Genomic DNA, 288,358 nt, shown 5'->3' on the forward strand with positions numbered 1-288,358 from the left:
GACAGTGCCTTCCCCTTGGTGTGAAAAATCCAAACCCCTGAAATAAAAGGAGGGAATTGCAAGTATGACCCTGTTAGTTTTGCTACTTATTTCCTCACTCAGGCATCTTCTGTTTCATTTGCCCGTGTTCTGTTTCCAAGCTGGGGACCATTTCTGTAGTTGCAGACTCGCAGGCACTGTTCCCAAAACACTTGATAAAAGCAAGTTAGATTTCAAGCTTGGGTATTTGAATGAAATTTGCTATAATGCTCTGTATTTCCTATCAAATTTCTCTACCTTTTCATCTGAGATGTCATTGGATGTGACATTTTAATGGAAATGCTTAAATTACAAAAGCATAACTTAGCAACAAGAATGAAATAGATAGTTGAAAATAGGACATTCTCCTGGCATACCTTGCTGCTGAAAATTGGACTTTGAGTCAAAACCCTGTTAGTGACACTCAACTCCTCCAGTTATGTAAATTGATACTTAGCTTGGCAAACCTTCAAGGAGGCTTGCTTTGAACAGGAAAGGGGGTAGCAGTCCTTTGGGGGTGTCATTTTTACCTCACAGCACACTGTGGAAGGTTATGGAAGATGGTCCTCTCTGGAAAGACGAAAATTAGCATTAGGTTTTTGTCAAAATCTTGTCAAATCTCTGATGGGACATGGATGCTTCTGCATGAACAATGTTTTGTTTTTGTTTCTGTTTTTAATAGGCTGATGCTTTATAGTCTTGATAATTTATTCAGAAGCCTGAAGTGAAATCCTGTCTTCAGAAACTGAAACTTTATGAAAAATAGTAATGGATGGGGATTCATTCATTCTTTTCCTCTGGAAAAGAACAAGTGATTGGTGTCTGATCACTATGGCATTTACCATGGTGAACAATTCTGTATTTCTCATGAACCAAAAAACAAGTACCTGGCATGAAAGAAACAGATTCCTTGTGTGTGACAACAGGGAAGGTCTCCCTGAACGCAGTCCACTCCCAAACTTTTGTAAGGATTTTTTTTTTACCTGATTTTGTGTAACGCAGATGTTGAGGTCAGAGATAAATTTGGGGTCAATTACAGTTCAAAACTATGAAAGTAACTCACAGTAATGCAGCATTAACAACTTCACAGAGCTTTGGGTAGTAGATTTTGCAAAGCAGTTTTGATTTGGGGATTCTGTCATCTCCTTTAAGAGGAGAGGAAGGATTATTTCTTTATTTAATAGGTTCTCCTCTCAAATGGAAATTGGTTAAATCCCTCTTACCAAGTCCCCACCGGTGGAGTTGCCAGGCATGGTTCAGTTTCAAGTTCTGGCCTAGGGCCACTTGATGTCATTGGAAATAAATCACTGCCCGACAGCTGGTTCCATAAACAACAATAATTGAGTTTCATAGACTTTATCCTTATTAGTAGAAACCAAATAATTGAGTGGAATTCCAGTGCATTTTTCTCTTGCACAAACTTACTAGAATTTATTACAGAACTGTTCAGAGGGAAAACTTGCCACTGAGTTTGTGGTTTTTTTTTTTTTTTCTTTTTTAGGAAAAACAGCTAAACACCGTAAAATGTAAAATTATGGGTTTTGCCAAGAGGGATACTAGATTTCTAGTGCAACAAACCCTCCACACAACAGAAGTTATTGTGTACATTTCTAGTGGGTTTTCAGAATTTCAGATTTGAACTTATGGCAGTTTACCAATTAAATAGCAAGAGAGTGGGGAGGAAAAAATAAAAATATAATCGAAAGTGTGCTAACAAAATAAGCAGAATTAGCTCTTTTGGAAAAGTAGCTTCAATTCCAGGAATCCTCCGATTTCTTGTACCCTTAAAGCTTTACCCTTAAAGCTTTACCCTTAAAGTGATTTATTTCACACAGCCACAACCCCCAAACTTCAAGAACATTCAGGCTGGAGTCGTGTGTCAGATGTCAGCACGGAAACAGTGAGAAAAGGTGGCCCCTTACGCTTACACCGATCCCGGGGAAGACTGGGGCATCCAAGGAACACAGAGTAGGTGATGGTTGGGATTGGGAAAATTCTAGAACCTGGGAAGGGTGGTGGGGTAAGAAGTCGTGTCCCTTGGTCAGCAGATGACTGCAAAGGTCTGGACAAACTGAGAACAACACAGGATGTCGCAGGAAACTCATTTCCCTGAGTTTTTGGCACGGCCTACATTTTTTAGGAATTTTCCAAGGGAACCCCTCAGGATGCGTAATTTGTCAAAGAGAAACTTGCTTTGCGGCCATCACCTGTGTTCTAACAAAACTAGAGACACCTGAACTCCCAAGCAGGACCCTGTCCTTAGGCTGTAGGTTCAGGGTTGTGCCCTGGGAAGTTCATAGGGCGGGGTCAAGGGTCTGGAGCCAAAGGGAGGTTGGCAGAGTTTGGGATCTGAGCATCTGGGGAGGCCTCCTGGCTGCAGCCACCCTGGTAGTTGCACTGAAAGCTGGAAAACTCAGGTATGGCCATGTCCACCCAGCCCTGCTGGCCAGCCCACTGACTCAGAAAGAGTCCTGCAGCTTCTTGACCGTACTCCTTCTCTGGGGACACCTGCTGTCAGGTACACTTCCAGAAAGAAGGGCTTGAGGGCAGCAGAAGGCTGCCTTGGGGCACTGCTATCCCTACTGAGAGCCTGGGCACCAGCATCCTCGAGTCCACGCAGTCGCAGAGTGCACGCCAGCCCTCATCAGAATCCGTGCAGCTCCGGGCTCCCTGGGAGACTTGGTGAGAATACCTTCCCTGTGGGGGGAGGGGGGGTGGCCAGTGGAAACAGCCTGATGCCCCAGGTCAGCAACCTTGTGAGATGTGGTCGTGAGAGCAAAGCCGGGCCTCCTGGTGATGCAGTCTGCAAAACCTCTAGTTAGTGGGATCGAGTAGGAGTGTCACAAGGACAAGATGTGACCAATCAGTACAGTGTTTTCCCCCCATCTCTCAGCTTTCTCTGGGTTTCCTATAATCAGATATTGCCTACAGACGTCCAGTGTTTGTAAACTACATTGTACTGTGTGACCTCACAGCACACGTGCTCTTAAAGGGCACCCAGTACCTAAAGGCTGGCAAGAGGCACATGAAGGTTCCAGATAAACTCAGATGCAGCCCACAGCAAGAGTGACCCCACAGCACCTGAGCTTTGGTGCTCAAGGGCCTCCATGTGTCCCATAAAGCCTTCGGGTACTTGCTGGGACACCACTGGCAGAACGGTGATTCTGATGTGTCGAGCTAGCATCTCAGGATACGGGAGAGGGTGTGATGGTAAATCTCACCTCTAGATATCGGCTGGTCAGGGCTTGCCAGTACCCTGGGAACAGCAATGAGAAGTGGGCAGTTCTTTTTGCAGGTGGAGAGTCATCTGTAGAGGATCACCTGGGCAAAGTTTAAATTGCACGTAACACACAGGTGTACCCCACATCTATCAGTCTGAATAGAATATTTTTTGCCAATGTAGATTTATAAATTATATAATTATTAATTATAGGTTTATAAAATAGATTTTGAATACAAGCACAGCTGTCATACTAATGATAGCACTAAAAGGAGATTTGAGGTCTTAAAAATCTTTGAAACCTAGCCTAATTTGACACTGATGTTTTTCCATACAATTTCCTTCCTTTTGATTGGAATAATTGGGTTTTTTTGTTGGTATTTTTTTTGCGGTACGCAGGCTTCTCACTGCTGTGGCCTCTCCCATTGCGGAGCACAGGCTCCAGACGCGCAGGCTCAGTGGCCATGGCTCACGGGCCCAGCCGCTCCGTAGCATGTGGGATCCTCCCGGACCGGGGCACGAACCCGTGTCCCCTGCATCGGCAGGCGGACTCTCAACCACTGCGCCACCAGGGAAGCCCGGAATAATTGTATTTTTATTCATGATGCACGCATGGATCAGAATCGCATGAGAAGGCAAGTGTCTCCAAGAGGGCTTATTTTTTCTTCTTTTTAAACGCTCCGTGTGAGGGTAGTTGACAGTTTCCTAATATAACTAAGGTTTCAACTTGCTTTAAAATTTCACCTGCGCCTCACGCCCTGGTAGTCAACACTTCTGAGTGAAAGCTAAGAAAACCTTCAAAACTTATCTCTGTGAGATAAAAAATAAGCAAAGCTAATTAAGGATTTATTCACTTATAATGAAAATCACCAAAAATAAACTTCCGTAACCCCAGTTTCTTTTACAGTTTTGTGTTCTTTGCTGCTAGTATGAACAACTTGGAATTGTTTTTTCTCATTTCCTAATTGTGGATGTAATCTTATACATTCTTATCAGTGAGGCTGGAAATTCTGTTTAGGGTTGGAATTAGCATAATGAGAGGGAAAAGAATGAATGAGATTTACCATGTGCTAATATGAGATGTATTTTTGTAATCTAGGATGATGTATTTCCTACTGTATCTGTTAATTCGCACCATTAAATATACTTAAAATGTAAAATCCCTATGTTCAGTCACGTAAAGCAGCCACTCATTTTTTTTCTCAAAAAGGGTGACTTTTCTGCACCAGCAGTGTTTCTCTTTTGTCTGAAGAGCTGCAAGCCTTGTATTCTAAAAGAAAAAGTCCTGAAAGTAGTGCTTTAGAACATGTACTTATGTGTGTATCTCACATTTACATCCTTTAATACACAATGCTTAAGTGTAACCTGTATTTCTGAAAACGCTTCAGGTTATTTTATATTTCCCTTTTGAAATTTTCCTCTATTTTTAGTATATCATGTTGATTTAAATCAAAGTCGTGATAGGACCAGGAGCTGGACTACAGAGGTATTCATGCTGTCTGAGAAGAAGCTATCTTACTACTGACAAGTATTCAAATTGTTATGCACCTCAAAAGTGGAATTTTCTACAATAATCTTATTTTTCTACCTGTCTGTTCCAATTTGAGATATGTACCATTGAAAAGGAGATAAAAGAGTTTGGTTTGTTTGAATAAATAATACTTCCAATTTGTTGGGTTTGGGATTTTTTTTAATACTTGGGTCAAGTCACACTTCTGAAATTACTGTCGGTGACGTGTCACGCTCTGCTTACCTCCCCTACTTTAATGTGGGTTCCTGAAAGTATCCAAGAGAAAACCGAATGAAGGCAGGGGCCAAGTCCAACCGTTAAGGTATACAATAGGCTGGAAGTGGGAGAAGAGAACCGTCCCGCCCGGGGAGGAGTGGAGAGAAACCGCCTATAGAAAAGCCCCCAATAAGCACATCTAAACAGTCAAGAATTTAACAGGGCTGTCATACGGGGACTGAAAATGGCCGGATTGGGAATGCTCCGGACCCACTCCCACAATCACCCAGCAAGGAGATGGCATTCTCCAAATTCTACAGGTGAGAAACCAGCTCCAAGTCACATGCCCAGGAAAACACAAGCAAAGGGTTAGCCCTGGGAATGGACCCAGCCTCGTCCACCTCCAAAAGCAAAGCTTCCAGGACTGCACTACACTCTCCCACCCAGGTGCCGTCCTAAATCACACCTTCCAGAAGCCTAAGGATCCAGCCGATGGGTCAGTCTCTAGAGAGGGGTGTGCGCCAACTCAGGCGAAGCGGAAATACTTTATGGAGACGGACATCATCCCTGAGCCGTAAGCAACACTTGAAAAGTACCCTTCTTTCAGGCACTAGACACTTTTTGGTTGACAATACCCAGGCAAGGAAAAAAAAAAAAGAGGGTCAGACCATTAGGAGGGAAAGCAATAGTTACTGGAGAAACAGAATAGGAGGTATAATTTCTAATAATAAAGGAGATTATTTGATTTCAGTTTTCACTTTTTTCTATGCTAGATTCCCAGGTTTATCAGTTTTGCGATCCATCAGCTGTGGGTGGCATTGCAAATGTGATTTTTTCATGCTTGCCACTAGGTGGTGCTGTTGTGAAACTTTGCGGAATGGCGTTTGTGCCTTTATATTTTTCATCCTGTGTGGCTTCACAGACTTTTATCCACTGTGTCTGTAATGAAACTACATCCAGCAACTATCAAGAGTATCCACTCCTCCATTTTTCTCCAAAATAGACTCTGCCAAATATACTGGCCAGATGTGCAGTAAATCTTGGAGGCAGTCCCCAAATACGCATCTCCTGCCGTGGCGGGAGAACTTGGCTGTGTCACGGAGAAGTAAACCGAGTTAGGGAGATGCGGAAAAGTCCCCACGTGTGGTGGCAGAGTCCAGACTGGAGAAACCAGCTTGTCTGATGACCAGACCTATGATCTCAACCATTAAGCTACTGTCTTGGTAAGGTTAAAAATTGGAAATTGAAAGGAAAGTTATTTTTAAAAATTAAAAAGATGTATGCTAAGAAAAAACGCTACCAAGGAAAATACTGGGGAAAATATTTGTCACAAATACAAGGAGAGAAGCTAACATTTATTGAAGAGCAAATTCTAGCATCTTAGATGCATTATGACATCTCATCCTCAGAACTCCCCATCAGGTACACATTGTTACTACAAAATATTGTAGGCAGGGGGCCCAGAGATCACAGATTCAGAGAAATCGAAGGGTACAGAGAAAGGAAGGTCTCAACCCGGTGTGTCACCGTGGTAAATAAATAAAACTGAAAAGGTCCTTCACATGTAAAAATTGCATACAAATAATCTAAATATTCTGATGCTTTGAAATCTGGGTCCTTGCTGACCCTGGAGAGACGGGACTCCCAGAGCTGGCCAACTCCCAGAGAGAGCAGGCAACTCACCTGCAAGCAAACAACTCACCTGGGTGTGTGTCTTTCAAATACAGAGCAACCAATCCAGAGCCTGCATCCTTGAGATCTCCTTTACCCTTTATGGACTGTCACACTCTGGGCCACCATCCACTGCCCTAATCACCCCAGGGTCAGGTACCAGACGATTAAGGGCATCCCCCATGCCCCAGAGCCTGCTGAAATCACTCAGTCTGGGCAGAGTCCTAAACCGATTCACCCTGCCTTGCCCATTGCTTCCTGGGGAAACTACAGTAAATCCTCTTGCTCTCTCCCTTCCTCTCCCTCCTGCATGCTCCCTTGGCCTGGTGCTTCCCTGAGTGGCCCACACAGGACGCTGTGCCTCCTGCCTCTAGGGATCTGTGAGTAAAACAAACTTCCTCCTTCGTGACAGTCATTTCTGCTGCTGCATGTCTTACCCTCATTAAAGCAAACCCAAGGTACCCTTAAGCACCAAAGAAAAAGAACATGAGAGCCCGGGAGAAAAACATGCAAAAGCTATGAACAAGAGCTGACAAATACGGTCAAGAAACCTGCAAGTGTGCAGTCTTAAGGATAAATGAAGTAGCTAAAAATCAAATGAACCAAGTTTTCAAGGACAAATAAGCTGCCCAAGTGGTGAGCAATCTGCTCTTTTGCTGATGAGAAGCAAAAAGTCATTGCTGAATCAATACTTCTTTTAGAAATCTATTCTAAAGAAACAGAAATGTGGGCAGACTAGGGAATAGTGTAGAGCGAGAAAAGCAATTTGCTAAATAATATGCCAATACGGCATCCATTTTTGAAGAGAAATATATTAATGTGAATGTGAGGGTATAAACCATGAGTCTAGGGAGTATATGAAATTCACACTAACCTGTTACCCCAAGAAGTGGGGATCATGAATGGAAAGGGATGGCTTAGGGGTTTTTCAATTAATTTTTATTTTAATTCAAGTAACACATTTAACATCATTATTAAAAATTCAGATAATCTCAAGAGAGGCTTATCACAAAAAAACAGTGGTCACCTGCCTCCCCCCTACCCACCTTTAGATGCTGCTTGCAGAGGTAACCTTCAGTCTTGTTTGCCCTGGTACTTAACTTCCATGTTTCTAAACGGCGTATTCATGCTGTGTTTGCTACATGACCAGCCAACAGACTTGATTCTGTTGATTGAGTAATCGCCAGCCTGAGCATGTTCTAAATTCCTACATTCACTAGGGCCATTTCTGCCCCTTTCGGATTCTATGTGAGTATCTGCTTCCACACCTGTGCCCAGTGTTTTAGTTACTGTCACTGTTGATATGGTTTTAATACATAGGAGGAATCATATAATTAATATTAAAATAGGGTTAATATGTTATATCCTGCCATTAGTCATCTCACATAATATTATCATATACTTAGTCTCCTAGATGTCCTTTAGAAATATTGGGTAATGTTTCTAAAATCATCCTGTGGGGATCTGTTTTGGAATCATGCTAAATTTATGGATGAATTTAGGAAGAATCTACATTGTGCAAAACAGAGCCTTCGAATTCAATAGAATGGTGTAGTTCTATCTTTCTCTGTCATCTATCACATCCCTCAGTAAAGTTTATTTCATGTAGATCCATGCCTATTTCTTGATAATTTAATTCCCAAGGGTTTTGAATTTTCTGTTGTCATTACGGGTGGGGTATTTTTTTTCTATAATATTTTAAAATTGGTTATTGCTCATATATCTGAAAGTACCTATTTTTCTATGTCCTGTAATTGAACATAGAAAACTAGGTTAATGTTAGGAAACTATTGTTTCTAACAAGTTTTTTTTCCTGCTTGTATTTTCTGGGAGTTTCCAAGAAGAAAATAATGTCATCTGCAAATGATGGTAATCTTATCTCCTTTGTAATATGTGCACCTTTTATTTTCTGTTCCTTTCTTCTTTTTTTAATGCCTATCATGGCATATAGCACACTGTTTAAGCCAGTTTTTTTAACTTAATTTTTAATAGGTTATACATTCGCAAAGTTCAAAAATCAAAACAACATGTGGTGAAAAATCTCCTTCCCACTACTGACCCCTCATCTATCTAGTTTCAACCCCTTCCCCCCAACCTCTGCCAAGGTGACCTGTTATGAGTTTGTCATGTAGACTTTCAATTTATCTTTAGGCACTGATTGGCATATATTCTTATTTCCCTCTTTTTTCCATAAAAAGGTAGCAAACTATATATGCTGGGCTGCTTTCTTTCAAAAGGAAGAAAAAAGTCACGTAGTTTACCTTGGAGATCGCTCATTTTTCCAGATGCATTATTCTCTGTTTAACCAGTCCCATGTTGACAACATCTGGGTTTCCCATCTTTGCTCCTACAAACGTTGCTGCAATGAATAACCTTATACAAACATCATGATGTGTGCAGGTCCATCTGTAGGATTCATTTCCAGGAAGGGAACTGTGAATCAGAAGACACCTACATTTGTCATCCTTACAAGCACTGTCCAATTGCCTTTCTAGGGATTTGGTCCAGTTGACACTCTTACAGGTAATCGATGACTGAGCCTTTTTCCCTGTTTTCTCGTCGGGAAGTTGAGTATTACGCTTTCGAACGTTTGCCCAGCTAATAGGTGGAAAATGATATTTTAGTGAAGTTCTAATTTGCATATCTTTTATTATGAGCAACTTTATACGTCTTCATATACGTAAGAGCCAATTGGAGTTCTTTTTTTATGAACTCTTCGAATCTCTTGCCCACTTTTCTATGGGGCTGTTGGTCAATTTCTAGGGAATCCTCTATATTGGTATACACGTTACAGGGTTCATATATGAAGGTCTCTTTGTACTAGCTCTCTGACCTCGGTAAATTACTTACCCTTCCCTGCTTGAATTTCCCAGTTGTGAAATGAGGTTAGTAATAATTCTCAGGGTTGGTGTACAGTTTAACTGAGCTGATCTTTTTAAGTGCTTAGTTCAGTGCCCGTCACATAAGAAGAACTGTATGTGATGATAATTACTTTAAGGGGTATGATTATCAGTTGCAGTTTTTCTTTCCAGTTTGTCATGTCCTCTGGCTTTGCTTGTGTTGGTTTTGGGGTTTTCTTGGTTTTGTTTCTGCCTTTGAGAAAGGTGTATACACACACATATTCAAATTTACTAAACATGTTTTACTGAGTCTTCTGGATTGGAGTCTGTTAGAAAAGCCTACCCGACTCCAACTTTATAAAGAAACGTATAAACATGTTTTCTTCTAGTGTGTTTATGGCTTGTTTTTTTAAACATTTAATCTTTAATCCATGTGGAATATATGCGCGTGCAAGATGTGGGGTATGATTTTTCTGTCGGATGGTTTACCCAGTTATGTCAACACTAGTAGTTAAATAGTTCATCATTTCCACTGGTTTAAAATGGCATCACACACTTAATTGTTGTGTGTATTTGGTTGTGTTGTGTGTATCTGTTTCTGAACTTTCTTCTTCCATTTATATTTCTTCTCCATTGGTCTGTCCCATCACTTGCTGGAACTCTGCTGTTTCAGGTGTTAAAACTTTAAATCTTTAACAGCTTTAATAGTCATCATGGCTACTTCATTCACATTACCCTTCTTTTTCAAACTTATTTCTTCATATCAACACCTGAATCAGCCCCCCCCCCAAAATACACATTAGGATTTGTTGGGGATCACACATAATTTATCTTAGGGAGAGTTGACACCTTTCTGATCTTGAGATAGCCTATCCAAGAAGAGGAAATGTGTTTCTATTTGTTAATTACATCTATTTTTTTCCTTCAGAACATTTTTAAACTTCCTTGACATAGGTCTTGCCAATTTCTTACTAAATTTATTTCTAGGCATTTAATCTTTTTTGTTATTGCAAAAGAGATCTTTTCTCCCATTAAAACTTCTAACTGGTTGATTTTTTGTGAATATGGAACCTGATGGTTTCTGTGTATTAATTTTGTATTGTGCTATCTTCATGAATTCTTTTGTCTGAGCTTTTCAGGTGAGTATTTGGGGTTTTGCAGGTATACAATTAGTGATAGTATCATATCATTCTTTCCAATTTTATACCTCTATTTCCCTTCTCTTGTCTGACTACATTGTCCAGTACCTTTAGTAGAGAGCTAAACAGTAAAGTGCATCCTTATTTTGTTCCCAACTTTAAAAACTGACACTAATGGCTGAGAAAGATACAGTTTCTTATGTTGAGGAAGAATCTATCTCTGATGGTTAATTTTATGTGTCAGTGTTGCTATGAAGGTATTTTCGGGTGATATTAACATTTAAATCAGTGAATGCTGAGTAAAGCACATTACCCTCTGTAATGTGATTGGGCCTCATCCAATCAGTTGAAGGTCTTAAGAGAAAAAGACTGAGGTCCCTGCAGAAAGAGGGAACTCTGCCTCCAGACTGCCTTCGGACTTGAGCTGCAACATAACTTTTCCCTGGGTCTCCAGCCTGCCGGCCTGCCCTGTAGATTTTGGACTTGCCAGCCTCTACAATCATGGGAGCCAATTCCTTAAAATAAATCTGTGTCCTGTTAGTTCTCTGAAGAACCCTGACTCACATACCATCTCTTCTTATTTCCTTGAGAACTTTATCATAAATCTTACAATTTTGTTAGGTGCCTTTTCATCACCTGTGGAGGATATCATGTTTTATCTCCTTAGATTTAACAACATTGTGAGTTATATTACGAGCTTTCCTAATACTAAACCACTTGTGCCTCCGGCATCATCTTTATTTGATCATGATGTGTTATTGCTTTAATGTGTTTTTATATTCTGTTTCATCGTACTTTACTCAGCATTTTCTAGCCATATTCGCCAGCGTAGTGGGTGTGTAGTTTTCTTTTTCTGCAGTTTGTCAGGTGTTACTATCAATGCCGCATTCACTTCTTAAAAAGAAATTTGATGTTTACCCTTTTTTCTGTGCTCAGGAAGAGCTTCTGTACAGAAATGGAGCATCTGCTCTTTAAGAGTTTGGTAGAATTCTCTTAAGAAGTTCCCTGGGCATAGTGTTCTTTGAGGAGCTAGCACCTTGACAACGTTCTCTGTCTTCTCTGGAAATACTCTGTTTGGATGTTCTCTCTCTACTAAAATGTCTTGATAAATTAGATTTCATATAAAATTATCCACTATAATCCAAGTTTCCAAATTTTACTTAAAGCACCACAGTCTTATGATTCTTTTCCCCATTTCTCCTGTCTTTGTGGTTATTTTCCCCTTATTTCCTATTGTGTGTCTTTGTGTTCTTTTGTAATATGTATCAGGTAGCTCATGCCCTATCCATTTTATTGTTTAAGGATTTATTTTTAAATAAGTTTGCATTGATTAGTTCTACTGTTTACTGCTCTTATTTCCACTTTTAGTTTTATGAACATCTCCCTCTTAGTTTTTGATTGATAATTTGTTTTCATTCTGTTTCCTTGATATAAGCAGTTATGGCAATAAATATTCCTCTGAGTGCTGACTTAATTATATTTCAGACATTCTGACATATAGTGTTATTATCATTATTTTCTAAAAACTCTATAATTTTTTGGTTTATTTCCTCTTTCACCAAAGGGAGTCAGAGAGATTTTTTTTTTAAATTTTCCAGTGGAATTGGCTTTTTGCTTTCTAACAGTTTCCTCTTTGGTTGCTCTGGGATCAGTCAGTTTTACCTGTAACATGTCCAGCCTTTGGAACTGACTGAGATTTTCTTTGTGGCTTAATACAGGCCAGTTTCCATGTTCTATGGGTGCTCGAAAAGACGATTCTTTTTTTTCCTCATGGCAAACAATTTGAACTACATCCATCAATTCTACTTTACTAGGCTATGTGGGTTTTCACATCTTTCCTTTTTAAGAGAAGGTGTTACAGGCTGAACTGTGGTCCCCTCCCCACCAAAATTCATATGTTGAAATCCCAGCCCCCAGCACCTCAGAATGTACCCGTATTTGGAGATAAGGCCTTTACAGAAGTGATTATAACAAGATGAGGCCCCTGGAAGGGCCCTGACCCAAAATGACTGGCATCCTTACAAAAGAGGAAGAGATCCCAGAGGTACCCGTGTGCAGACGGACAACCATGTAAAAAGGCAGCAAGAGGGTGGCCGTCTGCAAGACAAGGAGAGGAGCCTCAGGAGAACCCAGCTCTGCTGCTACCTTGATCTTGGACTGCTGGCCTCCAAACCTGTGAGAAAATAAATTTCTGTTTAAGCCCCCCAGCCTGTCGTATTTAGTTCTGGCGGCCCCAGCAAACTAATACAGGAGGACTTGAAGTCTCCTGTTTCCATAGAGCTCATCTAATCTGTTCTAGAAACGTTGCTACTGTCTTACTTTGTCCATAGGTATGATATTATATATTCATTAGGAATTGTCCCTTTAACGAATAAGGCAAAGTGCTCCCTTTTATATCATTTAATGCCTTTTGGCTTAAATTCCTCCTTGACTGGTATTAAGACCCCAGACCTTATGTTATTGTTTGCATAAGCCTCCTGGGAGGTGCCCAACCCTTATTTCCAACCTTTCTGAATCATCCACAAAGTGGAGTTTTTCTGTCTATCCATTCAAGAAATCTTTAAAATAGATAAGCTAAGTCCATTTACGTTCATTCTCATGACAATCATCTTGTATCTGTCTTACTATTATGTTTTATGTTCAATTCGTATCATTCTTCTTTTTCTCTATGCGTTTTTTTGTTCTGTTTTGTTTGAGGGGTTTGTGTATCTGTGTGTGTATGTGTGTGTATGTAGTTCTTTTATCCAGGAAAGCGTGTGCTTTTAGTATGGTCGTTACTTTTATACTTACAGCTTATATGATGGCAGAGAGAGAGTCCCTTAGTCTTACATTTTTTTTTTATTGGAGTATAGTTGTTTTACAATGTTGTGTTAGTTTCTGCTGTACAGCAAAGTGAATCAGCTGAATGTATACATATATCCCCTCCTTTTTGGATTTCCTTCCCATATAGGTCACCACAGAGCACTGAGTAGAGTTCCCTGTGCTATACAGAAGGTTCTCATTAGTTATCTATTTTATACATAGTAGTGTATATATGTCAGTCCCAATCTCCCGATTCATCCCACCCCCCTCCCCCCTTGGTGTCCATACATTTGTTCTCCACGTCTATGTCTCCATTTCTGCTTTGCAAATAGGTTCATCTGTACCATTTCTCTAGATTCCACATATATGTGTTAATACATGATATTTGTTTTTCTCTTTCTGACTTACTTCACCCTGTGTGACAGTCTCTAGATCCATCCACGTCTCGCAAACGGTACAATTTCGTTCCTTCTTATTATGGCTGAGTAATTTTCCATTGTATATATGTACCACGTCTTCTTTATCCATTTCTCTGTTGATGGACATTTAGCTCCCCTCCGTGGGCAATGATCAGATGAGCATTTCTTTCCTGCTCCCCCACCCCTGGCATCACCTGATTTTGCCAGTCTTAATATTATCTTTGTACTGTGATGTACGTGTACACTACTTTTGATTGACTTGCAGCTTTATTTTATGTCTTTTGGCTCTCAGCCATTGTAGATGAGAATCAGTGAGTTTATTCCACCTCTTGCCTTCCTTCCTGCTCACTTCTCAGTTTTGTTAGTTTTATTGTTTCTGCCTTGTCCAGGACATATAAAAGGTACATTCTGTCCTGTCTCCCTAATCCTAACCCACACTCTGGGTGTTATCATTACAAAATACTGGGCTGTCACCACTTGCCTCTTGATTGGCTAAAGTTTTCTTCTGTTTCCTCAGAAAGGACTTAGAGAAACAATATTTCCTCAGTCCTTGCTGGTGAAAATTATTTGGCCAGGTATACAAGCTTCATCTGGTCCTTCTTTCTCTTGAGCAGCCTGTGGCCTGGCATCACTGCCTTCTGGCTTTGAACAACATTCGGAGGAAACTGAGGCCAGCTTTACATCCCTTCCCTACCACCTCCTCTTTTAAGTGATTTAATTTTTTTTTTTCCCAGCTGCCCAAAAGATTCTTTTTTTATCTTTAAAGCCCTGTAACTCAAGGATGTGACTTATGCTGACCATTTGGGGTCAAATTTCCTGGAACAAGGAAAGTTCACTCTTTCTTCTGATTCATGGCTTTAGCCCCTCACTCTTTCTATGTGGACTTAAATTTTACATGTTAGATCAGCTTTGATTTCATTCTCTAGCTATCATTATTATAAGATTTTAAAATATTCCTTTATTTCCATACATTTTTACTTGCCTCATTTCTTTTATTTTCATTGTTTTATATTTTTAATTAATTTTTATTGGAGTATAGTTGATTTACAATGTTGTGTTAGTTTCAGGTGTACAGCAAAGCGAGTCAGTTATACATACACATATATCCACTTTTTTAGATTCTTTTCTCATATAGGTCATTAGAGTGTTGAGTAGAGTTCCTTGTGCTATACACTAGGTCCTTATTAGTTATCTATTTTATATATAGTAGTGTGTATATGTCAATCCCAATCTCCCAGTTTATCCCTCCCCCCACTTCCCCTTGGTAACCATTAGTTTGTTTTAAAAGTCTCTGAGTCTGTTTCTGTTCTGTAAATAAGTTCATTTGTATCATTTTTTTTAGAGTCCACATATAAGTGATATCATATGATATTTGTCTTTCTCTGTCTGACTCACTTCACTTAGTGTGATAATCTCCAGGTCCATCCATGTTGCTGCAAATGGCATTATTTCATTCTTTTTAATGGCTGAGTAATATTCCATTGTATACATGCACCACATCTTCTTTATCCACTCATCTGTCGATGGACATTTAGGCTGCTTCCATGTCTTGGCTACTGTAAACAGTGCTGCAATGAACATTGGGGTGCATGTATCCTTTTGAACCACGTTTTTCTCCAGATATATGCCCAAGAGTGAGATTGCTGGATCATATGGTAGCTCTATTTTTAGATTTTTAAGGAACCTCCATGCTGTTCTCCATAGTGGCTGCACCAATTTACATTCCCACCAACAGTGTAGGAAGGTTCCCTTTTCTCCACACCCTCTCCAGCATTTATTGTTTGTAGATTTTTTGATGATGGCCATTCTGACTGGTGTGAGGTGATATCTCATTGTAGTTTTGATTTGCATTTCTCTAATAATTAGCAATGGTGAGCCTCATATCATGTGATTTTTGACCATCTGTATGTCTTCTTTGGAGAAATGTCTACTTAGATCTTCCTCCCATTTTTTGATTGGGTTGTTTGTTTTTTTGATATTGAGCTACACGATCTGTTTGTATATTTTGGAGATTAATCCCTTGTTGGTTGCTTCATTTGCAAATATTTTCTCCCATTCTATGAGTTGTCTTTTCGTTTTGTTTATGGTTCCCTTTGCTGTGCAAAGGCTTTTAAGCTTAATTATGTCCCACTTGTTTCTTTTTGTTTTTATTTTCATTACTCTAGGAGGTGGATCAAAAAGATCTTGCTGCGATTTATGTCAGAGAGTGTTCTGCCTATGTTTTCCTTTAAGAGGTTTATAGTATCCAGTCTTACATTGAGGTCTTTAATCCAATTTGAGTTTACTTTTATGTATGGTGTTAGAGAATGTTCTAATTTTATTCTTTTACATGTAGCTGTCCAGTTTTCCCAGCACCATTTATTGAAGAGACTGTCTTTTCTCCATTGTATGTTCTTGCCTCCTTTGTCATACATTAGTGTGACCATAGGTGCGTGAGTTTATCTCTGGACTTTCTATTCTGTTCCATTGATCTGTATCTCTGTTTTTGTGCCAGAAACATACTGTTTTGATTACTGTAGCTTTGTAGTACAGTCTGAAGTCAGGGAGCCTGATTCCTCCGGCTCTGTTTTTCTTCCTCAAGATTGCTTTGGCCATTCAGGTCTTTTGTGTTTCCATACAAAGTGTATATTTTTTGGTTCGAATTCTGTGAAAATGCTGTTGGTAATTTGATAGGGATTGCATCGAATCTATAGATTACTTTGTGTAGTATAGCCATTTTGACAATACTGATTCTTCCAATCCAGGAACGTGGTATATCTCTCCATCCGTTTGTGTCATCTTTGATTTCTTTCATCAGTATCTTATAGTTTTCTGAGTTCAGGTGTTTTGCCTCCTTAGATAAGTTTATTCTGAGGTATATTTTTCTTTTTGGTGCAATGGTAAATGGGATCATTTCCTTAATTTCTCTTTCTGGTCCTTCATTGATAGTATATAGGAATGCAAGAGATTTCTGTGCATTAATTTTGTATCCTGCAACTTTACCAAACTCATTGATGAGCTCTAGTAGTTTTCTGGTAACATCTTTAGGATTTTCTATGTATAGTATCATGTCATCTGCAAACAGCGACAGTTTTACTTCTTCTTTTCCAGTTTGGATTCCTTTTATTTCTTTTTCTTCTCTGAATGCCATCGCTAGGACTTCCAAAATTATACTGAATAAAAGTGGTGAGGGGCTTCCCTGGTGGCGCAGTGGTTGAGAGTCCGCTTGCCGATGCAGGGGACACGGGTTCATGCCCTGGTCCAGGAAGATCCCACATGCTGCGGAGCAGCTGGGCCCATGAGCCATGGCCGCTGAGCCTGCGTGTCCGGAGCCTGTGCTCCACAATGGGAGAGGCCACAGCAATGAGAGGCCCATGTACCACAAAAGAAAAAAAAAAAAGTGGTGAGAGTGGAAATCCTTGTCTTGTTCCTGATCTTAGAGAAAATGCTTTTAGTTTTTCACCACTGAGAATGACGTTTGCTGTGGGTTTGTCATATATGGCCTTTATTATGTTGAGGTATGTTCCCTCTATGGGCACTTTCTGGAGAGTTTTTATCATAAGTGGGTGTTGAATTTTTCAGCATCTATTGAAATGATCATATGGTTTTTATTCTTCAGTTTGTTAATGTGATGTATCACATTGACTGATTTATGTATATTGAGGAATCCTTGCATCTGTGGTATAAATCCCACTTGATCATGGTGTATGATCATTTTAATATGTTGTTGGATTTGGTTTGCTAGTATTTTATTGAGAATTTTTGTGTCTATGTTCATCAATGATATTGGCCTGTAATTTTCTTTTTTTGCGATATCTTTGTCTGGCTTTGGTATCAAGGTGATGGTGGCCTTGTAGAATGAGCTTGGGAGTGTTCCTTCATCTGCAATTTTTTGGAATAGTTTGAGAAGGATGGGTGTTAACTCTTCTCTAAATGTTTGATAGAATTTGCCTGCTAGGTCTTCTGGTCCTGAACTTATGCTTGTTGGAAGTTTTTTAATCACAGTTTCAATTGCAGTTCCTGTGACTGGTCTTTATTTGAGATTTTTCTTGTTTCCTGAGGTAAGACTGTATTGCTATAAACTTCCCTCTTAGAACAGCTTTTGCTGCATCCCAAAGGTTTTTGGATCATGGTGTTTTCATTGTCATTTGTCTCTAGGTATTTTTTTTATTTCCTCTTTGATTTCTTCAGTGATCAATTGGTTGTTTAGTAACATATTGTTTAGCCTCCATGTGTTTGTGTTTTTTACATTTTTTTTCCCCTGTAATTGATTTCTAATCTCATAGCATTGTGGTCGGAAAAGATGCTTGATATGATTTCAATTTTCTTAATATACCAAAGCTTGATTTGTGGCCCAAGAAGTGATCTATTCCTGGAGAGTGTTCCATGTGTACTTGAGAAGAAATTGTATTCTGCTGCTTTTGGATGTACTGTCCTATAAATATCAATTAAGTCTATCTGGTCTAATGTGTCATTTATGGCTTGTATTTCCTTATTAATTTTCTGTCTTGATGATCTGTCCATTGGTATAAGTGGGGTGTTAAAGTCCCCCATTATTACTGTTGATTTCCCCTTTTATGGCTGTTAGCATTTGCCTTTTTGAGGTGCTCCTATGTTTGGTGCATACATATTTACAATTGTTCTATCTTCTTCTTGGATTGATCCCTTGATCATTATGTAGTGTCCTTCCTTGTCTCTTGTAACAGTATTTTAAAGTCTATTTTTTTTGATATGAGTATTGCTACTCCAGCTTTCTTTTGATTTCCATTTTCATGGAATATTTTTTACCATGCCCTCACTTTCAGTCTGTATGTGTCCCTAGATCTGAAGTTGGTCTCCTGTAGACAGCATATATATATGGGTCTTGTTTTTGTATCCATTCAGCCAGTCTATGTCTTTTGGTTGCAGCATTTAATACATTTACATTCAAGGTAATTATCAATATGTATGCTCCTATTGCCATTTTCTTAATTGTTTTGGGTTTGTTTTTGTAAGTCTTTTTTCTGCCCTGCCTCTTTTGTTCTCTTCTCTTGTGGTTTGATGACCATCTTTAGTGTTGTGTTTGGGTTGCTTTTTCTTTCACGTGTGTGTATCTATTGCAGTTTTGGGGTTTGCTGTTCCCATGAAGTTTTGATATAGCAGTCTATATAGGTACAAGGTTGCTTTTAGTTGCTGATCTCTTTGCTGCCTAGAGAAGTTCCAGCATTTGTTGTAAAGCTGGTTTGGTGGTGCTGAATTCTCTTAGCTTTTGCTTGTCTGTAAAGCCTTTGATTTCTCTGTAGAATCTGCATGAGAGCCTTGCTGTGTAAAGTATTCTTTGTTGTAGTTTTTCCCTTTCATCACTTGAAATATATTGTGCCATTCCCTTCTGGCCTGCAGAGTTTCTGCTGAAAAATCAGCTGAGAACCTTATGGGGATTCTCTTGTATGTTATCTGTTGCTTTTCTCTTGTTGCTTTTAATATTTTTTCTTTGTCTTTAATTTTTGTCAGTTTGATTAATATGTGTCTCAGCATGTTCCTCCTTGGGTTCATCCTATATGGGACTCTCTGAGCTTCCTGGACTTGAGTGAGTGTTTCCTTTCTCATGTTAGGGAAGTTTGGGGCTATAATATTTTCAAATATTTTCTCAGGCCCTTTCTCTTTCTCTTCTCCTGCTGGGACCCCTATAATGAGAATGTTGGTGCATTTAATGTTGTCCCAGATGTCTCTGAGACTTTCCCCATTTCTTTTCATTCTTTTTTCTTTATTCTGTTTTCTGGCATTGATTTCCACCACTCCATCTTCCAGCTCACTTATTCGTTCTTCTGCCTCAGTTATTCTGCTATTGATTCCTTCTAGGGTATTTTTCATTTCGGTTGTTGTATTATTCATCTCTGTGTTCTTTAAATCTTCCCGCTCTTTGTTAAACATTTCCTGTGTCTTCCTGGTCTGTGTGTCCATTCTTTTTATGAGATTTTGGATCATCTTTACTATCATCACTCTGAAATCTTTTACAGATAGATCGCGTATCTCCTCTTTGTTCAGTTGTTCTTCTGGGTTTTTATCTTATTCCTTCGTTTGCAACATATTTCTCTGTCATCTCATTTTGTCTAACTTTCTGTGCTTGTGGTCTCCTTTCCACAGGCTGCAGGATTGTAGTTCCTCTTGCTCTGGTGTCTGCCCCTTCGTTGGTGAGGTTGGTCCAGGGGCTTGTGCAGGCTTCCTGGTGGGAGGGACTGGTGCCTGCCCTCTGGTGGATGGAGCTGGGTCTTGTCCCTCTGATGGTCAGGGCCGTGTCAAGGGGTGTGTTTTGAGGTGGCTGTGAACTCAGTACGACTTTATGCAGCTTGTCTTCTGATGGGTGGGGCTGTGTTGTTTGGCCTGAGGCTTTCCAGCAGTGGATCCTGCAGGCTGTTGGGTGGGGCCGGGTCTTGGTGCTGAAGTGTGGACCTTCAGGAGAGCCCACTCCAATCAGTATTCCCTGGGGCTTCCGCTATCAGTGTCCTTGCCCCAACAGTGAGCTATAGTCAACTTTTGTCTCCCCAGGAGACACTCCCTAGGTAGGTGTAGCCCAGTTTCCTATGGAGGTACTTCTTTGTGCTGGGTCACAGTGCACATGAGACCTTGTGTGCACCCTCCAAGAGTGGAGTTTCTTTTTCCCCCAGCCCTGAGGATCTCCTTCCTTCAAGCCCTGTTGACCTTCAAGCTAAATGCTCTGGGAGTTCTTCCACCCAATGCCAGACCCTCAGACTGTCTTGGAGGGCTAATTTTCTGTGGAAGTGCCCCTTTGTAGCCTGCGTGGATCTAATATTTTTTGGTGTGAGGGTTGTTTTTACTATAGATGTCTGCCACCTCTTTCCTCCGTGTATGCTGGCCATTATCCCCTCTGATAGGAGGTGTGACTGATGTTGTGGTGACCAGAGCCTGCACTGGATACTGAACAGGGCCTCTCCTTTGCTCTGTGGTTGTCCCTGCCTGTCAGGGGCAGGGTCTGCTCCCTAGTTATTGGAGTAGAGGTCCTCAAATCTGTTTCTTAGCTGTGTTTCTGATCTGTGGTGCAAGGTAGCTGGGGTTGGAGCACTCCCACTGGGAGAGAAGCCACTGTTCACCTGTGGGTGTGCTCTGTTGTGTCACCTTTCACCCATTGTGCGAGCTCTCAGATTACACTGTTGTTGGCACTGCTCTCAGCCCCACCTTAACCATGGGCATGCCAGCAATTGGCCCTGGTGTCTCTCAGACGTTGCTTTCACCAGGCCACCAGCATAGCTCCACTGAAGTCAGGTTCCAGGATTGCAGTAATCATGGATCTGGACCCGCTGTGGGCACGATGGGAGCACCTCAGACTCTGGCCTGGCCCAACCCTCATGTGTATGTACCCACTCAATGGGCACTCAATCTCCATTCAGATGTTCTGTAAGTGCTGGGTTTACAAAGCTGGTCACAGGGGTGTCAAGTTGCAGTTTGCCCAGCTGCAAGGAGAGATTTCAGCTTTTACTCCTTAGTTGCACAGCCCCTGGGGCTCAGCTGTGGTTTCAGCCCCACCTCTGAATGTGGGCCACCCACAGAGGGCTGTTCCTGAGGCTGCCACAGAGTGCACAATTCCTCCCCAGCAAGGAGGGGGCCTGGAGGTGATGGTGGCTGGGTTGTGAGAGTTCCCACTGTGGTGGGGACAGGCTGCAGAGGAGGAGGTGGCAGCAGCTGGGGTCACAGGAGCCCCGGTGGGGATGGGTTGTGCCGGCAAGCCTGCAGCCACGGGCACAAGAGAGCAGGCCCTGGCAGGAGCCCTTCCTAGGAGCGGCTGGTGTGTGGGGAGAGGCTGCAGTGACGGCCCCACCCCTTGCGTATCACTCAACAGAGGCGCACTTCTATGGCAGTCTGGGTTTCCTACACAAGCATTCCCAGTTGCAGAGCTCCTCACTCCTGTCCCCTCAGGCTGTCTCCTTGCAGCCAACAGCAGTCCCCTCCCTGGGTCTGCTCTCCAAACCCCACGTTCCAGCACCCAGCCCCTGTGCACACTAGCGGATACCTATCTCAGGCTGGGGCTCACAGGGCTGTGGCACGGACGATCTGTGTAGGTCTCACTCTGTCCTGCCTGCCACAGACCAGTTGCTGCACTCTCCTCTGACTGCCACCGAAGCTCCCTTTCTGTCCCAACTGAGCTCCCCGCTGGAGAGGGTCTTCCCCAGATGCGGGAACCACTCCTCTCCTTCAGCTCCCTCCCACCAGGGGCACAGGTCCTGTCCCACTTCCTCTCCTCTTCCTTTTCCCTTCTTCTTTCCTTTGTCCTACCTGGTTATGCAGGGATCCTTTAGGGGTCCAAGGTTCTCTGCTACTGTTCAGGCAGTGCTTTGTGGGAACTGTTCCATTTGTGGATGTATTCTTTTTTTTTCTTTTTGCGGTACGCGGGCCTCTCACTGTTGTAGCCTCTCCCATTGCGGAGCACAGGCTCCAGACGTGCAGGCTCAGCAGCCATGGCTTACGGGCCCAGCCGCTCCGCGGCATGTGGGATCTTCCCAGACCGGGGCACGAACCCGCGTCCCCTGCATCGACAGGCGGACGCTCAACCACTGCGCCACCAGGGAAGCCCTGAGGATGTGTTCGTGGTGCATTTGTGGGGAGATGAATTGCACATCCTTCTAGTCCTCCAACATCCTGACTCCTTTTTCACTTGTCTCATTTCCGTCTACTGTGTTCCTACTAGGTTTTCATAAGCATTTATTTTCTCTGGGGCTTCTCTGAGTGACTTTACCTTTTTCTTCCAGGTCTTTCTTGAGTTTGGTCAGTTTGAATTTTATCTCCTCCAGTGATTTTGCTATTTCCCCTAATCTTTGCACATCTTCCTATGGGCCTCCTTCATGGAAGGAATTGCTTCAATGAGTTGTTTTTGTGTTTTTTAAAAAAAAAATTTGTGATGAAACACATGCTTCTGTTCTCTACCTGCTTTCTGGAGACCTTTTTCTGGTGAGTGTTCTTCATTAGATGGTAAGTTTTGTTCCTCTTTTTCACACTTTTAAAATAAAATAACACCTCATAAGTATGCTTGAGTTGCTTTTTTAGATCAGACACTCACTCACTCACCATGGAACTGTAGAACAGCTACTTGCTAGAGGTTCCAATGAAGCAGCAAGCGTAGGTTTCACCCAACCTCCGAGACTCACAATACTAATATTCTCTCTTTCTCGGCTGCCAAATAAGTGGACTGTTTTCTGGAAATGTGGAACGTGCGTTTGCAGTTTCACAGCCCTGGTTCTTCTGATTCTCCCAGGAGTGCCATCAGCCCTGGTCCGTCTCCTTCCCTTTTCCCTTGCTGAAAAGAAGGAACAGGCTTTCACACTTCAGTGTGAGCCCCTCGTGTGGGGAAATGAATGTTTTCTGGTGCCTTCTGAGGCTGGGTGCTGCTGGAACCTGTCATCACTGGCCATCGCTTATCACTTCATTCCTTCCCCGTGGCCTCTGCCCTCTCTCAGCCACTTCTGGCAGCTTCTACACATTGTTTCCATCTGCAGCTTCTCTCTCTCTCCTACTTACACTTTAAATGCAGGGTTCAGGGCATGAAGTTCGTTGTCTGTTTCATTTTTCTGGTTTCTCTTCTGTGACTTCCGAGAGAAGCAGGGAGGGTTGCTATATCTAACATGCCCATGTTCATACTAGATGTCTGGTCTTCCAGGGTTTTTTTTTTTCTTTTTCTTTCTTTTTTTTTTCCTTTGGTTGCACCACACTGCATGTGGGATCTTAGTTTCCCGACCAGGGGTTGAACCCGTGCCCCCTGCAGTAGAAGCATGGAGTCCTCACCGCTGGAGCGCCAGGGAAGTCCCCGGTCTTCCATTGTTATCGTATATATTTTGGTATCATTTAAGGTTTTTGTTTGCTTGTTTCTTTTTTTCTACAGGAATGTTGAGTTTGGTTATTTAAATGTTTTTACACTTTTTTTATTGAAACGGGTAAAGATTTAATACAAATATATTTATTGCTGTGTTATTCAAGGTGGAAAAAATGGAAGTGATCTACGAGTCCAACAGTAAAGAAACAGAGTAACTATTACACGTTCCTAGGGTGGAATACTCAGCAACCATTAAAAATATACAGGCAAACTCTGGAGATGTTAACAGGTTTGGTTCCAAACCAGCACAACAAAGCGAATATCACAATAAAGCGAGTCACACAAAATTTTTGGCTTCCCAGTGCATGTAAAAGTTACGTTTACACTATACTGTAGTTTATTAAATGTACAACAGCATGTCTGTAAAAAATATACCTGCCTTAATTAAAAAGTACTTTATTGCTAAAAAATGCTAACCATCACCTGAGCCTGCAGTGAGTCGTAGTAGTAACATCACAGATCACTGATCACAGATCACCACAACTAATATAATAGTCATGAAAAAGTTTGAAAATATTGTGAAAATTATCAAAATGTGACCCAGAGACATGATGTAGGCAACATTCACTTCGTCAAAAAAAACACAATATCTATGAAGTGCAATGAAACAAGTCTGCCTGCATTTTAATAATTTAAAGGTCAGGAAATGATTATATTATATTAAAAGAAAAAATAAAATAAACTGTCTATGCAGTGAGATCAATAATTTTAAATGCACCCCTACCTTTACAGAAACGCACACACAAACACATACAGAAAATATATGGTATCACCTACTTGTGGAATCTAAAAAAAAATGATACAAGTGAACTTATTTACAAAACGGAAATAGACCCACAGACATAGAAAACAAACTGATGGTTACCAAAGGGGAAGGGGGGTGAGGGATAAATTAGGAGTTTGGGATTAACACATACACACTACTGTATATAAAATAGATAACCAACAAGGACCTACTGTACAGCACAGGGAACTATACTCAATATCTTATATTAACCTATAATGGAAAAGAATCTGAAAAAGAATATATATATATACACACAGTTATATATATATTCAGTTATATATATATAGATATATAGATATTCAGTTTTGTATATATGCGTAACTGAATCACTTTGCTGTATACCAGAAACTAACACAACACTGTAAATCAACTATACTTCAGTTTAAAAAAAAAATTTAAGGAAGTGTAAAAAAAGAGAGAGAGAGACCAAAAACTGGAAAAAAAAAATGCACCAAAAAGTCAGAGAAGTTATTTCTAAAAGAACTCCAGGTGAGTTACAATATTCTTTTTAAAATTCTATGTTTTCTAAATATATATTACTTTTACAATGAGGAAAAACTATTGAAAAAGCAACCTGCTCATTATTTCCTCCCACTTGACCCTGTTCTTATTTCGTTCTCTGTCTTGGTGGATGGCAACCCCTCCGGCCACCACAAACTGGGCAGGAATCCCGAGTCATCCCTATTCTTTTTAAAATTCTATGTTTTCTAAATATATATTACTTTTACAATGAGGAAAAACTATTGAAAAAGCAACCTGCTCATTATTTCCTCCCACTTGACCCTGTTCTTATTTCGTTCTCTGTCTTGGTGGATGGCAACCCCTCCGGCCACCACAAACTGGGCAGGAATCCCAAGTCATCCCATGCCCTCCCTTTCATTATTCCCCACCCCAAATTGCTTTGGGCCCTACCTCCTAAAGAGCTCAAACTCCCTCACCCTCACCAGGATTGCTGTAGCCCTCTGTCCTCTGGGCTCTTGAGTCGGTTCCCATATTCATCTCCTCATCCCATCTTGAAACCACCTTCTGTATATGAGCTGGACCACTAAACACTTCTATGGCTCATGGCAGCCACAGAAGAAAAATCGGTATACAAGTACTCAAGGCCAGCCCCAGCCTGACCTGACTCTACCTCTCCCAGGACACACCTGTCACACTCCAGTGTCTAGGTAGCCTGCATTCTGACACAGTACCTGGATGATTATTACATAATCATCAAATTATGTAATAAGTGGCACACAACAGACTCCACACAACCAGAGCAGATGCCGGCCATGCCAGCTGCGGTGGGCTGACTGGATCTTCCCTGCTGGGAATGGAACAGGTGTAACGCACGAAGCGTAGAGGAAGGGATTCAGCCTGGCACCCAGTTCCAAACGGAACCAGTTCTAAGCCATGCTGGAAAAATGATGACTTGTCCTGGTTTAGGAGTGTGAAAAGGTAGGAATCTCAGATTCCTACACGGCAACCGTGACAATATCCAATCCGTGTTTTGCTTGTTTGAATAGCATTCGGTTTGAATAGCATTTGCTCTGTCACCTCTGCACTTTCACTATTTCCTTGGATTCTCTGGTCACCTGATCAAGACAGCTGGAGCAGATGGCAGCCCCGTGTTATAAAAAGCAGAGGGTTGGGCTTCCCTGGTGGCACAGTGGTTGACAGTCCGCCTGCCGATGCAGGGGACATGGGTTCGTGCCCCGGTCCGGGAGGATCCCACGTGCCGCAGAGCGGCTGGGCCCGTGAGCCATGGCCGCTGAGCCTGCGCGTCCGGAGCCTGTGCTCCGCAACGGGAGAGGCCACAACAGTGAGAGGCCCGCGTACCACAAAAAAAAAAAAAAAAAAAAACTGTCGGGTCAGGGCTTTAGTTGGATACTTTTCCAGTGAAGCTATTCAAATTCACACTCCACTCATCAGTGGCTGAAAGCAGTCACCTGACTGCTGGTAATATTATTATTTGTTAAATCCTTGCTAATTTTGGAGGTATCTGCTTATTTGTAAGATTCATCTTTTTCTTCTGTGTATCACACATTTTGTGAACTGCTGCTTCTTTTGTTTGGCCCATTTTTCACTTGGGGTTTCAAGATTGCTCTGCCTTGAGAGTATTAGTGCCTTACATCACCCGGGATCTTGTTAAAATGCACGCTCCGATTCTGTAGGTCTGGGCCTGGGCCTTCTGACAAGCTCCCAGTGATGTGAGGCTGCTCCGTGGGGCCCCTTAAGTAGCAAGGTCTAGATAACACCCTCTCCCCAAACCCCACCATCAGGAAACACCCTGCCTGGTTACTGCCTCTCATCCTTCCGGCCCCAGCCCGGCCTCATCTCCCCCTGGGAGCCCTCCAGGTCCCCCTGAGATGGGATAAAAACCAAGCACTCCCCCTGATGGTGTGAGTCAGCTCGGCCCATGTCCCAGCCTGACTGTCACCTGCCGGGAAGCAGGCCGTGGAGGTGGTCGGCACCGTTTACCACAATCCTGCTCTACGCCTGGCTTCCGGAAGATAGTAACTCTTTTCCGGATCCGTGAATGAATGGTTGCTTTTGCTTGTGTTTCTCTGTGCCTTTTACAATCTCATTAAAACATTTTGAATCCTCAGACAGTAAACATCTTAAATGCACTAGGTGTGCATGTCGAGAGCCATTTCTGTACCTGCGCTTGGCAAAAACCTGTCAGTTTTCGGAATTCCGTGGCAGTCCAGTGGTTAGGACTCCGGGCTTTCACTGCTGAGGGCCCAGCTTCAATCCCTGGTCAGGGAACTGAGATCCTGCAAGCCATGTAGCACGGCCAAAATAAGAAAAAATAGAAGAAAAAAACATGTCAGTTTCACCTTGGAGAGCTCCTGTGAGCCTCCCGTGAGTTCACCTATGCCCGCCAGCCCCTTCCAGGTGTCCATCTGTGGACCGAGCAGGGAAGGCGCTTTGAACTTTTCTAGCCCCTCCAGGATGGAGAAGGCCATGCGAGTGGGTCACACGTGCGGTGGCCCGGGCGGCGGGTCTCACGATTCCTAAGGTGGTCGGCCTTGCGTCACTCATCAGTAAGGCCTGTGTTTCCCTCGTCCCGTAAAACTAGCTGATGTGCTGAGCCTCAGGCCTGCTCTTCTAAGGCTTCCATGGGGCAGCTGTGTGACCGATGTGGGCAGGGCCCCTCTGACAATCCCCTCCCTATAAGATATGGATGCTAGCGGCCACCTGACCATGGGCACGCAGGTTTGCATGACACAGGCTATGCGTATCTTTCTGTCCCAGCACCTGCCGTGTTGCCTGACAGGTAGTAGTAACTCAGTTATGTTCTTTCAATAAATACATGAACACATGAATGAATGAACGCATTCACTAAGCTGAACTCTTCAAAGAAACAGGAGGTGTGAATAGAAGCAGTTTTTAACATCTTTTAAAAGAGAAGAAAGTGAATCGAAGCAACAGAACTCCACCCCCCCGCCAGGAACAGCAAAACTGAGGCTTTCCTGTGGGTCCTTTATTGGGGAAACCTCAAGTAGATTTTTAAAAAGCAGGTAAATATACAATCAACTCATCACGGGGAGAGGAAGAAGGAAGACGTGTTCCCTGCAGCTACGGTTTAAACAAACACGGGACTTACCTATTTGCTCGGTCATTTGTCCAGTCATTGAAGAAATATTGAGGGAGTACCAGCTGTGGCCGGGTCCTGTCCAAGGCACTGGGGATTCTGCTGTGAACGGGTCAAGGGCCCTATCTATCGTCACGGAACTTGTGGTCTGACAGAGAGGATTACACTCCAGATGATAAGCCAGGTAACATGAAAATGCCTAAACTAGAGTAGGTCCCCTACACATGAACGAGTTCCGTTCCGAAAGCGCGTTCATGAGTCCAATCTGTTCGCAAGTCCAACGAAGTTAGCCTAGGTACCCAATCAACACAATGGGCTATATAGTACTGTACTGTAATAGCCCTGTTTGCAACAGCGCCCCGGTTGCATAACCCTAATACTAACTCAGTAGAACCTAATTCTGTCTATACCCTGGAGCTACCTAGAGTTCTTCTAAAAATGTCAGTTCCTGGGCTCCTTTCTGGACAATGACATCAGAACCTCAGGGGTGAGGGCTTTTGGTTCTGCAGATGCGCCTTGTGATTCCAACGTGCGTCCCCAGCTGAGAACAGTGGCCTCCACCAGCATCCACCATAATGGTGGAAATCGTGGGCTGGGGGAGAAGGTTGGTATTTGGGAACTTTTTACATTCCTTGCTATTTCCCAGTATACATTTTTTTCTAACACCGGCTGCCAGTGGCAGGGGGTGGAGCGGGGGGTAGCCTGAAGACAAAGTGCTTTTTGTGGTCTGCTCAGTGTGAGGGCCTCCCTCCGTGTCCTGGTGGTTTCCAACTCTGCCCTGGTGCCCAGAGAGCAGGCCAGGGCTCTCTTCTGCTCCCTTTCCAGAAGCCTCACTGGCCATTTACATTTGTCACTATTAGCTTCAAACCCCACAGGAGCTGCAGGTGAGTTTTCATTTCATCTTTATGAAAACATGGAGGTAGAAGGTTAATAACAACCATCAACATCATGCTGTCTTACAGGTGAGAAAACGAAGGGCTAGAAGAATTAGGGGAACTAGCTAGCAAAACGGCAGAGCTGGGATTGGAACGCAGAATTTATCAATTCAAATCCAACGCAGTCTTCACTTTATTCCATTGCTTTCCAGAGTCCATTTGTTCATTCATTCATTCATTCATTCAGAAGGCATTGAAAATTTGCTCTGTACCAAGTACGGTTCTAGTTGCTGGATAAACAAGTCTTAGAGAGTTCCTGTCCACAAGTAAAGGGAACAGGTCATCGGAATACAGTGTGATAAATGCCCCCTGAGGAGCACGGAGGAGAGAGCCCATCGTGCTGTGCTGCCCGCAGCCCGAGTCCCACCAGCCGTGTGACAGTGCACAACTCACTGCACTTCTCAGATCCTCAGCTGCCTCATCTGTAAAATGAGGAGAACAATTCTACCCTCCCTGGATTGTCATGCTATACAGTGACATCATGGAAGTCACAGGTCTCATTACGGGTCTGTTCATTCATTCATTCGCTCTGTTAACATATTGGGGGAGGGAAGGGAGGAAGGTGATGACCGTGTGAATCCGAGTCAGTGAAAAACGTGACAACTTCTCTCTTTCTCTCCTTAGAAAGAAGGCAGACATTTTTATTAAACGGGTTTTAAAATTTTTTCTTGTCACCTCTTGAAAAACGTGTGTGTGTTTGTGTGTGTGTGTGTGTGTTTAACTACTTGTCACTCCACTGGTCACTGTTAGACTTTATGAGGGAAAAGCAGCTTTTGGCTTTTAAAAGGGACGTTTCCATCACGAGAACAGAGTAAGCCAGGTTCCTTGGCACCATCGCTGTCAGGCTATGCAACCAAAAGGAGGTTTTGCTTTGCATTCCTCACCAGGGATTCTGACTTTTTTCCCACCCCTGAGGTCAAGAACAAACTGTGAGAATGATTTTTATGTTTTTATTTCTCTCAGAAAACCTCTCTTCTCCAGCCAGATCCTGTGTTGCTCGAACACACCTTAGCTGTCAACACTGATGATGGTGATCGCTGGAGATGCACTCCTCTCCCTGATCCGGTGGCCTGAACTCCAATTACAGTTACTGCTAGGAGCCAAAAGCATTGTTTTATGGAATAAATGTCCATAAGTACAAGCTTATTATCACTCCCAGTTGAATCCAGTTCGAGGCCCTTGAAGATCAGGCCTTCAAAGAGGTAAGATTTGTACGTAACACATAGGTATGGAGACATGGCCATGGGCAAGCCACTGAACCCATGAGTATCAATTTCCTTATCGGCAAGAGAAGGGTTTGGAGAAGACTCCCCATAAGAGGTCTCCTTCCAGCTCCTGGAAGGGCATGTAACCCCAGGTTTGGAGTATCACTGCTTGTGTCCCCCCACCCCCTGTTCATATGTGGAAGCCCTAACCTACAGCATGATGGTATTTGGACATGAGATCCCTGGGGGTAATTGGGTCTAGATGAGGTCATGAGGGTGAAGCCTCCTGATGGGATCAGTGTTCTGATAAGAAGAGGAAGAGACACCACAGGGCTCTCTCTCTCTCAGACACACACACACACACTCTCGGTCATGTGAGAGGTCAGCTGTCTGCAAGCCTAGAAGAGAGAACTCACCAGGAACCTCATCTGCAGGAACCTTGATCTTGGGCTTTCAGCCTTCAGAACTGAAGAAAATAAATTTCTGTGACTGAAGCCCCCCAGCCTGTGCTATTTTGTTACAGCCGCCCCAGATGACTAACACAACTGCACTGGGATTAAAATGCTCGGAGGGAGCTGAACTAAGTGAAGCCTGGACTTTTCACCTGCTCTGCATTTTCGGAGGCATCCATCCGTTCAACACGTATTTTATTCCTGAGCGCTTGCTGGGTGCCCCACCTGTGCTGGGCGCTGGGGACGTATAGAATAAACACAGTCCCAGCCTGCCAGGGCCCTACAGGCCAGCAGGTGCGACAGCCATGGAAAGAAGCCATTAACCCGGCTTTATAACAAATAGAGAAAAGAACTGTGAGGGGCACGGGTCAGGAGAACGAAGGGGAGATGGGGAGCATTTTCACAGAAACATTTTAATATGGAATTAATTCTACAGCACTTCATCCAGGGCTTCTCATACTTTTTTTTTTTTTAAATGAAGCATGATTATAAAAGGACAGAGGACTTTGGCAGTGGGGAAGCCAAGCCCTGACCTGAAGAAGTGGCGAGGATTGTGCTGGTGGACAGAGCACTGAATGGGGGCTTCCTGGCTGAGGGAGCTCATACACTGCACCTGAAGTGGGCCATTTCCAACATCCAGCCCTTTTTTTTTTATTGAAGTGTAGTTGACTCAGTGTGGTGGCAGTCTCTGCTGTACAGCAGTGACTCAGTTATACACATATAGACATTCTTTTTTTAATATTCTTTTCCATTATGTTTATCACAGGATATTGAGTATAGTTCCCTGTCCTATAGATTAGGACCTTGTTTATCCATGCTCAATGTAATAGTCTGCATCTACCAACCCCAAACCCCCAGTCCATCCATCTCCCTCCCCGCTTCCCCCTTGGCAACCACAAGTTCATAGCAACACGGCCTTCATCAAAAAACAAGAAAAATCTCAACTAAACAACCTAACCTAGCACCTAAAAGAATTAGAAAAAGAAGAACAAACAAAATGTAGAGTCAGCAGAAGAAGGAAATAATAACGATCAGGGAGGAAATAAATAAAATAGATATTAAAAAAACAACAGAAAAAAATCAACAAAACCAAGAGCTGGTTCTTTGAAAAGGTAAACAAAATTGGCAAACCTCTGGCTAGGCTCACCAAGAAGAGAGAGAACCCAAATAAAATAAGAAATGAAAAAGGAGAAATCTCAACTGATACTGCAGAAATACAAAAAAACCATAAAAGAATACTATGAACAATTACATGCCAACAAATTTGACAACCTAGAAGAAATGCACAACTTTCTAGAAACATACAGCCCACCCTTTTTGAATGCACTCCCCTTAGCCTCGGGAACTTGGCTGTGGGCATCGCACAGAGCAGCCTCATACAGCGAGAAGGCTCATTTGGTCGAGCAATTTCAGTAAACACAGCCCCAGGCAAGGCTAAGGGAGTGCAGGGGCCACCAGGCAGGGCCGCCTTAGGAAGGTCGCTGCTGGCTCCTGCCTCTCCCGGGGGTCCACCCGGCAGGGAAAATGGTGTGGGCCCAAGGGAGCACGTGGAGGGGACAGGAAAGGCGGTGACGGAACCCGGGGAACACGTGGGGAGGTGCGTGGGGAGCAGGAAAGGCGGTGATGGACGCAAAGGCCACACCCACACCCGGCATCTGCGACGCGGGAGAGGCTGTAGAGATGAGTTGCTTCACCTGCCGTCTGGCGGGAGGAGAAGCCCGTGCGGATTCGACGTGCGGTCCCAGAGCGGCGGGAGAGCCTGTGTAGACCCGGCCAGGCGTACGCGGCGGTGGCGGGGATGGCGTGGACGGCGTGGGCGCGGCGCCAACTGCTCCCAGCGCGCGGAGACCAGAAGTGGCCAAGCGGCGAGACAGGAGGCGCAGCTCCGGGTCTGAAGGGGCCGGGGGCGGGGTCAGGGCCGAAAGGAGACCCGGGCGGGATGCTGGGCGGGAAGGGACCGCGGGGCCCGGGCCGGGGTCGGCTGGGAAGCTGGCCGCCGAGCAGGCCGCCGAGGGTGAGAGCGGCACGCCAGGGGCTCTCAGGGACGAGCCCGAGGGTAGCGGCGCGGCTGATTTCCGGGGACGGAGAGCCTCACGTCGGGGATGCCCTGCAGGGGTCGGACTCCAGTCCCCCGGCCTCCTCAGCGCGTGGGACACCTGCGCCCGCCTCCGTCCTCGTCCCCCGAGGGGGCCTGAGGGCGAACACCACTTGACCCAGGACCTCCCGGCTGGCTGCCACCTGCGCCCCCGACCCCACCTGAGCGGCCAGCGACCGCGCCCCCCGCAGTGGCTTCCAGAAGCTGCAGCGGGGGAGGGCGAGCCTCTGCTGTTCCCCGAAAGCATCGGCAGGCATGGCGATTCCCGGGGGCGGGGGGGCGTGGCAAAGAGGAAAGGAGGGGTGGCAGCAGGTAGGGGGACCAGTGAGGGCTGTCAGAGTGACGTCATGAGAACCGCGTGGCTCGGGGACCCCAGGGGATTCTGCGCTCGTGACTTCTGCAAGGTCTCGTCCCTCCCTTTTTCACTCCGTATACCTTCAGTTCTCCAACACCTCCCCGAGGAAAAGTGTTCAAAACGTTGCGATTCCAAGCTTCAGCCGCCTCATTCTGAGGCGACTCCTGGAAGCGCCCCGGGCCGGGTGGATGTCTGGAGGGCTGCGATCTTCACAGGAAGAAGGAAGAGAATAGGGGGTGCTGTGATCCATGCGGGGGTCCAGGCAGTATGCTCTTGGCCTGATAAGGGGTGCTTTGCGTTCAGGAAAGGGGAGAAAGGCGGTCCTACACAGCTGAGAGCTGTGAACATGTTCAGCTCAGTCCATCTCACCAATCTCTGAGTTTCAGAAATGTTTTCCGTGTCGTTCCATTTAGCGGTTTTGGACTATTTCGTACCTATGCTGTTGAGATTCTTTGCTTAGTTTTCTTTCCCGAAGGATTTACATTTTTTCTCTTTGGAATATCCTAGGACAGGTGGCATACAGTGTTTCTTTGGTAGTCCCTTACGTTACTTTTTTCTAAATCAAAACTGAGATGCAGCTAGATTTTCTCTTGATCGCTTATGATAGTGAGAGACGAAATGACCCATGAAGATGATAACATCAACCATTTGTGGGGTGCCTCTCCTGCATCCGGCATCGTTCTAGGTTCCCTCTCTATTCTGTCCTCTGAGGTGTTGTGCCCCTCCCCCACCCCCGCCATTGGCTCACACCCCAGACCACACAGCTGCTAAGGGAAAGAACTAGGAGAACCGAGTCAGCCTGATCCAGTTTCCATGCTCTTCCTCCTAAAGATTTCAGCCACTGAAGCCAACAAAAATAGTTTCATAAAGAGTGGAAACCAGCAACAAAGGAAAGGAACTTGGGCGTTGGGTTTTTGTTATTGTTTCTCGCGCGGCTTGTGCTCCAGGTGGGGTGTGTATAAGCAGAGAACTGATGCTCAGGTGACAGAAGGTCGAGGAGGGAGAGGCATGGCGTGTGGTCCCCACGGCCTCTGTGTGGTCAGTGTGTGCATGTGTATTTCCCCTCGACCCTCGAGGACCTGGTGACCTCGGTATAGATACATCTTTATGAAAGGGGGCGCGACGCTCCGGGAAGGCAGGAGCCCCGACTGCAGGGTCCCAGGTTCTAGCTGAGTGGCTCTGGACTACTATCGTCCGCCTTGCGCACTCCAACTGCCTCACCCTACAAGGGGGGCGGCCGGGCACCTGGCATCGAGCATAGGATTTCACACTGCTTAGGGGGGCTTACAGCACCACCCACGCTAAGCACTAGACAATTAGATGCCCCTGTAAATCATAGTACTGGTTTATATTACACTTTTGGCCACAACTTCTTTTCCAGTCTCCAAATGGACCCTCCCTTCAGCAAATGGGCAACAGTCACTCCAGCCTCCCCTAGGAGCTCGTCACTCACTTCTGTATCTATCACTCGAGCTCATGAAAATCGGGTGCCTTTTCTCCCCACAAATGAGTCACCTGTGAAGCCTAACTTCCGCTTCAGTTTCTCACCGTCTCGCTGTGTCAGCCACGGCAGCGTGATGGTGCCGGAAATATATAGGAAACATTTTAAACCGTGGGATAAAAACACCCCCAGTCACAATTACAGGGATCAAAACAGTCGAAAAATTTGGACTTTTCCCAATACCTTACGTGTTTCAAAGTGGATTTCTGCAGCAAAGGGCGGGACCCAGCTCTTGGTTTCTGCAGGCAAAATCTTTCCCAATGAAAACCCCAAGGTCACCACGGATTATCTGCACAAACACACTGGGGCCTTTAGGAGACTGTCAGAGAAACAGTCTGCAAGTAACAACTTGAAAACAAAAACAAACAAGACTAGTTCCAAGTGTCCAGATGCACTGCTCTGGACACACCCACCAGTCCTTCCCACGAGCAGCGGCTGTTCATAAGGAAACCCCGGGTACAGTCAGCGTGGGACCTTCAAGTGTGCGTTACCGTCTGGCCCATCCAGGTTGCAACCCAGAACACGGAAGCAGCCCAGAATGGTGATGGAAAGGAGGTCAGAGGGGTGTCTTTACACTCTCAGCTCACTGGTCCCGGCTTCGTGTGGCCCCATTCAGACTCAGAAGTCTACACCTTCTGCCAAGCCAGAGTCCACAGACCCTGGATGGCTCTCTTCCTCCCTACCCATTGCAGACCAGGAAGCTGCTGACGGAGTTGTGATTAGGAAAAGCGTTGAAAGTTTTCACCCAAGAGGTGCCTTCCCCAGTCTCGGGCTTCTTCCCTCTCCCTCCCTCATCTTGCTCCAGGGCAGCCCGATGTCCCACTTGTCATCACCCCCAGCATCCCTGGCTCCAGCGTCCCGACATCACCAGTGCCTCCCCACAGTGCACTGCATGACCCCTGCGCGAGAGGCTTTACGGGTCACTGTACACATACTCGGCCCCTCTCCCTTGCCGAGAGTTTTCCTTTCTGCAGGTGGGTCCTCCCTAGGACCCTGTGTTGCTGCTTCACTTTTCATAACTTTGCACTAAAAGGTGAGCTGCCTAAGACCCAGGTCTTTGTCAGTTTTGTCCCCTGATGCATTTGGGGGGCTTAAATAGTGCCTGCCGTCTAGTAGATGCTTCATAAACATTTGGCGAATTGAATTGGATTGAACTGCGACCTGTAACTCCGCAGAGCTGCTCTGTCTGGGTTTCTGGCCCCTCAACGCAAGGTTGGAAGAGCTCTGAAGGGCTAGCCCTTCCACCCTCCTATGGCCTTACAGGATGTGTTCCAGGACATGAAGAGCCTTTGCTTTTCTCGTAGTTGTTCAGCTTGCCAGGGTCCTGAACTTCGCTCCCAACTCAGCCGAGTTTCTGGCTGCCTCAAAGCCTTATAGGACCAAGTGCAACATGCATAAATAATGAAATGTCCGGGTGCCTACTAGCTGCAGGTGGTCTGCGCTGGTACAGTCCATGCCTTAGCTCACTTAATCTCAGCAGCTCTGAAAATGGTGTTATTCTTACCATTTCACAGATTAAAAATAAAACCCCGAGGGACTTTCCTGGTGGTCCAGTGGTTAAGACTCCGCACTCCCAATGCAGGGGGCCTGGGTTTGATCCCTGGTCAGGGACCTAGGTCCCGCATGCCGCAACTGAAGATCCCGCGTGCCGCAACTAAGACCTTGCGCAAACAAATTAATTAATTAATTTAAAAAAACCCAAACCCTGAGGTTTAAGGACATTAAATTAGTTGCTCCAAATCCATTAGTGCAGTGTGGGACGCTGGTGGAAACCCAGGTCTGTCTGACTCCAGATCCAGTATCTCTGGCCCTTTCATTTCTAAAGGGTCTGCTCAGTATTTTAGTCAGACAGCCTAAAGCAGCCATCCTCAAACTTTTTCATCTCAGGACCCCTCTGCACACTTAAAAGTGACTGAAGACCCAGAAAAGTTTTTGTTTCTGTAGGTTACGCATTTGAAATTAAAAGTGAGGACATTTAAAAATATTTGTTAACTGATTTAAAAATAACACTAGAGTATTGCATGTTAACATAAATGTTTTTATGAAAAATAATTTTACTTTCCCAAACAAAATATCTAGTGAAAAGAGTGGCATTGTTTTACACTTTTGCAAATCTCTTTAATGTCCTTAGCAGAAGACAGCTGGGTTCCCACAGCGCCTTTTGTATTCAGTCTGTTGCAATATGTTGTTTTGGTTGAAGGATTGGCAAAACTCTGGCCTCACATAGATATGTAGTCGGAACAGTGTGGAGTATCTTAATATCCTTCTCACATAATTGTGGACATCCTTCTTTGATACTATGCCAAAATCCAACAAATAGTAGTTTCTTAAAGATGAATTGCAACGTAGAATCTAAAAATGAATGTTTCGTACTCTGTTACGTGAAAATGTACTGGTCTGTTTGGCACTTGGAACGGGTCTTTTGTCCTTGCATGATTTTGTATCATTCTGCATCCATCATTTGGAAAATGCTGGTTCACTGAGTCATGTAGACCTTCTCAGTATACGGTGGAAAGCTCTACCATACACTCCTGGGAGGATGAGAGTGGGAAAGGCAATTAATGTTATAATGTATAAGTTTCGACCTTGCAAATTCCCTGAATGGTCTCATGGATCCTCCAGGGGTCCTCTGACCATACTTTGAGAACTGCTGGTCTGTAGTATAAACCGAATGGTCATTGACCACAAAGCCCTGTGAGAGGACACAAAAGAAATAAAAAATTAAATCCAGTGATCCTAACACTTAAAAAGAAAAGTATGTTTAATTCAGTATGTGAAATTAAGGAAAGGCAAAAAAAAAAAAGCAGTGAGCACTTAATTTTACAAAGCAGTAAGAAAAACCAAAACACTTTGGGTCTCATCCTCTGTTTGTGTACATATGCATGAGTGATGATGTCCAATCTGTGCAGCTACTCGTGACCCCAAGTCACAGCCATGCCATGGCTCCTAGACCAGCCTCCTGTGAGCGGAGGGTAGCTGGAGAGTCTGGGATGATGAGAAGCATGTGGGGAAGAGAGGCAGCAGTGAGAAAGAGAGGCTTGGTGGAAGCCTTGAAGGAAGAGCAGGATACAGTGTAGTGGGGGAGTGTGTCCAGGTTGAGACAGGACCACAGACTGTTCCCTCCAATCTCCCTGAAGAAGGGTGAACACAGCTCGCAGTGTGGGCAGCCAGTCAGAGCCCAGGGCGGGCCACTCCGGGTCTGAAATGGCACTTGACCAGCGTGGCTTGGGTGCTGCGTTGGCCAGACTGAGCTGTAAATGTGCTTCTGTGGCACCCTCCAGCTCTGTCATCTGTCCCCTACAATAAACCTACATCATTGAAGTATACTTTATATGCGTAAAATACACACAATAGCCCTATAACTTCCACCCAAATAAAGAACTTCTCCATCGCACCAGTAAGTTTTCCCCGTGCCCTTTCCCATTGAATATCTTTCCAACCCTGTGCTCAGAGGAAACCACTATTCTATCTTCTTTCACAGCAGATTAGTTTTATCCACTCTTGAACTTCATCTAAATGTGATCAATCATTCAGTAGGTATGCATATTGTTTTTGAGAGTTATCCATGTTGTTGCACTTATCAGCAGTGCATTCTTTTTTTTTTTTAAATCAGTGAGTATTTTACCCTAAGTATACCACAATTTGTTTATCTGTTTTCCTATTGATGGACTTTTCGGTTATATCTGGGTTTTGACTATAATCTTCTGTGGATACTATGAACATAAATGCATGCAGTTTGTTTTCTAGGGGATAGCCTTGGGGTGGAGTTGCTGCATTGTATGCTAAGTGTGTGTTTAACTTTATTGGAAACAACAGCAGAATACACATTCTTCTCAAGCTCACATGGAATGGTCACCAAGATAGAGCACATTCTGGACCATAAAACACACTTTAACAACTATAAAGTAATAGAAATTATACAACATCTGTTGTCAGACTATGATGGAATTAAACTAAAATTCAATAACAGAAAAATATCTGGAAAATCCAAAAATACATGGAGATTAAACAACACACTTCTAAATAACACATGGGTCAAAGAAGAATTCTCAAGAGAAATTTTAAAATATTTTGGACCAAATGAAAATGAAAACACAACTTATCAAAATTTGTGGAATGCGGCCAAAGCAGTACTTAGACAACATTTATAACATTGAATGCATGTATTAGAAAAGAAGAAAGATCTAAAGTTAATAACCTAAGTTTCTACCTTAGGAAACTAGAAAATGAAAAGCAAAGCAAATCCAAAGTAAGTATAAGAAAACAAATAATAAGAATTAGGGCAGTAAAATAGAAAATAGGAAATCAATTAAACCAAACACTAGTTCTTTGAAAAGATCAATAAAATTGATAAGCCTCTAATCAGACTAAGATAAAACAAGAGGGAACATAAATTACCAATATCAGAAATTAAATTGAAACCATCAGTACAGATCCTATGGACATTAAAAGGATAATAAAGGAATACTGTGAACAACTTCTATGCCCACAAATTTCATACTCTAGATGAAATGGGTGAATTCCTTAAAAGACACAATTTGCCAAAACTCACACCAGAAGAAATAGCCGATTTGAATCAGCCTATATTCATTAAAGAAATTGAATCAATAATTAATAACATTCCAAAACAGAAAGTACCAGGCCCAAATGGGTTCACTGGTGAATTCTGACAAACATTTAAGGAAGAAATTGTAATAATTCTCTACACTCTCTTTCAGAAGATAGAGGGAATACTTCCAACTCATTCTGGGAGGCTATCATTGCCCTATTATCAAAACCAGATAAAGACATTACAAGAAAAGAAAACTATAGACCAGTATCTCTCGTGAACATAAAGGCAAAATTTCTCAACAAAATATTAGCAAATAAAAATCCAACAATGTATAAACAGAATTTTACACCACAACCAAGCAGGCTTTATCTTAGCTCTGCAGGAGTGAATCAATATTCAAAAATCAATTCGTGTAATCCATCACATGAACAGGCTGAAAAAGACAGATCACATGATTGTATTAATAGATGCAGAAAAAGCATTTGACAAAATCCACCACACCCACAACACAGAGTTCATGATTAAAACTCCCAGGAAACTAGAAACACAGAGGAGCTGCCTCAACTTGATAAAGAATATCTACAAAATAATCTATAGCTAACATCGTATTTAATGGTGAGAAACTCGAGGCTTTCCCACGGAGATCAGGTACAAGGCAAGGATGTCCCCTCTCACTACTCCAGTACTGGACATTCTATCTATTCATTAAGACTAATAAGAAAAAGAAAGAAAAGGTATACACATTGGGGAGGAAGAACTAAAACTGTCTTTGTTCACAGATGACATGATCGTCTATGTAGAAAATTCAAAGAATCAACAAAAAAACTTTGGGAACTAAGTGATTATAGCAAGGTTGCAGGATACAAAGTTTATCAATTTGACATAAAAGTCCACCTTTTTCTATATATCAGCAATGAACAAGTGGAATTTGAAATTAAGAACACAATACCTTTGAATTAGCACCCCCCAAAATGAAATACTTAGGTATAAATCTAACAAAAGGTGTACAAAATCTATATGAGGAAAACTACAGAACTCTGATGAACAAAATCAAAGAAAAACTGAATAAATGGAGAGATATTCTATGTTTGCAGACAGACTCAATATTTTGAAGATGTCAGTTCTTCCCAACTTGATCTATAGATTCAATGCCATCCCAATCAAAGCCCTTATTTTGTGCATGTTGGCAAACTGATTCTAAAGTTTATTTGTAGAGGCAAAAGACCCAGAATAGCCAACACAATATTGAAGGAAAAGAACAAAGTCAGAAGATTGTCACTACCCGACTCCAATACTTACTGTAAAGCTACAATAATCAAGGCAGTGTGATATGGGTGAAAGAAAAGGCAAATAGATCAAGGGAACAGAATAGAGAGCTCAGAAATAGACCTGCATTAAGTATAATTAACTGATCTTTGACAAAGGAGCAAAGGCAATACAGTGGAAAAAAGATAGTCTCTTTAACAAATGGTGCTGAAACAACTGGACATTCACGTGCAGAAAATGAATCTAGACACAAATCTTATACCCTTTACAAAAATTAATTCAAAACTATAAAATTCCTACAAGTTAGCGTGGGAGAAAACCTACATGGTCTTGGGTATGGTGATCAGCCTTTTTAGATGCAATGCCAAAGGTACCTTCCATGAAAGAAATCATTGATAAGCTGGACTTATTAAAATTGGATCCTACTACCCTGAAAAAGACAATGTCTAGAGAATTGTAAGACAAACTGCAGACCTTTAACAATCTGATGAAGGACTGTTATCCAAAATATACAAAGAACTCAAAACTCAACAACAAGAATACAGACAACCTGTTAAAGTGGGCCAAAGACCTTACCAGACACCTCACCAAAGAAGGTACACAGATGGCAAATAAGCATAGGAAAAGATGCTCCACATCATATGTCATCAGGGAAATGCAAATTAGAACAAAAATAAGTTACCAAAACACACCTATTTGAATGGCCAAAATCTTGAACACTGACAACACCAAATGCTGACAAGGATGTGCAGCAACAGGATCTCTCATGCATTGTTGGTGGGAAGGCAAAATGGTCCAGTCACTTTGGAAAATAGTTTGGCAGGTTCTTACAAAACTAAACATATGCTAACCATACGATCTAGCATTTGTACTCCTTTGTACTCACCCAAAGGACTTGAAAATTTATGTTCATAGGAAAACCTGCACCCAGATGTTTATAGCAGCTTTATTAATAATTGCCCATCCTTGGAAGTAACCAAGATTTCCTTTAGTACGTGAGTGGATAAAGAAACTGGTATGTTTAGAAAATGGAATATTTCAGTGCTGAAAGGAAGTGAGCTATTAAGTCATAAGAAGATACGGAGGAGCCTTAAATGTATAGTACTAAGTGACAAAAGCCAATCTGAGAAGACTATGCACTGTATGGTTCCAACTACATGACATTCTGGAAAAGACAAAATTATGGAGACAATAAAATAATCAGTGATTGGCAGGGAGTGGGTTGGAAGGATGACTAGGCAGGGCAAAGGGGTTTTAAGGCAGGGAAATCACTCTGTATGAGTCCATAATGATGAATATATGTCATTATACATTTGTGCAAACGTGTGCAAAACCGAGAGTGAGGTCTAATGTAAACTAGACTTTTGGTGTTCATGATGTGTCGGTTCATTAATGATGTGTAGGTTCATCAGTTCTTACAAATATACATAATGATGTGTAGGTTCATCACATCATTGTCGGTTCATTAATGATGTGTAGGTTCATCAGTTCTTACAAATATACACTCTGGTGGGGATGTTGATAATGCAGGACAGGAGATATATAGGAAATTCTGTATCTTCCCCTCAATTTTGCTGTGAACCTAAAACGGCTCTAAAATGTTTGTGTTAATTAAAAAAAAAAAAAGACGTCTAGTATGTTTAGGTCCCAAGACATTAAGGTGTGGTCGAGACCATCCTCTGCTCCGAATGCCTTTCATTTGTAACCCTTGTTGGAAGAAGGAAACCAAGGTTGGTGAGGTTGGTCTTTATTACCTTTAATTGGATGATTCCTTCCCTGTTTCTGATCTTCCCCCTTCCCAGGGTCCTGTAGATCCTCCTGTTTCCTGGGCTCTGCCCCTTGAGCAGCCTTCTGGGTCCTCATCTCAGATCAGCTCCATAACCCCACTCTCCTCTCAGGGTACTGCCGCCTCCTGACTTGCCGTCTCTTACCGCGGAAATCAGTGGTTTGCGCATTATCCACGTGTTCACCAGAGACCTGTGAAGAAGCCCCTCTGTGTCAGGCTCTGTTCCAGGCCCTGGGGTCCCAGAGATGCTCACAATGAGCTTATATCCTGCCGAAGGAGACAGACAGTAAACAGCCCCCCAAACAAGGAAAAGAATTCGGATGGGGATAAGAGCAGTGAAGAAGAGCCATGGGGAGTGACGGGTGGGTCCAGGGAAGCCCTCTCGCAGGAGCCCCCTTTGTGTGCAGATGTGACCGTCAGGAAGGAGACATTGATAGCCTCAATCACCGGTCTCAGGGGTAGTCTGAGGGCCTTTTGATGTCCTCTTCTCCGTATCTTTTACATCTCCTGCTTGTTTTCCTCTTTCACTGTAACGTCCTTCTAACACCCCAGCATCCTGGTGCTCTCCACCAGTCTGAGCTCACCATCGCGCTGTGCCCCCAGGGATGCGCCCCCCCAGCCCTGTGGAAGCGTACCAGGAAGCCACATTTTACCCAAGGGCACTTGTTAACCCCCCCGAGTTAGAGCTGAGGAGTCTGACAGTAGACTCTGCACACTAAGTAATCGGGAGCCCAAGTCCATTGATGTAGACGTTAACCTCAAGTGAACACCTTGTGTTGAATTATATCCTATTTTGAATTGACTGGGTTGTCCAGGGATTTTCAAGCCTTGAATATATACAATTTTAAAAGATGGTCCTGGTGTGGTAATGACTCAGACCCCTAGCAAAAGCAAACACATATCTTTTCTGGAGAAAATTATTTTCACTAGCCTCAAGACATTCTTCTATATAGTTCTTTAAATGCACTCTCCAGTGCACCTCCAGGAAAACAGCTTCCAAGTATTTCAGACAAATCAGGATCATCAGATGTAGGCTGTTTATTAGGTAGGCTGATTATGACTAATGAACTAAAAGCAGCCTTTGAGATACCTTCAGGAAACAGAATTTTATAAAAAGTCATTAACAGTTTTGAAAAAGAACCCAATAGAATTTCTAGAAATAAAAAAATGCACAGTAACAAACTCAAGGAACAGATTTAGCAGCAGATTCCATAGAGCTGAACACGTAATTAGTGAAGGGAAATTAGTGGAGGGAAAGTCAGAAAAAGCTACACACGGAGCAAATAAAGACAAAGGGTGAGTGATGTTAGGGAGACCCAGTGATAAGGTCTCACAGCTGCAGAAGGAGAAGAGGGGAAGTTCGTTTCCAGAAATTTCTGGACATTTCAATGCATTTAATCTCCAGCTGTATGATAAATAAGAAAAAACAGAATTGACTTAATTGTAAAGAAGTTAAATCTAATCCTGTAAAAAAAATATTTTTAAGCCTTAACATTTTATGTGCTACAGCTTTCTGAGATGGAGAATTAAACTTAGGAAGCGAGGTTATTCACAGATACAAGTAGATGGAACTTAAGGGTAATGACTATTAAAATACTATTACTAGAGGCCCTGGAGTTGTCCTGTTGCTGTGATTTAAGCAAGTAGGTAAACTCACAGAGGGAATAAATGTGGAGTCACTCGGAATCCTGGAGAATCCTCGCTCACTCACTGATGAACTTTGTGACGTTTGATGTTTCACTTTGCCATTTGCAAAATGGTTCAGATGTCTTCCCTTTGGCCTATTGTGCGGTTGAAGAAGATTTCTCAGTGAAACGTCCAGAACAGAGCATGTCCCGTGGTGGGGCGCTCCATGGCTGAAGGGTGGTAACTGTCATGAACAGTCAGCTGAGTTCAAAGTGCACGTGGAAAGTAAACATGAACTTCTTTACAAAACAGAAACAGACTCACAGACTTAGAGACCAGACTTATGGTTACCAGGGGGAAGGGCGTGGGGGAGGGATAGAATAGATTGGGAGTTTGGGACTGACATGTACACACTGCTATATTTAAAATAGATAACCAACAAGGACCTACTGTATAGCACAGGGGACTCTGCTCAGTACTCTGTAATAACCTAAATGGGGGAAAAAAATTGAAAAAGAATAGATACATGTATATGGATAACTGAATCACTTTGCTGTACACCTGAAACTAACACAACATTGCTAATTAGTATACTAATTACTAATATACTCCAATATAAACTAAAATTTTTTTAAAATATTAATAAAAACATTCATGTGGGAAGTAAACATGCAAGAATTGCTAGGAAATACCTAAGCAAAAGGAAATAAGGCAGAAAGAACAGAATATAAAGTCAGACATGGACATGATTACACATGGGCCTTAATATGAGGAAGGGGCATTTCAGACCAACGGAGGGAGATTTTCATTCAACAAACAGTGAACAACTGGCTGGACAGCTGGAGGAAAATAAGTTTGGATTTCCATCCAAATTTAATCTAGAGGGATCAAATATTTTAGTTAAAAAATAAGAAAATATGGGGAAAGGGAGGGAGAAAAAGGCCTCTCTAAGCAAAACGAAGCTCAACAAATTGTAAAAAGAAAAATAAAAAATGTTTTAACTGCCTAGGGGGAAAAATTTCATACTCAACAACAAACAGGGAAGAAGTTTTTTATTACCTACAATAAGGAAATAATAAATATAGGATTTTAAAAGCTATAATACACAATTTAGTATTATATATCCATACGTACAGGAGATGTCCCTTTGTGTAGAAAGCAAGGGCGCTTTACACTATATTTATATATGCGAGGGTGTCCCCTCCCTTCTCAGCTCCTTGCTATTTTAGTTGTTTCATATCAAAGTGTTTTAAGGAAAGCCTCTTCTTTTTTTTCTTTAACACTCCACACTTCCAACACAAAGGGCACAGTTTTGATCCCTGGTAGGGGAACTAAGATTCCACATGCCACATGGCATGGCTAAATAAAAAAAATAAATAAAAGAAGAGAAAAAGAAAAAAAAGAAAGAATGCTTAATTGAGACCTTAGAGTACCATCCCCTGACCAGCTGTGCCAACTTGGATTGATTTGTAGTGACTGTGGACACTGTATTGAAAAGGGTTCTATGATTTCATCCAGACTCAGTAGGAAAGACGCTCAGTTTGGGACTTCCCTGGTGGCGCAGTGGATAAGACTCCACTCTCCCAATGCAGGAGGTCCAGGTTCGCTACCTGATCAGGGAACTAGGTCCCACATGCATGCCGCAGCTAAGTTTGCCTGCCACAACTAAGGAGACTGCGAGTCACAATGAAGGAGCCCTGGAGCCATAACTAAGGAGCCTGCCTGCCACAAATAAGACTCGGCACAACCAAATAAATAAAAATCAAAAAAAAAAACAAAAACAAAAACAAAAAAACAAAAACAAAAAACAAAAAAAAATCAATCTGTTTTTTTAAAAAGAACAGAGTCACACATTTATTTTTATTCTATTTTTGGCTGTGTTGGGTCTTCATTTCTGTGTGAGGGCTTTCTCTAGTTGTGGCAAGCGGGGGCCACTCTTCATCACGGTGCGCGGGCCTCTCACTACCACGGCCTCTCTTGTTGTGGAGCACAGGCTCCAGATGCGCCGGCTCAGTAGTTGTGGCTCATGGGCCTAGTTGCTCCGCGGCATGTGGGATCTTCCCAGATCAGGGCTGGAACCCGTGTCCCCTGCATTAGCAGGCAGATTCTCAACCACTGCGCCACCAGGGAAGCCCCAGAACGTCTATTTTATTTTATTTTTTTCGGAAAGCCTCTTCTTAAACGGCAGTGCTTTCCCAAAGTAAGCAAGTAAGGTAAAAATCAAGCAGTAAAAAATTATCCTTGAAAATCCTTTTTTAAAAAAAAAAAATTTTAATATATTTATTTATTTATTCACTGGCTGCTTTGGGTCTTCGTTGCTGCACATGGGCTTTCTATAGTTGTGGCGAGCGGGCGATACTCTGTTGCAGTGCGCGGACTTCTCGTTGCGGTGGCTTCTCTTTGTTGCGGAGCACAGGCTCTAGGTGAGCAGGCTTCAGTAGTTGTGGCACGCGGGCTCAGTAATTATGGCTCACTGGCTCTAGAGTGCAGGCTCAGTAGTTGTGCTGCATGGGATCAGTTGCTCCATGGCATGTGGGATCTCCTGGGACCAGGGCTCAAACCCGTGTGTCCTGCATTAGCAGGCGGACTCTTTTTTTTTAATATAAATTTATTTATTTATTTATTTTTGACTTCGTCGGGTCTTTGTTGTTGCGGGCGGGCCTTCTCTAATTGCATTGAGCGGGGGCTACTCTTCACTGCAGTGCGCGGGCTTCTTATTGTGGTGGGTTCTCTTGTTGTGGAGCACGGGCTCTAGGTACGTGGGCTTCAGTAGTTGTGGCACACGGGCTTCAGTAGTTGTGGCGCATGGGCTTAGTTGCTCCGCAGCATGTGGGATCTTCCAGGACCGGGGCTCTAACCCGTGTCCCCTGCACTGGCAGGCAGATTCTTAACCACCGCGCCACCAGGGAAGTCCCCAGGCAGATTCTTAACCACTGAGCCACCAGGGAAGTCCCTGAAAAGCCTTTGAAATGAAACATGCACAAACACAGCTGGGGGGCAGGGGAGTGGGGCATGTCAGTGAATACAACATCCATCCGGGTCTGTTTTGGCAAAATCTCAGGATTACCAGTAGACAAGCCCAGCAGTTCTTCTAGGAATTTATTTATTTACTTGTTTCACATAAGTGAAACATTCTGTGTGAGAGGTTTTCATTACAGAGTAGTAGTCCTAACAGTAGTCCTAACAAAAGGTGGAAAAGAAACAGCTGGTAAATTGTGGTCCATCTTTGCTGTAGGATGCTCTGCAGGTGTGGAAAGAATGAGGACGAGCTCTGTGTACATAAGCAGCTCACTCTCCAAGGTATCTTGAGAAGCAAGATGTGGGTCAGAGTGAGAGGATGTTATGGTTTGTTAAAGTGTGGGGGGAAGATACTCTTATTTGTTGAATATGTACAGAGAACTTCTGGAAGGACACCCGAGAAATGAATAACCTTGGTTCTCTATTGGATAGAGAGGATGCAGGAGTAGGGAGGTGGTCTATCACTACCTACCTTTTAATATACGTTTACAAATTGAACTATGTTTATCTAGTCCACAAATTATTTCTCGAGGCTACTATAATCAGAAAAAAAAAGGCTAACAACTTAATAGAAAAATGGGCAACATATGTGACTATATAGTTCCTGGAAAAAGAAACATGCACAACATAGGGAACTCTACTCAATGCTCTGTGGTGACCTACACGAGAAGGAAATCCAAAAAATAGGGGATATATGTATACGTATAGCTGATTCACTTTGCAGTACGTATAAACTAGCACAATATTGTAAAGCAACTATACTCCAATAAGAAAACAACAAAAAATTAAAAAAAGAAATACACAAAGATCACAAATGGCTTTTAAACTTATGAAAGCATGCCAAGGCCATCACTTTAATGAGAGAGCCAATTAGAACAATATTAAGATTTTTTTTCAACAATAGATTTGTATAGATCAAAAAGTTGGATAATACGGTGTGTTGGGAAAGGTATGAACAAAGGCATTCTCGTATGCTGATGGTGGGCGTGTAAGCGGGTATAACTTCTCTGTTGAGCCCTGGGAAATTTCTGATAAAGCTCAGAATTCACATACCCTTTAATTCAGTAATTCACTTCCAGGAATTTGTTTTAAATCCACCCCAATATTTATGCCAAGATGTATGCACAGAGGTGTTCATTGTGGCATTATTAATAGCAGAAAAGACTGAAGATAACCAAAAATGCCCTTCTGCAGCCTACTTAAAGAATAGGTTCGTGCAACAATAGAATATGTGGTTAAAAGATCCATAATCCAACAGTAAAAGATGGTTCATCAAACAATAAAAGAATAGAATAATAAAAGAATAGAACAGTAAAACAGCAAAAGAATCCAGTGGTGGAATAGAATACAGGAGTCAAGAAGAGCAGGCCAAATGTGTGTGCGCTTATGTACTATGCTCTCCGAGACATTATAAATAACGTAAAAGGTAAGTTGTGAAATGTACAACATGATACCTTGTGTGTAAAAAGGATGAGGGAAATATATATGGGCTTGCGTAAGCAGAGAATAGCTCTGAAGACTACAGGGACAGTGGCGGTCTCTGAGGACGGAACTCTGGACCTGGGGGTGGGGTGCACATACCTGTGGAGGGGATCAGGCTTGCTGTGGGTCGAGGGGCTATTAGAGAGAGAAGAGCTTTGAAGATGAGCCGGTGGCCCAGGGAAACATGAGGTTGGGAGGGGGAGCGAAGCAGAGGGTGTATTTTTTTCAGTGCACGTTTATTTTCAAAATTTTCAAAGTAAAGTGGCTTTATAGTATGCTCAGGGAAATGCAACCGCTTTTTCATTTTTATGTGTTTCCATTTTATATGCATCAATGTCCCCTGGTTGTTTCTGCTTTTTCACTTACATGCATTTCATGTACATTTTTCATGTGTATTACAAGTAATGTTTGCCTCTGATACCTATCATTTTATACACTGAGATATCACCCACATCCCTCAGGATGACTACTAAAAGTTTTAAAGAACAAAAAATAATGTGTCAGTGAGGATGTGGAAAAATTGGAACACTTGTGCACTGTTATTAGGAGTGTACAATGGTGCAGCCACTGTGGACAACAGTATGGCGGTTCCTCAGAAAAATTAAAATAGAATTACCATCGGATCCGGCAATCCCACTTCACGTATATACCCAAAAGAACTGAAAAGATATTTACACCCCCATGTTCACAGCGGCATTCTTCACACTAGTTAAGTGGTGGGAACAACCCAAGTGTTCATCAAGGGATGAATGGAGAAACAAGATGTGGTCTATCTATACATGTCATGGAATATTATTTGGCCTTCAAAAGGGTTGAGATCCCGTCACATGCTACAACATGGATGAACCTTGAGGACATTACACTAAGGGAAATAAGCCAGTTATAACAAGACAAACACTGCATGATTCCACTTATACGAGGCGTCTGAAGTAGTCAAAGTCTGCAAAGAGAAAATAGAACGGTGGTTTACCAGGTGCAGGGGGGAAGGAGATGCGGAGTTGGTGATTAATAGCCGCAGAGCTTTAGCTTTGCAAGATGAAAAAGTTCTGGGGTTCTGTTGGGCAATAATGTGAACATCCTTAAGACTACTGAACTGTACACTTAAAAGTGTATGTTTTTTAATTTGGTGAAAGGTGATGAATTTTATGTTATGCACTTTTTGACCATGTTTAAAAAAAAAAACTGAAAGCAAACCCAGAGACAAAGCTCCGTCTCTGAAGTGAAGTGAGCTCAAGACGAAGGTGAGATTCTCGGCAGATGAAACCAACACTCCCTTTAATGAGCTGATCGATGTGTTTCATGTAACTGTTAGGCATAGTTGGAGAATGACTCCTGAGTACTGCTGTAGAGCAGCTCAGAAAGGCATCCACACTGAAACGAGCCATGCTGGGGCCGGGTACTGTTCTGAAGTCCTCGGGAAGGATTCCTAATTGAGACCCCTGTCTTCTGTTCCCTCTGATTTAGAAGACAGCAGGCAGAGGGTGACCTAGAAAAATAAGGCCACACTGTCCACAGGGCATGTGTCCCCAGGCCCCCTGGATGGCACTGGATGGATGGGAGCTTCTCAGGAGGCAAAGACGGTGGTAGAGGGCGGGTCACAGCCAAGCCCCCCGTGACACCCCAGGGTACTTTGCGTCACTGTGGAAGCCTCCGGGCTTTCTCGGGGAAGCAGAACTGCAGGAGCCAGTGGACCCCGAGGGTGGCGACCCTGCCTCTCTGGAACTCTTTTTCCACAAGAGTGACCAACTGCCCTTAGAGCCTTAACTTACCCTTGGGAGCCTGAGGCCTCTGTGACTACAGTGGTTTCAAAAGCTCTGTAAAACCTGCTGGATGTCTGGAATGTAAGCCCACATGTGGCGCGGAGAAGCGGCTCTCCCTTCTTGGAAGTGGGCCATCTTCTGGGAAGCCTAACTCCCACCAGAGCCTGGCCTCCTGTAAACCCAAGGACCTGCAGGCCTGCCGCCCTGACCACGGGGCCTGGGACATCGTGCTCACCCTATTTTCCCTGATCGACCAGGAGCAAAGGAGGAAGCCTGCTGGGCTGTGCAAACAGCAGCGGGCAGGAAGTTAAACAGCCTTAGAACGGGGACCTGTACTTCAAACCTGGATTTCCCTGGGACTTCGCTTTGACGTCTCAAAGACTCAGAGTATGCCTAATATGCCTATCTTGGCGGTCACTTGACTTTGTGAGACATTCGATTGGGGTCTGGGGCCGCCAACCGTAAAGGCACGGGGTCCTCCCTTCAGAGCAAAACCCGCCCGTTCTCGCTGGTCCCCAGTCAGCCTGGGCCGCCGAGCCGGAGATCGAAGGCGCCACCAGCGCACCTGCCCCGCGCACCTGCCCGCCCTCCCCGCCGCCGGCCGGCCACCGGCCGGCCCCACCGGCCGGCCCCCGGGGCGTGTCGCCCAGGGGTCCGCCCAGTCCTTGCGAGGCTCCCTCGGTCACCCTGAGCTGCGGCCCAGGCTCCGGAGGGTCCGGAGCCGCAGCTGGAAGATGCGCCCCGCGGCTGCCGGTGAGTGCGGGCGGAGGGAAGGGGGACCCGGCATGGGAGACTCGACCCCTCGCCCTACCTGGCACCAGGCACGCTGAGCCAGAGGTGGAGGCGGCACGTGCCGGGAGGGAGGGGCTTCTCTTGGACCGGAGCTCAGGAAGGCGCCCAGCGAATCCAGCAGGGGCAAATGGGCTGGGGTCTCCCGCCGCCTTCCTGCCGGTCGCCACTGCCCCAGCTGCGTGCAGGGCCGGGGTGCGGGCAGATCAGTGACTGTGACGTTTTGCCTGGAAAGTAGGCGTTGGCTGAGCGCAGCTAGAGCAGGACCCAGTGAGGCCAGGGGGAGAGGGCTCCCTCCAGCCGAGGGCAGGTGCCGGTAGGAGCGGGCCCCGGCCCCATCTCCGACCTCCTGGGCCGGGCGCCGTTTAGAGGCACTTGCGGACTCCACCTGGGGCTCCTCGGGCTGCCATCAGAGGTCATTATAGCCGCAGGTCCACCTGACCAGTCAAGGAAATGATGAAAAGTGCGGAGACAGGGAGACAACCCCTTTTCAGTCACCAGCCTGTGGGTGGGTGAGAAGTGGGGACGCATTAGCATGGACTGTCCCATTGTCCCTTATTATAACAGTTCCGGTAGCATCTTTTTATAAGGCTTCCCCACACACACCATTCTATCAAAGTACTTGAGCCTGAGAAGATTTGGGGGAAAAAACAGGAAGGAGGAAAGAAAACCTCCGACTCTTTCCGAGCCGTTTCATCTCCCGCTGCTCGCCTTCCTGACGGTGGCCTCCGCGCGCCTCTCCCGCCCGCCTGCCTGCCCTGCGTATGCAAGGCGCTCTGGGGTCCCGGAACCGACGGCCTCTGACACACATTCCCTTTCTAAGTGGTTTTGCTGTTTCTTCCTATAATCTGAGGAATCTGGAGTCCTTCCAGAGCAAGGCAGCGTGTTATGCAAAATTAAAAGTTCAACACTGGAAAGTTCTCTTGGCCTCTCTAGGGACCAGCGCCCCACCTCTCAGTGGCAGGTCATTGCCTCCAGGTGTTTGCCTCTGTGGCCTCCTTCCTTCCTAAGTGGCGTTCTGGTTGTGTGGTCTCACTGCAGAAGGTTCTGAGGACCCCCTTTCTGCTCCATCCCCAATGGGTAGGAAAGCCAAATTTTAAGACTTTTTATTTGTGTAAAATATGCAAGTTTTCTACAAAACCATTTATTTGTGAACAGCACTGTCTCTGGTAACTTGTGTGCATTGTAGGATAAATGCAAGGAGATACATATCTCTTTTCTTGGGAGAAAAGATCTCCCTGGGGGCACTGACTTTCATTACAGCTATTTTGGAAGAATTTTTTTCCTCATGCCTATATTGTATACTTACTGTCCAATTTTGCTGCTCACTTAGTGGAAAATGCTGGATATGATCAGATTGCTTTCCCTCCACTCACAGCTTTTTCGCATGCAGCCCATGTGATTCATTTGTGAGCTATGTGGTCCTTTCACATCAAGGTTTGAGGTCACACCAGGTTGTCATATATCCAGGGGTGTGGCTGTCAGCGAAATTACTCACAGAAGCTCAGGGCCACATCACTTTTGCTTTTGTGAGCTAAAGATTAGGTAACGTTCGTGGAAGCAGCATGTCCCTGGATGCTTCAGTCAAGCCCCAGGTCTGTCCCATGTAGGGACACAGCTCACAAGAAGGACATTCAGACTAAAGGGATGAAGTAAACTAAGCCACCACCACCCTTCACAAGCTGGAGGAAGCTTCCCAGAGCAGTCACCCTGATTCCTCAAAATTAAGGGCATTGGCATGTGAACTTTGGAAGGTGGGTTACCTTGCCAACCTGCTGAGGTGTTCAGCTGTGACACTTCCCAGCCCTACTGCCAACAAGCCTCCATCAGCAGGACAGTGATAACAGTGGACACTGGGGCCAGCAGAGCCTGGAGCCACAAAGCAGCTGCACCCCGAGTCTGGCGTATCCACCCCTCAGGGACAAGAGGTGCAGGTGTGGCTGCCTCAAGGCGAGGGAATGTGGGTTCCTGTGGGGAGGTGGCCAGTGAGAAACCTCATCCTTATCCACTTCATGTGGAGGGAAATCCCTCCGAAGTGTCTCCTTCTGGGTTCAGAATGGCCCTCTGCAGCGCCCCTGGATTGGATGGGAGGGGGATCCCCCCCCTTACCTGTAGCCTGCCTTCATGTACACTGGCTTCAGGACTGCTTTGTCCTCCAGCCTAAGTGAAGTGTCAGGGCCAGCCTGAGACCCCCAAGAAGCTGAGGGTGGAGTGAGGGTAGGACACACACACGTGCGCCCTAAAAGAGAGCCTCTGAGGAGGAAGTTCCGCCTTCCTACCTGTGCTCGGCATTGGCCTTTGATCTAATACTCACGGGCACCTGCTGTGTGGAAGTGCTTAGGATGTGTCCATGGGCTGATGTCCACTTTATTACCTTATGAGAAAAGGCCGGATCCTGGTCACAGAGCCACAGAAGGTTCGCAGACTCTGTGTACTTCCTCTGCCTGCCCCCCAACTCTGAAGCTGCTGGACCCCTCCTTCCAGGGCAGGCCCTTCCCCCGCCGCCCCCCCACCCCCACCCCGAGCTGTCTTAGCTGAGTCCCTGAGCCCTCGCCTTTCCCAGGACAAATCCTCGCCTGTGCCTGCCCCATCCCAGGTGCAGGGTCCACCGCCAGCCCGTGCCCCATCTTCTCACGATGAACTGGTCCCAGTGCATGCTGCTGGGTCTGCCTCCCTCCCCGAGCTGGTTCTGGCTCCAGTCATGGCTTCCGCAGCCACGGCAGGAAACCTGGCCTGGGGGTCCACCGCTGCGCCCCTCACCCAGACCACAGACGCTTTGTAGCCTTCCCAGGAGCCCTGGAAAATGTCCAGGGAGGGGTGCCTGTGGTCCCACAAGCCCGGGGCTCACAGCGCTCCTAGTGAGGACACGTGGGCTTTTATTCTCTCCTCATTGCCTTCCCTGTCACTTCCACCCATGTTTCCTTGTCCACCTGGGGACCAAACCGTGCCTCCCTTCCATGCGGGGAGGAAGGTATCTGAGAGGTGACAGCATGCTCCCTTTCAGTCATCTCCGAATCAAAAGCAACTCTTCACTCAAAGATCTCACGTGTGACACTCAGAAGATCTGAATAATCTCTGCTTTGCCAATTTTCTTCAAATACGACACTTGGATAAAATAGTCTGGCAGTGAATCGACACACAGGACACTGAACTATTGTTTTTGAACCTGAGACTCTTATCGATGCTGAACCCACGTTTCCGGCAGGCAGATCACACTGTTCACTCAGGGTGCCTCCAGTGGCGTTTTCCGGAACATCCTGTGACCCTCGCACCGTCCTAGTCATGCGGGCACAGACCTGGAGGGGAGAGCCATGGTGGGCAGCTCCGACAAGGCATGTGAAGGGCTGACCTGAGGGTGCCTGTGCAGGCTTCACCCAGGAGGCCACAGAGCCACACTGGAGTCCTTGAAGGAGCGGACAGGTGGCCAGGGGTCTGGAGGAGAGCGCCCTGGGGGCAGAGGGACAAACTCGAACCCAGGCTACAGCAGGAAGGGGCAGCCACTGCAGTGGGTCAGCACGGCTGGAGCACAGAGCAAACGAAGGACAGCGCACCAGCTTCACCTGTTGTTCTCACTGTGTTTCTGTGGCTGGTTTCTCCGGCTCGGAGACGTCCCTCCATCCTAGGAATTGCAGCGGCCACGCTGTCTCAGGCATTTCCCAGCAGGAAGCCATCTCTGCATTACGTTCTAACCATCTTTGGGACTGCGTGGTTTGGAAAAGAGAAAGAAATAGCTGATGTTGAAATATGCACTTGAAAAAAGACCAAATGGTCCAGGTGAGACAGAGGCATCCCATTTCACCAGGATGACTACCTAAGCTAAGCAGACACCTGGCAAACACCAGCAAATACTGACCCGATATAACCTAACCGTTGGGGGAAACCTCGAGGTGCTAGGCATGAAGAGGGAGCCTAGGTCCAGAGCTCAACAGAGCCGGACTGACAGAGGTTTGCGTTTCATCACCACCCGGAGAGAGAGGCCCCCCCCCGGGCTTGGTGCTGGAGGGCTGCGGCTGCACGTTTGGACAGGGGGCCGGGGAACACCCACTGGTCTCTGCTCAGGGCTCTGGGCGGGGAGACACCAGCCCTCTGACACCAACTGTGTGTCCAGCCATTCAGCTCAGCTCCGACACAACACCCACAATAAGCTCCAGAGCCCAGGGGTTAAGGGCAGTGCCCTCCACGAGCTGCCCTGTCTTCAGACGCCAGCCACAGGCTTCGGGCGCCGCCCGCACTTCTAACCAGCTTGCTACAAGTCTGGGGGTTCCCACAATTCCTGGAGGGTTCAATAATTTGCTAGAACAACTCACAGAAACACTGAAAGCATCACTCTGCTTAAGATTACAGTTTTAGGGCTTCCCTGGTGGCGCAGTGGTTGAGAGTCCGCCTGCCGATGCAGGGGACACGGGTTCGTGCCCCGGTCCGGGAAGATCCCACGTGCCGCGGAGCGGCTGGGCCCGTGAGCCATGGCCGCTGAGCCTGCGCGTCCGGAGCCTGTGCTCCGCAACGGGAGAGGCCACAACAGTGAGAGGCCCGCGTACCGCAAAAAAAAAAAAAAAAAGATTACAGTTTTATTGTATAGGATACAAGTCAGGACCAGCCAAATGCAGGGACATGCAGGGTGAAGAGGAGTTCCGTGCCCACAGCCCTGGGAGTCAGGGTGCATCCCCCACCTGGCACATCAGTGTGTTCCCCACCAGGAGGCCCCCCAAGCTTCTGAGTCCCGAGTTTCATTGGGGTCTTACTCTGTCTTTGGTCACAGGACAGCTTGCCTGCCCTCTCCCCTCCTGGAGGTCCGGGGGCGGGGCTGAGGTGTGGGCAGGGTCTTTCCGGGCTGGTTGGCCCCTCCCCAGAAGCTATCCTAGGACCCACCCCGAGTCACCTCATTAGCATAAGCTCAGGCGTGGCTGAAAGGGGCCCCTTATGAACAACAGCAGACGCTCCTATCAGGAAATTCCAAGGGTTTCAGGAGTTCTGTGTCAGAAACTGGGATAAAGATGAGATATATTCTTTATTCTACCCCTTTGGTAGACAAGCACCCAACACGGGGAGCACGTAGGTTCTCTAGCAGCGAGAGAGAAGAGCTAAGATGCTGCGGGCCTGGGGAGACCGAGGCCGTAGAGATGTAGCAAAGTCTATGGAGGTCACCCCAGTAAGACTGGCTGGCGGATCCCACTGAGGGCTGGCAGGGGGACGTATGGGGTCAGGAAGAGGCCCAGACATCTGACCCTGTCCTGGGCAAGATGTGGGGCAGGAGCGGACTCGGGGAGCCGGGAGAATCAAGGGTTTCATGTGGGACGTGCTAAGTGTCAGGCCCTGCGAGACGTCCCGGGTGCCCAGAGGGATCAGCAAGTGGACACGCTTGTCGGGAGCTCAGAGGATGGTCTGGGGGTCAGTTCATCTGGGATCCTGCGGAGAGAGCCAGGCTGCACCGTGTGAGGGAAAAGCCAGCAGAGACAAAGTGGGAGACACCCCCAGCCCGCCCCAGGAGTGTGGGTGCTGCCCGGGGGGACATGGATGGGTCAGGACCGTCATCGGGGGCCTGGGGCTGGCAGCCTGGAGGCTTTGGAGGCCTAGACTAGCACAGCTGCCCTGAGCCGTGGGTGGAAGGTGAGGCCTGGAGGCCGATCCAGAGGACGGTTATTTCCAGACGCTTGGCCTGAGAGGGGACAGAAATGAGGCAGCCGAGGAGGGTGTGTGGTCAGGTGGGTGGGCTCTTCCTCTCGCCTCCCCTCCCCTCCTCTTGTTTTACTTCCTTCCTTCCATCCATCCAACCATCCGTCCTCTTCTTATTTCTCAGGACTGGACATATCGGTACATAAACACTGATGGGACCATCCCTGAGGTCCCTTTACGCAGGGCCTCGGGCCATCCCTGCATCTTGGCAGTTTTGGTAATCCTGCACAGTCCTGACCTGCGAGCTATTTAAGGAGTAAAGTCTGTAAGGCCCGGGGGCAGATTGTCTGTGAAGGGACAGAGCTGTCCCTTAGGCCTCCTGTAACCCAGGAGCGGGGCAGTGCCTTTTCCTGCAGCATTGAGAGGAAGGTTCTGGAGTTGACAAACTCTCTGCAGGGACTTTGTGCCGCCAGGAGCCTTGGGTGTCCCCGCAGCCTTGTTTCTGAGGATACTGACAGTCTGGGGACCTTTTCCAGTGTCACGGGGCGGTTGTGTGCTCACGGGCACCAGGTACCCTCCTCAGCACTGCTGACACAGCAGTAAGCAAAACAGAGCTGCCCCGCCGCCCCCGAGAGCTTCCAGGAGCTTCCAGCGGCTCATGAGGGAAGGGCCGCTTCTGTCCTTAGGCCCCTGGCAGGGCCGCCTGATGAGTCCTTGACCTAATCCTCTGAGGACGCTCTGAGACCCAACACAGCAGCAAATAGGGAACCTCGGCCCGGACGGCTTTCACATCCTGTTCTTGGTACCCACTCTTGTGGCTCCACTGAGTGGCCCCGGGCCCTCTCCAGCCCACCGCCTCCGGGGTGATTCCCCGCAGGGCATCCTGCTGACACTGGTCCAGGGATGCCACCCAGGGAAGGCCGAGGAGGAGAGGGTCAGTGGGCGAGGCAGCCCACGTGTCTTGTCTTGTCTGCATGCAGGCACCCTAAAGGCAGTGTTCTTCATCTTCGCCTCCCTGTGCGCCTGGTATTCTGGGTACCTGCTGGCAGAGCTCATTCCAGATGTGACCCTGTCCCGAGCTGCCTACAGCATCCGGAGCATCGGTGAGAGGCCTGTCCTCAAAGGTGGGTACCACAGTGGGGTCCAAGCAAGGACTCGCAACCCAGCTGCTGTGCTGAGACTGGGCCCTGACCTCAGCACTGCCCCTACTGGCCGTTTATGTTGATGATCATGGCGAGGGGGAGGGGAGGGGAGGGGGGAGGGGAGGGGAGGGGGGAGGAGAGGGGAGGGGAGGGGAGGGGAGGGGAGGGGGGAGGGGAGGGGAGGGGGGAGGGGAGGGGAGGGGGAGGGGAGGGGAGGGGAGGGGGGAGGGGAGGGGAGGGGAGGGGGAGGGGAGGGGGGAGGAGGAGGGGGAGGGGACGGGAGGGGAGAGGAGGGGGGAGGGGAGGGGAGGGGAGGGGGGAGGGGAGGGGAGGGGGAGGGGAGGGGGAGGGGAGGGGAGGGGGAGGGGAGGGGGAGGGGAGGGGAGGGGGAGGGGAGGGGGAGGGGAGGGGGAGGGGAGGGGAGGGGGAGGGAGGGGAGGGGAGGGGAGGGGGAGGGGGAGGGAGGGGAAAAAGCCTCTCTGGTAGTTCCCATACTATTCCAAGGTAGGTACCCCTCCTCATGCCTCATGGACCCCAAGGCAAAACATGATGTTAAAAAAACAAACTTTATGGGCAAGATGCGTTAAATAAAAATATGTGTTGGAATTAGGAATGAAGTAAATTATAAGATATCCACTAAAAATTACATTGGAAAACGTGTGGGACCCTAAATAGTCATATGCACCCTTTTTCACAATCTCATGGTAAATAGGTGCGCTGGTGTATTTTTAACACAGAAATAAACTCTACAAAATGAATTTGCACAAATATAAAGAACTGGGTAATGATTTTACAAATTTGTAAAAAAAAACATTCCTTTTCAGATTTAATTACCTTTTGTGTCCAAGAAAAAAAAAAAAAGAACTCTCCAGAAATCGACTGTGACTGGTGTTTTTATTTTAGATAAGGTTTTCACAGTGAATTTGCTTGTAATCAGATAGATTATTGCATATGGATTGTGGACGAGGCCCAGTGCGGCGGGGGAGACCCCCATGTGTGGAGGGCGTGGGAACTGCCCTCAAAGGGCTTGCTTTCTCATTTTCTCCTTTTTTACACAAAAGGTGGACTTGGTCCTGGTTACAGGCTTGCGTCTAGGAGCTGCCTCTGACCCGGTGTTTCTAGAAGGGCTCGTTTACGTGGTTTCTGATTCCCGCCAACGGGGGCCGGGGAGGAACTGTCACCCTCCCCCCTGACTGAAGCACAGCAAGTTTTGGGAACCCAAGGGTGGTAGTGAGAGCCGGCTGTGACACTGCATCCTGACACCTGCTGGCTCGGGACCTCCACTCTGGGGGGACACATGACTGCTTGGGGGCTGGACTCAGAGTTTGGAGGGAGTCTTTGATTCATAGCCCAGTGCTCACATGAACGAGAGGTTCAAAGGGGACAGCATGGTGCATGGGACCAGGCTAGCTTTGCGGCCAGGCTTACTCTGTGCTGTCATGAGCAGTGTGGCCGGGGAGATGCTCCTCAGGGACATGTGCCCCTTATCCAGGCGCTGCCCCCCTCCTGTGCCTGCCAGAGAGGCAGGAAGAGGGTGCTTTCCCCGCCTTGGGACCAGGCTCCAGGACGAGCTCAGCTTCTGTAGGCTGCAGGGCTCTGGAGCCCCTCCGTTACGCCGACCCTGCACATTGTCCTACGTTCCGCAGTCCCCCGGGCCACGTGCGGGGGACACATCCGCTCAGAATCGGAAGCAAAGGAAGGATCACGTTGAGATGTGAGATCAGTGTTGGGCTCTGAGCGAAATGAGCCTCGGATACCGAGGCTCTGAGCACTGAACCCCCGTGGCCAAGGCCCCCCCTAGTGAGACGACCCACTCCCACCTCCTTGGGCTGGCCCCCCTTTATCCAGGTTTGGCTTTCTCCACTTCCTTATCTTTTCTCTTAAAAAGGCCCATTTCTTGACTCAGCTGTGGAGGCCCTTGATCTTGGCTTCAGATCTCCGTGAAGTTAACTCTTACCCTGCAAGCCCAGCTCTCCTGGGTTCACACCGTCTGTCCATAGGTTGGATGTTGCCTCCTCTCCGTTTCCACGCGATTTCGCACTCATGGGCAAGTCCCACTGGCTTGCGCTCATTTCCTAGACATGGCCCAGCTCTTCCCGGTCAGGATCCTTGGGAGCTGCTGGAATCTGCGTGGGCACCAGCTCTCCCTGCTCTGGCCTCCCTGCCTCTCCCTATTCCTCGTGTTTCATTGGGGGCGATTAGGCCTCACATTCAGTCCCTCGACTTTGTGGAAGGTTCTGTGCTCGCCGCCGGGAAAGGACAGACGCACAGTCTCCCTCCCCCGGCAGGGCTCAGCTTCCCAAGTCTCCCCTCCTCGGACTACCTCTCCCCTTTTTCTCCGCATTGGGCTGCCCCCCGCAGGCCTACAAGCCCTGCACTTGCCCAGCTTCAAGACCCAAGAAAGTGCCCAGGGTCAGCAACACAGGCATCATTGGTCTAACGGATGGGGGAGCTTACACGTCTGGAACAAGGTCCTGGAGCCTCTCCCCACCGTGGTGGGCAGGACCTGGCCGCAGACTTTGCTCCTCGGGGCAGGGGGGGTTGGCAGTTACGAGGGAATTGGCCTCAGGTTGGCTCATCGGTTACCAGGGAAACCAGCAGAGGACCAGGCCCCTCACCGCCCCCTTGATAAGAACAGTCACTAGCTGAGCCCGGGGCAAGCACGTAGGAAGGTCAGTCATGTGAGTGGGGTGTCGGTGCAGCAGGCCCTGGTCAAGCAGAGGAGGGACAGAGAGCAAGAGGACAGCCACGTCGAGTGGTCTGGCCACACTCCCCGATTCTCACCTCTGTACCGGGGTGGAGGTAACCTGCCTGCCACGCCATCACTGCCACGGCCCAAGCCTCCCTCATTTTGTTGATTTCTCCCTTTATCCCCACTTCCCTCTCTGACTTCTCTCCCAGCGCTCAGAGGCATCTAATGACACCTTTCTGCTTGAACAGCTAATTGCAGACCAGGCTGTCCTGTTTTACCAGCCTGCATTCCGGTGCTCTTACAGACCTGGCTCTTGGTGTCACTCAGCGCCATGCCCAAGGCCCCGTCGTGCTGTGGGCGTTCCTCCTCCGAAGCTGCTCGCAGCTGCATCGCGCCGGCGCACGAGTCCTCGCCTTTTCCTCCTCTTTCCCTCCTAAGGACTTGGAGACGGCTCCTCATTGCCTCTAGCTTACACCACACAGAGGCTGTGCGGGGAGCACCCTCGCAGATCTCTCTGTGGACCTGGCTGAAATTTTCTTCGGGATTTACATACGCAGGAGTGGAGCCATAGCGTGCGTGTCAGCTTCAGGTGACTCAGTCGAGGCCGACGCCTTTCCAGAATGGGCCTGCCTGCCAGGCTCCCGTCTCACACCATCCTCACCAACACTCGCATGTCCCAGCTTTCTGAGTTTGCCAGTCGGACAGGCATAACGTGGCAGCTCACTGCTGTGACGAGCATTTCTCAGGTTTCCAGTGAGTTTTGGAACACCAAGCCAGGCTGTGATTACTACAGTCACCCCCCGCGTCCATGGGGGATCGATTCCAGGACCCCCGCGGATACCAAAATGCACGATGCTCAAGTGCCTTATATAAAGCGGTGCAATATTTGCACATAACCTACCCACATCCTCCCGTATACTTTATTTTTTTCTCTTCTTTTTTCCTTCCAATTTTATTGAGATATAATTGACATACAATGCTGTATAAGTTTAACGCATACAGCATAATGATTTGACTTACAAACATCAGGAAATGATTTTCACAAGTTTAGTGAATATCCATCATCTCATATCGATAGAAAATTAAAGAAATAGAAAAAAAATTGTGATAAGAATTCTGAGGATTTACCCTCTTGACAAACCCTCCTACACACTTTAAGTCATCTCTAGATTACATACAATACCTAAGACAATGTAAATGCTATACAAATCGTTGCCTACAGGATGCAAATTCAAATTCTGCTTTTTGGATCTTTCTGGAATTTTTTGGAATCTTTTCAGTCTCTGGTTGGTTGAATCCAAGATGCAAACCCTCGGAAAGGAGGGAGGGCCGACCATGTTTCTTTCTGACGGGCAGAAGGACGGACAAGGGACAGCTGAGGGGAAGAACCCAAACTCCCTGGAACCTCCGTATGGCTTGATCCCGTTCCCTCTGTCTCCTCCCACCACGCTTCCCCACCTCACCCCAGTTTGGAACCTGCTGCCCTGCCTTAGGCCCCTGTCCTGGATGTGCACTTAGAGATCGTACTCAGGGCTCACAAGGCTTGTTGGTCCCGGTGCCAATGAAAGAAGGGCAAGTAGTGAATGCCTGCAAGTTCAGCTTCACAGCTTATTTCTAGGCGAAATAAACTTTATCTTGATATATATGTGTGTGTGTGTGTGTGTGTGTGTGTGTGTGTGTGTGTGTGTGTGTGTGTGTGTGTATCACTGAATCACTTTGCTGTACACCTGAAATAAACGTTACCTAGAAACCGTATATCCGGGACTTCCCTGGTGGTGCAGTGGTTAAGAATCTGCCTGCCGATGCAGGGGACACGGGTTCGAGCCCTGGTCCGGGAAGAACCCACATGCTGCGGAGCAACTAAGCTTGTGCGCCACAACTACTGAGCCTGCGCTCTAGAGCCTGTGCTCTGCAACAAGAGAAGCCACCGCAGAGAGAAGGCCACCCACCGAAACGAAGAGCGGCCCCTGCTTGCCGCAGCTAGTGAAAGCCCACGTGCAGCAACAAAGATGCAGCACAGCCAAAAATAAATAAATTAATTAAATAAATGTATAAAAAAGAAGCCATATATCTGTACATATATGTGTGTGTGTATATATATATATATATATATATATATATAAAACTGAATCACTTTGCTATACACCTGAAACTCACACAACATTTTTTTTTCTTTTTTTCTTTTTTTTTTTGTGGTACGCGGGCCTCTCACTGTTGTGGCCTCTCCCGCTGCGGAGCACAGGCTCCGGACGCGCAGGCTCAGCAGCCATGGCCCACGGGCCCAACCGCTCCACAGTATGTGGGATCTTCCCGGACCGGGACACGAACCCGCGTCCCCTGCATGGGCAGGCGGACTCTCAACCACTGCGCCACCAGGGAAACCTCACACAACATTTTCAATCAGCTATCAACTATACTTCAATAAAAAAGAAACCATTCACTTGCTATTTTTACAATATAGCAATATATTTTAATATTATTTACATTATATTAAATATATAAAGCTCTTATTTGATATGTTTGCAGACACAGCCCTTAGCTAAATCATAAAAATGCAGATTGTTTTCTAAAGCTTCCCAACATTTTTGTGAAGAAGCACTCTTTCCCCTTTTGGTCCTCTCCTTCCCTGTTACTCAGAGGTTTAATTTCTCACCCAAGTTTAACTTCTCTCTGCTCTCTGAGCTGCGTCGTGTACTTACTGATCAGACCATGTGGCTGGCATAGGGGAGAGTCAGCACACAGGGCTAGTGGCTGGGAAGATGGGTAGTTACACCTGTGTAGTCGTTCTTAACTGTTCAGCCTCAAAAGCAGTGTGGGTGACGCTTAGCCATGGCTCCGGAAGATATGCTGTCTCTTTCACCCCATGGGAATCTTTCTCCCACTCATTGGCAATGTTATCAGACCCTGTTTGCTTCTGTTTTTTCAGCTGGCTTAAAAATAAAGTAAAATACCCTTTCTGGTTTCCCTCCCTACCTCCCATACGAATCTGCTATCATTCTGTCTCCAAACTACCGTGACCCGTGGGGGTCAGGTGGTACGCGGCGTCCTCGTGACCTTATCTCTTAAGCTCTCCTGGGACTGGGGCTGTGTTAGACCATCCACCTCTATGGGTCACAGCACACCTGTCTGCACGCCCAGTGCTCGGTGAGGATGGAGGTCAAAAGGATCATGTAGTCAGGGCACTCCGACAGCATCGTGATGACGGCATAGGACCTGGAAATATTGTCCTTCTCCAAGAGCAGGGAGCTGGTTCAGTGAATCTTGAAGGAGTCCTGCCAAGAAGAGCAGGGGCCAGTGAGCAAGTTTGTGTGCTTGTTAGGGAAGGCTCGCCTACATTAAGCGAAATGCAGGTGGCAGGCAGAATGAGTGTGGATCTCACTTTAAGAGGGTTCTCTCCAGATTGAGTACAGAGCTTCCTCCACTTATGATGGGGTTGCATCCCAATACGCCTATAATGAGTTGAAAATACCATAAGTTCAAAATGCATTTAACACACCCAACATACTGAACATCCTTGCTTAGCCTAGCCTGCCTTAACCATGCTCTGAACACGTACACTAGCCTACAGTTGGGCCACCTCATCTATCACAAAGCCTATTTTCTAACTGTGTTGACTATATCCTGTAATTTACTGAATACTGTACTGAAAATGAAAAACAAAAGGGCTGTCTGGGTCCAGCATGGTTGTCAGGGTATCGGTTGTTCACCCTCCTGGTCCTGTAGCTGACGGGGAGCTGCAGCTCTCACTGCCCAGCATCACAAAGACATTGGACCACACATCACTAGCTTGGGAAAGGATAAAAATTCACAATTCGAAGCACGTTTTTTGCTGAAAGCATGTCCCTTGTGCACCACCATAAAGTAGAACCATCGTAAATCAAGGACCATCTGTATACATACTCAGGACATCTACAAACTCAGGAAACAGGGCACACCTAACTTTTAAGCAGTATGTTAGTTACATTTTCAAGTACCATGCTCAGCGTGTTTTTAGGTAAATTACTTCTAAATTCAGAGTAATGAGCATTATCATTAAATTTTTAAAAAACTGAAATAAATACACTTCAGTGTTCAAAACCAGGCAAGATTGAGCAAATTCCATATTTTTGGCACATTTTCATGTTAATGGTAGGGCCCCTTGCTTTGAATTTAGGTAACTGGAGATTAAGAAAAAACGTATTGAGTATATTATATGAAAATGTAAGTGAGGTAACATACTATTGGTATATGTCTAATCCATGTTTTCCAACATTGCAGATGCCCTCTGCGGGCATAGAAAAGTCTGGAAGGAAATATACCAAAAGGTAAAACAGTGAAGATTCTGTAGGGTGAATATGCATAGGATTTTTTCCTTCCTTTTGCCTGTCTATTACTTTCAATGTTTTTCTTCAGAAACTAGACAAGAAAAGATAAAATCCCAAGGTCCTTCAATATTTAAAAAATTAGAATCCACAGGAGGAAAAATTGGTAAAAGTAGACCAGAGCTGCAGTAGCACGTGTGCAGAAAGCCCTGACTCAACGTCCCTCTTCCCTTTTGCAGGAGGGAGCAGGGTTCAGTGTCTCTGAGTTTTCTGCCAAAGTAGCTGCAGATTTCTGCCCCACGAGGGACCAGATGTCCATATTCATTCGTTACCGAACTAAGCTTGGGTCTGCTCACCCACTTGCAGTAAAGCCAGTCTACTGACACCTGGTTGTGGTGAAGGAAAGTGCAGCGTTTATTGCAGATGCCAAGCGAGGAGTCCAGGCAGCTAGTGCTCAAAAGACCAGAACTTCCTGATGGGTTTCAGGGAAGCATTTTTAAAGGCAAGGTGAGGGAGAGAGTCTTGGAGTACGTGATCAGCTTGGGCAGAGTTCTCTGATTGGTTGATGCTGAGGTAAGGGGCAGGGTCACATTTTACCAATCCTCAGGCAGCAGTAGTTCTGGAGGCTACGTGCTCATGGTCATCGAGTAGTTAACTTCTTCCACTTGGTGATGGTTTTAGCACCTGAAAAACAACTCAGGAATATTTTTCAGATACTGTTATCCATGTCCTTCAGGGAGGAACTAAAGATTCTGTGATTGCCATATGGCTGATTTACTATTTAAATTGTTACCAGTTCTACTGACCCAACTGCTATTTTGGTCACTACATGTTCACATCCTTTCAATCATTAATTCTTTTTAACTTTTTTTAGTTTTTATTTTTTTTAAATGAAGTATAGTTTATTTACAATGTTGTGTCAGTTTCTGCTGTACAGCACAGTGATTCAGTTATATATATATTCTTTTTCAGATTCTTTTCCATTATAGCTTATTATAAGATATTGAATGTATTTCCCCGTGCTATACAGTAAATCCTTCTTGTTTATTTTATATATAGTAGAATGTATATGTTAATCCCAAACTCTAATTTACCCACACACACCCCACCCCCCCACCATAGGGTAGCTTTATTTTTTTTCTCTTTTTTTAAACATCTTTATTGGAGTATAATTGCTTTACAATGGTGTGTTAGTTTCTGCTTTATAACAAAGTGAATCAGCTATATGTATATGTATATATCCCCATATCTCCTCCCTCTTGCGTCTCCCTCCCACCTTCCCTATCCTTCCCCTTTAGGTGGTCACAAAGCACAGAGCTGGTCTCCCTGTGCTATGTGGCTGCTTCCCACTAGCTATTTTACATTTGGTAGTGTATATGTGTCCATGCCACTCTCTCACTTCGTCCCAGCTTACCCTTCCCCCTCCTTGTGTCCTCAAGTCCATTCTCTACATCTGCATCTTTATTCCTGTCCTGCCCCTAGGTTCTTCAGAACCATTTATTTTTTTAGATTCCATATATATGTATTAGCATATGGTATTTGTTTTTCTCTTTCTGACTTACTTCACTCTGTATGACAGACTCTAAGTCCATCCACCTCACTACAAATAACTCAGTTTTATTTCTTTTATGGATGAGTAATATTCCATTGTATATATGTGCCACATCTTCTTTATCCAGTCATCTATCAATGGACACTGAGGTTGCTTCCATGTCCTGACTATTTTAAATAGAGCTGCAGTGAACATTGTGGTACATGACTCTTTTTGAATTATGGTTTTCTCAGGGTATATGCCCAGTAGTGGGATTGCTGGGTCATATGGTACTTCTATTTTTAGTTTTTTAAGGAACCTCCATACTGTTCTCCATAGTGACTGTATCAATTTACATTCCCACCAACAGTGCAAGAGGGTTCCCTTTTCTCCACACCCTCTCCAGCATTTATTTTTTGTAGATTTTTTGATGATGGCCATTCTGACGGGTGTGAGTTGATACCTCATTGTAGTACTGATTTGCATTTCTCCAATGATTAGTGATGTTGAGCATCCTTCCATGTGTTTGTTGGCAATCTCTATATCTTCTTTGGAGAAATGTCTATTTAGGTCTTCTGCCAATTTTTGGATTGGGTTGTTTGTTTTTTTGATATTGAGCTGCATGAGCTGCTTGTAAATTTTAGAGATTAATCCTTTGTCAGTTGCTTCATTTGCAAATATTATCTCCCATTCTGAGGGTTGTCTTTTCGTCTTATTTATGGTTTCCTTTGCTGTGCAAAAGCTTTTAAGTTTCATTAGGTCCCATTTGTTTATTTTTGTTTTTATTTCCATTTCTCTAGGAGGTGGGTCCAAAAGGATCTTGCACTGACGTATGTCATAAGTGTTCTGCCTATGTTTTCCTCGAAGAGTTTGATAGTGTCTGGCTTTACATTTAGGACTTTAATGCATTTTGAGTTTATTTTTGTGTATGGTGTTAGGGAATGTTCTAATTTCATTCTTTTACATGTAGCTGTCCAGTTTTCCCAGCACCACTTACTGAAGAGTCAGTCTTTTCTGCATTATATATTCTTGGCTCCTTTATCAAAAATAAGGTGACCATATGTGCATGGGTTTATCTCTGGGCTTTCTATCCTGTTCCATTGATCTATATTTCTATTTCTGTGCCAGTACCATACTGTCTTGATTAATGTACCTTTGTAGTATAGTCTGAAGTCAGGGAGTTTGATTCCTGCAGCTCCATTTCTTTCCCTCAAGACTGCTTTGGTTATATGGGGTCTTTTGTGTCTCCATACAGATTTTAAGATTTTTTTGTTCTAGTTCTGTAAAAAATGCCACTCGTAATTTGATAGGGATTGCATTGAATCTGTAGATTGTTTTGGGTAGTATAGCCATTTTCACAATGTTGATTCTTCCAATCCAAGGACATGGTGTATCTTAACACCTGTTTGTATCATCTTTAATTTCTTTCATCAGTGTCTTACAATTTTCTGCATACAGGTCTTTTGCCTCCTTAGGTAGGTTTATTCCTAGGTATTTTATTCTTTTTGTTGCAGAGGTAAATGAGAGTGTTTCCTTAATTTCACTTTCAGATTTTTCATCATTAGTGTATAGGAATGCAAGAGATTTCTGTGCATTAGTTTTGTATCCTGCTGCTTTACCAAATTCATTGATTAGCTCTAGTAGTTTTCTGGTAGGATCTTTAGGATTCTCTATGTATAGTACCATGTCATCCGCAAACAGTGACAGCTTTACTTCTTCTTTTCCAATTTGAATTCCTTTTACTTCTTTTTCTTCTCTGATTGCTGTGACTAAAACTTCCAAAACTATGTTGAATAAGAGTGGTGAGAGTGGGTAACCTTGTCTTTTCCCTGATCTTAGAGGAAATGGTTTCAGTTTTTCACCACTGAGAACAATGTTGGCTGTGGGTTTGTCATATATGGCTTTTATTATGTTGTGGTAAGTTCCTGCTATGCCTACTTTCTGGAGGGATTTTTTTTATCATAAATGGGTGTTGAATTTTGTCAAAAGCTTTTTCTGCATCTATTGAGATGATCATATGGTTTTTATCCTTCAGTTTGTTAATATGGTGTATCACATTGATTGATTTGCATATATTGAAGAATCCTTGCATTCCTGGGATAAAACCCACTTGATCATAGTGTATGATCCTTTTAATGTGCTGTTGGATTCTGTTTGCTAGTATTTTGTTGAGGATTTTTGCATCTATGTTCATCAGTGATATTGGCCTGTAGTTTTCTTTATTGGTGACATCTTTGTCTGGTTTTGGTATCGGGGTGATTATGGCCTCGTGGAATGAGTTTGGGAGTGTTCCTGCCTCTGCTATATTTTGGAAGAGTTTGAGAAGGATAGGTGTTAGCTCTTCTCTAAATGTTTGATAGAATTCACCTGTAAAGCCATCTGGTCCTGGGCTTTTGTTTGTTGGAAGATTTTTAATCACAGTCTCCATTTCAGTGCTTGTGATTGGTCTGTTTATATTTTCTATTGCTTCCTTGTTCAGCCTCGGAAGGTTGTGCTTTTCTAAGGATTTGTCCATTTCTTCCAGGTTGTCCATTTTATTGGCATAGAGTTGCTTGTAGTAATCTCTCATGATCCTTTGTATTTGTGCAGTGTCACTTGTTACTGCTCCTTTTTCATTTCTAATTCTATTTATCTGAGTCATCTCCCTTTTTTTCTTGATGAGTCTGGCTAATGGTTTATCAATTTTGTTTATCTTCTCAAAGAACCAGCTTTTAGTTTTATTGATCTTTGCTATTGTTTTCTTCATTTATTTTTCATTTATTTCTGATCTGATCTTTATAGTTTCTTTCCTTCTGCTAACTTTTGGGGGTTTTTGTTCTTCTTTCTCTAATTGCTTTGGGTGTAATGTTAGGATTTTTAGTTGAGATGTTTTTTGAAGTAGGATTGTATTGCTCTAAACTTCCCTCTTAGAACAGCTTCTGCTCCATCCCATAGGTTTTGGGTCATTGTGTTCTTATTGTCATTTGTTTCTAGGTATTTTTTGCTTTCCTGTTTGATTTCTTCAGTGATCTCTTGGTTATTTAGTAGTATATTGCTTAGTCTCCATGTGTTTGTATTTTTTGCAGATTTTTTTCCTGTAATTGATATCCAGTCTCATAGCGTTGTTGTTGGAGAAGATACTTGATACAATTTCAGTTTTCTTAAATTTACCAAGGCTTGATTTGTGACCCAAGATATGCTCTATCCTGGAGAATGTTCCATGAGCACTTGAGAAGAAAGTGTTTTCTGTTGTTTTTGGATGGAATGTCCTATGGATATCAATTAAGTCCATCTTGTTTAATGTATCATTTAAAGCTTGTGTTTCCTTATTTATTTTCATTTTCGATGATCTGTCCATTGGTGAAAGTGGGGTGTTAAAGTTCCCTACTATGTTTGTGTTACTGTTGATTTCCCCTTTTATGGCTGTTAGCATTTGCCTTATGTATTGAGGTGCTCCTTTGTTGGGTGCATAAATATTTACAATTGTTATATCTTCTTCTTGGACTGATCCCTCAACCATTATGTAGTGTCCTTCTTTGTCTCTTGTAATAGTCTTTATTTTAAAGTCTATTTTGTCTGATATGAGAATTGCTACTCCAGCTTTCTTTTGATTTCCATTTGCATGGAATATCTTTTTCCATCCCCTCACTTTCAGCCTGTATGTGTCCCTAGGCCTGAAGTGGGTCTCTTGTAGACAGCATATATATGGGTCTTGTTTTTGTATCCATTCAGCCAGTCTGTGTCTTTTGGTTGGAGCATTTAATCCATTTACATTTAAGGTAGTTATCGATATGTATGTTCCTATTACCATTTTCTTAATTTTGGGGGGTTTGTTATTGGAGGTCTTTTCCTTCTCTTGTGTTTCCTGCCTAGAGAAGTTCCTTTAGCATTTGTTGTAAAGCTGGTTTGGTGGTGCTGAATTCTCTTAGCTTTTGCTTGTCTGTAAATGTTTTAATGTCTCTGTCGAATCTGAATGAGATCCTTGTTGGGTAGAGTAATCTTGGTTGTAGGTTCTGCCTTTTCATCACTTTAAATATGTCCTGTGACTCCCTTCTGGCTTGAAGAGTTTCTGCTGAAAGATCAGCTGTTAACCTTATGGGGATTCCCTTGTATGTTATTTGTTGTTTTTCCCTTGTTGCTTTTAATATTTTTTCTTTGTATTTAATTTTTGATAGTTTGATTAATATGTCTTGGTGTGTTTCTCCTTGGATTTTTCCTGTATGGGACTCTCTGCACTTCCTGGACTTGTCAATCATTAATTCTTGAACCAGGCTTTTGTGGCTCAGGGGAGCCCTAGGAGACTACAGCTTTTCTACAAACAAGAGGCAGGCAGAGGACTCTGTGGTGGCAGTGGGGCATCTCTCTCAGGAAGGCCCCACAGGGTCCTGCTCGGTTACACTTTCGTTCAACAACACTGATGGAGCAGCTGCTTGTGCTGCACACAGAATTGGTGCTGGGGTTATAAAGTGAAAATAAGTAGACAACATCCCTGTCCTTATGGAGAAGCTTTTAAAAAGGAAATTGCAGGGTATTAGGCAGTGATGAGGGCTAAGAAAAAGAAAATAAATCAGGGCAAGCTGGGCAGTGCAGGGTGGGTTGGGGCTTTGTTTAGTGATGGGGATGAGGTAGGTAAAGGGGAGGAAGATGTGAAGGGCTGAGTAAGCACGATGTTGGGGTGCACAGGCCCCTGAACTCTGTGTCCTCCTGGGCACCAGGACTGGGTGCGCAGCTGCATCCCTGTGTTCACCAAGCAGTTCAGTCCTGGTCCAGCTCAACCCCCAGAGCACTCGGCCATCACAGCACTGGCTGTGTCCTGATTTCCCCCAACAGGGCCTTCCAGCCACTCTGCTGGCTGTGCTTCTAGCCAGATGTGCTAAAACAGAGGAGACGCGGCGATCCGTAAAACAGCACGTCCCCAGTCAAGCTGGGGGAGTGAGAGCACTTTCTGATTTTTTTTTTTCTGGAGACTCGGGATTTAAATTGAACCCAGCGCAGGACAGTGGGTTCTGTGGGTGACAGTGGACAGCCACACCTGTGAAAGGGGAGAGACGTGAGTGGTAGTGATGGCAACGAGGCACCCAGCAGTGGGAGACACAGAGGGTACCCAGCGCCAGCTGACCTCAGTCCTCCCCAAGTGCTGACCCCTGTCACTGGGCATGACATCTCCAGGGCCTGCCAGCACTGACATAGCAGCCCAGGCAGAAAAGTTCAGCATCTCAAGCTCGAGGGAAAGGAGAGGGTTCAGCCATGGCTAGAGTGGTGGTCAAGGGTGTGTGTGTGTTTCAGGAGTGTAAATGCAGAAGCTGGATAGATGCTCCATAGGCTACTTCTTGATTCACCAGCACTCTTAGACCCAACTAATCTTTCTTTAATTGGAATACAAAAGGCTATGCCTTGCAATCCCAGAATGGCAGTCATGACGATCAAGAGTGATTCCCAACCCTTCTGAAATTGTTCCGCCTACTCAACATCCCCTCCCTTTGGCATATTTGCTATTTGAAGACAAAAGCAGGTTAAATTAATTTTGTGTCTTCCCAGTTTTCCCCCACTGCTACTGGGACTTCCTAGTGTGAAGTCTTGGGACAGAACAGCTGCCGTTCACAGTCAAGCAGTGGGTTCACCTGATCAATACTGCATGATGCTAACTGTTTTATTCCTTTTTGTTACAGCCCCAGCCCCAAAGAGGCAAAAATGTGACCACTGGACCCCGTGTCCCCCAAACACCTACGCCTACCAGTTGCTCAGTGGGGGTGGCAGGGACAAGTATGCCAAGATCTGCTTTGAGGATGAGGTGTAAGTACTACAGCGGGAAAAGAAAACCTAGCTCTCCCACTTGGTTCTTTCCCTTCTCTGAGGCTGGCCAAGCAGCAAGTCTGCCCCAGGAGAGAAAGGCATCTTCTTGACCTCAGGGAGAGGCTGGGGGGCATCCGAGGGGAAATGAGAATGCATGCTGTGCCGAGGGTGGGGAGGTGGGACCCGTAGATTGCTTTTATGTGTCCCGTGTTGAACTTTCATTTGACAGCAGTTAGCAAAAACCTCAGTACATATTTTGTACTCTAGCCCTTCAAAGTCAGGGAGACATCAAAACTCAGCAGATACGGCTGTCCTTGCATTTGGGTTTTGATCCTCACCCTCATGGGTTAAAGCCAGTGTCGTCTCTCCCTGCAGCCCCTACCCCCCACGTAGCTCGGTTCAGCTTCTGTGCCACTGCCTTACCCTTGACAGCCCAATAAACCCTGGCACTTGGAAGTGTCCTAGCCCAGTGTATTCCATGGCTAGGGCTGCCATAACAAAGTACACAGACAGGGCAGTTTAAACAACAGACATTCATTCTCTCTCAGTTCTGGAGGCCAGACGTCAAGATCAAGGTGTGGGCAGGGCTGGTTCCTTCTGAGGCTGCAAGGGAGAGTCTGTCCCATTCTCCCTCCTTGGCTTGTAGATGCCGACTTTGCCCTGTGTCTTCACAGCGCCATCCCTCTGTGTGTGTGTCTCGATCCAATTTTCCCCTTTTAAAAGGGACACCAGTCATTTTGGGTTAGGGTCACCCTAAAGACCTCATTTTAACTCAGTCATCTCTTTAAAGGTCTATATCCAAATAAGGTCACATTCTGAGGTTCTAGGGGTTAGGACTTCACCATTTGAACTTTGAGGGAACACAGTGCAACCCACAACATCAAGCTTAAGGATGGTTTGGGCGATTAAGTAATTATTACAAATGAGAGAAAATGTGGTCTGTTCCTAACCCTGAGTAGGAAGTCATTCCCAATTATCCCACCATTTCCCCCAAACCAGGCACACTTTCCCTTTTTTTGTTGGTTAGCTGTTGCCCACAGCACTCGGCACTTGCTGCATTTCCACCCCTCCACTCTCAGTCCCTTGGTCTCTGCATGTACCTTGTTCTTCCAAGGAGCGGGCAGTGCATTCAGAGAGGGGGTCGGATTCAGCTTCGTACACCTTACACAGTCCTGGCATATCCCCTCATTCAATATTTGGGAGTTGGGTAGAAATAGCCCCTTCGCTCTGCAGGTCTATTGTGTCTCTAAGGTCCCCTTTGCTCTGCCGGACAGTTTGTTGATAAACATTCATCCACCGATGAACTCCAGAGGGTGAGGCACTCAGCAGAGGGACCGTGACGTGGAACACGTGGCTCCTGCCCAAGAAGCTGACGTCACAGTTCAGGGTTCTCTGCCTCAACCCCATGGACACCCTGCATGGTAGGGGCTGCCCTGAGCATTTCAGGATTAGCAGCACCCCTGGCCTCCACCCACTAGATGCCAGAGAATACCCATCCTCCCCACCGGCTGTGGCAACCACACACGTCCCAGACATTGTCACACATCCCCTAGGTGGCAAAATCCTACCCCCCACCCCATTAAGAACCTGTGGTATAGTTGGAGAGAACAAACAGAGTTTGCAAATGTCCATGGTAAATGCTGTATGGTAATTGTGTGTGTGTGTGTGTGTGTGTGTGTGTGTGTGTGTGTGTGTGTGTAATTTCAGAGGTGATGCCCTGATGAATGGGATTGTCATTGAGGTAGATTGAAAACTGAGCAGGATCCCTTGGCAAGGAAGAGGCGGGAAGACCTGGGAAGGGTGGGGACAGTGGGAAGGGGTCACTCATCCAGAATCACATCACCAGAAGGGGATTTTTCAAGCTCAGATCCCAGAGCCCGGGATTTGCCCTGCTCCACAGTGCCTGACACCTTCTCCTGACCATGCATAGGAGCTACTGCCTCTTACCTGGTGCAAACCAACTCACGTATACTTTAACTTCATAGAACTCTGTCTGAGGTAGGTACCATTATTATTCCCATGATACAGACAAGGCAACTGAGTCACAGAGAGGTTCAGTCACTTGCCCCTCATCACAGAGCTGTTAGTGACAGAGCCAGGATTCCACCCGGGCAAACGTAGGGTCTGCTGCGTGGACCAACTTCAATCCAATAGTCTAAAGGAACAGCTAACCCTCTCTATGAATGTGTAGAACCAAAGGTAGCTCGCCTGCTTCAAACAGTATTCTAGATGTTTTTCAGAATTCAGTGCAGAATAAAGCAGGATAAGCACAAGCAAAAGCAAATTAAAAGGAACAGGAATCAGTGAGGCCAGATGCCAAGACACTTGCTGTGCCTCTAGCGTTGTGTTTTCTTGTAACAAGTCCCTGGAACAGAAAGGATGGGTAGCAGAGATCTCGTTGTTTTACAAATAAAATATACAGGTTTGGGAATTCCCGGGCGGTCCAGTGGTCAGGACTCTGTGCTTTCACTGCTGAGGGCCTGGGTTTGAGCCCTGGTCGGGGAACTGATATCCCACAGGCCACATTGTATGGCCTTAAAAAATATATATATATATATATATATATATTTATATATTTATATATTTATATATTTATATATATTTATATATTTATATATATATCAGGTTTATGTAGAAAGACAAGAGGTTTTTTTGCCATTTGCTTCATCCCTACAACCAGCATGTCCTGGGCACCTGCAAACATACCTCCCCCAGGGACAGCCCCCTCCATCTGTCAGTAGAGTCCCCCTACTCACTCACACCCACACCTCTAAACAGCGGGTTTACATTACAACTTCCTTGTTTCCGGTTTTCAGCGTTATCAGCTGCCCTGCCCCTCGGGAGGTCAGCTCTTTTCCACCATCACCCAATTCCTGTCCTCTTCCCTTACCGTTGTCCTGATTAAGTTACTATACTGTCATCACGGTTTGAGCAAACTTCATCCTTTACATGATTATGGCTGTGAAAATAAAATTCAGAGAGTTTACTTGATAGGAATATTTTACCAAGGGAGAACCCAACTCCGGGCAAACAAGATTTCCAAATGGAAGGCGGTTAGGTGGCGTGGCGCTCTATGGCCACGGCTCGGCTTATAAAGTTTGAATGAGTAAGTGCAGTGTTTTCTAGTGTGGTTTGTTACTAGAAACTTATGTGCCGTTGCATTGCATGAGCTGACTTGTTCGTAACTGCAAGGTCATGCTGACATAAAGAAAGCTTAGGTTTTGTTTAAGGTCAGAGTCAGCATTTGGGGGACGTCAGGGCAGTTTTAAGTTTGGGTTTGTGACTATGAGGGTCCATCTAGGGATATATTCAAACTGTGGCCTCCAGTTTGGTTTTTTTTACTACTTACTTACTTAATTAATTAATTTGGTTGCACCGGGTCTTAGCTGTGGGCTCCTTAGTTTGTGGCATGCGAACTCTTAGCTTCGGCATGCATGTGGGATCTAGTTCTCTGACCACGGATCGAACCCGGGCCCCTGCATTGGGAGCACGGAGTCTTAACCACTGCGCCACCAGGGAAGTCCCTCCAGTTTGTTTTTTTTCTAACAGGACTAAACAGAGGTTCTTCATGACTGAAGCATGTTGTGTACAATAATTACGTTTCGTTTACTGTTGGCTCGCTTGGTTTTCCATGAAGTTACATCAGTTTAATCCCTAAACTTTCCTCTGGTTAAAATAAATCTCTCACATCAGATATTTACCAACTTCACCCGTGAAGCTTCTGTCCCTCTCCAATCAGCCAGGTTACCCTGCAGCTACCGTGCAGCTGACATTCGGGGACCCCTCCCCACCACTATCCTGGGGATGACCTTTGCCTCCCTCTCTGTAGCTGGGATCCCTGTTTCCTAGATACAGTACCTTCCACTTTCTTAGTTTCCACCCTTGTTTTGCTGGAGCACATCTTCCAATAACATCCTGAGAAAAGGGTATAAGGGGAGGTAATATTTTTAAAGATTCTTCATGTTTAAAATGTATTCATTCCCACCGACGATTAACTGAGAGTTTGGCCGAGGACAGATTTCTCAATTATAAATAGCTCCCACTTTGAATTTTGAAATCTTTGCCTGGAATTAAGTGACTCTAACTCCGGCAATGTTTGAGTGTGGTGACCGTGAGAATGCACTTCTCAGGTTTCTAGGGGCAGGTAGTTCATTGGCCAAGAGTTCCAGTTGCTGCATTCTAAAATCCATAGTAGGTTTGCTGGAGGCCCGGCTTCCCCTGGCTGCTCCTAGCCAGTGACTGAGACCTGTTACAGAAAAAATTATTCATGACACACCGTGCAAATGGTCAGGCCGACTTTATTTAAGGGGGTGATGGCAGTAAGCATAGGGACCACTCTTGTGGGGTCTTGTAGGGGAGAGAGATTGGATTCAACTCCAGACACATCACGGGCAAGCATTTACAGCCAAGGAGCAGGGTGGAGATTGTGGATAGAAAATTACTAAGAGGAAACATCAGGGTTGAGGGGATTCTGGCTAAACAGGTTAACAAGATTCTTGCTGAAGGCGGGACCTGGAGGGTGGAGGAGGATTAAGAAACTGATTTAATATGGACGGCCATCACATATCAAAGGTGGGGCTTTCTGGTTAAACTGACTTAGCAGAATTCTTGCTAAAATCGGACAATGCAGAGATGAGCGGAAGTCCAGAAGTCAGGCCTAGTTTAAAAAGAGCTCGGGGGGCCTGAGTAGAGTTTGGTCAAGGAGAGAATCCTTATCAGAACCTTGAGATACCAGGCAGCCCCATTCCTGGGCCACACAGGCTCAGCTGAAGCCCAGCTTGCGTTCCAAGATGCCCATTGGCCTTGCCGAAGTCTCCTGAGACTGCCTGGCCGCCTAGGACATGCCCACCCCAGCTTTTTCCCTTTTCTCCCTTTAGGGTCAGGCTTGAGTTGGGGTCTGACAACTCGCCCTGCTTAACCCCACCCCTCTCACCTTCTCTCGTAGGTATTTCCCCTAATAAAAATTCTAGCTCATTTAACCCTGTTTTGGTATCTGCTTTTCAGAGGACTCAGATTAACACAATGAGAATGACTGTTCCCTCACAGTCTGTCCAGCAAGGCATGTTGACGAATATTTTGAGTTTTGCCATTCTGAGAGAAGAAAGTTATTCTCAGATTAGTGTTTTATTGCTCTTGCTGTGAGTGAATCCAGGGTCTTTTCATGCTAAGAATGGCTGTACAGTCAGCCCTCCCTCCCCATGGGCTCCACATCTGCGGATTCAACCAACCATGGATCACATAGTATGTTTATGATCCATGGTAGGTTGAATCCACTCATGCAGATCTCACAGATACAGAGGGCCGGCTATGGAACTTGGGCACCCGTGGATTTTGGTATCCGTGGCAGGTCCTGCAGCCAATGTCCTGCAGATATGGAGGGATGGCTGTATGTATTTTCTGTGAACTGTTTATGTCTCCTGCCCATTTTTATTCCTATCCCTGGGCTTTTTTAATAGATTTATAAGATTCTTTATCTATTAAGGTAGTTAGCCCTTTTGCATTATAAAACTGCTCTCCATATTTTGTCTTTTAATTTTTTAGATGGCATGTTAAAATATGCTTATGCTGTCGTTAATACCTGACCTTTAACAAAGCAAAGAAAATACACACCATATACTGAAAGCAAAAATTAAAATATTTGACAAGCAGCAAAAACAGAAAACAACCCAATTATGAAGTTATCATAAAGAACAAATATATCTCACATATATTAAGTGGCCTGTAAAAATGCCAATTAAAAGGAGGCAATTCTTAGATTGAATCACAGCACATAAACCCCAAATTATGCTGTATATTAAAAATGCATACATACAAGAGAATTGAGGTCACAGGGAAAACCACTGCCCTGAAAACTGGAGAGACAGGCAGATTCATCAAATCACAGATTACCTGGAGCAGGGAGCTCAGCTGGATCTAGCATCCGGTAGGAACCCTTAAAGGGTTAGTGACTAATTGCTGGAGACTGAGCTTGGATGAGCTTGAGCGATTAACTCCTGGAGGCCAAGCCTTGGAGGAGCTCCTACACCTTCCTGAGTTTCTCCTCCAGGAGCCCTACCAGGCTTTCAGAGGGAAGACTGAAGAAAAATCCCCTCATGCTTCTGGCAGTGAGAATGGGAAAGTAGCCATTTTGAAATATGTCCCCAGTGCTCTGTTCTTCTTAGCAGGCTTGTCTTCGAGGGAAACTGTTTTACCAGAGTCTAACCAATGAAGGTTTTACCAAAGACTAGCCAACCTGGGGGAGGGAAATACCCAACTCCAGGCCCCTCTGGCCTTCCTGTCTCCCCTAAGGAGTGAAAGAAAAAAAAAGCCACTTGTGAAGGCCACAGCTCAGGGACACAGGCTCACTAAAAGACTGAGGCCTGATCACAGGCCTATGGAACACTTCCTCATTTCTGACGTCTTACTACCACATAATAGGGCTCCTGTAAAATAACAAGGGATTACAGCTGAAAAAAACTGAAAGTCTCAAACCCAATGTAAAAGAGTCTATAGGGATACCCAAGAAAGAGAGGAGAAATGTTAGCCTCTGACACCTACAGCTACAGCAAATAGTAAACAGAGCCTAACTCCCTGCCAGATGAACATAACATTCACACTAAAGACCTATTTACCAAGTATACCATGTCTGGCTTTCAACAAAAAATAACAAGACGTACAAAAAGTAAAAAACCACAGTTTGAAGAGACAGGGAAAGCATCAGTACCTTGCCCAAATATGGCAGAAATTTTGGAATTAGCATACCAGGAATATAAAACAGCTATGATTAATATGCTAAGAGCTGCAATAGAAAAAGTGGACAGAATACAAGAACAAATGAGTAATGTAAGCAGACAGATGGACACCCTAAGGAAGAATGAAAAAGAAATGGTGGAAATTAAAAACACCATGACAGAAATGAAGAACTCCTTTCATGGGCTCATTAGTAGACTGGACACAACCAAGGAAAGAATCATTGACCTTAAGGCTATGGCAATAATACCTCCCAAACTGAGAAAAGAGGAAGAAAAAAATAATTAAAAACCTGAAAAATAAAAAAGAACAGAATATCCAAGAACTGTGGGACAACTACGAAAGGTACAATACATGTAATAAGAATACCAGAAAAAAGAAGCGAGAAAGAAACAGAAATATTTGAAGTAGTGCTGCTGAGAACTTTTCAAAATTATCCACAGACACCAAACCACAGATCCAGGAAGCTCAGAGAAAACCAAGCAGGATAAATACCCCCAAATGTACACCTAAGTAAATTGTATTCAAACTAGAGAAGATTAAAGACAAAGAGGAAATCTGGAAAGTAGCCAGAGGCAAAACCAACAACAACAACAAAATAAAATGAAACCAAAAAAAACACTTTACTTATAAAAGAACAGGGTAGGAATTACATCAGGCTTTTCTTCAGAAACCACACAAGCAAGAAGAAAGTGGGGTAAAATATCTGAAGCAAAGTGGCTGTACCATTTTACATTCCTATCAGTGTATGAGAGTTTCAGTTAATCTGCCACTATATTCACCAGCGCTTGGTATGGTCAGTCTTTCTAACTGTAGACATTCTAATAGGTATGCAGCAGTATCTGACTGTGATCTTAATTTGCATTTCTCTAATAGCTAATGATGTTGCGCCTCTTTTCATGTGTTTATTTGCTGTGTGTATATCTTACTTTGCTAAGTGCCTATTCAAATCTGTTCATTTTTAATTGGGTTGTTTTCTTATTATGAATTCTGAGGTTTGTTTATGTGTTTTGTATTCAAGTTCTTTATTAAATACATGATTTTCCTATAGATTCTCCCAGCTTGTTTCTTGTGTTCTTCTTCTCTTAACAGTATTTATCAAAGAGCAGAAATTCTTAATTTTAATGAAGTCTGATTTATCCATGTTTTCCTTTTATGGAGCATGTTTTTCATGTCATATCTAAGAACCTTTTGTCTAACCCACAAAATTTTTCTTCAAAGCTCTCCAAAGTTTCTTCCAAACTTCTAGAAGTTGGATAATTTTAGGTTTTCCACTTTATATGATATGATATACCCATGTTGAGTTAATTTTTGCAAATGGTGTGAGATATAAATTGTAGTCATTTAAAAACATGGCTACTTAATTGTTCTAGCACCATTGTTCATAATACTGTCTTTCTCTACTGAATTCTTTTTGCACCACTGGCAAAAATCAAGTGACCATATACGTGTATATCTAATTCTGGACCCTCTATTCTCCTCCATTTATCTGGTTGTCTGTCTTTTCACTATATGCAGTAATTTTGATAACTATAACTTTACAGTAAATCTTGAAGTTCAATATTATAATTTCTTCAATTTTGTTCTTTTTTTTCAAAATTATTTTGACTATTCCAGATTCTATTTCCATATGAATTTTTGAATCAGCTTATAAATGCCTACACAAAAGCCTAGTGGCTTTTTTCTTTTTGAGATTGCATTAGATCTCTAGATAATTTGGGGAGAATTGACATCTTAGCAATATTGAGTCTTTTACTTACCTCAATTTAGTTAAATCTAATTTGTCTCAGTAATGGTTTGTAGTATTCAGTGTATGCATCTGCGGATACTTTTGCCATATTTATCGCTAAATATCTCATACTTTTATGCTATTGTATATATTTTTTAATTTAAAATTTAAAAGTTAAAAAAATTAAGTTTAAAATTTCAATTTCCCATCATTAGTTGCTAGTATGTAGAAATACATTGACTTTTATATAATGATCTTGTATCCTGCAACCTTCCTAACCTCACTTATTAGTTCTAGTAGCTTTGTTGTAGACTCCACTGGATTTTCTACATAGGTGATCATGTCATCTACAAAAAAAAAATAAAAGGCAGTCATAACACTTCTTTTCTAATCTGTATGCCTTTGACTTCTTATGAAGATAATGTATCATTGATTTTAAAACTTGACAGAGGATGCATGCACTCATACAGATGCACACACACACACACACTCACACACACACACACACACAAAGATCTTCAGTAATATGCTCACACACACACACACACACAAAGATCTTCAGTAATATTTCACATTTCCAGGAAGGTCAGTCTTCTTCCTGGTTTTAGGACACAATCCCCTTGAAACTGGCATTTCATATTCTCCAATTTAAAAGTAAAAATTAAGTGAAGTAGTGTAAGGGATTTATTTAAGGGGATAATCAGGGTTACATTTTGTGGTTGGATAGAAGCATCTCCAGGTGTCCGCAAAACCTCCGTCAGAGCACTGATGGGGAGAGGACGCATGGAAGCTGATACCAGAGTTGGGTCAGACCCATCTCTTATTCATCCACCTCTTGTACCTCATTTTTTTTCCAGCCAGCCAGTTTGAATGTGTCCTTCATGTTTGTCAACCCTTCTCTTGTGTTCCTCGCATCCCATCCACTGTCGAAACCCAGCAAGTATACATCTTCAGTATCAATTTACTTTGCCATCTCCTTTCTCATCCCACTTCTCATCTCCTCGTTCATGGTCTAGTAAGCTTCATCATACTATGAAAGTAACCAGGTTTTGTGTGTGTGTGTTTGTCTCCAGACTTTCTGGCTCCTAATCCCTTCTACTGGTTGTTGTACTCCGTATTTATGAAGTGGGAAAATGAATGCCCGCCCATGAGGAGGTTGAGGATTCAGTGAGAGAATGTTTGCAAAGAGCCTGTAAACAAACACTGGTGTTTCCCTGGCCATTTGTATAAATTATAGGACTAAATGCAGTTTCCAGGCTCCCTGAGGGACTCAGACTGTAGAGATGTGTGGGGATGGATGTGTGGAGCGAGTGTAGGGGTGACTTTCAAGGGAGCTGGGTCAAGGCCAGTGCGTATCTACAAGGAAATGGTAAGTGACAGAGGATGGACAGTAATTTTGCCAAGAGAGGATCTTACAGAGCAGGGAGGGCTACTCACTGCTTGGTGAGAAAGGGGTTCTTTGACCAATGCTTATCTACATTTCAGGCTCATAGGAGAAAAGACTGGGAATGTGGCAAGAGGAATAAATATTGCCATTGTCAACTGTAAGTTATTAAATGTTTTCTTTAAAACTCCTCTAAAAGCTCTGTGATTGGATATTCAGTGGTACCTTGGGTTTCTTTATGATTTTTGCACACGATCTAGTCTAGGTTTATATTTTAATGCATTTTAAGAGTATATATTTAACTATTTTTTACAGTGCCTCACTTTAGAGATTTCTGGTTCTACTGAAAAACTGAAATCAAATATAAACTGATTTTAAAAAAAACAAAGAAGGACCTGCTGAATTCAGAGCTAAAACCAGATCAGCAGACCTGGGGGTACAGACACCCTGGAGTTGGGCTTCACGTTTGCTCTGATTCCTGGTGGCCCAGCAGAAGGTGACACCAGTTCCTACCTTTGTCTGATAAAAGGGCCTCAAGGGAAGCACAGCCTGCCCTCCTCTTAGGCCTGGAAGGAAAAAAAACACATCTGTCACTATTGCCATCGGGGCCCCTGACAGTAAGAACTGTAGCAGGTTTGGGGAAAGGGTTTCCCTTGGCGTCTGTCCCTATGAGCAAGGTGAGCACATAGTCCGGTGACAGAGGGCTGCAGGACCCTGAGGAAAATGTGCCTGATCTGCAGGAAAAGCTACAGGGGGCAGCAGAAAGGGCTGAGTGGGGGCCCTGGTGTTTGTGGGAAGAGGCAGGTGCACTGGGAAAGAATGTGGGCGTGAATCTAACTGGAAGCGGGTGGGAGCGATGCTCTGGGCAGCCGGTGTGAGCCCTAGACTTCCTGACCCGAATCACTGGGACCCCCTTCAGGGAAGGCGGTCCTTTCCTTCAGGTGGGACCACGGCAGTCATGCTTCCCGGAAAGAGACAGAGAAGGAACACGCTGTTTTCAGAATGTGCCCTGAGTCCCCATGTACCTTCTTTTAAAAACTGTTTCTCTCATTTCCAGATGTGACTGGGAAAGTATTAGCAACACAGTATTTTGATATGTACGAAGGAGGTAAGGAAACTCTTTTCCTCTTAAAATCAAAATGAATTATACACACAAATTAGGATAAAAAAAAACACAACCCAAAACATCAAACATTCTTATTTTGTCTCCCAAAAAATTTGCCGGAAGCAAATTTTTTCTAGAACTGTCTTACATAAACCCTCGTGGTCTCTGAGTTCACGTATTAAAATTTGAAGACATTATCTAGAAAATGTCTTTTCTTTGATCACACTTGTCCTGGATCTTTTCCTTCTGCCCCTTCCTCGGATAATGGGAAAGAGAAAATATCTCTTTCTTTTTTTAAACCTTTTTTAAACCTTTAAATTTAAACCTTTTTTAAACCTTTTTTTAAACCTTTAAATCTTTTTTGAAACCAAACATGTAGAATAATGCGATCAGCCTCCAGCCCTGAATGTCATCATCATTACTGCTGTGTTCACGGCGCTGGGCGTGGTGCACGCATTCCTGGAGCCCGGGGTGTCCATCCTCCTCCAACTGTCCCTCCATTCTGGACTCTGGATCTTGACTGAAGTTGTTTTTATTTAACACTGAGAATTACCTAAAACAAATCTTTATAAAGATAATGGAGAGGAACAATTAGAAGTGCCCGGATGCACTCGGGAACGATGCCGTTAATCGTAACTACAAATACAAGCCCCAGTGGTAAATAACAGGGTTTGAGCTGAGGCTTTATTTCCTCTCTGTAAGAAACAGAGGGGTCTCTTAGCAAGGACTTACCCATCCCGGTGTGGTCTGTCATGTCTCGTATTTCTCCTCAGTGTCCTGAGCCACTCGGCTCTTAGAGGGTCATGCCCAGGTTCGGTGTTTTCTTATTAATTGCAAAGAAGCGCCCACCTGTGTTGCCAAAGTCGTTGCCGGTCGGTTTCAGAGCTGATCACTAGAATCTTTATGATCCGATCATGCTGCTTGCCTTACATCGCCCCACCGTGGAAGCCACAGGCCATTTACTATGAAAGCGCTAAAGCATCATTTGCGTGGTCGAGAGACAGTTCTAGAATCAGAGGATTCAGAGCCCGGGGCACAGAAGCTGAGAGCAGAAGCACAGCCTCTAGGGCCAGAGTCTCAGCTGACAGAGAAGGTCCTAAGACTGATTTGCATTGACCCGGCAGATAACTCTGGACCGATGACGAATTTTATTCAGAGCGCTCCCTCGAACTCCCTGCTCTTCATGGTGACCCACGATGACGGTAGCAGCAGGTGAGTGCAGACTTGTCACAGCAGGGGCGAGAGTCACGGAAGCCAGCGGGGGGGGGGGGGGGGGCAGAGCATCAAGGCTGTCAGTGTTCCTCAGTACATCATTTAGGAGAGGACAGAGGTCCAATGAGAAGGATGCTTCTTCAAGGAAAAGGAATGGGAAACCATGAGGAACAGACTGCATTTCTAGAGAAACAACAAGCTGGTGGGGCACATAAATCCTAGAAACTAAGGAATATTTCCAGGTAGCAAGACAAAGCCACCACTGACCGTAAATAAAATAGCAAAGCTAACCCTTGGCCAAAGAGCTAAACCCAGGGTGGGACTTATACACACGCACGCGCACACGCACGCACACACTCACGCACACATACCCGATGCTTTCACTAGGGAGAAGATGACCTGGTCAGTGTTTCTCCAAGCGTGCTCTCCTGCGCAAACGTGTGCGTCTTCACTGCCTAACTTCCGAGGACCCCAGAGCGCTTCTAGGCATCGTGAATTTCCGAGATGGGGCTACTGAACATGGCATTTCCCAAATTTGTTTGAATTCAGATCTTATTCTTAAAAGAGCATCTTCCCAGATGGAAGTTCTTTGACATGTGCTTTGAAAGACTCAGATGTAACCCATTTAGGAAAATCTGAACTTATTTTTTCTTTTCCTTTCTGCCCACCTCCCTTTACTTTGCCCTGAATTGCACCTTTCTACAACAGTAGGATTCTTTAGGTTTTGTTTTTGTTTTTGTTTTTTTTTCATTTTTGATACTGACTTTTCTGAATACGAAAGGGACAGTTTTGACACTTGTTTTCATCTTTCAGCAACTTCTGTCCTCTTTATTGGTGGTCAGTAAACAGGAGGGCAGCAAGGACCGAAAACTATGCTGGCTGGGATGAGGATGACTGAACCCCAAGACCCAGGGCTTTTCCGAATTGAGAATTAAAACTCTGGGCCCCAAACTGAGTCTAAAAGAGTCCTGGATGTGGCCTTATGTGTAACTAGAGATGTGACACACTCAGCCAGCAGGTGTGTTTCCCTCCTGCCCTGCACCCCAGGAGGGCAGGCGCTGCTTTAGAAACCTGTCCTAGGACAGACTGTGTCCTAGCACCACATACCCGAGTCTGCAGGTGAGACATTCACATGCTTCCCCCTTTGCCCCGCAGACTGAAGGAGGACGCTAAGAAGGCCATAGAAGCCCTGGGAAGTAAAGAGATCAGGAACATTCGGTTCAGGTCGAGCTGGGTATTTCTTGGAGCAAAAGGCTTTGAACTTCCTGCAGGAATTCAGAGAGAAAAGGTGAGTGGTTGCTAAACATCCCTTCCTGAAAACCAGTTACCATATGTCCTAGCAATTCCACTCATAGATACATAGCCAAGAGAATGAAAAACATACGGTCACACAAAAACTTGTACAAGAATGTGCTATTATTCATAACAGCAAAAAAGCAGAAACAACCCAAGTGCCTGATGAATAGATTTTAAAATGTATAAATAAAATACGGTATATCCACACACTGGAATATCATTAAGGCACATACAGAAATGGAGTACTGATATAGGCTATGACATGGACGAACCTTGAAAACACACTAAGTGAGGAAAACCAAACACAAAAGGACACATACTGTATGATTCCATTTATATAAAATTTCTAGATTTCCGTCCAGAGACAGAAACTAGATTAGGGGCTGTCTAAAGGCTGTGGAGGATGGCGACTAGATTCGAATGGGTTTGTGCGTTCTTGTTCCTGGGATGAAAAGGTTCTAAAATTGAGTGTGATGATGGCTGCATGCCTTTGTGAATATACTAAAAGCCATTGAGTTGTACACTTTAAAAGGGTGAATTTTATAGGATGTGAATTCTGTCTCAGCAAAGCTGTTATATTAAAAAGAGACATAAAACTAGAATTCCAAAGTTTAGAACGCATATTCTTATTCTTTTTAAGCATGAGTTTAAGGTGCTCCATTGTCTGTGAAAGAATTGAAGATGGAAAGCCTTAAAGTCAAATCAATCTGAACAAGGAACAAGTGTTCCTTCTGAGCAAGGAACACTCCGATTACCCTGAAGAAAATACATAGTCCTTCTCCCAGAGAACTGAAAACCAGACTTGAGAGTTGTGCCGTCCCATATGGGACGGCAGCTACTCGCCAGATTTGCAGGTTACATTTAAACTGATGCAAGTTAAAGAGAATTTAAAATTCAGTTCATCAGTCACGCTAGCCACATTTCAGGTATTCAGTAGCCAAATGTGGCTAGTGGCTGCTCTACTGGGCACGTGGATTAAAGGACACTTACACCATAGCAGAAAGTTTTCCACCTGTTGAATCAAGTTGCTTCAAATATTGAGTCACATTGAGAGGAAATCACGTACCCTGAGTAGGTTGTAACAAATCCCATCCTAGGAAGTGATTCTCTTTTTGTGACTTTGCTCACAGCTGGCTCGCTGACCATTTGTTGATTAGATGAATGGATAAATTAACTCCTTTTCTTTCCTTTGCACAGGTCAACCACTCAGATAATGCGAAGAACAGGTATCCGGGCTGGCCCGCAGAGATCCAGGTAGAAGGCTGCATACCAAAAGGACCAAGCTAACATGGCCCAGCCTCAATAAAGGTGACTTTTGCAGACAAATGCATCCCGAATGGACCACACCTCTTAGCCAACAGTCAATATTTGATGAGTATTTTGGGTTTGTCGTCAACCAGCGGACCAAAGTATTTTCCAGTTGTCTAAAATCTTGTCGCACAGACTTTTTATGCCAGTGTTTATAGAGTGAAGGTAGTGAGCAGGACAGCTGAAATGCATGGGAATTGTTCAAGGGGATGCAGTGACTTCCCCTTGAAAGGAGAGGACTGGGGGGGGGCGGGGAAGCAGCCACTGCTTGTCCAGATGTGGAACCACTTTATGACTGGATCTATGTTTGATGCCTGTGGTCCAGACAGCTCTGCAGAGAGAAAACCTTTATTCCCCGATCACTGAGCACACCCTCCTTTCGGACATCCTGCCTCTCAGGATGAACAGCAGTCAGAGGGCTTAGCAACCTTCCTGGGTCAACCCCAGTTGAGCTCTTGAACTCCCCCTGCAGGTCCCTGAATTTACTCATTCCACTAATCTGGGTGCGCCTAACTCAGGCACCAGCGGTGCGGTGCGGTAGTGAGGAAATTCCGTGTCCGCCTCCATGCTGGGGTGTCACTCCAGTGGCCGGTGGGACCTTGTCTAACAGGGTGGGGGAGAAGGATCTCTGACAGGTGAGCAGGGTCTGCTCTCGGGAGAGCCACTGTATACCCCAGGTTTCCTAGGAGACACACCATAGATCTACGGACCAAGATACCCAGGGACTTGGGGTTAAGAAACTCAAGTCATTGCCAAGTGCCCATTCTAACCTCCCTCCCAAGCCTGGCTATCAGAAATGGTAGGAGACTTTGATACCAGCTTAAGAGTGCTTCTCTGAGCGTCCGGTTTCTCATCTATAAATAGAGTGATTGGGATAGACAAATGATTTTCAAGCACTTTTATCAGCAGGCCTCTTTTGAAAAACATGGCAGCATGTGGCACCCTGAATTTCAGCACCCTCGCAGGATCAAGCCACCCAGATCTCAGTGGCTGACAACAGTGCTGAGGTCTCCTTCGTGTAGCAGGCACCTCGTGGGGCAGCCGAGGCTCAGCTCTGGGTGCCCGGAGCCAGGATGAAGGAGCGTCCATCTCAGGCATGGAAGCCAGAGAGAGCAGAAGTCCAGAGGTCCCCCAAAGCTCCTGCCAGGACACATGTGAGCCCTCATCCTTGCACCCCTTTGCCAACCAGGGGGGACATCAACCTCGTGGCAGTGGGGGGTGACTGTCGGCCCCTCAGGGAGCCTGGGCCTCTCTCTGCAGAGGAGTCTGCAAACCACTGGATACGATCTTGGCTGGGGCCCTGTTATGGGCTAGATTCTCTTCCCCCCAAATTCATGAGTTGAGTCCTAACCGCCAGTACCGCAAAATGTGACCTCATGTGGAAACAGGGTCATTGTAGGTGTAGTAAGTTAAAGCAGGGTGACCCTCATTCAATGTGACTGGTGTCCTAACAAAAAGGAGATGTTTGGACACAAACAAGGAATCAGAGAGAACCCCTTTCTGGGCTCTGGATCACTTTGGAGGAGGCCTGGAAGCGGCGTCTGGAGAGCATTAGGGCATCGCTGAAAAGACAGCAGCATGGGGACCCCTGAGGGCTGCAGGGGCTGGAGCAGGGAGGGGCGATCAGGAGGACCGCAGGCCCCCCTATAGGGGTCTGTCACAGTGGGCGCATGTCCAAACCCATTGCATGTATAACCCCAAGAGCGACCCCAGGGTAAACCGTGGACTCCCGGTGACAATGGGTGGTCATGGATTGTGACAAATGTGCCCCTCGGGTAGGGGGTAGTCAACAGTGGGGTAGGCTGTGCAGGGGGGAGGGCAGGGCGTCTGGGGGAGCTCTCTGTACCGTCCCCTCAATTCTACCGGGAACCTAAAACTGCTCTAGAAAATAAAGTCTATTACCAGAAAACAAAACAAACCAAAAGTTGCCGAGGAAACCGAGCCTTACGTGGGCAGCCACCCCTGAACATCTGTCTTAATTACACAGACCCCCGGGAAGTGACCCTAAGCCCTCCCCACACCCGTGAGCTCTCCCAGGTGTGCAGACCTGCCCCTCCCTGCGGCGGGTTGGGGGGGTGGGGCTGGAAGGGCTGCCCCGCCCACAGAGAGGGGCGGGGCTCTCGCCTCTGCCCTGGAAAAGGCAGGTACTTCTTGAGCTCTCAGCGTCCCTATTTCCTAGATGCTTGGACTTCTGACACCATAAAATCAGGAACATGGCTTGTTCCTGACAGGAAAGTGTGTCACCAGCTAGGACCCTCCATCGCGCTGCCCACCCCAGGCCTGTCCTAGCATCTGCCCTGAGGTGGGTCACCATCGTCACCCCGATTGGAGAAGTTGGGGCCCAGACAGTGAAGAGTCGGGGGTTTCTACCCCCCAAGCGGCCTCTGCTACTTCGCCCCACTGGTACAAACACACACTTAGGACTCACACTCCTGGGTCCCTCCATCTCCTTAATCCATTAATCAGGGAGACATTGCGTGGTCTCCTCTGTACGACTGAGAAAGCACGCTCAGAAGGAGAGGTCTGGCTGCGGGTGGGTGCATTCTGGCTCCAGATGGCTCGGGGCTGCATGAACGCTCAGGCCAGCCCTTCCTCAGAGGGTCAGGGGCTCGTCATCAAGCTCCCCACAGCTTGAGAACCAGCCCAGCACTTTGATGCTGTCAGGATGAGGGACGTGCCAAGGGGATGCTCTTCTGAGCGGGGATGCAGGGTCCTCCAGCTGCCTCCACGGAGGTGCGGTGCCTTCACTTGCAACTTTCCTGGAACACAGACGCACCCGCCCTGTGACGCAAGACATTGGCGGTGAAGTCGGCTGCCCAGTTCCTCCCTCCATCCTTCACCTCTGCCCACGGCCTCTGGATGATCCGGGCAAAAGATCCCGCGGGACACAGACCCCGAGACTCTCCCTGTAGCTTCCTAATGCCAGGGTTTGAAAACCATTCTTTTAGCCTCTAAATTTCTTCTTCAAAGGGAAATTTGCCCACAAGTCAAGTGAATGAGCAAAGAACTGCTCAGGATTTATTTTCTAATTTATAATCTTATTTTTTGTTTTGGAAAGGATCGCCAGTGCGAAGCCGAACCTGAGGCCGGCTTCCCCCATCCCGTGCCAACCCCTCATCCCGGGGCCTCGTCGTGGTTCCCCACACTCTGGTGATGGCAATGCCTGATTCACCCACCCCCCTTTAGTCACAGCGCCGCCGCGGGAGACCTTTGGGGCCCCCTGGGGTGCAAGTAACCAAGCCAGGACCAGAAAGTGGGGCTAGCTCAGGGCTGGGTTCCCAGCAAGAACTCTCCGAGAGCACAGGGACCAACCCGAGTATGAGGGCATGCACTGCACAAGTGGGGTACTGCGGGGAGCTGTGGACGTCCCTTTTTGGCGTGTTCAGAGCTTAATATGGGGAGAGAGTGACAGCACAGAGCATCTCAGATAGTGTCCTGCTGGACAGCGCTGTGCTAAGTGACCGCATCTCTAAGGGTGGTCCGACCCCAACCTCTCTGAGAACATGATAGCAAAGCAGAATCTCGGGCATCTGATCCTGGGGTGGGTGGCAGGGCAGACCCCCGTGTGTTCACAAGCCCACCAGGAAACTCAGATGCACACTCTCACCAGGCGTCTGAGGACAACTGTGTAAGTCACCAGGAAGTGTATTGATTCTTCAGTGTCTTTTCTGTGACAGGCCATTAGTTTCATTTCTCTTGCTGCTGGAAAAGAGAGCAGCAAGGGGAGAAGCCGTTTCTATAAAAGGGAAGCGGAGGGCTTCCCTGGTGGCACAGTGGTTGAGAGTCTGCCTACCGATGCAGGGGACACGGGTTCGTGCCCCGGTCCGGGAAGATCCCACGTGCCGCGGAGCGGCTGGGCCCGTGAGCCATGGCCACTGGGCCTGCGTGTCCGGAGCCTGCGCTCCGCAACGGGAGAGGCCACAACAGTGAGAGGCCCGCATACCGGGAAAAAAAAAAGGGAAGCAGAGGAAGGGAGAGAGATGATTTGCCGGGTCTCCACTCTGCAGGTGCACAGGTAAGAGCTGAGCAGGGAGGGCTGCTTCACCACATCGTCATGCAGCAGACATGCTTTCCTTTTGAAAGGATTTTCTGGTAAACATAGCTTGGGCCGGAAGGCTGGAGACAGAAAGATACGTGTCTGAAGCTGCCTGTGTTGGTGCTGGCCTCCAGCCATCCCTGCAGGCAGAGAGCACGTTCTAGAAAGGAAGTGGCTGGACTGGGAACGCAAGGGGACCCGTCTCCCCAGATCTGGCCAAAGGCCTTAGGGACACAGAGAAGTGGCTTTGGGAGCTTCCGTGGAAGGTACACACCTCAGGGTGGGGAGAGAGCTTTGTGCTCTGTGATGTTGTGATTTTTAATAAGAAATATAGTAACTATAGTCACCGTGCTGTACGTTACATCTCAGAGCTGATGATACTGTATCACATTTTTGAAAGTTGCTAAGAATGTAGATCTTACAAGTCCTCATCACAAGAAAGAAATGTTAAGTATGAGGACAGATGTTAACTCATCATGGTGACTATTTCACAATACCTACAAATGTAGGAAAAAAGAGAAATATATTAGTTGGTCTGTGTCAGTTCCTGACAAGGGGCTCCTAAAACCCTTGGGAGTGAAAAGAGCATTGTCTTCTGTTATGTTAATGAAGGGACTTCAGGTCGTAGTGTTTTGTTAATGAGATGGGAACCCTTTGCCTGGGGAAGCGATCCTGTGACCAGAGGGCTGAAATTTTCAGTCCCACCCCCAGCCTCCCAGAAGGGAAGAGGGGCAGGAAGCTGAGTTTAGTCACTGATGGCCAATGATTTCATCAATCATGTCTATGGAATGAAGCCTCCTTAAAACCCAAGCGGGTTTGGAGAGCTTCTGGTGAGCATGTGATTTGGGAGAGTGGCGCTCACAGGGAGTGTGCAAGCTCCCCACGCGTCCCACGCCGGCCCTCTGGGTCTTTCCATCCGGCTCTTCTTGAGTTAAATCCTTTTATAATAAGCCTGTGATCTAGTAAGTAAAACGTTTCCCTGTGAGCCGCTCTAGCAAATTATTCAACTCCAAGAAGGGGGTCATTGGAACCTCCGATTGAGCTATAGCTGGTTGCTCAGAAGCACAGGTGACAACCTGTACCTGCTAGCCATTGGCATCTGAAGTGGGCAGTGTCGACTGGGGAAAAAAGATGCACAACGTGAGAGTTGTGAATTAAGTTTTATTGGGGGCAGAATGAGGACTACGGCCTGGGAGACAGCATCTCAGATAACTCTGGGAAACTGCTCCAAAGAGGTAGGAGGGAAGGTCAGTGTCACATATGATTTTAGTGAAGGGGGTACGTGCAGTCAAGTGCACATTTTAACAGAGGCTGACTGCTAGTCAGGGAGAGCAGAGGTCACCGTTAATGATTGTAGTGCTTTTCTAGATACGAGGAGATGCAAGCATTGGGCTCATACAATCTTCTGCTGCAAATCTCTAACTATCAGAAGACCTGTTCTGCCAGTTTTTCCCAGCGCACAGAGGACCTCCTTCCTGATCTCCACCCTGAGCTCCTTTCAGGGGTTGTTGACCTTCAGCGACTGCAGCGGAGGGTGACCTCATCCGTGCGGAGGCAGGTGGCAAGTGACAATTTGTAGCTGACAGCAGGATGGGGTGGGAGCTGTTGAGTAGGGCTGAGCCCCTTCTGATAGCCCTGTGACACCTGATACCATGTCCTGGTAAATAGTGTCAGAATTGAGTTAACTGCTTGGTGATGTAGAAAAACACACGCCCTGGAACCGGCATCAGAATTGAAGCCCCAGAGCCTGGCCTCAGAGCGTCAGGAGCCGTCTTGCGCATGCTAGTGGTGGCCACCCTCAGTGGTGTCCTGGAACGCTGGCTCTTCTGAAGGGCGAGGACACCTGATTTCTAGCGTTTGCTGATTCCCCTTGTAGCAGGTACTGGTACGTGGTTATGCCTCCAACGTTTTACTTGGAGAGAGACAGGTATTGATGTCAAGTCTGCCCAGCTAAGAAAGGTATGTGAGTGTCGTAGGGCTGCCGTGGCAAAGTACCCCAGACTGGAGGGCTTAAATAACAGAAGTGTATTCTCTCCCAGGTCTGGAGGCTGGAAGCCTGAGATCAAGGCCTCAGCAGTGTTGGTTCCTCCCTGAGACCCTGAACAGAACCCTCCCTTGCCTATTCCAGCTTCTGGTCCTTGTCAGCACTCCTTGGCACTATTTGAGGAAACTATCTCAGGATGCTGAGGTCACACAGCCAGCAGGAAGAAATAATCCAGGCCACATGGTCAGCCGTGACCCATGACCCATTCTGCATGTCTGATTGTCTGATTCTGCAGGACAACCAGACACGGAGCTCTTTCCCGCCTGCTCACACGGAGCCAGGGACTAAGCCAGGGAAGGTTTAGACTTGGATCCGAGCGTAACGACATCCTTCTTCCTCTTTCCTGGAGCAAAACCTCAGTGAACCCGGTCTTCGTTGCTGCTTTTAGGAGAAACTAATTTCTATTTACTAGGAAGGGAGATGAGATATCCCCACAGGTCCATGTGAGGGGTCATACAGATTCAGCACAGATCTGTCAAAGGAGAAAGTTTTAAATGAATTGCAGGGTTCCCCACCATGCGCGCGCGAGCCTGCCCAGCCGTGGAACTTTCCCAGCAGAATCCAGGGCCAGTGCAGGTCCTGGAGGCCAGACCCAGGGGCGGCGGTTGGTCACAGGGAGCTGGGATCCAGGCCCCTGGGACCAGCGACTCCTCTGGGACTGACTGAAGCATGTAGAAAGCTGGAAACACAGGAGAAGCAAAAACAGTCTGAAGGAAGAGGGCCAGGGAGGAGGGGCTGGTCTTCAAGATCGCATTTCTGAACTCTACCCATGACTAACGGTAACGCTCTGCCTTGAGGTTTCAAAATCGGAATGGCGTTACTGTTTCCTCATTATCGAAGTAAAACACTATTCGTGAGAATCCCGAGTCTGTGGGTTTCTAGCCCTGAGACGGTGTCTCGGGTGCTTCACTTGTCTGAACCTCACTTCCCATCTTATAGAAAAATGGGGAAAACGGAAATGAAATCCGACAGCACGTGAGACTCCACGCACACGTGAAAAGCGCAAAGGAGACACCCGTGTGGTCGCCGAGCCCCTGAGAACTTCACCTGCGCCTGCTCCTGGCCTCTCTCCCTGCCCAGCCCTGCCCAGCCCGCCTGTCCATGTGTCTGGCCAGCTGTCCCGTCACCCCGTCGCCATCCCTGACTCCTCCCTCAGGCAGTTTCCACCCACACCCACCCTCACGATGCTTCAGAATCTCCCCTTCGCTCTCACAGCAGATGTTCCCAAATTTTCTCCGTCCTGGGCACCCTGACTGTCTCAGTAACAGGTTCATGGTGCCCCGACCAAAAGACACGCCGAATAGTTCTGTTGATTCATGAGTTAGGTCCAAAGAACTCAGTAATCGTAGGTAACGTGGTGGCCAACAGACATCCCTGTGTATCCTGGGAAGTTCTGATGACCCCAAGTGTACCTGCCAGTTTGCTGAGGTTCCCCAAGATGCCTGGGCCCCCAGTTTGGGAACACAGTTTTGCAGCCCGGCTAAGTCCCTTTTTTCACCTGTTCATCCCTCATGGGTCTTCTCTGTGATGTTAGTCGTCTCAGCACAATTTGGGGGCGTCTTCAACAGAGGGGGCACCGTCCCCATGGTCCCAACTGTCCATGTTGGGATGAATTCGCTCTCCCAGCTATTCCAGGGCTGGGTGGACCGGAAGGTGGTCAGAAACGAGGGGACAGTCCAGTCTGGGGGGAGGTGGGAGACTGAGCGCGGGCTGCACGGCTGTGCTGGTGTGTGCGGCCAGGCCGGCGGACGGCTCTGGGCTTCCTGACGTGTCCTCAGGTTGAGCCACAACCCCAGCTCTGCCCTGTGAGCATCTTCCCTCTGGCTGGGACTGAGTTACATCCTTTTGTAATAAACTGTCCTCTGCCAGGACGGAGATCAGCACAGCCTGCATCCTTGCCAGTGATGGAGGACACACAAAGGGACCACGGATGACTCACAATGATTCTCTCCTGCCCCTTCAGTGCTCCCTCCGTCCACCTCCTCCTTTGCCCACTCCTGGGCTGCTGCTTCCCCTGGGCTGCTGGTCACGCTCTCGTAAGTGGACACAGCCCGTTGCCCCTGCACGGATCTAGGTGGGGAGTAGGGACAGGCAGGGTTCCTCTAGAGTGCTTTGGGTCCTGCCCCGTGAGAGGGAAGGCAGGAAACCCCCTCTCTGCAGGTGATCTCAGTGACACTCGTGTGGCACGGGCCATCTCTCTCCTGCCCACAGCTGCTCTTATGCCTTCAGCCTCTTTTTTTTTTTTTTTTTTTTTGCGGTACACGGGCCTCTCACTGTTGTGGCCTCTCCCGTTGTGGAGCACAGGCTCCGGACGCGCAGGCTCAGTGGCCATGGCTCACGGGCCCAGCCGCTCCGCGGCATGTGGGATCTTCCCGGACCGGGGCACGAACCCGTGTCCCCTGCGTCGGCAGGCGGACTCTCAACCACTGCGCCACCGGGGAAGCCCAGCCTCTTATCTTTATATCATTAAAGCGAGCTTGGGGCCCCTCACTTGATATGATCCTGCCGCCCCATCCTGCCACACAGAAGCCCTGACACCAATACTCCTCCATGCTACACCTCCCAGCCTCTCTGTGCAACCACTGCCTCTCCAGCTGCAGCCTCTTCCCCCCACCACCCTGGATGCTCCAACTCCCACCCCCTCCCCCCAGAAAAGGCAGAGGACGTACCGACTCCCCGAGACTAGCTCTTTCATGCCCCGCGCTAAAGTGCCACCGTCAAACCATAACACGAGAATAATCTTTGTTAAGGCCTTGGGGACAGGAGCCGAGGCGCAAAGCCAAGCCTGCGGCAGCTGGACTGCCCACAGCTCGGCCTGAGCCTCCACACTCCCAAGGCCAGGGCTGCGTGGGGCAGAGGGTCTCTTTCCCTCTTTGACAAAAAGAAGCACTCGATTCACCAGGAGCGCAAACTCCTCCAGCTGGGCCCTCTGCAAAGTAATCTCCTGAGTTTTTATATTAAGCAAGTTAATATAATTTTACTATAATTTTCTTATATTAAGGAGATTAAATAAATCCCTGGATATGGTTTTTTTGGGGGGGAGAGGGTGGGCCGCACCACTCATCTCTGTTCCCCGACCAGGGATTGAACCTGGGACACAGCAGGGAAAGCACCGAATCCTAACCGCTAGACCCCCAGGGAACTCCACTGGATACGTCCTTTAGGGCAATTTTATTAATGAAAAACAAAAAAGCAGAGATGTTTTGCATGAGATCATATTTTCTCTTGATACTTGCTGGAAGGCTAGGTGTTTTGTAAAACGAAGAATTTCACTGGGGAGTATGGTAGCGTGGGAGACTGTGAGATGCGGAACACATCAAAGGCTAAACCACAGGGACTGAGAGAAATTCAGAAGAACAGGAAGATACAAAACCGCTGGAAAAAATCCAGATTTATTTTTGGTCCCCAACCAGAGGGAGGGGCTGTCTGAGAGCCCTCTCCTCTAAAGCTAGCTCACGCCACGGGGCACTCCGAGGACCAGGCGCCAGCGGTTCCTGGCCAGGTAGTGTCTGCATCGTTCCCGCGCAGCCCCAAACATTGGGATCGGCCGACAGGTTGGCTGTGAGGCTGGCCTTCCACCCAATTCACTCGTGAGTTTGTGCAGAGCGATCTCACTGCCCTTCATCCACAAGAGGGAACAGAAGTGCTGGCTTAGGATTTGAACACAGAGGTAAGGGCGCTCCTTCCACTTGACAGCCTTCCCAGGGCTCCCCGGGGAGCAGGGCCAAACCTGGGGATCCCCCTTCGCTTACAGTCTCGGGGTCAGTGGGGCTGCCCACTCAGAAGAGTGCCGATAGAAGACCTTCTCTGCCTTCTTCCAGCCCAAACCCAAGTGTCAGGTCCAACCCTAACAATGCCCTAACAATGCCAGGAAAGGCCAGGGCACAGCCCAGACAGGACGAGGCAGAGAGGCCAGCCCCCTCCCAAGAAAGGAGGTGCCCCTGGGCTGGGCTTTCTGAGCCCCCCAGGAGAAAGTGGTGCTTCTCCCAGTTCCCTGAGCTCATACTGACCTCAGGACATTTGCACTTATGTTTCCTCTGCCAGGCTCCTCCCAGGTCCTCAAATGTTTGCTCCTCTGCTCCTTCATTTCCTGTACACGGACACACCCTCAAACAGACTCCCTACCCCCTGACAGCTGACCTCTGGCTCTATAGGCCACTACCTTTCTTCCAGATACTTCATCGTCACCTGGGGTTATATCATTGTTGGTTGTCTTATTTGTTTGTGGGGTGTCCCTGACAGAATGTATATACCAGAAGCAGGGACTTTATCTGGCTTGATCACCACTGTGCCCCCATGGCAGGAACTACCTGGCACATAGTAGGTCCTTGTATTAGTTTGCTCAGGACACCATAACAAAGTGTCACAGGCTGGGTGACTTAAACAACAGAAATTTATTTTCTCACAGTCTGGAGGCCAAGAGTCCAAGATCAATGGGTCACTAGGGTTGGTTTCTCCTGAGGCCTCTCTCCTGGGTGTGTAGATGGCCGTCTTCTCCCCGTGTCTTCACGAGCTCTTTCCTCTGTGCACCTCTGGGTCCTAGTCCCCTCTTTTCATAAAGACAGTCAGATTGGATTAGGACCCACCCTAGTGGCTTCTTTTTACCTCAATCTCCCCTTTAAAGGCCATATCTCCAGTACAGACACACTCAGGTCCTGGGGGATAGGACTCCAACACAGGAACTTGGGGACGTGATTCAGCCCATATCAGTCCTCAAAGCATACTTGTTGAATGAATGAATGAATGAACAAATCACCCTCATTTTTAGAAACAGGTCAGTGGCACACACAAGGTTGTGAATGTCCGTATGTGCAGACTGAGGAAGACAAACTGTTCGGCCCGGCATTCAGAGGTGCTATAAAATATGAAAAGGTAGCTTACGACCAAATGTTTTAGGAACTCTGTTCTGAAAGAAAACATGACAGAGGTTTTTAGAAAGGGCAGTGACACGATGAGACCGGGAGTTTAGAAGGAAAAGGGCCACAATGTGTGCACAGGGGCCGCTGTCGAGGAGAGGGGACGGACGGAGGGCTGGACTGCAGGACCACAGCTGGACACGGGGTACCAGTGGACGCCCCAAAGGCCAGCTACGGGGGAGGGGCCACCTCAAGACTCCAATCCTCCCCACTGGTTAGTGCCCTGGGGCTGGCATTAAAAAATTCCCCAAACTCGGACGCAAAAAACAAGACATTTATTCTCTCCTGGTTCCGGAGGCCGGAAGTTCCAGGTCGAGGCGTCGGCAGAATTAGTTCCTCCTGGAAGTGTGAGGGAGGATCCCTTCCAGGCCTCTATCCCAGCTTCTGGGGTTCCTGCCCCCCTTGGGGTTCCTCGGCTTGGGGTAGCCTCCCTCCAATCTCTGTCTCTGTCGCCCTCTGGCCGTGGGTCTCTGGGTCTCAAATCCTCTCTGCCTGTCTCTTCTTGGATTTCGGGCCCACCCTCATCTCCAAATTCTTATCAGTTACATCTGCAAGCGACCTTTTTCCAAATAAGGTCACATCCACGTGTCCAGGTGGACATGCATTTGGTGGGGGGGGGGGGGGTGGAACCATTCCACTCACTGTATCCACTCTGCTCCCAGTGGAGGTCATAGCAGGAAAGGGCTCATGACCCAGAGCCGCTGGCTGGCCTCTGGGCCCTGACTTAGGCCAGTAACTGGACCTCGGCGCTTCAGCTTCTTGACCTGGAGAAATGAAGATTGGCAGCTAACACGTAGGGTTGTCGTGAAAATGAAATGAGCATCTTAGAGCAGCGCTAAGTGAGGCCGGCACTCAGTACCGCCAGCTCTTTCTAGGGTGCTGACGACCTGATTATAGGCCCCGTGGAGAAGCAAGAGACCCAATCAACCATTTCTCCCAGGCCCCCCAGCAGCCTGACCTAGTCTGTGTGAGAAACAATGACGGCAGGGCAGAGATTGGCTTCAGACGGACCCAGGAGGGGCTGCCTGTCATCTCTCTGCACCTTACGGTCTCCTGTCCAGTCCTGAACCTCAGGTGACATGGAGCCCATCAGAAGTAACAGCGGGACATTCAAACTCTCCTGTGGAAGCGTGGAGTTCACTCGTCCCCAGGCCCTGGGGGCCCATGGAGACCCCTCTTGTGCTCTGCGCCTGTGTGTTGCCATCTGCCCCTCTTGCAGACGGGGCCTCTGCTGGGCTCCTGGCCTCCCCTGTGTGCAGAGGGTGGGTTGTACAGGGCTGGGCAAGGCAGAGCCGGAAAAAATGCAGCCCTGGGGAGGTCTGCTGGGGGACGTTTGGCCACGTTCCCAACTTGTGTCTTTGTAGAGCTTGCCAGGAATATCGGAGGTGCTGAGCAGTGGTGACCGCACCCACCAGCTTCCCAGGAGACAGCTGGTGCCTAAGCCCTACGTGCAGCTCAGTCTCCTCCCAACACTGTCCCAAAGGAGAAATGAATTCCTTCCAGCAGCAGACACTACTGCCACCGGGAGCAGCACCTGGACAGATGATGTACCCCCCAAACTGGCAGGGGAGAGGAAAGGACCCGGTTTTCCTCGCCAAGGGCTTCAATCTGCTGAATTTGAACCACCAGCAGCCAGGAGGAAACAGGGACGGGCAGACGTTAAAGGTAAGTCGGTTGCAGGTATGGCCAGGAAGGGTGCATCCCAGCAGCCCCCGGGGGTTGTGGGGGCGGGGAAAGGCGGGAAATAAAACCTGCGAGTCTGGTCCAGCCCCAGGTGCACAACTAGTGTCCGCCTCTCTCCTGGGCACTTCCAACAAGCACCAGGGACAGATACAGTCTCTGGGGGCAGCAATGGCCTTCCTGGACATGAATCTGGGGGCTCCGTTCCCTGTGCTGGGGTCTCCTTCCTGGGAGCTTTGCCTCCAGCTATGACTAACGCTGTCATCACTGACAGCCTGCCTTCCCCACCCCACCCCAGCTCAGCAGCCGTGGGCCCACTCCTCTCCCCCCTCCAGCTGGGAACGCCTGCCCCCTGGCGCCAGATGGCCTGTCTCTGCCTGTCTCCATCTCCATCTCCAGCCCCAGCCAAATATTCCCCCCAGCAGCAGAAGCAAATCCTCCACAGGACGAGAGCACAGGGGCCTCCCTACAGGCACATCCCGATCCACCTCTCATCCCTCCTGTTTCTAATTCGGCCACAAATTCCCGAAGGTGGTGGGAGCCCCATCGGAGGCCAAGACCGGGAAGTCTGTTGTGTCTCTTCCAGGGGCTTGAGAACAACCTGTACAACCAGTACGAGGAGAAGGTGCGGCCCTGCGTTGACCTCATCGACTCCCTGCGGGCTCTGGGCGTGGAGCAGGGCCTGGCCCTGCCCGCCATCGCTGTCACAGGGGACCAGAGCTCGGGCAAGAGCTCCGTGCTGGAGGCGCTATAGGGGGTCGCCCTTCCCAGAGGCAGCGGTAAGCTCTGCCGGGCCAGCCTCCTGCAAGCCACAAGGCATCCCGGGGACCAGTGGGCTCAGGAGAGGTCGCTGGGAAGGCCCCCGGGAGGGCAGCTCCCACAGGCCCTGGACGGCTGCGTCTGGAGTGCGTGGTGTGCGCCGGGGGGGCCGGGGGGCAGGGCCCTGGGTGTTCCTGCTGCCCCTAGTTTCTGAGTCCTCTTTCACCTGTCAGTAGTCATCGCTGAGCCTGTATCAGTCGGTTTCTTTCTAGTCATCTTTCTAACAGTGTGGAAGCATTTCTTCTTTGATCTTGTTAATTTGTGAGTTTCAGGTAACATGTGAAGTCTTTTTGAAGAATTTTCTCAAGGCTTTGAGAAGCTATTAGCCAGGATCATGGTGTGATAAGACACAATGTTTCCTTTAAAAACATTTGTTTGTTTGGCCATGCTGTGCAGCATGCAGGATCTAGTTCCCCAACCGGGGATCGAACCCACACTCCCTGCAGTGCAGAGTCTTAACCACTAGACCGCCGGGGAAGTCCCTGTTTCCTTTAAACATTTTTAAAGTGTGTGTAGAGTTAAAAAGCTGTTGTACATTTCTGATTTAATAAAATAATTATAAAGGAAAAAAACAAGGAAAGAGATGGCATCCTGTAGTGGGTAGAGGTTCCCCTGTCCTGGTTCCCTCCCTCATTCCCATCTCCTGCCAGCACTGCCCATCGGCCAAACCCAACCAGAACCCAGGGGGCCAGGGCTGCCCCCTGGACACAGAGGAGGGAGTGGGGATGCCGGAGGGCTGCCAGGACTCTGCACAGCCCCCAGTGAGAGCGCCCTGGCCTGTGCCTTCTCCTGACTACAGGCAGCTGGTCCTTTACTCCAGAGTCTCCTGTGAGTTTCCCACCAGCCCCAGTGCCTGACATGTGATGGAGTCAGAGTGGGGACAGGGCTCCTCCCCTCCGCCCTGGGTTCAGCATTTTGGGGAGAGAAACAACAGAGCAGAGAGTCTGGAGGCCAGTGTGGCCATGGCAGTCTTGTGAGGCAGGCAGGTAGCCCTGGGCATACGTGCCTTGTAGGACAGTGCTGTGTGCTGCCTCCACACCCGAACGGGAGAGGCTTGGAGCGGCCGGACAGGGTCAGGCGGACCTCACTGCTTCACATCCTGCCTGTCCGGGCCCTGGGCTTCCACCCGGACCATGCCCCAGGCCTTTCTAGGGCCCGGGGGAAAGTGATGGGGCTTGGAGATGTCTGTACCTAGGCCCTAGAGATTTCAGATGAGGCCTCTGGGGGACACCGGGGAGAATAAGAGCAAAGGGCACGTGTGAACGCTTCTTTTTAAGGGAAACAGGATGTTTGGGAAAGTCTCAGGAATCATAACCAGGTGTCCGCTGGTGCTGAAACTGACAAAGCAGGAGTGCAAGTGGACAGGGAGAATCAGCTGCCGGAAGACGGAGCTCCAGGTGCAAGACCCCTCGGGTGGAGAGGGAAATACGGAAAGGTAGGGCCCCGCGGGCGGCTACAGGTCGGCTCCTTCCAACCCCAGTCATCATCGGTCATCGGGGCCTCTCCAGCTCCACGGCAGGCACCCGTCTCTCCTTTCCAGGCTTTTCCACATGCCAGTGCCCCTGCCTCACATGCCGTCCCTCACATGCCGTCCCTCACATGCCGTCCCTCACATGCCGTCCCTCACATGCCGTCCCTGGCCCATGCCTGCCTAATTCCTACTCTTTCTTTGGGTCTCAGTTTACCTGCCCCTCCTCTGGGAAGTGTCCCCTACAGGACCCCCGGCCCCAGCTACCCTGGTCACTGCCGGGTATGTGTGTCCCAAGGAGCTGCTCCAACCTAATGTGGCTGCTTGCCTGTGGCCACGTCCCCGTCCCCATCCAAGGCAGCTTCCCCCAGCGCTGACCCCACCCACCCATCATTTCTGGAAGCCAACAGTTGAGATTAGCCTTAGCTAAGCACAGAATGAGCAGAAGCCTCAGCTGCTCCTGGAATCCACTTCTGTACCTGCTCGGAGGGGACCCTGGAGGTCACGCCTCGCAACCCTGCCCCCTAGGTCCCCGAGCATGCCCCCCCCTGCCCCGGGCTTCTCCCCCTTCCTGCTCTCAAGCTGGGCGCAGCCGGGCAGGCGGAAATCAGCCCTGATCATAACAGGAAACTGCAGTCACAGCTTCCGTTCCAGGGAGCTGGGCTTCTTCCTTACTAAGCAATAAACTTAGCATCTCAGGCTGGGGTTCTTACCTGACTCCGTGGGCTCAGCACCCCGAGAAGCCTGTTGTCTCAGCTGGCTCACCAGAGGGATCCCTCCCCACATAGAGACGTACTGCCCCAATTCTAGCATCCACCCCTCGGAACAGAAACTTCTTGAGACCCTCGATTGGCAAGTTTCCTAGCTTCCGATAATAAAATTCTGCACCCTCTGTGCCGGCCATGCCTGTCCTGGGCTGCCTCGGGCCCGGCACATCCTGCAGCCCTGTCCAGATCTGCCCAGACTCTCTCTAGCCATGAGCTCTGCGGGCAAGACTAGGAGGGCACCATGGGTGCCAGCCTGGGTGGACGTTCTGTGTAAGGATGTATAGTGAGCTTCTGTAGAACAGTGTCTTGGAACGCTGCTCCGCTGCTGATGGGGGGGCACGTCGCTGTGACCACTTCGGAAAACTGGTGCAATGTCCACTCAGGCTGGAGGTGTGCCCACCCCATGATGCCCCCAAGCTCCAGTCCTGAGTACACCCCCAGCCAAAAGGTGCACCAAAAGTCAGCTTCCAGAATTTTCATAGCAGCACCCTTGTGATCGCCACCCCCGCCCCCCCATTGGAAACCACCCACTGTCCATCAACAGTAGACTGGATCGAGGCACAGGGTGGAATAGCACATGGTAATGAAAAGGAAGAGCCCTCGGCTATAAGCACTAATACAGGGTCCAGCCTGCGAAACTCACCAAGCCACCTGCTTAAGGCAATGGGTACTTCCCGGTACCGTATGGTACACTTCAGTACAAAGTTACAAACTCGTATCTTAGGTCTGACCCTGAATGATAATTAAGGCAGGAAAAGTTTACAGAGGAACAGCCTGGCTGTCATCCCCCCACCCCAACTTCTATCTCTAGAGAATCAGGCAATTAATCAGGGCTGTGCCCTAAGTCCCCTGCCTATTTCTCACATCAGGGCTGTCCCCAAATATAGGTGAAATATGTAGCTGCCCACAGGTTTCACTGCTTCTGCTAAGTTGGGTTGTTCATTTGGACTCTCGGTTTTTCTCCTCTCGGTCTCTGTAGCCCAGGATGCCGTAGCTGGGAACGGAGTTGGCATCAGCCACGAGCTCATTAGTCTGGAGATCACCTCCCCTGAGGTTCCAGATCTGACCCTCCTTGATCTTCCCGGCATCACCAGGGTGGCCGTGGGAAACCAGCCCCATGATGTCGGACTGCAGATGCGCCTTTCTGGAACTCGGGAATGGGTCCCACGCTAAGTTCGGGAGACTTCTGAGGTCTCTGCCGGCAGCCCCAAGGGCTCTGGTGCACCTTCCCAGCCCTCACTCTGAGTAGCTGGGGAGGAGGCTGGGGTAGGACCATCTAGGGCTGGGGCCTCATAACTCAGATTCTGACAAGGGCCTGGCAGGTCGTGGAAACAGGAGAAGTTGACTCCGTGGCACTGGAGGTGTATAATGTTGTCCAATGTTGTCCTGTGAGAATGTTGGCCCAGTGTTACCACTATCCCGATATTTAAAAGAAGCCAGAAATTGGATTTTTACATGGGATCTGCCAATTTTAGCAACAGTTTTTTAAACTAACGCTACGTAAGTCAATCGGAACTCAGACTGTTATCTCTGATCAGGGGCAGAAAGGCACAATGCACAGAAATGAGAACTGCAGACCAGCAGTGACCCAGTACAAACCGACAGCCACTGAGCCCTGGGCTTCTTTGCCAAAGACCTTCCCCCCTAAGGTTGCCTGAGGACACAGTCGTCACTGGGATGCCAGAGTCACACGTGATCTTTGGGCTGGGTTCACCCCAAGAGCAGCCGTGTCAAGCCTTTGCCAGCCCAGCTCACACAGAGGCCAAGGAGACGAGGATGGTCTCAGGAGCGGGGTTGGGGTCCAGGTTGTAAAGGGACAAGGCGGAGGATGGGGAGAAGGTGATACCCTCCTGCCCTAGGACTGGGGTCACTTAACTGCCCTCCTCCCTTTGACGGGAGGCACTTCCAGTGTTGGGAACTCAACCATAGCCCAACTAGGATTGTGTCAGTCCTTTCTGGATGGGGTATCTGCTAGCTCCACTGTCTTGGGCAGTTAAATTACTCTTTCTTCCTATAACCAAATCACCATTCTCTGTCTCTCTAGGAGCAGTGTAGTTAGGTCATTTCCCTTACTGCGTTAAGGGACTAATTCCACACTTCTTACCCCACTTCATTCAGCAAACAGGTGGGACTTCCTAGGGTATGAGAAAGATGCTTGCCTGGGGTCAGAGCATGCTTCTTCTTCCTGCCATAATCTCAGGAGTGTCACAGGGAAGGTCTGTCGATGAAGGAGGGGTCTCATCTAGCCATAGGAATCAGGGAGTCTTTGAGAAGGAAGAAACATCAGTGATGAGCTTTGGAGGATAAGTAGGACATCAACAGAGAGCTCAATAAGGGCAAGTGGGTGGACATTCCAGAGGAAGGGGACAGGCTAAGTCAAAGCCCAGAAGTGTAAAAACTGGGTCATGCTCTGAGATGTCTAGCCGTGCTCTTGGGTGACCAGAGACGTATTCCTCCTTTGTTATTCCTTGGCATCAGATCAAGGCACTTATCAAAAAGTACATCCAGAGGCAGCAGACAATCAACTTTGTGGTGGTCCCCTGCAACGTGGACATCGCCACCACAGAGGCACTGAGCATGGCTCAGGAGGTGGACCCCGATGGAGACAGGACCATAGGTAAGAAGAAAGAACCAAGCTTCTAGAGGACAGGAAGCCAGGGGGAGACCCCTCATATATTTAGAAGGTCCTGGAATGTAGCTCTGTTACAGGCGCCCACATCCTGCCTTGGATCTAAGTGCTGTTCCCAGGGAAGCTCCATGGGCTTGGGGTGGAGTCGAGCACAGCAGATGGGTCACCCTCACTGACGGTCAGGGTTAGATGTGTGGCCAACATTTGGAGGTTCTTTGCCCTCCTTCCTATCGTCGCTTATTTGCATTCTTGAACCATTCTGGATGGGGGAGGAGAAATGCCTTATTTGTTCTCCCACAGTGGTCCAGAAAGGAGAAAGTGACCCATCAGCTCTGCAGTTCCACAGGTAAAGTTCTTGTGAGTCCCTGGTGCATGGAAAAGACTTTCCCAGGTCCTGTATGAACATACTCAGGGAACATACTTCCAGGCTTACCTTGGAGCACAGGTGTCTGCAGAATTTATATTCAAGCAGAATGCTTCCTGGGGCAGATGGGTTCCCTTAAATTTCTTTTTTTTTTTAAAAAAAGTCACTCTGGAAGGCATTATAGGGGACTTGGTTTAATCCTGGGTTTGAATCCTTGTTCTACCACTTACTGGCTACATATCATTGGGAAAATAATAGCTGCTATTTAAAAACTTTTAATATTATTATTCAATATCACTTCTCTCCCAATCACTTCACCTACCCGTTGAGTTTGCCTTCCTGAAAATTTGCAAGTCATTTTCCTCCACTAAATGGATACTCAGTATATCATTGCCTTTTCCACTTTTTCCTCAACAAATGCCTAGTTTTCCAGTTAGGATAAAAATAACGCTAAGGGAATACAGCTCACGTGTAATGTGTTATTATATGCCAGACTACACTTGTGCCGTGTTAGCTGCTGACTTCTACAGGTGTCTAGAGCACATTGAACCAGAGAGAAAACTCAGGTTTTGGGTCATGAGTCATTGTGCAGTTAGAAGTCATTAGGAATGTCGTATTGACGACCACAGAAGACAATATCATCTGTTCAGTAGATTGATCTATTTGGATACCAGTGTCTCCATAGAAATTGAATAACACCAGTAGTAGTTTTCTGTTCTTCTCATTAGCCACACACTCTAATAACCAAAAGTTCTTGCTCAATATTAGCTATTATTGTTATAAATTCAGCTAAGTACTATAACCATAGAGTATACACAATCTGACCTCAGTATATTCCGAACAGCATTATAACATCAATGCAAACTTTCCATGCATTCTAGGGTCAAGTACAGAAATAGAGAACAGTGTGCTAGGTTTAAAAAGGAAATGCAATATACACTCATGTGCACAGCAGCCTTATTCACAACAGCCCAAATGTGGAAGCAAACCAAGCGTCCATCAAGAACACAATCACTTGGAAATCAAAGCTTCTGGTCCAATGTGAGCAGGAAGGAGTGAGGGCAGGAACATGAGAGAGGAAGGAGGGAGGACGTCGAAGGAGGTACCCACCAGAAGAGGCAGAGTGAGTCTGCGACAGGAGACATTAGAGAGAGGGCACAGGCCCTCCTTACAGTAGGGGATGACGTGTTTTTGGAAGCGTGGTGATGGAGTGGGTCGGTTCTGATGATGTATGCTGCCTAAGTGTCTGGCACCCAGCAACCACCCAAGAGACATTTGTTACATGAATTACACAAGGCAGTTCATGAGCTGAGTGAATGGGTGAGTGAAGAAAAGTACAAGTAAGAGGAGTGACGATGGGATGAATGAATGAACGGGCTGTCAGGCGCTGGGCCATCAGGGCTGCAGGAGGCTTTGCTGATCATGGCCAATAAAAGATCCCGTAGCCTAGCAGCATTCCATATATTTGAGTAGAGAACAACCTCTCCAGTGCCCTTCTCTAATCACCTCACAGGAATCCTGACCAAACCAGATCTAGTGGACAAGGGCGCTGAGAAAGGTGTCCTGAAAGTCATGCAGGACCTCACATACCATCTCAAGAGAGGTTATATGATAGTGAAGTGTCGGGGTCAGCAGGAGGTCACGAACAAGCTGAGCTTGGCCGAAGCAACCAAGGAGGAAATGATGTTCTTTCAAACACATCCGCACTTCAGGTAAGGTTCTTTAGGACAACCTTGGACTCCATGGAAAGCAGCCCCGCCTACCGGAATTGGCCTAGATGACTACCAAATTGTATATAAAAATTATACAATGAGCATAACCTACCCTCGTCTTTATTTCGGTGTTAAAGTTATTGGCTTACTTAAAGAAACCATTTCTTCTTGGACTCTGATGAAAAATTGTAATTGTAATAGGGTATATTTCACAAGGCAGAGCACACTTCGTTTTCTCAAAATGTTTTCACTTGCTTTCTCATTTGAGTCCCACAAAATCTTGCAAAACACTGGGATGTTTCCCGTTGAATCGGGTACTTTTTTCCTTTCACTTTATTTAGGAACTTGCTGTTCCTGAACAGCAAGTCCAGGGGGAGAAGGATAATAAGATATAGAGGTCACTCTTGCTTTAAGGAGAGACGGTGGGAAAAATGGTGAATTTTTGCAGACCAGGTTTGCTACTTACTCTGTGCCCTTGGGAGATGACTCAGCCTCGCTGAGTTTTTGCTTTCTCATCCTGCTAATTCTTCACAGGATTGTGGTTAGGATTAAATAATATGCCACACGCACGTGTTCTGGCCAGCACTCTATACATACCACCCTGGTTCCTTGTTCCTCTCTGCTCCTGCCCTGAATGGAAGAAACAGATCATTTTTCAGTAGTGTTAGGGGTCACAGGGAGAGAAAACTCTGCTCACCAAACAGAGAGAAGATTCTGTAATAATCACACCCATGGTTCTCAACCCCGAGGGAGCAGCGGAATCTGCGAGAGAGTTTGTTAAAATCCAGCTGGCTGTGCCCTGTCCCGGAGTTTCTGAGGTCTGGGGTGTGGTCCCAAAATTTATGTCTCAAGTTCCCAGTTGAAGTCGACGTTGCTGACCCAGGGACCACACTTTGAAAACCACTGTTCAAGGTGTCTGGGGAAGTTAAGTCTTGGATAAAAAAGTGTGCTGAAGTGCTTTGTTGTTGAACATCTGAGATTTAATCCTTGTGTGCCCACATGCTGGGACTCAGCCCTTGCAGGAAAGGCACTCACAGTAGCACTGGAAAAATGATCCTACTGGGTCCTTCGTGAATTTCTGTTAACAGCAAACACTTAGCAACCAGACCACCTGGTATGTGACCCTGGGCGAGCTACTTAACCTTCTGGTGCATTTGCCTTTCTTTAAAGTTGGTTGTTCAATGATTAAATATTTGTAAAGCCCTTAGAATCATTTAGGTGCTTAGTAAGCACCGTGTAAACATTTTTTTACATTTAATTTGATTGTGGAAAGAACATTTATCATGAGGTCCACCCTCCTAACAAAAGTCTAAGTGAACAATGCAGTATTGTTAACTATTAGCACAATATTTTTCAGCAGAGCTCTGGAACTTACTTATCTTTCATAACAGAAACTTTTTGCCTTTTGGTTAGCAAGTCCTCATTTCTTCCTCCCCCCAACACCTGGCAACCACCATTCCCACTCTCTGATTGCATGAGTTTTAGATAGCTCACATGAATGGAATTATGTAGTGTTTGTCTTTCTGGGACAGGCTTATTTCACTTAGCATAATGTTCTCAAGGTTCACTCATGTTGTCACATATTGCAAACTTTCCTTCTTTTTAAAGGCTGAATTATATTCTATTGCATATATCTACCACAGTGTTTATCCATTTACCTTTCCATGAACATTTACGTGTTTCCACATCTTGGCTATTGTGAATGGTGCTACAATGAACACAGGAGTGCTAATATCTCTTTGAGATCTTGATTTCAATTCTTTTGAATAAATGCCCAGAAGTGAGATTGCTGGATCATATGGTAGTCCCATTTTTAATTTTTTAAGGTACTTTCTTACTGCTTTCCATAGTGGCTGCACCATTTTGAATTCCCATCAACAGTATACAAGGGCTCCAATTTCTCCACATCTTTGCCAACACTTGTCTTTTGTTTTTTTGATAATACCATCCTAAAAGATGTGAAGTGTCTAATTGAGAAAAACATCCTTTCTGCAAAAACACTTTGCATTTTGATAATTTTTTCATAACATAGTTCTCAACATTTAAATATTTCATTTACAATTTTGAATTTACATTGTGTACTATTTTAAATTAATTTTTAAAATTTATATCAAGATTCAATTATGATAATTTGAAATATCAGGGAAAAAATGAATACATTTCTGCCTAGAGATACAAATACAAACTGGAGAGAGAGAGAGAGAGAGAGAGAGAGAGAGAGAGGCTGAGACCTTATCAACTTCTTGGTACCCTCATCCACAAACTGCATCTAAATTTCAGTGAGCTCATCCTGCCTGGCTGGCTGCACCAGCGTCATTCACACAGGTGTCTTTACCTGTAGTGTTTACCTGCTCGGGCTGTAAAGGTGGTGAACTGGATGCAAAGTGGAACTCTACTGCTTACCAGCTCAGCAATGATATCAAGCAGTTTGGCTCTCTGAGCCTAAGGTTCCTCTCTTGTGAAAAAGAGGCAATGAAGACACATGCTTTGTACCGCAGTGCAGGGCTTCACTGCGACGTGAAGGGCTTGGAATGATGCTTGGCGCAAAGATAACCCTCCTTGGTGCCCCTCTGCATCCTTCCTGCTCTTCCTCTTTGTTAAATTGTTGTTAGCAACGTTGACTGCTTAGGACTGTACCAGCCTGACAGCGACACACAGACATAGCCTCTACCAAAGCACCATTTCTCATTTTGTCATGCTCAAATGACCACCAACATAACATTTTGCTAAAGAAGTCTTCATTATATTCAAGCATCAGCTACAAACTGGTACTTGCCATCTACTTCTACAAGGATTAAATCATGAGCTGTTGTAGTTGCTGACCTTCAACACCTCCTGAAAGGAGTTCAGGGTGGAGATCAGGAATGAGGCACTCTGTGCTCTGGGAAAAACTCGCAGAACAGGTCTTCAGATGGTTAGATATTCTCAGAAGACTTTATGAGCCCAATTCTTGTATCTCCTCATATCTTTTAGAAAAGCACTAAAATCCTTCATGGTGACGTCTGCTCCTCATGACTAGCAGTAAACTTCACGAGACGAGCAGAACCTTCTGCAAAAAACATGTTGTTGATTGCATGGACTCCCCCTTCACCAAAACCACATAGGTACTGACCAACCCCCCTAACTCTTTGGGGCAGTTTCTCAAAGCTGTCTGAGATGCTGTCTCCGGGGCTATAGTCCTCATTTTGCCCCAAATAAAACTTCACTCACATTGTTCATGTTGTGCATTTTTTAAAGTCAGCACAAGGATACTTCTTCTCTCAATGAAAAGCACTGAGCCAAACACAGCAAAAAAACAAAAACAAAAACTGGCCCCCATCTGATTCCTCCCCGCTCTGGTCACTTGACAGAACTGCAAAGTTCTTGACACCAGATGGTTGAAGCTGTAGTGCATAGCATTGCATCCAAAGCCCTTCTTGAGCTCTTAACAGGGGTCCATCTCAACAAGCTTCACACAATAATAGAAATTCCGGATCCCCTTAAATGCTCTCAAATAAGACTCTGCCCATACACCCAAAAAATTTGTCAGCTAATTTCATCAAGCTGCAGCCTTTCATTGTTTGCTCTTCTGTTGTTCAGAAATTGCTCCCTTTGTTAGAGAATCAAATAAAGGAGAGTCACCAGAGGGCGACAGAGGAGCTGAGCCAGTGTGGAGATAACCTCCCCAGCAACGAAGCCTATACAATGTTCTTTCTGATTGAGGTGAAGATTACCGGGAACCCCGTGTGACCCTCGGGCACAGAAACTGGCTTCTCCTTAGATGGTCGCATCCTTCCTGGTGGCCCTGCACATCTTGTGGTGGCCCTCCCTATATGCGAGCTTCCCCGCCTCTGGCTTGCAGGAGCCCTGCCCTGCCCTCCCTGGGTCTCACCTGGGGGATGAAGTGGCTGGTGGGTCATTGGACCCCTTTGAAACCCCAGGTCCCACACCACACTCAGCTGTCCCAGATCCCAGCTCTGTAATATGATTACAGCCCAGAATGATGCTTTTATCTCATTTTTCAGAAAATTAAGGTGTTTAATCAGGACATTGAAAAGTTAATAGAAGGAGAAGAAATTGTAAAGGAGAAAGAGTCCCGCTTATATAACAAAATCAGAGAGGAGTTTAAAAACTGGATACTCATACTTGCAGCCAATACCCAAAAAGGTAAGTCTGGGGACAGGGCTCCCGCAAAAGCAGCATCATGTTTACCAAGACCAGAAGCTACTTCCGGCACGTGAAAAGTGTGCGAAGAGCTGACTGTGCCCACACGAGGGACCCCTTAGTATCTGTAACAGCTTCCCACCCATCAGTGTGGTGCGCTGACCTCACCAATTCAATAGAAGACGATTCCACCACCTACTTCCAGCTTTCTTCTGCTCCTTTGTTCCGAGGCGAGGCAATTTCACTTACCCCGTCTCTTCCCTCCTCTTCACCCCTAATCCAAGACAAGAGAGGTCAATGCTTTGACAAGAAACTCCTTGCTTCCCCTGGCAGAATTCCAACTTCCATTCTGCTTCAGCCCAAATGCCAATAGGGTGTGTGCCCGTGGTGCGTGCGTGTGTGTGTGCGTCTTTGTTTTGGCACGTGATAAAAACAGCACTAGTCCTTCCATGGTAGGCATCCTCCAGCTGTAGTCTGGGTGTATTCTTGGGAGAGCTGTAAATGCCATAAGAATTTTTGAGTTTCTATTTTCATTTAATTAATCAGATTTTTTTCCCTCCCAATTATAAACATTCAACTTCTTTCTTGGGTTGATGACTCTCAACTGAAGCACCTCTTTGGCCAGCTGGTGGAAAACAAATCACACGTCCCCAGCTATCCCAGGGGCTGTGTCTGAGCCCCGGGTTAGGTGACGTGCCTGGTCCTTGATCACCATTCCTCCAGGCTGGCAGCCTGCAAGATGTATGCGTCCTTCCTGGGCCTTCGTGGTTGGTCCCCTGGACGCTCCATGCTCCCAACTACAGGGCTGGCCCTCGTGGGCGCTTCCCCAGCCCTGCCAGGGCTCAGAGCGCTCTGCTGCAAACACAGGCCGCTCTGTGGCCGAGAAAGTCCAAGGGCCTCTGCCCCCTGTGCCGTCCTGGGATGAATAAGGTCTGGGCACGGCTACACGACACCCACCCAGACGCACTCCCCCGGGGTCTGTACCCTGTTCTCCTGAGCCACATCAGAACCAAGGGTCTTGTGTCCTCCCGTGAAACTCCTCTTGGGAAGTGGTGCATAGCCCGCTTCTAGTCTGCAAGGTGGGGGGGGGGGTGTCGTCACATACGTGGTTTTGGCCACATACACGCCTAAAAAAGAAGGAAAACCTGCCCTTGTGAAGCTCACAGTTTCTCTCTTCTCTCAAATTACTGTTTCTGCCTTCAATGCACAAAAGTCCATTTGAAACTCAAAAGCCAAGGAGTGAACCCATTCCACTATGTCCTCTCTCCCGTTCCCGGGATGCCTTTGACCGTGTAGGTGACACGGGAGTCACAGGATTTCTGGGAAACACGGATAGGGAGCTGTTATCCCACTGTGCCCATTAGCCCTGGAGACATTCTTGAATGCTTGGATACAAGCCAACTACAGAGACAAGAGTGATGGGCATGAAAATGTAGAATAAACCATAATGGAGGAACCAGAAAGACGGGGATGTGGGAGGCGATGGAGGTCGGGGCAGAGAAAAGGCACAGGCGTGTGCTCCCTTTGGCAGCAAGTATACTAAACAAACACACACACAGACCGGCAGTAGAGAAGGCGAGCCTGGCACAGGCAAGGGGCAGAGTCACAGGATAGGACAGGTGAGGACAGCAGTAGAGGGTGAAGGGGGACCTCCTGAAAATCTCCATTTAAGTCTCAGGCCTTCTTTGACCTCGGATTATTTTTAACTCCGTGTTCAACATAATAGTACTTCCTAGGCTGTTTAAGCAACATGGCAGGGGGTGGAGGGAGAAAAAGAGAAGTAATGTGTTTCTCTTTCTTATTCAACCAGAAGAAGATTGAAGACATAAAAGCAAAACAAGCGGAAACAGCAGAAAATCTGACCCGGCTTCAGTTCAGGATGGAGCAATTGATTTATTGTCAAGATCAGATTCACAGCGTGTGGTTCTGAACAGAGTCTGAGAAGAGATCTTTAACCCAGTGGGAACGCCTCCACAGAATCTTCAGTCGAAATCGCCCCTTTTAAATGATCCGCCTTCATTTTCCTCCACTGTGGAGATTTGGGTCCACCTGAATGCGTGTTTCTCGGTGAGCATGTAGGGGTACAGGGACAGTGCACTGCGGTCCCTGCCGAGCAGAGAGCGGGGTAACCCCGTTGACAGCTGCTTAGCTGAGCAAAGAGGGGAGAGACCACACTGCTGTGTACCAAGCCCTTTGGCTGTGAAAAACTACTCATATATTATCTCATTATAGTTTTATAGTAATCTTACCAAAGCACTTTTAATTTGCCCCCAAATCAGGTTTCTCATGTAGCAGAGAATGTACTCAAAATTAATTCCATCTCCAAAGTTCTTTGTATTTTGTGCTATGCATAAATTACAAAATTACTATTATCAGAATACAGCAAAGCGCTGACTTGACTGGTTAGAGCTTAGCTTCCCTTCACAGTTCAGAAGGCTCTCAGCTCCTGAAGTGCCTCAAACTTGCGAGGTCCACAAAGTGGGAATGAAAAAGGCTTTCCCTAGATTTTGCGACCCAGTCGGCTTCGTGGTTTCTAACACTCCATCCGTGGACTAAAGTATTAGGGCGCATAGAGAAGGAGGTAGCTTTTAAACTGCAAAGAAGCCCAACTCCTGAAGCCCTTTCTCGATAATAGAAAGTAGAGTTACCCAGGTGTGGGGTCCAGCTTTCAGGCAAACTGGAGATGCTGATGAAGGGAGGGAATGAGGCGAGCGCTGACACAGGTCCCGATCGGCTCCCAGATGGGACCCAGGGTTCACAGCTGGGAGGTCCCTTCTGGGAGGAGAAGTGGGGGTGGGGGAGGAGCTCCCAGAAAGGCTGGGATGTCTAGAACGTGGTATGGGTTTGCTAGCCTACAGGTGGGTTCTTCATGCCAGAGGGAATACCTGGGCAGGGAAAATTGGGCGACCCAAATCGATCCATCCCTTGGTTTGGTACTGACCGCTGGAGTGGAGGTGGACGGGACACCAGGACTCAGCAAGTAGACCATGCATGCATCTAAGAACTTTTCTCTGCAGCCACAGGCCTTGGGCCCAGACCCCTCCAGCTGACCCTTCTTATCCCCTCTTCCAGGAAACCGGCAAACGTCTCGCCAACCCGATCCCATTCATAATTCAGTATTTTATGCTCCAAGAGAATGGCGATTACTTACAGAAAGCCACGATGCAGATACTACAGGAAAAACAGTACTATTCCTGGCTGCTTCAAGAACAGAGTGACACGACAGCCAAGAGGAGATTCCTTACGGAGAAAATTTACCGGCTGGCTCAGGCACGGCGCGCTCTTGACGAATTCCCCCAGTTAAAGTGGTAAATCCCAAAAGAGCACCAGTGCTGCTGGGTTTTGCTATGCGCGTGACTGTAAGGGAGTTGGTACAGGAAGTGGTGTCTCATTTGGGGCCAGACTTTTCTGTTGCTGTCTGTGTCGATCTTCACTGTGCTGCACTCAGCACCAGAGTTTATATCTGAAGTCCCGCGACCCACAGAGCTGTCACCTCCACCGGGAGGTCTTCCTTGTCCTCTGTAAAGAGGGGGCTCTCCAGCCCTTGGGCCCCAGAGCCCCCAGTTACAGCATTCTTAAATACTGCTGGCATTCTTTGTTAATTTTTCACCCCTCTGCATTAGACTATGAGACCTCAGAAAGGTAAGGTCAGTTCATATTCTTTTGTATTTCCAGAATCTCACATGGTGCCTGGAGCATAGTAGCCACTTAATAAATATCTCATTGAACCAATGAATGATGGAGATTACCTGAGGCTATGGCTTAAATCCAGACTTTGGTTGTTTGGAATGGTGTCCCTTAGCTGGTCACTTTCTGACAAATTCAGTCATGCCATGCCACCTGCTTCCCATCATTTGCTGTGATGGTGTTTCCCAGCCCCCCGGGAGACAAGAGGCTGAGTGATATTATTTTTAATTTGCAGTGAACTCCATTGCTGTGTTAAGTCTTAAAGAGAAATTTAATAAGGAAAAACATTTTTTTAAAAAGCATAGAGCTTCACACCAGTGGTCATCTCTAGATTGGAGGATTATGGTTAATTTTATTTTCTTCTTTGAACTAAGCTAATGACCTCACAGGAATTTTAGGAAGGTTAAGTGAAACCATTTCTACAAACTATGTGTCCCAAAGCAGGTGTTCAAAAATGCCAGCAATTTTTCCCTCCAACAAAGACCCCTTTTTTTCTTTACCTCTAGGTCTGTCAAGAAGCCCTCAATTCTAAAGCTCTTCCAGCCAGTTCTTATGTTTAGTTCTTTGATACTTTTTGACAATTTTTGTATATGGTGTTAGGTAAGAGTCCTTTGGCGTATGCATATCCAGTTTTCCCAGCACCATTTTTTGAAACGACTGCTCTTTCCCTATTGATCTTGGCACTCTTGTCAAAATCATTTGAGCATATATGCAAGGACTTGTTTCTGGGCTCTGTTCTATTGCATTGGTCTATATGACTGTCTTTATGACATTACCACACTGTTTTGATAATTGTAGATTTGTCGTAAGTTTTGAAATCAGGAACTGTGAGTCCTCCAGCTTTGTTCTTTTTTTCTTTCTTTTTTTTTTTTGGCTATTCAGGGTCTCTTGAAATTCCATATGAATTTTAGGATGAGTTTTTCTATCTTTGCAAAAAAATGTCATTGGAATTTTGATAGAAATTGCACTGAATCCATAGATAGCTTTGGGTAGTATTTGCATCTTACAGTATTGTCTTTCAATCCATGAACATAGGATGTCTTTCCATTTATTTGTGTCTACTGTAATTTCTTTAAGCAATATTTTGTAGTTTTCAGTGTACAAGTCTTTCAATTCCTTAGTTAGTTACCAAGTATTTTGTTCTTTTTGATGCTATTGTAAATGAAATTGCTTTCTTAATTTCCTTTTCAGATTGTTTATCATTAATTTACATAAATGCAACTCATTTTTATGTGTTGATTTTATATCTTGCTACTTTGTTGAATTCATTACTAGTTATAACAGTTTTGTGGACTATTTATGGTTTTCTACATATAAGGTCATATCATCTGTGAACAGAGATTATTTCACTCCTTCATTTTTGACTTGGATGCCTTTTATTTCTGTATCTTGCCTAACTGCTCTGGCTAGAACTTCCAATACTATGTTGAATAAAAGTGGCAAAAGTGGGAATCCTTGTCTCACAAAGTTACTCTGATTTTAAAGAACTTTCGTAATATTGAACCTAAAGATTATGAGAAGAAAATTTAAAAGACAAAACACTGGTTTCACTTTAGGTATCATACTTTTTTTCTTTTTGGCTTTTCCCCCTCATTTTATGAATTGGGTCACATGTACAAAAAGTAGCAGAGCTGAAGAAAAGAATCAAATCCCTTCATATAATAAATGCTGTTGTGAACAAGCAATTCTGAGAAAAATAAAATCTGATGTTTATTATTTGTTTCATAAATTGTATAGTCAAAGCTTCCCCTAAATGTTTAATACATTTCACTCATGTGTACACGTACACAGCCTCAACCAAAGCTTCTCATTTACCACCTCAGGACTGACCCCAAAACCCAGGTGCGAGGCATCCAGGGAAGATGCTTGGAGCCAGGTGTATGAGTTTCCTGGGGCTCCGATTAAAGCAACTTTCCTTTCTGCCAATATTTGCCTCTTGAATACTGACTTCTGAGCAGTGAGCAGTCAAATCTGAGTTCGGTAACAAACCCACTACACCTGGCTTTCCAACAGGTCAAAGCATGGAGCTAACTTCTCGACAAACACCTTAAGATCTGCACAGCTTAACACAATCCAAGGGTGCTTCCTGCTCACATCACAGTGATCCAAGGTGGCTTGGCAGGGTTCAGAGCCACACTGTCCCTTAGGGCACCAGCCTCCTCCCACCTAGTGACCCCACCATCTCAGTGGCCTTTGATCCTCCACCACACCCTCTACAACTGGCCAGCAGGTGAGGCAAGAGAGATTGGTGAGGATTGCAAGGAAGGTTTCCAGGAGCTAGGCTTGGGAGTAGTGTACATCACTACTCCTACGCTCCGTGGGCAGACGTCAGGCCTGTGGCCACACCTAACTGCAAGGCAGGCTGGGAAATGTGGTCCAGCTCAGCAGGAGGCGGAGCAAACAGGATTTGGACATTGCCACACCCACCCCTACATCCATGGAGAATATTCCTTGAACAAAACACAGGAGTAAAGAAACAGACATGTTCCCTGCTCTTCCTTCTTATCCCAGGCTCACTCACACACACACGCATACACACACACACACGTTTCCTCCTCCAATGCTACTGTGGATCTGGGGTTTGTTCATAACAAATGTGGAAATAAAGGAAGACTACCCAAATGAGAATGTAGATGGAAAAAAAAAAAAAAAGAAGCTCAACCTAAAAGTTGAGAGTTATGGTTTATTTGGTGGACATTCTTAGGACTTCAACCCTGGAGAGACAGCATCTCAGACAAAAGCTGAGAAAACTGTTCGGGGGAAACCAGGATATACAGGACTTTTTGCAACAAAGGGCAGGTAGTTGGAATGTCAAAAGATTGTTAATTCAAGAAAACCAGATATCTCAAGTTAAGGAATTTAGCTCTTTTCTATGTATGGGAAGAGGCAAGGGGCTAGGCTCACTGGAATCATTCCCTTGATGTGCACCTCAGCTACCTGGGGCCAGCATCCTGTGCTTTCTCATCCTGCGTTTCCACAAGCTGCACTGTTAGTGCAGTGCGCTGTCACAAGCTGCACTGTCGGATGGCTGCAGTCTGATGACTGCTAGATGGTGGGTATTTCTCGTTTCCATCCTGAGTTCCTTCGGGGCTCACTGTTGGGGCGGCTGCAATCGCTGATGACTGTGACATCCTTTGTTTACTGATGGCAGGCAGCATTCTTAGTCCACAAGAACTAGCAAAGTTACTTATCCACAGCTGGCTATAGCAAGAGGGCTCACCACCAGGACTCACATTTTGTCAGAGACTCAACGGCAGGCAGAGGAGTGGGAAAGTTTTACAGTGGAAAAAAAGGCTCAGACTGCTCTGAGAGATTGCTCCAAAGAGGTAAAGGAGGACCCAGGATATTTGTGAACTTTTTTTGCTGGGAAAAACATGTCATCAAGCATAAAAAGATTACTGCTAATCACAAAGGACAGATATCTTAAGTTAATGATCTCAGTGCTGTTCTATGTATGGGAAGATGCAAGAATCTGCGGTCCTTGAAATTTTTCCTTAGGTAGGTATCTTAACTCTCTAAGAGCTGGTATATCCAAAGCACAGTATGCCTCCCGTTTTTCTCCATCCTGAATTCCCCTCAGGTGCACTGTGGGTGGGCAACCACGGGGACCAACGGCTTGATCCTTGTAGAACTGGAATGGCAGGCAACATTTTTTTCTTTAGAGTCCTAAATTAAAAGTAGGGACAAAAAAGTAGGGACTCTATTTGATAGGGACAGAGTAAAAGGACAAAGTAGGCGCTTAAATAGCTAATCCTACTAGGGGATTATAAGTAAAGAAAAAAGTATGGGAGACCCCTGTAAATGATCAATCAAGAATGTAGGTTTTCTTTTTTTGTTTTTAATTTTATTTATTTATTTTAAAATTTATTTATTTTTGACTGTGTTGGGTCTTTGTTGCTGCAAGCGGGCTTTCTCTAGTTGCGGCGAGCGGGGGCTACTCTTCATTGCGGTGCGTGGACTTCTCATTACAGTGGCTTCTCTTGTTGTGGAGCACGGGCTCTAGGCGCTCGGGCTTCAGTAGTTGTGGCATGCAGGCTCAGTAGTTGTGGCTCGCGGGCTCTAGAGTGCAGGCTCAGTAATTGTGGCATATGGGCTTAGTTGCTCCACTGCATGTGGGATCTTCCCAGACCAGGGTTCAAACCCGTGTCCCCTGCATTGGCAGGTGGATTCTTAACCACTGCACCACCAGGGAAGCCCAAGAAAGCAGGTTTTCTTAACCACAAAATCAAGTATGCTTGTTTAGCAACAAAACCATACAACAGAAGCATGAGACGTGCCCCCAAATGATAAAACAATGGTGGCGTGAGACCCACATCCTGCACAGTAAGCTCAGTAAGTCAACGATTCCTAGGACTTGCTCCTCTGCACACACTAAAAACAAATATATAGGGAAAAGTGACATTATACTAAAACCTGAGATGATTTACCATTTTTAGCATATGTTACCACCTTTTTGCTCATTTCCCTTGTGCCATGGCAGTCCTGGCTTGACCAGGTAGGGACAAGAAAACTCCCCCACCTGATATGGAGGCGGAGCTGATGATGGAAGCGTGACGTCTACTCAGGAATGAGGAAGAAGGTGCCCTTTTCCCCCCTCCCCACTTTCCCTATGATTATAATACTGTAGCCCACTAACTTCTTGGGGAGCAGAAAGCTCTCATCCACCTGCTTGTAAGCCTCACAAGTGTCCTATTCTAAGACATCACTTCTTACCTATCACTCTGCCTCTGGCTGAGTTATTTCTGTGCTGAGACATAAAGAACCAGAGCTCCTCAGAGCCCCCCAAACACCACCTAGAAGTTTCATAGTAACCAAATTGAAACCATGCCCCCCTAGATTTGACAGAAACTGATAGCTAACAGGAATTCTCGAGCCTGCCTTGCAGAACAACAGATAGGGGGTAGCTTGTCAAAACCCCTCAGCTTGTAAACTGCCTTCGCCAATTAAGCAGCCTTTAGTTTCCTTCCTTCCTTCCTTCCTTCCTTCCTTCCTTCCTTCCTTCCTCCCTCCCTCCCTCCCTCCCTTTCTTTTTCTCTTTGATTTCACACCTTCCCAGCTACACATAGCCCAGTTGTTCTACCGGAACTTGGCTCAGGTCCCGTACAGTGTGAGCCAGCTAAGGCTGGTTGGGACCACTGACCCTAAACCTGGGCTTGTGCAGGTGTCCAACATATGGCCTTTTGAGGCCAGAGGGCTGGAAAACTCCACCCTCCCATCATGTTATGCGCCTCCATTGTGAATATGCAGAAACCAGTGATAAATGGAATATTTGCTGCCGTGTCAGTAAACAAAGGGTGTCACAGTCGTCAGCAATGGCAGCCACAGCCTGTGATGAGCTGGTGAGCCCTGAGGGAACTGAGGATATAAAACACAGGATACTGGCCCCAAATAGCTGAGGTGCAAATCAAAGGAATGATTTCAGTGAGTCCAGACTCTTGCATCTTCCCATACATAGAAAAGCACTAAATTCCTTAACTTGAGGTATCTAGTTTCCTTTTATTAACAGTAATCATTTGTTCCTACTACCTGTCCTTTGTTGCAAAAATCCTCTATATCCTAGCTCCCCCCTCACCTCCTTGGAGCAGTTCTCTCAGGGTTACTTGAAATGCTGCCTCCCAGGCGTGAAGTTCTAAAACTTCCCGCCGAATAAAACATAACGCTCAACTTATAGGTTCTGAATAATTTCATAGCCGACCCATGTAACCCAGATGCGCCTGTGCAAGACACTGAGTACCTCACCTTTTTCCCTACTTCCAGTCACCTTTCCCCAACTCTAAATATCTAAACCTCCACGCCTTCCGGGAGGCAGGTCTGAGACTTGTTCTCCCTTCCCCACGCTTGACCGTCTTGTGAATAAACTCTTTCTCTGCTGCAAACAGACCTGGTTTGGTAAAAAAAAAAAAAAAAAAAGGTCATTTGGGGCTAATTGTTACAAGAGTTATTGTCTGGCTTCCTGGATTGTTGGTAGGTAGCTTTCTGACTTCCTACACATTGGCCTAAGGCAGGCTGTCTTCCTTGGTTGGCTGCTGTTAACAGTGGACTGGTTTCCTGGGCGGGTTGCTTCAGCCTGTTCTGTTTTCAGACTTCTGTTTTCATAGATGGTCTGACCATTGACTGTGTGTATATTAAGTCTCTCACAGCATACCTTACCTGTGGGACCTTCCTTTCTCCTCTGCCTCTGGGCACTGCAGACCTGCTCCTACAGGTGAAATCTGCTTTGATCAAAGTCTGGGGATCTGCCTGTGCTTGAACACGATCCCTCCTGAAGTCAAATCCAGCTTCTCTACCCCAACACTGAATTAATTTTTGAAGACAGAGTTTTGGGTGAAGTAGAAAAGAACAGGTGTATTGCTTTGCCAGGCAAAAGGGGCCACAGCGGGCTAATGCCCTCAAAACTGTGTATCCCAACCTGGAGGGGGTAGTGAGAAGTTTTATAGTAATGGTTCAAAGTGGGCGTGATCAGCTGGTGGACTTTCTTCTGATTGGTTGGTGGTAAGTGGGAGTCAGCATCACCAACCTTCTGGTTCCAACAGGTCTGGGGGCTACATGCTTATGGGCAGCACACAGTTAACTTCTTCCCACCTGGTGGGGGTCTCAGTACCTGCAAAACAGCTCGAAGATATTGTTGTGTGCATCCCTTGGTGGGAACCAGGACCCTGCCCCAAGGCTGCACTGTTGTTTCTCTTGACTGTTCCTTCCTTGTCTCACATCCCCTCCCTTCCCTGATTAGCATCAGTTTGAAGCTGCCCAGTTGGAACTCAGGGAAGGTCATGGAGGCTGAATGAAACCTATTTTCTGTAATCAAGAGATGGGGGACACAGAAAGGCTTTTGTGCCCAGGAGCCCCACAGCGACCTGCTCCATTATCACTCCCTCCCCTCCCTTCCCCTGAGATTCCACACTGGGGTGGAGGTGGGCTGGGGGAGGGATATTCTCTCCAATCAATGGTGCAGTGATAATGCAACAGAGAAGAACAAAATCTGACTCCAGGTTGGATCTGTTTCTTTCACTTTGCCCTTTGCTTTCCACTGCTTTTGTTCTGTCGAAAGCTATAGGCATACATAAGGGCCTGCCTCGGGGAACCCTGCCCCTCTGCCGGAATGTTAAACCAAAGTGCCTTTGTTCAGCTCACAGGGAGACGCCCTGACCTGTCCACCTGTGGATGGCTGCAGAAAAGAAGAAATGAACACATCCCCTCCCCGAGGCTGCCCAAACCAGGAGATGTTTTGCAAGACTTATGGCCTTTTTACTTTATTTCCTCACCTCCTCCCCCTCTCTGTTCTATAAAAGAAACTGGCATCCAGACTCTGGGAAGATGGTTTTCTGGGGACCCTAATCCACCGTCTTCTGGGTCTGACGTCTTTCCGAATAAAGTTCCTGTTCCTTGCCTCAGCATCTTGTCTCCCAATTTATTGGCCTGTCGTGCGCAGCGAGCAGAGCGAGCTTGGACTCGGTAACACTTCCTGACTACACACGCACAGAAAGGCTCCTCGGGGGTCAAAAAGGGAGGGAGATGGCATCCCAAAGCTGTGATGTCACCCTAGCCATAGGCCTCTTTGCTAGAATCCATCTTGGCTAAGAGATGCACGCGCACACAGGGAGGACGCTGAGATACACCAAATACGGTCTCAGAGCCAGGCAAAGCAAGATGATTGGCCAGAGGAAACCCGGAAGAAATGCCCCATGTAAGGGATTCAAACCGGCACTAGGGCACAACTCTCTCTCTGAGCCTGCAAGTGTGTGCCCATTCACACGTACCCTTTTTCCTCCTAATAAACACTTTTCTTGTTTCACTACTTTCCACCTCTTTGTGGAAATTTATTTCTACAAAGCCAACGGTCCAGGGGCCTTATCACTGGCCACTGGCCCTTGTGGTGGTCTAGTGGCTAGGATTCAGGGGCCTCACTCTCACGGCCTGACTTCAGTCTCTGGCCAGGGAACCAAAATCCTGCTTCAAGCCGTGGCAGGCTGAGGCCACCTGAGATCAAGTCCATCTCTCTGAGCTCCATTTACTATTTGATGTATTTTTGCAATATTAGAGATCATATGTGTAGAGAAATTAGCCCAGTACCTGACATGGTCACTCCAGATGCCCCATAAGCAAGAGATGACAGTTTTGACACAGAGACACTGTGTTGGGCTCCCTCCACTTTCTATTCCATGAAACACGGAGCTTAGCTGCACGCAGAGGAGGAATGAGCAGCCTGGGTTGGAATTTGAAGAACTGGTGGAAAGAACGGCCTGGGCTTCTTCCTGTTACCCCCTGGGAGAGGTCCTGGGAAGGCAGGGAACACGTGCTGTTGCCTCCTTCATCGTTAAAGCAAACTTTCACCAAGTGTTGATCACCAGACGAATGCCAGACAGACAGCTGACCCTTATCCAGGAAAAAATGATTTTGGAATGGCCCCATGTACACTAAGCCTGGTCCCAGGGCCACCAGTGGCCCTGGTCCCGGGGCCACTCAGCTCCAGCAGAGTGACGGACCCTGTGTTCCTAACAAGCTCCAAGGTGAAGCCAACACTGCTCGTCCTGGAACCAGCCTTTGAGAAGCCAGGTCTATGTCACCAGCACAGAAGAGAAAACAAAACGTGGCAGTGACGCCAGACGCTGGCGCTTCTGGCGGGACTGATGGGGCGCTCGGCCGCGGAGCGCTGCTCTGCGCTTCGGCCTGGTAGCATCAGACACGGGAGCATTACCGCGGTGGTTCCGGGTTACCCCGCAGCCCCGCGTGCCGCCGGGCTCCGGAAGACCTGCGTCCGGACCTGATGCAACGTCCAGGCAGCAGCGCAGCGCACCCTACCGCGTGCGGCCGCGACAACTTGGCCGGCCTGGGGGCGGAGCCCTCACACCGCCCCTCCCCCTAGGCACCACCCCTTGCTCCGGACTCCGCCCCCTCCTCTTCACGCGGCGTCCTCCACTCCAACGCGCTCCACCCCCACCCGGTACCGCCCCCTCCTCCTCCGAGCTCCGCCCCCGCCTCTCCTGCCCCTGGATTCTTGGGGGCGGCAGCTGGACTTCACTTTATCTGAGCAAAGAAACCGAAACCGAGCTTGAATTGACTGGGAAACGCCAGATCAGAAAGAAACTGAGCGGCTTAGGGTAACTCTCCGAGGTCACGTGAGGACCACGTCTGCAAGACCAGAGCCAGTCCTCCGACTCATCATTCATTCATTCATTCTAGAAACATTTATTGAAATACTATGTACCAGGAACTGTGCTGGACCCCCTGTACAACAGCAAACATCACGAACTTGTCCACGCCCTTGACGGCCTGGTGGCAGACAGGGCGTTCAAAATGGCCAAGACAGCGTGACAAGGCCATGGTCCTGGGGAAGAGGGGAGTTGGGGCGTGGGGCTCCCAGAAAGCAAGTCCACTAGGCCTGGAGAAGGACGGAGGCAGGCTGCTTTCTGGGAAGAAGCCCAGCGCGCAGGCGGAGGACAAGCGCCCTGAAATGGAAGCTCTTGCATACTGAGGCGGCGCTACATTCAGGCAATGGGGCACGCCAAGCTGAGCTCGCTGGAATACCTCCACCCCTCCCATCCCTGCACAGGGTGCCGCTCGCTTCCCACAGGTGTCTGAGTAAATGCACCGGTTTGCAGGTGGGGAGCGATGCCTGGAAGCTTGTCGGGCCTGGTTTCCCATAAGCACCAGCTCACCTGTCTTCTGCAAGGCCAGGCCATGCAGGTGATGAGAGGGCAGGACCAGGACCAGAGAGACCTGCAGAGCTCTGGGCACCCGTGACTGCACAGGCAGCAGGAGTTCTGGGATCAGTGATTGTTTGGCCCCTGATATGCTCTCCTGTGGATGCTGTGTTTTTGCCAGACACGTTTTAATGGAGTTAAGAAACGTTAGTAAGAGGGTAGGGCCAGGCGCATGCTGTGGTGTGATCCCCAGGGGCTGAGATGGCTGTGCTCAGTCCAATGAAACTCAGCCTATGATTACTAAACACCTACTGTTGCTGGGTGGTAGGCACTGGAGGGATTGAAGCTTGATGAGAACTTTGTCGAGGTGACAGCCCCATTGAGGAGGTGGCTACATGCTCCACTATTTAGAACATCCACCTGGGATGCGAAGCATCTCTGCCTGAGCTAAGCCAGGGGAAGCGGAGGCTGGAAGAGGTGTGACCCAGGCTTAGAAGGAGCTCCCTAGGGCAGCTGCAGAGACAGGGAGCATGCCGCTGGGACTTAGCAAGGGAGGAGAATGTCTCCAGGAGCCCAGGGGGACAGATAGTCCAGCAGAAGTGGGGTGCTGAGCCTGGAGGACAATTCTCAAGGGCTAAGAGTTTGACACTCATCTGTTAGAATATAGAGTCATCAATGTCTCTTTAGAAGGGAAAGAATCATCAGCAATTCAGGTGAAAGGCTGTGAGCTTCCTGAGAACAGGAGCTGCATCGTGTCGATTTTAGCATGGAGAGAAGGTGCTCCAGAGCACAGGCTTGGGAATAAAAGCCTAGATTGCAATCTTAGCTTCCCCACCTCCTAGCCAAGGGGCCTAGCGGTAACCTAACTCCTTGGCCTCAGTCTCCTCATACGTAAAATGGGCGTGTCAATCTTACTTCCCTCACAGGGTGGTTGTGAAGGTGAGCTAGTCGCTCAGGCTGGCACCGAACACATACTATGGCCTGGTGCCTATGAGCTATTACTGTGTTCAATTATACCCCAAACACGCCCCTGGGCTCTTGGAACTGCCATCTAATGTGCATATTGGAAGCAGCAGGAGGCCAGGAGGCAAGAGCGGGAGGAGTGTGAAGCAACTGGGCACCAACATTAAGGATGCACTTGACCTACTGAAAGTGAGCAGCTCCTTAAATCCTGCACCCCAGGCACCTCACTCACTCACCTGCCCCCAGCCCTGGCCCTGGCGCTGGCTTTGGCCCCAGCCAGTTTTCACTTTTGCTAGCGGCTCTTTCTGAATTCATGCCTGAACCAGAATCACAGGGAGAGCCTCATGTGGTTTCAGGAAGTAGGATCATTCCTCAGAGTTAAGCCTTCACTCTTCTTTGTAACTAGGAAGTAACCGAGGCCCGGACAGGGAAGCAGCTAGGCAAGTGTTCCTGGATAATTATTGGGGAAGCGTGTGTTCTCCCATCAGGCCACCCTGGGTGGGATTGCCCAGACCCCAGCAGTGGACCCTGCAGAGCACGGCAGCCGTCAGGCCAGGGAGCTGCTCCGTGGGGCCTCCTCCCCTCCTTTTGGGTGCCACTGTATGAGTTTGGTTCCATCCAAGCTCTCCCTGTGTGCGTGAAGAACGTCCCCTGCTCTATCAGTAGACGAAGGATGTTGCAGCCCTCAAGCCATCAGCTACTGCGGCTACCGGAGACTGCATCCTGAGGACATTCAGCACGGAGAAAAAGAGGATACTGGCCCTAGATGGTTAAGGTGCACATCAAAGGAATGATTTCTATGAGCCCAGACTCTTGCATCTTCCCATACATAGAAAAGTGCTGAAGTCATTCACTTGAGATGTCTGGTTTTTCTTTAATTAACAGTAATCTTTTGACGTTCCAACTACCTGCTTTTTGTTACAGAAACTCCTATACATCCTGCTTCCTCCCTGACCTCTTTGGAGCTGTCCCTCAGAGCCATCTGAGAGGCCATCTTCTGGGGTAAGTCCTCAGTAAGTCCACCAAATAAAACATGATTCTCAATTTTTAGGTGTGCGGTTTTTTTTTCTTTCAGTCGACACCTGACCACAGCACTTGGAAAGGCAGCAGGTCCTGGGTCTTTGTGTGGCGTGAGGGGTGTTCTTCCTAATAATAGGGGTCCTTGTAGGGGGGAGGCGTGTTGTCCGGGCTCGTTAGCTGAGCAAAGGGGAAGGGAGGTGCGGTGCCAGCTCCTTCCAAAGGGAAAGGTTACTGCCCCCCACAGGGCCCTCACTGGAAGGGCCACTTTTTGGTCCGCTTGACCCTGCCACCCCTCCCCTCCATCTTCCACCCACTTCCATCCTGAAGAAAGCAAATGAGCTAAACTCCAGGGAGGGCTTGAAGAAGATAAGGAGAATTGAGAAAGGAGGATGATGTGGGTCTGAGGGGGGAGGAAGAATTGGGGTGGGGAGCTGCCATGAGCTTAGAATGCGTAAGAATCCGTTTTGGTGCAGGAATGTTCCCAGTGAACCTACGGCAGGGTTTTAAGACACCCAGTTATCAAGCATCTGTTCAGAAGACCAGAGGTTTAAGGCACCGGCTAAGTTCAAAGCGAAGTTCAAAGCTACGTTCAGCTTTGGATGACTCGGGACTGTCAGAGCAGCGGTTCTCAAACCGCGCCAGAACCATCAGAAGGGGCGGATGAAGCTCAGGTAGCTGGGTCCTGCGCCCCAGAGTTTCTGATGCAGCAGGTCTGGGTGGGCGCCGAGAATCTGCATTTCCCGCAAGCTCCCAGGCATGCTGCTGGTGCGGGGACACACCTGGGGGGCCTCGAGGAGGCTGGGGGCGCGGGGCGCAGGGGCCGCCGGAGGCGCTGGTGCACTACGCATTACGTTTCGTTTCTAATCCCGCAGCCCTGGGAACGTGAGGGTTTCGTTTGCCCGCGGCCAGGGGCGGGCGGGGAGCGAGGGGCGGCGCTCGCGCTGCTTAAAGTCGAAGAGCGGCGGGCGCCTGGCGCCGGTCACTGCACGCGGACGGTAAGTGTCGCGCTTCTGGGTCTGGGCACCCTCCGCCGGCCAGAGGCCTCGGGGCATTTGGGCGGCTGGCTGGGAGTTGAGCGCTCCGGGGTGCGGGTATTGCGCAAGCTAGTCGTAGTAAAAGCGATCATGATTATTAGTGATATTGACATGATAATGAATATGATGATGACGATAGTAATAGTAATGGCGACGTTGGCTGGGCTGAGAGCACCGCTGATTCTACTTTCCTACCGACACGCTGCTGAGGCTCCTGCGTGATGCATCAAAAACAGTCCTCCACCCCCCAAACTGGCGGCTTTTCTGCCTGAGAAGGTGGGCACGTGGAGGGGATGGGGTCAAAGAGGGTCTCCGAGGGAGCCGGTTAAGAGGGGCGCACTGCAAAAATTTCACATCCACTGCTGCGTGACCTCCAAGCGCACCCCAAACGGCTGACCAAGCTTCATATATCAGTTTATATTTCCTGCTAAGGAGTGCAAACCAGACAAGTCAGCTGCCCCGGGGGTTTCCTTGGAAGCGCATGGACCAGGGGTCTTCACCAATCCTTCTGAATAGAGGGAGGTTGAAGCGGAGGGTCGCTGGGAGGTTTTGGGTGCCGGAGCCGCCCTATAGGAAGCAAGGGCTGGCCCGAGAGATGGGGCATACGCAAAAGTGCCCTGCGTGGAGGACCCTTAACCCAGGGGATGGAGAGTTGCCCAGGGTCTGCCTTCCTCGTAGCCTGTGCAGCCGGGTGTGACGGCGTGGAGCCGGCATACTTGGTCTTCAGGATGGAGGCAGGTAGGACAGCCCTGGGGGCTGACGGGAAACCCAGGCGCTGATGACACCTGCGCCGCAGCCCTCCTCACCCCGACCCCACCGCGGGTGACCGCAGAGCTGCGCGTGTGGAATCCTCGGAATCATTCAGTCCAATTTTAAATCAAGTTTTTGCCGGAAGTAAGGTCAAGTGATGTCAACCCTTCCCCCCACCTCCCCCTCAGCTGTCAAGTCCCCAGAAGACTCCTAAAATGTTCATGTCATCTTTCTACTTTAGAACAGAGCTGCTGGCCAGGAAGTTCCCCACCGGCCTGTGGACGTGCCCTCCCCCCGCCCCCCCACCCAGGTCCTTCACTTCTCTTCCGCCCACCTCCCGATACTCAGCTCATCTTGATTTGATAGAGAGGCTTAGGTCTAAAGTACAAGATTTTAACCAAAGATTTTAACCTTTTAACCAAATTACTGAGTCTGCACCGTTTCTGCTCGCCCTGGGAGAGGCCAGTAAATTGGGAGATGAGGTGTTGGGCGTAAGGAATAAGGACTTTATTCGGAAAGCTGGGAGTCCGAGAAGACGGACGACCGATGACCTAGAGAACCCTCTTCCCGGGGTCTGGATGCTAGTTTCTTTCGTACAACGAAGAGCGGGGAGGTGAAGAGGTAAAGCAGAAAGGCCTTAAATTGTTGCAAATATCTCTGGATTTCAGCCTGACTGGAGGAGGGGGTGTGCTAATTTCTTCTTTCCTGCAGCCATACACAGGTGGGCTGGGTCAGAGTGTTTCCTGTGAGCTGAAAAGGTATATTCATTTTACATTCAGGCTTGGGGGCCATGACGTTTACTTTAAGCTACAGGCGACATCTCTTTAATGATTAACTTGTAGCAAAAGGAATAGAATATAAAGGTTAAAAGTAAAAGAAACAGATCTAATATGGAGTCAGATTTGTTCTTCCCTATTACAATCATAAACAATGTAAATGTCAGTGAGTTTCTGGAAGGCAAAACACTTTGATGAGAAAAAGCAAATCTAAGTCCTGAGAGGGTTAACTGGACTGAATTATTTGGGCAGTTTGCAGACACTGAATCCGGTGTTTTCTTGAATTTGCTTGGTAGGTGGCCCTTATTTAGGGCTTAGGGGAGCCAATCCTCCCTCACATCCCTGCTCCTCTCTGCAGACTGGGCTGAGGAAGCTTTCCCACAAGGACAGAGCTCCCCTGGGCAACCCTTTGATCCCCTCCCCGCCCTCCACTGCAGGGATTCTCCAGTGACACTGGGGAATGGCATCTGGGTCTGGGAGCCATGGGCAAACTAGCACTCTGGGAGATCTTAAGGGGGAGGGGGTGGTACCGCCAGCCAGCCGCCCCCATGGACAGGGGGAACCTGAGTGGACAGACAGAATGGAAAGAACCCACAGCACCTGGGCAGTTTCTCCCCATCCCTCCCCTCCCCAACCTTTGGAGTGAGAGAAGAGCCTGGTGCAGTAACCCCACTACTGACCAGTGTGGGTGTGCAGGACTGGGGAGCTGGGAGCTGGAAAGGAGAGAGATGCCCAGTGCTGTGCCCGCCTCGAAGCTCCCTGCCATCTTGTCTGCAGACACAGGGTAGGGGTTAGACGTCTCATGAGCAGTTCGGGGCTGAGGGCTAAGGGTCACACGGCTTGACTCTAGCATGGCCAGAATGGGTGAACGCGTTCAGCTCAGTTTGACAAGTGCAGCCAGATGCTGAATGTGATGAATAAGTAAAACTGGTTTTTATTACTGAGATGGCTTTGCTCCTGAGATCCAAACTGATTTTCAAAGATGATCCAAGATAGGTACAAATAATTAAGATGTACAGACAAAAGTCACAAGATTTTGCTTTCAGGAAATGTCTTTTTTTTTTTTTTTTTTTTGCGGTACACGGGCCTCTCACTGTTGTGGCCTCTCCTGTTGCAGAGCACAGGCTCCGGACGCGCAGATTCAGCGGCCATGGCTCACGGGCCCAGCCGCTCCGCGGCATGTGGGATCTTCCCGGACCGGGGCACGAACCCGTGTCCCCTGCATCGGCAGGCGGACTCTCAACCACTGCGCCACCAGGGAAGCCCTCAGGGAATGTCATTTGATGAAACAAACAGAGGAAGGGAATTTGTTCACAAAGAACCCACGGTCATGGGGTGGTAGCCCTGGGGACTAATGATGCCACCTGACTGGGTGCAGTAAGGTCAACTGAAGTTGTAGTCTCTAATATGGGGCCCCAGCTCCAGCCCGGGACCCCCTGGGCACACGAAGTCTTTCCAAAGGCATGGGGGTGGGTGGTGGTTAGGGAATAAATTTCCAGATTGCCAGATTCCATAAGGACTCTTTAAAATTGATCACCTTTCAAAATTGCTTTTCTCTCACTATACAATGAACAGAATGCATCCCTCCCCCGCCAGTACACTTTTTTTTTTTTTTAACAACCTTGCCCTTTCAACTGCACTGGTATGGACCCAAAATCATATAGGCCTTGGGGTAGGGTCCCTTGAGAAGAAGCAAGAGCATCACAAAAAAAAAAAAAAAAGTGTTGATTCAGGCCGTACATTGACAGCAAGGCTCTGTGCCTTATCCATCTACCTTAGAGTTTAAATATTTAAGGTTCACAAAAAGGACTTAGGGAACTGTGAATCTCTTTCAAAGCACATCCCCCCTTCATCTGCACCATTCTCAGCAATGGGGAAGAAACTTGGTGAGCGCTATCATTTATTCGCCAGGGTTCTGGTCTAATTTGTATGTTTTGCCTGATTTCAAGGAGGTGTCGGAGAACAGCTCTGAATTTCTGCCGACGGGTCAACGTTACATTGTCAAGTAAAAGGAAGGTATATTGGAGGTAAGTAAGTGCTTTATATTTTTTATAACATTTATTTCAAGTCATAGGAGAAATATTTTCATTTACTTTTATCTAAGATTATTAGATGTGTACATTTTAATATTTAGAGACTTATGGTCCCAGAAAAAAATTTTAATGAATTTCAGATATATGCATACGTATTTTCTGGGTGCAGACAAGTATGATAAGGGGGCCAATTAAATGCTTTCAAAAATAAAATGAATGCCTTTAAGATCCATTTAGGTGGGGGAAATGGAACAAAAATCTGAAGTCGGGGATCAAAAGGAACAGAGTAAAAGACTTGCAGTTCATTTTTTTTTTTTTTTTTTTTTTTGCTGCGTTGGGTCTTCGTTTCTGTGCGAGGGCTTTCTCTGGTTGCAGCGAGCAGGGGCCACTCTTCATCGCGGTGCGCGGGCCTCTCACTGTCACGGCCTCTCCTATTGCGGAGCACAGGCTCCAGATGCGCAGGCTCAGTAGTTGTGGCTCATGGGCCCAGTTGCTCCGCGGCATGTGGGATCTTCCCAGACCAGGGCTCGAACCCGTGTCTGCTGCATTGGCAGGCAGATTCTCAACCACTGCGCCACCCGGGAAGCCCTGGAGTTCATATTTTATAAAAGACAGGTTTGGTGTTAAATTATCATAATATTTAGAATCCCTCATCTACACTGGAAAGAATTTTATAATAATTTTACTTTTAAATGTAAACTTAAAGATACATCAGAAATTTCATCCTTTGCCACTATTTAAATTTATGGTGAAAAAAATTTTTGATGTTCAACCTACAATCATGATGGGAAATACAGAGTTTAAAAAAATCTTTGGAGATCCGGAAGCATATCCTTGAAGACCACTGAGCTAGTTGGGAGCACCTGTCCTCATTTGACACTTGGTTCCTTGGAGTTGTCCTGTCATTTCTTTCTGAGCTCCCACTGTGTCCCAGTGTGTCTTATGGTGGGTTTGGTTCCATGATTGAATGTACTCAGCTTCTGAATTGTGTTAATCCTGACCTACTTGGTTTTAAGCTGACCTGATAAAGGAAGAAGGTGGTTCATTCTGACTTGAAAATCAAAGAACCCGATTCACCTTCTGCATCCAGTCATCTGTTACTAAATGGAAATGATGATCTGGTGGGGAGAAATGAGGAAACGGTAAGTTGATGCCTGAAAACCACTCTCCGTGTGGACCTGAGCTGTGTCCACTTGCGGGCTGCCCACTGATACAGTGATGCCGTTGCTGCCCGGAGGTGCCCTCTTCCACATCTCTCTGAGGGCAGGACGTGGATACAAAGACTCTACTCATTCTGTTTGGGCCCTTCTTGCAGCCAAATGCAGACAGTGTTTGGCCTTAGCTGATGCTGGTTGGGGTGCAATTTTGGTCTGGAAAACCAGGCAAGATGCTGATCGGCTAGTATAGGAATTGTCCCCAGGCACTGGGCCCGAGGAGCCCTGTGTTATCACATGCACACATCATGGTTCAGTCTCGCGTTCAAACCTCTGAGGTGTCACTGTGACACCACCTCACGGTGAAGCCATGTGGTGTCTTTTCTCCTAGAATCGAGACATATTTTTGGTGGGAACCAGACTTGGCTTCTGGAATCAGCTCAACCTGAATTTGATTCCGGTGCTGACACTGGCAGCTGTGTGATCTTGGGTGGTTATTCTTCCCTTTAGAAGCCCGATTTTCCATCTGTAAAGTCGGAATAATGATAGTATTTACCTTGTGTGGCTGTTGAGAAGAGATAGAGGCCGGGCACTTAGGAAGAGCTCTGTTTATTGCTGTCACATGTTTCAACACAATGGATCTTCCGCGTCTTCCCAGTTGGCTCCATTTTCATAATCAATGTTTAACAATGTTTTAAACAATATTACAAACTACGTTGGAGGACATAGAAAAATTAGAAGGTCCACCCATCTTTCCACCACCCTAATATAACTGTCGTCTCTCTCCTGGCTGTAACTGGCAGGGTAGAGGGCAGGAAGGACTCCCAGTGCTCAGACCCATGTGTTCGGATGTAGCTTTGCCTTTTTCGGCCAGGTTGAACAGAGGGTGTCTTATGACCCAGCAATTCCACTTCTAGGTGTAGACCTTGGTTCTTAGAGTGTGGTCCCCAGAGAAGCAGCATCAACATCCTCGGGGAAGTTTGACGTGGAAGTGATCACACTCACATATCCTTCCCCCAGACCTAGTGAACTAGAAATTTCAGGGACAGAGCCTACCATCTGTGTTCTAACAGACCCTCCAAGTGATTCTTCTTTGTGCTGAAGTTTGAGAAGCATTTTTCCACGTTCATATAGCATTCTTTCTAAGCAAAACCAGAAACAACACAAGTGCCCGTGAGTAGTGGAATGCATACATAGATTGTGGTGTGCTCATGCAGTAGGATTCCATACAGCAGTGAAAAGGAACGAGCTAGAGTTCCAGGTATCAAGATGGCTGAGTCTAGAAAACAATGGTGCGGGAGTCCCCTGGTGGTCCAGTGGTTAGGGCTTGGCACTTACACTGCCGTGGCCCGGGTTCAACCCTGGTTGTGGAACTGAGATCCTGCAAGCCGAACGGAGTGGCCAAAAAAAACAAAACTAAAAATAGATAAACAATGGTGAACCCTAGAATCAAGTCACAGAAGAAATATACGATATGGTCCCATTTATATAAACATCCACAACAGGCAACCATAAGCCACGTATTGTTTAGGGAAAGATGCACGGGCGGTAAGACTGTAATGAAGAGGCAAGGACATCGTTATCACCAACCTGAGAACGGAAGAACCTTCTGGGGCTGGAGTGGTTTTAGGAGGAAGGTGCCTGGGGAGGGGTAGATGGAGTGTCTTAAGTACAGGGAATATGTGTTTTCTTAACCCAGGTGGTTGGTACATGCATTTGACTAATTAGTATTCATGTTTATAAACTCTCATGAATGGGTGGTATAAAGAAACGAAAACAAAAAGAACCCATAAGGAGGGCTAAGACTGAGGTCACTGATGAGTGTAAAGGTACAGCCAGGTGTGTGCACAGCCACCACGAGTCTTTCTGTGGGGAATTGTGCTCCGAACCTTTCTGAAGTGTTGTTATAGAGAAAAATTGCTCAGGACACTTGTTTAAAAATGGCAAGGAAGATTTTATTCAAGACTATTGCAATAGGGGAGAGAGATTGCGCTCAATGTGGATACAAGGACAAGTGGGGATTTATAGCCAGCGGGCAGGGTGGAGGACAGGAGGAAGAATTACCTAGAGGAATTAGGTTAGGATGAAGGGAGGTGAGGAAGGAACTGACTGGCTGTCAAAGCTGAGGAGATTCTGGATGAACTGGCTTAGCACAATTCTTTGATAAGTCTGGACTCAGTAGGTGAAGGAGAGGCCTAGAGGAGAAGGGGGCTCAAAGGAGCCCCGTTAAAGTTTGGCCAGGGGCATCCCTGTCAGTGTGTGTACCCTCTTCTCTGCTGAATTTTGTCAACATTTCCCATGTATGAAATGTTGCGCTCAGGCATTCTGTAAGGCAGTGGTTCTCATCTGGGGGCAGTTTTACCCTTTGGAACACCTGGCAATGTCTGAAGACATTTTGGTTGTCACAACTCAAAGTGACTAGTGAATAGAGGCCAGGGATGCTGCTACACCTCCTACAAGGCACAGGACAGCCCGACCACAAAGGCTCATCTGGTCCAAACTATGAACACCTTCTCACGATGCTATAAAACAACTCTTCCAGTAAAATTTAATTATATTATAAAGCATGCACAAAAATAGGAATTAGAAAAAGGTAAAAGGTAAAATGATTTTTTCTTATTTTCTTCGCCACTGGGGTTGTTGGTTTTCTTGTTGTTGAGGTTTGGGCGTTCTTTATATATATATTCTGGGTACAAGTCCTTTGTCAGATATAAGCTTTGCAAACATTGTGCCTTGTCTTTCCATTCTCTTAACAGTCTCTTTTAAAGATTAGATGTTTTAAATTTTGATGACGTCCAATCTATGTGTTGGTTCTTTTATGGATTTTGTACTCTTGGGGCCATATCTAAGAAATCCTTGCCTAATCCATAGTCACAAAGATTTTCTCCTGTGTTTTCTTCTAGAAGTTCTATAGTTTTAGAGTTTGCATTTGGGTCTGTGTTCCACTGTGAGTTAATTTTTGTACATGGTGTTAAACATAGATTCAAGGTCATTTTTTTGCATAGAGATGTTTAGTTATCCCAGTACCATTTGTTGAAGGAAAAGGTTACCTTTTTTCCACTGCATTCCCCTTGTACTTTGGTCAAAAAACAGTTGTTCACAAATATATTGGTTTATCTCTAGACTATGTCTTCTGTTCCATTCTCTTTCTCCATTTTTGCATCAGTATCCCATTGTTTTGGTTACTACAGCTTTATAGTAATTATGGAAATCAGGGAATGTTAGCCCTCCAACCCTGCTCTTCTTTTTCAAAGTCATTTGACTGTTTTAGGAGTATTTAGACTATTTAGATTTTCTGTGATTGTTAATGTAATCGGGCTTGGAAAGATCATTTTGCTATTTGTTTTCTATTTGCCTTGTTTTTCATCTCCTCTTTCCTCTTTTCCTGCCTTCTTTTGAATTAATCAAGTTTTTTTATGATTCTGTTTTATCTCCTCTGTTGGCTTATTAAATGAAACTGTTTTAGGGAATATATTATGTGTCCTTAACTTATCAAGTTTACCTTCAAGTGCTAATATACTACTTCATGTATAAGAACCTTACGATAGTATGTGTCCATTTCTCCCCTCCCAGCCTTCATGCTATTTTATCATGATTTTTAATTTTATCAATATTTTAAACCCCACAATACATTGTTATTTCTGTTCAAATAGTCAAATGTCTTTTAAAGATAATTAAGTAATAAAAAAGCATAGTGGTCACCATTTCTGGTGTAAATTCCTGGGTGTAGATTAAGAAGTCCATTCAATATAATCTTCCTTTGGCTTGAAGGACATCCTAAACATTTCCTGTAGTGCAGGTCTGCTGGTGATGAATTCATTCACTTTTGTACATCCGAAAAAGTCCTTATTCACTTTCATTATTTTAAAAGATATGTTTGCTGGGTAGAGAATTCTGGGTTGATGGTTTTTCTCAGCACTTTAAAAAGGTTGCTCCACTGTCTACTCACTTGTATAGCTTCTAGTGAGAAATGTGCTGTAAATCTCATCTTTGTTCTTCTGTACTTATCACATGTTATTTTCCGGCTGCTTTAAACATTTTGTCATCATCACTGGTTTTGAGCAATTTGACTATCATGTGCCTTGATTAGTTTACTTTATGTTTCCTTTGCTCAGGATTCATTGAGCTTTTTGGATCTTTGGGCTAATAGTTTTCACCAAGCTTGGGAAAAATTTAGCTATTATTTCTTCAAGTATTTATTTCTGTTTTGCCCCCACTCTCTTTTGAGAACTCCAATCACCTGTATATATTAGGTCGATTGAAGTTGTCCATCTTTGATGGCATGTGACCTGCAGTCTATGATAGAGGTCTCCCACTCTACCTCTTCCAGGGGTCTGAGAACAACCTGTACAACCAGCATGAGGAGAAGGTGCGGCCCTGCAGTGACCTCATTGACTCCCTGCGGGCCCTGGGCGTGGAGCAGGGCCTGGCCCTGCCCGCCATCGCTGTCTCTGGGGACCAGAGCTCAGGCAAGAGCTCCGTGCTGGAGGCTCTGTCAGGGTTCGTCCTTCCCAGAGGCAGCGATAAGCTCTGCTGGGCCAGCCTCCTGCAAGCCACAAGGCATCCCGGGGACCAGTGGTTTAAGGGGAGGTCTCTGGGAAGGCCCCCAGGAGGGCAGCTCCCACAGGCCCTGGACAGCTGCATAAGCACTTGCCCTGTATGTTAATCAGCTCAGGCTGCAGTAACAGAGGACCTCAGACTAGGAGCTTAAACAATAGAAATTTACTTCTCGCAGTTCTGGAGTCTGGAAGCCCGAGATCAAGGTGTCAGCAGGATTGGTTTCTCCTGAGGCCTGTGTCCTCAGCTTACACATGACCCTCTTCTCCTTGTGTCCTCACGTGGCCTTTTCTCTATGTGCACCCACGTCTAGGATCTCTTCCTCTTTTTAGAAGGATGCCAGACATGTTGTTTAGGGCCCCACTCTTATGACCTCATTTAATGTTCATTACCTCTTTAAAGATATACCCTATCTCCAAGTATAGTCACGTTGGGCATTAGGGGCTTCAACACATGAGTCTGACAGGGTGGTGGGGGGAGGAGACCCAGTTCATAACATCCTCTCATCACATGTTTAGTGTGGATGGTCCATAACCTGCACTTGTGGAAGGTCTGAGTAAATGCATGTGGGTCCTCAGCCCTGAACGCTGTGCACGTGGGTGTCCTTCCTGAGCCCCTTCCCAAGAGGTGACCCTCCATCTGGGAGGTGAGGATTGGTGCTCTGCCAAGTGGTGCTTTTTGAGCCACCAGGCCGAGGATCAGTGAGGGCTCCAGGGAAGAAGGCACACCTGAGCTGGGTCTTGAAATACGGGCCAGATGTGAAGGCGGGTGGGATTTGGAAGAAGTTTACAGTAAGGGGACTGTGGTGAGGGGGCCTGGCGGGGGCAGTCCCCCTTCCTGATAGGAGTGGGGTGTGTGCACTGGGGGACGATGGAAGACATTTGCAGAAGTTTGGGGCTCCCCACTGTAGTTTGCCACCTGGGCTGATGGAAAACACTGGAGTGAAGCAGGGGGTCTAAAGAAGTGGCTTTCAAGCCAAACACCACCTGAAACATACAGTCAAGATGCACATTCGTGAGTCACCCCAGATAGAATGTGTCGGAGTGTCAGAGGGTGAGACCAGAAAGTCTACAGTTTTAACAGTCTCCCCAGATGATTGTATAGAAATTTGAGAACCACTGGTCTAAGACCACCATATAGGACTGTTAAGAGCAGCGTATAGAACTGATGGATAATGACCTCCTAGGTATTGTTACAAGATGTCCTCTGGTGCTGAAACTGAAAAAACTTGTGAATGAAGACGAGTGGAAAGGCAAAGTCAAGTTTCCGGGACAAAGAGACTGAGATTTCAGATGCTTCGCAGGTGGAAAAGGAAATCAGTGAAGGTAAGTGTCCCGTGTTTGTTTGTCATTGCCTATTTGGCTGTCTGGTCAACCAGGTGAAGTGGGTGGGGTCTGCCTGTCACCATTCCCACTCTCCCCTTTCTGGGCCCGTCCTGGTCCCTGGGGAACCCTCCCTTCCCTACATCCGGCCCCCAGCTTTCTTGTACTTTCTCTTCTTTTACTCTCATTAAGACCAGTGCTTTGGACAGAATCTGACCTCAGTAGTTTATTGTTTTGTATGTAAGTACGTACCTGAGCGTAGTGTGAATTTTGAAGCTTGTCTCCAAATATGGAGTATTGGCCCCTTATTCAAGGGCTTCCCCATCCCACAGATCTGATGGAAGAGGTATACGGGTATGGGACCAGGGAACCCCTTCACCTATTAACCTATTAAAAAGGCATTCCAAAATGCTGACTGGGGCATCACTGAACCCTGTTCAGAAATGGGGGTCCTTTTTCTCCAAGAGTGGGGTGCATGTCCTTGCATAACCCTGGTTTAGGCTAATTTATGGCAGGGCTCGGTAAATGCAGACCACAGAGATTACATCATCGATGTGAGACATCTGAAAAGAGAAGCTTAACACTTGGACTTACGAACGCACTTTCAGAATGGAACTCATTCCTATGTAGGGGACTCGCTGCGTGCCTCATCCGTGAATCACAGTGGGTGGGAGTTGCTTTCAGAGGATTCGCTGTAATGTGATATTCCATCCTAAGCTCTATTCTGTTTTTCTCCTTCCTCTTCTCTAGCCCACGTTGCCATTGCTGGGGAAGGCACAAGAATCAGTCATGAGCTGATTAGTCTGGAAGTCACCTCCCCTCATGTCCCGGATCTGACCCTGATAGACCTTCTCGGCATCACCAGGATCGCTGTGGGCAATCAGCCAGCTGACATTGAATATCAGGTGAAACGTCAGGTTCCATCCTGGCCTGGGCCTTGTGGGGGTGGGGCTGCATTAAAGCATCAGTGAGTCCAGGACTGAGCTTGAAGAGTGGGTATTAGGAGGTGGGGAATTTGGAGAGTGTGATGGTCGAAATCTACTCCACCAAGTTGGGTGGAAGCTTCTGTGGAAAAAGGCAAACAGGCAAAGTTGGAAATGCATTTTATTTGTGTTTTATGTGGCGACTCGTTTGGGTCATAGTTACATTTTGTGCCATATCTAAACCAGCACGTATTAGGAAGGGGTTTTATGTGGGAAGCATAAGAGAGCATTAGAAGCAAGTCTAATAATATTCCTAGATCAGTGAATCTCACTCTGTGGATTAAAGATTTAGGGAATAGTCCAGCAATTCTTTTGGCATCTTGTTTTTCTTGTGACTGTCAGATTTGAGGTCTTAGGAGATAGTTAAAGAGTTAAGACCTCACAGTTTTCCCTGTTTGAACCACAGAGAACTTAGTTCCTCTGCCTTGGGAAGTACCACCAGGCTTGTGTTGTGGGCTCGTTTCTCCATAGTTGCTTCTTTGGAGAAATACCTCTGGGACCTGGAGGGTCTGAAGCAAGTACAAGGTCAGGACCTGTCTCATCTCTCATACCCTCTCATTTTCTTACAGATCAAGTCTCTCATCAGGAAGTACATCCTTAAGCAGGAGACCATCAACTTGGTGGTAGTCCCCGCTAATGTGGACATCGTCACCGTGGAGGCACTGCGCATGGCTCTGGAGGTGGACCTCCAAGGAGACAGGACCATAGGTAAGAAGACGGAAGAATCTAAAAATAGTAGGTGGCTTGTTAGTGGAAAAGCATCCCTTGAATCCAGTGGGTGCTTCCTGGCACACATGCAAGATGAGAACCTTTTGAGAACACATTGAGGCCAGATGAAATGGGCCACATTTGACTCTTGTTGGCCATGTGTTGGCTTGTAATCCCTATCTACCTGCTTATAAGAGGCATGGTGGGTTCAGGAGGTGAGGCAAAATCAGAAAGCAGTTATGTCAGTTGACAGTGCATTTGAGGTAGAACAACCCATGTGTCCCAGACAGATGAATGGATACGCAAAATGTGTTGTATCAATACAATAGAATAGTATTCAACCTTAAAAAGGAAGGATAGGGCTTCCCTGGTGGCGCAGTGGTTGAGAGTCCGCCTGCCGATGCAGGGGACACGGGTTCGTGCCCCGGTCTGGGAAGATCCCACATGCCGCGGAGCGGCTGGGCCCGTGAGCCATGGCCGCTGAGCCTGCGCGTCCGGAGCCTGTGCTCCGCAACGGGAGGGGCCACAACAGTGAGAGGCCCGCGTACTGCAAAAAAAAAAGGAAGGATGTTCGGACACCTGCTACAATGTGGGTGGATCTTGAAGACATTATGCTTAATGACATAAGCCAGTGCAGAAGGACAAATACTGTGTGATCCCACTTATATGAGGGATCTGTAGTGGTCAAGTTCATAGAGACAGGAAGTCAAACGGGGGGAAAGGGGGAAAGAAGAGTGGGTGTTCAGTGGTGACAGAGTCTCAGCTTGGGAGGAGTAAAAGGTTTTGGAGCTGGTTAGTGATCAAAGTTGCCCAACAACGTGGAAGTGCTTTATGCCCCTGCACTGTGCACCTAAAAGTGGCTAAAATGGTAAATTTTATTTTTAAAAAATGCGTTTGGCTGTAAATAGCAGAGAACCCGAGTACAGTGGCTGAAACAAATGGCGATTTATTTTCACGCCTAACAAGAACTCTGGGCACAGGCTGCTTCCCTCGGGACCGCTGTTCAGTGACGCTGTCAGGACCCAGTCCCTTCCACCTTCTGCTCCACCATCCTTAGCTGCAGGCTCTCATTCTTTGCTTGTCCTGCTGCCTGTCGTGCCTGGGATGGGAATCTCTGGGCCAGGGCAGCAGCTACCAGTGGACACGGTAAACCTCAGTGTTAGTCCTGGGCTGGCTTCGCTGGACAGTCCCACAGGGCCCCGCACCCGAAGGGTCCACACCTGGTGTGATGCTCTGATGCTGCCATCTTGCAATACTCAACGTTTGAACAAGAGGTTCTGCGTTTCCATTTTGTAATGGGCCCCGCAAGTGATGTAACTGGTCCTGGCTGGACCAGTGTTCCTCCAAGTGTGAGCCAGGCCCCACCTGCACCAGAAATAATTGCAGAAGTTTTAGAAATGCAAGTCCCTCGATCCCACCAAACCTCCTGAATCAGAATCTCTGGGATGGGGCCTGAGATTCTGCATTTTAAGACCTACCTTAAGGTGTTTCAGATGCACAGGAAAGTTTGAGAGTGAACTCCTCCACTGGACAGAAAGAACACAAAAGGGCCATTACACTCTACTGTCTCTTTGGTGTGAGAGCTGAGATCTGGGTGATGTGAGCTTGGGGAGAACACAGGGGCTGAGCCTCACACCTTCGCTCTGCAAGCCCTATTGTGTGCCCTCAAGCAGGGTGGGAGGAAACCAGGGGCCAGGGGACCTGCCTTCCCAGGGGCAGGAGCTGTCCTTACTTTTCGCTCTGCGAAGCTGTGAGCATTCTCTAACCAAAGTCTCTGGGTCGCAGGAATCTTGACGAAGCCCGATCTGGTGGACAAAAGCACCGAAGACAAGGTAGTGGACGTGGTGAGAAACCTCGTCTTCCACCTGAAGAAGGGCTACATGATCGTCAAGTGCCGGGGCCATCAGGACATCCAGCACCAGCTGAGCCTGACCAAGGCCCTGCAGAAGGAGCAGGACTTCTTTGGGAACCACGCCCATTTCAGGTAGGCGGTGGTGTTTTCCGAGTGTGAACCAAAATTAAGGACCTCCGTCCTCACGGGGGAAAATGGATGCTGTCTGAAATCAGATTTTGAGAGTATCCATGTGTGTTTGTTCCTTGACAATGACCACAGAATTTGCCTGGAAGAAAAAAGGAGGAATTCACAAAGTACTGCTAAGAATAAATTTAAAACGTCAAAATAAGGCAGAGGTTTTTGCAATAACTGAAATAGTATGGTTCTGGAACCGGAATATAAACGTAAGTGAAACAGGATAGAAACAAAGTAGAAAACCCAGAAATAAGACTCAGATACATATATTAGGTCTATGATGAATGTGGCAATTCAAATCCCTGGGCTATGTCTGTTGGATCATCCATCAGTGGCATTGAGATAATTGTTTAATATTTGGGAAAAAATTAAATTGTGACCTTACTTAACATGGGATACCCAAATATAATATCAGTTGAAGTTTAAAATTAAGTACAAGAAAGGCACCATAAGCGTCCCAGAAGAAAATATAGACGGAGAATTTATAATCGCAGCATAAAAGTCTTTCTAACCCTAATGCCAAAAATGACATTTTTTAAAAAGGAAAAGACTGATAAATTGGTTAGATTTGAAACAATGAGAAGATGTAGAGTTGGTGGGAAAGGAGGGGCGTGGACCTTCACCTCTGCTGCTGGGAATGTGTGCTGAGGTCACATGCGAACCGGTCTGCATAGGTGCGTGTCCGAGGTTGAGTTCCAGTTCTAGGAATTCCACCCAGGAAAGTAATCAGAGATGTATCCACTAATGTTGGCTAAAGGATGTTCAGCACAGGTTTGGTTTTTGTTTACATTTTTATTAGAGTATAGTTGCTTTACAATGTTGTGTTAGTTTCAGGTGTACAACAAAGTGAATCAGGTATACATATATCCACTCTTTTTTAGATTCTTTTCCCATATAGGTCATTACAGAGTATTGAGTAGAGTTCCCTGTGCTATACAGTAGGTCTTCATTCATTATCTATTTTATACATAGTAATGTGTATATGTCAATCCCAATCTCCCAGTTCATCCCAACCCCCCCTTCCCCCTTGGTATCCATAAGTTTGTTCTCTACATCTGTGTCTCTATTTCTGCTTTGCAAATAAGTTCATCTGTACCATTTTTCTAGATTCCACATATAAGCAATATTATACAATATTTTTTTTTACAGATTTGTTTTTTGCAGTACGCGGGCCTCTCACTGCCGTGGCCTCTCCCGTTGCGGAGCACAGGCTCCGGACGCACAGGCTCAGCAGCCACGGCTCGTGGGCCCAGCCGCTCCATGGCACGTGGGATCCTCCCGGACCGGGGCACGAACCCACGTCCCCTGCATCGGTAGGTGGACTCTCAACCACTGCGCCACCAGGGAAGCCCACAGATTTGTTTTTAATGGTGAAAATTTGGAATCTAAATGTTGAAAATCCTGGGATTTATATAAATGAACCAGAATAAGAGATCACAGCGTTGGCAACCATTAGACTGCTGTGCAATGAGATGCCAATGAAAAGGAGCTTATAAGATGTGGAGAAAAAAAGTGACACAGTCACTGAGATCCCTTGTGTGCACACATGTGTATGCAGGTGGAGACCCATGTCCTTCGTAAACGTTATCACATTTGATGCTCCCAGAAGCCTGCAGAGACATATAATTCAGAGGAGACACTTGTACACCTGTGTTCATAGCAGCATTGTTCACAATAGCTAAAACACGGAAGCAACCTGAGTGTCCACTGATAGATGAATGGGATAAACAGAATGTGGTCCGTGCATACAGTGGAACAGCATTCGGCCTCAGAAAGGAGGGAAATTCTAGCACATGTTGTAACACGGATGAACCTTGAGGACGTTATGCTCAGTGAAATAAGCCAGTCAGAAAAAGACAAACACTGTATGATTCCACATGTACGAGGCCCCTAGAAGAGTCATAGTCATAGAGACAGGGCCTGGGGGGAGGGGGAGGGGGAGACGTTTAATGCGGACAGAGTCTCATTTGGGGAAGATGGGATAGTTCTGGAGGTGGATGGTGGTGATGGACGCACAGCAACGTAATTGTACTTAATACCACTGAACGTGGGCTTACAAATGACCGAAATGGTGAATTTTATGTTATGTATATTTTACAATTTTAGAAATTGACAGGTGTGGAAACTGAAACCTAGGCATGAGTGTACTCTTGCAAAGAGGTGTGTGGATTCATGCTTCCTGGCCACCCTTCATCCTAAAAAGTCCCTTAAAATATAGATAATCATGTAATAACTCAGCCTGCAAACACATATTTGGAAAGAGTGAGAGAAGGGCTTGGCTTCCTTCCTCCAACCAGCCCATGGTTTAAGTTCTCCTCTTGGGGAAGGGTGGGTCCCCCAGTTCAGGGTTCATCCGTAAACCTGTGTCAGTATATTTTCACGAGGCTCGATACTGATGTGCATCACGTATATAGAAGGGTATGTGCATGTTATGAAAACGTATCTAGAGGTGACTGTATTTTTATAAAGACCATTTCTATAGTCAGATGTCATGAGACACGATATATCAGCTGGCAGGATCATTCTGTACCATTTTTGAAATACCTAACGTTACTGAAATTCAGTCAACTCTGTGCGATCCAATTCTGAACATTTGTTGGGGACCAGATGCAGGACATCCCATCCAGTGGGAAGTAACTGGATTTGCCTTGGCTTTCCCTAGCAGCAGAGAGCCGACTTGCATTTTCTGGCTAGACCCAGATGGACACGTACGTTGTCTTCTCTCACAGGGATCTTCTGGAGGAAGGAAGGGCCACGGTCCTGTGCCTGGCCGAAAGACTGGCCACTGAACTCATCACGCACATCTGTGTAAGTACTTGCAAAGCTGTCCAATCTCTGAATAGAATCCTGCAGACACAAAGCTTAACCGTGTCGGCTAACAAACGTCAGCACACGTGGATCTCCTGTGCATCTCGTGAAGATGCCGGCTCAGATTCAGGGGGTCTGGATGTGGCCCGGGATTCTCCCAGGTGGTGTGGATGTTGCCTGTCAGAGGACCACACGTTGAGTGGGATGCTCATAAACTATCCACTTGGCCTAATTACAAATTAGCATCTTATGAGCACTGGACTAACTCTTCCTTTCCCGTCATCGCCAAACTTGACTCATTCCCTCTTCATATTTATGGCTTTCCATTGTTTTCTATTTTCCTCAGAAATCTCTGCCCCTGTTAGAAAATCAGATAAAGGAGAGTCACCAGAGAATAACAGAGGAGCTACAGAAGTATGGCTTAGATATCCCGGAAGACGCAAGTGGGAAGATGTTCTCTCTGATAGATGTGAGTGTTGCCAGGGGCACCAAGCCGAAGAGTCGCACATCACTGTCTACAAAGGGATCGTGCGTGGGCCTTGTGCACGTCTCTCTTCACTCCCCTAAAGCTGATCCGGACTCCTTCTGGCCACTTAGCACCAGAAAGGGGCTGGGGTTGGAGGATGGTGGGCAGGTAGTGGCAGGCCATCCCATTCACAGCATCGGCTCTTCCTCAAGCGCGCTCACCCGAGACCCCCGGGCAGTGAGGGGAGTTTGGGGTTGTCTGCTGCCAAAGCCTCTTCTCTCCTGTCCTCCCACCCGGGCCCGTAAGGCAGCAGAGAAGGGCTCGCCCACCCTCTGCAGGCATGCGACCACCAAACTACTTTGCTTGTATTTGGAATATCTCCGCTGATACTTAACGTTTTTCTTCTTGGCAGAAAATTGATGCATTTAATTAAGAGATCACTAATATAATAGAAGGGGAAGAATTCGTGGGAGAGCATGACTCTCGGCTGTTTAACAAAATGCGAACCGAGTTCTACAGATGGAGTATTGTGGTTGCAAACAGTTTCCGGAAAGGTGAGTCCAAGGCACCATGGGAAACCCTGCAAGTCAAGCTGAGTCCAGGGCCGGGGGGCTGGGTGATGCAGTTAGTGAAGGACGCCCAGAGTAAGGAGTTAGTGGCGTGAAAGCCACATGTGCTGTTTCAGATCGTTGAGCTCTGGCCAGCAAGCATCTAGTACTGATTTCAGAGGACACCTAGAGAGAAAACACAGATTCATTGGCCCATATCAGTCACGACTCTTAGAAGAATCAGCCCTCCCTCAACAGTGAACAAGTCGACATATCATGTGTGTCACACTCTTTTTGTTCCCAACGGTGCTGCCCCTGAAATAACCCAGTTTGATCTTGGTTAACCCACCAAGGCCTTGAAGCCTTACGTGTCTCGTAATGGATCTTATAGTTGCGGTGATGAAAAGAAAATACAACGGAGAGGTCCAGGGGAGCTGATTTTCACTACTCAGAAATTTCCTCTCAGTTCCCAAGAGATGGTCTCATGCCAACGTGGCCCTTCTGTGTGATTCTCTGTGTGGCCTGCCACCTCGGCTCCCCCACACCCACTTGGTCAGGAAGAACTCTGCACCAGCCCTGCTCACTGGGCTACTGTGCTCACCAGGGAGCTCCCCGGCAGGAAAGGCTTTCCCTCTCCTTCCCTGTCTGACCCGTGCTGCTCCCCTCCCCCTATGTGGCTCTGCCTGGCCGCCCCTGCTTCTGTTACACGCGGGTCACAGGCTGAACATTACCCATCTCCTACTTCACCAAAACCAGGGATGATTTGGATGATCTCCAGGACAATGGGAAAATGACTTTTGCAGCCGTGTTCATACCAGACTCTCAAAAGCTGTTTGGGTTTGTGGTTTTGCCGGTCAGACAGACCAGCCCTTCCTTTCAGCTGGTGTCCATTCTCCAACATCAGACATCGATTTCTTGGCCCCAGCATCCCCCTGGAATGCCTTCATCTGCCTGTCCCTTCTCTCCCGCCCTGCATTGGTGACACTGGCGGTCCCATCCCTCTCCTGCCCTCATCCTGGGGCACGGAGCATGTGTTCCAGCTCCAGCTCACTGATTCCCTCCACGCACATACCCTGAGTGCTTGCTCCACTCCTGGCATCTTTCTAAACTTTTGTTTTTGGCTCATGTAATCTTTTCAGCCCTCCCATGAGGCCAGGTGCTCATACTATAGAGAAGGGAAGTGAAGCACGGAGAGGTTGCAGAACTTGCTGCAGTACCAGTATATATCAGCTTGTTGAGAGATCAACTTATCTCAGGAAAGAGAAACTTTGCACTAGCAGGTGGGGTGTGGTGACATGACCCAACTCAGGTTCTGCTTCTCATGGCTCAAGAATCCAGTACTGAGAGCCAAGTATTGGGTAAAATGAGAGACAGCTTTACTCAGGAAGCCGGCAATCCTGGGGAGAAGGTGGACTCATGGCCCAAAGAACCAATTCCCCATTTTCCAGGTTTTGTTTGGAGATTCTGTAGGGAAAAGAGGAAGGGTTAACATGCTAAAGAGGTGCGTGATGAGCTCGTGGACGTTCCTCTGATTGGTTGGTGGTGAGGTCACCAAGGGTCAACATCCTCAACCGTTCCAACTGATCTGGGGGCTACGTGATCGTGGGCAGCATATGGTTAACTTCTTTTACGTGGTGGGGGTTTTAGTATCTGTAAAGCAGCTCAGAGGACATGGCGCAAAATACTGTCTGTAGCCCTTGAGGAGGGACTAAAGGTCCTTGACTTTGTTTAACGGCTAAACTGTTATTATTTTGTTTGGCTTGACTATTTTCCTTTGTTGCTGCCTTTTTTCATTTCTCAGATTAAATTTATTCTTTGGATACATTTTCTTTTTTTAGAGACAAAAGGAAAGCAGAGGACATGGGTGGGGTGAGGAGGGAATATTGTCCCAGGACCCCACTGGGTCCTGCTGAGTTACAGAGAGGGAGAAAGGAAGGTCGAAACGAACTTTCAACGTGCCCAGAACTCAGAGAGCTCCCTTCTGTGGTTTTTGATAGCCCAGCTCCTTTTCTGCTAAATAATTTTAGCTTTGATTTAAAAAAAAAAAAAGGTTATAAAATCTTTGGGGCAGAGTTTTTGTACTCAGTCTGCCCATTAACCTTTTTAGAGCACACTTTACCCTCTCGCATCAGAAGTAAGCATTTAGTGATCAGGAGAGGCTGGTGGGAGCCCAGGCTTGGGGTTGGCCCCCGACGCGGTGCCGCCTGGAGCACAGAGGACGAGGGTGCTTTTGAATCCCAGGTGGGGAGCTTTCGCACCCGCCAGGTCTCGTCTGTGCCGGGGGCTCCTCGGTGACGTCAGGGTCTCCTGGCGGCCGCAGCCCCTCACCCTCCTGTTAACTGCCCCTCCCTTCTTGTCAGGAGGTCAGCACCCGCATCTCCAGCCACACCCCCTTGATCATCCAGTTCTTCATGCTCAAGACGTTCGTCCAGCTGCGGAACGGCATGCTGCAGCTGCTGCAGAACAAGGACGAGTACGACAGGCTGCTGAAGGAGCGCAGCGACACCAGCGACAGGAGGAAGCTCCTGAGGGAGCCGCCGCAGCGGCTGACCCGGGCTCGGCTCGCCAAGTTCCCCGGCTGAACCCGCCCTCCGCCCCGCCCCGGGGTCTCCAGGGAGCCGGCGACCGACATCTTTCCCTGCCAGCCTCGCGTCATTAGCTGATCATTTCACAGTTGCGCCAGTGGTTAGTAGTCAGACTGTAGCCGTCATCCCTGCTGTTAGTGGATGACGACCTAGTAAGAAGCTGTGATGGGCACGCTGGCTTCGGGCATAAAGTGATTTACACAGATGGTCCACGGCTGCCCTGTGCTCTCTGCATCAGTTCATCAGTTACCGATGCCCACACAGCATCCTAAAAGGGTCATTCCGGTTTCTGTAGTGGCCTTTCACACCCGACGTTTTAGGGGCATTAGTGCCACGTGTGTGAATGCACACAGAAGCCTGTTTCTTTGATTTGTAATAAACTCGTTTCGACCAGACATTTCTCTGACACCTTCTTTATCTGGGGGGGAGAAGTCTGACAGTGACAGCAGGCGGGAACGCTTGGAGCAGTCGGTGGGCACTACCGCTTCCCTCAGTGCTGGATCAGGTCACAACGAACAGTTGAACAGAGGAATGTGGTCGGTTATTTATGAGAGGCTGAAGGGAAATGGGGAATCCAGTTAAAGAAATGGGACAGAATGTGAAGCAATCGGCATTCGTTGTGTATAACGTGTGCTGATCAAGTGTCCAGTCTGCTTAACCGCTGGCCACCTGGCATGAGGCTGACAGGTAAACAGCCCACGTCCAGAAAAGTCACTGCCCAGCCAGCGGGGTTTTACAGGCCAATGCAGGTCTGGGGGGCAGAGAAGGTGGACCGTTAACCGTGAATTGGCCAGAAGGAGCACAGCACGGTCCTGAGTGTCCTTGGACTGGGCAGGGCTGGGGGCGCACGCAGACAGCCCGCCAGAAAGGGAGTGGCTATCTCACGAGCTGTCCACTCCCAGGCCCAGTGGGACAACCGCTTGTTGTTGGGGAGAGGGGGGTGAACTAGCTACACTGTCCCCTCCCACCCAGCCCCCACCGTACCCGCACCCCCATCCCAGGGCCCTTCTGACACTCAGGACTCCGTGATCCTCAATGCTTTGGGACAATATGCGAATTCATGTACGAGACGGGGTGCTCTGGACACTTGGAGGCTGGCGCCCCCTCGTGGCTGGACTGAGTAACTGCTCCAATACCAACAAGGGACCAGAATCAGAGGTGTTCGTGTTGCCAAGGGTTCTTCTTTGCTGTCGCTACGGTTTTCCTGGCGATTCCTAGACTGAGTGGAGGAAGAAAGCTGATAGTACGTGCTCCAGAGGACGGGAATTTCCCCAGGGAGCAAGCCCGCTGGGGACTCACAAGGTACTCATAATCACTTTCCTGTTACCCCGAAAGAACAGACGTCCAGGAATCCCTCAGGCCTGTTCCGACCAGCCATCGATAGGGGAGAAGTGCACTGTCTCTCCTCTCACCTGCTCAGGACTCAGGGAGAGACAGCCCTGGAGTTCACTCTGTGTGATTCCTTCACTCAGAGGGCGGAGAGGCTCAGGCGAAGGGTTGAACTGCCCCCGCCATTCTCCTTCTCACATCTCCCATCTCCACCCACGAGGGGCGGCACCCGGATCAGAACCTGCATCTCCAGGGTCTGCTGCCTGCTCTACAGCATCGGCCTGAAGGTCCATCAACGTGTGCAGAATGTGCTAGAATGGCAGTGTTGCCCACTCTTTGCCCCTCACTCCAGGCAAGCCTGGGCTTCAGTTGATCCCATAGGATGGGGCTGAGTCTGGAGCAGAGCAAGGAGAGGGGCCAGATCACATTGAACTGACCAAAGTAGGAGGCCTCATTTTTCCAGAATGCAGGATCTGCAGGTGCTTACTAAATGCTGTGAGGGGTGGAGTGGGCATAGGAGATGCTGGGCACTTGTCCAAATGACTTGCCGGATGCCTGACTATTTTCTAAGATGCTATAGAAGACCTCCCTTTATTTCTCTCCTTCTGGAGCAGAAAGCAAAGACGAAAGCAGCCAGCCAGCCAGAAAAGTCCCCGTGGTCAGTTTTTGTTTGGGAGGAAAGTAATCCAGTCCCAGGGACAAATCATCCGCCAGGTAGCCATAAAAGCAGCAAAAGGGGCACTGACCTTGAATCCACTCACCTTCAGTGGATTCAAATGGATCAGTGGATTTTCAGGGGATTATAAGATCAGGTTCTTTAATCACAGCAATGCCCATGTTTATGGGGTTAATTCATTTAAAATGAGGTAGCTGGTACAACAGTGAATCTTTTAAGTGTCACTTTGGAAGTAGCATACATTGCAGCCCTTAAAACACTGGGGGTGCTGGGAGAAGAGCTCTGACCCGTGCCACATCACCTTCTCTGCGTCCAAAGCAGCAAAGGATTTGACTTCAACCAGGGGTGTGTGTGTGGGGCTCTTTACAGAGTCAGGTTCCAGGGTGAAGCCTTGGCCATAAGGAGAAAGTCTCTGAAATCAGAGCCAGGTCAGGGAAACCACAGGAGAACCAGAGAGAAGGAGCTGAGAACAGGCCAGGGACCCGAGTTTAAGGTAGGACTGTACCCCGACCTCCATAACAGCTCAGCAAGAAGCAAATCAAAGTTCATTCATTTTCCACGCTGCGAACTCACCCTGCCCCAGCTGCAGGAAGCCACAAGATGATCAACACAGATTCCACACTTTCCTTAATACTCGTTTCCACTTTAATTACTATTTTGGGTTCATTTATATTGAGCAAATCGAACCTATGTCTTTTATAAAGGTTTAAGTACAAACATATCAATGTTTTCAGTGTTCTGGCTGGACTTTTTAGGTGAAATCAGCCTCATCCAGAAGTAAAACCATTCACGTGGGGACTCCAAAATGAAAAGTGTGACTGGAAAGCATGTCAGCTGCCTTGCCCACATGGACGTTTTCAGGTATGCAATCTTTATTATTTGCAGATCCCTTATGGGTGGATTCACCAACTTGCTTTTAAAATTTATTGGTTCCCCGCAAAATCAACACTTGTGGACAGGGGCAGAGGGGCAAGAAATTTGAGTTGCTGAATGCGTTTCAGCTCAGACTGTAAAGAAGTATCGTTTTCAGTCTATTTAGTGCGGTGGTTTTTTTTAGCATTTTTGTACTTTTGGCTGGTGATTTCACTGTTGAAATGGCCCCAAGCAGAGTGGGAAAGAGCTGTCTAGTGTGCTAAGTGCAGGCAGGCTGGGCTGTGCCCTGCGGAGAAGCGGCCTTCAGGAGTGAGTTTTTTAGGGCTGTGGGCCATAAGTTCAATGTTAACGAACGAACAATATATACCCATAAGGTGTCTTTAAATAAACACATACCGAACAAGGTTATGCAGTGATGGGTTGACAAAGACAGGTGGCTGGCAGGCACCTGCCCCTATTTGTCCCTTAGGAGCCATGATTCAATATTCACTAATTCAAGGTTCGCGATGACTTTGTACAACATAATTGCCACGAGTAACAAGAATCAACTGCATTTTTTTTTTTTTTTTTTTTTTTGCGGTACGCGGGCCTCTCACTGCTGTGGCCTCTCCCGTTGCGGAGCACAGGCTCCGGACGCGCAGGCTCAGCGGCCATGGCTCACGGGCCCACCCGCTCCGCGGCATGTGGGATCTTCCCGGACCGGGGCACGAACCCGTGTCCCCTGCATCGGCAGGCGGACTCTCAACCACTGCGCCACCAGGGAAGCCCTCAACTGTATTTTTGAACGTTATCTATCAAAAACATGTGCTTTCTTTTCTTTTTCAATTACAAGTTTTTCCATAATTTTAACCCAAATTGACGTGATGAAGACAACGGCCAGTTGTTTTCTCCAATCACCTGTTACCTGTTGGGACCTGCTGGATTTGGGGAATTTGAAGAATGAGAATGGATTTTTGTTCCAGGCAGGAAAATATTTACCCAAGCTCCCTCTCCCACCTGTGGCCACAACTCCAGGGACGGAGATGCTTGTTAGTTAAGGAAGCAGCTCTGCCACCATGAGCTCGTGGGGATTTTAGGAAGACAGCTTTAGGGGAAGAGACGCTAGCCTCATGTTTGAGGAGGCAGGTTCTGAAAACTCTTGGGACACTGGGCAGAGAGTTCTAGAAGAGAGTTGGGTCTCGGGGTCTGAATCTGGGAGAAGTGGGAGGTACAAGTGATTCCCCACCCCACCCCACCCCCCACCCCCGCCCGCCGCCTCAGACCCAGCCCCTCCCCACCAGCCTCAGACCCACCCCACCACGCAGCAGCTGCTCCAACATCCCGGCCCTACAAAGTAACGCAGATTGGCTCGCGGTGGCCACACAGATCTCCAGAGCCTCAACACGTTTGGAAAAAGAATGTATAATTTATTTGTACAATTTTTCACACTTGAATTTTACAATTTAAAAAAGATACAAAACAGAAGACAAACAGTGATCACATAAATTAAGAGAAGCACTAAAGAAGGAACGCCTTCTCACCATGACAATGCTTTTTAAAATCCGCCTCGGGGAGCAGGCGCGTCCGGATGGTCCCTGCGGTTGCTGCCGGCCAAGCATCCTGCGAGCGGATTGTACAGCCTTCCGTTCCAAGGTTAAGTCCTAGCACAGAATCACTCAATTTGTTCTTGGAAACACCAGCGTGTCTGAGAGGGTGCAGAACCTCACGGCCCTGCGTTTACGCTTCACACTTGGCAACTGAAACGTGACCTTCCCTCCAGGGAAACGTTAGGGGCTGGGAGGGGTCACAGGGAGTCCAACACACACCTCTCTCTTCTTTGTCACAAGCACAGGTGCTGTGCATGTCACTTACAGAGCATTCAATTCGGAGCCAGCAACTCAAGTCCGCTGCCGTTCACACAGGCAAAGACAACAGTAGTTTCAGAGTCAGGTGTAGAACTACTTAGAGGATCACGGCCCAGATTCCATGAGCACTGAGGTAGTAACATGTAGAAAGTTTACAGGAAACAGTGTATCTTTAATCAGCATCCCTGATTGCCCTGGGTCACCTCAATTTCCACATGATTAGCAGACCTTAAGAGGGTCAGCAGACACCCCACTCGGGGTGGGACCACAGTAGGGGGTGGGGCGTAGCACAGTCTCCAAGGAGAGGGACAGGGAGAAGACATGGAGTAAGGCTGGTCTCCCTGGACAGCGCCCCACCCAACAGGCAGGGGCCCCCTGCCCCGGCAGTGCTCAGCACTGAACACATCTGCTCCGTCTACACCCTCACCACCGCCCAAGAAGGAAAAAAGGTTTCAGTGCCCTGACAAGTGGCTATCAAGTCATCACCCATGAAGGGCTGGTCCCTTTATTTCCAGCCACCTTCCAGGGCTGCTAAAAAGGCACTCAAAAATGATCAGCAAAAATCCCTCGTGGGGAGACAGGCCCTGGGGCTGCCCCAAGCGGCCCGCACTGGTGATGGCCCCAGAGGGTGACCCCTGCAGTTTCTACCCGGCTTCCTCCCTTCCCATCTCAAGCCGTCCAGCAGCTGAGAAGTCACCAGCCCCGTGTGCGTCCGAGAGGGGCCCCTGGAACGGGGCTTGGAAGGGAGGTCCCCGTGGGACAGACCCCAGCCCTCTGCCTGCACTGGCCCTGCAAGCCCACACCCAGCTGGGCCTCCCCTGTTGGACGAGGGGCGCGGGAGTGTACGTCCGGGGTGGGGGAGGCCGTGTGGCCTGCAGAGAACTGTGGAGCGTGCCAAAGACAGGTTCACTATCTAATAAAAACGAAAGGGCCTGGGAATCATTTCTAAAAATACATCATGCACAGGGATTAAAAATCAGCCCCTTCGGGCTTCCCTGGTGGCGCAGTGGTTGAGAGTCCGCCTGCCGATGCAGGGGACACGGGTTCATGCCCCGGTCCGGGAGGATCCCACATGCCGCGGAGCGGCTGGGCCCGTGAGCCATGGCCGCTGAGCCTGCGCGTCCGGAGCCTGTGCTCCGCAACGGGAGGGGCCACAACAGTGAGAGGCCCGCGTACCGCAAAAAAAAAAAAAAAAAAAAATCAGCCCCTTCATTTTCTTGTGGAATGGTGTCAAGGACCCAGGCTGTATGGATTAGCTGTTTGCCTGTTCAAAAAGGAAAAAGAAACGATGTTATTTTCTTGAGACAAACAAAGGTAGAAAATTATTTTTTCCCCTAAATGAACGTGAGGCCCTTATACACCAATGAGTAAGCTTAATAAGACAAAGGGATATTGTTTTTCTACAGCATGAATGTCAAGGGGTTAGGCTGACAGTGGAGGACAGCATGTGCAAAGGCCCTGAGGCATAAGGGGGAACGGGGTGTGTAGGGATCCAATCATTCAGCACAGCTGGGACACAGGCCTCTGTGGGCAAACCGAGTGTGACCTTAGCCACTGAAAGACGTCAAGTGTCTAATTGTCCTGCTTTCTACCACTTTCTCTGCTGCCACCCAGCCCTCTCACTCCCCGCTCTGGCCGTGCTGAGCCACCGGCGGTACCTTAACACACCTCGCCCGTTTGCTCTCTCATCCTGGAGGGACAGTCTCCCCTTGGCCTGGCTCACCTCCCGCAACGTGTCCGGGCTGCCTTCTCCTCCCAGCCCCACCGCAGCCCCCCCAGCTTCCCTCTACCACATAGCCCCCGGCGGGCCAGAGGGAGTCATCTATTTCCAGCACTCGGCCCTTTCTGGGGCGGGGACTAGATGGGCCCCGTGGCCACTTGAAGGTGTTAGGTCCTACGGTTTCAATCTGGGGAGATGCAGGCCGGACCTCATTGGGCAATGCCCTCTGGTTCTGCACCTGGGTACCTTTGGAGACTTGAGAGGGGACAGAATAGAACATTTTCTTCCACCAGGAGCCAACCCCTAGAAGAAGCCGAAATCTGTGGGCTCTGCCAGTCCCGAGGCCCGTGAGGTGGACCCAGGATCCAGGCAGAGCACAAGGACTGGGCTCCGTTATGCACCACAGGCCAGGTCGGGAGCCCCTGGGATCTTTCCCCACCTTACCACCTCTCCTTGTACCAGAGAACCCCAGCTGCTCCCCGGCCCCAGGGCGTACTCGATAGCCCGGAAAAGGACAGGGCAGAGGCACGGCTGGCTGACCTGCCTCTCCCTGCTCTCTGCCCATCCACCAGAAGTTTGACTCAATGACGTCTGGGCGGGTAAACAGAACCACCTGAGCCAGAACCGAGCGTGGTCAGAGCACAAGGAAGCCCATCGCAGTCAGCTCTGGACCCTACAAAGCTGAGCCCCAGACGTTTCCACCCAAACACCAGTGGTGGGCCCTGGACAGTGGGGGAGGGGATGCCACCTGGCACGGGGACCACACCTCCTAGGCTGTGACACAGCGAAGCCAGAGAACCCAATGAGGAGGACGGGAAAGTTACCCTCATTTGTCGATAAATCCAGTCTGTAAACACGGTCACGTTTCCGTACACTCCCGGTCGGTAAGCCTTAGCGCAGCCAGACCCCCAGCTCGTGTCCCCTATCAGCCACCAGACGCTGCTCTTCAGAGTGACCAGAGGGCCTCCGCTGTCACCCTGGGGGACACAGCAGGTTACAGGGCAGAAGTGAAACCCCAGGCCGTACATCACAGAGGGCAGGGGGTAATGGGAGGGTCTGCAGGTCTCCTCCAACGAGGTGACAGTCATATAGTCCCCCAAAGAGACTGCACCAGCGACGAATTGGCGTCTGCATCAGTTAATAGTTGCCAAATCAATGGCTGTCCATATTTTTAAATAGTCAAAAGACTTATTTCTGTGACACTTCGACCACATAGCGCCTTCCGGAGGAAGCAGCGGCGTGCATTGTTGGGGGTACCAGGGCTTTCACACCGTCCATGGCCGTCACTTCCCACGGCCGCCCCCAGGCCCCAGGTCGGGGAGGAGGCGCTCCTCACGGGCCCCCTGGGAGCCGGCCAAGGCCCAGAGGCCGAACGCAAGCTGGTCATCACCTGGCAGGAGTCGACGGTTCCCTGCAGGTACCCCGCGCAGATCATGGCCGGCGTGATGAGGTCACTGTACACCTGCTTGCTGTCGCACCGCCAGGGCTCGATGAGCTGCACCATCGCCGCATTCAGCCTATCCGAGGTTTTCCCTGCAACAGAGGATGGCCTGGCTTTCCCAGGAAGCCTGGACTCCCTCCCGGGGGGCGTGGAGAGACAGCCACGCCCTTCCTCCCATACTGGCTCCTGGGACACCGGGGTATCTTCCAGCTGCTGAGGCCTGTGTGTACAGCGGCTCCAGATTGGGTTTGGGAGCAGACTGCCTGCCTCTGGGGCTGGGGAGCTCCGCCTGTGTCCTAGAATCATCCTCTCCCATCACCTGTGTCCTAGACTCATCCTCTCCCATCATCCAGCCACTTGGTTCCCTGGGATTAGCTTTCCTCCTTCATTGCTCCCTCTTCTCTGGACCGTTCCCAGGGCCACCGGAGGAGCCCTGTGTTTCCACCTCAAACACCCGACCGTCCTCAACCCCACACGACCCTTCACTCTCTGACCATCTGCCCTTGGCTGCCAGCAGGTGGAAACTTCCTAGACGCTCGCTGGGACTTGCACTCTATGTCTCCCAGTTGCTACCTGGATGTCTTCCGGGCTCCACGGGCGTACCGTGCTGAGGCAGTGCCTCTCCTAGAGGGCTCCTCCACCCAAAGCCATGCCGCACCCCGCCCCCGTCCTCCGGACTCGGGAAATGGTCCCACCACCCACCGGGGGGCTTGCGTCACAGCTGGAAGCCGCCTTCCTGTGACCCTTCACTCTTTCTCTGCTGACACTCCATCCATCAGCAGATCTGAAGGCTCTGTCCCAAACGTGCTCCCACCCCCACCCCACCCCCACCCCCGGTCTGAGCCGCCTTCTTGTCTCGGAGGACACAGCACTGGTCCCCTCACCGTGCTGTTCCGTCTGCCCTCACCCCCAACCCTTCCGTGACTCCCTACACAGCTCTCAGATCAAGTCACTCCGGTATCCTCGTTATAGCCTACAAGGCCCTATGCGACCTGGTCCCAGCCTGCCCCCTCACCCCGGCTCATCGTGCCCTGGCCACACTGGCCCTTCTGTTCGTAAGACACTCTAGTCATGCAGATCTTAGCTCAAATGTCCTCCCTGACCACCGCTCGCTGTCGCAAACCTCCGCTGTTTGAAAGCACCTAGTTCAGTTATTCCTTTCCTGTCTGAGCACATCCTGCCCCCAGACATCCATAGGAGAATGTGAAGCTCCTGCGGGTAGAGATTTCTGTCTCATTTTGTTCACTGCTGCATTCCCAGCTCTTGGTCGGTGCTGCACAAACTGTGGCTGACTTTCCCTTTTGTCTTGGATGCTGGGAAACCTTGCTCACACCTGGAAGGCTCAATCCAGGAGCTTTCTTTAGACCAGATGCCAGGACACCCAGGGCCACCGACATCTCCCCTACCCCTCCCAACCACCCCGCCCTTGAGCTATTCACCGTGCTTTAAAAGATCCTTGGAGGTGTGCCCTAAACACTTTTGGAAGGATGTAAACAGTATATAAATGTACGACTAAGCCCATCCAGTGCTCCCTAAGAATGCAACAGCAAGGATCCCTTCATTTGAAAAACGTTATCTGAGATGAAAGCAAATTATAACTGAAGGCAGCTGGGCCAGCCTGCGTCAGGAGGGTCTAGTGCCTCTCCCCACTCTGTGGTGTCAGGGCAGGAGGACACAGCCTCTGGCGCCTGCAGCTGGCATTGCCGGTCACACAAGCCCATCCTCACCGAGTCCGTTATCACTCAGCCATCAAAGGCAGGCAGACTTCCGGGCGGCCTGTTAGCGACCATGGGGTACACACATGGGGGCCGTGTGCCCCTCACACGGTGGCCTCCACCCTTCAAAAACCAGTTTCCACACATTGTTCCATTTGGTCTTAATAAGGGCATGGGATAGGTAGGGCAGCTAGGATTTTCCCATCTAGCGCGTGGGGAAACAGGCAAAAAGACTGGGCGAACTGCCCAAAGTCGTCAGATCACTTAGTGGTAGAACCAGGATCAAAACCTAGACCTCCCGCTTCAGAACCCAGTGATCTGCTCCTGAGACCCGCAGATCCCCTGCTGGGAGCCTCACCTTTCTCGTAGGTGGACCCCCACCCGGAAATCCAGCAGGCCTGTGTCGGTTCCAGCATCATGCCCGGGTTGGGCAGACACACTGGTTTCACTCTGTCTGTTCCAAGAAGGGAAAACAGCGTGAGCGGGTCTGGTCTAACTGAAGGCCTCCGGCGACGGTGTCCACCTGGATCTTCCCTGGGCCTGGGACCACCAGCCTCCTGCCCAGGGAGACTTCTGGGTTCCAGTGTGTCCTGGCATGCCCTTTCCTGCCCCTGCCAGGACCCTCCTTCTAACAGGCAAGACGCCCCCCTCTCAAAGTTAGGGTTTCGGAGGATTGAAGATCGACAGTCCTGTGACGCAAAGAGTTGACACTGGACGTGGTAGGGCTGCATCGGACTCAATTGATAAGGATGGAGGTAAGTGATTAGCAATTTATAATTAAACTCACAACAGGTGCAATTGCAAACCAGCACCGAGTGAAGTCTGACCCACCAGATGCTGACTAGGAAACAACTTTTCTAGACGTTCACGTGTGCTGATTAAGTCGTCACCGTGCCGAGGAGGAAAAGTGCCGCAGTGAACGCATCCCTCAGTGGGGTGACTCCGCCTCTGCTGAGCCCTCTTCTAGCAGCCAACCCCTCCCCTGGCTCCACACGCTACAACTCAGTGCAACTTCCTTCCTTCTGGACATCACAGCACATTTTATTTCCAGTCAACCTCTCCTTAAGATGCGGTCAAAACCGTTCACGTACCCCGGGCTGCAGGAACGCCGCTACGCACCATTAAAAGTCAGAGGCGTCTGCAGCTTCATAAGAGCGATGTCGTTGTTCTTGGTCTTGGAATCGTAATTCGGGTGGGAAATCACTTTTGCTACTCGGTATCCGTTTCCATAGAACATGAAAGATTGTCTCAAAATTCCTGCAAAGGCCGTCCAAATCTTGGGATTGTTAAGAGGTCTGGAAGACAGACGTGAACACCGCTCAGCGTGTCAGAACCACAAACACGAAATGCTCATTTGACGGCCTTCAAAAGTCATCCGCCCGAGCCAAGGTCTCCAAGGTGACGTGATTTGTCAAAAGCCGCCGGACAAGGCTGGCCAGGTGGTCTCAGGCCCCTCCCCCTCCGCACCTCACACAGCCCCCACTCCCCTCCTTTACCTCGTCAGTGAATCCTATTCCTTCCGTGCTTCCCCGCCAGCCTGCAAACCCTCGCGATTCCAAGAACGCTTATTCTTGTGCCTAAGTGCCTTCCTGAGGTTTGAAACCCCATTTCCGGCGTGGCTGGGTCTAACTGACTTTTACATGCTAGAGCACTTCCTGGCACACAGTAGGTGCTTAATAAGTGTGTACTGATGAACAGCCTCTGAGTCTAATAGCCGTCCCGGCATTACCTTTATCTGGGTATTTCCCTTCTAAGAAAATCCTACAGCCCATGGAATACGGTGGATGGAAGGAAGGGAACACTCTTGGGTAATAAACACTGCTTTCTTCAACCATACAACAGCCCGTGGAGCAGCACACCTGTCTTACAGGTGCAGATGCTACAGTCAGCCACCTCGAGGGAACTGTCCGAAGCCACTGAGCCAGAGAACAGCCAGGCCAGGCCCGGCCTCACTCTAAAGAAAAATAACTCTGATGAGCGAGGCTTTTTCAAAATAGCCATGTGACCAAAACACACAAAAAAACCCACAAAAAAACCCTCCACGTTTAAGAAAAAAGGAGGGGGAATAGTATCTTCTACAAAAGCTAACACTGTAAGTGATGGCTACCCTTGCCCCTCTCCACCCACCTGTATGGGCAATGCTGCGGCCCAGGGTGTTTAATGGACCACAGAGGACCTTCCTGCATGGCAGTGTGAGGTCTGAGTGTCTTTGAGTGCACCCTCTCTGGGGATGAGCACCTAGGGGAAACCAGGCCTCCCAAGAGGGCAGGGGCCTCAGGAAAGGTGGGACAGAGCTGAGAAGACTGTGGGCTAGAAGGAGTTCTTTCTTTCTTTCTTTTTTTTTTTTAATAAATTTATTTATTTTATTTTTGGCTGAGTTGGGTCTTTGTTGCTGTGCACGGGCTTTCTCTAGTTGTGGCTCGCGGGCTCTAGAGCACAGGCTCAGTAGTTGTGGCGCACGGGCTTAGTTGCTCCGCGGCATGTGGGATCTTCCGGACCAGGGCTCGAACCCGTGCCCCCTGCATTGGCAGGTGGATTCTTAGCCACTGCGCCACCAGGGAAGCCCCTAGAAGGAGTTCTGATCAAAGCATCACCCCAGACCCACACTGCATCCCTGCGCCAGACCCCAGGAGTAATGGACGCCCGCTGAAGGGATGGGCTTGGCCACGCGCTGCACGAGTCATTTGACCCTCCCAGCGAGGCAACGACCTGGGCGCCCTTAGAATCCCCGCGTGTCCACAAGGAAACCGGAACTCGAAGGACTCGGAGACTTCACTCCAGGCCGCAGGGCCCAGAGCCTCCGCCTCCCAACCCGGGACCCGCCCCCGCGGGACTTACTCCTCCACGCAGTGGGCGGCGGTCACGATCCACTCGGGGGTGATGATGGAGCCTCCGCAGACGTGGGTGCCTTGCACGTGCAGGCTGACCTGCCAGGGCCAGTCCCCCGGGGCAGCGCTCGACCCGCCCACGATCCGGCTCTGGCGTCTCGTCTTCCCGGAGACCCCGCACTCTGAGGGCGACAAGCACAGCGCGTCCGGCCGGTGAGCGAAGCAGGGCCGCCCGCTCCCAGCCGCCTGACGCCCGTCACACCCGGTGCCCAGACGGCCCCCAGCCCGAGGGTCCTGTCTGGCCGGAGGGTGACTGTTGTCTGTTCTTGTTCCTGTTTGTTTGGGGTCCGACTTTCCGAGAATGTGTCCTGGTCTCTTTGCGTTGGGGGGTGGGGTGGGAGGAGGTGCTTCCTCCCCCTCCCCCCAGGAAGCACCACTTCTGCTGGCGCTGGGTGCCCCTGTTCCTTGGCACTCGTGCGATTCCATCAGCGTCTCCCGTACACCAGGTGGGGGGCCTGGATAACAAAGGCCCTGGCACCCCCTCGAATGCTCAGAGGCCCCAAGATTCCCGAACAGAGCTAAGGAGGCTTTTCTCACGTGTGCTGCTCTCAAGCTGCCAGGAGGTGGATGGCGGCGCGTGCGCGGGAAGGCAGGGCAGGCACCTGCTTTCCCTGGACCTAAAGAAGCTTGAGCCAGCCTGGGTGGGAAGGTACCAGCGGGACCACTGGGGCATGCGTCCACCTAGGGGCATCTGCTAGCTTCAGCTGTTCAAACTGAACAGCCAAGCTTCAGGCCTGAGACCCGAATGGGAACAGGATGGTGCTGTCCCAGAGAAGGGAGCGCAGGGACAGTGTCCTCCATACCAGGAAAAGGTTTGGAAACTATAAATAATCCAAACACAGGGGCGGGGACACCCACAGGCGTCCAGCTCCAGCGCGCGGATGCCCTAGAGTGTGGCCCCGGCAGTTTCTTGAGCTCTCCCGTCCTCATGGGACAGCTGCTTCTTGGACCTGAGGCTGAAGGCGTCTCAAGTGCATCAGAATTCAAGAAAGGAGCCCCTTGGGCAGAGTGCTGGGCATGTCCTGACCTGTTACCCCACCTCATCTCTCTACATCCCCCAGAGACACAGGGAGATACATTTCTATAAGTACCAAATGTTTCTTATTTTAGAAACACAAAAAGGAAAACCAAGAATCACTTACCTATACAGCGTAAAGAAACCACTGTTTTTGAAGAACAGACATCACTACAAAAGAAGAGGGGGAAATTCTGGTCACTCTAACAAACGAGACACTTGATTCTCAAAATGCTTAGAAATAAATATTTTCTTCTACTGTTCTCACTCTCTGCCTCCCCAGACATAGAAAAGTCCACAGTTGAAGACTTGAATAAGGAAAGTAAATCTATATACATAGGGGACGGTAGTAAAGAGCAGACACTGAGTCAAAGTGCAGGGTTCAAATCCAAGCTGTGTGACCTTGGACAAGCTTCCTAACCTCTCTGTTCCTCAATTTCCCCATCTGCAGAATGGGCTAATATAGTACCAACTCATAGGGTGGTTGTGAAGATAAGCACACATCATATCAGCTGTTATCATTTTTCCTTGGGATTTAAAACGATCCTTTAATTTTGTCAGGAAGACATTCGGAAACTTCCAGATTCCTATAACTGCTTTACATTTACCCACAGGAAACTCTACAGTCAATCATTTGCCTGGAACAGAAGAAAAGTTACTCATTTGGGGGGCAGTCATTCCAGGTTACCTATGAAAAAGAAACAACCAATGCGTTCCACCGTGTACGGAATTTTCCCCCAATATGCTGAGGAGAAGAGAAACAGCCCTGACACCCACATGTTCGAACCTGGCCACGTTCTGTTGAACGTAAACAGCTCCCAGGGCATCCACATGGGGCCAGACCACTGTTACATGATGCATCAGGACGCGGGCGCGCCCACTGCACGATCCCATGAGCCTGGTCCAAGCCACACGGTGACCAACAGGCCCCTATGCTGGCTGACACGAGTAGCTGCACTTCCCAGCCAATCCCAGCCATAGCCTGGCTTCATGCCTGCCACCCACCTTCTAAAACAAAAAAAAACCATTAAGGTACCAACTACAGAATCACCCTCACTTCCGGACAGCATCCAATGCAGGGCAAAGCCCTGCTTCCTGGAACCTTCCCCAAAAGGACTCAGCACAAGCCCACACCCTGTAATAAGTCCCTTCTCACCCGCTTCCATGGAGACACCCACAGTTCCAGGACAAGGCATGTCCTGGTGGTCTCTGGCTGGGGGGCATTGGATGCCAAGAGAAGACATGTTCCCATTAAGAGAAGATGCTGTCTAAGGATCATAAGGTCATTCTCCTCTGCACAATGTGCAGCCACCGGCATCAGGGCGCAAAGCGGCCACTCAGACAAACCCTGCGAGGACTCGGGTAGCAAAGAGCAACTTCTGAAAGCAAAGAGGAAAGCAGTTCTCCCACCTAACGCCATGCATGCCGGGGACACCACATCCCAGGCAATGACCTTCTCTTCTTTCCTCCAAACCCAGCAGCCATCTTGTGAGTTACCGAGAGGTGGCAGCCTTTCCTCCCCTGCTCAGCCCTGATTCCATGTAACCAAAGACGATGACGAGACAGTCGGGGGCGTTTACAAAGAGCCCAGGCAGCTGTGTTTAGTTCCTCGGGAGGGCAAACCACGGCCTGCTGTTTTGATGGGCACACCTGGCCGTGTGCACCCCTTCTCCTGGGCTCACCCTCTCACATTCCTGGGGACAGCCAGACCAGGGGCCCCAGGCAGAAGTCAGCCCGCCGGGCCACCAGGAACGCAAACCTGCTCCCAGCCTCCCACTCACACGGAAGGAGGGGAAGCGTGACCCGTCCATCCTCCCCTCAATGTAGCATCTGGCACCTGGCCAGCAGGGAGGTGACGGCCTGCCTGGCCACCTGGGGATGGGAGATAGGGACCTGGGAGCTGAGGAGGACTTAAGCAAGAAGGACACTGTGTATCTTTCACGTTAAGGAACATTCGGATAGTAATGATCCTAGGAAGACCGCAACCATTTTCAACATATGCAACACAAAATGAGTAGCTCAAGCCCAGCCCTCTCCCCCACCCTCCGAAACAGTTAAACCATCAACCATGGGACCAGCTCAGGTTCATTTCCACCCACCAGATGCACTGCGACCCGCCCAGCGCTGCGAGTATCCCTCCAGGTACAGGAAACATTGGTGCCCCGGACCAGCCGCTCGCTCCCAGGCCCACCCCTTGCACAGCATCCTCTGACACAATTGCTTGGGCTGGGGGACCAACCACCCCCGCTGCCTGGGGCTGAGAGGCTTCTTGGGAAGCAGGATTTCCAGTGTGAAACCGTCAGAGTCCTGGGCAAACCAGGATGAGCTGATCACCCTGGGGACCCTGGGTGGGGACCCTGAGACATTCCTTTGGACTCCTAGACACACACCCTGACACACAGTAAGGTACATGTCTAATGTCCGGAGAGAGAAAAAAATCAGGAAAGAGGAATTTCAATTGTGCAATGTTACCCAATACCATGGAGGGCAGAGGGCAGAGGGCAGAAGGCAGAGGGCAGAGGGCACAAACAAGATGGCAAATAGACCTTAGCCACTTCCCTGGAATAAACCCAGAGCTGCTCAGAGGGACGGGTCCTACATAAAGTCCAATCTCCTCCCCATGAGAAACTCAGACAAACCCGCAGGTGCAGCAGAGAAATCAAACTCTGGACAGTGATTCTCCCTGACGCCTCCTACTCGTTCCCATTACACAATTCTTGAAAGGAAAGAGGAAATCACCGTGGCCAACAGGCACATGGAAAGATGCTCAACATCGCTAATTATTAGAGAAATGCAAATCAAAACTACAGTGAGGTACCACCTCACACCAGTCAAAATGGCCATCATCAAAAAGTCTACAAATAAGGGCTTCCCTGGTGGCGCAGTGGTTGAGAGTCTGCCTGCCGATGCAGGGGACGCGGGTGCGTGCCCCGGTCCGGGAAGATCCCACATTCCGCAGAGCGGCTGGTCCCGTGAGCCATGGCCGCTGAGCCTGTGTGTCCAGAGCCTGTGCTCCGCAACGGGAGAGGCCACAACAGTGAGAGGCCCGCGTACCGCAAAAAAAAAAAAAGTCTATAAATAACAAATGCTGGAGAGGGTATGGAGATAAGGGAACCCTCCTACACTGTTGGTGGGAATGTAAATTGGTGCAGCCACTATGGAGAACAGTATGGAGGTTCCTTAAGAAACTAAAAATAGAGCTACCATATGATCCAGCAATCTCACTCCTGGACATGTTTCTGGACAAAACTACAATTCAATAACATACATGCACCCCAATGTTCATAGCAGCACTATTTACAGTAGTCAAGACATGGAAGCAACCTAAATATCCATTGACAGAGGAATGGATGAAGAAGATGTGGTCCATACATACAAGGGAATAGTACTCAGCCCTAATAAAGAATGAAATAATGCCACTTACAGTAACATGGATGGACCTAGAGATTATCATACTAAGCAAAGTAAATCAGAAAGAGAAAGACAAATACCATATATCACTTATATGTGGAATCTAAAATATGACACAAATGACCTTATCTAAGAAACAAACTCACAGACATAGAGAATAGACCTGTGGTTACCAAGCGGGGAGGGAGGTGGGGGAAGGATGGATTGGGAGTTTGGGATTAGCAGATGCAAACTAGTATATATAGGATGGATAGGCAATAAGGACCTACTGTATAGCACAGGGAACTATATTCAATATCCTGTAATAAACCATAATGGGAACAGAATATGAAAAAGAACGTATATATAACTGAGTCACTTTGCCATACAGTAGAAATTAACATAACATTGTAAATCAACTATACTTCAATGAAATACATTTTTTAAAAGAAATCACCAAATTAAATACCTGTGGTAGAGTTTTTTATAGAGATCGATATTGTTGGCACTGACATTCAGCTTCATGAAGCTTGTGGCCCCGCTGTCATCCACTATTCCTTGGCTAGAAAAAAAACTATTCCTGAAAAAGACAGAAAATCTTATGTAAAATAATGGATTTTGTTGTGAGCATTCGTAAATCCTATGTTATAGCTACATCAGAATATGACATTCAGGTTACGAGGAACAGCATAGCATTTGGGAAAACAAAAACACAACTTCCAGTCAAGTGACGCTGCGTTATAACCATCTTTCCATCCGATAAGCCTGAAGTGTCAGGGAAATGTCCTCCATCAGTCGTGTTTCTAATCTAATCTGGATTAGGATAAAGAAGCAGTAAGAATAAGGGTGTGTGAGTACATATAATGTAACAAAATTACACCTGTTAAAATGCTCCCAGTGATAAAATACAGACCCTGAACCGTGATGGGGCCTCACCTACGTCATTCCCAGTGACATACGCTGCAATTGGGGGCTGGCATTTTGAAGTATTTCACTAGCTAAGATGCCAGCTTTCTTATCAAGTGGTAATTCACTTTGAAAACTGGCATAAAGGCAACACACTAGAATTGCACAGAATTTACACGGTGACACCCCCAAGGAAGAGACGGTGGCAATGAAATCGCACAGCCTTTCCCTGAGAGGCCAGACGGCTGCCACGCGTTGACAAGGATGGTCTGGCGTGTCCCTGGCTGGAATCCTGAGGAGGGGGCACTCCCACCCCCCTCTCCCACCTCCTCTGGTGGCTGCATGAGGAATGAATTCTCTAACGGATAAATCTGTTGATCAGCTCTCTTCTGTTCAAAGGCCTCCAGCGCCTTCCGCGCTCACGCAGTGAAGGTTATGCAGATCTGTTCCCTCCAGACCTTCCCTGCAGCCCTCCCCTCTCGCTACCACCCAGGAGGTGAGTGGAGTCAAGGCTTCGACCCTGCCTGGGGGCTCCTTAGGAAATGAGTCACCCAAGGCCCTCGGCCAGCACCCTGGACCCTGGTGACCGCAGAACTGGACAGCCTCGAGGAACCAGGAGCGGATGGAGGCCCCAGAGGCAGGGCTGGGGATGCCGTGGAGGGGGATGGGGCAGTGTGTTGCCCACGGTCCCCTGCCGGCTTCCTGGAGCGGCTTTAGAAAGGAGACAAAGGCTCGCGGTGCCCCTGTGTTGGCGCTTCCAGGGAGGGACAGAGAGAAGCACTGATCTTAGGTCTCTGCGCCTGTCACCATCATCGCGGAGGCCACGGGGCTCGGAACTCACGGGTAGCCCATGTCCTGGCATGCTGCTCTGCCGTAGTTGTCACTCCAGTCATCTTGGCACACGGGGTGCCAGGACTTCCTCTGAGCTGAGTACACCTGAAGGATGAAGTTGGGTCCGTAGAGGCGAACTGCAGGAGGGGAGATTCTGGTGAGTCTCAAACCATCGTCCTGTCCGCCACATAAGCCCCACCTTCCCTGGGACACAGAGGCCCTGGGACCCAGAGGCAGGGCTGGGCTCCCTCTTCCCAAGGCACCAGCTACACATGAGAGGTGCCGAGAATCCAGCCTTTCCCTGCAAAATATGCCCTTCACCCACAAGAACTGAAAACAGGCATTCAGACAAAAGGGAACACTGTACACAAATGTTCGTGAAAGCATTATCCACAAGAGCCGAAAGGTGGAAACACCCAAATGTCCATCTACCGATGAATGCTCAAAATGTGGTCCATCCGCATAATGCAGTATTATTTGTTCATGAAAGGGGATGAAACACTGACACAATACAGCACCCACGACATTCTGCTGAGTGAAAGAGGCCAGACACAAAGGCTCACACACTGTATGATCCCATTTCTGTGAAACGTCTAGAGAAGGACATCTATAGAGACTGAAAGTAGATTAGTGGTTGCTCAGGGCCTGGCATCTGGGGCTCATTCTGCTGTGGAATGACCAGCCTTGGTCTGATCACTTCCTACTGCTTCTGTGATGAGTGATTCCACACACCATGTGAGTGGATAAGCCAACTGGAGGACATCTAGACAATGCATTACGATTCAACACTAGAAAGAACTGAGCTATCAGGCCATGAAGAGACGTGGAGGAACCTTAAATGCACATCATTCAGTGAAAGAAGCATCTGAAAGGGTTCCAATTCTAAGATACTTGGGGAAAGGCAAAACCATGGAGACGGTAGGCAGATCAGTGGTTACTCGGGGCTGGGGAGTAAGGGATGAACAAGTAGGGCACAGAGGATTTTTAGGGCAGTGAAACTACTCTGTATGACACTGTCATGGTGGACACATGTTAGACATCTGTCCAAACCTACTGTCCAGATGTATACATTGTACATTTATCTGCAATGCCGAGTAAACCTTAATGTAAACTAAGGACTTTAGTCAATAACAATGTATCAATATCGACTTATCACTTACAGTGCAGGTACCACCCCAATGCAAGATGTTACAAGCAGGGGCGACTGTATGTGGGGGCCGGTGGGGGATGGGAACTCTGTTCGTTCTGTACACGTGAAACTGCTCAGGATTCCATGCAAAGGAACGCTGCGAGTGCAGCGGAGGGAAAGGGGAGGCTCACGTCCCAGCAGAAAAGTGACTTCCAGGATGTGTCATCAAGTCCTGTGGAGTCAGCTGGATGGCAACCATAGGGAAATGGGCACATTAACGATGCAAACACACATTTACATTTTCGTGCAAAAACTCTGTGCAAGGAGAAACAAGATACTCTTATTCGTTGCCCCTAAGGAAAAAACATGATTGGCTGATGGACAGGCGCGTGTGTGTGTGTGTGTGTGTGTGTGTTAGAAAAACTACCCTGTTCTTTCCTCTTCCTCACATCCTTGTTTCACGTGTGTCTTCTTTACTGCTCACACAGAACATATCACTCCTGACACGGCTGGTCACCAAATGTGTAGGGGGTTTTCTCCACACCAAGCAATTCTCCACGACACCAGCTGGGCGTCCTACAATTTAATTCTAACACTCTTTACCTGGAGATAGTGTGAGCTCCCACAGGTTGAGGGCTCAGTCCCACAAGACTGCCCTCCTCCCCCTTCCCCTGCCCCCCCACTTCAGATGCCAGCCCCAAGTCCAGGTTGTCACCTGTGCTTCTGAACGACCAGCTAGAACTCAGAGGTTCCCACGACCCCCTCCTCAGCTTCGATTAATTTGCTAGAGCAGCTCACAGAACTCAGGAAAACCATTTACTTGCTGTTTACCAGTTCATGATAAAGGATGGGATAAAGGACACACATGCACATCCAGAGGAAGAGAAGCACAGGGCAAGGTGTGTGGGGAGGGGCGGGAGATTCCGTGCCCTCTGGGCACACCGGTCTCCCCAGATCTTCATGGGGTCACCAACCCGGAAGCTCCCCAACCCTGTACTTTTGGGATTTTATGGAGGCTGCATCACGTAGGCATGTTCGATCATTAACTCCATTTTCAGCCTCTCCCCCTCTCTAGACAGTGGGGTGCGGAGCTACAGTCTAAGCTTCTAACCAAGACCAGCCCCATCCAGGAGCCATTCAGGAGCCCGCCAAGAGTCGCGTTCTTAGGACAAAAGACACTCCTATCACCCAGGAAATGACACGGGTTTTAGGAGCTCCGTGTCAGGAACTGGGGTCAAGGATGAAATACTAGAACCAAAGATGCACCTGGTGATCTCATCACTCAGTTACCAGGTTTCAGGAGCCCTGTGCCGAGAACTGGGGGCAGAGACCAATACATACACTCTGTTATCTCACAGTGTGTGAGTATATACTATGTGTGAGTATGTGAGTGTGTGTGTGTGTGTGTGTGTGTTATGTGTGAGTGTGCATGAGTGTAAGTGAAATGGGGGAGATGAGATTTTTCACTGCATACCCTTAGGGACTTCCTGAATTATGATGTATTTGAGTACACTAACTCTTAAAGTATTTAAGTAAATACAACTTCAGTATTAAGAAGAGAGAGAGGGGCTTCCCTGGTGGCGCAGTGGTTGAGAGTCTGCCTGCCGATGCAGGGGACATGGGTTCGTGCCCCGGTCCGGGAAGATCCCACGTGCTGTGGAGTGGCTAGGCCCGTGAGCCATGGCCGCTGAGCCTGCACGTCCGGAGCCTGTGCTCCGCAACGGGAGAGGCCACAACAGTGAGAGGCCCGCGTACCGCAAAAAAAAAAAAAAAAAAAAAAAAAAAAAAGAAGAGAGAGAGAAAGTCTCTCCAGGTAACATGAGTTTGTCTTGCTAGAGTTTATCAACACATGCAGGTGCACAGGTAGGGAAACGCCTGAGAGCTTAACCACGTCTTCTCAACCTCAAAAACTCCCTGCTTTACTTAAGAAAATGGTGACAAATATATTATCTCCAAAATAAAGGCAAGTCACTATGTCAACAGTTTATAGAGTGAGTGAGTCACTGCCCAGTGCAAACCCTCTCTGGGAAGGAACTGCAGGAGGTCGGAACTTAGAGGCCAAGGCACCAGCGTGGACGCAGGTCCATGCAGATGGTGCAGAGACTGAGCTCTGGCCTAACCCCCAACCCTGAGGATTCCACGGCCAAGTCCGCACTGCATCTCACACAGGTGCCCTGACCTGGAAATGGGATGTACGGGAGATCCATCCTCCCCCAGGATGGCTGCAGAAGGAAGACAACGGTGGGGCAGAGCCCGGCCTTTGTCTGGCATCACCTGCATTCAGAGTTAACACAGCTCCCAGAGGATGCAGCAGGCTTTAGGCTCTGGGTATGGCCCTCAGTGGGTATCAGCACAAGCCTCGTCCTCAACGCCAGGGTCATCATTTTCCCTGGCATGACCACTTTACCACCCATGAAATAATTCATTGAAAATAATAAAAGCAGAAAAGGTGCCCACCCCGTGACAACATAGATCACTTGAAAGGCAGCTTGTTTAGAAAATGCAGAGCCCACTCCCAACTTTATGTCTTAAACAGTTTGCCTGTTTTAGTGACGTCGTGGCAGCTGGGGCAGGCACGTTGGCCTGGCCCTGGGCTGTGGTCTCCCTTCCCCCATGCTGCGCGATGCTGGTGGAGGGCTGGCGCTCGCCCACTCTGAGCCTGTCCCGTCATCTGAAAACCGGGGTTAGACGCGAGGCTCAGCCTTCAGGAAGGGATTCAGTTGTGGAACGCTCAGCGTTCAGGACACGGGCCTGACACCGTCACGCTTGCCCTGCTGTGGCCTCTGTGGTGGGGCAGAGCGGTCCCCCCTCCGAGGTAGCCGGCACGGCCCCGCCACTCACCGCACCGGCTCTCGTCCTCGCCGCTGGGGCAGTGCAGGATGCCGTCGCACCAGTGAGAGGGGCTGACGCAGGTCCCCGAGGAGCTGCATTCCATCCCCAAGCACTCGTCCTCCACTGGCAGAGAAATGGAAGGGAGATGTCCATCGGGCTGAGAAACCGAGAAAACCTCCCAGCACCCAGGTGACAAGAGGGAGTGAGCTTTCCCTCCTTTACTGTTAAAGGAGGGGATGAGTCCTTGCCGACGACGTACGTCACAGGGAGCGGCCGCAGGGATCCTGACCCCCTCGGGTCTGTCCCTTTGCTCAGGGGAGGACCCCTCGCCTCGGATCTGGACAGCACCCACCCTCTCTGCCACACAGGTGAGTCCTGTGATCCACAAACCCTGCCCCGGGCTGATGGAGGAGACGTGGCTGTGGGTACAGGAGGGGCCTGTGGCAGCCACCGCTGTACACTGAGACACAGGGACCAGGTGTGGCCCCGAGGTGCTGCACCCACTGTGCTCACGAGTGCCAGGTGCCACCTAGTACCTGAAGCACGGGGTAAACTCAACGTGCTTCTCCCACGTGTATGAATATCACACACAAAGGGCACGGGACCTTGACAGCCCACGGATTAGGAGGAAGCATGCAAACGAGATTGGCCGCTTCCGAGAAAGGTTATTCATGCATCGCGTAACCAAACAGGAGGAAAGAGATGAGAAATTTCCCGAGGGGCTGTGGGTGAGCCCCCAGCCCAGAGAGTAGGGCCACTAAAGGGCCGGCACACCACGACTTGGCCCCGTCCTGCACTTACTGAGCTTCCACAGCAGCATGGCGGCCAGGACTGCTCCAGCCAGAAGGGCGCCCAGGGAGAAGGTGACACACAGGACTTTCTTAGTCCCTGGAAGAAAAGAGTCGAGGGAACAACTTAGTCGCCAAGTTTCTTAGAAGTTAGACTCTCAGATATATATGGTATATCCTATCAAGGAATAATAATTTCTTATACATTTAAAAATGTGAGTTTTCTCTTTATGAACGTATCCTGGGAGGTCTTACTTCTTCCACAGCACTGAACTTTAGGCTTTTTTTGAGAACCGAAGCAGGAAGCCGTGATATGAAGCAACATACATTAAAATTAAGCTCTTCCACAAGTATGGCCTGAAGGTAGTCAAATAAATGATGCATTAAAAAATGGCTGAAAAAAGGAAACATACCTTGTTCCGGTGATTATAAAGCATAAGCAAAATAATAATAATTCTCCTCAGACTATCATCTCTGTGTCAGTGGTACCCAAGACAGCGGGGAAAAAGCCTCTTCCTCAAGGTGGGAGGGAGGGATGGGACAGAGGGATGGGACAGAGTCACACTGACTCATTTAAACAGTCACTGGCCACATGTGGCTATCTGCGCTTCAATTAATTACCGTTAAATGATATTAAATCGTTCGGTAAATTCAACTACTCAGTAATCCCATGTGACCAGTGGCTACTGCGCTGGACTGTGAAGAGGCACGACATTCCGTCACTGCAGGAAGTGCTACTGGGCAGCGCTGGCGTCGCTCCCGGGTCTGGGGGCAGGAACTCTGGGCTCACGTTCCAGCTAAGAATACAAGTCTTTGGAGAAGGTCACCAGCGCTCTCTAGTCAAAACAAACCAACACGCCATTGTCGGTCAGAGTGTAAGCCGAACGTCATGCCAAGGTTCAGAGGAAGGCCACCACCACCGCCACCCTCAGCAGGTCCTGTGCAGAGAGCAGCTCCTGGCCCAGTGATCCCTTGGGATAGGCGGAGAGGCAGGGGGAAGTGTCCGGGCGAAGGCGCTCACACAGGCACTCCAACCGCTTAGTTCATACAGGAGGACACCCAGGCTGCAAAGGTGCAGTGCGGGGGGGGCCTTGCACCCCACCTGTGCACACTCTTGCTTCGAGAAGTCCACCAGACCAAGACGTTCAGCTTCTGGGGTTGAGAGACCAGAGCTGACCCATCTGATCGGGGCTCAACGCCTCGCCTCTCATTTCATTACCATGTTCTGCCAATCCCACAGTCTGTGCTCAAACCGGCTTAGAAATCACCGGGGAGCCTGTTACCCAGAGATTCTGACTCAGCTCGGGGAGAGGAGGCGTGAGTCTGCAGCGCCACAGGCTCACGGGTGAGGTCACAGCCGCCGGCCTGAGGAGCTCCACGTACTGCCAGCCCCATTATCAGGACTTGGCACTGTGCCTGCCTCTTACCGATAGCAGGGCAGGGTCCCCAAGGAAGCTCAGGGGAAATTCCAAGTGGCCAATTTGACCCATTAGTCAAGGATGATGTCTTCCTTTAGGAGACTTCCCTATGTGTTATCTTCTCCAAGATAAAATAGCGTGCCTGGTGAGTTGAGGGCTATTAAACGAGGTATCTTGAACCTCTCGTTGAGAAGGTGGCAACCTGCCCAGCCCTCACTAGGAGCTTGGGCAGCGGGAGCCCCGGATCTCACCTCTGGGGGACAGGCATTTCGGAATCACTGTCTGGTCGATCGGACATGACTGGGTGCTGGTTTGCAACTGTATGGATTGTGAGTGTAATTATAACTGACTAATCATTTACCTTCATTGTTGTCAATTGTTGGTGCAAAAGCCCTATCGTGTCCAGTGTCAACTATTAGTAGCACAGGATTGTTGACCTTCAGTCCTCCAAAACCCAAACATTCACATGTGTATGCCTTGTGGTTCAATGTGAAACACCTACAACTCTTGATAAAACAAATAGAGCCATTAAGATAAAAATGTCCCTTGTATTCCTGCTGGGGTTCTCTTGAGTTTGTGCTGTTTAAGTAACTTGCAAAATACTGTCAAGGCTCTGCCAGGCTACATGCTGCATGATTCCAACTCTACATTCTGAAAAGGCAAAACTGTGGAGACAGTTAGATCAGTGTTTGCCAAGTGTCGGGGAAGAGAGGGAAGGATGAGCCAAGAGCATGACAGGCTAAGACTAGGGGTCCCCAGCCTGGGTACCACGGACACCTTGGCTGGGTCATTCTTGGTGGGGGAGTGGTCACCCTACGCACTGGAGGATGTTTAGCAGCGTCACTGGCACCTACCCAGGAGATGCCAGTGGCACCCCCAGCCCAGTTATAACAACCAAAACTGTCTCCAGACATTGCCAGATGTCCCTGGGGGTCGAAATCACCCCGAGTAGCAGCCACTGGCCTCATTCTACCAACCACCACCAGAAAGACATCAGTGCAGAGACAAGTGTTTCCTTGATCCAAGACAAATGAATGGAGGGAAAGAGAACCACACAGGAAAGGGGCAGGGGCAGAAAACACAGGAATGGAAGAGAGTAGCGGTGCGGAGAACGAAGGATGGACGAACCACCTATGAAGCGGGAAGGAGGCAGAGGCAAGGACCGAGGCAGAAATCCAAGGGCGATGGCACTTGTGAAGAGCTGGAGTGGTCTGCGGAGGGGCGTCTTCAAAGGGTACGGGTCTTATTCCCTATTCCTTACTGTCATTATTTATGGCATGGTGGCGGCACGTGGAAATTCACTCTGTCACTAATCTTTAACTGTGCAAGTGGTGTACGTAGGTAGGCGTATCTCACGAATTAAAATTAAAACATTATCAGTGAAAATGTTCCTTGGTCCAGCCACTGTACTGGCTCTGTGCTCATACTAGTAATGGCAGTACTTGTCCTGCCTGGGCAGTTCTCACCACATCAACTAGCCTGCATGAAAAGCCTGGGGAGGGGTGCGACGGGAAGGGGTCTGGAGGGAGAAGAGATAAAATGCAATGCAAAGAAAGGAGATGAATGAGAGGATAAGAAAGATATGGGATTAAGGTGATGGGCAGAGGACACACCACCTTCAGTCCCTCAACCCTCCTCCGTGGCCCAGTCAGGTCTGGCTACAAGACCCTTCAAGGCAAGAGAAATGTTGAAGATGCTTCTGTACAACAATTCCACCGGCCACTTCATTCACCAAACACGAAATACACAAGCTACTCTTTGAGCACCTTGAATGTGACTTGCAGCGCCCAGGGAATGGTACACAGAGAAAGGTTAAATCGTTTCTCCCTGCTTTGGGGGTTTACCATCTACTCAAGATGATTCAGCGGCAAACCACGCAGACAAGAAGCAGTTCAGAGAAGCCCAGCTAGAAAGACCACCCTGGGTGGTACAGGCCAAGCCATTACCAGAGCATTAGTGGGAGATGAAGGTCTTAGCAGCCGGGAGGCCCCCAGAGGCCCACAGGAGGCGAGACCCAGGCCCACAGCTTTGACACAGAGTGGGGGAGGGGAGAGGTATGCAGAGCCAGACCAGCCCGGCAGACAGAGGAGAGCTAGCACCAGAGCCGGTGGGGCAGACGGGCCACCGGAGAAGGCAGACCCAAAACTCAGGCTCCATTAGAGGAAATAAATGCAAAAAGGGTCCTACTTGAGGTGCATGCTGGCCCCGACGGGGGTTTGGGCTGCATGAGGATGACGGGTGTCGAGGTGTGCGTCTGAACCCTCGGGGCGTACTGGGGCACCGCGGGCGGGTAGTACTGAGCCGGGTACCCCGCGTAGGCACGGTGCGCCATGGGCGGCTGCGGCGGGTAGAGGCTTTCGGGTTGGAATCCATGGTTCTCATAGTAAGGCCCGACACCTGGTGGTGACCCCTGAATGATTAAAAAGAAGATGAATGACACAGTATTGTAAAGCAGCTATACCCCACTAAACATTTTTTTAAAAAATTAAAAAAGAAGATGAATGATACAAAACCCTAATTATCCTAAAGGTTAAATATACACCCCATCACACTCAGACAAGACACTGGGACAGCGCTGCAGATTCTTCTTTTTTTAACATCTTTATTGGAGTATAATTGCTTTACAATGGTGTTAGTTTCTGCTTTACAACAAAGTGAATCAGCTATACGTATATATATGTCCCCATATCCCCTCCCTCTTGCATCTCCCTCCCACCCTCCCTATCCCACCCCTCTAGGTGGTCACAAAGCACCGAGATGGTCTCCCCGTGCCATGCGGCTGCTTCCCACTATCTATCTTACGCTTGGTAGTGTAGATATGTCCATGCCACTCTCACTTCATCCCAGCTTACCCTGCCCCCTCCCCATGGCCTCAAGTCCACTCTCTATGTCTGCGTCTTTATTCCTGTCCTGCCCCTAGGTTCTTCAGAACCTTTTTTCTTCTTAGATTCCATATATATGTGTTAGCATACGGTATTTATTTTTCTCTTTCTAACTTACTTCACTCTGTATGACAGACTCTAGGTCCATCCACCTGACTACAGATAACTCAATTTCATTTCTTTTTATGGCTGAGTAATATTCCACTGTATATATGTGCCACATCTTCTTTGTCCATTCATCTGTCGATGGACACTTAGGTTGCTTCCATGACCTGCTTACTGTAAATAGAGCTGCAATGAACATTGTGGTACATGACCCTTGGAATTATGGTTTTCTCAGGGTATATGCCCAGTAGTGGGATGGCTGGGTCAGTGCTGCAGATTCCTTTAGGGCATCTTTAATTATGCCAATAACTGAACTCACATAGAATGAAAACTCACCAGCGTTTCCAATTAATTGGCAATAGTTTTTGGGTTTGTTTGTGTACTATTCATCTTTTGAAATAAAGAAAAAAAAACAAATGGCTGACATTGAGTAAAAAAATGTGTAGAAGTCTGGGAACGAGACAATACCCTATCCCCTGAGAGTGGGCTACAAAGTTATGGACTAGCAATGCCAGAATTAGAATGAGAATAATAAGAGCTGACATTCGAGAACTCACCTGCTTCGGGCATCTGTATTCATGCCCTCCTTGAAGCGTGACCATAACCCCCTAAGATGGTACAGCTGAGATGGATAGACCCATTTTGCAGACAGGAACGTGAGTGACAGACGTTAAGAAATCTACCTAAAAGGTTTACAACTGGGGGGGTGGCCAGCAGATCTGCTCCCACAAGCATCTTTCTAGGACACATGCGTTTATGTTGAGAGTGTGCGGAGTTCCGCGGCTCCGTCCCTGTCAGTGGAATTTCTGGGACACAGTGTGTACACACACAAACGTGGAAGGGGGGGCCCAGCTACTCCATTTCCCTCTCAGCTCCATCCTTTGGCTGGTTTCCATCTTCTTAGAATGCCCTCCCCTCCCCCTCTGCCTACTTAAAAATTGCCCTCTCCAGGTCCTGCCCCCCCACTGGACACTCCGGACCCCAGCAGCCTGCCGCCTTGTCCTGCGTCAGCCCCCCTGAACCGCCCACTGGCTGGGCCACTCTGAGAGCCACACTTGCCCTCTTATCTGAGTGTCCACATGCAACACTCCTGCCCACTCAGTAATTTGTCCCCTTGCTCCTTGTTGACTGAGAGTTCAGAGAGGACCAGTATTCTGAGCAGAGGCGACTAGATGCTGAGAATTTTAAACAGGGCCTCCAGGGCAGCGTGATTAGAAAGCAATGGGCCGAATGCAAGTTTAATAACTCACCAACGCGCTCCTTCCAAAGTCCAAAGATTACACTCGAAACCAGAGCAGTAACAGAAAGGGATATGAAATGTAATCTCTCATCTAAATGGGGGAACCAGAGGCCAGAAAGCGGCACAGGCGTTTGGCCTCTATCTGAAGCATGTAAGAACGTGCCGTCCTTCCCAGGAAAGGTGGGAGCAGTTCGGCCCAGTGAATTCCTGTGCTGTGGATTTAAAACTTAAAAAGGCTCTAGTATAAATAAATACATAATACTAAAATAAAGGGGCAGGGGAAGCAAACGTCTGTTTTCCAGATAGAAGAGAGAGAAGAATTTTGTCATTAACCAGTAGAATAACTACTAAATGCACTTATTCTCAGATATAAGACCATGAGTGAGATGCGACGGGGAATAAAGATAGTGCATTTGTCTCCAAAGTGTGTGTGTTAGTGGGGGGAGAGGGTCTCAGGGAGAGGGACAGCCAGCCCAGTGTCCCACACAGCCATAGCCTGTCCCAGGCTACCAGGAAGCAAGGCGACTCTGTGCTCTGCTGGCTGGCGGCATCCCAAGCGCGCTTTTCTCCCCAGGACTCACTCCCTCTCACCACTGTCCTGCCTCTATCTGTCCCCACACCCTCACTCCTGTCCCCTTGCCCCACCCCAACCTGAGCAGGAAGAGAAGAGGCCCAGGGGAGAATCACACATCCACGCCCCCTCCGAGAGCTCTGAGACTTCCCGCTGTGCAGATGTCACATGGCTCCCCCCGCCCAGCCCCTGCTCACCCCTCACCCCAAGAACGCCTTCACAGCATCCGGGGAGCAAAGGCAGTCCTGCAAGCAGCTTTTAAAATGCCGACTCACACACATAGCTGGAAATAACAGAAGGAACCGGGAACAGAGGAAAGGCCAGGAAGGTAATGATTAACCACTTACTGAGTTTAAAGCCATCCTGATTTTATCAGCTGCATCAGGTAAAGGGAGGTATTTGGAACGTCCAAGCTGACCTAGAAGAAACAACGACAAGACTGTGCTATTTCCGTACCGGTGAGTTTGCACACGATGAATCGAGAATGCAGTAGAAGGATCACCTCTTGCCAGAGCCATGGCAGTGCTGCCCGCTCACATTTGCCTTCAGCTCACCACCTCCTCCTGCAGCTGCTCATCCTGAAGAAGACGGGGACCCACTTGCTTGTTAAGTTCAGGGCCTGCGGCACTCACCCAGCTCCCACCCGGAAGCCCAGACTTCCCCGACGTCACCTCCACCAAAAGGAGAATCCAGGAAGAGAGAAACGTGCACAGGGACTTATAGACCGTTGAGTCGGGTGGAGGTGAAGGAAGGCAAAACTCCGGGCCAACTCCTGGCAGTGCCACACCCTGAGGTGTCCTTGGGCGACTGACCTCTCTGAGTCTCGGACAGAAGCGGACGCAGCCATCGTGCTGGATTGCTCACGTGAGGATTTAACGCGAGGGCACAGGCAGACACCTCACGTGCCCAGGTCACAGCAGGGGTGATAAGACTCTGCAGACCACCCACTGGGACAATGGAGCAACCACCGACCCCAGCGTGGAGCAGGCGGTCTAGAGCTTAGACCCACATGGAGGCCACACCGGACTTTTCAAATAATCCATACGGAACCGCCCCAACCTTAATAAACAAATACATTTAGAAATTCCATAAAGCACATCCGTACTGGGCTTCCCTGGTGGCGCAGTGGTTGGGAGTCCGCCTGCCGATGCAGGGGACGTGGGTTCGTGCCCCGATCCGGGAAGATCCCACATGCCGCGGAGCGGCTGGGCCCGTGAGCCATGGCCGCTGAGCCTGCGCGTCCGGAGCCTGTGCTCCGCAACGGGAGGGGCCACAACAGTGAGAGGCCCGCGTACCGCAAAAACAAATAAACAAACAAAACACACATCCATACCTGCCTGCTACTCCACTCACTATCCCAAATCCAGAAAAGAAAGAAGTTTAGAACTAACCATTTGGGTGGTTTCTAAGGACATCGGTCATGAAAAGAAAGCCCTGGGTCACCTTGTTTTCTGACATTTGTGAACAGGAGTTATCTAGAAAGACCATCAACATAAAAAATTTTATAGTAAAGGCTTATCTGACGTCACTCTTCCCATCATAAGCAAATAATGGCCTTTGTCCACCACCCCTGGCTGCCCTGAATTGACCAAACAATACGCCAAGAAACGGCCTTCACAGTCACGCCTCCACAGGACCCCATCCACAGTGAGAAAGCTCTGGGTTTCAGAGCTGGCCAGATCAGGTCTGATCATTTTTCATCTGTAAAGTGCCCGGCACACAGCAGATGCAGACAGCACGATGACTAGACTCTGGATCCAAACCCCAGCTCAGTCACTCACTACCTGTGACCTGGGGCCACTCAGTTAAGGTTTCTGGGCCTTGGGTTCCTTGTCTGCAAAAGGGGTTAACAGTAGCACCCACTACAGGGTTGTTAGGGGAGTAAAGTGAGTTGATAAAGAAGCTCTTAGTGCCTGGAACACAGGAAGTGCTACATACGCTTCCCTGGGGGCGCAGGGGTTAAGAATCCGCCTGCCAATGCAGGGGACACGGGTTCAAGCCTTGGTCCGGGAAGATCCCACATGCCACAGAGCAACTAAGCCCGCGAGCCACAACTCCTGAGCCCGTGCTCTAGAGCCCGTGAGCCACAACTCCTGAGCCCGTGCTCTAGAGCCCGCGAGCCACAACTCCTGAGCCCGTGCTCTAGAGCCCACGAGCCACAACTACTGAGCCCGTGCTCCGCAACAAGAAAAGCCACCGCAGTGAGCAGCCCGCGCACCGCAATGAAGTAGCCCCCGCTCGCCGCAACTAGAGAAAGCCCGTGTGCAGCAACAAAGACCCAACGCAGCCAATAAACGTTAAACAGGCCACAGAGGCAGGATGGGCCTGATCGGTCGCAGCTGCAGATTTACATCTGGAAAGGGTGCTCAAGATACCAACTCCACCGGCTCTGAAAATCCAATGGAGCCAAAGGCAACAGAGCCAGCTCCTGCCCGGCACTGCATGACTCCAGCGCGAAATTATTCTCTGACTCCTTACATTAGAAAAAGAAAGCCCTGGGGACATATGTAAATGTACAGCTGATTCACTATGTTATGAAGCAGAAGCTAACACACCATTGTAAAGCAATTACGCTCCAATAAAGATGTTAAAAAAACCCAACATTAACTTGCTCTAAATAAAAATATAAGTATGGCTGTTTAATCTCAGGAAACCTGGTTGAACGAGTCACAAGAAAGATGGCGCAGCTCATTTATTTACTCTTCATGCAAAGATAAAATAAAAGAACCAGTTTGTACCGATAGCTTTAAGATTTTTTTAAGATTTAAAAAAAGAGTCAACACTTTTCCGAGCATGAGGAAATAAATCTGAGTGATATACAGGAGGCAGAGATCACCATTCAGAATATATATGACGTTTAAGCCTTTAAGTGGGTGTGATTATCACATGTTAATAACCTTTCCTACATTGTCTGCTCTGTAAAGAGAGAGGGTTCTGAGACTTGACAGCAATACAACATCCTCTAGTCTAAGCAGGAAAAGCTCGCACCTTCCTCGGATTAGTTTCAGGTGAGTCCTGCCCCAGAGAACATTCGCACCCCTGGTTTCTCTGCCCTCGGTGGCTGTCACTCCCTGTGCCTCTGAGCTATCTCGCCAGTTATAGGGTTGGTTGAAGTTTCAGGAAATGAAAATTTGATCCCACTGGCGGCTTTCCCAGTTTAAGAGCCCTCTGAAAGGAGTGATGAATCAATGCCCGAAATCCACGCTCCCTATTCATTCAATATCCCTAACAGCGAGAGACTAGGAAGCCAGGAGCTCCAGGGGCACCGGGAGCCGCGGCCGGGAATTGTCCCATAAAAGCCCAGGACCCAGAAGTAACCGCAGCACAATCCTATCTCACCCAGCGATCCCACGGCCCACAAACCCTTAGAACCCAGAACACCAAGTGTGCCCAGATCGGCTGCACGGGCTTTGGAAGGAAAGACGAGAGTCGCGCCACCTCTAACTCTCTGTGGCCAAAAACAAAGGAAGGGGGAAACGTCTCCCTCGGGAACTGGACCTGACGGGAGACGCACTGCTGTCTAAAAGGACCGGGAGATCACGTTCCGCGTGGTTCATCTTCGAAACAGGCAATTCCACGCCCACACGAGATAGTAAATCTCTTTAACTGGTTTCTGAAAGGAGCAAGACAGCCCAGACGGTGAGAGACAACACTGCTTCTCCAGTGTTCTTTCCTGTCAGCTAAAGGACACAGCTGATTGCCCTGGATTCCAGAAAGCCAGCCTCAATGAAGCACTTTTCCTTGAAGCGCCAAAGGGCATGTGTGTCAAAGCTTGGTCCCCTTCTTTGTTCCCGGTGAGGTCCCGCTCCAACTTCCCCCACTTGAGTCACACAACAGCGCACGGCTGTCCCGGGCCACCCCGGGCTCTCCTTTCAGAGGGCTGACTCAAGCCTCGAGTCACCTGCCCGGCCACCACTCAACAGGATGGTGCCGTGGAACCCAACAGCTTCCCATGAAGTAATGAAGCTATTTCCAAACAAGAAGAGCCTCTCCTTATACTGTAGTGTCTTTCCTCTGGACCTCAGAATGCACTTGCTGGAGGTTTATTTTGAAAACTACCAAACCAACGCAAATGAGGTCAGCCTCATAGATACTGACCCCCATCTGGGGGTCAGGGGTTTTCCCTATAATGAAGGCTCCACTGACTTTCCCCCGACACACCGTTCACATAGGGGCTCCTGCATGGGCCCCGCCAGGTACCTTCGAGATGCTGGTGGTGTGATGAGGTGTGATGGGTGAAAGACGCTCCACCTCCCTCGACCTCAGATTCAGTATCCCTTCTGCAAACTCCAAAGCAAGCAACACCAACAGACACTCCCTATCTGCTGATCCATGACCAGTGGATCCCCTTATGCCTCAACCACTGCACAAAATCACCTTACATGTAAAGATGTTTGCGTGTCCTGTTGGAGACAAAATGCACTGTTAGAGGGAAGGTAACAGACTGTGGTGGATTTAACAAACAGTTCAGCATAAACAAGTGTAAGACCATCAGCAGAATGGCAGAAAGAGGGAGAGGGAGAGAGACAGCAGTTCAGAAGTACTGCCTGCATCACCAAGTTTCTTTTTCTATGAATGCCTCATGGTCCAAACGAGATTACAAACTTTTCAGGGCAGGAATTGGGTCTGGTCCCTTTTTTTTTTTTTTTCAAATCTAGCTTTGTACCATACAAAGAAAACATTCCAAAGGCCAAATGAGTAAGATGAAATTTAAGAGAGAGAGTGCCGGAAAGCCGGCACCTGGACAAAAACAGCCTCCAAATTGAGGATGTGGGTGACCTCACACGTCCAGGTGTACAGAGCTGACTGCATGCCGAGTACGACAGACAGGCCAGAGAGGTGTCCCAATCCCTCTAGGAGGGAGGAGGCCTCGACAAAGTGCAAAAGCCACTGTCTAAGGTTTGAAGAACTTGCCCGAGTCAATCTGTGAAATGGGCATAACACGTCAATGGGGGTTTTGCCAGGATTAAGCGTGTACGTGTCCTAGCACCGTGCCCTTCACATGATGAGCCCTCAGGAATAACATAATGATAGCAGCTAAGGGACTGCTGTGTGGAAAGGGGACTCAATATTCTTCTGTGAAAATCCAAAGGAAGAATCCAGGTCAGAAGCATCAGGAAGGCAGATCTAACTCAATCCAGGGAAACCAAGTTTCCAACAGTGAGAAAGTTTCAGTATCGACTGGATTGCCTTGGAAGAAAACAGTTCCTCAAACCAAAAAATAAAGTTTGATCCAACACTGGAAGGTCGTTTCTCCAGCACGTTCTAGAACCAAATCAGGCTTCAGTTGCGAGGCCAGACATGACGATCTTTTATTCTTTTTGATGGGAAATGCAAAGGATAAACTCCAAACGCATCCCTAGAAAACACAGGCTCATGTGCCCCATGTACAGATCAAGTCTCCAGGGAGCCCTGCCAGGAGGGCCCCTCGGGAATCATGGACCTTAAAGGGATTCTGACATGGGGTCACATACAAACAAGTCATCACAAAGCCTGGGCTTAGTCTCGTCTTCCAGATCAGAGCTCACTAGAAAATATTTGTCTAACAAACGTCCGCTGGAAGGCCACGGTTTCTCTTCCCAGGCCTACTTGGTTGAGCTCCCAATGATTCTGTCCACTCTGCCCTTGCATGAATTTCTAGACTTCAGCTGGTGCCTTTCAAACATTTCCTTCTTTCATATCACACTTCTGTACGCTCACCCCTCCCGCACCCTACCCCGCCCCGCTGATGCCTGATGGTTCACACGAACTAAAGGCCAGCAGTTTCCCCCCACGGCAAGTCCTTCCCTCCTTCTCCTTGACTTGCCTCTAACAGGAGCAAAAAGCCTGTCCTTGGGTCACCTTCCCTCTTCAAAATCCAGTTTACAGTCCAAGGAACTGCCCGCACCCTCACCGGAATTTCAGCACCTGCCGTTCTCCCTGGATGACTCTAAGGCTGCCCGTGACATTTTGCACGCTCCCAATTCCTCTTCTCCCGACGGCTGTCCAGTGGCCAGCGCAAACCAAGTCCTAGGTCACCTGCCCTTCCTCCTGACCTCAAGCTCTGTCTCTGGCTTGTTCCCTGGAACTGCCTGTGCGATCGGCCGAGCGCTTTGCTCCTCCATGTGCTGTTGGGACCAGGATGGTCAATGGCACAGGGGGCACCCGGAGTCCCCTCCCACACACCCAGGCCTACAGCCCCTGGGGGCTTGCAAGCCAGGGTTCCCCAAGATGGCCTACATATAGGGCTCCCCATCCCCGAGCTAGGAAGGGACTCACCAAGCCTGGCCCAATTCACATCTCAGCACTCAGGTGTGTGACACCCTTGCTCCCTATACCCAGAGGCCACTTAGCTTGTCCTGGGGCTGGCCCAGTGGCAGGGGTCCCCTGGCAGGTGCCCTGGAAACTAAAGAGGGACCAGGAAGGGCAGCAGAGGCTCAGCAATCTTGGGAAAAGCAGTGGCACCCCAGGAGACCCAGAGCTGTGAGAGCGGCAGAGGGCAGATGAGTACGTGGGACTTGAGTGCCCCTTCTCCGTCCCCCACTCAAGCAGGGCCAGCTTCCCCTCCTTAGGTAAGCGAGGCTGACCAGACACTATGTTGAGCCAGTCGCCTTTCCTTTCTACTTCCCTGCCTGAGGCTCAGGCATGACCCCTGGTTCCCAAGCCTGGAACTTTCTGGGGGGCTTAGAGAAAATAGATTTCCTGCTCCTTCCGAGTCTGATGCAGCAGTTGAAACCAAGGCGATGACCCCAAATGGTTACAAAGCCCCCAGGACTCCTGCCCCAGGCTTAGGTGGAAAAGAGTGACAGACACCAGCCCGGAGCCCTGGCTTGCACATCCTGATAGACCCCCGTGCCCCCAGGCCAGGCCCAGAGTCGCAGTCAGTATGCTTACAGGAGGATGACGATGACAATCGTGTGTCTAGGCTTCATTGCCTGCAAGACATTTTCACCCTTGGCCCCATCACTCGGGGAGGTCAACCCGCTGCACTGCCCCAGGCTCTCCTGCCCAGGTCACCCCGGAAGCGGGCAGCACGGAGCCCAGGTGGGGCTCTGCTCCTGGATTATGGTGAAGCCAGTCTGGCTGGCGAGCAAGCCCCTCTCCCACGAGGGGTCCGGGCATCGCTCAGCTCCCCTGGAGCCAGGTGGCCTGCCTGCATCCCCAGTTCTCCCTACAGGACCTGGGGCCTGGAGCAAGTTATGTCACCCCTCTGCCTCAGTTTCCTCTCACCTGAGTTAAATACATCATAAGGAGCTTGGAATGATGCCTGGCTGGAAGAAAACGCCACATCCACATTTGCTGTTATCATGACAACACCAGTGCGGCCCAACTTTCTCCTACAATTAAGGCAACTGAGCCCAGGGTGCGAGGGGGCCAAGCTCCACGCCATATCCTGGGCTCTGTAGGCTCCCGGCAGCTACACAAACTTGCTAGAAGACCGACCTTGGAGGCGTCAATAAGAAAGATGTTGCTGGGGACCAAACAGACTGGGAGTCATGGGAAAGCCCCCTGCTGCTCACCAGGTCATATTTTTCAAAGCAGAGAGGGAGGTGTGTCCGCGGCCAATCTCCAGGCAGAGGCCGCCACCGCAACTCCCGGACTCCTGTGTTGAGTGCTTGCTGGTGCCCCCTGGCCTTTCAACCTTGACCCAGGGGTCCAGTAAGCTTGGCCGGGGTGGGGAGACGCAGGCCTGCCCCGCCTCTGGTGAAGCTGAGAAAGGGGAGCATCCCTTCAGTGATCCCCCGGGCCCCCCCAACCCCTCCACCTCACCCAGCAGCAGCAGCGCCTGGCCCCCAGGTCCCCTGGTTGTGCAAGCCTTGTGCACACTCCCAGCCCCCATTCTCCTCCGGGTGCGGTGGGATGTTAGCTCCATCCTCACTTCCTGGAGAGCCTTCTCCGACCTCCCAGGCTAAGTCAACAGCCCTCCCCTCACGTCAGGTTTTCTAAACACCTTGAAACTCTCCTTAGCAGCCTTTGTAATTTTCCGTCATTTGTTTGGCTCTCTGCAGCCGTGAGCGCCAGCAGTGCCTGGACGCACTGGCGCCCCGGGTGGGCCCCCTACCGTACTTGGCCCGGGGACTACCGCGCGGGCTTCAATCCGGGTGGGCTTCGCAGGCTGGAGGCAGAGCCCTGGGACACCCCAGCCCTATAGGCAGACCTCGGGTCGCAATCTTTTCCCTCCCAAACGATCCACTGGGATTCCACCTGACAGGCCCGCCTCCTCCTGGGCGTCCGAAACGGAATTGAAACGGATTCGGGATTCGGGATCGCGGCGCTGTGCCCTTCAGCGGGGCGGGCCCTTCGCAAAAGCCCGGGCTCAAGCCACTGGCGGCGGCCACCTACAACCAGGCCCTCTGGGGCCTGGAAGCACGCAATTTGGGGCCATAAGGCAATTCTTCCGCAGGGCCCACGAAGCCTCGATAAGGGCGCCCACTATCTGGCTGGCGCTCTCAGCCTCCTGGCCCCGGTCCGGGGTCCTGCCGTGGACCGAAGCGCCCGGGTGCCTGGCCTTGTTCCTGGCAGGGAGCGTGCGCCTAGAGACCAGGACCACTCCTCGCGGGGCAGGGGTGCCCGGTGTCCGGGCGGCCCAGCCCTGATCGTCGCCTCCGGGTCGCCGCCGTGGGGCTCGGGCTGTGGCCAGTGCCTTCCCGGGGCTACCGAGCCGTTAGCACCTCGCCCGGGGGCCCTGCGGGCCTGTCCCCGCCGCGCCGGCCGTATCGCTCCCGGCATCTCAGAGAGTTTCCAGTTTCTCCCTACTCCGGGAGGCAACCAAGAAGCAGGAGTTCAGGTAACACTACGGGGCTGCAGAGATTTTCCCAAAACAAAGAAGAGGAGGGACAAGTCTCCCTCTTCCTCGTCCCCAAAGGGAAAAGGCGCACCCCTCGTCCCCAGCTCGGGGCCCAGAGGACAGGGCAGCGGGAGCCGACTTCAGCCGATGGGACGCACCCCGAGGGACTCCGCGGCACGCCTGTCTCCTACCAATTGGCTAAGGACCCGCAGGGCGACCTGTCCCGGGCGACTGATGCCAACGGGGCAGCCGGGGGCCTCTGACCCGCGCGCCAAGGCGTCCCAGGCGCGCGCAGCCCTCCTGACCTCACGCAGGTCACTTTGCTCGGCTCAGCCCCGTGCGTCCCGCGGGCGGGAGGACGCACCTGCCGGGCAGGAGCTGCTCACACCTGGCTTCACCTCCCGCTGCTCCCACCCAGCGCGGGGGGCGCCCAGGGCCTCCCTCGCGCCCTGGACCCCCAGCCCCCGCCCCCGCCCCCGCCCAGAGAGCCCACCGCGCGCGCCGCTCACCTGCGGTGCTCGGGGCCCGGCGCTCCCCGCCCCTCTGCCTTCCTCCCCTCTTCCGCCTCCTCCGGAGTCCCCGATCCTCCCCGGCTCTCGCTTTAATCCGGGAGGCGGTGTCCGAGTGGCCAGGGTGACACCCCCAAGCGCCGGTCCCGGGTCACCTCGGGCAGGGGGAGGGGACGGACCGGAACGGCAGTCCCGGGCGAGGCTGGTCCGGGCGGGGCGGCAGGAGGAGGGGTTTCTTCCTGGGAAAGCCCGGGACGCGCTCTCGGCGGGACCCAGAGGGAGCCCGGGGACGCTTCCGTCCCCAGCCGGCCTTTTAGGGTTGGGGAGGAGCGCATCTCCCTCCCCACTTCCCCTGGACCGAGCCGGTGGCCGGCGCTTTGCGCCCGAACACTCAAGTCTGGATTCAGGAGGGAGATTCTGGGCAGTGCTGACCGAGTCTCGTACGACCCGGCCAAGCCCTGGCGCTGGGGACCCGCTTGACCTCTGTGCCCTCGGAGAGGACCCAGGAGTCTGCTCCCAAGGGCCGCTGGCCCGGACACTAGAGCCCAAGACGCAGCCCTCTGCGCCGAGCACCCTCCCCAGTCCTCTTGGGCGGCTCTTCTCTGCCTTCAGTTCCCAAGTCCCTCCCCCTCCCTCAGTACGTCCCCAAGAGTGGCTTGAGGTCTTCCCGCCCACCTAAGGCAAGAGACAGGGGGTGAGGAAAGAGGGTAAGATAAATCTTGCCTCTTTTTAAGAGGCTCTTTTCAATGCTGTTTTCAATACGCAGATTAACGTGGATTGCTTTAGAATCAGGTAGAAGCAGAAGAAAGCCCAATTCATTCCAAGTCACATGCTGCGTTGGCTCAGCACTCCTTCCTGAGCAGGTGACCTGGGACTGGACTTTCCTAGTAAGTTCTTTCCACCCTCTCCTTTGGCTCCCATCCTTATATCCACAACAGGAGACCATCCTGCATATGCCCCAGCCCTTCCCATCTCTCTCCCATCACTGGAGTCCGGGTTGTCCAAGTAGAAGACCCTTGAGTACCGTCTCCAGCAGATAGGTCAGGTCAGGTGGTCTTCTGGTGGCAACGCACATATTTCTGTTTTAAATAGCATAATTGGAGCCCTCTGGAAATGGCACCATTGTTCCTGCAAAGCCCAATGTCCACTTACAAACCAGGCGGTATGTGTGTCTGTACCTTCATCCCTCTTGTGGTTGTTTTCTCACTATTCATTTTCCCTTCTTTGGGCAACTTTCCCAAACTTTTGTTGGAGTTTACACATCTCCCAGGAGCAGATCACCGGCTTGGGGAGCCAACTCCACCCCACTGCTAGAGGGGAGCACGTGGCCAGTGTCTGGCTCAGCAGCTGAATCCCATCCCTGCCCGAATTCGTGCTTCAGGGAGAACACACAACCCACTTTTGGCCAGTGAGACTTGGAAGAGAGGGTTTCGGAGGTTTGGGGTCAGGGTGGGGAAGCTGGTATTTTTTTACTCTTCTGCTGGAGCTTCCAGAGACCCTCTTCCTTGTGCTTGGAGGAAGAAGAAGCAAGCAGTCACAGGAAATGTTGATAGCCATCTTTCCATCACCAGGGAGCTAGTACCAGGATGAAGATAGCTTCTCCCCCAAAAAGCACAGCATACACTTCACACCAGTCAGAATGGTCATCATTAAAAAGTCTACAAATAACAAACGCTGGAGAGGGTGTAGAGAAAAAGGGAACGCTCCTACACTGTTGGTGGGAATGTAAATTGATACAGCCACTATGGAGAAAAGTATGGAGGTTCCTTAAAAAACTAAAAATAGAGTTACTATATGATCCTGCAATCCTACTCCTGGGCATATCTCTGGAGAAAACTCTAATTTGAAAAGATATATGCTCCCCAATGTTCATTGCAGCACTATTTACAGTAGCCAAGACATGGAAACAACCCAAATGTCCATTGACAGATGACTAGCTAAAGAAGATGTGGTACATATATACAATGGAATATTACTCAGCCATAAAAAAGAATCAAATAATGCCATTTGCAGCAACATGGATGGACCTAGAGATTATCATATTAAGTGAAGTAAGTCAGAGAGAGAAAGATATCATATGATATCACTTATATGCAGAATCTAAAAAAATGGTACAAATGAACTTATTTACAAAACAGAAATAGATTCACAGACATAGAAAACAAACTAAAGGGGGTAGTGGGGTGAGGGAGATATAAATTAAGAGTTTGGGATTAACATATATTGACTACTATATATAAAATAGATAAACAGCAAGGACCTACTGTATAGCACAATACTCAATATCCTATAATGGAAAACAATATATATATATATATATATATATACACATATATATAAGTGAATCACTTTGCTGTACACTTGAAACTAACAGAACTTTGTAAATTAGCTATACTTCAATTTTTAAAAAACCCACAGGGCTTCCCTGGTGGCGCAGTGGTTGAGAATCTGCCTGCTAATGCAGGGGACACGGGTTCAAGCCCTGGTCTGGGAAGATCCCACATGCCGCGGATCAACTAGGCCCGTGAGCCACAACTACTGAGCCTGCGCGTCTGGAGCTTGTGCTCCGCAACAAAAGGCCACGATAGTGAGAGGCCCGCGCACCGTGATGAAGGGTGGCCCCCGCTTGCCACAACTAGAGAAAGTCCTCGCACAGAAACGAAGACCCAGCACAGCCAAAAGTAAATGAATAAATAAAAAAAAAATTAAAAAAAGAACAACCCACAGCGTAGAGATGACAAGAAACCCAATTCTTGATGACAGCATCGAACAACTGAATCCAACCAGCTCTGAAGCTAAGCACCCTTTACCACATCTTCCATGAACACAAGTGGAAATCAGAATTCTCGACCAAGGGGAGTAGCCATAATACAATGAAAGCAAAACAATATTATTATAGGTTAAAAATAAGTAGCAGAATTCTGCTCATGGCAATGTGCAGGCTAGATATCCTGAAATAATGCTCATACTACAAAACAACCAAAAGGGCTTGATAGAATATATATTGTTACTATTCTTTAAAATTACAGCTGATTTTGCAAGAAAACTTGGAAACTACTCAGACACAAAAGTGAAATGGGAGCAGATATGCAGGGAAGTCAGGGTCGTGGCAGGCATCCTGAAATCACCTAAATACCTCTAGTCCTACAGAGTTTTGTGGGCAGGGGGTGGGGTGAATGACAAACAAAGTCACAGGCCTCAGCAGGGTGGGAGGTTGCTAGGATACCACAACGTCAATACCCCAAAGCCCCATACCCTCAGAAAAAGTATGATTAAAAAATAATTGTATCTACCCCACTGATGGGTGATGACTAATAAACCTGTCTATACCTTAGTCCTGGCTCTCAGTGGAGGGGGAGAATTGATAACTACCAGCAAGCCCTCTTAACGAGAATTTAAGTTTTGAACCCTAATTCCCACTATCTTTGTAGTCAGAAAAACATCAAGTCAAGAATTTAATCAAAAGTGGTCCCAGATTGGCCATGTCCCAGGCACATGGCAGAAGCAAACCCATAGCCTCTCTAGTGGAATGCCACTCGTGATGGATAATTTTATGCGTTGACTTGACTAGGCTAAAGGATGCCCAGGTAGTTGGTAAAATATTATTTCTGGGTGTGTTAGTGAGGGTGTTTCTGGAAGAAATTAGCATTTGAATCCATAGACTGAGTAAAGATCTATCCTCAACAATGAGGGTGGACCTCATCCATTTCTTTGAGGGCTTAAGTAAAACTAAAACGCAGAGGAAGGGCCCGTTTGCTCTCTCTCTCTCCAACGTGGGACATCCATCTTCTGCTTTCCAACATCAGTGCTCCCAGCTCTTAGACCTTTGGACCCAAACTAAATTATGCCACTGGCTTTCCTGTTTCTCCAGCTTGCAAACAGCATGTTCTGAGACTTGTCTTCCGTAATCAGGTGAGCTAATTTCTATAATAATAAACTCACACACATATACACACACACAGACATAACATATATCTCTTACTGGTTCTTTTTCCTCTGGAGAACCCTGACTAATACACTCCTCAACCCAGGAGAAATTCCCACACCGTCAATTAAAATGAGCTTAATTGAATTAAAAACAATTAAAATAAGACACCATGAAAAAAATCAAGAAGCATAACAAAATGTGGAATCAGACCAGAGATATTGGCATTATTAGATACAAATGACAAAATAAATATGTTCGCTAGGTGAAAAAATAAAGCTGAGACTCTAAAAATGAATGAGAAGCAAGGATTGTTTAAAATTAACAGAATTAGGGGTAAAATACTAAATAGAACTTCTAGAAACAAACAAACAGCAATGTAAATTTTCAATAGCTGAAGAGGGAATTGGTGACTTGGAATATAGACCTGAAGAAATTATCCAAAATTCACATAGAAGGACAAAATTATTTTTAAAAACATATGACAAAGAAGCTAAGTGGTATGGAGAACAGAGTAAGAAGATCTAAAATATGTCTGATTAGACCTCGAAAATGTGAAAATGGAGAGAACAAAGGTAAAAGCAATAATGATTAAATTTTTTTCCAAAATCGATAAGTCATGAATCCTTCGATTATTGAAGCACAGCAAATTCTGAGAAGAAAAGAGAGGAATCCAGAGTTAAATGTAATATAGTGAAACTGCAGAACTCTTAAAATAAAGAAAAGATCTAAAAACACATCCTGAAGTGAAAGACCTAGGCCCCAGATGGAAGACGGAATATGGTGGAAAAAAATATTCAAAGTGTTAGAAAAAAAATGACTGTCAACCTAAAATGTTATATCCTGTAAAAATGTCCTTCAGGAAAGAGGGAAAAGACATTTACAGACAAACCAAGACAGTGTTGACCACAACAAGGAAACTTGAAAAGGATGAAGTCCAGGAAGAAGAAAAATAATCCCAGAAGGCAAGTCTCACATGCAAAAGGAAATGGTGAGGCAAGAATAAGGTAACAATGTAAATAAATCTAAACAAATATTGACACCATAAAAAAGCACCACTGATGGGCTTCCCTGGTGGCACAGTGGTTGAGAGTCCGCCTGCCGATGCAGGGGACACGGGTTCGTGCCCCGGTCTGGGAAGATCCCACATGCCGCGGAGCGGCTGGGCCTGTGAGCCATGGCCGCTGAGCCTGCGCGTCCGGAGCCTGTGCTCCGCAACGGGAGAGGCCACAGCAGTGAGAGGCCCGCATACTGCAAAACAAAAAAATCACTGATAATGATTAATCTATAAAGGTAAAGCAGTGACAGCAACAACAAAAAGTAGAACTAAAATATTGGAAAATGCTTTAATTCTGTTCCTCTAAGTGGGGGGATCAGAATTACAGCATTGTAATGATTGTAATCTTCTGGAGGAGAATAAGCACATAGATTAACCTGAGACTTCTTTGAGTATGCTTGTTAAAAGGAAAATTGTAAAAGAATAGAAATAGAATGTATGTTGACCTAGTCCAAACCCAAAGAAGAAACAAATGAGATAAGGAAGAAAACACTCAGTGAAATGTAACAAAATAAAGCAAAGAAAGATGAGGGGAGGAAGAGAAGTAAAATCAAACCCAGAAAAAAATAAGACAAATGGAAAGCGTAAAATATAAACCTAAAAATATATACAAATACATCAGTAATCACAATACATGTAAGTACTCCCAACTGTACAGTTAATATGAATAGATTTTTTGAAAGATATAGATTATCAGATTGTCTAATTTTTAAAGACAGAAACATGCAATTTATGAGACCTATGTAGAATGAACATATGTAAAAGAAAACTGGCTTGACTAATTTAATAATGGACAAAACAGACTTTTGAATAAAAGGCTTTATTGAGAATAAGGAGAGTCACTTAGTAATGGTAAAAGACACAAATCACTGGAGAAATATAACAGTTGGGAACTTGCCTACACCTAACAACATAGTCTCCAAAAAATGTACAAAGAAAAATTGATAGAACTGAAAGATCTTTTCAAATCCACCATCATCTCTCTTAGTCATGATAGGTCAACCAACCAACCAAACAAATAAAAATTCAGTAAAGATATAGAAGATTTGAACAATGCAATGAGCAAACTTTATTAATGGACATATATAGATGCCTACACCAAATAATTGGCCAGAGGATTTTCCAGGTTAATTCTTAGAAACAGTTAAGAAACACAATATTCCAGTCTTTCAAATATCTTTTCCAAGGAATAGGGATTTAGAAAATACTCTCCAGCTCATCAGTGCCGAAGCCAGCAAAGAAAGTTCAAGAAAAATTATGAGCCAATCTAATTCATGAATATAGAAGTGAAAATCCTTTAAAAAATTAGGAAAATGAATCCAACAATGTATAAAAAAAGATTACGACGAAATTGGGTTTGTCCTAGGAATGTAATACTGATTTCACGTTAGAAAAGCTATTAGTATAATTCAACACAATAACACATTAAAACAGAAAAATCATAAAACTATCTTAATATATATAGAAAGAGCATTCAATAAAATTTAAAATGCATTCATGACAAAAGTCCTTTGCAAAGATAAAATAAAAGGAAGCTTTCTTACCTGATAAAGGAGATTTGGGGAGAAATGAAGCAGGAATGAAAGGTTTTGCTCCCACACTTGTTGTTGGCCAGCTGGCTCACTTTCTGCATGAGGCACTGACCAGGCCCTTACCCCGACCCTCCCACTTCTGGGACTCCTGGCCATGTGTGTTTACCTCTGTGATGATGAGCCCCACCTCAGCTTCTGCAGGACACCCCTGTCAAGGTCAGGGGCAACAGTCTAACCTTGTGGGCTACAGCTTGTCCTTGCCCTCCCCCATTTTACACCTGTTGTGAACAGAATTATGAACCCCAAATTCATATGCTGAAGCCCCAACCCAATGTGACTGTATTTGGAGATAGAACTTTCAGGTAATCAAGGTTTAATGAGGTCATAGGTAGATTGGTGATTTTGATAGGATTGATGGCCTTATAGAAAGAAGATCTCTTTCTCTCTCTCTCTCACTCTGTACACACCAAGGAAAGGCCATGTGAAGACACAGCAAGAAGGCGGCTGTCTGCAAGCCAGCAAGAGAGTCCTCACCAGGAACCAAACAGGCCAGCACCCTGATCTTGGACTTCCAGCCTCCAGAACTGTGAGGAACAAATGTCTGCTGTTTAAGCCACCCAATCTGTGATATTTTTTTATGGTGGCCTGAGCAGAGTGATACGAAATCACTCAATGCCCTGTGGTCTGCGAGATGAGATGAGAACCCAAGAACCAGACAGAGACTGGTTAGACAACTTCCTCAAGCACAAGGTCAAATCCTCTAACCAACCCCTTTTGGGGGTTGTTATCATTGTAGAACAGACATATCTTTGCAGATATATCATTGTAGAATGTGGAACACAAATTAAAACTTAGTGAGGGCTCCAACATGGAGGAAGCTTGAGGACCTTATGCTGAGTGAAATAAACCAGACACAAAAACACAAATACTGTGGGATTCTGCTTGTATGAGGTCCCTAGAGGAGTCAAATGCATAGAAACAGAAAGTAGATGGTGGGTGGCAGGAGCTGGGGGCGGGGAATGGGGAGTTAGTGTTTAATGGGGACTGAGTTTCAGTTGAGGACGATGGAAAATTCTGGAGATGGAGGGTGGTGATGGTTGCACAGCACTGTGAATGGGTTTAATGCCATTGAACTGTGCGCCTAAAATGGTTAAAATGGTAAATTTCATGTCATGTATATTTTACCACAAAAGCAAACACATACCAGATTGGCAAAAATTAAAATTACTCACTACCATGTATGGCCCAAACTGAGTCGGCTGGAGGGGAGGGGAGGATAAAGGAGGAGGGTGTAACTGGTGGAAACACTTTGAAAAACTTCAGAGTTCTGCAGTAACGTTGAAGCTGTTTAAAACTTTCACCCGGCAATTTCACCCCCAAGTTTGTGCCCTGAAGAATTCTTGCGAAGTGCCCAGAACCTTCTACAGGAATGTTTACAGAAGCACTATTTCTATTGCAAAAGCCTGGAAACAACCTAAATACTGACAGGAAACTCCTGTCAGTCCCTTCTAATGGGAAAAGAAATAAGTATGTATTGATCTATTCAGACGATGCAATTAGAATGGGCAAACTACAGCTGTACCCATTACCATAGATAATTCTCCCAACATGTGGAGCAAAACAGCAAGTTGCAGGAGGACAACATACAGAGGATTCCATTTATATAAAGTTCTAAACATTCAATATTAAATAACATTTTTAGAGGTATATACATATATGACAAAACTGTGGAAAAGAGAAAGAAATGGATAAACACCCAATTCAGTATTGGGGTTTTCCCCCAGTGGAAATGAATAGGGTTCAATGGGTGGGGGAGATGAAAACTGGGGGGACTGGACATAATGCCTAATGTATCAGTGATAATATGTTTCTTAACCTGGATGGTGACTACCTAGTAGGTGTTCCCTTTATGTTTTCTTTATAGTTTTTCGCGTTATGCTGTTGTATGCGTGGAATATTTCATAATTTTACAAATGATGTGATATCATTAAACAAATTGGTTTTAAAATGTGTGTAACTGAACATGACTCCCCTGATGGAAATGATGGAGCTAGCCATGATCTGTCAGTGATGACACCATCTCTGGGCCCACACTGCTTAAGATGGAGATGATAATTCTGTGCTGTGGTGTTTGTTTTTTGTTTGTTTTTAGCTGTGCCGCATGGCACGTGGGATCTTAGTTCCCCCACCAGGGATTGAACCCGTTTCCCCTGCAGTAGAAGTGCAGAGTCTTAACCACTGGACCACCAGGGAAGTCCTGTGCTGTGTTTTTTTTTGTTTTGGGGGTTTTTTTTTGCTGTACGCGGGCCTCTCACTGTTGTGGCCTCTCCCGTTGTGGAGCACAGGCTCCGGACACGCAGGCTCAGCGGCCATGGCTCACGGGCCCAGCTGCTCCACGGCATGTGGGATCTTCCCCGACCGGGGCACGAACCCGCGTCCCCTGAATCGGCAGGCGGACTCTCAACCACTGCACCACCAGGGAAGCCCCTGTGCTGGGGTTTTGATGCCCACCTGCTCCAAGAGTCCCATGGGTACCCAGACTCAGAAGGAGCAAAAAATAATCGAGTCTATTGAAATACAGGGATGCAGGACACAGAGAATTTATTCCAAGCCAAAATGATGGGGAAGACTGTTCAGAAGACACATGAAGCCACACCCCTGGGTGAGCTCAGGACCTTTGGCCCGTCCTTCTGAAGTGGATGAGGCCCCTTCCCCAAACGCCACTGCTGGAAAAGCGTCTCCCGTGGCTGCTTGGTACCGTCTCCGTGCTTTCAGCGAGTTCTTTGGGTGAATTCAGGTCTCACTTGTTCAAACAAGGAACAAGTTTTCAATGTTTGTTGTTTTTCGTGGCTGGAGCCAGTTGTAAGGCATTGCTCCAAGGCTCAGCATGTCCTGGGTCTCTGGCCCTGTAAAAATAGCAATTATCTTTCGTTAAACATTTACTGTGTCAGTCACCACGATGGAGTTTACACTCCCTCATTGTGAGACAGGTACATTGATTTCCCCATTTTACAGCTGAGGACCCTGGGGCTCAGGGCAGGGCGGCGGGGGGTGAGACCTGACCTGCCTTCGACACACAGGTGGGGCTGAGGCTAGAACTGGGCCTACCGGCTCAGCCATCGCTTGGGTGGCTACATCAGACAGGGGCCGGGGCTCCTGGTACGAGGATGTGGGAGGGGCCAGTGTTCCCAGTCTGTCTCAAGTCCTACTGGCCCCCTTTGCCCCAGAACCCACGGAGAGACAACTGCAAGGGCATAGGATGTGCCAGGGGCCTGGGGAACACCCACAGCAGCTGGCAGTGAACGAGGAACAGCCCACCCTGCCTCCTGCTTCCCTCTGTCGGCCTCCTCCAGTGCCCTAGGTCCCACGCATCCCAACTTGGCCCTCTGCACCCAGCTGCTCTCACCTCCACGGGGAGACACCCCACACCCAGGGACCTAGGACCGGGCAGCGGTGGATGGGCACTCACTCAGGTCAGCAGGCCTCCTTGAGCCTGGCTCTGGGGGCTAAGTTCCAACTTTGTCCCCAACACACAAAATTCATCATGATGGACAGAAAACAGGACAATGGCAATAAAAAATGCCACTTGGAAAAGGGGAGGAGGAGAGAAGCATTTGGTGGCCACCTGGCCATCCCTTACCCCCGTCCGGTAGGGAGGACCTGGACTCCCTGCCCTGCTGGCGTCCCGAGAGGCGCTGGTGGCCCCCAGCTCGGCCCTGGAGCGACTTCCTTTTGCAGTTCCGGGCGGAGGCTTTATGGCTTTTCCACGCTGCATGGGGCATCTCTGGAGATGCTTGTTCCAGGTCTGGGGCCAGCTTGCTGGCCACAACCAACCAGTTCTGGTTCCACCAACCAGTTCTGGTCAGACGGGATCCTCACAGCTAGACCCAGGCCCGGTCCTTGGCCCTGACCGGCCGGTGGCCTGGTGCAGACGACGAAGGGTGCTGGGGAGGGACCCCACTCCCTCCCGGGGCCTCCCCTGTGCCGGCCAGGCCAGGGGCATGCGCCACGCTCTGGCTTTTCCCATGATTCTGTGACTTTTTTTCTTGCTTAATACTCTCTCTTCTCAAGAATATGAACTCTTGAGCTGATAGGTTTTTCAGCCGTGACTGTCCCCTCTCACAGCGATGAAGGGACAGCCCTGTAACCCTCTAACTGCAGTGCTTCTCAGGGCACCGGCTCTTCCATGACATCCTGGGCGGCTCCCGCTGCGTCCCACCCAAACGCCCACCTCTGGCCCTGACGCACCAGATTCCCAGACCCAGGACCCCCCTCTCCCAGGAGGGCGTCTGCACAATGACCGCTGAGTAGGAGGTCTCTGCTCCCCAAGGGGTGGCCCAGGCCTCTGTGGTGACGGTACCACAGCTCAGCCCATCCCCTGTCCAGCTCTGCTTCCTTCACTCCCAAAACACTGACTCCAGTAACACTCCTCAAGAAACTTCCCGCCTCCCAGGGAACCTGGCACAGGACAGAAGTCATTTAGCCTCTCAGTGCCTCAGTGGAAAAGCCACAGAGAGGAAGTTTGGTTAAGCTGAGTAACGGCGTATAAAAGGTTTAGAAAAAGTATGACTCTCACCCAGTTGTTACTACTGGTAATACTACTAGTACTTCTCAGGACACCACCTCCCCCTAAAACATGACCTGCTACCCCTCTAGCAAAACCTCTCCCCTGACTCGGACCCACATCTTCATGGCGACGTGTTCCTGACTCTCAAGCTGGTACCCATGCGCCTAAGAACCATAAGTTAAGGGTATTCACTTCCTGCGTATGTGAATTCATCCATTTCTAATTAATCCACCTGGAATTAACCCCGTGATGGAGGAACCATCGACCTCAGCCTGGTGAGTTTCAAGCTCTGTCTCTCGTCAAACCACATTTCTACCTCGGAGCACCAAAGACTGTTACCGTCAGACCCCCCAATACCTAACCTCTGTCAAGAGCCCAGTGGATCGCATTTCTATGCCTTAGTGAGTGAAAGACTTTTTTTATTAGGTCCAGACTAATGTTTTCATCATAGTGTTGAATGCCAACATTTTCAGACAAGAAATGGCAGCAGAACTGCAGGTAAAGTGCAAATGCAAAGCTTATATACAGGTGCCTGCCATGCCCTTTAAAGCACTTTAGTAGATGCCCCACTACTCTCACAATAACAATTTATTGTTAACTAAACTTCCCTAAAGGTCAGGCAGCAGAGTTACATTTCCAGCCCACATCCTGAGCTTTTTGAAAACCGCAGAGTTGAATGAAAGGTTATATACGGCCAGGTGTTGAGGCATGAAGGGCCACTTTTCGGGGGAGGTCGTGGTCACAGATCCTTTCAAGCTTCGTGCTTCCCAGAAGACCGAGGCCAGCACGTCTGCTGGCCAGCTCGTCCCTCGGGGACTGTCCAGAGGCCGGGAGTTCCCAACCAGGACCAGAACTAAGGCCAGGCTGGCAGTCTTGGCAAGATGGGGGAGGAGCGGGCCAGTGAGTGGGGAACAGAGACAGCACAGAGGAGCTGCTTCTCCCCAGCCCTGGCAGGGGGGCCTGTCACCACTGCACGTGCTTGGAGAGGACCAAGTCCTGTGGGCGCATGGAGGCCAAGGTGGGACAATCCCGGCAGGTCTGAACTCTCTCCTTTGTCCACGTCTGCTTGGGTCCATTTTGCAGCGTGGACAATATTTCATTTGAAATGTGCTGCTTTGAAAACATTGGGCTGGGTCAGACCTCGGAGACCTCACAGACCCATTCGAAGAGCTTGGTTGGACCTCAGTGCGGGGGCATCCTTGAAGGGCTTAAGAGGGGAGATGAGGTGGATTTGTGGCCCTGGTTTCTTCTCCCCGCCCTTCCCCCACCAGGTACACAGCAGGAAGGGGGAGGTGCTTGTGGGGGAGGGGTGCTCAGTGAGGTCAGACACCCAGGGGACTCTCGTGATAAGCTTCATTTACATAGCAAATAATATTCCACCCCTCCTACGTTTCTTAGCATTTTGTTAAAATTGTTTTCTAAATGAGCGATACAGTTTTCGTTATTCTTTGCAGAACGCACATTACAGCCAAGAGAAATTAAAATGTGCTCATTACCAAATGCAATATATTTGCAGAAAGGTTGCTCTGATGAAACGGGCCCCACTGAACCCCTGTGTGAGCCCTGAATCTTCACCCTGCTGACAAAGAGTGGTGTCGATGGTCCGGATAATTTTTTTCCTTGCAAAAGAGAAAACTTAGAAATGTTATTCCATTCATAGTAAGTTCTTAAGGATCTAAAACTCAGAGGTTTTGTTTTTCACAAGTATTTCTCATTATAAAACATGCTTGATTTTTTCATGCTTATATGTGATTTCTCTTTTCTGGCTCATATGCATTCAAATAACCTTTTGGAAAAAGATGAAGTCTGGCTGGGATGCTATAGATGCTCTTTTTGGTACTCTTGCTTAAATGCCCCTTCAGACGTTGAGGACACATTCAGGATCCCCGAGCTTCAATGGCCAGACCTTGGCACTAGCTGAATTTACCACCCGTAGTGCATTCTCTCCTCTAAAAACCCCTACTGCTCTGCGTCAGGAAGGCAATTTCAGGGGCTGCATCTGTTTTCTGGGTTTTTTCTCCCTGTTAATGGCGGCCCAAAGTTTCAGAATGGGAGAAAATATTTGCAAATGAAGCAACTGACAAAGGATTAATCTCCAAGATTTACAAGCAGCTCATGCAGCTCAATAACAAAAAAACAAACAACCCAATCCAAAAATGGGCAGAAGAACTAAATAGACATTTCTCCAAAGAAGATATACAGATTGCCAACAAACACATGAAAGAATGCTCAACATCATTAATCATTAGAGAAATGCAAATCAAAACTACAATGAGGTATCGCCTCACACCGGTCAGAATGGCCATCATCAAAAAATCTAGAAACAATAAATGCTGGAGAGGGTGTGGAGAAAGTATGGAGGTTCCTTAAAAATACTAAAAATAGAACTACCATACGACCCAGCAATCCCACTACTGGGCATATACCCTGAGAAAACCATAATTCAAAAAGAGTCATGTACCAAAATGTTCATTGCAGCTCTATTTACAATAGCCAGGACATGGAAGCAACCTAAGTGTCCATCATCGGATGAATGGAGAAAGAAGATGTGGCACATATATACAATGGAGTGTTACTCAGTCATAAAAAGAAATGAAATTGAGGTATTTGTAGTGAGGTGGATGGACCTAGAGTCTGTCATACAGAGTGAAGTAAGTCAGAAAGAGAAAAACAAATACCGTATGCTAACACATATATATGGAATCTAAGAAGAAAAAAAAAAGGTCATGAAGAGCCTAGGGAATAAAGACACAGACCTACTAGAGAATGGACTTGAGGACACGGGGCGGGGGGAGGGTAAGCTGGGACGAAGTGAGAGAGTGGCATGGACATATATACAGTACCAAACGTAAAATAGATAGCTAGTGGGAAGCAGCCGCATAGCACAGGGAGATCAGCTCGGTGCTTTGTGACCACCTAGAGGGGTGGGATAGGGAGGGTGGGAGGGAGACACAAGAGGGAAGAGATATGGGGACATATGTATATGTATAGCTGATTCACTTTGTTACACAGCAGAAACTAACACACTATTGTAAAGCAATTATATTCCAATAAAGATGTTAAAAAAACGAACAAAAAACCTTCAATCTCTTTCTCCCCAGAGAGACACAGTGTCCAGCCGTGTGAGAGTGACAGCTGCTCTGTTGGGATGGGGGCCACGTGCTGCAAAGTGAAACAGGAGCATCCCAGGGGTGGCCCGCAGCCTGCAGCGACCGCCTGGTCCTCCTCCCACTTCTCCAGGCAGGAGGATGCTCTCCGCGTGGCCACCCCCCCTCAGGAAACCAACTGTAGCTGATCAGTACACCGCCTAGTTCATCTGGACTCACATGCCTCTAGTTCAATCCATTTGAGATGTGTGACCCACTGAGCACAATTTCAATATCTATGCACATATGTGTACACATATGTATGTATGCATAAACCCGTACATGTCCATACACGTATAAATACACAGTATGTATATGTAATGTGTGTATATATATTTTTAAAGATCCAAATACACAGATATTCCTTTTCTCACTGGTTTTTAGAAATTGTAGCTGCTTCAGTGACTGTGTCCTTTAAAATACAAAAACTGAAAACACCCAGACCTCCCTGTCTCTGAATCAACAATATTTTACTTCCACTGGCTTCACAGCATGACTGCTATTCCAGGAGGCCCAGGCACATGGCTTGCTCATTCATTCCAGAAACTTCCAAAAGGCCCACCAACTCTTGGTTGTTGTTTTTTTTTCTGTTTATTTTATTTTATTTAATTTTTAAATTTTATTTTTTTATACAGCAGGTTCTTATTAGTCATCAATTTTATACACATCAGTGTATACATGTCAATCCCAATCTCCCAATTCATCCCACCACCTCTCCCCCCCCACCCCCACTTTCCCCCCTTGGTGGCCATACGTCTTTTCTCTACATCTGTGTCCCTATTTCTGCCCTGCAAACCGGTTCATCTGTACCATTTTTCTAGGTTCCACATATATGCGTTAATATACGATATATGCTTTTCTCCTTCTGACTTACTTCACTCTGTATGACAGTCTCTAGATCCATCCACGTCTCTACAAATGACCCAATTTTGTTCCTTTTATGGCTGAGTAATATTCTATCATCTTTCCATCTTCTTTATCCATTCATCTGTCGATGGGCATTTATGTTGCTTCCATGACCTGGCTATTGTAAAATAGTGGCACAATGAACATTGGGGTGCATGTGTCTTCTTGAATTATGGTTTTCTCAGGGTATATGCCCAGTAGTGGGATTGCTGGGTCATATGGTAATTCTATTTTTAGTTTTTTAAGGAACCTCCATACTGTTCTCCATATTGGCTGTATCAATTTACATTCCCACCAGCAGTGAAAGAGGGTTCCCTTTTCTCCACACCCTCTCTAGCATTTACTGTTTGTAGATTTTTTTGATGATGGCCATTCTGACCGGTGTGAGGTGATACCTCATTGTAGTTTTGATTTGCATTTCTCTACTGATTAGTTATGTTGAGCATCCTTTCATGTGTTCGTTGGCAATCTGTATATCTTCTTTGGAGAAATGTCTATTTAGGTCTTCTGCCCATTTTTGGATTGGGTTTTTTGTTTTTTTGATATTGAGCTGCATGAGCTGCTTGTATATTTTGGAGATTAATCCTTTGTCAGTTGCTCCGTTTGCAAATATTTTCTCCCATTCAGAGGGTTGTCTTTTCGTCTTGTTTATGGTTTCCTTTGCTGTGCAAAAGCTTTTAAGTTTCATTAGGTCCCATTTGTTTATTTTTTTTTATTTCCATTTCTCTGGGAGATGGTTCAAAAAGGATCTTGCTGTGATTTATGACATAGAGTGTTCTGCCTATGTTTTTCCCTAAGCATTTTATAGTGTCTGGCCTTACATTTAGGTCTTTAATCCATTTTGAGTTTATTTTTGTGTATGGTGTTAGGGAGTGTTTTAATTTCATTCTTTTACATGTAGCTGTCCTGTTTTCCCAGCACCACTTATTGAAGAGACTGTCTTTTCTCCATTGTATATTTTGCCTCTTTTATCAAAGATAACATGACCATATATGCATGGGTTTATCTCTGGGCTTTCTATCCTGTTCCATTGACCTATCTTTCTGTTTTTGTGCCAGCCCCATACTGTCTTGATTACTGTAGCTTTGTAGTATAGTCTGAAGCCAGGGAGTCTGATTCCTCCAGCTCCGTCTCTTTCCCTCAAGACTGCTTTGGCTATTTGGTGTCTTTGTTTACGTGGGCATCTGCTTGGCTGGCCTTGACACAGAACACACTTGGAACCACTGTCCGATCTGTTTCAGAAGCTCTGGAGTCCAGTCAGTGCTGGATGCCCAGCAATGTGTTCTGGGTCCCTGTCTCCCTGGAAGGTTGGGACCAGAAGCTGCGGACAAGCAATCCAAACATCTCCGCCTTCCTCTGCACTCCTTCTCTACTCCTCACATCCTTACATAGAGGCCATGGGGAAACCAACGGAGGGTCCCCCCACCCATGCCTGCTTCTGCTCTTGGGGGCCCCCAAGTTTATTGAACCCCTGCCGTGAGCCAGGCCTGTGCTGGGGGCTCTGGGAGAGCGAGTCCTTATGCAGCTTCTGCTCCACAAGAAAAGGCAGAACCTCATAAACAATAAATACGGAGTGTCAGATGGGGCTAAGAGCGAAAAAGAAAAACTCAACCAGGACAAGGGGGCAGAGAGGGGGATGCTTCTCATTCGGGAGGCCCCGAAATGAGGCTGGAGGGAAGCAGGTGCCCCTGTGTAGGGTAAGAGCTTTCCAGGCAAAAGCCCAGGGGTGCGGCCCTAGGCTGTGTGGGAGAAGAAACAGGAACAGTAAAAAACATGTAAGGGAGGAGAGCTGGGGGCACTGGGAACGGGGCAGGTTATGCGAGCCCTCGGGACCTCGCGAAGGATGTGAGGTTGTATTCTGAGTTGGATGGGAGCTGAGAAATCCCAGGGCCTGGTTGACCTTTGGAAGGAGCAGTCTGCTCTCTGCTGTGGTCAGAACGAATTACCGGGGAGCCACATGGATAAGGGAGGTCCACGGAGAAGGCGCGTTCAGCGAGGCCAAGAGTGTCCTGGCAGCTGGGATGGTGATGGAGCTGCTGGGAGTGGCCTTAGTGACTGCGTGTGGGCTGAGAGGCAAGCAGGGGCTCAGAGAGCACCCCCGAGGGCTTTCATCTGAACAGCTGGGGGACTGGAGGGGCCATTTACTGAGATGGAGAAGCAGATTTGGGGATGATTAAGAACGTGGTCTTGGGCAGGTTGAGTTTGAGATGCTGTTATGGGCTGAATTGTGTCAGACCCCAATTCATATGGTGAAGCCCTAACCCCTGGCACCTCAGAACACCCTGCATTTGGAGGTAGGGCCTTTAAGAGGTGATTCAGTTGAGATGAGGCATGTAGCGTGGGCCCTAATCCTATCTGACTGGTGTCCTCACAAGAAGGAAAATTTGGACACACTGGTAACAGGGATGTGTGCAAACAGGGAAGAGCATGTGAGGACACAGCCACCCACAAGCCAAGGAGGGAGACTCAGGAGAAACCAAACCTGCTGACACCTTGACCTTGGGCTTTTGGCCTCCAGAACCGTGAGGAAAAAACTGTGTTGTTTCAGCCCCCCGGTGTGTGGTGTTTAGTTACAGTGACCCTAGGAAACTAACACGGTTGCCAGATGAGCCTCTAAGTAGAGATGGTGACTTTGCGTTGGACTTGAGGGAAAGGAGACCCAAAGTTGGAGTCATCTGCAGAGGATGCAGGGGGACGGGGGCCTAGGCTCCGAAGTGGAGGAGGGTCTCTCACAGGACGCTAAGAAGAGCAGAGGTTTGGTCATTAGATGCTTGCCCTGCCATGCAGGTAAGTCTGTCAGATAAACAGTTATCTCTGATAAGAGCCCTCTTTCTGGGCCTCTATCGAAATTCTTTCAGGCGGTTAAGGGAGAGGTGAAAGTTCTTCCTAAGTCAGCTGGGTCTGGATTGCCTTCAGCTCAAAATAATCCACAGGCTAAAGAGGCACATTTTGGGGTGGCACGTTCCGCTCCCCTTCAACCATGTGAGAACACAGTGAGAAGACGGCCCTCTACAAGCCAAGGAGAGAGGCTGCAGGAGAAACCAACCCTGCCCACACCTTGATCTCTGACTTCCAGCCCCCAGAACAATGAGAAAGTAAATTTCTGTTGTTTAAGCTGCACAGTTTGCAGTACTATGATACACTACTCTGGGTGGGGTCACAGAAACCCAGGAGAAATTGTGCACCAGAGGGCGTGATCCGTCATGATCACTGGATCCAGTGCCACTGCCGATCAAGTCCGATGAGGGCCCACAGCGTCCCTCCTTCCCAATTTGTGTTTTGAAATTTCTTTCTGATAATAAATGAGCAGATAAATGTTTGCAAAGAGTTTAAATGTTGCAGAAATATGTATAAAGAGGAAAATAGAACCTCCCCCAGAGTCTGGTACCTTGAGACTTTTTTGTTGCCTCAAAACATATAGCAGGGCTTCCCTGGTGGCGCAGTGGTTGAGAGTCCGCCTGCCAAGGTAGGGGACGCGAGTTCGTGCCCTGGTCCGGGAAGATCCCACATGCCGAGGAGCGGCTGGGCCCGTGAGCCATGGCCGCTGAGCCTGCGCGTCCAGACGCCTGTGCTCCCCAACGGGAGAGGCCACAACAGTGAGAGGCCCGCGTACCACAGAAAAAAACAAACAGAAAAAAAAAGTATAGCAATAAAGGATGACATACGTAAAGAGGAAACAAAAAGCAATACACAGAAAAACCCCTTTTGCGGGGCGGGCAAGGTAAATACAAAGTACTCAGTGGCCAGTGGGTGTTTTGCCCACAGGCTGAATGACAAGACTGCTTGCCCTGAGGCCACCAGGGGCCTGGGAGACGGCCGGGGGGGTGGGAGGCATCCGGAGAGATGAAGATCCAGACTCCGACTCAAGGCTTGAAGCACAGGCTGGAATAACTCTGCACCCCTCCACGCTGGGGGGCTGTCAGGAGACTGGTCCCGGGAGGCCTGGGCCCCCGGTGAGGACAGGACAGGGCCGATGAGTGCCAGGGTTGGACCTGGCTCTGGATGGAGAGCAGGGGGCCAGGAGGAGGGAGCCGCAGGCATCCACGGCACCGGGACAGGTGAGCTCGCCTCAAAGGGGCTGGACACCCAAACCCCTTTATAAATGCCAATGCTGGGAGACATGCAAGAAATTGATCTTTGGAACATGAATTCTCTCCTGGCAAATTAATTTTACAGAAGATGTGAGTCCGCTCAGAGCTGTAACTGGAGGAGGAACTTGTGTGTTTCTGTTTGGATTTCATGGTGTCCTGGAGGACCTCTTTTGTGCATGGGAAAAACTACCCACAGCTGCCTTTTAAAAAAATGTAATATTTGATTTATCAATAGTGACAAGTTTTAAAACCTGTTTTTTTTCCTCTTAGGCTTTGAAGTTCACTTTATCTTATTCTACTTACAGATCTGGAGAATTCTGATAAGCCTTAGTGGGGGAGGTGTGCTTCAAACACTGTTTATTCAATGTCCTTAAACATTTTGAACTGCATTTCTTATTTTTAAATATTTATATTTTTGTTTCAAATACTTTAGTTATCTCACAAACAAAACTTGTAGAAGCACCTAAGTAATTTTAACAATCTAAAGTTATAAACACAGTGACTTGCCAGCCATCTTCCAATATTTAATAATGTTTTTAAAAACTTAGTAAGATTCTATCTTTCAAGTTAATATCAAAATCTGCATCAATTACTCAAAAACACATTAGATTGGAACCACCACAAGTCCAGTTTGTTATATTCTCAAAGAGTCCAAATTCTCTTAACTGTTACAAATATTTTAAACCCCAGGATTGTCCTGGCTATCCCTTCACTTGATACACATAGGCTGGACTTTCACTGTCTCTAGTGCCCAGGGCCTCGGTCAGGGCTCTTGCACTTGAAAAGCCTGAAGCTTAAGCTGGATTCTTTTTTTTTTTTTTTTGCGGTACGCGGGCCTCTCACTGCTGTGACCTCTCCCGTTGCGGAGCACAGGCTCCGGACGCGCAGGCTCAGCGGCCATGACTCACGGGCCCAGCCGCTCCGCGGCACATGGGATCCTCCCGGACTGGGGCACGAACCCGTGTCCCCTGCATCAGCAGGCGGACTCTCAACCACTGCGCCACCAGGGAAGCCCATAAGCTGGATTCATTTCATGGTAACTTCAGCTCTGACCTCTGCTTCTCTTTCATGCCTTCCTCAGGGTTAAAAATGACCTACCTAGAATCTTATTCTACCGCAAAAGGGAAGAATGCAGCAGTGACACCTGCTACAATGTGGGTGAACCCGACAACGTTATGTCAGGTGAAAGAAGCCACTTACAAAAGTCACACATCGTATGATTCCATTTGTACAAAATGTTCAGAACAGGCAAGACAGAGACAGCAGGCTTATTAGGAGCTGCCCAGGGTCACAGTGGGGGATGGGATGGGGATATATGACAGGGGACAGGGTTTCTTTCGGAGGTGATGAAAATGTTCAAAACTTGATTGTCATGACGGCTGCACAACCCTGTGAATATACCGAATATCTATTGAATATCTACTCTTCATTATACACCGTTGAATCGTACATTTTAAATGGATGACTTGTATGGTATGTGAATTCCATTTCAAAAAAGCTACTAAAAAAGTCAATTGCCTACCAATTAAAAAATTTGATATGCAAAGCAAGTTGGGATGACCCACCCAGGCACCGAGGTCCCTGACTGACCAGAGCCCGCTGGTGGGGACTCTCACCCCGGCTGTGACACCCGAGTGGCCTCCAAGCCCGGAGCCCTCGAATGAAGGTAAGGGCTGGTGCAGGATGTGGCAGGGACGCTTCAGAATTTTGAGGATAATGGGAAACCCTGAAGGCTGCCAGAGAGAACAAGCCGATTACCAATAAAAGGACACAAATTAGCGGACAGCAAACTCTTCATCACCGGTAATAGACACCAGAGGAAGGACCATCTTCAAAGCACTGAGCAAGGATCACTGTCATGCTAGCATCTTGTATTCAGCAATGGTATAATCAAGAGTGAGAGTGAAAATACAGATATTTTTAGACAAGGAAAGATTAATGGAGTTTCCCACTCACCATTTCTCATTAAAAAAAAACATATTAGCATAAGAACTTGAGTGAGAAGTAAATCGAAACTCAGGGAAGGCAGGTGATTCAAGAAATAATGAAGAAGGCAGAAATTGACAAAAGAGCAGGAAATTAAATATGCTATTGACAGGAAGTGCAGCAGGCAGAAGGATGGCGCTCCCGAAGACGTCCATGCCTCAATCCGCAGAACCTGGGACTCTTCAACGTTGTGTGGCAGAAGGGGCGTTGCAGATGTGATTAAAATAAGGACCTTGAGGTGGGGAGTTATCCAGGTGGACCCAACCTAATCGTGAACGAACCTTTCCAGTCCAGGTAAGAGATAGCTGTGACTACTGAAAGAGGATCAGAGAGATAGAAGGTAGCTGGCATTGAAGATGGAGAACAGGGCCACACATGCCTCAAAGCTGGAAAAGGCAAGAAAACAGATTCCCACCTAGAAACTCCAGAACGGAGCATCGCCCTGCCGACAACTTGGTTTTAGCTCAGATCCACGTCTGACTTCTCATCTCCAGAACTCTAAGGTAATAAATCTGTATCATTTAACCAAGCAAGTTTGTGGTCATTTGTTAGAGCTGCAATAGAGAAGAAAACTAATAGAGAGAGAAGTATGTGTGGGCACACACACACACACACACACCCCTTTGTTGTGTGTTTAAAATAGGTTAACCTGTAGGTGACAATAGTGATCATTAGAGGTTGGGTGTCAGAGTGGCCATGTCTCCTGGAAATAGAAATGTTGGTTTTCTTTATGTTTTAAAGAAAATGTGTAGTCAATTGTGCATGTTAAAAAAAAAGACCATCACTAAAGGACTAGTGGTTACATCAGTTTGGGCCCACTCAGGGAACCACAGACAGATCAATGCAACAGAACAGAACTCGAAGGAAGGAACCGTCCCACACGTTGGTGGGGAACCGATACAGGCTAGAGGCAACCTGATGACAGCACGGGTGGAGGGACCATTCCTTCGCCAGCCCCGGGAACGGCCTGGGGAGGCAGCGGGTTTTGAGAGTTGGAACCTCCTGACCCGAGGCAGAGGAAAGCTGATGTGCCGACTGCCTGCCCACCCTCAAGACTCCCCACCCTTAAGAACGAGTTCATTCTGGAGTGACAGGTATGGCTCTGTCAACTGAAAACAATGCACAACCTGAAAGTTGAGAATTATGTTTTATTTCATGGACATTCTGAGGACTTAAGCCTGGGACACAGCATCTCAGATGCTCTGAGGGATGGCTCCAAAGAGGTCAGAGAGAAGCCAGGATATTCGGGGTTTTTGCAACAAAGACCAGGCAGTCAGAACATCAAAAGATTGCTGTTAATAAAAGAAAACCAAACATTTCAAGTTAAGGAATTTACTTGTATGGGAAGACACAAGAGTCCGGGCTCACTAAAATCATTCCTTTGATGTGCACCTCAGCTCTCTGGGGCCAGTACCCTGTGCTTTCTCATCCTGCGTCTCCTCAGGGGGCACCGTCAGGGGTGACTGCTGGATGGGGGGCATCCTGTTTCCATCCTGAGTTCCCTCAGGGCTCACCGTCAGGGCAACTGTGTGTGATGGCTTGATGTCTGCAACATCCTTTGTTTACTGACATGACAGGCAATATTTTTACACTCACAGCTCTACAGGAATAGCTGCAGTTGGAACTGGGTCCGCTGCTGACACCTGGCCTGAAAGGTTGTTGGCTTGGAGGCCAACAGGGGCCCAGGGCTGGCAGGGTGTGGCGGTGTGGTGGGGGACACCTGTCTCCATATCTGGGGTGCCTGAAGGCCCGGGCGGCAGTGAGCAGGGATGGTACTCATCTGGACACCTTTACTGAGCGGCTTCCCCTTCCAGCGGCCAGGCCCCAATCTGAGACCTAGTTAAGTGTCTGCTGCAGCCTAGGTCCTGCCTTTAGGAGGTTGATGGAATCTCAGTTTTACCAAGGAAACATGCTCGAAGATGTTAAGTAGCTTGAGTTGCCTCACACTTCATAAGTGACTGGGCTGGGATTTGAACCAAGGGCTCTGTAGGTCAGAAAACACATCCCCCAACGCACCCCCCTCTAAGTTGCTGCTGACTCTTGTGTTGGAAACAGAAGTTGTAGCCAGCAGAGAGAGGATCCTTCAGATGCATCTCCCAGGTCACTGCCAAGAAGACAAAGCAGCTAAGAGGCCGTCTCAGAAGTCGGGGAGGATTTAAGGGAGGGGAGGGCTCTGGGGAAAGGAACTGTATTTGAAAGCAGACATCCTTTGTTGCTTTCAAAGAAGAAAGGCAGCTAGCTCAGAGCAGGCTGTCCCTGTGGGGCTGGAAGAAGTCCAGGAAAAGGTTCAGGAGATGAGCTCCCGAGTCAGGCAGTGAAGAGTCCCTGACGGCTGCTAGGCAAGGATGGTGTCAAGGTTATGGCTGTCTAGATCCTCACCCTCCAAGCTTGCCTCCGTACTCAAATTGCTCTGCTGAGAGGCAGCTGAAAACAAGCCCCCTCCCACCTCCTGACCTGGCCGTTCCCTTAAGTCGGAGGAAGTGAGGGGTGCAGTTTCCAGGTTGGCTTTAAACCCGGGCAGATGAGGGCCTTGGGTGGGTCGTCACTGAGAGATCATTGAAAGCGCGCTGAAAATTACTTCACACCCGGAGGGGGCCCCTCGCGTGTGCCGGGCACTGTTGGAGGCCCCACTGACATAGCCCACGAACACCCCCAGGGCTGGACAGCCCTGGGCCCACCTGGCAGGTGGGGAGACCGGGAGAGGGGTGTCAGGTCTAATGATCCTGGCTGCCTCGCTTACGTCTTACCGAGATCAGGAAGCTTCTCAGTGTAAGGCCAACTGGCCCGGGGCAGGGGAACACAATCAGATTCACAGTTTGCATCACACAGAAGCTCTCCAGACCACCCAGTTCCAGGGACTGACCTGGGGACTTTGCACCCGGCCCAGCCTTCCCGCCTTTCGAGGGGCGGGACTAACGTTCCCCCAGGGTACCCGAAAAGACCACCAAATAAGGAATACCCTGCGCCCTCCCAGATTCACCACACCCCTTTCCCTTCTTCCCCTATAAAGTCTTGCCCTGCCCTCGCCCGGGCGCGACTTCTCTGTCCCCTTTCTCTCAGACCCGTGAACCCCGCCCGGGAGCGCTCCCTAATAAAGCTCGCTTGAAACTTTCCTCTGTTTCGCGGTGCCGTTTGTTAAGATCCGACCTTACACTCAGCCCTGACATTTATACATCAAAGAGCGGAAATCCAGCTGATGCCCGGCTTCTCAGTCATCTGGAAACATAACCAAGGTGGGAAAACTGGGGCAGCCTGTTGCCTGTACTCCCATGACGAGCCGGGTTCGTTGGTCACCAGGCTGGGCAGCGTCCAGCTCCACGGAGCTGGGGAGTGTCTCGTAGGGGAAGCAAGGTCGGGATTTTTTTGTGAGTTGAAAATCTGGCTGGCTGGCGGGAGAGAGGTTTGGTTAGAATTGGGCCAGATGGTAGGATAGGTGGAAACAGACAGGAGAGGATTTTGAGGTGAGGGGTTTGAAAGAACCTTGTGCTGTCTCTGGATACCTGCCATCGAAGTGTTGATGGGCCTCTGGGGAATTTCCTGTAACGAAAGATGGAACCATCTGCCTGGGAGCAGACGCCAGGAGCGGTACAATCATGCTATGAAGACAGTGGGCTGGTAACGTTTCCTTAGAAGGAGCTGTGTGTTTCCATTCTCAGATCACACCATCTCATTAATAGTTCCAACAAATGGTTTATTAAACATAGAAGTTACAATCGCATCAAAAGTTATACTATATACTCACCTTGCCATCATCAGCTATGCATTAAGCATTGTGACAAAAACTCACAATTCAAGAGCTTTTTTGACACTCAGTGCCCTATGCCTCAGGTAATTTAAAAATTACATTTTCTTCCAAGGAAGCCCGACAGGTTAATCCAAAAAGCCATAAACACGTATTGTCAAATCAAAAACAAATTGAATCCAGGCTTAGTAAGGAGAGGCAGTATCTGAAAGGCTATTGCAGGAGAGGAAAAGGGCCTCTTGCAAAAGGAGAACCACTCTGAGGAAAGCCTTGCAAGCACCTCATGATGCGAAAGGGGGTTTCTTCCCTAGAGTAAAGCGACAGAACTAGAAAAGAATGGGGCCCAGGGAAGTGAGACGAAAGGAAGACAGGGGCTCTGGCGGAGGAGAGGCTGCCTGGGGCACAGGCCAAAATTCAGGAGGCTGGAAGGAGAGAAGCTTCGCTCTGGGTAACCAGCGTTTGGTTCCGTGATCGGTGGGAACGATCACTTGAGCTAATCTTTTTTGAGGCAAAGAGTGCGAACATGGAGTGTCTGCACACAGCCTCGTCACAGGTAAACAAGGGGGCCTCTGGGAGCCTTCTGAAGTCTTATGAAGAAGGGGGGGTGGCCCTTGCTGTGAGCCATTTATCAGAACACAGAAGGGTCAGGGGATGTCTAAACCTTCAGGTAAAATTCAGCATTATCAATATTGAACCGATTATTTTGGGATTAAATCAGGAGGGCGTGAGGGTGGAAATGCACGTTCAGGGAGGGAAAAATCCACGTGAAATTCCTGACTGTAAAAGAAGGACTGGTTCCTGTACTCTCTAAGTGGCCAGTGGTGGGGGTCAGATCTGTAAGTTATTTAGATTCTATTGGATACCTTTTAAAGATGATAAAAAATTGTATTTAAAATGTCAATATTCTGGATTCCATACTTCACTAATTAGATGTGTGATAGAAGTGGTTAGATAGCAGCTTAGGAAGTGCAAGGAGGCACCTGGTTTTTCAAAAATATTCTAGAAGTCAGAGAAGTAAAAATTTGAAGACCACCCCCAAGAATGGGTGGGAGTTGGGTCTTAAAGGTGACTCTCAAAGGCCGCCTGTTGGCGGGGGCGGGGTTGGCTCCCCACCGTCAAGGGGGGCCCCTCAGTCTAGGAGAGGGGCTGGAGGAGGACCGGAGGGGTCTGTCGGTCTGGGGGTCAGCCCTCTGGCCTGCAGGCTGCTGGCGACTCTTCTGAAAATACTGGTCTAGCATCCACCTTCCTTCCCCATCTCTGAAGGGAAGCACGTCCCTAACTCTTTGGAGGCGGTACTCAGCTCCGGCTGCCCCTTGCACTCACCTGTGAGGCTCCAGGAAACCAGGGGTGCTCAGGCCACATTCAGGCCACTCAGATCCGAATCGATGGGGGCAAGACCTGGGGCTCTGGAGGGTTTTCTGCTGCCAGGAGATTCCCAGGTGAGCCCAGGTAGAATGCCTCTGCTTAAAGGGATCCGCTGTACCAGGAGCAAAGTGTTTGAGAAAAAGGCAATGTGAGTTTTTGTTATTAAAGGGACCCCAGGCCTGAAGCCCCGGGTCCCCTCTCTCCTTTCAGATGCAGCCCCTTTGCTCGTCCTATGGGGATTCCTGTACCTCGCTCTGCCCTCTCTCTGCTTCCTACCTGTTGGCCCATCTGTCCTCCACATTCTCAAAGTTTGTCCTTCCTTGGGGACTGAAGTGGGCAGAAAGAAATAGCCTTTTTTTGGTTCTTACCTGGAAAAGAGGTCTAATTGTGTTGACTTTGTTTTTGTGTAAAATAACGGGCTATTTACTTGCAGCCTATGAAATGAATTATTAAAGATGACTGTCTTAAAGCCGCTGGATAAAATTAGCATTTGTGAGACTTCCCTGGTGATCCAGTGGTTAGGACTCCACTCTTTCACTGCCGAGGGCATGGGTTCAATCCCTGGTCGGGGAACTAAGATCCCGCAAACCGCGCGGCCAAAAATTTTTTTTTTTTAATTAGCATGTTGCTAATTAACTAAAATTGCAAAACCAGTATTGATACTATAGCCCTGAGTGTCTCCTGCTTCAGCCTAAACTCAGGAAGCTCCCTCATGTCCTCAAAGATAGGAGACCCTGACCATTAAAGACATTTTCTTATGAGAAAATCCATAAAAGATTTAATGACCCAGATTAAACAGTCAAATCTTTCCCTAAAATATAAAATGGATTACTTTCATTACATACATTAAAATATCAGGTATTATCTATATCAATTCCAAACGACCGTCTCGCTGATTTTCCATGCTCCCATTCGATGAAGCCATACTTACTTGCCCCTTTGTCATCCAGTTTCTTTGCCACTTTTGAGTTACTAGTTTTCCAGGGTACATTATATGGTTTTCAGTTGTGTCTCATTTCTTTGAGCGAGAGCGAGCTGACTCAAGCAGGGTGCTGTCACTAGAAACTGTATCCCAAGCTGTAACTTTTTACATAACATGAGAACATTGTTGCTTCTGTTTCATCCTTTGTAGGCGAATTTACATAACATATTGCTTTTAATGCGGTCCTCAAAAGGCTTACTTTATACCCTAGGTGCCTGAGCGTGAGGTCATCCCTTCTGGAATAATTCAATCCCTGTTAAATGTCTTTTTTTCTTTATCTTTTGTGAGTGATTCAACAAGGTGGCTGCTCTAAACATCCCAACCAAACCCTGATCGAGGTCATTTCAGGCTATTGTGCTTTCAGGGAAAAGAAGCTTGCTTTTCGTATTAAAAAAAAAAAAGCTGGTGTTCTATTTCACAATAAAAACATTAATTTAAAAAACAAGTATGAGTGCCTTATAATAGGATAAACTTTATTAGAACTTAAAGAGAAGGCAACCTAAGTCTTACTGGGGGATGAGTTTTTTAGGGAAAACGCTTTATTTAGGGATCTGTGCAGTGACTGTGATTTCTGAAGACTTTTCTTTCTCGGCATCGTTAGTGTTGTTTTGAGTTGGCTGTGGTTTTCAGTTGCTGCTATCATGCTGCCTGCTTATAAATGACTGTTTTGTTAGTTTGTTTTATTATCAATTTAACTTGATTTGGGGTGTTTGGTTATTTAAAGAGAAATGAATCGATAGGATTTTTGGTCTAGAATTTTCTAATAACTAAACCCTGTGCCTTGGAGTTCACACGTGTTACCCAAACCCTTCCTGATGAGCAGGTGTGGGTTGAGATCTTGTGCCCAAGGAGCTTGTTGGAGCCGTAACGATGTGCTGCCTGTGAGTCTGCACAGAAGAAAGTGTCTGTAAAATTCTCCCTAGTTCAGCGTACTAGCACTATTGGATTATTGGAAACTTTACAGAGCATTGGTTATAGTATCAAGCAACGTATAGAAATGGACATTCTTTTCTAATTGAGGTGTAAATAGGGGGTTCCTATACAGTTCTAGGGCAAGTTGAATATTTATCTCTCTCCATTTTTGTTGTCATTTCCAACAAGTTTTTTCTACTGCGGAATGAAAATGGGCAGATGTTGGTAGACCTCTGGGTCTTTTGCTCTAATTAAGTTCAGATTGGGATCAAAAGAGATTGTGAGTTAGTTGATCTTTAAATTCTATTCTACTTTTGATTTCTAGGAGCCCAGGAGATCCATGCATGGTAGAGAGTACAGTTGTGTGTACATACACCCATGCACATGTGTTCACACACATACACACATGCCCACGCACGTACATGCTCATGACCTCACATGGTCACACCCACATGTATATACCTATGCATGGACTTGGCTTCACACATGTATATATGCTCAAACATGATCACACACACACACACACACACACACACACACACACACACACCTGTCATCCTTTGTTTTCTTTTCAACAGTTTTATTCTCTAGGTCAGGTTTTCCCCAGGGAGAGTGGGTAAGCTTCAATTGTTTAAATTAAGCTTAAACTTTATTAAGCTTCACATGCCGCATATATAAGCCCCCTTTTATCCTTGTATGGAATGATCTGAAATGATTCACGTCATTTCTCATCTCTCTTCTCATGAAGAAAAGTCCTTCGCTGATCCATCTTGAAATAAAAACAGTCTCAAGATCAAGTTCCACAGAAAGGGACAGAGGGTGTGGTACCTGACACTTGGCACTCAGTCTGCCTTTGGCCCATCAAGCAATCCCTCAAGCCTCTGGCAATGGTCCTCGGATTGTTGCCATGTTCACGCTGAGTTGTGGACATTGCAGGTTCAGAGGAGCCAGGCCCAGAGCAGTGCCTACTCCAGGCCACCACCTCCCCACCCAGCATGGATGTCCTCACGGGACACCAGATCTCATTCAAGCTTCAAGGCAACACTGTGATATTCATTCTGCTTCAGGTAAGGAGACTGAGGGCATTTTGCATCTTGGCTGTAATCTTGGATTTGGGGACTTATGAAGGGTTTAGGAACCATTGCTTTCAAATAGCAAGTATCTTCTGAACTGCAAAATTCTATAGACTGCCAGGCAACGTGGCATAGGGAGTTGTCATGGAAACACACCCTGAGATTCACCATGTCTCTGTCCTCTCCCAGCTTAGCAGAGGTGATGGTTGTCTCCTTGTCACTCATTCCATCCCTGTCCCAACATATAGCAGCAGCCCTACGACTGGAGGATGGATCTCAGAGCTAGAAAATCTAAGCCAGTCACAGAAATTCCAACTTCCTCAGTAGCCATTGGTCAGAACACCCCTGTCTAAGCCAATCAACACATGGCATTTCCCCAGTGGAAAGGAATTGGCTCAAGAATGGACATGTGACTGATTATGGCCAATGAGATATCAAGGGAAGTTGGCTGGTGGCTTCTCGAAAAAAGTCTTTGTTTTCTAAAGGGATGGCCTCTTTCTCTATCCCTGGATGCTAACACATATCAACAATTACTGCCCGCAGCCATCTAATAACAAACCACCTTTAGGAGGCATCTCATACTGTGGATGGCAGATTGGAGACACAAAAATACACTGATCTCTGGTGACGTTTTTTGTTTTTTTTTTAATTTTTATTTATGTATTTTTGGGTATGTTGGGTCTTCGTTTCTGTGCCAGGGCTTTCTCTAGTTGTGGCAAGCGGGGGCCACTCTTCATCGCGGTGCACGGGCCTCTCACCATCGCGGCCTCTCTTGTTGCGGAGCACAGGCTCCAGACGCGCAGGCTCAGCAGTTGTGGCTCACGGGCCCAGTTGCTCCGCGGCATGTGGGATCCTCCCAGACCAGGGCTCGAACCCGTGTCCCCTGCATCGGCAGGCAGATTCTCAACCACTGCGCCACCAGGGAAGCCCTCTCTGGTGACTTTTTATCAAGCAAATTCCCAGTAGATGGCACATTCAAATAGGAATAAGTTGAAGAGATTTTTTTTTTTTGGCCATGCAGTGCAGCTTTGTGGGATCTTAGTTCCCTGACCAGGGATTGAACCCAGGCCCTCGTCAGTGAAAGTGTGGAGTCCTTACCATTGGACCACCAGGGAATTCCCTTGAAGAGATTTCAATAAAGTAACTGCTTTAAAAAGTGCAGAAGAAATAAGTGCAGTGCCCCCCTTGGAGTCAGTAATGGGGGGGAGCTGCTCCATCCTGCCCTCCGCCCCCAAGTCCTGAAAGAAGAGAGGAGACTTCTGAAACCTGGAGACAGAGTTGCTGTGTGGAGATGCCCTTCTGAGAGGAGTTGGGCTGGTGCATGGAGGATGCAGCTGGCCTGAGGGTCCCTGCAGGGAGAGAGCAGGGAGAATAAATACCCCCTCACTCCCCTTTCCCTCTAGGATCTCCTGTTGATGCTGCGAGTAGCCACATTTGACTGGACATCTATTCAGGCAGGCAGCTGAGTAGACAGCACAGGGAGGGCTGGGACGGTCTAGAAAGACAAGTGGAAGTTTCCAGCACATTTTAGAACAACTGGACAAGAATTGCCAGATGTGCAGCTGCACGACACGGGAACTTTCCTTGTTTTAAAGTCACTTTGAGTTGGGTTTTCTGTTTCTTGTACCCTAAAGCATCCTAATACGTATACAGAAAATATTTTATGTACATCGTTATTTTTTAAAAATATTATGGGCTTGAAACCAAATGAGGAAACTCAGAGAAGAAGAAAAAGCTACCAGCCTATAGGTGTCCAGGCCCAGACACGGGCAGTGCCACCAGGATTTCACATCCTAAATGGGAAAGGACACTAGAGGCACCCAGTGTGTGGGAGAAGCCCAGAGCCAGCTCACTCTAGGAAAGAAAGAGGAGGGACATGGCTTCCCACCCATGAACAAAAAGCTGGACTGCTTTTGACAAGGGTTGTTTGTCTGACCTTGGAGTGGGGTAGAGTTGCAGGTGAGTTAACCAGGAGTCTGTCAACCATAATAGGATGAGAGAAGGAAGAGGAGAGCTAACAAACAAAGAAACAGGAGCTGCAAAGTGACATTTCAAAGCATCGGGAAAACAAATGCCTTGAAAACATTTCCAAAAAGTGCAACAAACGGAAGAATGCTCCCAAGGAAATCTAAATAATAGAGCAATCATCAGAGGACTTTAACTTGCTGTGTGTGTTCTTCAAAGCGACGGAGGAAAGGATAACAACAGAAATGAACAAAAAATAGGATTCCATGAAACAAGCAGCTGTGAATCAAGAAGAAGTAGATTTAAAAACTGGCTGATTGGAGATCCTGGAAATTAAGAAAATATATATTGAGATAAACCACTTAATAAACAAGATGAGTTAAACACAGTTAAAGAGACAACTAGTGAAATAGAAGATTGTACCAAGGAATTAATGCTAACAGGCAGAGAGATAAAGAAATGAAAAACATAAAAGAGACTTAAATGATATGGAAAATGAAACGAGATCCTACAACATGCATTTAATAGGTGTTCCAGGAGTAGAGAATATAGGAAATAATGGAGGAAAGATCCAACGTATAGCAGAAGGTAACTTTCCAAAATTGAAGAAAGACATGAGTTTTCAAATAGAAAGATAACACAGAGGAGCAAGCAGGATAAAAATAAACCCACTGTCAGATGCATTGCAGTAAAAATGCAGAACAACGAGGACAAAGAGAAAAGCTAAAGGGTAGCAGAGAGAAAAATGGTAGGTGAGCTACACAAAGGAATGACAATTAGACTAAAAGCTGACATCTCAACATTAAGGATAGAAGGTGGTGAGTGGAAACTTTCAAAAGGCAGAGGAAAATGACTTTCGACCTAGAATTCTATGAACAACAAAATGATTATCAAGACCAAATGCAGAAGAAAGACTTCAGACTTAAAAAGGCTGAAGCATTGTTTCTTTTTTAAATAAACTTATTTATTTATTTCTGGCTGCGTTGGGTCTTCGTTGCTGTGCGTGGGCTTTCTCTAGTTGCGGCAAGTGGGGGCTACTCTTCGTTGCGGTGCACGGGCTTCTCATTGCGGTGGCTTCTCTTGTTACATAGCACGGGCTCTAGGCACACAGGCTTCAGTAGTTGTGGCATGTGGGCTTCAGTAGTTGTGGCGCACGGGTTTAGTTGCTCTGCGGCATGTGGGATCTTCCCAGACCAGGGCTCGAACCCGTGTCCCCTGCACTGGCAGGCGGATTCTTAACCACTGCACCACCAGCGAAGCCCTTGCACCACCAGGGAATCCCTGAGGCATTTAACACAGACTTTTTGATGAAAGAACTACAAAATCAGTGGCTCTCAGCCTTGCATACCCATTGAAGTATCCGGGGAAAATTTTAAAATTCCAGTGCCCAGGCCACACCTCAGAACAAGGCATCAGTTATTTTTGGTCTCTCTAGGTCCTTCCAATGTTCAACCAGGATTGACATCACTGTGCTACCTAATAACTTCAGGAAGAAGAAAGAGGAGAGGTTAACAAGAGAACAGAAATCAGTAAATTACATCAGCTAATGTAACTATTGTCGGGGGAGAAATAAAATCCCCGGCAACAATCTCATTGGTTCTGGTGAGGCAGTTATTGGACAATCTGAATTTCACTTGGTTCGTTCTATTCCAAGTGAATTTTTCTCATTCATTTGTCAAGTGATTAAGATTCGTTTTGAGGAGAAAGTCCAGTTTGGTTCTGTGAAGGGAGCGGATCACAATCTTTCTGCCCCTCGGAAACACCTGGGGAATGTTTTAAACCTGTTAATGCTTGGGGTCCACTCCCTGGGGCTCTGTTTTAATTGATAAGGAGTGAGGCCTCTCTGACAGGAGCTTTCAAATCTCCACAGGGACAGTCAAGTCTGAGAACCACCGAATTACGGATTCTCTGGGCCAAGGACACCAAAAGAAACAAAGAGAAGGCAGAAAGCAGCGTTGCGTCCAATGAACCATTCTGAAGCCTCTTAGAAATAATGGGTAATGGGACTGCTGAATCCCTTAGAAGGCACAACTATGGCTTATTTTCACAGTTATCTTAGACAGAGATTGTGCATTAACCACATGAATGTTCTCTGAACTTTGGAACTGTCTAGAGAATTCCTGGGTCATTTAAAGAATTGCTTACTCATAGTTTTTTCTGAGTCTACTTCTGCTTCTCACCACTGGAACCACTGTGGGCTCATTGGAAGATGACAGTGGTTCAGAACTCTCATCTCAACTGTGTTTTTACTTGGGAGACTTTAGACAAATCAGTTCATTGTTCATTGTTCATCGAGGTTACTTCCGGGAGAAGCCTGACCAATCCCACATATTTGCGGTTATAAAATAATTTGATAGCGAGCTCTCAAAAAGGCACTAGGAGCCTATGGAAGATAAAGCAGATTATGTGGGCCTTCCATGAAAGCCTCGTGACCTTTGTCCAGGCATTTCATGTTAATTCATTTCCACAAGCATTTACATGGAGTATCCATTGCATCCAGCCTCTTGCCCTGACATAAATGAGCCCAGGAAGGGTAAGACAGCATCCCTGCCCTGAAACTTGAACTCTGTCTCAAACAACCACTCTTGGAACAGGAGTTGCAAACATAAATGCCCAAGGAACCAGACGATAAGACTGTGGGAATCCAGAAGGTGAGCTGGTAAGAGGGTGTTGTTTACCTGGGGACTTACAACCAAGACGTTCATGGACACGGCTGTCTACACCAAGGGCATTTCTGGGCTGAATTAGGTGAGACATTTTCAGTAACATAAAATAAAAGCTGGCCAACTTCTTAAAAATAAATTTTACTTTATTTATTTTTTTAATTTTGATTGAAGTGTAGTTGATTTACCATGTTGTGTTCATTTCTGCTGTACCGCAAAAGGACTCAGTTAGACACATATATACATTCTTTTTCATATCCTTTTCCACGATGGTTTATCCCAGGATATTGAATCTAGTTCTCTGTGCTGTACAGTAGGACCTTGTTGGTCCATTCTATATATACCAGTTTGCACCTGCTAATGCCAAACTCCCAATCCTTCCCTCTCCCCTCCCCCTCCCCCTTGGCAACCACAAGTCTGTTCCCTTTGTCTGTGAGTCTATTCCTCTTTCGTAGATATGTTCATTTGTAAAAGCTGGCCGACTTTTGAAGGATTCACGTTTTATAAACCAAACTTTGCTACCCGGCTTCTCAAGGTTTCCAAACTTTAATATGCATGGAAACCCCTTGAGCACGTGACCCAGATTCCCTGGGCCTACCCTTCAAGGCTCCGAGTCAGGGGGTTTGGGACAGGGCCCAGGCATCTGCATTTTACAGCAGCCTCCCAGGAACGCTGAGGGGCCTCCAGCACCAGGTGTGTCTGCTGTGCCCCGCCTGGTGCGGCCATCCTCGGAGCAGGGGTCACTTCTGCAGTGCCCTGAAATCCGCCGCACGGCTATGAGAGTAGGGAACTAGAATTTACTGTTTCTTTCCTGGAGCACTTTCCAAGTATCGATGCTGCATTGCTGGAGACTCAGTTGCCATGGGTGACCGTTGTCATCATGAAAGGCCATCCAGTGCCAGGGCGGGGTCAGGGGGCCCACGGCTGTAGGCATTGTTCAGGGACCCAGCTAACGGCCTGCTGCTGTGAGAGCTGAGTTATTAGCGTGTCTCCGAGATTACTGAACTGGTTTTGATTCCCTCATTTTACATATGGGGAAACTGAAGCTTTCAAAGGCAAGGGACTCCCCAGGTCCCAGCACCGAGGCAGAGCCCGGCCTTGCGCTCAGGCTAACTGCCCCATCTCCTCTGCTCCATCCCGCTCCACTTCTTTTTTTTCTGGCTTCGTCAGATTCTTCCAGGAGTCTTCATGGTCCGAATTCTCCCATGTTTGGGTGCCCCGGAAGGGCCGGCTTCCCACATTCTGGGTGTTTCTCCATCAGCACCGAGCGTCTGCAGTACGCAGGCTCTGGACCAGCAAGCCCACACCCTAGGAGAGATTGTCCAAAGCCCAGGTCTGTGGCCGCAGAGAAGTGGGGAGAGGCCCCCAGTCCCCTGCTGCTTGTAGAATGGCTCTCTCTCCCTGGGGCAGAATAAGCCACCTTCCCCCGGGGGGGGGGAGGTTCTTAAATAGCATTTGGCAGGGCTGCAAAGACCTCTCTTATCTAAGGTTAAATGGGCTTACAGCATTCTCTGGCTCTCTCTTTCACACAGACACAGACACACACACACTCACACACACACACACACACTCACACACACACACACACACACACACACTCACACACATAGGGGTTTTTGTGGTCAACCCTGGCCAAACTCACAGTAGTTCCGGAGAGAAAGGACTCTGACCCAGGGCGACGCCCGCCTCACCCCATTGTACCCTCACTGCCTCCCAAACCACGTGGACAGGAAGAGCGGGGGACTCGAACTGGGTGTGGCGGCCGGAAGGAGCCTTGTCCCCTGGGTGCCCAGGGCCCCGGGCCAAAGGGTACAGGCACACAAACGCCCGGTAGGACCGGTGATCGCCGTGGACAGGTGACTGGATGCCTGGCTCCCAGCCTCTTGCATTTTAGCCCAGATCGGATGTTGGCCGACTGTGGTCTTACCGATAAGAAAGGAAACTTTAAAAAAACAACAATCACTCGATAGAGCAAGAGAGCTATGAACAGTTGTCTTCCCTGGAGCCCCTCCCCGACCCAAAACACCTAAAGGGTTGCGCTTGTTAATCCAAAGAAATACTGCCTCTGTGGGTCACCGACACTGGGCCGTGGCACCTGCGGGTGGGAGACGCTGCCCACTGAGTCTGCTGTGTCCACCCTGACCCTGCTATGATCTGTGTCCCCCAGATTCCCATGTTAAATCCTGCCCCCAAGGTGATGGTGGGAGGAGGTAGGTCCTTTGGGAGGTGCTTAGACCATGAGAGTGGAACCCTCATGAATGGGATCAGGGTCTTTATAAAAAAGACCCCGGAGAGCTCCCTGACACCTTCCTCCAGACGAGGACAGAGCGAGAAGACGCTGTCCATGAACGAGGGAGGTGGACCACACAGGACGCCGACTCTGCTAACACCTCGACCTTGGACTCCCAGCGTCTAGACCCCTGAGAGATACCTGTCAGCTGTTTATACGCCTCCCCGTCCCTGGTGTTTTGTCATAGCAGCTGAGCTAAGGCAGACCCTGTCTCACACCATCCCTTTCCTACCTTCCCGGGCAGACTTCTCAGCATAGCACCCACCACCCGCAGAGTCTCACCAGTCTCCTGCTGTCACGTCTTGCAGCCCGGCGCCCACCCAGAACTCTGGAAGTTGCTCTAAGTTGGCCCTGGGACCCCCGTTCCAGTCTGCCGGCAGTTACGCTGTCCTCACCTTCCCAGACCTGCAGCTCCTCAATTCTGTCTTCACGCTTGACCCTTGAAACGCTTGCCTTCCTTCCACTGAGTCTCTTGTTCCCCCTCCAGGCCCCCAGGAGACACACCCAGGAAGTTTCTAGTTCTGTGCCCCTCATTTCTCCCCCCTGGATTCTCTGCCGTTTGGCGTCTTGCCTGTTCTGGCTCTGGACCACCAACCGTCCACCCACCCCTCTGCCTAAGCTCTGTCTCTCAGGCAGCCTTGGGACTAGGAAGCTTATCTGCTCCATCCCCTGGGGGAGCCACTCAGGCACATCAGAGAGGGACAAGACAGCCGAGGGGGAGCATCTAGGGGTCTCAGCACCTTCCAGGGGTCTCAGGAGAGAGGGTAGAGAAGACAGTTCTTTGGGCCCCTCAGCACAGCTTTAGGCCTGATGATGCCACCAGAAGCCACGGTCTGCCTTCCGCCTGTCTATTCTCTCTTCTCTGTTCTCCCTTTGCCCCCATGGGCTCCAGGGTTAGGCCTCCTTGCTCCCCCAACAGGGGGTCCTGGGAGCCCAAGCTGGTAGATATTCAGCCCCCAGGTTCCAAGGACCCTGGGTAGGTAGTGGGGATTCCAACCAGTGGAGAGGAAGTGGCTCTGGAAAGAAGGTGTCTTCTTAGCTTTTCACTCTCCAACAAGTTCCAGGCAGACACCAGGTGGCAAGACATAGGGAGCAGGGGGCGGTGAGAAGCTACAGTTTGGGAAGTTTGATGGGAAGGTAGGAAAGAGATCCTCTGAGACCTGGAGGGAACCAGGTCAGAGAAGAGCCTCAAAGATGGAGAATCCTGTAGGTAACGGCGGGTTCCACCAAGGTAGAAAGAGGAAGGAAGGGAACAGAGAAGCACCACTGAGAAAGTCAAAAGAAAACTGGTTGGCAACAGAGGAAAGGAGGTGCGTGGGGGGGTGGGGGCTTTACACGCGGGAATATTTACAGCACGCACCTCTCCCTCTCTCCCTCCCTCCCTCCCTCTCTCTGTCCTGAAATGAAAGATTAGGAAAACATGACAATGCCAAATATTCTTTTTCCACTATGCTTCATTTTAGGTACTTTCCAGAAAGAAGTAGATACTAGTATTCTGTTTGATTGCAGACTTGATATATATTTTCAGCTCTAGGATCATGCGTTTCTGTTCAGCGAACATTTACGAACCCACGTTGAGGTGCATCCTGGCATGGGCTCATGACCTGCTTTCCGAGAGCGGCCCGCCAGGTGCATGGGGTTTGCAGTCAGACCTGTGTCAGACCTGTGCAATTGTGAGGCAATGATCTGGGAATGAAAGCCAACATGAAGGGTGGTAGAGCAGAGACAGAAAGAGCCAGTGTCCCTGATGGCATTGTTGGGCCACTGCACAAATGCGGGGCCTAGCATGTGACTTCTTCTAATGTGAGACAAAAGCATTATTAAACCTGGGTTATTTGTGGGGAGAGCGTTATTTCCAGGTGAACGCTCTTAGAATGTACCTGAGTTTATATGGGACGCTTGGTAATGTGATCAGAATTGACCTGGGTTGAAGTCAGGAGGGCATTCTGGCCACTCACAGGTGTATTGTTGCCGATAGGGACAGAGCAGGCAACCACGGACAGGCTTCCTGGATAAAGGTCCACTACTGAGGCCACGTGGCCACATTCTGCCTGTCCCCAGAGCCCTACACGGTGACTGTGTGCCCTGGGGTGGTCTTGGAGTCCTGCGGGATCTGCTATTGAGTCGAGCAACACAGAGGCAGAAACTCTGCTTCTCTGGGCCTCAGTTTTCGTTGGTGGATTGATTTTCTCTTGTTTTTACTATACATTAGGGCTCCTTCCTGATCCATCCTTCTCTGCGCCTGGCTGAGGCTGGCAAGATGGCCAGTAGATGGAGGCGGAAAGGGCAGAGAGAGATTTCATTGGAAAACTTTCTCTGACTCTGGTAAGATAACCACGTACTGTTAGAAGTGTGGGTGGGGAGGTGTTTCCACATAAAACAGAACTGTTTTTATCAGAGAAGTGTTTTGGTTTTCTTCCTGTTTGACAAGAATGCACAGCGAGTATCATGGGTGTTGGTACGAACTCAGCACCCTGACCCCAAATATTTACATTCCAGGTGAATTACTCTCGCTCCCGTGTCTGCTGGGTCTGTTCGGGTACCAGCCTGCACACAGGCAAGAATGCCCTGCCTGGGATCCCAGAAGGCTCGGGGCCCCTGAGGGAGGTCGCGTGAAGCCTCTGACCCTACTTGCTCAGCGAGAGTCCTGAGAAATCAGAGCGATCCCGTGGCCCTTGCTCTGCAAATACGCAGCTGCAGCTACGGACCGACCCACCAGCTGCATTCTGAGAGCTGACCGCACAGCAGGACGCAGGTCTCAGGTCACATGGTGAAGCCCCAACCCCCCTACCCCACCCCACCCCACCCCCGCCCACTGCATCCTTCAGGAAGGGCTGCTCCCGGCGTCCTAGAGGGCCAGATGCCCAGAGAAATCCAAGCCGCATCAGTTCTGTAAGGCAGGGCTCTGGGGCTTCAGGGGGAACAGCAGACACCTTTGCTGGATCCCCTGCTCTGTCCTTCCCGCCCCCCCACACTGGCATCTCAAATTCAGCAATGAGAGCCCTGCCCATCCACCCCTCATACGTGTCATCAATAGGATTCGTGTTTCTATTACTCCTGCAGAAAAACCTGATGGCTCTCAGGACACTTGGGGGCCAGAGATGGAGGAGAGAGGAGAGAGGGACTTACACCTCTCCAACAACAGAAATGACACTGACTCTCCCACCCTGATCCAGGTGAGCCCAGGGAAGCCAGGACCAGGCTGTTAGTTTTGTATCTCTGGCTCCAGACATGGGGCTTGCATACAGTAGGTGCTCAATGCTTGTTCCATTGAGCTATTCCTTTTTTATTTGAAATAAGGGCATGCATTTGGCTTTGAAGAAAAGGCTCTTTTTTTTGCTTTTGAAACTCAAAAAGAGATCTATAAGGCTATAATAATTTAGGCATCTTCATTTAGCTTGGGGCTTTCAGATAATTTCATAGCACAAGGTGTTTGATGTTCACAGTGGGCCCATTTGAGGCAAAGTACTAAAGAACACACACACACACACACACACACACACATCCTAGACAGGCCATATTTTCTCAAGATGTCATCCACGTAAGATGTTCCATTATTTTATGTACATCTAAGCAAAAATAACGGCTACCAAATAAACTATGATATGCCATCATTTGGAAGATGTCTCCCCATTTCAGAGATGTTAAAATGTAGCCTTGAGTCAAGGAAGTATAGTTATTTATCTTGACTTAATGTGTACCATCATATGTATACCTGAAATAAATTTAAAAACTGACACAGTAAGTACGAACTATGCAGTTTGGTATAGGTGACACACACCATGGGAGTTCAGAGGGGAGAAGTTCCAGCGGGTGCTGAGTCAGATCGAGGAAGGATTTGAAAAGGAGGTGACATTATTTGGACCCTGAAGAGTGATGCTCTAGCTGCAAGGAGAGGCCAGGAAGTGACATCATGGAAAATCCTCGGAGCAAAGGCATAGGGAGAAGGTCAGGGTGGGGTCAGTGTGGGGCAGGCATAGGCAGGGGCAGCGGGTGCCGGGGAGCCAGTCAGACTGACTGCAGCTCAGGTGTGATGGTGAGGATGACCACTCACCTGTGCATGGGGTCTTCACACACTATCACATCTCGCCCATCACGCCCCACAGGTGACGCAGTTTCCCCAGGAGCACACGTCGTGTACTCCGGAAGTACTCCCAGGAGAGCCTGGTAAAGGGCTGGGACAACCAGCTCAGGGGCCAGAAGAAGGTCAAGCCCCAGCCTGATCTCACAGGGGCACTGAGCGTACGACACATCTCAGAGAAAGAAGCTGGGTGCGCCCCTGTCAGCCTGGTCTGGGAGCCTGGGTGGGTACAAATCCCCAGGCACTGCGGACTCACTAAGATGTGTGGCAAAGTGGCTCCTTAGGCAATCCTCCAAGGAGATCTGTGGATGACGGCTGTTCCAAGCAAACCCACAGGAAGCCAGGAGGTTCGCAGGTGTGGGGAATGGGGCTGGAGAGCACCTGGGCACGGCTCCAGTGGGGTCGGCCCAACAGGCATCATTCCCCTTGTACAGGTGAAGACGACGGAGGTCTCTAAGGCGACACTACTGGGGGCTAGAAACAGGCTCTCTGACTCTGAATAAATCACTTATCCTTTCAATGAGCAATTTTTTTCACTTTTTTTTGCTACAGCCAACTGCTGAGCAAAGGATTTGATTACACAGTAAAGAAACTTGAATTAAAATGGGAAAAACAGGACCATCAGTGAGCTGTGGAATTTTTCAACTATCTTTTCTTCCCTTTGTTCTACACTAAAATAGAAAGATATAGATAGATAGATAGATAGATACATAGATACATAGATACATAGAAGATAAATAGATAGATGGTAGAGTGATAAAATAATACCATAAGGAAAGTATGAGACAAAAAACAAGTCAGAAAAAATATTTACAACTTGTACCACAGAACACGTGCTATATCACTAATATCAGAGCTGCCAAAAATCAGGGAAGAAAAACACCAAGACATCAATATTTTAAATGGGCTGGAGATATGAACAGCAACTCACAGAAAATGAAATGCAAATGACCTTGAAAAAGATGCTCAAACTCATATTAAGAGAAAGGTAATATTTTCAAAACCACAAAAGATACTATTTCCTAGCTATCGGAATGACAAAAAGTCGAAAGCTTGATGACACATGCGGTTGGAAAAACTACAAAATAGGCATTCTCACACACTACTTGTGGGAGTGCACAACGGAACTACCCAATACAGAGGGCAACTTGACAGGGTCTAGCAAAATTTCATGTTGATCCAGTGATAAACAATAAACAGTAAAATGCTAGAAAGGTATCCCAAAGATACACTGGCAAAATTAGTAAATGATATCTATTCATTGCGGCGTTACTCAGAATAGCAAAATACAGGAGGAAAAGCAATTCTCCAGCAATAAACTGTGTTACTTTCATATATGGAGTGCTATGCAGCTGTAAAGGGGAGTAAGGAAGGTCTTGAAACCCTGCTACAGTGTGCTCTCCAGGAGGTATCAGTAAGGGAAAAATCAAAGTGCAGACCAGGGTGTATAACATGCTATCTTTTTGTAAGAAAGGAGAATAAACAAACAGATTTTTAGCTACATTTTTTTTAAATGGAAAAATAAATCAAAACTCAATAAACCATTACCCATAGGGGGAATTAAAAAAACAGGTGGAAGGGACTGGAATGAAAGCCAGACCTCTGTGAAGGCATCTTGCGGGGAGTTATTGAAGGTGGTTCTTAGAACACAGATTCCCATGGGGAACGTGATGGGCAGCCAATTAGCTTAGTGGCTGGAGCTGACTTGTACCACGTTGCAAGAGGCAAGTAGTAAATATTCAGGAATGTCGCAAGCTGGTTGTTAAACTACTGGTAACTTTGTACCGGACATGATCAAGGTGTGCCTGTCTGAGGACTGGCTCAGATCCAGGAGCTGGGAGAGGGACCAAACTTGCTACTGGGGTCATTGTCCTCCCCTTCCTGACCAACCAGCTTAGATTTCTGTTATTTGGGGGGCGGGGGGTATTTTGGTTCGTTTTTACAGGTTTTTGAAGAGTAGGCGAGTGATATGTTGGGAAACTAGCCTTCCAAAAAAAGGTCGTGATTTGCAGTGTTTCCCAATTTCCTTGATGTAAATAAATGCTCCCACCCCAGAAAGAAGACTCTTTCGATCAAGACAAGTGCACGCAGTAATAATTATCCCAGTCCTTCCCCCGCACCAGCATTTGCTCATGCAGCAATACTGGGGAAGGGGAAGGATGGTTGAGCGCAGAGTTCACTCCTGAAACATCATTATGGGCCGTCGACATGAGAGAGAGGGAAGGGAGGTCCTTAGTGGAGTCCTGGCAACATCCAGCTCAGAGCGGGTCCACTGGGCCCACAAACCAACCCATTGGCCACTCCTGTGTCCCTGGAGGTATAATTGGAATGGATGTCCTCGGTGTTTAAAACAACTCCAACATGCATTTCCAGGCTTTGGAAGGAATTATCATATTAAGAAAGGTAAGCTTCTGAAACTGCTTTCCCCTACCCTCCCCCACCCCAAGTCAGGATAGTGATTCAAAATCAGCATTGCAACCTGGGAGCAGTGGCAGAAATTAGTGCTGCTTTAAAGACTAAAGGATGTGGGGGTGGTTCTTGGAATATCTCCACGCGCCAGTCGAGAGCCTGCAAAAACCAGTCGGGTCCTGGGAAATGACAGTGGACAGCTGCAGGCTCAACCAGGGAGTAGCCCCAGTTGCAGCTGCTGTGACAGATGTGCTGTGTTTGCTGGGGCAGCTTAACCGAGCATTCAACTTATGGATTTCATAAAACTTGAAAAGTCTATGAGACTTCCCTGGCGGTCCGGTGGTTAGGACTCCACGCTTCCAATGCAGGGGGTGTGGGTTCGAGCCCTGTTCAGGGAACTAACACCTCACCTGCCGCGGGGCACAGCCAAAAAATACCGGCTGGCCAAAAAGTTCATACGGGCTGTGCTATACCATCTTACAGAAAAACCTGAACAAACTTTTTGGTCAACCCCATAAATAAATAAATTTAAAAAATACTAATAATAAAATGTCTATGTATCAAACGACAGTATCAAGAGAGTGAAAAGACGGCCCATAGACTGAGGGGAAATATTTGCAAATCATAATTCTGATAAGGGCCTAGTAACCAGAATACATTAAAAACTCCTATAACTCAACAACAGAAAGACAAACAATCCAATTTAAAATGGGCAAAGCACTTTCACTGACATTTGTCGAAAGAGGATATACCAACAGGCACAAGAAAGGAAGCCCAGTGTCCCTGGTCATTAGGGAGATGCCACTTCATGCCCACTAGGGTGGCTATAATTTAAAACAAACGAATAACAAACAAACAAACAGAAAAGAAATATCAATGAGCATGTGAAGAAATTGGAATCCTTGTACATTACCAGTAGAAATGTAAACTGGTACAGCTGCTACGGAAAATAGTCTAGCAGTTCCTCAAAAGTTTCACACAGCATTATCATACAGCCATCAAATCTACTTCTGTTTTATTTGTAAAGACTTTAAAATTTTATATTGCAGGTGTTTTCTGGTGGTTCAATATCTTCACTTTGTACCAAAAAGGTTCCTTTTGGGTTCTGATTGAAATCACATCAGCGACGGATCCATCCGGGGAGAGTGGAGATTCCACAGTCTCCAGTTTCCTGCCCACAACTCTCTCGGGTCCCAGGGGACACAGGATGTGTGTGTTCTTCGGTAAAGTTTACTATTTCGTTCACAACTTAATTTCCTAACATTCCTCTTAGGTGCTTTACACTTTGGGCTGCAGTAGTGCTGGGCATCTTTCCCTGTTGTGTTCTCACACTGGTACAGCTGGTGTGAGGGAGGGGCTGCCAGTGGCTGGGAGTTTATCTCACGCCCAGCCCATACCTGGATGTGACTTAAGAACGGAGACAGCCACTCAGCAGAAACTTGCGTCGTATACTCCCTACAAGCTTTCTGGAGCCAAAGAACAGATGAGAAAACAGATCCTTGCAACATACTCACAAGTTTACTGAGTAGAAGCTGATTGTAGAAAACGCAGCAGCCCTGATGAGGGGCTCGTGCAACAGCTCCAAACATCAACAAGGAAGGGCAGGCGTGGGAGCCTTCTGCTGGGGCCATGCGCACACCCTGGGGTGGGGGGGTTAAAAGCAGATATCCCCAGCACCTCACACACACTCACACCCTCCTTCAGCCCCCCTGCCCCACCATGGCCGCGTCCACCCTGTCCGTGTGCTCCAGCGCCCAGAGCTACGGCAGCGGCTCTGCCTGCCCGGTTCCTGCACCGGCTCCTGCTGGCAGGTGGACGACTGCCCAGAGAGCTGCTGCAATCCCCCCTGCTGCGCCCCCAGCGGCTGCGCCCCGGCCCCCTGCCTGACCCTCGTCTGCGCCCCAGTGAGCTGCGTGTCCAGCCCCTGCTGCCAACCAGCCTGCACCGGCCCCTGCACGGCCTCGTGCCGCCAGCAGTCTAGCTGCGAGCCCCCCTGCCGCACCTGCTCCCCCTGCCAGCAGGCCTGCCGTGTGCCCGTCTGCTGCACACCTGCGTGCTGCACACCTGTCTGCTGCACACCTGCGTGCTGCGAGCCCGTGTGCTGTGAGGCCGCCCCCTGCTCAGCCCCCTCGTGCTGCCAGCCCACCCCCTGCCCCTCGTCCTGCCGCAGACCCTCCTCCTCCGTGTCCCTGCTCTGCCGCCCCGCCTGCTGCCCTGCCTGCTGCGTCCCCGCCTCGGGCACGTCCTGCTGCTGACCGGCTGGATCGTCTGCGCCCCACAAGCTGCTGTCTCTCGGGGGCCCCTGCCCCTCTGCTGGCACCAGGACCTCCCCTCTCCCCATCGCTTGACACTCAGTGGTTGCCCAGAGGGATTTGAACCTGCCGTCCATCCCACAGACCCCTCGACCAGGGTGGACCGCGGGCCCTGGGCGCCTCCTCTGCGGGTTGGCAGCTTGAATCCCATCTGACAAAGGTTAGCTGCTATCATCAATAAAACACTGTGTCCTCCTCAAAGACAGAGTCTCAAATCCGAGTTCAAGCAGCTGAAAGACCACAGGATCTGAAAGCGGGTGTCATCTGCACGCTCTGTGTCCCTTCCTACCCCAGGGCCCACCCTCCCCAAAGCCGGCAAGGGAGACGGGCATGGGGGCAGAAGGTTCGGACCCTGAGCGGGCCCTGGGCTCCTCCCATGCCCACCCCCCTGCCTGTGCAGGTTAAATGTACGCGGGGAGCTGCAGAAACCCTGTTGGGTCGGGATCTGAGAGTCCAGGACTAGCACCGTTGGAGGGAGGTGCCCACCCAGAGGAGGCCTGCCTGCATGCTGGTCTGCGTACGAGTTCCTGTGGGCCCCGAGGGCGGTGCAGGGTCGGTTCAGACATCACTCATTCTACTCAAGATTTCAAGGCCTGAGTGAGAAGGCACAGAGCAAAAAAGACACCTTGTGAACAAACCCTCAAGACAGCGGGGAGGATGAGCCTGCAGTCTCAGTGGACCACTAGCTCTAGAGTCAAACGGGCAGCAGTCAGACTGATGATGTCAGCATCCAGCACCCTACTTATCCCCCAGTCACGAGCAGGCTGATGGGGTCCGTAGGAGCAGAACAGTGGAGGCCAGGCAGGAGGGACCAGGAATTGAAGGCACCTCCCAGGGGGCTCCGCCCCCACCCCAGCTCAGCTCCATCCAGGGAAGAGGGGACAGAGCAAAACCCGAAGAGGATCTTTAAACAGGAAATGGCCAGATTGCAAACCTGCCTCAGCTCTTAAATCTCTTGCCCCAGTTTATTCAAGACCTGTACCCTTTACCTGTTCATTCAAGTTTTAAGAAAATATAACCATCTCCTTATGGACAATGGACAAAGGCCCTGATGGACTCTGCATAGCACAAAGAGTTAAAAGACATAGAGAAGGTTCCACTTCACCCCAACCCAAGAAAAGTGAAGTACAGGGATGTCGACACACGTGGAAACCAGAACCCACAACCCACAGGGACACTAAATCATCCATCAGAAGGATGAGCAGGGCATCTTCGGGGTTCCTGACAGGACAGCAGTGTCGCCATGGACAACACGAGCAGGACACGCGGCCGCACGTGCAACCAGTGACACCAAGCAGGAAACAGGCTGACTGCTGGCGCTGTGGGTGTCCACGCCGGTCAGGCCACAGTGCAGGCCCGCAAGGAGAGAATCAGTTAGAGACATCCAGGTCTCTTCTTTGGAGAGCTTGTTTAGAACATGTTTGTAACAAAACGACAATTCTAAATCCTCTGAGAGCGTCCAGATCTCAGGAGAGCTCCTCCGTCACCGTGACACATCTATCATCCACGCGACTAAGACACGGACAGTCACCACCCTCAAAGGCATCCCATGAAACAGGAGCAACCCGCGAAGCCTTTCTCCCCTACCTGGTGGACAGCCTGGGGGTGTCCGGGAGGGTGTCGGAAAGGCCAGGAGGTGACATAAAATGGCCTGGCTTGGATACAGGTGAAAATAAACAGGCCTGGCAGGGAGGTTTGGTTTGAAAGCAAGTCTGGTGAGAAAGTGCTGGAGTAGTGGGTGCTCTAAGAATTCCTTCTGCACTTCACACCCTCATGATCATGTGACATCACAGTGATGGAAGTTTCTAGATATGGGCCTTCCAACAGGAAGGATGCCCTGAAGGCACTCCTTGGACTATTTCTTCGTTCCCAAAGAGCTCCCCGCCGGCACCCTACTGTGGCAAGAGCTTCTTGGGGATGGTGCCTTCTCTGGGCATCCCCTCAACGCCCTCCCCAGGATGGCCCCAGTGTCCTTGCTCCTGAGGGGCCCGCGTTCACACCACGGAGGCTGAGCCGGCACTTTCTGGGCCATCCCACATGCAGGCCTGCACCTTCCTCCCATAATCGCCGTGATTCCGGACACGAGTGGGGCCTCTGTGCACAGTGAGCTCGTCAGGTGTCAAGTGAGGCGGGATTCTCAAATTGGACTCTCCTGGTTCCTCAGGAACAAGAGGTCAGATGTCACAGGACAAGGGGAATGGCGGCGCGGCCACGCGGGTGCATGAAGGAGGGGCTGGACTCGTCTTGCAGCTTTGAGCTGCCCCTCTGGTGGGTTGAATTGTGTCCCCCCACAAAGATATGTTGAAGTCCTAACTCCCAATACCTCTGAATGTGACCTTAGTTGGAAATGATGTCCTTACAGATGTGATCATATTAAAATGAGGCCAGTGGGGTGCGCCCTAATCCAAAGACATATGGCGGTGTCTTTATCAAAAAAAAAAAAAGGAAACTCTGGACACAGAGGCGAGAGCAGAGGGAAGATGTTGTGAGGGTGAAGGCAGAGATCGGGGTGATGCCTGTATGAGCTGAGGAACCCCAGAGACGCCAGCAAACAAACGCCAGGAGCCGGAAGAGGGGATGGATTCTCCCTCGCTGCCCTGGGCAGGGACCAGCCCTGCCCACACCCTGATCTCCAATTCTGGCCTCCACACCGGGAGACCATACATGTGTGCTGCTTAAGACAGTACCCTGGCAGCGGCCAGGCAGCCCAGCTTTGCAGAGGCTCCCCCTGCACCACAGCCTGCAGGCACCCGGCATGCGCTGGCCCTGCAGCCATGATGCCCACGAGGAAGGTCAGCTCCCCTGAGGCAGTGGTGAAGCAGGAGCCCGAGAGGAGATCGGCGGGGTTGTCAGCTAAAACGCCTCCTGCAAAAGTGAAACGAAGTCAAAAAAGTGGCTGGAAAGAACATATCTTCAGCCAAAAAAAGTGCAAACAGAAGGGTAAAGGGGAGCAAAGGGAAAACAGGCTGAAGTGGCTAACCAAGAGACTAAAGGAGACTTACCTGCAGAAAATGGAGAAACTAAAAACGGGGACAGCCTGCCCTCTGATGAAGGAGGAGAGAAAGAAGCCGAGTCTGGTTAATATCACACACACCCCGTCCTATCAGTGGTCCCTGTCTCCCTTCTTGTACAATCCAGAGGAATATTTTTATCAACTATTTTGTAAGTGCAAGTTTTTTAGTAGCTCTAGAAACATTTCTTAAAAAGGAGGGAATCCTACCTCATCCCACTTTTTTTAAGAGTAAATGCTTTTTTTTTTTTAGTTTCCCAAGGAGAATTGTATGGATGGCACTAGTTTATTTCCCTTCCAAAAAAACCAATTGAGGGCTTCCCTGGTGGTGCAGTGGTTGAGAGTCCGCCTGCCGATGCAGGGGACGCGGGTTCGTGCCCCGGTCCGGGAAGATCCCACATGCCGCGGAGCGGCTGGGCCCGTGAGCCATGGCCGCTGAGCCTGCGCGTCCGGAGCCTGTGCTCCGCAATGGGAGAGGCCACAACGGTGAGAGGCCCACGTAAAGCAAAAAAAAAAAAAAAAAAATTGAAGCTAAATGAAGTAAACAGTCTCAAGTTTTTATTGTTTTCATAATAAAACAAAATATGAAGCTGAGAACTGGATCCCTTGGCCCTTTCTCTTCTTATCTTCCCAGTTCAAAATGCCTGCACCTCTTAAGAGCCAGCATTCTCTTATCTGCAGTTGGGCTCAACGCATTCAAGCCTCAGCACAATCTTCTTTGTAGTTTCAGCCTTTTTCCGGAAAATCGGCTCAGTCTGCCCACCATAGCCACTCTGCTTCTGTCAGGACGCCGCTGTCCCTGGGCACACAGAGAATCCTTGCCCTTGTACTGTGTCTCTTTGTGGGGCCGGTGGGTTTTAGGAATGCTCACCACGTCTGAGAGAGCACTGTCGGCGCGGAAGGAAGGTGAATGTCTTTTTTTAAGGGGTGAAACCACTTGCTGTTTATTTTTTGGTACAATGAGAAAATAGTGGGGTATTGAATATGGGAGGCTTTGATTGTCTTGGGTGTCAGCTTAACATTCCACAGATGGGGGGTAGCTTTTATATCCTATAATACAAAGCATACTACATGGCAGTTTGGAGTCAGTTGCGCATTTAATGTCTTGAACACTTTAAATTACCTCTCTTCTCACGTAGTTTCTGGTAGAATTGTTTCCTAAAGCAAACCACTCACCCCTTGATCTTGGCTCTCCTGGGCAGAGTTTTGTGCACTCTGTAACAACTTTGGTCGTGGCAGTCCAGTTCTTCTAGTAACTTTGTTAATGTGCTGTGAACGATTGACAATTTGAGTATGTAGTGTATGTGATATTAAACTGTGAATTAGTGGACCAAACGTAAAATAGACAGCTAGTGGGAAGCAGCCGCATAGCACAGGGAGATCAGCTCGGTGCTTTGTGACCACCTAGAGGGGTGGGATAGGGAGGGTGGGAGGGAGACGCAAGAGGGAAGAGATATGGGAACATGTGTTTATGTATAACTGATTCACTTTGTTATAAAGCAGAAAGTAACAAAAATAAAAAAATAAATTGTGAAATAGCGGGACTTACGATGTAACAGCATATCAATATTTGAAGCTATTGGTACTTGATATCCCGTCAAGGAAAATTGCCTCCCGATTTCGAGCTGGAAAGTCACTGGAATAACTGTTCAGAAAAGAATCACAAGGACATGATGTTTTAGATTTTTGGTACATACGTTAAGAATTGTCTACAAATTGAAATGTCTGTGTGCTGAGCCTCAAAACAACCAGCAAAATTTAAATTATGAAAGAAAAAACAATAAAAAAAGACAGTACCCAGTCTGTGTACTTTGCATCCCTGGACATTACCCCAGCCCCTCCCCAACTCCAGCCCCCTAGACAGGGTGGAGAAGCCAGGAGGGGGTCTGTGTGTCACGGGTCCAGGCCCGCACCTGCCGGGGTCAAGAGCCATCCCTGGAGAAAGATGTGCCGTGTCCCCTCACCCTCCTGAGGAGGAGGGACTGTCCTCTGCAGGCAAAGGAGGGGCTCCCAGGGGGTCACCAGGAGTGTGGCAGAGTCCCCTGCAGGGAGGCCCACCACTGCCCGCTGCCAAGGTGCCCAGAATCTGTGCCGGACGCTCAGGGGCAGGGTGGCCTGAGAGCCCCCACACGTGGGGGAGAGGACAGGGCCGGCTCAGGCCAGGGGAGAGAGCCTGGAGCGGGACAGACCTGGGCAGAGACATCATCAGCTACAGCGAGCGCCAGAGGAGGCCAAGGACCCGCTGGGGGCTGAGGGTCCTATCGCCCAGCAGGAAGGGCCCCCGAGGAAGAATGGCTCCAAGGCCGCACGCAGCGCGAGGGGAGCTGGCTCCCCTCCTTCCCTTCGCCGCCCGCCTCTGCCCACGGCACTGATGGTGCAGCTGGCAGGAGCGCGGAGGGAGGGTGGAAGTCCGAGGCTGTGCTGTCAAGAAGCTGGACTGGCCTGCGGCTGCCCTAACAAGCGCCAGGGACACGTGGCTGAGACAACACACAGTGTCACCCCACAGCTGTGGACGCCAAATCGGAGGGAGTCTCCCGGGCCACAGTCACGATGTGGGCTGCCAGCTTCTCGCCGCAGGCTCCGGGCAGAGTCTGATCCTCGTGTCTTTCAGCCGGAGGCACCGCGTCCTCAGCTCGTGGCCCAGCGTCTGGCTTCCCTCTTCCCGCGGCCTCCCCTTCTGTGGCTGAGTATCCCCGGCCCCTCTCCCAAGTCCCCCCCGGATGACTCAGGACCATCCCCCATCGCAAGACCCTTACTTTACTCCCGTCGGCAAAATCTCTTTGCCGTGTGAGGGGACGCATCACAGTCTTGGGGTCGGGCCGTGGGCATCTCTGGGGGACCACGGAAGGTCCCCTCGAGGCTCTTTCCCACCCATCAGGAGGCAGAGGAGCCCTGCTTGCCAGTGGAACATCTCGTTTCCATTTAGACTCGGGGTGGGGGGACGCGGGGCACCACGTATCAGCTGCTGAGCAGAAGAGCTTTTCACCTAAAAGGGGTCAGTTCAGGAAGTAAGTGACTTGCCCTCAATCCACGCAGAGCAGGGTGAGGACTGATCTCGTAAGTTCGGGGGACGGAGTGGGGTCCCTCGGGCTGAGCGCTGGGAGCTTGCCCCTTGGCCGAGAGGCCGCCTTCCCACGCTCGGGCACCCAGGGCAGGGCAGGAGGGGGCCACACACACAACGGGCTTGCAGCTCACAGGCACACACACAGCAGGCTCGTGGCTCACAGGCACATGGCAAGAAGGATGGCAGACGCTGGGCACACAGGAGGCCAGCTGGCAGCCCTCAGAGCAGCTGGCGTGGCACACGGTGGCATGGGGCTGGGTGCGGTCAGGGCAGAGGATAGGGCTGGTCCGGAGGCTCCTTCCCTGGGGCAGCCTTCATACCCGGGCTGTGGCGTCCTGGCCACGAGGCACCCGGGTGTCTTCTTCGTGGCGGCCTGTTGTCTTTCCTCCTCGTCCCCCACTCGGGTCTCTTCCTGGGGTTTCCAGTGGCAGTGACTCATTTCAGGAAGCTCCCTCTCAGCTGGAGGTTGACGGTGACCCAGTGGCCCTGTGATTTCTGGAATCGGAGCCTGGGTTGGATGGGGAAAGGCCGTCAGTTGGGGACAGGGGCCCCACTTCATGATTTTCAAGGCCCTCCCCAGGTTAAACACCCTGTCCTTTGTCCACAGAAGCAGAGTCACACTCACCGCACCAGCGTCCCCCCTTGCGATTTGGAAACTCAGTGATCCAGAAGGTTCTCCCTCAGGGTCGGGCGCCTCACTGGGGGCTGTGCCCACGTTATGGCCATAATCGTAACGGCGGGGTTCCAGCTTTGTGCCCGAGCTGAGCTAAGCATTTTACGTGGACTCTCTCGTAACTGATCAGTTATCAATCCTGCCACCATTCAAGGGCCCGATCTGCACAGATGTTCAATCAGGAAGATCTGGAAGGATCCCAGGACGTGTGCACGTTCTCACCGCTGCAAACGGAGAAGCAGGCGTTGAGGCTGCCCAGCCTCACTCTGGAATCCATGGTCTTTCCATTGTGCCTAACGGAGCTGGGACCTTAGGGGTGGTCTGAGATTCTTGGATCTGTAAACTGGAATATTTTAAAATCAGATTTGGGGATTTTGTCCAGTATTTCTTCAAAATATTCTTAGGCTTCAATGTCATTCTCTTCTCCTTCTTGGGTTGAAATTCCTTGCGTGTTAGCCCTTCTGATATGGTCTCACAGGCCCTCTTCATTTTTCTTAACTCTTTGTGCCTCTTCTTCAGATTGGATTCTTTCTACTGATGTGTCTTCAACTCACTGAATCTTTCGTCTTCCATCCATGATCTGAGCCAGTCCCTCTGCACCCGTTCCCTAGCACCTCATGCTGCTCCTGGAACACGCCGGTTTCTGCAGCAGGGTCCTCACAGCCCCTTGACTGCCACAGCCTGGAGCACCGTCCCTGACCCTTCACTGCACCCAGTGCCGGTTCAGCATCACCGCCTCCCCGAGACCCCCAGACCACCCACCAGCACCCACTTCTCTCTGTCTGCTGAACCTGCTTTCCTGTCCAGGCCTCAGCGCCCCCCGGAATGATTCCACGCATTCATTTTCCATTTATTCACCGCCCTGGAAAGCTCGTGAGGCCGGACGTCTCTGTTGCCTGCCCAGAGCATAATCTGTTGCATGAACAAATCAGTTCTTGTACGATGACGTAAGGCAGAGCTGGCAAACTTTCTGTAAAGGGCAGGGGCTTTGCAGTCACACAGTCTCACTCACAACGACTCAGCGCTGTCGGGGAAAAGCAGCCTTAGAGACAGTAAACGCACGGACGTGTCTGTGCCCCAGAGAACTTCATTCACACACAAGCAGCAGGACAGACTTGTCTCGCAGACGGCAGTTTGCAGACTCCTGCTTCAATGTTTTCCTGTGCGAGATAAAAACTCAAAATACATGACGGCCTCAAAGTCTTCATTGACGGCATGAGATAAAAAGGAGTAAAAGGGTACTGCACTCTGAGTGGATCCTGGGGTGCTCTGTGCACAGAGATGGCCTGGAGAAACACCACGAACCCCGCGGGAAGGCAAACCAGAACATCCTGTTTGCAGAAGGAGGAACTGGCCTCAAAGCCAAACTAATTTATGGTGGAGAACAGCACAGGAAAGCGTGTCCCAGGATAATAAGATGCTGGGGAAGCACGATGACAGCAGCCACGAGGAAGTCAACAGCTGTGCTTCTGTGTCGCTGGGACGCCCACAGCCCGGGTATAAAGGCCCCCGGGGCGGCAGCCTGCAGACATCATCACCCTCCTCCCGACACCAGCCCAGCCCCACGCCACCGTGTGCCACACCAGCTGCCCCTCGGGCTGCCAGGCTGCCTGCCGCGTGCCCAGCTCCTGCCAGCCGTCCTGCTGCACGTCCAGCCCCTGCCAGACGACCGGCATGCCCGTGAGCTGCAAGCCAGTTGTATACGTGCCCGTGAGCCGCAAGCCTGCCGTGTGTGTACCCGTGAGCTACAAGCCTGTGTGCTGGCCTCCTCCTGCCATTCCTCTGTGTGCCGCCAGCCCTCCCGCCCCACCCTGCTCTGCAGACCCGCCCCCGCAGCATCCCTTCCGGCCTCCGACCACGAGGCTCCTCCCAGCTGCTCCCAGCGCAGACGGGGTCACGCCTGTACCCCTCCCGGCACGAGTCCTCGGTGGGCCTCCAGGTTCTGCACGTGGCAGACGACAGGCACGCTCGGCCAACCCTCTGAACTCGGGCGAGGAGGAGGCAGGATGATCTGGGCCCTTCTGTGAGCTGGCGCATGCCCCCTGGGAAGCCCTGGTCCCCAGGGTCCTCCTCTGTCTCCAGCAGGAAACCACGCCCCACGTGAGCCAAATAAACCGTGCTTTCTCAATGCAGCCTGTCCCCGTTTTAGCTTCACATATTTTTGAAGCTTCCTTCCTGAAAGTATATCCAAATCACAAGCACGGAAGACCCTCCTCAAAGAGCCCTCTTCCCGATGGCTCAGCTGAAGGTCCTTGGTGGGTGGAGGGTGGGGGAAGGTGTGTCCTCACGTCCACCACTGGAGACTCACATTGTGGATGGGGAAGGATTTCCCCCACCCCGAGTGGGGCACGGGAAACAGGCCTGGGTCCAGGGTCCCATCTGCTGCCTAAAGGATGTCTATACAGGGAGGGCTGGAAACATTCACACAAACCCACCACACACACAAAAGGGGGTCCGGCCATCCCAGGGAGAAGAGGCAGAAGTCCGAGAAAGCCTCATCCCCAAGCCCCAGGCACACAGGGCCTGCCAAGGCTGACCCTGGGCCGTGACCAGAGACCCTTCCCTGCCCCCTGGCTCCAGCCTGGCCAGCACAGATGCCTGAGCAACATCGTTCTCCACCAGGGAAAGGCAGATGCGTGCAGAGGGCCCTTCTGTGTGCCAGGCATGTAGGACAGCTGAAAATATAGGACAGAGTGAAATCACTCTGCTCCCCAACGCTTATCCTAAGCAGGAGGCACAGGTCCCCACAAGGAATCTGAAGTTGCTGATACCCTGAAGGTCCTCAAATAATAATAAAACCCAATCCAAGGTCAAAGCAAGTAGATTCAACCCTCCCCTCACACTGACGACCTGACAGAAGAGACAAAACATACCCATTCCCAGAAGGAAACATTGTTTATGTCCATTTAAATTAACACATATCTGTTATTCAACAAAACTAACAGATATACAAAAAAGCAGGGAAAAATCAATCCATTGTCAACAGACAAAGCAATCAACACAACTAGACTGAAAATGACCCAGATGTTGGAGCTGTCGGAGTGAAAGTTTAGAATAACTATGAGTAGTGAACTAAGTGAGACAAAGAAAGACAAATACTGTATGATCTCACTTCTATGTGGAATCTAAGGAAAAAACAAAACTCATAGATACAGAGAAGAGATTGGTGATTGTCAGAGGTGGGGAGACGGGTGGGCAAAATGGGTAAAGGGGATCAAAAGGTAAGAACGTCCAGTTATAAAACATATAAGTCCTGGGGATGCAATGTACAGCATGGTGACCATAAAAGGAAACACATTTAGTTTTAATTATTTACTTTTATTTAAAGAAATAAAAGAGAGAATTATGAAAGCAGAGTGATAGGCTATTAAAATAGAAGAAAGAAACAGACTTCAGGAGAAACAAATAGAACTTCTAGAAATAAAAAGTCAAGTCATGGAAATTAAAAACTCAGTTAAACGAAATATTAGACACAGCCGAAGAGAGAATTAGACAAATTAGAAGGCAGTTGTTCCATATCACTTATCACTTTCTGGGAGTTGCTTCAGCTGAAGGCGATAGTCTTGACCATGGTCAGACTGCCTTTTCAGGGAAACTCACATCTAATAACTGGTCCAGGATAACAGAGACCTGGGCTGGCGCCCCAGCTCAGGACAGCTCCAAAAGACCCTCCCCTCCACAGATGTTGATCCTGAGAGAGCTCCCTAATAAACCTAACATCTGGGCACCTCTGTCTGCAGCAAAGGACCTGGAAGCAATGGCAGCCCTGTAGCAATGAGTGCCCCAGGATCTCGCATGTGGTTGCTAAATCTCATTTCCCACTAAAAAGGACCAGGTGCTCCCTGAAAGAAAGGTAGGCTACTGGGGCAGGAAATGAGCTTAACGAGTCTGGGACACCTTGAGCCCCCAAGCAAGGAAGGTCTCAAAGACTACTGAGATTATATCAGCTGGACACAGGAGCCAACCTGAAGGGGCTCTCACAGACGTGCACTGAAGAAGGAGTAATTTCATCCTCCAAAAGAATAACTCCTGCTGTAGAGTGAAACACGCCAATTATATAAAAATACTTAAGTGCATAAAATACACAAGATTTTATGCATATAAATATATACATATACATAAAAAATATATGAGTATATATATACGTTTATAAGCATGTATGTATATAATTAGAGATCTATAGAGGTTACTAGGACACCAAAAATTATTTTGAAAATTGATTAAAAGGACAGAATAAATCATGTATCTGGACTTTCCTGGAAAAAAAGTATTTTAGGGTAACCAAATAGGTGTGGAAGGAAAGTTCTTTATAGAAGAATTCCAGGTTATAAATGTAGAAGGGGTGATAAACTTAGATAACTGCCACCTTGCAGTGCCCAGTGACATGATAGATCGAAGCCCAGATTCTCAGTGGCTGCTGAAACCGAGCGGAAAGGCTGGCGGGGAACAGACTGACAGCAGCCATCCTGGGGATGACAGCAGCCCCCAAACCGAGGCACCCAGACATCATCTGCCTTTTGATGTCATACACTTGGAAGCACACAACTCCTGTGAAGTATCCTCGCCAAAGGAGTTGAACCTACATTTCAGCCTACCCACAGGTCTCGCATTCTACAAGAAATACAGGAGATGGAGGATTCTTTTAAAGAACATCTAAAGACACAAACAACCTAATCCAGAATGTGGAAAACTCTTCAGGACAAATAACTGAATTTCTTTAACAAACACACGCTGTAGGAATTGCTGTCAATCAGAAGGGACTGAAGCAACACCCACATGTTCTATGTGAGCCCTGTTTGCATTCTGATCTGAAAAAAACAGCACTTTAAATGTCTTTTTTTAAGACAATCAGAATAAATTGAATAGAATAGGTATCAGTTAACCACTGTTTACAGCTCAGTATTTCACACTTGTGTAAATGCTCATAGTATATACATTACATAAGTCTAACAGAGTTGACTGGAAAAAATGCACAACTTGAAAGTCGAGAATTATGTTTTATTTGGTGGACATGCTGCATACTTCAAGCCTGGGACACCGCATCTCAGACCACGCTGAGCGACAGCTCCGAAGAGGCGAGGGGGGAGCCAGGATATGTAGGAGTTTTTGCAGCAAAGACCAGGTAGTTGGAACATCAAAAGATTACTGTTAATTAAAGAAAATCAGACATCTCAAGTTAAGGAATTTAGCGCTTTTCTATGTATGGGAAGATGCAAGAGTCTGGGCTCACTGAAATCATTCATTTGATGTGCACCTCAGCTCTCTGGGACCAGTCTCCTGCTTTTCTCCATCCCAAACCCCCACAGGGTGCACAGCTGCGGGTGGCTTCCCTGGCCGAGAGGTGGGCAGTGGGCAACCCGTTGGTCTCCATCCCGAGCTCCCTCAGGGCTCACCATCCCAGCTGCTGTAATGTGATGGCTTGATGGCTACAGCATCTTTTGCTTACTGATATGGAAGGCAAAATTATTCATTCACAATAGACACATGTCTATCCAGACACACACACCTTTTTGTAATGTACTTATACTTAATCAATTTGCTCCTCTTGGTAAAATATCAAGGGCTTCTGCCCACCTCCACACACATAGATCTACCTCGTTCTTCTTAATGCCTGAGTAGTATTTCATTACACAGATATGCAGAAATAACGGCATTCCTCTATTAATCACTTTCATCTAGTCTCCTTTTTTGGCCGTTGTTGCTATTACAATGTGGTCATAAACACCGTCACGCATCTCTCTGCGCAAGCATTTCTGTTGGACTGATTCCTAGGAGAAAATATCCACTTTTCAAAGGAAGTGGAAAGGACCTGGAAAGACCCCTGCCCCAGGCTGCAGTCAGTGTATACACAGCAGAGCTTGATGGAGTCCAAAACCTGGTCTGTGTCGGTCTGTCCAAAAGCTGATCACATCTTCCATCTCCTGCCCTGCCTCCTGCTCTGGGGACTCTTTTAGACAGTGCAATGAACTGACTGTAAAAACCTGGGAAAGGGGTTGCAGCAGCCCCCCGCCTGGTTGACAGCCACTGCAAATGTCTGCAACCTGCAGTCAGTGAATCGGGAGATCGCCAACCTCCCCATGTTTGAGCGACATTTCTCAGTTGGAATCCAGTAAACTGATGGAGCCCGTCGCCGCCCACTCGGGCCGTCCCGGCAGTAACCAGCTGATGGCGGAGGATGAGATGGCGGGCATGGAAGAATTCCCCTCGGGATTACACTTGGTAACACACACCAGCCGCACCCAGGGGCTTCAAGTTCTCTTCCATTGAATTGAGGACACAGGGGAAGAGGGGACAACGATGCCTCTTGAGTGGGTGGCCCCGAGAGAGGCTCCCCTGTCTTGTCCCCTTCCAGGGGGCAGTGGGGCTGACCTGGAATAAGAAGGCTTCTTTTCTGGTATCTCCCCCAACCTGTTTTGTCCATCTCCGCGAAGGAGGCGTTGCCTAGCAACTGGAGAGGGGCAATGACGTCCTTGGACTATTCTGTTCCGCTCCTGTGACACTTAACTCTGGTTGATTATTAGCACACGCACTGGGGAGGCGACAACCAGCCTTAGAGAAAAACGAGTTCTATAAAGTCACCAAGGGGCAGAAAAGGGACTTCTGGCCTGGCTTTGGGATGGGGTCTGGCCCATAGGAGATTTTTCAGTTCTCAGAAAGAATCTTTCTTCCTAAACCTACAAGATTCCTTGGGCAAGAGGACAATAAGTGCTGAGAAAAGTCTTTGAAATATGAGCCATTCCATTTACTTTCTAATCTGCAAAGCTGCACGGGCAAACGCGATCTTTGCTGGCTTCCCTCCCTTGACAGTTATAGCCTTTATGCTTTGTAAGTATATTAAGCAACTGGAAAATAATATCGTGTAGGTAACTATGATATACCATTAATGGGCCTTCTGTGTCTTTTTGTATAAGAATGTGTTAATAATTTACATTTTAACTCAGTACTGTTGACACAGTGGTAGAAAGACTTTTCAAAGAGCCGTTTCTATCACCAGGTAAATAATCCTAGATAAGCTTTGCTTACCCTGAGACTCAGGTATCTTGGAAACTTTAAGGTATGCCCTTTGGCTGCTGTCCTCCCATAGTAAATTGGCACAAGAAAAAAAAAAAAAAGCCACCCACTTGTTCACACAGAGGAGATGTCAGGCGCATTCACATAACTCATGGTTCTGGACTTGTGGACGAGGAATGTTGCCTGCCATTTCAGTAAACAAAGGATGTTGTGGCCATCAAGCCAGCAGCCATTGCAGCCACCAGAGACTGTGCCTCCTGAGGGGATTCAGGATGGAGAAAAGCAGGATACTGGCCCTAGATCGTTAAGGTGCCCATCAAAGGAGTGATTTCCACGAGCCCCGACTCTTGCATCTTCCCATACAGAGAGATCATTAACTTGAGGTGTCTGTTTTTCTTTAATTAACAGTAATCTTTTGATATTCCAACTACCTAGTTTTTGTTGCAAAAACTCCTATACATCCTGGCACCTCCTTGACCTCTTCAGATCAGTCCCTCAGAGCATCTGAGAGGCTGTGTCCCTGGCTTGAAGTTCTCAGTATGTCCGCCACATAAAACATAATTCTCAACTTTTAGGTTGTGCACTTCTTTTCAGTCGACAGCCTCAACGGAGGGCAAGAGTCGTGCTTGCCCAGGGCTCGGGACAAACCTCAAGGATTTCTTCAACCCTGCCAGTCAGAGTTCCTATGAAAAGGGAGGGAAAGAACTGACCCCACCTCCACACTCCCTACAGTGGGAACCACTGTTGAGATTTTGGTGCGTTTTTTAAAAATCCTTTTTCTATATTGCGTGCGTATGTTGGTGGGGGTGGAGAAGAGTTTGCTTCTTCTTGTTATAAAATGGGGCTGTATTGTTGGTATAGCTTTGTTTCCTGCTTTTTTCTCATACGTCTCGTTTGTGACGTAGACCTATTAGCAGAATGAATTGCTATGGTGGCCATCAGCCTCCTGTTTGCAGTCCACGATGTTGTCTACATCATGCTTTGCTATTTAAAATAATCTGCTGTATTGGAGTAGGGAGGACCCTGAAAAATAACAAATCAGAATTTGGATTTAGATGACAGTGGAGGGACGCTGCAGAGCTCCGTCGCAAAAGGTTTGAACTTGGGAGCAGTTCACATCTGCTCTCCTCAAATTTCAGGCTGGTGTTTCGATCATTTCTGTGATATTCTAATATGTTTGCAGGGTGTCAACTTTGACCCTTTTGGTCAGATGACCAAAACCCCAAGTATACACTGGGATGCAGTCGTTTGTCTGCTCTCCTTGTTTTCTCCACTGGAGTCTTGAGTCCCTTCTGGGTAAAATCCTGGCATTTCCATCATGCCGCCTGTCGACTGAAAAAAAAATACAGAACCTGAAAGTTAAGAATTATGTTTTATTTGGTGGACTTTCTGAGGACTCAAGCCCGGGAGGCAGCCTCTCAGATAGCCCTGAGAAACTGCTCCAAAGAGGTGAGGGAGGAGCCAGGGTGCATAGGAGTGGTTTTTCTTTAACCTTTTTTAAAAACTTTTTAAAAAAATTAAAGTATAGTTAATTTACAATGTGGTGTCACTTTCAGGTGTACAGCAAAGTGATATATATATACACACATATACGTTGTTATACAGGAGTTTTTGCAACAAAAACCAGGTAGCTGGAACATCGAAAGATTACTGTTAATTAAAGAAAAACCAGACATCTCAAGTGAATGAATTTAGGGTTTTTCTGTGTAAGGGAAGGTGCAGGAGTCGGGGCTCATGGAAATCATTCCTTTGCTGTGCACCTTAAGGATCTGGGGCCAGTATCCTGCTTTTCTCCGTCCTGAATCCCCCAGGACGCACAGTCTCTGGTGGCTGCAGTGGCTGACGGCCCCATGGCCACAACATCCTTTGTTTACTGAAAAGGCAGATCTGTCCACACACCTCTTGGAGCTGATGACAGGCAGCTGTGACCACAATAACCTACCCCCAAACCAATGAAAAATGAACAGGAGACCCCCTCACATAGCGCCATCAGCCAGGTGGGGCGCTGCCTGGGGCCCCACCCACGGGGGTGGTTATGGGGTGAAGCACGTCCCCCAAAAGAGATGCTGCAGTCCTAACTCCTGGTACTCGTGACCTTGTTTGGAAGTAGGGTCTTTGCAGATGTCACAAAGTTTAGATGAGGTCATGTTGGATTAGGGCAAGCCTATAACAAGTGTCCTTAAAGAAGCAAGAAACGTGGACAGACGCAGAGGGAGAAGGCCTTGGGAACATAGAGGCAGAGGCTGGAGTGAAGTGTCTACAAGCCGAGGACGCCAGGGACTGCCAGCAGCCCCCAGACGCTGGAAGATGCCTGGGAGGACTCGCCCTGACTGGTTTCAGGGACACCTTGATCTTGGATTCTGGCCTCCAGAACCGTGAGGCAATAAACGCCCGTCGTTTAAAGTCACCCAGTTTGTGGCCCTTGGTCACAGCAGCCCCAGAACACTGGTAAAGGGGTGGTAAAGCAGGGAGCTTGGGGGACAGCATCCTGTGTCTGTAGGAACCTGGGATCCCGGGTCTCAGTGGGGACAGAGGGGAGAGAAGCTCACGGGCCGGGAGTGGACCCCTCAAAGCAGTGCCTCAAGGAACCCCACTGGGGGGTGGGGCTCTCTCAGCATCCTTCCTCCAAACCACCGCCTGGGGGTTCCTGAGCCCCATGTGCCGTCCCAGCAGCAGCAGTGGGCCTGCGTCAGCAACCAGTGACGTCACTGCCCCCTCGATCCCGTCACCAGGGCAGGCTGTGGAGCAAGGGTGTTCAGCGTGGCTGGACCTCGGGTCCTGACCCTGTGGGTCCCTGGGAGAGTCCCCTGGAGTCGACAGTGACAGAGCAGCTGTGCTGGGACGTCGAGCCATAGCGTGGAGGGAGTGACCTCGGCCAGGGTGGCCAACCTGATGGCCTGTGAGCCCTCAGAGCAGGCCCCACCCCTCCCCCTCCTTCTCAGGCCCCTGCTGACCTGCACTCGTGGGCTGCTGTGAGAACCACAGCCCCAGGGGACAGGATCCAGCCTCGAGATGCAAAGTCCCTGAAGTCCCACTCCTGGTAGGATTCAGACTCAAACAGAGGCTCGGGGTCAGGGCGACGACCTCCAGTCGCCATGTGCGGGCCGCCAGAGCGTGGAGCACGCCTCGGGCTCTGTCCCCGGAGGGACCCTGGGCCCTCCAGAGTGTGACAGCAGGAGGGGAGGAGGTGGAGAGAGGACCCTCAGCCCGAGGTGCTCTCCAGTGTACCCAGGACCCTCAGCCCAAGGTGCTGTCCAATGTACTGAGGTCCTCCGTGGCTTACTTCGCCAGTCTACACCTGCTCCCTTGCAGGCATCCCTGGGTTCACCTGCAGCACGAGACAGAGGTCACAGGCACCCAGAGCCTGACGACACCACCAAGGGCACCTCTCCGCCTGGCAGCCACCATCCGTGAAAGGCTGAATGATTGTCCCCCAAAGACACCCACGTCCTTCCTAAGTCCTGGAACCTGTGACTCTGACCTTATACAACAAAAAAGGACATTGCAGATATGATTCAGCTAAAGCTCTGAGATGAGGAGATGATCCTGGCTTATCCACACGGGCCCTAAATGTCCTCACAGGTGGCCTTACAAAAGGAAGGCAGAGGGAGATTTCACACACACACACGCAGAAGAGGAGAAGGCCATGCGACCACATGGATGAGATTCATGTGATGGGGCCACAAACCAAGGATACCGGGCAGCCTACAGCAGCTGCAGGAGACCAGGAACAGCTTCTCCCCTAGAGCCCTGCTGGCATCTTGGCATGCCTTGCCAGCGCAGTGATGGTGATTTGGGACTTATGGCTTCCAGAACTGTGAGAGAACACATTTCTGTTGTTTTAAAACCCCTCAGTTTATTTTTTTTTTAAATATTGAAGCGGAACCTAATGTTTATTTCTTTTAATTAATTTTTATTGGAGTGTAGTTGATTTACAATGTTGTGTTAGTTTCTGCTGTAGAGCACAGTGAATCGGTTATACATATACACATATCCACTCTTTTTTTAGATTCTATTCCCATATAGCTCATTACAGAGTATTGAGTGAGGTGCTTTCTTAACAGCAGCCCCAGGAAGCTCTCACGTCTTACAGGCTCTGACTCAGGACATTTCAGCTCTACGTACAGGGAGACCCACAAGATGTACAGCCCAGGAGAAAATTCCCGTCGACGTGACCTCCCTCAACGGCACCCTCATGGCTTTCTGGCCCCAAGCACTCTCTCTTTTCTCCTGCTTATTAAACCAGAGTAAGAAAAACAGAAAGAAATCTGACTTCTAAGGGGCTCGTCTTTCGTCTGACCCCCAGCCAGAAAGACAGGCCCACGGACGAGGAAAGGACACCTTGATCTGGCCCGTGGGCGGGTCTGGCCTTCGCAGCAGCGTCAGTTCCTGGATGAGATGAGGCTACGGCAAGGAAGCTCTAGGCCCCGCTGAGGGCCAGGCCCCTGCAGGACGGGCCGTGCTGAGGCCGAGGCCTTTCTACCTGTCGCTATGCAACTGTTTGTCTTGCATTTGTGGCCCAGCGAGAGGCGGGCGTCTCGGCGACACCTCTGAAAGGCTCCACGTCGAGGGGACCACTGGAGTGTTGTCACGGCAGCTGGCTTATTCTTTGGTGTTCAGTCACCTGCAAACCCAGGCTGCGGGTCCCTTTGCCAAGAGTCAGCCCTGACAGGTTTCCAGAAGGTATGAATAGAGCCAGTAGCCCGAGGACATACCTCTGCCTCAGCTCAAGGCAGCTTAACCTTGGGACTTGGCATTTCCCCAGTGAGAACGTTCTTCACCCAAGTCATCAGGCCCAGTCCTTCTCCTCCTTCACAGCTGTGCCCAGTGCCACCTCCTTAGAGTAAAACCCCTCAACTTCAAGAAAGACCAAGATCACGGCCAGCGGGAAGATTGAGCCGGTGTAGCCAGATGATTTGGGTCAGCACTGGGCTTTGTCCCTCATTAATCCACGGGGGAAAGTCGCTCACCTTCTCCAAGTGTCTGTGTTATCAGGGTTCAGTGACACAGGACACAGGGCAGGACATCCCAAAGTTGGAGGTCATTGATGTAAAGTGCTGAGCACAGGCCGGCACAAAATTGGTGAGTGTCGGTCAGCGCTGCTGCTTCCAGGCAGTCCACCCTGATGCACAGTGCTGGGGCTGGCCAGGCTCCAAGACAGCCCCCAACCATGACTCTGCCTCTTGCCGTTCATGTCCTATGTGACCCCCCCCTAGTGACTACCTTCTAAAGAATAGAAAACAGCAGGAATGACAGGATGTCACTTCCGTGTTGAGGTCTCAAGGCCAACTTCCGTCCTGCAGGGCTTCTCTCTGCTGCGCTCCCAGCTTGCACACTCCAGTGAAGCAGCAGTTGTGTTAGGCTCTGGTCCACGTGGCAAGGAACTAGGGCAGCCTCCGGCCAACAGCCAGCCTGCCTTCTGATGAGCACTGCATGCGGGCAGACCCCAGCGGAGCTTCAGATGCCTGGGGTCCCACACGGACACCTTGACTGCAAGCCTGGGAGAAGCCCCGAGGAAGAGTCAGCCCAGCCATGCCTGAATCCCCGCCCCACGGAAACGGAGATGATAAATGTCGTTCTCAGCCACTACACCCTGGGTTTATTTGTTAGGCAGTGATAGCTAACTCGTACAGAGCCGTGCCCTCTCCGTGCCTGCCGAGTGTATATGCCACTGTTGGAAATGCGTTTCTTCAACCCAGTCCAGGTTTATTAATAACTGTCACCTACAAAGCACGAGAGCTGGTCCCACTCTCCAGAGATGGTAAATCCCCCAGTGTCTGCGGAAGGGGTGATGGGGCCACAGAGGACTGTGAGGTCCATGGCCTGCTTGGTGGGCAGAGACGATCTCACAGACAGACGGCGCTGAGAACGGAGACAGTGGACAGCTGGACGGCTGGTAGGCCTCTTGTCCCTGAAATACTCCAGTCCATAGATGGCTGCTGCACAAAGGCCCCCCAAGTGCTCCCTGTGGGGATCTCCCTAAAGAGGTAAGTCCTGGATCATGGGGGGCCCTGGGGCCCTGTTCCTGCACCCCGGCCAGTGTCCATCTGTCTATCAGTGCCCAGTGCCAGGCAGTTGTAGGAAGTCAAACTCTATCTCTCCATCTTCAGCTGGCCTGAGAATTGAACGACATAAGACATATTAACAGGAGAAAAGCAGACACATTTATTCCATGTAAGTTTATTCCAAGAAGTGGCAAAACCGACATGCGTTTATACCGGGTTGAACAGAGCGACTATTGCGGAAAAGTGACTAAGTACGTGGCGAGGCAAGAGGAAGGGAAGCGCTATTCTAACGAGGTCTGTTTGTACAGAGCTTCCTGGCCTCCTGGTGCCGGGAGGGCAACCCTCAAAGGGGACTTTTCGTTGTTGTTGTTGTTATTGTTTTTTGGCCTCACAGCACGTGGGATCTCGGTTCCCCGACCAGGGATCAAACCCGTGGCCCCTGCAGTGGAAGCATGGAGTCCTAACCACTGGACTGCCAGGGAAGTCCCCTCAAAGGGGACTTTTATCTCTCACTTCCAGGAGAAAAAGGGGGTCCAGACCACCCTCCTTGCAAGTGCCTTCAGCTGAATTTGATCCCTATGTCAACAGGGCAGTTCTGGGGTGACCTATTCGGTCCGCCCCACAGGGGAGAGTTTTTATGAAACTCCCCCTCATTAAGTGAGACGCCTGGCTGTACAGAGGTCCCCCCTGTGAAAGGCCCCGGCTACCTTCCCCCGGCTCCACCCAGAGTCCTGTGAATGCTTTTGTCAAATAGGAGAAGACGACCCTCCTTGGGACATGTGCAGACCGGGCAGCCAAGCAAGACGGGCTGTGGTCTCCCCAGTGGCTATGCCCGGATTGGTCACGTGCTGGCCGCCCGGTCATGGGCCCGGCATCTCTCTGTTAGCCGGTTTAAAGTCGGCCAAGCCCTGAGAAGACTGCACAAAATAGCTGAATGTAGAAGAAAAAAACATCCTGGTTTCTACCCCATCTCAGCCACTAGTCATTCATGAAGGTGTCTTGGGAAAGTCCCTCGATTTCTGGAGCGAGTTCCTGCAGCTCTAAAATGAAGAGAGTTAACTCAAGTCAGTACTTCTCAAACTTCTCCACTGAACTGCGCACACCTAATGCAGGGAAAGCTCGGGGCACCTCTCGGGCATCTTTGGCCCTGAGTCGCCTCCTGGAAGTTCAGAATGTCTTCAGAGACTTATGTTTTATCTTTAAAGGCCATGAAATATTGTCATTCTGTTACATAGACTGTCCACATTTGTTTTAAAATAAAAGTAAAGCCTCAGCCCCTTAAATTGCCCCTCTGAGATGTCTGGTTTGACCACGTGATGGTGGGGTTATCCCCCCTCACCAGCCCGACTCCACTCCAAGGCGGTCCCAGCCCCTCTGTCCCTCCCACAAGGGAGGGGAGGGTCAAGCATTCACCAAACTTCCCATCCCCACCCCCACGCCAAGCTGAGGGGTCGAGAGGATGACTCCCTGGGTTCGAGTCCCAGCTCCATCACTACTGGCTGTGTGACCTTGAGCAAGTCACTCAACCTCTCTGTGCCTCCCTTTCCCAGCACACAAAATGGAGGTGACGATATCTACTGGCAGGACTGTGGTGAAGCCTCGAGGAGCTGTTCTGTGACGCTCTTAAACGACGCCCAGCACATGGAAAGTGCTTCATGTGACGAGCGTCTCAGCCCCTTTCACCTCGAGAGCCTCTTCCGCCTGCCCCCTCACCTCTCATCACCTTCACTTCTGCCTTCAAGCCCAGATAAATTTCTCTTCCATTTTAGTTTACCTTTCCCTGGCTTTCTTCTCCCCTTACCTCTCTCTCCCTCTTTTTTTGTTCTACTTGTGACCCTAAGATGACCTCAGGGGCTGGGGCTCCGCGTCAAAAGGCTTAAGGTCACGTGCCCTTGACTGTTGCGCTTCCGGTGCAGGAACCCATCCTCCCGTGGCTACCAGCACACTTCGAACCCTGCGTCCAGCACGGGCACATGGCTGACACGAAGGGTGGCCTCCTTCACAGTGAGATGCACGGGAAGCCGCTTACGAAGCGCACAGGGCCATGCGTATTGGCAAACAGAGGCGGTCCAGACATGCCCCCGTAGAGGACCGCTAGGTAATGCACGACGCATTCACGGCGTAGAGTGCCCCGGAGACCTACCTAAGGCAGGGGTCTCCTTATATCCTAGCACTGAGAAGCTTTACTGAAAACTTTTAAATATTGCACAGTGGCCTCCAGACCAAAAGCCTAAATCTGTTCTGCTCGCAGCAGGGCAGGGGAGCCGGGACACCAGCCCTTCCCGCGCCCCCCATGGTGGCCCCTCAGCCCCCTTGGGCTGCGACCGCAAACATCACCGCAGAGACTATGGGATGGCGCAGGGGTGTTCGTGCTGTGCTATCAAGTGAACGAAGAGGGACCCCCGACCCTACAGTTTGCCTCTCTCTGGCACAGGGCACATTAACTGTCTCCGTCCATTCGGGCTGCTGTGCCGTAACGCTCCGTCCATTCGGGCTGCTGTGCCGTAACGCTCCGTCCATTCGGGCTGCTGTGCCGTAACGCTCCGTCCATTCGGGCTGCTGTGCCGTAACGCTCCGTCCATTCGGGCTGCTGTGCCGTAACGCTCCGTCCATTCGGGCTGCTGTGCCGTAACGCTCCGTCCATTCGGGCTGCTGTGCCGTAACGCTCCGTCCATTCGGGCTGCTGTGCCGTAACGCTCCGTCCATTCGGGCTGCTGTGCCGTAACGCTCCGTCCATTCGGGCTGCTGTGCCGTAACGCTCCGTCCATTCGGGCTGCTGTGCCGTAACGCTCCGTCCATTCGGGCTGCTGTGCCGTAACGCTCCGTCCATTCGGGCTGCTGTGCCGTAACGCTCCGTCCATTCGGGCTGCTGTGCCGTAACGCTCCGTCCATTCGGGCTGCTGTGCCGTAACGCTCCGTCCATTCGGGCTGCTGTGCCGTAACGCTCCGTCCATTCGGGCTGCTGTGCCGTAACGCTCCGTCCATTCGGGCTGCTGTGCCGTAACGCTCCGTTCATTCGGGCTGCTGTGCCGTAACGCTCCGTTCATTCGGGCTGCTGTGCCGTAACGCTCCGTCCATTCGGGCTGCTGTAACGCTCCGTTCATTCGGGCTGCTGTAACAAGTGCTGCGGCCTGAGCTGATGCACAACAATTCATTTCTCCCAGTCCTGGAGGGTGCAGCGTGGTCGGTGAGGGTCCTCTCCCGGGCCTCACACTTCTCACTGCGTCCTCACATGGGGAAAGGACAAGGTGCTCTCTGGGGTTTTTTTCATAAGGGCTCCACCCGGGGGTCGTAATCACCACCCAAAGACCCTACCTCTTAACATCACCTGGAGCATTAGGGTCTCCAGATTCGAATTTTTTTTAATATTTATTTATTTATTTATTGGCTGCATCAGGTCTTAGTTGCAGCACGGGGGATCTTTCGTTCTGCCTCGCGGGCTCTTCGTTGCGGTGCGTGGGCTTCTCTCTAGTTGCGGCCCGCGAGATCCCGAGCGCGTGGGCTCTGTCGTTGCGGCACGCGGGCTTAGTTGCCCCACGGCCTGTGGGATCTTAGTTCCGCGACCAGGGATCAAACCAGCGTCCCCTGCATTGCAAGAATCTGTCGATTCTTAACCACTGGACCACCAGGGAAGTCCCAAGATTTGAATTTTGAGGGAACACAAACGTTCGGACTGTAACACTTACCTACAGAAAACATTGAAAAGACACCAATTTGTTATAGGTGATTTCTGGATGGTGAGGTTACAGGTGGTTTAAAGCTTTTCTTTTTTCTTGAAATTTTCAAAAAAATTCAGCATAAACTTATATGACTTTTGTATTAAGAACAAGAGTCAGTAAAATCCTCTTCGGAGGCAATAGCAGCTGAAATCGACGCCCTTAGCTGAGGGCAGTGTAGGATGAGAACAGCAGGGACAGTGCTGCAGGGCCTCAGACCCGGCCCTGACGCTGGACACGGCGAACTTCATCGCAGGGGCCCTGGGAGCCAGTGGGAGTTATGCCGGGAGGGATGAATGGACCGTCCCTTTGGGTATATTGTGGGGGACACATGGGGGTACTTAGAGGAACTGGACGGACGGGAGGGATGGAACGGTGGGTGGGACCAGCAGGGTGCGTGGCCTGCTTGCATTCCGTTGTGAGGGGCCTCACAAGGCCGTCCTGCAGGGATGGTCCATGTGCACAGCCCACTCTGCATCTCCCTTTAAGGAACCAGCAAAGTGGATGTGTCATCGACAACCCAGTGTTAAAACACCGCCATAGGCACCGTCCTTGGAATTAGCTGCAGCCGACTTGCCTTCCAGGCTCCCACAGGCAGGATGGAGAGACGGAAAGGGGGAGGGGTGAGGAAGCAGGCGGAACGGGCCAAGGTCCAGCCTGCGGAGGTGAAGCCAGCTGAGAAGTGTGGGACAAGTGTGTGACCCCCGGCTGAGTGGCAGGAGAGGGTGGGTGGTTAGGAAGAGCTGAGCTTGGGCTGTGGGCAAAGTCGCTGAGGACAGCCTGGGGGGAGGGGCGGACTGGGAGGGGAGGGGTCTGTGGCGGGGTGATGGGGGGAGGGGAGGGTGGTGAACAGATGGGAGCATGTGCCGTGATTAAAAAGGAGCGGAGCCCTTCCCTCATAGGTCCTGATGTGGGGTGAAGGGTGTCCCCCAAAAGATACACTGAGATCCTATCCCCCAGCACCCTTGAAAGTGACCTGATTTGGAAATAGGGTCTTTGTAGATGACGTCAAGTTCAGATGAGGTCAGGCTGGATTAGGGTGGGCCCTGATGCAGCGACTGGTGTCCTTGTGAGAAAGTGGAGACACACAGATGCACGAGGAGAAGACCGCGTGAAGACAGAGGTAGAGACTGGAGTGATGGAGCCACAAGCCAAGGGCTGCCGGCAGCTACCAGAATCTGGGAGACGCAAGACAGCATCCTCCCCTGAGGCTTCAGAGCGAGCACAGCCCCGCTGACACCTCGAGTTCAGGCTTCCGGCCGCCAGACTGAGAGAGAAGAGGCTTCTGCTGTTTAAGCCCCCAGCCTGCGGTACTTTGCTAAGGCAGCCCCAGGAAGCCAACGCTGGTCCTCGCGGACACTCCCCATCGCACGGTGCCTGCCTGGTCCCTGACGGACGCGCAGTGAGCCTGTGAGCCAGGACCACCCCGGACCCTCAGACAGGCCTCACTGCAGGGGCCCTGCACCTGCACACGCACACGCACACCCCCCCAGAGACGAGCCTCGGGCAGAGGCATCTGAACAAAGCAAGATCAGCAGGGAAGGGTGCGGGAGGTGGGGACGAGATCAGGAGACGGAGCCCTGGCAAAGGGCCGTCTGCACCCCGAGAGCACATGCCGACTGGGTTGCGGGGGGCGTGAAGCCAGTCGCTCTGGCTGGGCGGCAGAGGCGCACAGGCTTGGGGCGGGCGTGTCCATGTAAGCCTCAAGCCACCCTGCCCTTTGGGCAGCACTGGACACCCTCGTCTTGCCACCTCCCCACCCCCAGGACAAGCCCCGGGGGGCTGGGGGGACAGAGCACTCCTGGGTGGAGATGTCACCGAGTCCTTCCTAGGACAGCGGCCGGGTGAAGAGGGTGGTGCGTGCAGAAGTCGCCCTGCTGGGCGGTGGGGCACAGGGGGCCTGTGCGACTGCCCGGGTCACAGCCCGCGAGGGCAGCCTGGGCCAGACGCTTGTCCCAGAGGGACCGGGTGGTCCTCACAGGGCGGAAGGGCCAGGGCCGCCTTGGGGACTGGAGTGTCCTGCATAGCAGATGTTAAATGAATCCAACACGGAGGCTGTTCAACAGATACGGCTCGACGGCTGCGTAAGCAAACCAAGATCTAAGCCTGCAAACGCCTCCCGGTTCTGAAATCAAACCCGAAGGACAACCAGTCCTAACAGCCCCCTGGGCCTTCAGCTACGCCCATCAGGAATGGCCCGCTTTTGATGTCCCCGCCTCTGTCTGCGAGGGCTCCTCGCCGCTGCTGGTTTGGGCGCTGCCCCGTTCCAATCAACTTTTGCTCAGATAAACTCTGAAAATGTTCACGATGCCTCCGTTTACCTTCTCACAAGGAGAGAAGCCGCGCCTGTCGGCCAGAGCACACGCTCACCGCCGCCCTGGTGGGGAAGCAGGTAGGGACAGGCCCCTGGAAGGGATCTGAGGCTCTTCCATTCTATATGCAAGTGAGGAAAGCGAGGCCAAGAATAATGAAAGGTACAGCATCATGAGTTGAGAGCCAGACTCCGGGCTAGTACGCTGTGTCATTTAACCACCACAGCCCCATGGAGGGTGTTCCTAGTGACCCACTTTACAGATGAAGCAACTGAGCCAACACAGGACCTTCCCCAAATTCTCGGGGCTGCAGAGGCGCAGCGGGGCTGAAACCTGGGATGAGGCTGGTGGCGTGGCCTCCTGCTGCCTCGACTTACCAGCGCCCCTCTCCCGAGCCGGGACTCTAACCCACGAGGTCCCGATGCCCTTCCCCAGCGTGAAGCCAGGCAGTGGTCAGGCCAGGCTGTCCAGCCAGGACGGGAGGGCAGAGGCTTGCGGGCCAGGCCCTGAGCGCTGAAAAAGAGCCGCACAAAAGCTGCTGTGCGGTGGGCGAGGCCAGCACCAGGCCAGGTCCCCAGGGCTGTGGAAGACCTGGGCACAGAGCCTGGAACTGTGGCTTGGTGGCTTCAGGGAGGAGCCCAAGGACGCTGGAAGCCCCGGGCGCACACCGTGCTGGCAGCGGCTGAGATCCTAGACGTGTTCAAGCCTGACACGAGATACCAGGAGACACCACTGGCTTGGGACGTTGTTCTTTGGATGCTTTTGATTCGGGATTTTTCTCACTGTCTCAAGTTAAGGAAGTCTGGGGCTCTGCATTCTTGAGGTTTCACAACTCTTCACCCGGAGCAGTGGCTGGGTTCTCATCCCTCCCCGTTCCCTGGGGAAACTCTCTTGTTTTTGCCCATGGCTCCAGAGGTCCTGAGAGGTCCTGAGTGGGTGAAGCTGATGCTATGCCTGCCTCGCTTTTGTGCGGGCTTCTTTCCAACCGTGTCCCCCCAAAAAGCGATATCCAAGTCCTACCCCCCAGTGCCTGTGGATGTCACCTTATTTGGAAATAGGGTCTTTACAGATGTAACCAAGGTGAGATGAGGTCAGGCCAGAGTCGGGTCCCTTAACTCCCTCCCAGCCAGGCCTTGCTTGTCTGACCCTAGGCTGTTGCCTTACTCCCCACTCCTCCCCACCCAGCCCCAACTATGGACTTGGCCGTGGTCCTAAGCAGCCTGGCCCAGACCCCCTATCACCCCACCTCCTGCTACTCCTTCAGGCAAAGCCTTGTCCACCCAGATCCACGGCACCTGCCAGTCCATTCCCACCCGCCCGCTTTAGCTTGCTCTCGCAGCCTGGAAACCTCCATTCATACGTCTCCTCCTCCAGGAAGGCTTCCAGGAAGCCGCCGTGTTGTGGAAGAAGCCCTCACACTGGCATTTCCCACACTGTTGGGTTAATCATCGTCCATGCATGGGTGTCCTCTGCTGGACGGCGGCTTCCCTGCTGGCAGGGACTGCGGTCATGCTCGTGGGGCCCCTGATTAGCACGGGGGCTGGTTCCCACAGGGACACCATGAAGGTCAGGGGAGCAGAGAGATGATTCAACAAGGGCGAGGGGTTACTTCACTTCCATTGTCCATGCGTTTTCCCATTTTTTCGGCCCCGAGGCAGCGTCTTTTCCTTGGTCCCAGAGTTCCTGTGCGGTAGTTAATGATGGGGATTAGACCGTAGCAATGAAACTCATCTATTCCTCCAGGTTCTGGCGCTGAGGCCGAGGGAAGCGGGCTGGTACCAAAGACTGAATCAAAAGGGCAAGTGGGGGGTGAGTGGGTCAGAATCGCTGGCTGGGGACAGGCATGGGGGAGATACGGGAAGGGGAGGTCGGGGGAGCCAGTGAGCCCTGGGTGGGTACCCCTCCACGCTGCTCCTCTGGGGGGCAGTCTGGGGATCCACGCCCTGCAGCCAGTTTTCGACTCTGTCACAACAGCACCTCGAGAATCTCACGTCACCATCCAGCTGCTCTAAGCTACCTGCTGCGGCTTGTTCGCTGAGAAGAGCTTGATAAAATCTCTGCCCTGATTCTGACGTCAGCAGCGCAGGGATTGCAAACACCCGTGAGGAATCCAAAGTGCCACAAGCCGCTGAGACTCGAGGGGAATTGCGTGAGGACGGTGCCCCCTCACCTGCCTCAAGGGGACACTGGGAGATATGCCTGTGCTTCCAGCCCTCACGGGAGCTGCTGGCTTCCGCCTCTGGGTCCCCGATCACATGGCCTCCTCCCCGGCCAGCCACTCTCAGCTAGAGGTTCTCACCATGGTCACCACTCTGCTCTCAAAGCTTCATTTATTCTCTTTTAAGAACATTGTGTGTGTGCATATGTGTGCATATAAACATATAGATGCGTATAATTATGACTGAATTGTGTCCCCTCAAAATTCATATATTCCAGCCCTACCCCCAGCACCTCACCATGTGACCTTATTTGGAAATAGGGTCATTGCAGATGTCATTAGTTAAGATGAGCTCACACTGGAGTAGGTAGTCCCTTATCCAGTGTGCCCGGTGTCCTTATAGAAAGGGGACATTTGGACAGAGGGACAGGGAGTTGCTATGTGAAGATGAGGCTTCTACGAGCCTAGGAGTGACAACGATTGTTAACAAACCCCCAGAAACTGGGGGAGAGCCTGGATGGATCCCCCCTCAGAGCTTCACAAAGACCCACCCCTGCGGACAACCCCAGCTCAGAGCTCTGGCCTCCGGAAAGGACTGTGGGAGAATAAACTCCTGTTGCTTAAGCCGCTCAGTTTGCGGTACTTCGTTACAGCAGACCCAGCAAACTAATACCTACAGACATATACAAAATACATGCCTATTGAATAAATACAGAAAATATAAAGACGAAAATAACGACCCTGGCTCTCAGAGTAGTACACTTTTTGGTGGACGTCCTTCCAGTTTTTTGCCCCATGTGTGTAGGTATCAAGTTGAGTTCATACTGTGTACTTTTCCTTTAAAATACACCTATTTTCCTGTACTATTATTTGCTCCTTGAAATGGTTATATAATACACCATCAACTAGCTAAGCCATTTCATTTCATTATTTCCAATTGTTTGCAATTTAAAAGAAATGCAAATGAACATCCTCCTGTGTAAATCATTTCCTGCATTTCTGAGCGTTTGGGTGAACCTACCCAAGCTGCAGGGAAGGCCTCCACTGTTTTAACCCAACTGGGTGAGTCCATCCTCTTAGCCCAGAGTGACCTTGGCCTACGGTCATCCGTGTGAGATGGGTTCAGAAATGAACCTGCAGCCTGCCTGCTGCCATTGAGGCGTGGGGGACATCCGCCCTCACAGGGGTGGAGGGAACACAAGGCTCTGGGCTCTTCTAAGAGGCATTTGGGAAACCAGCCTGCTTTTCTCCTGGAGGGTGCGGTATAAAGATGTGATGCGTGGAACCGCTGCAGCCTTTCTGTCACCGTGAGGGAAATCCCTTGGGGTAGAGCCGAGAGACAGAAGGCGAACAGGCCCTCGGTGACACCCATTCCCGGACTTTCCAGGAGTGAAAGCCAAGGGATCTGGAATGAAAGCTGGACGGAGCCAACGCTTGTATCATAGAAAGTCCTGATGGATGCAACCTCTGCCAGCTGCCACAAGCGAGGAGAAAAGCTAAGAAAAGCACCCTGGCCCTTCCGTTCATACTTGGCCCTTCACACCCTGCTTTGTCAACACTTGTCTCACCGTCCTGTGGAACTTGAACTTGGAGATATTAATAAAAATCCCTCGGCAGACCCATTCGGACATCGGTTCACCAGACCAGGTGGCAGACCCAGGTCATCGTGGGTGTCCACGGGGTTCCATCCATATGGAGGGACCATGGGTCAGGCAGGGCTGGTGAGGCCTGGGCAAGCACTTTTGTCCTCCAGGGCTGGAGGAAACAGGCTAGAATAAGGCTGTGTGAACAGCAAACTGTGCGAATGTGGGGCAGTCCAGCCCCTCCTCTTTTGTTTCTCTCCGGTGTAGGAATTGACTGGTGTAGTGGGTTGAATGGTGTCCCCCCCAGAATGTATGTCCATCCAGAACCCCAGAATGTGATCTCATTTGGAAACAGGGTCTTTGCAGATGTAAGTGGTTAAGAACCTGGAGATGAGATCACGCCGGGTTATCCGGATGGGCCCTGGATCCAATGCCTGCTGTCCTTGTCAGGAGAGGAGCAGACACAGAGACACACAGTGATGGGAAGACAGGGCAGAGGCCGGAGTGACGCGCGTATAATCCAAGGAACGCCAAGGGCTGCCAGACACCTGCAGGAAGCTGGAAGAGGGCCTGGGTCAGATTCGTCTTCGGATCCTCCAGAAGGAACTAACCTGCCCACGACCTGATTTCGGAATTATGGCCTCCAGACTGGTGACGAGAATAAACTCCTGCTGTGTTAGACCACAGAGTTTGTGGTCACTCGTTCTGACAGCCCTAGGAACCTGACACCTGGGAACTCTGGCTCTAAAACTAAAGGCCACCCCCAGGCCCCCTGCTCAGTAAAGAACCCCTGTGATCTTAAGGCGTTATCAGGCCGCATGTCTGGAGAACTGGTCCAGCCTCACTCATCCTGTGTCCAGTGGCACCGAATACCCCTTAAGACAGGAAGAGGTGCTCTGAGAGAAAAAGTGTCAGGTCTCATGGAGCTTGGTGGCTACCTCACGTTGCTCTAAAACTCCCTGTTATAGGGACCTTCATATTAGCGCGTCACCAGCTCTGAGATGGATGGCCTGGAGGAAATAGAAAACTTGGAGAATTTCTCCAGGCAGAGTTTCTGTTCATAGACTCTTTTCTCTCATCAAACACCTACAAATACATCAGAGAGCCAGAACACACTGTGGGCCTCGACGCTGTCCCACACTGTGATATACTGTCTTCCTGGTGAGAGAAGGGGACACCAGAGTCCCAGGCAGATCTGCGTTAAATTCGCAGACCACAGAAAGTCATTTATTTCTTTTTTCAGCATAGAATTGAGCTGACGCAATGGCACGGGAGCTGGGATTTGGGGAGAGGGACATACATACATGCTAGGGAACTTCACAGCTGTTTCTGCCCAGAAACCTGTGCTGTGCTCACCAGTTCCTCCTTGCCGAGTAGCTGTTCCCAGGTCATGAAGAGAGAATGTGGCCCAGCCCAGAACTGTGGATCCAGGGCCGTCTGAGACGCGGCTGGTCTGATGGAGTTTGTGTAAAATGCACACAGCTTACTAGAGAGTGGACTTGAGGACATGGGGAGGGGGAAGGGTAAGCTGGGACGAAGTGAGAGAGTGGCATGGACACATATACACTACCACATGTAAAATAGACAGCTAGTGGGAAGCAGCCGCATAGCACAGGGAGATCAGCTCGGTGCTTTGTGACCACCTAGAGGGGTGAGAGAGGGAGGGTGGGAGGGAGACGCAAGAGGGAGGAGATATGGGGATATATGTATATGTATAGCTGATTCACTTTGTTATACAGCAGAAGCTAACACACCATTGTGAAGCAATTATACTCCAATAAAGATGTTAATAAATAAGTAAGTAAATAAATAAATAAATAAAATGCACACAGGCCTCCAAAGACGGTGCAGAGCAAGGAATGTGCAATGTCTCATCCATAACATTTTATATCATTACATATTGAAATGTTATTATTTTGGATATATGGAGTTAAATAAAATTTACTGATGAAATTAATTTAATAACATATTTTAATTTTTAACTGTTTTTGAAGTGGCTGGTGCTACGTTCCCACCAGGCAGAGCTGCGACTAGGGCTCGGGTGTCCTGACTGCCCAACTGCGGGAGGAGTGGGCCTCACCTTGGACCCTCCCAGGCTTCCCCAGAAGAAAGATGTCAGCTTGCCCGGCCTGGGCGATTAAGGTGTAAGTTCCCAGAGGCTTCTGGTGCTCATACTTAGGGTACAGGGTCTAGATTGGGGCCACTGGAGGAGAGGCAGGAGTGGGGAGCCTTCCCCCGGCCGAGAAACAGGATCCCCACTTTTCTTCTCTTTCCGCTCACCGTCCACTGACCCCACTTTACGGAGGGTGGCCTTCACGGTCCACAGAACCTTTGCTGGACGACCTTGGGAACAAGTGTGTGTTCTGCTCATTAATCCTCATCCAGTAGAAGCAGGTCTGCTGCTGCTCTTGGCGGGTGGAAGGTCATGGAGTCCTCGGCAAGTTCTTGGAGGACACGGGCTGGGTCCGGTCGCTCTGGGACCCCTTCTGGCCAAGCACAGTGCTGAGCGCGTGCTGGGTGGTCTTAAATGCCCGAGGATGTGAATGAAAACTATTGCCTGCCATACCAGTAAACGGAGGAGGTTGCGGTCATCAGGCCATCACAGAACAGCCACCCAGATGGTGAGCCCTGAGGGTACTTGGGATGGGAAACAGGAGGCTCGCCACCTAGCCCGCAGCCACTGCAGCCCTCCCCTGAGGCCCCCCCCCAGCCCCCAGAGGAGGCGTAGGATGAGAAAGCACAGGGTTCTGGCCCCAGAGAGCTGAGGTGCACATCAAAGGAATGATTTCAGCGAGCCCGCACTCTTGCGTCTTCCCATACGTAGAAAAGCACTAAATTCCTTAACTGGTGACGTCTGGTTTTCTTTAATTAACAGTAATCTTTGGTGTTCCGACTGCCTGGTCTTTGTTACAAAATTCCTCTATATCCTGGCTCCCCCCTCACCTCTCCAGGGCGGTCCCTCAGAGCTAGCTGAGAGGCGGCCTCCTGGGCTTGAAGTCCTCAGAGTTCCCCAAATAAAACAGGATTCTCAACTTTTAGGTTGTGCATTTTTTTTCCGTTGACAATAGAAAGAAGGGGTTGCTGCTTTCCTGCCTCACAGTCTGTGCAGCTCACTCGCCCCCCACAAGGCCTGGGGGCGTGTGGAAGAGCCCTCTAGGATTACAACCTAACCTTCTCTTAAGAGTAAAAGACCTTTCCTCTAGCTGCGGGGGGTTGAGGATGCCTTCCCTCTCCAGCTAACAAAAGGCAGAGCAGCTGCAGAGCAGCATGGGGGAGACCTGGTGCTCCCCGGCCAGCAGGGGGCAGTGTGGCGCGTGTCTGCTCACCCAGGGCCCTGCCTCTAAAGAAGGGATTGCTTGGCGGGGTCCCCTATTAAATAGAAGATCCAGATCTGTGGCCATAATCATTTACTAAGAAAGTTCAGGCAGTGCTTGGGGGCTTTTGCTGCTGCAGGCGTTTCCAACACTGACTTGATAACTTTAAATCACACAAGCAAATCTAAATAAAAGCAAAAAGATGGACCTCAGAGAAGTTTCTGGGAGGTCCCAGCAGCAACCTGTCCTGGCAGGGGAAACGGAAGCAGTCACGGGCCTTAGCACCTCTCCCCACAGGCCAGCTTCTGCCAACGGTGAATGACCCTTAGGACTTCAGTCCTCGAAGAGGTGCCCACGCACGACTTACTAATGTATAACCTATAATTTATTGCACATACATTAATTCTCCCCCTAAAGCATGAACCTGTTCTGGTCATTTCTCAGCGCTCCTGAGGCTGAGGGACGTCAGCCTCAGTCAGTAGAGGCATATCTGGACCCTGTGCAGAAGGGGTTTGGGGATCTCAGTGTGAGGCAGGAGGTGCCGCGGCCAGAGAGGGGGGCCCTTCAGCATGTCACCAGGTGTCAGCCCCTCGGGGGCAGGGATGCAGCGGGCAGCTGGGGCTGCACCGATGGCTCTTCGCCTCAAAGTGGGAGGAAGCATCTCTGTGATTCCTGTTTGCTGGAACCTGGCTGAACCTGACCAGGACAGACAACTGGGTTCAGAGCTGCAGCTTCCAGACGAGGGAGCTCTCTCCCTTGCCTTGACGGGTGAGCCCCTACACTTTCCACACCTTCTGGTCTAAAGCCAGCAGTGACCTGGCCCTCCCCTGGCGGCCCCAGCTTCCACAAGCCCAGAAGCACAGGATGCTGGACACAAAGCAGCCTCCCCACCCGGGGAACCGCGGGGTGGGCAGTAGAAATGTTGAAGCCCACCTCCCATCCTTTTGCAAACACATGCTCCGTATTTGGGAAGATGGGGTAGAGGGTCCCTGTCCTTGTCTGGAGCACTGCAACAACTGAAGAGGCAAGAACGTTAGATTTTTTTCTTTTCTTTTTTTTTTTTTTTAGCAAAACTGGTCCCTGCTGAATGCCTTGAATTCTGTTGCTCAAGTCCCAGACTTCCTGGAGTTGCTGACTGTGGTCGAGGCTGAGCGAAGCGAGGGCTGCCGGCTGAGCTCCCTGTGGACCGCGCACTGGGGGCAGGGAGGGTCTGTCTAACTGATCTGCACCCTCCACACACGCACACACATCTGGCCCACAGCACGCCCGGGCTGTCCAGCTGGGAAGGGTCTCAACCTCGTGGAGGGCATCCAAGCATTGGGTTCAGAACGCACCCTTCTCATAAGAAAGGCAGAGCCACCCAGATTCCTTTCCCGCCTCTCTCTGCCAAGACACACATATGTTAATTCTCCCCCGGTTTTAGGTTGAAAGGAATGCGTGTTCGCCTGCAGCGACTTTAGCCTCGGGGCTTGAATGGGGCTTTGATCGGATCCTGGAGCGCAGTGTGGGAAGCTCGCAGCTCCCGGGCCTGGGAACAAGCCCAGACATCCCCATCCCAGCCTCACGTCTGCCTTGTGCCCTCCCCGTTCCCCTCCCTGCGGTGCTCCACAGAGGAGCCACCCTGGAGAAGATTCCCAGGAGGAGGATCCAGATGTCTGTGTGCAAACGGCCTTCTGGCTTCCATGCTCTGAGAGACTGCACGCGTCTCCCTGAGCTTAGCAAGTGGAAGCGCCCTTCATGCCATTCCGTGTTGCTTATTTAAATCAGCCCATGTCTACTAGTCATTTATTCATTCACTCCTCCTGCAAACCTGTCCTGCATCCCTCCCACACCGCGATGCCGGGCTTCATGCTGGGATGGAAAACGGATCACTCTGAGGCCCTTTCTCCATGGACACGCCAAGCCTAACTCAGAAAACATGCTAAAAATGGAGGCTGAAAGAGAGACTTTATAGCCTCTGTAGTTGGTAGATGGGAGAGACACAGCATCCTAGACAATGGCAATTTTTCTTAAAGATCTTAGTTTATAGAGCAGTTTTAGGTTTACAATAAAATTGAGAGGTAGGTACAGAAATTCCCCCTTGACCCCACTTGCCTATCTTCCCCACATGACCAACATCACTCCCAGAGTAGCACATTTTTAACCAAGGATCAGCCTACACTGGTACATTATAATCTCACCCGGAGTCCATAGCTTACATTAGGGTTCACTCAGTGTTTTACATTCTATGGGTTTGGACAAATGTATAATGACATGTATGCGTCATCGTAATACCATATAGAGGATTTTCACGACCCCAAAATTCCTCTGTGCTCTGCCTGTTCATCTCTCCCCCTACCCACTCTCTGACAACCACTGATTTTTTTTTTTTTACTGTCTCCATAGTTTTGCCTTTTCCAGCATGTTGTATAATTGGAATCATACAGTATGCAGTCTTTTCAGATTGGCTTCCTTCACTTAGTAATCAAATGCATTTAAGGATCTGCCACGTGTTTTCGTGACTCCATAGTTCATCTCCTTTTAGCACTGAATGATATTCCATCATCTGGATGGGCTGTCCTTCACCGACTGAAGGACATCTTGGTTGCTTCCAAGTTTTGGCATTTATGAATACAACTGCTATAAACATCCATGTGTAGGTTTTCATGGGGACATAAGTTTTCATCTCCTTTGGGTAAATACCAAGGAGCACAATTGTTGGGTTGTACGATAAGAGTACGTTTAGTTTCGTAAGAAACCTCCAAACTATCTTCCAAAGTGGCTCTACCGTTCTGCATTCCCAGCAGCAGTGGATGAGAGTTCCTGTTGCTCCACAGCCTCACTAGCATTTGGTGATGTCAGTGTTCAGGATTTTTTTTTTTTTTTAAAGATATGGCTGTGTTGGGTCTTCGTTTCTGTGTAAGGGCTTTCTCTAGTTGCGGCAAGCGGGGGCCACTCTTCATCGCGGTGCGCGGGCCTCTCACTATCGCGGCCGCACTTGTTGCGGAGCGCAGGCTCAGTAGTTGTGGCTCACGGGCCTAGTTGCTCCGCGGCATGTGGGATCTTCCCGGACCAGGGCTCGAACCCGTGTCCCCTGCATTAGCAGGCAGATTCTCAACCACTGCGCCACCAGGGAAGCCGTGTTCGGGATGTTGGCCATCTTAAGAGGTGTGTAGTGGTATCTCATTGTTGTTATTGCATTTCTCTGGTGACATACGACGTGGGGGGGATGGAAATTTGATGAGCCAGCCACTCAGGTCTGCCAAAGTCATCAAAAGAGTGATTCCTTCATCCAGTATATATTTACTGAAAGTCAAGTGTTCCTCTAGGTTCTATTTAAATAGCATATGCACGTAGGTGAAATAAATAGGCTCCTAGACAAATACAAGATATATTTTTATAAACACAAATATATAAAACCAATTAAGAAGGTTGTACCACTTCAAAAAAAAAAACAAAACCAGAACTTTGCATTATCCATTTTTTAAAGTGTGCTTTCAAAAAACTGTACCTGGATATTCCAGCGTGATTGCTTCCTCTGGAGCCTGTGGTCTAGGAAGAGAGGCAGTAACCAAGGTAACAGCTCCAGGAGCTGCAATGGGAGAGCCCACCTTGGCAGGGCAGGTGGGAAGAGACCTCTGTGAGCCAAGACCTGGAGAAGCCGTCCTGCACAGAACAGAGACCCTGAGTGGGGAGGAGTCTGGCTTGTTCCAGTCCCAGAAGGACCCTGTGTGTAGGCAGAGGAATGACCCCACCCAAAGATGCCCATGTCCTAATCCACGGCACCTGTACTCCACGTTACAGCACACGTCGAAGGGAACTCAGATTGCAGGCAGAGCTGAGACTGCTAAACCATTGACCTTAACATAGGGAGGTTTCCCTGGCTTATCCGGATGAGCCCAAGGTAACCACAGGGGTTCCTAAAAGTGGGAGGTTCTGGGCTTCCCTGGTGGCGCAGTGGTTGAGAGTCCGCCTGCCGATGCAGGGGACACGGGTTCGTGCCCCAGTCCGGGAAAATCCCACATGCTGCAGAGCGGCTGGGCCCGTGAGCCGTGACCGCTGAGCCTGCGTGTCTGGAGCCTGTGCTCCGCAATGGGAGAGGCCACAGCAGTGAGAGGCCCGCGTACCGCAAAAAAAAAAAAAAAAGTGGGAGGTTCTGACCCAGAGTAGCTCCTGTGAAAATAGAGGAAGGGGCCCCAAGCCAAGGAATACAGGCAGCCCATAGAAACAGGAAAAGATAAGAAAACAGATTCTCCCCTGGAGCCAGCAGGAACTAGCCGTGCTGACACCTTGATTTCAGCTCAGCGAGACCCGTTGCACACTTGTGACCTCCAGATGCTTAAGATGAGAAATTTCTATGTGCTAATTTTTTGGTAGCTCGCTACAGGAACTGTAGTAGGAGGCTGATAACACCTACCCAAACCACTTTCCCCTTCTGTAAGCTTTAGCACAGAACCATGAAATAAACGAGGATACTATGACCAGGGACATTCTAGAAATGGTCAGGACCTGCCGTCTGTGGGCGAGGCTGCCACAGCAGGAATGCAATGTGTGGTCGCCTCCTCTCAGTGCAGGGAGGGTGAGGAGGGGTGGGTGGGTCCATGAGCAGCTATTCCTCCAGCCAGGCGAACCCCAGGTCTCTGCTGACCAGCTGTGCAATTCAAGGCGGCTACTTAGCCTGGCTGGGTCTCAGTGTCCCCTCTGCTGCCAAATGGGCATAAGAATCTCAAATTTAGGGTCGTTGGGATGATTATTGAGGGTGAATGCAAAGCATCTCACACCATCCGGCTTTTGATAGGATCTCAAGAAAGGGATGCTCTTGTTAGTTTTGCACATTTATTTTTTAAAAATAGAATGCCTGTCATCTGCCCTGAGAGGATAGGAAACAGTATATAAGTCAAGACAATTGCATGAAAGTTATAAAGTGAGAACAGAAACAATTTAAAGAGCGTGTTCCAGGTGTCTGCGATGAGCTAATTCCTGCAGGTGAAAGCCGCACTTAGCTCATGCTTCCCGGGTACAGGGTGGAGAACAGGCCAGGTGTCAGGAGGCTCCTGTCGCCCACAGAACACCTGTAAGCTTTGCCTCGGGGCTGCCTTCTTTCTGCTGAGAAACTCCAAAAGATGTTAAAGATATATCACATATGTTTACGTGTATGTGTTTTTGCAGGGAACACATTCATATGGTTTAAATATACTCATACACATACATATATTATAAAATGCATGTATACATACACATATGAACTCACCACATATTACACATACAGTGAAAGGTCCCTTCAACTCTCTCCTCCGTCAGCCCCTTCCCATCCCCACCCCCTCCTTAGCCAACCATGTTACTAGTTTTCTTATGTATCCTTCACGAGTTTCTTTAAGGAAATAACAAGCAAATAAAAAATAGACATTCTGGGGCTTCCCTGGTGGCGCAGTGGTTAAGAATCTGCCTGCCAATGCAGGGGACACGGGTTCAATCCCTGGTCCGGGAAGATCCCACATGCCGCGGAGCAACTAAGCCCGTGCGCCACAACTACTGAGCCTGAGCTCTAGAGCCTGTGAGCCACAACTCCTGAGCCTGTGAGCCTAGAGCCCGTGCTCCGCAACAAGAGAAGCCACTGCAATGAGAAGCCTGCACACCACATCGAAGAGTAGCCCCCGCTCACCGCAACTAGAGAAAGCCCGCGCGCAGCAACAAAGACCCAACGCAGCCAAAAATAAATAAATTTTAAAAAATATATAGACATTCTTATTCCCCGCCTCCTCTCTTTTTATACAAAAGGTTTCACTATTACAATGCTGGCTAACATTTACACGGTGCTTATATGCCAGGCACCGTTTTAAATTAACCTTCACAATAGCCCTGGGTGATGAATAAATTATTGACTCTGGTTTATGGATGAGGAAGCCAGGCACAGGGAGGTTAAGTTACCTGCCCGACGCCATGTAGTCAGTAAATGATCCAGTGTCTGGGAGCTTCTCTTGCCCCGGATCCCATCTCTGAAGCGCTCACCTGGCCTTGCCCCCTTCTCTTCTCTTCCCTTCTCTCTCTTCCTCTTCCTTCTTCCTTCCCTCTTTGCTTTCTTTCATTCTTTTTTTTTTAATTGAACAATACACCATTCCTTAGTATATAGAAATACCTCCTTTTACGGTGTTTCACTTTATTGTGCTTCATATATATTGCATGTTTTAACGAATTGAAGGTTTTTACAAATTTTGGCATCCCTATGTCGAGCAATTCTATCAGTGCCGTGTTTTTCAATATCATCTGATCACTTCACATCTCTGTATCACATTTCTGTAATTATCGCAATATTTCCAGCTTTTTCATTATTCTACTTGTTAGAAATATAAAAACTTTAACATATGAGGAGTTGCTTCTTATGGATGAGCAAAGACGGTGGTTCTTTGAGATGGAAACTACTGCCAGTGAAGATGCTGGGAAGACTGTTGAAATGACAACAAAGGATTTAGACTATAACAGAAATTATAGTTGATAAAGCAGAGGTAGGGTTTGAAAGGATCGACGCGCATTTTGAAAGAAGCTCTCCTGTGGGTAAAATGCTATCACACAGCAGTGCATGCTACCAAGAAACTGTTCGTGAAAGGAAGAGTCAATCGATGCAGAAAACTTTGCTGTCGTCTTGTATTAAGAAATTAGCATGGCCACCCCAACTTTCAGCAGCCACCACCCCGATCAGTCAGCAGCTGTCAACATAGAAACAAGGGCTTCCCTGGTGGCGCAGTGGTTGAGAGTCCGCCTGCCGATGCAGGGGACGCGGGTTTGTGCCCCGGTCCGGGAAGATCCCACATGCCGCGGAGCGGCTGGGCCCGTGAGCCATGGCCGCTGAGCCTGCGCGTCCGGAGCCTGTGCTCCGCAGCAGGAGAGGCAGCAGCAGTGAGAGGCACGCGTACAGCAAAAAAAAAAAAAAAAAAAAAACATGGAAACAAGAGTCTCCACCAGCAGAAAGATTACGACTCGCTGAAGGCTCAGATGATGGTTAGCATTTTTTAGAAATAAGGTATCTTTAAATTAAAGTCTGTACGTTTTTCTAGGCATAATGCTATTGGACATTTAATAGAATACAGTATAATGTAAACATAACTTTTATAAGCACTGGAAAACGAAAGAATCGGGATGACTGACTTTATTGCAATATTCATTTTATTGCGGTGGCATAGAGCTAAACCCGCAGTATCTCCGAGGCCGCCTGTGTTCACTGCCTACTGCTGCCGCAACAAATTACCAAAAACGTAATGACTTAAAACGACCCCAATTTATTATCTTATAGTTCTGGGGGTCAGGAGTTGACAATCAGCTTCACTGGGCTACAAATCTTATGTTGGCAGAGCTGCATCCCTTCTGGAAACTCCGTAGGAGAACCCATGCCCCAGCTTCCAGGGGCTGCTCACTTCCCTTGGCTCGGGGCCCTTTCTCCATCTTCAAAGCCAGCAATCACGTTATCCAGACCCCTGCTTTCCTCTTCACATCTCCTTCCTCCCCGACCCCCGCTTCTGCCTCTGCATCAGTTAATACCCTGTGATTACATGGGACCCACCTGTACGATCTGGGTTCACCTCTCCATCGCAAGGTCCTTCATTTAATCACATCCTCAAAGTCCCTTTTGTCACGTAAAGTAGCATAGTCACGAGTTCTAGCACATGGACATTTGGGGGGCCATTAGTCTGCATATTGCACCTAGCGAGCCCCTTGGGTTTTTTTTGGTTTTTTTTACAGATAAGTAGTCTTCCATAGCAGGGAAGTTCTGTAATGTATTCACTCACTCCTCTATGAACGGGTCTTTGGCATCTTTCCAACCTTTCACCATTATTGAAAAGGCTGCAGTGAACAATCTTGTACATGACATCCTTCTGCACGTGTGCAAGTAGAGATGGAGGGTAGCTTCACAGAAGTAAGATTATTGGGTCAAAGGATGTTTACGCCTTTGTAATTTTGTTGGAAATTGCCAGCCATCCCTCCAGTCTGAATTCCCACCAGCACTGTGTTTCCCCACGCCCTTGCTTTTACATCATTGCCAACCCAGAAGGAACATGTCACATAAGGCCACGTACACCTGTATTTGAGACAGCATCATGTTTTCATCTGGCTTGGCAGGAGAGGGGGGAGTGTTCTTTTTTTGGCTCTGGAGAGAAGCCAAGGGCATTGTATTAGCTTATTACTCAGTGAAGTACTTTATTTGGGGGAAGGGCAAAGCTAAAATAGTCATTTTGTTACTTTTTGATGATTTTTTTAACTTCCAGCAGTATGGAACTTGGAAAATAAAAATGGATGGTAGGGCTTTTAACAATGTCTGTGTGGTCATAGATGTCTCAAACGTATTTTTGGCAGGAACTAGAAATCTAGAATTTAGCCCGAGAGTGCTAATCCCATATATTGTGTTGCTTATTGAAGAGAGACCAAAACGCTCCAGTTACCAGATGAGAAAATAGCCATCGGCATTCGGATATTTTCACAGAAGAGCAGAGATGGCCTCATGCACACACAGGTCACCCCTTCCCATGCGCACTGGGGGAAAGGCCAAAAGATTCCCTCCAAAGAGATTTCAATCAGCTTAAGTCCTAGGACAAGCATTTAATCAGGAGCCCAAAGTTTTGCTCCCCAATGCGTGGAGATTTTATGGCTCTCGAAAATTTTGAGATAGTTTGCTGTTTATTCATCATTACAGCAAATGAAAAACACCCCACATGTCCAGTGAGGGCAGAATGGCCAACGACTGTCCCCTGCCGGCCCTGCCTCACAGGCTTCAGGGACAAGACCCCTGTGACCCCTGCAGCATCCCCAGGACTGAGCTCTCTGGACCAAGGCAGAGAGCTTTCAGGCAGGTGGCAGTTTTCCTGCTGGCAGGCCAGGTCTCCAGTGGGCTCTTGGGTCAGCTCTGAGGGCTGGTGTGATGCCCGCATCACTAATCTCCTCCCTCTGACATCTTCTTACCCCAGTACTGTGCTCTGGTCTCCTGCTTCAGTTTCCATTTTGTAGGCCTTCTGTGATCTGGCAGGATAATTCCAGGAACCTGTAAAATCCTGTCCAGCTCTTGTTAGCCCTGGTCTCTTGGACTAGATGCCCCATCTCACTGCCAACTACACTTGGGTCCCATCTTATAAGTGAAAGAAGTCCTCCAGGGGCACAACTGAACTATGACCAAGAATCTCACACCGCCTGGAGCCTCCCGCCAGCTCAGACAAACTTCCCACCTCTCAATCCAAGACAGACCAAGCCTTAAGTACAACATTCAGCTGGGGTTTCCCTTAAACCGGTGTTTCTCGAGCTGTATTTATGGATACCCTAAAAGAAAAATGGTATGAACTTCCAAGTTTTTGTTGAATCCTTCTAATGTTATTGTTACTTATATGTGTAACAATACTAGAATATGGATAAATATATTACATTTATAGCTCATATGTAACTAAAACCCGAAGAGATTTATAAATGAAACGAAACAAAGCTACGATACCAACACCCGTCAAGTCAACAATAGAAACTTAATGTGATGGGTGATGCTGTTCTGTTAAAAATAAATCACCAATGTTGGATATAAATTTTTCTTTTAAAATTTTCTATTTCTGTTTTATATTTTAGTTGATTCCTTTGGTTTTGAGAATAATGATCCCTCTTGGAGTTATGGTTGCTGTAATTATTATTTCTCTTTTTAAACAAAAAACCATTTAACCTTCAATCCATCACTTTGATGATCCAAAAAATGTAAGAGTGCACCCCAAAATATAATAAAAAATAGCTCGTAATAATAAAGTCTACACTGGGTGTTTTTATTTTTTCCAGAAATAAACCCACACACATATTACTTACTGCTAATGACATGCTGGGAGTTTCTACAAAGAGGGACAGGATCCCTACCATTTGTTCACCCCCAGCAGGAGGACCACCCTCAGTGCTACAGTGCAGGTCGGGGTCTTGGTGGTCACCACCCCTCCTCTGGTCTGTGTCAAGGTGATCACGGCTCACTCAACTTGGTCGGCGGCAAAGCTTCACTCATATATTTGACCAATTGACTATGATTATAAGTCCATTATAAGTAGATAATGAGGGCTCCTGGCTGCAGAAAATTTAAGGTGGTCATTCAGACGATCTAAATATGTGTGCAACACAGACACATGCACATGTGCACACTCATGCACACTTGTAAAAATAAGAATGAAAGCACAAAATTAAGACGGCACTGTGATGTTGACCTGTTTCTGAAACACTGCGTTAAAAGCCTAGTAAACAAAGATTTGAAAGTGTGATAGCGTTTGCTGGTGAGTATAAGAGCAGAGTCACACTCCCATACACCATTGCAGGGAATGCAAACTGGTGCAGCCTTAGGAAGAGCAATTAGCAAAATCTAACAAAATTTAAAACTTTCACACCCTCTTGACCCAGCTCCTGAAATGTGTCCATCACTTACCCCAAAGCACCGAATTATGCATGCTGGTTATTTGTTACCACATTGCTTAGAAGAGCCAAGTTTGAAAACAGCCCACATTTCTAGCAGCAAAGGTTTTATTGGCATAGTATGGCATATCTACAGGCTGGAATACTATACAACCGTGGAAAGAATGAGGTTAATTTGTACATCCTCACAGGAAAGATGTCCAAGACACATTGTTAAGCAAGCTGAAAAAATTCTAAATATAAGAATATCTCATCATTGCTTTAAAAAATTAACATATGTTTTAAAATACAAAAGAATTTATAGCAAATTGTTAAAATGGTTAATCTGGTCTTTTTCCCAAGATTGCTTTGGCTATTCAGGGTCTTTTGTAGTTCCATACAAATTGTAGGATTATTTGTTCCAGTTCCGAGGAAAGGGTCATGAGCATTTTGATAGGGATCATGTTAAATCTGTAGATTGCTTTGGGTAGTATGGACATTGTAACAATATTAATTCGTCCAATCCATGGATAGGGGCTATCTTCCCATTTATTTCTATTATTTTCAACTTCCTTCATCAGTGTCTTACGTTTTCAGAGTACAGGTCTTTCACCTCATGGGTTAAATTTATTCCTAGATATTTTATTCTTTTTGATTGGATTGTAAATAGTACTGTTTTCTTCATTTCTCTTTCTCACAGTTCATTATTAGTGTATAAAATGCCACAGATTTCTGTATACTAATCTTGTATCCTGCAACTTTACTGAATTGATTTATTAGTTCTAATAGTTTTTTGGTGAAGTTTTTAGGGTTTTCTACATATAACATCATGTCATCTGCAAACAGTGACAGTTTTACTTCTTTCCTTCCAATTTGGATGCTTTTTAATTCTTTTTCTTGTCTTATTGCTGTGGCTAGGACTTCCAATATCATGCTAAGTAGAAATGGTGAGAGTGGGCATCCTTATCATGTTTCTGATATCCTTATCCTTATCCTTACCATGTCTTAGAGGACAACAAAGCTGGAGGTATCATGCCCCTGACTTCAGACTAGACTACAAAACTACAGTAATCAAAACAGTATGGTACTGGCACAAAAGCAGACACATAGATCAATGGAACAGAACAGAGAGCCCAGAAATAAGCCCACACACATATAGTCAATTAGTCTACCACAAAGGAGGCAAGAATATACAATGGAGAAAGTACCACTTCAATAAGTGGTACTGGGAAAACTAGACAGCTACTTGTAAAAGAATGAAATTGGAACATTGTCTAACACCATATACAAAAATAAACTCAAAATGGATTAAAGACTTAAATGTAAGACCAGAAACCATAAAACTCCCAGAAGGAAACAAAGGTGGAACACCCTTTGACATAAATTGTAGCAATATTTCTTTAGATCTGTCTCCTAAAGCAAAGGAAATAAAAGCAAAAATAAACAAATTGGACCTAATTAAACTTAAAAGCTTTTGCACAACAAACGCAACCATCAACAAAATGCAAAGACAGCCTCCTGAATGGCAGAAAATATTTGCAAATGGTATGACTGACAAGGGGTTAATACCCAAAACATACAAATAGCTCATACAACTCAACATCAAAAAGCAACTTGATTTTAAAATGGGCAGAAGACCTGAATAGACGTTTTTCCGAAAAAGACATACAGTTGGCCAACAGGCACATGAAAAGACGTTCAACATCATTAATCAACAGGGAAATGCAAATCAAAACCACAATGAGGTATCACCTTACACCTGTCAGAATGCCTATCATCAAAAAGACCACAAATAACAAATGTTGGCGAAGATGTGGAGAAAAGAGAACCCTAGTACACTGCTGATGGGAATGTAAATTGGTGTACCCACTGTGGTAAAGAGTATGGAGGTTCCTCAAAAAACTAAAAATAGCACTACCAGGCTTCCCTGGTGGTGCAGTGGTTGAAAGTCTGCCTGCCAATGCAGAGGACACGGGTTTGTGCCCCGGTCCAGGAAGATCCCACATTCCGTGGAGTGGCTAGGCCCGTGAGCCATGGCTGCTGAGCCTGTGCGTCCAGAGCCTGTGCTCTGCAATGGGAGAGGCCACAACAGTGAGAGGCCCGCGTACCACAAAAAAATAAATAAATAAATAAAAATAGCACTACCATACGACCCAGCAATTCCATTCTGGGTATTTATCTGAAGAAAACGAAAACACTAATTTGAAAAGATACATGCACCCAAATGTTCACAGCAGCATTATTTACAATAGCCAAGATATGGAAACAACCTAAGTGTCGAACAACAGATGAATGGATAAGGAAGATGTGAGATAGATATATATATATATATATATATATATATATATATATATATGTATGTATGTATGTATGTATATAAAGGAATACTACTCAACTTTAAAAAAAAAGCATGAGGGCTTCCCTGGTGGCGCAGTGGTTGAGAGTCCGCCTGCCGATGCAGGGGACACGGGTTCGTGCCCCGGTCTGGGAAGATCCCACATGCCGCGGAGCGGCTGGGCCCGTGAGCCATGGGCGCTGAGCCTGCGCGTCCAGAGCCTGTGCTCGGCAACAGGAGAGGCCACAACAGTGAGAGGCCCGCGTACCGCAAAAAAAAAAAAAAAAAAAAGAATGAAATCTTGTCATTTGTAACAACATGGATGGACCTAGAGGGTATTATGCTTGGTGAAATAAGTCAGACAGAGAAAGACAAATACTATATATGTTTTCACTTACACGTAGATGCTAAAAACTAAAACAAACAAATATAACAAAACAGAAACAGACATACAGAGAACTAGTGGTTACCAGTGGGGAGAGGGAAGGGGGGAGGGGCAAGATAGGTGGTGGGGATTAAGAGGTACAAACTACTAGGTACAAAATAAATAAGTTGTTACAAGGATATAATGTACAGCATACAAAATATAGTCAATATTTTATAATAACTTTGTATGGAGTATATGCTATAAAAAATATCAAATTACTATGTTGTACACCTGAAACCAGTACAATATGTCAACTATACCTCAATTGTTTAAAAATGGTTAATTTGCAGGGGGAAGTATGGAACTATGGGAGATTTAACTTTCTACTTCATATAGTAAGACAGCAGAGTAACTTTTTATTTTATAATAGTGCATGCAAGTGTGCCAGGCGTTATTCTAGGGGCTGGTGATACAGTGATGAATGAGCAGGATGGGTCCCTGCTCCCACGAGCAGTATTCTACTGGAGAGACGGACGATAAGCACGTGGTTACACGATGAGGCAGGAAATGATCTGTGCTGTCATAGAAAACAACCAGGCACCATGCTAAGGCGGGATTAGGGCGCTAGTGCAATGGCGTGAACATTTTCAGTCAAAGTCGGTCCTCCTCCGCCCTTGCCACTTGTTTTCCCCAGAGAAGATGGAGAGAGGGACATGCTCCCCTGGTGACAGGACAGGAGGCATCAGCATCGATTCCGGGCGGGAGGCAGATGAGACGGTTCCCTTATTCTCGGGGCCGTCTGTCCACCCCTTCCTGGGATGTGTGCTGTGGTTTCGGGTTACAGGCAAAGAGCAGGCGGGACCAGGCTCGTTATAACAGATTATAAAAAGGAGGATCTTAAAATGTATTGCCCAAATCAATAGACTCTGTTGCTTCATGAGGAATCTTTCGAAAACTATCTTTTATAAAGACTCTATTATGTGCCAGGTGTTTTGCTTAGATTCGCTCTAAGCTTTAGAGCATCAGGTAAGGCAACTATTCTTATTATAGAGTCACAGGAGCCAATGACTGGTGGTACGGGGATTCGAACCCAGGTCTCATTTGGTAATTGGTCTATGCATATAACACCATCCCGCCTCTACCCACTGGGCAGGTGACGATGAGCTGACCCTCTCTTGGTGCTCCCTTGCATCCCTTCCACCATCGCTCACCCACCCAGGCTCATTTCCAAGGGCCCTTCCCTCCGCATCGGCTCTGACTCAGGACCGTGGAAACTCCCCCTGTTCCTTGTGGCTCAGCAGGCATGGGCAGCCCCAGCCCAAGCAGCCGTCTCCTGGCAGGTGCTGAGTCAGCCCTGCCCCTGAAGTTGTGACACACACATGTATGTCGCAGCTAGTGTAACACACATGTGGACACAGTCACAGCCGAGGGCCTGGGGGTTTGAAGACAGCCTCAAAGGAAAGAGACAGATGTTCAGACTTTGCTCACATCACTTCAGGAGCTCTGACAAAGCCCCCAGCCCAGAATGTTACCTGGAAATGTTATTGACCAACGTTGCTTAGCCTGAGTCTGACCAAGTCCCAAACACACATTCCCGGATTAATGCGATGTGACGTAAGGCAGCATCTCACACATCCGTCAGGTGGACCAGCTGTGGATTCAGCGCAGCTCCAATCTTCAGCAATTTTAAAGGTATACTTTCTTGAAAAGAGTCACTCAGTTTCTCTAAGCCTCGTGTTCCTGATCTGCAAGATGGGCGTGTTAATTCCTCACCCATAGGGTCGCTGGGAGGGTTATCCAAGGTACTGAGTAGGGCTCACGTAGCACAGCCTGGCCCATGACATCACAGAGGGGCAGTAACGGGACCCTCATCTCATTGGTCCCTTCCAACGAAGAGGACAAATCCACTGCACAGCTGACCTTTTTCCTTCACCACTAAATTCTAGAGCAGAGGGCTAATGCTGAGGGTGGCAATGCCTAAGTTTCTCCTTCCGCCCCCATGACCTCCCTGTTTGCCAAAGGTATTTCGCAAAATTTCTCTTTTGAATCTTCCTCGCAAAGTGGAAGCGATAGCTTTCCTAGCTGGCCTCTATGACGACACTTCCAAGATCCTCAGAGAAAGCAAGCTCGTGCCTGACTGGGGTTGTGCTGAGCCCTGGAGATCCTGGCGCTGCCTTTGCAGAAGGAGAAATGCTCGCCTCGGGGGACTGCCTTCCGCCCGTGGAAGCCGGGCAATTCGTTTTTGAGGAAACTTCTCCAGCTAAATGATCAGTGCCGCTCTCTCCATATCTCCAGCTATTGGCGACCCTCTGCTCTGTTGGGCTCAGACAGTGTGAAACTGAACTTGTGCGAAATCAATTTTTCAAATCCATTTTGATTCTGGTAGAAAGCCACGTGCAACAGCAAGGAGGAGCACCCAGTGTTCCCTGGGTTCACCAGCCTGTCCGAGGTGAGTAGGCGACTCATCAGCTTTCCCCTCCATCTGATGTGAAACACCAAAATCCGTTCATGCCTCTGCACCAGGGGCTGCCAAATGGCAGCCCTGGCCCCTCTGCCTATTTTTGTAAATAAAGTTTTATTGGAACACAGCTATGCTCGCTCACTTACATGATGCCCATGGCCACTTCTGCACAATGACAGCAAATCTGAGTATTTGTGACAGAGACTGTATGGTCCTCAAAGCCGAAATTATTTTCCATCTGGCCCTTTACAGAAAAAAGTTGAAATCCCTGCTCTGCTCCAAATATCCATTAACTGTTTTATTCCTCTCTCTCTCTTTAGGGACTTCCCTGGCGGTCCAGTGGTTAGGATTCCACACTTCCACTGCAGGGGGCACAGGTTCAATCCCTGGTCGGGGAATTAAGATCCCACATGCGGCACAACAAGGCCAAAAAAAAACCCCAAAAAACAAACAAAAAAAAACACTATAATTTTAAGAACAGTTTTAGTTTTCAGAAAACAAAAAATGTGCAGACATACTGAGAGCCCACATCCCCTGCCCCCAATTTGTTTCCCCTGCTAGTAACATCCTCATTTATATGGTGCATTTGTTATAACTGATGAACCAATTTTTTTGACACGTTATTATTACCTGAAAAGTTCATCATTTACATTAAGGTTCACTCTTGGTTTTGTACAGGTTTTCCCATATTGTTTTATTTCTTCATTAAATTTTTTTTTAATTTACGAAAGTAATTACCTGTTTAACACAAGTTGGAACGATACAAATGATATAAAGAAAGCAGTGGAAGATTCCCCCACCTGCTTCTTCCCTTCCTGAGGGCAATACCCACACGGCCGACGTGCGTCCTCCCCGACCTGTTCCTGGGCGCACAGCAATTACAGGCACAGAGGTCTGGGATTTTTCTAAACACGCCGTGCTAGACACGGTATTTCCCACAACACTGTGTTCCATGGATACTGTCCTCAGGTTTTATAATGGCTGCTGAATGTTCTATTGAATGCATGTGTCAAGGTTTACTTATTATATTATTATTATATCTATAATTATATAATCAGTCTTCTTGTCCACCCACCTTGGAGCCGTTTGGGGAGCATCTCTTCAGAATAGATTCCAGCCCAGCTCGAAGGTATGGGCATATTTAACTTTGAGAGAAACAGAATAAAAAGCCATCCAGAAAGCTTGTGGCATTCACACGCCCATTCTCTCGCAGGCAGCGTGGCGCTGAGAGGCGAGAGGTAGATCCCGGGGCGACGGGGGCGCTAGAAGGAGGGTTCCCACGGGTTAGAGCAACCCAGGGAGGCTTCCTGGAGAGGTGGGTTATGTACGGGAAGGCGAGCAGGACCCACAGCGTCTGGAGGAGTAGAAGGGGGTCAGCCGGGCGAGAGCCCCCCGAGCAAAGAATGAGGAGCCCTTTATGGGGCCTGAGGTCACAGGCTGCTCCTTACAAATTGCATCAAACGTACACCTTCTGGGAGGAAATGACTCGGTAGTCAGGGCCGGAAAGTGGGTATGAAGCGCGCCTTCACCGGGGCGGAGGGAAGAGGCGCTGGGAAAGGGCACCATTGCGCGCGTGTTCATGAGGCCAGGCACGGCCTTGCCGTCGGGCCCCCGCCCAGGTGCCCAGTGTCGGGGCGAGGGGGGGGGCGGTAGGAGGAGAGGGGAAGAAAGCAAGGGAGAGAGAAAAGTGGAGAGGAGGGTGGACGGGAGAGAGGGAAGAGGGAGGGGAGAGCGGAAAGCATTGGCCTCCAAGTAACCCCCGGAGCGGCCCCAAACTGCAAACAACCCCAAGGGGCATTTATGATAGGACGGACAGACCGCGGTGCGGGCGTGCACAGAGCACCACACAGGCGCGAAGGAGAGCCAGGAGCTGCTCCTCTTAACAGCATGGGGGATGAGGGCACGGGGGCGGCTCTGGGGGGCGCACATGGCCCTGGCTCCTGAGCTCTCCCCTCACCCGCCCCCTGCCTCCTTTCCATCATCCTGACCTTGGCGGTAATAGCCTCCTGGTCACGCTGTCCACCTAAGCACACCTCCCTACGTAGCAGGCTTTCATTCTCTTTTAGCAGGTGTTTCTTCTCCTCGAGGCGCTGGGAGTGGATTTCCCCAGGAGGTGCTGGGAGAGCGTCACGTGGGATTTCTCTACCTTGTGACGTTTCATGGAGCCGGTGCTCTTCTGTTCTGGGCACGTTCTTCTATGCGTATCCTATTTCACAATAAAAAAGTTTCTCCAGCTTTAAAAACCCGAAAACCATTGGTTTACTCCTTCTCTTTATGCTATTTCTATTATATGCGCAATATATAGTATCCTATATATATATATTGTGTGTATGTATATATACATAGAGACAGAGATATATACTGATAAATACATATATATAGTATATAGTAGATTATATAGAGGTACCCTGTATATATAGGTATAGATGTATACCTATATATACACCTCTATTTATATATATATATATGCACCCAAGTATATATGCATATGCATATATATAGTACAGATTACAAAACAGAGGTATCCTGTATATATAGGCATATATATATATAAATACAGTACCCTGTATATACAGGTATATATGTATCCATATATACCTGCTTTTACGTATATACATCTAGGTGTGTATGTATCTCTATATATGTATAGATATATATACAGGGTACCTCTATTTATGTAATCTGTACTATATACAATAACAGAAACAACAAAACGAGAAAACGCCCCGAACATGTGGAGACGGCGGAATCGTGGCCTTCAGGTTCTGAGCTTTGTCTGCCGGTCTGCATGGAGATGTCTCCTGAGTCAGCCCCACAGCGGCCCGGCCGGGCAAGCACAGCCATGACGGATGGTTAATCTCCCTGGGAAGCTGGCTCGGCGTCATTCATCTTTAAAAACCCTCCAGTGACTCATCCCACGGGGCCTGCACAGGACTAGGGCTGTCAAGACCTTTACGAGGCAACACGTTTGCCCTCACTTCCCAGGCCAACTTAAGAAAGGGTGAGCAATTCAGGCAGCTGTGATTACAAAGAAAACAAAAAAAGAGTTTTCCCTCATCCCATGCTCCGAAGAAGCCGAGGCCCGGAGGGCCGCAGGCCACGTCGACGTGATCTTAGGCAATTCCTGCCGAGAGATTCAAACTCTTCCACGATCATTGGCAAAAGTCATGACGGTCCCGTTCCCAACCACAGCCTGAGAGTCGAAATTATCAACCCGCTCGGGAGCCACGCGTGAATTGCGGACGGTCTAGATCACTCTCCCTGAATCAGTTTCCCGGAATTGTATTTCATTTTTATAGATCCTTCCTTCCCCCCACAAAGCACCACACGCTGGGGGGGCTTAAAGGAACAGCAATGTCTTCTCTCACAGTAGCTAGAACGCTGAAATCAAGGTGTCGCCAGGCTTGGTTCCTTCTGGAGGTTCTGAGGGGGATCGTCCTTCACCGCACCCCTAGCTCCCGGCAGCCGCCAGCAGGCCTGGTGTCCCTGGCTTACAGAACCATCTCTCCAATCTCTACTTCCGTCTTCACGTGGCATGTGTCTCTGTGTCCAGGTTTCTCTCTTCTTCCCAGGGACACCAGGCGTGGCACTTAGGGCCCACCCTAATTCACACCCAGTGTTATAGGACTGATGCTTATACGATTTGGGGACCCTCGTTGAGGAAAAGAACACAAAATCATTAAAGCAAAATTAGGTATAAATGTGAATTCATATTTAGAATACAAACAAATTACAAGAGCTGCGGACATTCAGACTCCTTCCTTCCGCCATCTCTTTAGGTAATTTACCAGAAGTGGCCCTGTAGATTGTCTTCTGGCGTTGCTCCCTGCCTACAACACTCTATAGCTCCCAGAAGCCCTGCACATTCTTAGGAAACGTGCAGATGAAGGCCCTGGAGCTTGAGTTCATTTATTCCCAGGTAAAGCCCCCTCTGCCTCTAAAAGGAGGTACACTTTCAGGCCAGGCGGGTAGGAAAGGAAATGGGGCCAGCATGGGTATCAGAGCCTCGACAGGAGGGGGCAGCATGCTGGCTCGGCCTGAATGTTGCAGTCGCCATGGCCTGGGAGCCTGGCCCAGCTGGACAGCTGTGACCATGTTCCTCTCTCGCCTCCCAGCCTTCTCCTGCTCCCCCAGGCACCCCCGCTCAGAACCAACAACCAGGAAGGGGGGCTCACTCCAGCAGCAATGTGCAATTCGTGCTCCCTGCCCCCCAGCTCTGAGAACTTCACTGGAAGCTCGTAAAGTCATGCCACAGCTTGAAAGGCACATCCTGAACTGCCCCAGATTTATGTCCCGTGTAAGATAGGGATGTAATCACAGCCCTCTGCTGTGATCCAGCCGAATGAAAGGTGTTAGTGAAAGGGCAAGTGTAATTGGGCCACCTGAAGCCCCTGACGACAGGGCGAAGCCAGGCCCCAGGTTAGACTTTCCCAAGGACCGCCAACCTGGCTGGGGCCAGCTGGCCTGATTTGGGAGGAAAGGAGAGCAGAGCTGGGTGTCAGGGGAGCAGGGAAGCCATGCTGCCCCAGTCCTCAGCCTTCCCCTTTGTCTCTCAGTCATTCTTCTCCCCTGCCTGCCACTTGTCTGTCCAAGTCCCACCGCTTCTAAAGGTAGAGGGTCGGCCCAAGAGTCCTGGGTGCGCTGCTTGTGTAAGGCACAGGGGGTCTTCTCCCTATACGCCCCATATTTAAGCTTGGCCCTTCTAAGTATGCTATTAAATGGCCTGCTACAATGGAGATGTAGGCAGGATCCCAAATCCCTTCCTTATGTCCTAGAATTCTGTTCATTTGTCCATCCACCCATCCATGCATTCATCATTCATCTTCCGTCATCCATCCATCCGTGATCCGTCATCCATCCACCCATTGCTCCATCCATCCGTCATCCAACATCCATCCATCCATCCATCCATCCATCCACCCATTGATCCATCCATCCGTCCTCCAACATCTATCATCCATCCTTTCATCTCGTAGAAAAGTATTGAGCACCTGCTACTCTGCCAGGGGCTATACTTGCTTCTGAAGCTACAAAGCTTTTCATGACCAGAGAGTCCTGCTGCCAGGGAGCCTTTGGTCTCTGGAGGAAGCAGACAGCATGCTTGATGTGTGTCATCTGCAGTCCCAGGGCACAAGTGGCATGGCTCAGCTGCCGAGTTGCCCCTCCACCATCACCGCCTTCATTCTCTGGCTCTCAGTCCTACTTCTTAGCAGCCCTGGCTTCAAGGTAGGGAGCACCCCTCCACCCGCACTACCCCCTCCCTGCTCCAAAGCCTGGGAGTCTGGGGGAGGACTCCTTGCCCCAGGCAGGGGTGATTAGCAGCCTCACCCTTGCCAGTCTGCACAGGACTGCCCTGGAGGCCACAGCAGCTCGAGAATGCTCTGCATTTTTCTCATTTCTATAAAGGTACAAAGCGTACTTCTGGAGGAGGGAAGCCAAGAAATCATGCCCTTTCAGGTACATTCTTGGCTGCCGTGTTGGGATTATGTATGTGTTACGCTTTTTTAATTTTTTTGCACGGGGGAGGTAATGCTTTATTTGACAGTTTATCTCTCTGACTCAGGCCTGAGGAATGCCTCCCCACCCGCCTCCTGACCTCTAGACCCCTCAGCCCTGCCAGTGAAGCCCAGGGGATGTGTCAGGGAAGGCTGGGAGGAGTGACGCCCATCAGAGGGGGTAGGGGGGCAGCTGAGGAGCTGAGGCCGGGAACGAGGGGCTACAGGCCCCAAGCGGAGGCGGCCGAGAGAGGATAGAGCCAGCCCTGCACATCTTCTGAGCCACGGCAGCGCCGGATGGGGTGCTTTTTCTGCCCAAAGACAATCCTTGGCCTCCCCCCACCCCCGTCCCGAGATTCACCCTGCGCCAGTTCTAGCCTTGACACAGCGAGGGACTTAGGAAGAGCCGGGTGTCCTCTGCCTGAAAACGAGGCTGGTACCACCTGTGACCTCACAGTGTGTCCTGAGACCCAGCGACTTAACTAATGCTTCGGAGCGCGCGGTCGGGCGCTCTCCGAGAGCTTGGGTCAGGCAGACCACACAACTCACCTGGCCTGGGAGGCGGCTGCGAACAGAGGCACCATTTCCCTACATGCCCGGCTCCGTCCCTCCTGAGCTGCCCATGACCTGGGAAAGACCCTCCACTTCTGTAGGTCTCCTTGCCTATTAAACAGTGATGATGGCAATAACAGTATCTCCCTCGATGGAAGGTCGTGCAGTTTCATAGTTATTGGTAAAAGGCTTTGAGCTCCCAGGAGGACGGCACCGAGGAGCTACAGGTGTTATTAGCAGTAACTGGGCTTGCAACTGGCTCACCTTCAAAGCTGCCAGACTCAGTTTACTTCCCACAGTTTTCTTCTTCCTTCTCAATCTCTTTTCTCAGTCCTGCTCGCTAGTGTGTCCCCCTTTCCACTCCCCACAATCCCTTTCTCATTCTTGTCTCACCTGCAAGTTACTCTCACACTTTCCCTCCTAGCTTAAGACTCTCCACAACAAGCATTGTGCGTCCAAAATGATGGGACCCCAGCCAAACAGAACGTGCAAAGCCCTGGGGAGCAGCATCTAAACCTCGAGCCAGAGAAGTAAAGATGGTCCATCCATCCATCCACCCACCCACCCATCCAACTAACCAACTATCCATCCATCCACCCTTATCTCCACTCACCTATTCATCAACTCACCCACACAACCAACCATCCACCTATCCATCCATCCATCCACCCATCTACCCATCCACCTGCCTAACCAATCAACTACCTATCCATTCATCCATCCATCCACCCATCCACTCATCCATCCATCCATCCATCTATCCACCCATCCACCCACCTACCCACCCATCCACCTATCCATCTATCCATCCGTCCATCCACCTATCCATCCATCCACCCATCTACCCATCCACCCACCTAACCAATCAACTACCTATCCATTCATCTATCCATCCACCCGCCTAACCAATCAACCACCTATCCAGTCATCTATCCATCCACCCGCCTAACCAATCAACCACCTATCCATTCATCTATCCATCCACCCACCTACCCACCCATCCACCTATCCATCTATCCATCCATCCATCCATCATCCATCCATCCATCCACCCATCTACCCATCCACCCACCTAACCAACCAACCACCTATCCATTCATCTATCCATCCACCCATCTACCCACCCACCAACCATCGATCCATCCACCCATTCATCCTTCGAACCGCTGCCCCACACCCAAGGCTGAAGCTGGCAGGCCTTTGGTAGGTGCTGGGACATGCAGATGAACTCAGACCTGCGTTTAGTTCCCAGTCGGGCAGCAGAGCACAAGACTCACCTGGGAAGGTACATGCGTGACAGTGCCCTGCTTCTCGCAGGAGCCCCTTGTCCTGCCCTACTCATCCCCCACAGGCCTTTCTTCATTCTCATCACCCCTGATCTACACTCCACCCGCTCCTCTGCAGGAGTGAGGGTGTCACAGGACAGACACAGGGGGATGATGCTCCCCCTCTCGGATTCCCGGATTCTCTCTGCTGAGGACACCATGCAGATGTGGCCATATGTGGGCCCAGAGGAAAGCATCCAAAGCTGGGGGCAGTTTCCTGAGGAAAGTCGAGCCAGGAGAGAAGAAGCAGAGGATCCGGGTGGCTCCTTGCCCACCGCCCACTGTGGGTTCTGGACTACGCCCTGGGAGCCCAAGGGGTGGTCCAGGGACCATCGGGGCCTTGTTTAAAATATGCACGTTTCTGGGCCAGCCCTTTTGGATTAGGGTCTGGGAGAGCCCCGGCATCCGTGTGTGAACAAAT

At 48.6% G+C, this 288,358-nt stretch overlaps 4 protein-coding genes and 1 pseudogene across 4 annotated transcripts; 4 read left to right on the forward strand and 1 right to left on the reverse strand.

Moving 5' to 3' along the window:
- Positions 1-32,407: 32,407 nt before the first annotated feature.
- On the forward strand, positions 32,408-86,860 carry FAM3B (FAM3 metabolism regulating signaling molecule B). Its single transcript, XM_060150953.1, has 8 exons — positions 32,408-32,521; positions 57,456-57,599; positions 71,790-71,913; positions 81,857-81,915; positions 82,813-82,863; positions 83,985-84,072; positions 85,228-85,360; positions 86,566-86,860. Exons 1-8 carry the CDS (start codon positions 32,431-32,433, stop codon positions 86,653-86,655), a joined length of 780 nt encoding a protein of 259 aa, XP_060006936.1. The 5' UTR covers positions 32,408-32,430; the 3' UTR covers positions 86,656-86,860.
- A 673-nt stretch (positions 86,861-87,533) lies between these two features.
- On the forward strand, positions 87,534-114,566 carry MX2 (MX dynamin like GTPase 2). The gene is given in 14 exon segments (XM_060149091.1): positions 87,534-87,830; positions 99,037-99,337; positions 99,939-100,131; positions 101,477-101,582; positions 101,584-101,606; positions 103,386-103,567; positions 104,885-105,023; positions 106,913-107,111; positions 107,646-107,652; positions 110,691-110,813; positions 111,116-111,280; positions 113,065-113,172; positions 113,175-113,321; positions 114,327-114,566. Coding segments are annotated over 13 exon segments (1,809 nt in total). The 5' UTR covers positions 87,534-87,830; positions 99,037-99,160.
- A 12,755-nt stretch (positions 114,567-127,321) lies between these two features.
- On the forward strand, positions 127,322-148,713 carry LOC132520335 (interferon-induced GTP-binding protein Mx1-like). Its single transcript, XM_060149092.1, is given in 14 exon segments — positions 127,322-127,330; positions 127,438-127,560; positions 132,175-132,300; positions 136,643-136,834; positions 138,055-138,129; positions 138,131-138,194; positions 138,942-139,096; positions 139,744-139,882; positions 141,668-141,866; positions 144,641-144,719; positions 145,066-145,188; positions 145,598-145,739; positions 146,638-146,711; positions 148,094-148,713. Coding segments are annotated over 14 exon segments (1,722 nt in total). The 3' UTR covers positions 148,316-148,713.
- Positions 148,714-154,280: 5,567 nt separating this feature from the next.
- TMPRSS2 (transmembrane serine protease 2) lies at positions 154,281-178,288 on the reverse strand. Its single transcript, XM_060149463.1, has 13 exons — positions 178,259-178,288; positions 175,301-175,523; positions 171,709-171,795; positions 170,917-171,030; positions 166,957-167,083; positions 165,679-165,789; positions 161,947-161,990; positions 160,755-160,926; positions 159,036-159,211; positions 158,275-158,370; positions 156,151-156,293; positions 155,585-155,737; positions 154,281-154,304 (listed from the first exon to the last, which is right to left on the reverse strand). Exons 1-13 carry the CDS (start codon positions 178,271-178,273, stop codon positions 154,293-154,295), a joined length of 1,473 nt encoding a protein of 490 aa, XP_060005446.1. The 5' UTR covers positions 178,274-178,288; the 3' UTR covers positions 154,281-154,292.
- A 53,310-nt stretch (positions 178,289-231,598) lies between these two features.
- Positions 231,599-240,965, forward strand: LOC132520336 (keratin-associated protein 10-3-like; annotated as a pseudogene).
- Positions 240,966-288,358: the final 47,393 nt, after the last annotated feature.

The sequence above is a fragment of the Lagenorhynchus albirostris genome, chromosome 5 (genome assembly GCF_949774975.1).
Source record: "Lagenorhynchus albirostris chromosome 5, mLagAlb1.1, whole genome shotgun sequence".
Classification (NCBI taxonomy): domain Eukaryota; kingdom Metazoa; phylum Chordata; class Mammalia; order Artiodactyla; family Delphinidae; genus Lagenorhynchus; species Lagenorhynchus albirostris.

Excerpts from the sequence above, each read along its gene's own strand:
- FAM3B (XM_060150953.1), top strand. The coding sequence starts at position 32,431 with ATGGCGTGGACGGCGTGGGCGCGGCGCCAACTGCTCCCAGCGCGCGGA. Across the intron at positions 32,522-57,455 it reads GACAGGAGGCGCAGCTCCGG|GCACCCTAAAGGCAGTGTTC; the intron begins GTCTGAAGGGGC and ends GTCTGCATGCAG. Across the intron at positions 82,864-83,984 it reads TTTTGATATGTACGAAGGAG|ATAACTCTGGACCGATGACG; the intron begins GTAAGGAAACTC and ends TTGACCCGGCAG.
- TMPRSS2 (XM_060149463.1), bottom strand. Across the intron at positions 160,927-161,946 it reads GGTTTCTTTACGCTGTATAG|AGTGCGGGGTCTCCGGGAAG; the intron begins GTAAGTGATTCT and ends TGTCGCCCTCAG. Across the intron at positions 158,371-159,035 it reads GACGCCTCTGACTTTTAATG|ACAGAGTGAAACCAGTGTGT; the intron begins GTGCGTAGCGGC and ends TTCTTGGAACAG.